Source organism: Panthera tigris, chromosome C1 (assembly GCF_018350195.1).
Source record: "Panthera tigris isolate Pti1 chromosome C1, P.tigris_Pti1_mat1.1, whole genome shotgun sequence".
Classification (NCBI taxonomy): domain Eukaryota; kingdom Metazoa; phylum Chordata; class Mammalia; order Carnivora; family Felidae; genus Panthera; species Panthera tigris.
This window is the reverse complement of record NC_056667.1, coordinates 159,007,860-159,219,017: the sequence shown is the minus strand read 5'-3', so window position 1 is coordinate 159,219,017 and position 211,158 is coordinate 159,007,860. Positions and strand designations below refer to the sequence as shown.

At 37.3% G+C, this 211,158-nt stretch overlaps 2 protein-coding genes, 1 long non-coding RNA gene and 1 pseudogene across 8 annotated transcripts; 2 read left to right on the top strand and 2 right to left on the bottom strand.

The window, feature by feature from the left end:
- Positions 1-7,504: 7,504 nt before the first annotated feature.
- On the bottom strand, positions 7,505-66,775 carry HAT1 (histone acetyltransferase 1). 3 transcript variants are annotated; one of them, XM_007074574.3, is made up of 11 exons: positions 66,661-66,775; positions 64,357-64,461; positions 49,215-49,290; positions 45,061-45,181; positions 35,740-35,919; positions 35,344-35,465; positions 34,739-34,843; positions 34,308-34,414; positions 21,767-21,918; positions 19,148-19,264; positions 7,505-7,956 (listed from the first exon to the last, which is right to left on the bottom strand). In XM_007074574.3, exons 1-11 carry the CDS (start codon positions 66,773-66,775, stop codon positions 7,789-7,791), a joined length of 1,368 nt encoding a protein of 455 aa, XP_007074636.2. In that variant the 3' UTR covers positions 7,505-7,788. The 3 variants fall into 3 exon arrangements, with proteins under 3 accessions (XP_007074636.2, XP_007074637.1, XP_042850639.1); XM_007074575.2 differs by lacking the exon at positions 66,661-66,775 and adding an exon at positions 66,378-66,473; XM_042994705.1 differs by lacking the exon at positions 66,661-66,775 and adding an exon at positions 66,383-66,459.
- On the top strand, positions 24,958-28,262 carry LOC102958582 (annotated as a pseudogene).
- Positions 66,776-66,860: 85 nt separating the features above from the next.
- On the top strand, positions 66,861-193,875 carry SLC25A12 (solute carrier family 25 member 12). 4 transcript variants are annotated; one of them, XM_042994701.1, is made up of 19 exons: positions 66,861-66,987; positions 71,641-71,742; positions 92,754-92,807; positions 112,682-112,824; positions 122,515-122,630; positions 130,747-130,886; positions 144,702-144,848; positions 147,018-147,156; positions 147,801-147,894; positions 151,370-151,454; positions 158,314-158,395; positions 159,618-159,776; positions 162,874-162,926; positions 163,388-163,468; positions 185,846-185,986; positions 188,042-188,180; positions 190,757-190,915; positions 191,029-191,119; positions 192,775-193,875. In XM_042994701.1, the coding sequence occupies exons 4-19, from the start codon at positions 112,715-112,717 to the stop codon at positions 192,974-192,976; spliced, it is 1,938 nt and encodes a 645-aa protein (XP_042850635.1). In that variant the 5' UTR covers positions 66,861-66,987; positions 71,641-71,742; positions 92,754-92,807; positions 112,682-112,714; the 3' UTR covers positions 192,977-193,875. The 4 variants fall into 4 exon arrangements, with proteins under 4 accessions (XP_042850635.1, XP_042850634.1, XP_042850637.1 ...); XM_042994700.1 differs by lacking the exons at positions 66,861-66,987; positions 71,641-71,742 and adding an exon at positions 91,732-91,790; XM_042994703.1 differs by lacking the exons at positions 66,861-66,987; positions 71,641-71,742; positions 147,018-147,156 and adding an exon at positions 91,732-91,790 and having other exon boundaries at positions 147,803-147,894.
- LOC122240948 lies at positions 125,952-133,966 on the bottom strand. The gene is made up of 2 exons (XR_006220768.1): positions 133,818-133,966; positions 125,952-127,409 (listed from the first exon to the last, which is right to left on the bottom strand). It is a non-coding gene; the product is annotated as an uncharacterized LOC122240948 (long non-coding RNA).
- Positions 193,876-211,158: the final 17,283 nt, after the last annotated feature.

Sequence of the window (211,158 nt, the reverse complement as noted above, 5' to 3'; positions counted from 1 at the left end):
GTGTGGGGCTCGAACTCAAGAACCCTGAGATCATGACCTGAGCCGAAGTCAGACACTTAACCGACTGAGCCACCCAGGTGCCCCTGTCGGTTGCCTTTTAGTTTTGCTGATTGTTTCCTTTGCTGTGCAGAAGCTTTTTATTTTAATGAGGTCCCAGTAGTTCATTTTTGCTTTTGTTTCCCTTGCCTCTGGAGACGTGTTGAGTAAGAAGTTGCTGTGGCCATGATCAAAGAGGTTTTTGCCTGCTTTCTCCTCGAGGATTTTGATGGCTTCCTGTCTTACATTTAGGTTTTTCATCCATTTTGAGTTCATTTTTGTGTATGGTGTAAGAAAGTGGTCCAGGTTCATTCATCCGCATGTTGCTGTCCAGTTTTCCCAGCACCACTTGCTGAAGAGACTGTCTTTATTCCATTGGATATTCTTTCCTGCTTTGTCGAAGATTAGTTGGCCATACGTTTGTGGGTCCATTTCTGGGTTCTCTATTCTGTTCCATTGATCTGAGTGTCTGTTCTTGTGCCAGTAACCATACTGTCTTGATGATTACAGCTATGTAGTATAGCTTGAAGTCCGGGATTGTGATGCCTCCTGCTTTGGTTTTCTTTTTCAAGATTGCTTTGACTTTTTGGGGTCTTTTCTGGTTCCATACAAATTTTAGGATTATTTGTTCTAGCTCTGTGAAGAATGCTGGTGTTATTTTGATAGGGATTGCATTGAATATGTAGATTGCTTTGGGTAGTATTGGCATCTTAACAGTATTTGTTCTTCCTATCCAGGAGCGTGGACTCTTTTTCCATTTTTTTGTGTCTTCTTCAATTTCTTTCATAAGCTTTCTATAGTTTTAAGTGTATAGATTTTTCACCTCTTTGGTTAGATTTATTCCTAGATATTTTATGGGTTTTGATGCAACTGTAAATGGGATCGATTCCTTGGTTTCTCTTTCTGTCACTTCATTGTTGGTGTATAGGAATGCGACCGATTTCTTTGGGTTGATTTTATATCCTACAACTTTGCTGAATTCATCAATCAATTCTAGCAGTTTTTTGGTGGAATCTTCAGGGTTTTCCATATAGAGTATCATGTCATCTGTGAAGAGTGAAAGTTTGATCTCCTGGCCGATTTGGATGCCTTTTATTTCTTTGTCTGATTGCAGAGGTTAAGACTTCCAATGCTATGTTGAATAACAGTGGTGAGAGTGGACATCCCTGTCTTGTTCCTGACCTTAGAGAGAAAGCTCTCAGTTTTTCCCCATTGAGGATGATATTAGCATTGGGTCGTTCATATATGGCTTTTATGTTCTCGAGGTATGATCCTTCTATCCCTACTTTCTTGAGGGTTTTTATCAAGAAAGGATGCTGTATTTTGTCAAATGCTTTCTCTGCATCTATTGAGAGGATCATATGGTTCTTGTCCTTTCTTTTATTAATGTGATGAATCACGTTAATTGTTTTGCAGATATTGAACCAGCCCTGCATCCCAGGTATAAATCCCAGTTGGTCGTGGTGAATAATTTTTTTAATGTATTGTTGGAACCAGTTGGCTAATATCTTGTTGAGGATTTTTGCATCCGTGTTCATCAGGGAAATTGGTCTATAGTTCTCCTTTTTAGTAGGGTCTCTGGTTTTGGAATCAAGGTAATGCTGGCTTTATAGAATGAGTTTGGAAGTTTTCCTTCCATTTCTATTTTTTGGAACAGCTTCAAGGGAATAGGTGTTAACTCTTCCTTAAATGTTTGGTGGAATTCCCCTGGAAAGCCATCTGGCCCTGGACTCTTGTTTTTTGAGAGATTTTGATTACTAATTTGATTTCCTTACTGGTTATGGTAAGAATTAGATTTCTTAAATTAAAGAAAAAAAGCAGAAGATGGGAAACAAACTAAATATCTGTTAATATAGGATTGGTTTAAACACACTGAAATCGGGGCACCTCGGTGGCTCAGTTGGTTATGTGTCTGACTTCAGCTCAGGTCATGATTTCATGCTTGGTGCATGGGTTCAAGCCCCACATCAGGCTCTGTGCTGACAGCTCACAGCCTGGAACCTGCTTCAGGTTCTGTGTCTCTCTTTCTCTCTCTGCCCCTCTCCCACTTGTACTCTGTCTCTGTCTTTCAAAAATAAACATTAAAAAATGTTTACACACACTGAAATCAAACTATGTAATATCAAACAGTTGTTCGGAATCAAGGTTTTAGAATTAAATTGTTCTAATATGTACTAATAAAAAATATGAGCTAAATTTAGTTGGAAAAGGCTCTGAGTACTGCATATGGTGTATCAGCATTTGTGTTAAAACAAAAAATTATGGATATTTGCAGACTGATAATTAACTCTGAGAGACACAAGAGGAACTGGAAAGTGTAACTGCCTCTGAGAAGTGAATTGGGTGCTGAGGTAGAAAGGAGGGCAGCTTCTCATCAAATACTCTTATTTTGAATTTTGTACAATGTCTATGTTACATAATAAATAATAGTGCTTAACGTGGATGAATATTCATCCAGTGTAGCAGTGGTTCTTAACCAAGGGTGATTTTGTTCCCCAGAGGACATGTGGTAATGTCTAGACACATTTGGTTGTTAATGGGGGTAGTGCTAATGGCATCTAGTGGATGGAAGCCAGGGATGCTGTTAACTGGCTCACTGTGCATAGGTCAGCCCCACACAACCAAGAATGGTCTGGCCCCAACTGTCAGTAGTGCTGAGATTGAGAAACCCTGCTGTAGAGCAATTCTTCTGGATAAGGTTGGAGAAGAGCTAAGCAAGACTAGAGGAATAACAAGTCAGCTGTATATGCTTAATCATTCAAATCACTGTGACTTTAAAATAATTCCTATTTCTAGCCATGAATGAGGATAGTTGGAGAAGTCCAGTATGCTCCTGTCTGCATAGTTTATTCCATATTGGTACAATGTCAAGTTTCTGTAACCTTGTGTTATTTTGTGTTTATTTGTAAGTGTAGTATAGTCACTAGAAGAATGAGGTCACACTAAAGGACATGATTTCCAGGGCTTCAAGGTACAGGTATGCTTGCACATGTACACACACAGCACATATACAGGACTATGCATTACAGCACTGTTTGTAATGGAAAATATTGGAAACAACCTAAATAACGGGATTGGTAGAATAACTTATAGTATACCCATACAATGGAATACTATGCAGCCATTAAACAAGATAGCTTTAATGATCTCCAAGATATATCAAGTTTAAAAAACAAGTTAGAGGGAACACCTGAGTGGCTCAGTCGATTAAGCATCCAGCTTCGGCTCGGGGCATGATCTCACGGCTTGTGAATTCAAGCCCCGTGTCAGGCTCTGTGCTGACAGCTCAGACCGTGGAACCTGCTTTGGGTTCTGTATCTCCCTCCCTCTCTGCCTCTCCCCTGCTTGCACTCTGTGTCTGTCTGAAAAATTTTTAAAAAGTTAAAAAAAAAGAATATGTAGGTTACCATATATATATATATATATATATATATATATGATATATACATGTGCTCATCTATGCATATGCATACATCTGATTATATATATATGCATATATATATGTATATGTGTGTGTATGTATATATATATGTATACATATTCTGGTATATATTCAGGAATTGTTTCTGGATGGATTTTTCACTGTATGCCCCTTTGCATTTTTGTGCTATGTGCATACTACTTGTTATATACATAATGACAGCTCAGCCCAAGTCAATGAGTAAATGCACTGTATAACCCTACTATAACACATAATCCAAGGAGAATGAAATATGTGTTATAAAAAGATATAAAAGAATATGGAAATACAGAAAAGGTGTAGATGTTGAAAATGTTAAGAAATGAGGAACTTCAAGCTATACCTCAAATGAAGCACCATTTAGTCATTATAATCAAACATCCTTTTCCTAATACATGCTTCTCTACGGTTATAAAAACAAGGGGGCAGTTGTGGTATTTGGTGCCTAGGGTGAATGTCACACAAGTGATGGTGTCACAAGATGGTGATGAAAAAAAGCCCCTCTTATAAAGAACTTAGTGAGCTGGCATGCTTAAGACTTGGTGGCCTACCTAATGGAAGATGAAATGAAGTCAGAAGCCTAGAGTATAGTCCTGGCTTTCCAACAAATTTGTAACGTGACCTTACACAAGTGAACCTCTGGATCTATTATCCATCTATAAAGTGAGAGTGTAGATCCCAAAAGACATAAACAAACAAACAGATAATTCTTATCAGGGAAAAAAATTCATAAAAAAATGGAAGAATACTTAGCCTTGCCATTCACCAAAAGGAATATAAATTTGAGCTTTTATATCTATTGAAACAACAAAATCAACATCCCATGCCATTGAAATTCTGTTAAAACTAGTGCACACATTCATATGTTAGTAATTTACAAGCCATTATGGAAAACATGGCATGTTTATGTAGCTAAGCCATAGAGATATTCCTGCCCTTTGATTCAGTAACTGCATTTCCCGGGAATTTATATTAAGGAAATGATTTAACAGATACAAAAATATAAATACACAGACATTAGTTCATTTGAATGTTGTAATAAAAAAACCTAAATACCTTATTATGGGTACAGCAATATGAAATATTGTTCATCTGTTAGAAGACCCATTTTGAACACTGGAAATGTTAAAAATACTGCCCTGTTCAATGTATACACAAAAATAACATACAAATGTAAATAATTTCATTTAGAAGGAAGAATTATGGGTACTTTATTATTTAATCAACTATTTAATACTGTTAAACTGACTTTTAAATTCTAATAAAAAGAGCTTAAGAATGAATTTAAAGAATTAAATCATTTGGCTTCTATGGTCTATGATTCTAATCATTCTCTGATACCTCTTATCTTATCTCTTATCACCACTCTGATAAGTGGGTGCTTTGCTGTCCACTTTCTTCTAGTAGGCAAGGATGACAGTGGATGAGATAAATTTTCAGAATAGACAAGGTTCTGCTGAGGTCCCAGCTATTTGGAGACAATCAGAGACATAGTTTCTCCTCTCACACATAAACTCACATACAAACGGTGAGTTTTGCGTGACTTACAAAAATGTTGTATTTTTTATAAACTACATCTACACTCACAATTGAGTATAAAAGCAGTAAGGGTGAGAAGAAAAGATATGAAAAGGATAAACATATATCTTAGAACAGGGCAGGAACCTAGAGATAATTCTAGTATAACCTCATTTTACAGATGAAAAAACTGATGGGTCAGAAAGGAAACATGTTCTTACATATACAGAAAATGCAATTTGGAGGACAGGGAAAAAATTAAGGGTGATGGAGATGGGGGGGTGTGCGGAAGATCAGTGAAAGAGATAAAGGCAACAAGTAAATACAGTAGATGTATGTATGGATGATAAAAGGGGTGAAGGCTACTATTGGAGGGTGGAAAGTGATCACTAGGGCCTATAGGGTAGCTGTGTTGGGTTCATACATAGTCCTACACACCCAGCCTGGTATTTAATTACACAAGGTACAGATCTATCAGATTTTCACTCTTCTAAATCCAAATGAAGGTACATCCTTTCAAGTCCCAAAGATTAATGCTAAACCAGATTTTTTATCCATAAATGGATCACAGAACATTGCTTAAAAAAAAAAAAAATTGGTATCCCACTGGATTTTTCTGGTTTCTACATAAAAAGTATGTTGAAGGGCACCAGGGTGGCTCAATCGGTTAAGCATCCGACTCTTGGTTTCAGTTCAGGTCATGATCTCACAGTTTTCATGAGTTCAAGCCCCACATTGGGCTCTGCACTGACATCATGGAGCCTGCTTGGGATTCTCTCTCTCTTTCTGCCCCTCCCCTGCTCACACTGTCTCGTTTCTCTCAAAAATAAACTTAAAAAAAAAAAAAAAAAGTATGTTGAAAGATAATTTGTTTAGATTTTACTGTCCCCCCCACCAACCACCCCTCAGAGCTCATCTTTAGGTATCAATTGTGAATTTTTTTCATTTTTTAAATTTATTTTTGAGAGAGAGAGACAAAATGTGCACAAGTGAGGGAGGGACACAGAAAAGGAGAGAATCCCAAGCAGGCTCCATACTGCCAGCGTGGAGCCCGGCACAGCTCCATCCCAGGAACTGTGAGATCATGACCTGAGCCAAAGACGAGAGTAGGACACTTAACCTACTGAGCCACCCAGGTGCCCCTTGATTGTGAATTTCTTTTAATTAAAAGAAATGTTTTTTAATATTTATTCATTTTTTTGAGAGAAAGAGAGCGTGCATGCGAGTGGGGGAGGGGCAGAGAGAAAGGGAGACAAAATCTGAAGCAGGCTCCAGGCTCTGAGCTGTCAGCACAGAGCCCGACGTGGGGCTCAAACTGAAGAACTGCGAGATCATGACCTGAACCAAAGTCAGGCGCTTAATTGACTGAGTCACCCTGGTGCCCCTCGATTCTGAATTTTTAATTAAAAAATTTTAAATTTGCAAATTTAGATGAAAAGCAAATTGCTTTCATATATTTTCAGGAAGGATTTTAACTGAACTAGTTCGTTCTATCTATAGCAAATTGTGTATATACTCTCAGAAATCAATCAGTTGTATCTATATACAGGCTTCTGAGATGAGACGAAAATTTTTGCAACACCCCGATTCTAAGGGGATGGGCTTAGTGCTGTTGGTATGCTGCTGGCCACAGCTATTTTGTGCCCAGAGGGTACTGGTTACTTTGCTTCTCTTACGTTTGACAGGCTTTCCTAATGGAAAGCTGATCTAAGGACAAGATAGTACTTGTCCAAGTTGGGATTTTGTCTTAAGCACTGAACAAATCAGATTTTAAAGGTAAAGTGCAATTTACATCCCATTTGTTATGTTATACAATATTTCACTTACTAGCACATGTTATAAACACCAAGCTTTTACTTTTAATGATTCTATATCAAGCAATTTACTTGTACTCTAATAAAAAAAATAAAGACTATAGTAATTTACTTTGGTTTTTTTTCCCCGTTGGACTTCAACATCTTCATAACCTTATAACAAATCACAACAGATACACACCTCATTTTCACAGAAGATATATTTCAATATATGCTGTGTAAACTGATTTCTATAAACTGATTTCTTATTATTTTACATTTTTATAAAGCATTTATGCTTTTAAAAAATTTTATTTATGTTTATGCTAACTTCTAAATTATCTTCAATTAGTATGTGATGCCAAGGTTTTAGGCTGTATCTAGTTTCTTTTCTGTCTTTTACCCAACCTACCCCCAGGAAGCAGTTAACAGAGGAGGAACAAAACAAATCTTACTAGGAATGTTTCCTATTTGGAGAAATCACCCAGGAAAAACAAGATTACTAGGCCTTCAATGTGTTTTAAAGGTGCCAGATGTAAAATCTTAGAAGCAAAATATGGGAGGAATGATAATAAAAGCCAAAAAGCGATCTGTGACAACATGAATAGACCTAGAGGATATCATATGATGTGAAAACCTCAAGTTTTTTAACAAGACTGAAAAAATTTACCCTAAGTAAGAATCATATCATCACACATTAGCATATTACAACTATGCATTTATTATACTGTTAAGAAGGGAAGCAATTGCAGTGGTATTTCAGAAGCTATATATTTTTTAAAATGTAATATTCGCTCATAGACTCTAAACAGTATTTTAAAATATACAATCTCTCCGAAAGAAAATATTCAACTAAAGATAAGATAGATAACTTTTAATGTAAGTAAATGTTACAAGATTTTCAGATTAAAGTCATCATCAGATTTTCCACAACACAATGTACAGAAATTTGCAAACTTCCTGTACACAGCAGAATAACCTTTACTCTTGAGCCAGGCGTTCAATTACACGTCGGTAATCTTCCACAAGTTCCTGAAAGCTTTCTTCCAGCTGTTCATGTTGCATGCTTATTTCTATTTGGTTCATCTGGTTTGTCAGTTCTTCTGGTCGGAGACATTTTCTCATTTTAGCAAGATCTCTCTGCTTTTTCTAAGCAACAAATACAATTATTGGTTAGACTAAGAAAGAAGATATAGTTCTTTATATTCTTAGAATTTTAAGTCTCTACTGTTAGAAATAATAGTACGAATATGCCAATTTGTCCCATATAGTTTTTGTTAAGAAAATCATAATGTTATAGTAAATATTAATCCTCTTTTACTATATTTAAAAATATATATAATGTTAGCCCTGAATTATGAACCTTCTAAATGGAGTTAACTAGAAGACTTGGAATTTGTGTCAACTGATGGTAAATATACATGTCACTAACAGCCCCCTCTCCAAAGCATAATAAAGAACTGGCCAGTATAGATGCTCAAATATTTCTTTAATAAATAAATACATTAACTGAAAAAAGACAACTGAGATTAAGTGCTATTATTCTTCATTTCACTATTCAATCATTAATTCATTACATTAATTTAAATTCCAAAGTGCCTTTTTCCTGCCACTAAATTAATTTCTAAGTTTCCTTACAATGTATTTATGGCCCAATATTATTTTAACCAAAACTGTTTGAGTTTCAGAAAGATAAACCAAAAACTGTCACATTTTAAGAAGACACTATTAACTACCACTTATTGAATCTCTACTATCCAGACATACATTATCTTATTAAACCCTCCCCATTTTACTGAGAAGAAACCCATCATGATGAGCCAGTCGGGAGCCAGTAACAACTTTTAAGCCAGATTCTGTGTTTGAACAGTACTGTGTTAATAATGTTGAGGATGGGACTGGAGGACTAAGTTAACAGCTACTGCAAAAATTTAAGTGAGATGATGAAATCCTCTCACTTGAGAGGCCAAGTCAATAGGAACAGAGATGGAGGGGAAAGGGCATATTTGGGAAGAAAATATTGGGTGATGTGGGGAATTAAGAATGACTCCAAGGGGCCCCTAGGTCACTCAGTCGGTTAAGTGTCCTACTCTTGATCTTGGCTCAGGTCATGATCTCAGGGCTCGCAAGATCAAGCGCTGCATTGGGCTCTGCGATGACAGCGCAGAGCCTGCTTGGGATTCTCTCCCTTCCTCTCTCTCTCTGCCTTGCCTGTCTGCTGCTTGCTCTCATGCTTTATCAAAATAAATAAATAAAAACTAAAAAAAATATGACTCCAAGACTCCTGGATAGGTGGCAACACTGCAATACATGAAACTTTCATACATTTTGGGTAAACTATTCTAGATTAATACATTAATCCCCTTTTACTAGAGTACATAATAAAGAGCTAACTTTATGTACATAAAGATCAGGGGTGCCTGGGTGGCTCAGTCAAACTTGATTTCGGCTCAGGTCATGATCTACAGTTGGTGGGTTTGAGCCCTGTGTTGGGCTCCATGCTGACAGTGTGGAGTCCGCTTGGGATTCTCTCTCCCTCTCTCTTTCTCTGCTCTTTCCTCACTCATGCTTTCTCTCTCTTGAAATAAACTTTTTTAAAAAATCAGAAATCAAATGTATTAACTCATGTAATTCTAACAACTCTGTAAGATAATTTTCTACAATTCACAGATGAAGAAAAACAAGATACAGGAGTTGAATAACTTGACACAGAGGTAGTAGGAGAAACCAGAATGCAAACCCTAACAATCTGGTTGGACAATTAAAAAAAATAAAAATACAAACAGCCCTGGGGCTCCTGGGTGGCTCAGCTGGTTAAGCATTGGACTCTATTTTTTTTTAAACATTTATTTTGAGAGAGAGAGTGTGCACACATGCACATGTGCAAGCACGGGAGGAACAGAGAGAGAATCCCAAGCAGGCTCCCAGCTGCCAGTGCAGAGCCAGAGAATACTGGAGTCTTGATGCCAGCTCAGATCATGATCCCAGGATTGTGGGATCAAGCCCTGCAAAGGGCTCTGTGCTGAGTGTGGAGCCTGCTTAAGAGTCTCTCTCTCTGTCTCTCTCTCTCTCTCTCTCTCTCCTATCCTCCCTCTGCCCCTCTCCCCTGCTCAAGAGAACTCTCTAAAAAAATAATAAAAATTAAAAAATTTAAAAAACCTGAATACTAATAAATGTCCTTTAAAGAGAACCCTAATATTTTTGGAATACTAGGCAAATGTGTCATGATTACTACTTAAAAAGCTCAAACTACAGCTAAATTTATAACCACACATTTTATTTATTTGTTTGTTTGTTTAAAGTAAGCTCTACACCCAGCATGGGGCTTCAACTTTCATGACCCTGAGATCAAAAGTCACATGCTCTACCAACTGAGCCAGCCAGGTGCCCCTATAAACACGTTTTTAATTAAAAAAATTTTTTTTAACATTTATTTTTGAGAGAGTGAGACAGGGCATGAGTGGGGTAGGGGCGGGGTGGGGGGGGCGGGGATATAGACTCAGAAGCAGGCTCCAGGCTCTGAGCTATCGGCACAGAGCCCGACATAGGGCTCCAACTCACATACCACAAGATCATGACCTGAGCCTAAGTCAGCTGCCCAACCGACTGAGCCACCCAGGCTCCCCTAAACACGTTTTTATTTTTATTTATTTTTTAATTTTTTTTTAACATTTATTCATTTTTGAAAGAGACAGAGTGTGAATGAGGAAAGGGCAGAGAGAGAGGGAGACACAGAATTCGAAGCAGGCTCTAGGCTCCAAGCTGTCAGCACAGAGCCTGATGCAGGGTTTTGAACTCACGGACCGCAAGATCATGACCTGAGTTGAAGTCGGCCGCTCAACCGACTGAGCCACCCAGGTGCCCCTAAACACATGTTTTTAAAGCAAGGTAACAACAATAAAGTTTGTAGATAAGCCTTTCTGACACTACAAAAACAGGTTGATACTGGGTCTAAATTGGTGGGGCTTTAGTAAATAAGGTTGTTGCTACTATAATCTGAAATAAAAAAAGTTAACTTCATTAGCGTAAGATGCCCCCTCTAAAGTAGTGCTTCTCAAACTTTAATGTGCACACAAACCACCTGGGGACCTTAATAAAAATGCAGGTTCTGACTCAGCAGATGTGGGATGGGGCAAGATTCTGCATTTCTAACAAGCTCCTAAGTGATGTCAATGTTACTGATCTACCGACCACACTCCGAATATTCTAGAGAACTGATGAAAATTCAAATTTATTGTTCCTAAGACCCATGAGGACAGTGTATTTTTTACTCCCTCAATCATGTTGGATGAGAAATGCTTTGTTTCTGCTGTAAAAGTTATTCACTATACTATATAAGAGTATTTAACTTAAGAAAGCAGTTCAGGAACTAAAGGGTAATTCACCAGCAAGTTAGTATGGTGTGTGATAGGAATAGAAGCTATTTTTCTAAATTGCTAACCAATTATAATGTTTATTTATTTCATAATTGATGCCCACTGCTTGAAGATACCTCTAATCATATTAGATTCTTATATATAATAGAACCATCATATTAAATTCTTAAATATTTCTAGACTATCAAATTTTGTTCTAAGTAACCTATAAAATGAATCATGTGCCAGTAATTTAATTACTTAATTAATTTATCCATGCCCAGCAGAGCCTGACAGGGGCTCAATCCCAGGACCCTGAGATCATGACCTGCACCAAAATCAAGAGTTGGACACTCAAAGGACTGAGCCACCCAGGCGCCCTAACATACTGTTTTAAATTATTATGCTGTTTTAAAATCTGAGAGCTTATATCTCCAATTTATCTCCCCCCTCCTCACCACATTCAATTTCTTGTCTATTTCTTTTAAATGGATGTCAGAATTAATCTCTATTGTAATTTTTATTGGCATGATGGAAATCTATGAATTTAAGAGCTCTAAAATACGTAGGAATAAAAAAAAATGCCTATAAATAGCTTCATGGAAAAAAACTATATATGAACATGTAAGGTATGGCTCAATTTAAAAAATAACTACATTGAGGTATTTATTATCCTTTAATATTCCTTAAACTATATATTCCACTCTATGTGTATTATAAGTTAATCTTTCAAAGAATGGGTAAAAAAGGGGGGGCCTGGGTAGTTCGGTCAGTTAAGCGTCCGACTTTGGCTCAGGTCATGATCTTACGGTTTGTGAATTCTGAGCCCTGCATCGGGCTCTCTGCTGTAGTGTGGAGCCCGCTTTGGATCCTCTGTCCTCCCACCTCTCTGCTCCTCCCCCACTTGCATTCTCTCTCTCTCTCTCTCTCTCTCTCTCTCTCACTCTCTCAAAAATAAACATTCAAAGAATGGGTAAAGAAATAAAAATCCCAAATTAATTTACAGAACATGTCTATCCAGCAAAGTGACACACATTGGGAGAACAAATGAAACAATGAAAGGTAGAACTTAAGATTGGAATAGATGTTCTATAAGCTTCAGAATAATTTTTTCCCTCTAAAAACAAAAACTTAATTCCTTCATAGATTAGGGCAGTTCATAATTTATTATTTTTTTATTTAGTCATTTACTTTTTAAAAATTTTTTAAACATTTATTTTTTGAGAGACAGAGAGTGAGCAGGGGAGGGGCAGAGAGAGAGGGAGTCACAGATTCCAAAGCAGGCTCCAGACTCTGAGCTATCAGCACAGAGTCTGACACGGGGCTTGAATTTACAAACCGCGAGATCATGACCTGAGCTGAAGTCAGATGCTTAACCAACTGAGCCACCCAGCTGTTCCCCATTTATTTTTGAGGGAGAGTGTGTGAGTGAGCGAGGGGCAGAGGGAGTAGGAGAGAGAGAAGGAGAGAGAGTGTAGAGGCCAAGTGGGGCTCAAGCTCACCTGATGTTGGGCGCAAACTCATGAACAATGAGATCATGACCTGAGACGAAATCGGATACTTAACCAACTGAGCCACCCAGGTGCCCTGGCAGTTCATAACTTTTAATTAATCAAGATAAATTGAAGATTGCATTATTTTAAATTTATTTATGTTAACATTTGGCTTGAATATGAATTTATTTCCAGAAAATAATCCTTTCTTCTTGTCTAGTTTTCACAGGTTCCAAGAGGGGTTACAAGTATAATCTCAAAAATGCCACCACATCTAAGGGCTCCTTAATTTTCACTGGTTGAACTAGTCAGGCACTTATGTGAAGTACAGAGAGAGGCACATTAATTCCAAAGACTTGCCAAAAGACATCTTTTAAAACATGCACCACTGTACTGCATTTCTTTCTGTTCAGTTCCTAACTATGGAGGTATTTCCATTTTATGGAAGGGAAGCCTAACATCCAAGTGTTAATAAGTTGTCAACAATCACACAATTTCTAAAAGATAGAACAAAACTTCAAAATTGAGTTTCTAGATTCTAAATGCAATGACATAACAATGATTCGAAATTTTATATTTGCAAACCAACTAAGAATTAAAATACTCCTATGAAACCATATAAAAAAGCTTTAATGCTAAAACCAAGCAGGTACACCAGTTTTTCTTTTGTTAGCCAAATTGTTCAAATGTATCTTTTCTTCAACACCTGAAAATTATTTCTGTACTAGAGATGGGAGTTTCTTTTTATGCTTAAAAAAAAAAAAAATGACTCTAGTTAATATAGGTTATTTCCCCTCTTTTGGCATTGATGTGAATGAATTATCAGTGTTTAAAACTTTTAAAGTAAGGCACAAATACTTCTAATAGCTATCCAAATAATTTCTTAGGGGGAGAGTGTGTTTAGACTGATAGGTAAACTTGAGGGGTGCCTGGGTGACTCAGTTTGTTAAGTATCTGACCAGCTCAGGTCATGATCTCACAGTTCGTGGGTTTGAGCCCTGGGTCGGACTCTATGCTAACAGCTCAGAGCCTGGAGCCTGCCAAAGATTCTGTGTCTCCCTCTCTCTGCCCCTCCCCCACTCATGCTCTGTCTCAAAAATAAATAAAACATTAAAAAAAAATTAGACTGATAGGTAAACTTGATTCCTCAAATAAAGGCAGCACAGAATTGGTGTACTTTGCTAACAATCAATAAATTACTTCATATCTCAGGAATAATTTAGTGACAATCAAAATTATAATCTTTTCATAAAACTTGAAAGTAAACATATAAATTTTACACTCCAAACTTTCCCCATTGGGCATATATTTAAAGATAAAAAAAAAAAAAAAAAAAGAAAAACTCTAAACCATATTATTAAGCAACTTTACTTTATTCTTAAATATAATTTGACATTTAAGAATGCCGTAATAACAGCAAAGTACATAATATCACACTGCAATCACAAGCTGAAGAAAATCATCTACACACAATCAACAAAAAAATAACAGCACTTCTTCTATGCCTATAGGACATTTAACTCATTTCTAGGCTTTCTTAAAGTTTGTGGTAGGTTTCTTATCCCAAACATTGGGACTATCAACCTAAAGGAGGGGAGGGGGACCCTCAAGCTTTCTTGGTTTTCTCAGTGGGACAGAATACTGGATAACTGAACTGATTAAAGTGTACATTACTATAAATATGGTTTAAGCAAGTATCTGAAGAATTTGTAATCTGTGTGAGCTTTAGTGCAAGGATGGTGGTACTCTCATCTCAGTGGTGTTGAGAACCTAAAGAGTTTTAATAACGCTTTCGGTTGTCTTTCAGATAGATGACTTGTTTGACAGATGAGGATACTTAATATAAAAAATCATTACCATTCTTTAAGGGTGAAAAACACTTGCTTTTATAAAGTACAGAAATTCCTATTAGGCATGAGTTGGTGACTATTTTTTTTTAATGTTTTTTTTTAACATTTATTTATTTTTGAGACAGAGAGAGACAGAGCATGAATGGGGGAGGGTCAGAGAGAGGGAGACACAGAATCTGAAACAGGCTCCAGGCTCTGAGCAGTCAGCACAGAGCCCGACGCGGGGCTCGAACTCACATACCGCGAGATCGTGACCTGAGCCGAAGTCGGACGCTTAACCGACTGAGCCACCCAGGCGCCCCGAGTTGGTGACTATTTACACTTAGAATCCATCATCTCTCATGTGCTACATCTGCCTATGTAAAACATCAAATAATTATGAGACACATAATTCAATAAATTATTTTACTTTACTAAAATAGTTTTAATACAGACATACCTCATTTTGTGCTTCGCAGATATTCTTTTTATAAAGTGAAGGTTTGTGGCAACCCTGCATCAAGCAAGTCTACTGGCACCATTTCTTTAACAGTATTTGTTCATTTCATGTCTCTGTGTCTTATTTTGGTAATTCTTACAATATGTCAAACTTTTACATTATTATTGTATTTGTGTTGGTGATCTATATTCAGTGATCTTTGATGTTAGTATTGTTTTGGGGCTCCACAAACTGAGCCATATAAGATGGTAAACTTAACGTTGTATTTTTTTTTTTTTTAATGTTTATTTATTTTGAGAGAGAGTGTGTGAAAGGGGGAAGGGCAGAGGAGAAGGGGAGACAGAGGATCCAAAGTGGGCTCTGTGCTAACAGCAAAGAGCCCGATGCGGGGTCTGAACCCATGTACCGTGAGATCATGACCTGAGCCAAAGTCAGATACCCAACTGACCAAGTCATCCAGGAGGCCCATGTTGTGTATGTTCTGAGTGTACCACTGACCAGGTATATCCCCTTGGGCCTTCCTATTCCTTGAGACACAACAATATTGAAATTAGGCCAATAGTGAAATGAACCCTACAGTGGTCTCCAAGTGTTCAAGTGAAAGGAAGAACTGCACATCTCTCACTTTAAACCAAAGCTAGAAATGATTAAGCTTAGTAAGAAGGCATACTGAAAGCTGAGATAAGCCAAAAAGTAAGTCTCTTGTGCCAAAGAGACAAAGTTGTGAACACAAAGTTCTCGAAGGAAACTGCAAGTGCCACTCCAGTGAACACACATATGATAAGAAACCAAAACAGCATTATTGCTGATATGGAGAAAGATATAGTGGTCTCAGTAGAAGATTAAACCAGCCACAACATTCCCTTAAGCCAAAACCTAATCCAAACCAAGGCCCTAATTTTCCTCAATTCTCTGAAGCCAGAGAGGTGAGGAAGCTGCTGAAGAAAAACTGGAGGGGCACCTGCATGGCTCAGTCGGTTAAACATCCGGCTTCGGCTTAGGTCATGATCTCATGATTTGTGAGTTCGAGCCCCGTGTCGGGCTCTGTGCTGACAGCTCAGAGTCTGGAGCCTGCTTCAGATTCTGTGTCTCCCTCTCTCTCTGCCCCTCCCCAGCTCACGCTCTGTCTCTCTCTCAAAAATAAATAAACATTAAAACCAAAAAACCAAAAAACCAGAAGCTAGCCAAGGTTGGTTCATGAGGTTTAAGGAAAGAAGTCATCTCCATAATATAAAAGTGCAAGGTTGAAGCAGCAAGTGCTGATGTAGAGGCTATGCAAGTCACCCAGACGATCTAGCCAAGATAATTAATGAAAGTGGCTATACTAAACAACAGATTTTCAATGTAGACAAAATAGCCTTCTTTTTAAGTCTGTATATTTATTTATTTACTTATTTAATCTCTACACCCAATATGAAGCTCGAACCCACAACCTAGAGGTCAAGTGTCACATTCCCTTCTGACCTAGCCAGCCAGGAGTCCCAAAACAGCCTTCTATTGGAAGAGGAGGAGATGCTTGGCTTCAAAGCTCCAAAGGATAGGTTATGTCCCCTGTTAGGGGCTAATGCAGCTGGTGACTAAGTTGAAATCAATGCTCAAGGATCATTCCAAATATCCTAGGGCCCTTAAGAATTATGCTAATTTTACTCTGCCTATGCTAGATCTACGGGAACAACAAAGCCTAGATGACAGCACATCAGTTTGCAACACAATTTACAGAGTATTTTAAGCCCACTGTTGAGACCTACTGCTCAGAAAAAAGGATTCCTTTTAAAATATCACTGCTCACTGACAATGCACCTGGTTACCCAAGAGCTCTGTGGAGATGTACAGCAAGATTAATGTTGTTTTCATGTCTGCTAACACAATATCCATTCTATAGCCCATGAACTCAGGAGTAATTTTGATCTTCAAGTCTTATTATTTAAGAAACACCTTTCATAGGCTATCGCTGCCATAGATAATGACTTCTCTGATAGATCTAGGCAAAGTAAACTGAAAACCTTTGGAAAGGATTCACCATTCTACGTGCTGTTAAGAACACTTGTGATTCATGGGAAAAGGCAAAATATCAACCTTAATAGGACTGTGGAAGAAGCTGATTCCACCCCACATGGATTAACTTTGAGGGATTTAAGACGTCAGTGAAGAAATAGCAAGAGAACCAGAATTAGAAGTGAGTCTGAAAATGTGACTGAATTGCTGCAATTCTCATGATAAAACTAGAACAGACGAGGAGTTGCTTCTTATGGATGAGCAAAACAAGTAGTTTCTTGAGATGGAAACTACTCCTGATAAAGACGCTGTGAAGATTATTGCAATGACAACAAAGAATTTAGAATATTAGTTGATAAAGCAGTAGCAAAGTTTGAGAGTACTGACTCCCAATTTTGAAAAAATTTCTACTGTAGGTAATAAAATGGTATCAAATAGCATCACACGCTGTAGAGAAAGAATCAACTGATGTGACAAACTTCAGTTGTCTTACTTTAAGAAACTGCTACAGTCACCCCCAGCCTTCAGCAACCAGCACCCTGATCACAGACAGCAGCCATTAACATCAAGGTAAGACACTCTACCAGCAAAAAGATAATGACTCACTGAAAGCTCAGATAATGGTTAGCATTTTTAGCAATAAAAGGTTTTTAAATTAAGGTATGTACAGTTAAAAAAAAACATAATGCTATTGTACACTTAGCAAAATACAGTATAATGTAAACATAACTTTTTTATGCACTGGAAAACCATAAAATTCACTTGAATTGCTTTATTGCAATATTCACTGTATTGCAGCTGTTTGGAACTGAACCTGCAGTATCTCTGAGGTGTCCCTATACTCTGATGTTGCTATGATCACATCTATTTATACTGTTCTATATGCCCAAATTTCCCATAAATTTTCTAGTGGCGCCTCAATTGGTTAAGCGTCCAACTTTGGCTCAGGTCATAATCTCACAGTTCTCAGGTTTGAGCCCTACATTGGGCTCTCTGCTATCAGTGAGAAGCCTGCTTCAGATCCTCTGCCCACCTCCCCGCCCCTCTCCCACTTGCATGCCTACTCTCTTTCTCTCTCAAAAATAAACACTTAAATTTTTTTTTTCTAGTTGACAAACTAATGTTACTTTGAAACTCAAAACCTTTGGAAAGCACCATCTTTACCAATTGTCTGATGTTTCTGAATTGATAAACATCAAAGAATAAAATGCAACTTTGAACAATTTTGGGGAAGAGAGAACAGTGCAATGTATTACAACCTATTTATAGGCAGACAGAAGTCCATAAGACAGAAAACTTTTGGATTTATCATTTATTATGTTCTCAGCTTCTGTATTGTACAGGCCTACAGGTATAATGTATACAACTGTAGCAACCACATGTCAGATATTATTTATAGAACAAATTAAGAAATATTCTCCCCAATCAGCTTACTGCACAGCTGCAGCTATCATAGCAAATCCCCATTCACAGAGGGTGGCATGGACAATATCTACCGTAATAATGGCCACATGATGATCAGCACAAACCTGATCTAGGAGGGGAAATTTCTGAGAGGAAAATATGGGATATGAAAAATATGGGGTGGGGGTAGGAAACAAGAAGAAAGAATATTAAAAAAAAAAGAAGTAAACAGTATTATGTTGCAGTTTCAGCTATGGTAAAGTATAGATGTTAAAAATGACAACCAAGGGCATATTTAGGAAGAAGGCAGCAAAGGCAAACATAATATATATGACAACTAGGAAACTAGAGACTCAGAAAAAACTAACAAAATAATTTACTAAGGAAAAGTTTGGGCATTCACATTTTTAAAAGAGGGCAAACAAATGAAATAAAAAGTAACCATGAATAAACTATTCTTAGAATTAGTTTTTAAGTGAATGAAAAGAGATTTATAGCTTACACTGGAAAATTATGACAGCAAGACTTCTTATAACCAATTGGAAGAATGTATTCACTTTTGTAAAAGTATAATTTAGGAAAATGATTTGAACTCTCCCATACAATGGCAATTGCTACACTTTCTTCTTTTATTTTATTACTTACTTATTTATTTTTAAGTAAACTCTACCTGCAACGTGGGGCTCAAACTCACAACCCCAAGATCAAGTTGCATGCTCTACCAAATGAGCCAGCCAGGTGCCTCTCTTCTCCACTTTTAAACAATGACAAGAATACAATCTTTAAGACTCTACAAAGTCCTACCTTATATGGGCTAATTAGTCTTCTTTTAATGTCCAGTCTATAGCTTCTGTACTGTTCAGCATCACTCATGTCAGTTACCAGTAGTCGAAGAATTTCATAAACTCGTCTAGCATGTTGCTTAATGAAACAAAAGAAAAACATGAACACTTTCAAATCACAAAATAGTGACACTTTTCCAAAAGAACACAGGATATACTGAATATCTCCTATGGGCCAGAAATTGTGCTAGGTACCAGACGAAAAACAATAAAAGATAGTTTCTGTCTTCAAGGAGGTAGCAGCCTAATGAATAACACAAATGATTGAAGAGTGGTTAATTTAATGATGGAAATATGCATAGGGTATTATGGTAGTGTAGCCTGGGAATGGGATAAACGCTAGAAACAAAACCTGGGGAAACAAAACCTGAGCTGAATCTTTTTTTTCTTTTTTTTAATGTTTATTTATTTTTGAGAGAGAGAGAGAGAGAGACAGAGAGAGGGAATGAGTGGGGGAGGGGCAGAAAGGGGGGAGACACAAAATCTGAAGCAGGCTCTAGGCTCTGAGCTGTCAGCACAGCCAAAGTTGAATGCTTATCTGACTGAGCCACCCAGGAGCCCCAAAACCTGAGCTAAATCTTCAAGGGAAGGGACCATGCCATTCTAGAAAGAAGGGAGGGCACTGTGTGTATACAAGTGCACACATGCAACACACATGCAGGACTGAAGCAGCCTGACGTTGCTGGAGCACAAAATGAAAAGCAGTGAGTAGAAGTAAAGTGAGGATACAGCAGAAGTGTGTTTACATAGAGGCTTACACACTGTGTTTTTATCACTGGGCTTTTACACACTGGCTTTTATCTAGCAGGTGACAGATTTTAAGTGGCATGAACAAAGTGCACAAATATGAGTTTTAAGAAAAGTATTCTCTCAGCTACATAGAAATGGTAGCAAAAAGGGTAGGAAAACCAATTAGGAAGCTGAGCTATTAAATCAGGCAAAAATGATGAAGGCATGAACTAAGACAGCACAAGTAAGAATACTACAGGAACAAAGATTCTAGAAGAAGAGGAAAGACTGGGTGTGGAGAAGCATGTGGGATGATAGAGTTTTCACAGCCTAGGAGAGAGTCAGGAGGCAGGAGAACATATAAACCTAAACAAAATTCTAGTTTAAAAGAGTGAGGATTTAAGCAGTATCAGTACACAGGCAAGAGTTAAAACCGTGATTGGTTAGGAAAGCATAAACAGTGAAGAGGGAGATGTCAGAACCCTGTAGTACAGTGACAATTAAAGGGCAGGGAGAAGACAAAAACAAAGAAATATTAGGAAAATCAAGCTTTTGATACCAAAAGTAGTTTTGGTATCACTGAAGCCAAAAGAGTAGCCCATAGTTTTTCTGTTTGTGTTGTTTCACATATATTTATTGAAGACAGGGGAGGGGTGAAGTATAGGTAGATTGGGAAGATGATGTCTGAACATTCCAGAAGGGACACCTGAGCTGAGCCTGAAAAATGAGTAACACCTGGCAAGGCAAAGATGGAGGAACAAGAAAAGGGGGTATCAAGGGCAAAGGGAATAGTTAAACAGACTTCAAAAGAAGAAAGATGTAGCACAGTTGGGAAATAGCAAGAGGTTTAATAATGCCACAGCTTGCAGGAAAGTGGTAGGAAAATGAGTCTACCAAGGTTGGCAGGGTCCACATTATGACTGGCTCTATGTGCCATACTAAGTTTTAAATTATTTTTCTTAAAGGAAAAAAGGTGTTTGTATTCTCTTTCTTTTAAAAGCTGAGCTATTGAATAAATTCTCTAAAGGTTTAATACAGTCTGGACATACCAAATATTTCTAAAATATTTATTTATCTTAAAACTAGGAAGCCACTAAAGTGTTTTAAGGTAGGAGAAAATGGAAAGTTTCAGTTCAAATTAAGCTGTTGAAGATCAGTGATCAGGAACCTTTTTATATACAGTGTTGGAGTTCAGAAGGAAAATCTACATTGGAGAGTTAGATGAGATCTCCCAAGTCAACAATATCACATACTAGTCCTTATTGGAATACCCTTCATCTCACATACCTTCATAATCCAAATCCTACCCATTCTTCAAAGCTTAGATCAGATGCATCTCCCTCCCATGAAAAACTCTGACTCCCCTGCATATATAAATATAAGAAACTAAACTCCCTCCTCTGAACTCCCAGATTATTTCTTCTGTACCTATTTTAGGATATTTACTACTTTAAAATTCAAATATACAGATGTATATAAAGTAAAAGTTAAGTGTTTTACTCCAGCCCTTCCCCCCACCAATACCATCTCCAGAAGTATTAACTATTTTATCATTTGAAACATTTTCTTAAAAAGCAAAAGATCATACTATCCATTCTTTTCTGCTTGTTACACTTAATAAGCCATAAAATCAACTATCTTCCCATTCTATTAATGAGGAAATTAAATTGCCCTAAGTCACAGAACAAGTGCTATACCCAGATCTGAACCAGGCAATCTGGCTTCAGAGCCTATACTCTCAACCACTGCTACTTCCCACACATGTATTCTTAATGCATTTGCAACGTTTACGTTGTACTTAAAAAAGAAAACTTCCAAACTGAAATGTTTTCCTTCCACAGAATAAAAATACCTTATTAATTTTGAACTTCTGTTGTGCCTCTATTGCCATCTCTTCATTGAATCCTTGCATCAACTTTTCCCGGGAAAAACAGGGCAAATCTTGACAGAGCTTCACAAGCACAAAGTCTCTTAATTTCACGTAACTTTTGGATGGATCTTCCGCTAAAGAAAAGGCAGAATAATATTTCTCTTATCCAACATAATTCCTTCATCATTTGAGATCTCAATATACATGTTAGGCTAGAAAAAGCAAATATTATTAAAAGAATTTTACAAGACAAAAGTTATAATGAGAAAGGATTATTCCTTATTAATCAAACAATGGCACTATTATCTTTCCCAAAAAAAATTACATAGTATTTGTGAAATTAGAGCTACTCCTTTCAGATGTAGACTTTTTCATGGGTGCTATCCTATGCATCTTAGTTTTTTTATTTAAAAAAAATTTTTTTTAATGTTTATTAATTTTTGAGAGAGAGAGAGAGAGAGACAGAGTGCGAACAGGTGAGGCGCAGAGAGAGAGGGAGACACAGAATCCCAAGCAGGCTCCAGGCTCTGAGCTGACAGCACAGAGCCCAATGCAGGGCTCGAACCCACGAACCGAGCGTTGAGATAATGATCTGAGTTGAAGTCAGACACTTAACTGACTGAGCCACCCAGGCGCCCCAATTTTATTTTCAATTAAAGTAGCTGTATAAACAAGAGATTCAAGTTTGGATAATCAATTCCAAAAGCAAGTATTCAGTGATATCTAAAGCTTCTAAAGCTCAATTTATAACTCCCCTACCCTAAACCAATAACCTTTACAGTCTGCCATACTTCTTTCCCCTAATTTAAAAAAATTCTTGCGGGGCGCCTGGGTGGCTCAGTCGGTTGAGCGTCTGACTTGGGCTCAGGTCGTGATCTCACGGCTCTGTGAGTTCGAGCCCCGCATCGGGCTCTGTGCTGATGGCTCGGAGCCTGGAGCCTGCTTCGGATTCTGTGTCTCCCTCTCTCTCTGCCCCTAACCCACTCGCATCCTGTCTCTGTCTCTCTCAAAAATAAATAAACATTAAAAAAAAAAAAAAAATCTTGCTTCCACAAAAGCAAATATATATATATATATATATATATATATATATATATATGTATATATGTATATGTATATATATATTTTTTTAAGAATAAAATGACAATATGATTTTGATCCTTTCTTCACTGCATCTGAATAGCATAGATCTTCCTTTGTTTGTCTCTTATCTACATTAGACTAAGTAGTTGACAAGGAAAACAGCAAAACATGATGGGTAGAAAGAAGACTACACAGAGAAAATCAGTTTGAGTCCCAGTTCTGTCATTCATAGATACAGGACCATGGGCAAGTCACCTCACTTCTCTGAGCTCTTGCTTTCTGATCAGTAAATGGCTTGAAACAAAGAATCCTAAATTCTGAGCTAGTTCATGGATCATAAGACTTAATACTGTTACAGTAACAATACTCTACAAATCATTCAAAGCAATCCCTATCAAAATCCCAGCTAGCCTTTTTAGTTGCAGAAATTAAGTTTATCCTAAAATTCATACAGTTATGGAAGGAACCCAGACTAGCCCAAACTATCATGAAAAAGAACAAATGTTAGAAGACTCACACTTCCTGATTTCAAAAATTACTACAAAGCTACAGTGATCAAGACAGTACGGTACTGGCATAAGAACAGATCAATGGAACTGGATTGAGAGTCAAAAATAAACCTCTACATTTATGATCAATTAATTTTTTTTTTTCTTTTTTTGGTCAACTGATTTTTGAGAAGTGTTACCAAACCAATCAGTGAGGGAAAGAATGGTCTTTTAACAAATGGTACTTGGACAACGGGATCTCCACAAGCCAAAGAATGAAGATGGACCCCTTTCCTCACACCATACACAAAAATAAATCAAAATCAACCATATACCTAAATGTAAGGGGCAAAACTAGGGGTGCCTGGGTGGCTCAGTTGGTTAAGCATCCGACTCTTGATACTGGCTCAGGTCTTGATCTCATAGTCATGAGATAGAGCCCCAAGACCCATGTCGGGCTCTGCACTAAGCATGGAGCCTGCTTGGGATTCTTTCTTCTCCTCTCTCTCTCTCTCACTCAAAATAAATAAACTTAAAAAAAAAAGAAGGGTTAAAGCTATAAAATTCTTAGAATAAAACATAGGAATAAATCTTCATGACTTTTGCTTAGGCAATGGTTTCTCAGAACCAAAAGCACAAATAACAACAAAACAGATAAATTGGGCTATATCAAAATTTAAAACTTTTGTGCTCAAATGATACCATTAAGAAAATGAAAAGACAACCTACAGAATGGGAGCATATATTTCCAAGTTATATATATGGTAAGAGACTTGTACCCAGATTTTATATATAAAAATGTTTTACAATTCAATAAGAAAAAGAGAACTCAATTAAAAATCAGGCAAAAGTGCTTCAGATTCTGTGTCTCCCTCTCTCTCTACCCCTCCTCCGGCTCAAGCTCTGTCTCAAAAATAAACAAACATTAAAAAATTTCTTTAAAAATCAGGCAAAGGATCTAAACACACATTTCTCAAGAAGATCTACAAAGGGACAATAACCACATGAAAAGATGCTCAATCAAAATCATTAGCCACAAGAAAATGCACATCAAAACCACAATGAAATACCATTCCACGTCCACTAGAATGACTAGAATAAAAAAGACAATAAGAAATATTGATGAAGGTGTGGAGAAATTGAAACCTTCATTCTACTGGTGGAAATGTAAAATGGTACAGCCACTTTGGAAAATAATCTGGTGGTTCCTCAAGAGGTAAAACATAGTTACCAGATTTTTGACCATTTCTACACCTAGGTATGTACCCAAGAGATATGAAACATAGGTCCATTGAAAAACTTGTAAACAAATATTCACAGTAGCACTATTCATAAGAGGCAAAAAGTAGAAACAACCCAAATGTACATCAATTGATAAATGGATAAATAAAATTTGGTATATCCACACAATGGAATATTCTTTGGCAATAAAAAGAAATGAAGTACTAACCTATGCTATAATAAGGATGAACCTTGAAAACACATCAAGTGAAAGAAGCATCGTATTATTATATGACTTCAATGTCAAGAATAGGCAAATCTATAGACTAAAATAGATTAGTGGTTGCCTAGAGCTGGAGGGGTATAGGTGGTAGGGGGTGAATGAGGAAAGGAGTGACTGCTAATGAGTACTGGGCTTCTATTTTGGGAGAATGGAACACTCCAAAATTAGATTATGGTAATGGCTGCACTATAAATATCACTTAAAAATTGTACACTTTAAGTGAATTGCAGAATATGTTAACTATATCTCAATAAAGCTGTTTATAAAAAAAAAGTCTGAGCAAGGGGTAATGTTTTATGATTCTGAGTCATTATCCAATCCTCCATTCATTCAATCCATATGAACTAAACACCTTCTTAATGTTTCCATGTGACATTAACATCGTATCCATGTAATCATTAATTAATTATTATATGACAATGGCTTAAAAATGGTAAGTGAAATTCTGTCACTGTATCAGTTTGGTATGAAATTATGGTCTATTAGGAATGTACACAGATGATGAAATTAACAGTGAACAAAACAACTGAAGTACAGACTGTCAAAAGCCAGAGACAAAAAGAAAATCCTGAAAGCAGTAAGAGGAAAACAACTCAACAGAAACCATAGATGGCCAGAAGTCAGTGGGGTGATACATGCAAAGTACTGAAGGAAAAATAACTGTTAAAGAATTCTATATCCAGAAATATCCTTCAAAATGAAGGTGAAATAAAGATATTCTCAGAAAAGGAAAGAGAAAGTGTTGCTAACAGACCGTACAAGAAATACTAAAAAAAAGTTCTTTAGATTAAAAGAACATGATACGTCAAATCTATATGAAGAAAAGAACCCTGATAATTATGAAATATAAAAGTTGGTATAATTTTTTTCTCTTTTCTCCTCTCAACTGGTTTAAAAAAAAATTACACGAAAAAATAATTATAAAACCAACGTCTGGTTTCTAATATACAAGGATGTAATATATATGTCAATGGGGTGCCTGGGTGGCTCAGTTGGTTAAGCATCTGACTCTTAAAATCTTGACTCAGGTCGTGATCTCACAGTTCTTGAGTTTGAGCCCCACACTGGGCTCTGTGCTGATGGTGAGGAACCTGCTTGGGATTCTCTCTCCTTCTCTCTGCCCCTCCCCCGCTTGTGGGCAGGCACTCTTACCTCTCTCTCAAAATAAACTTAAACAAAAAGGTAGCAAAAAAGAAACAAAAGAAGAACAACAAAAAGCAACATTTAGAAAACAAGTAGCAAATGGAAGGCATAATTCTAACCACAGCAATAATTACATTAAATCTAGATACATTAAACATTCCAATAACGAAGCAGAGATTGTCAGACTGGATAAAAAAAGATCAACGATATGCTATCTACAACAGAAACATTCTGGATTCGAAAGCTGAAAGTCAAAGGATGAGTTTAAGCATTACTAAAATAAAAAACAATTGGGAAAAAACAGTTTAAGACAAAAAAAAAAAAACGAGAAAAAAGGGCACATTTTATAATGACAAATTAATTCATGAAGATGTTAACAATTATAAACACATAGACAACAACAGAGGCCCAAAATACATAAAATAAAAGCTGACAGAATTAAGGAAGAAATAGATAATTCAATAAAAATAGTTGGAAATTTCAATGCTACCCAATAACGGACAGAACAACTAGACAGAAAATCAGCAAATATAGAGAAGGCGTGAAGAACTCTATCAACTAACTTGACCTATCTGGTAGTTAGGTATCATTTCACCCAACAACAGCAGAATACACATTCCTTTCAAGCACACATGGAACATTCTCCAGCAAGACCACATGTTGGGCAAAAAATTAGTAAACAATGGCCCATGGACCAAATCTCACCATGGTTACAGAGAACATACATGGCTTGCAAAACATAAGGTATTTATTGCTTCACATTTTAAAGAAAGAGTTTAGGGACCCTAAGGTAAAGTATAAATTAAAATTCAATAAATGAAAAAGAACTGAAGTTACAAAGTATGTTCTCTAACAACAATAGAATTAGATATCAACAACAGAAGTAAATTTGGGAAATCTATGATATTTAGAAATTAAACAACATACTTCTGAATAACCCATGGACCAAAATGCTATTGGAAGAGATTTTGAACTGGGCGCCTGGCTGGCTCAGTAGGTAAACCATGCGACTCTTGATCTCATGGTTATGAGTTCAAGCCCCACACTGGGTATAGAGTTTACTTAAAAAAAAAAAGAAAAAGATGGGGCGCCTGGGGGGCTCAGTTTGGCTGAGGTCATGATCTTGTGGTTCACAAGTTTGAGCCCCACGCTGGGTTCTGTGCTGACAGCTCAGAGCCTGGAGCCTGCTTCAGATTCTGTGTCTCCCTCTCTCTCTGCCCCTCCCGTCCTCATGCTGCCTCTCTCTCTCACAAATTAAAAAAAAAAAAAAAAAAAAATTAAAAAACAGGTATTTTGAACTGAATAAAAGCATAACTTATGAAAATACATGTTGTATATAAATATGAAAGTATTTATATATTTAAACTTCTGCATTAGAAAAGACATCAAATCAAATAAAAAACCTAAGTTTCAGTCTTCATTAGAATAAGAGCAAATTGAACCCAAATAAGAAGAAAATAATAAAAGTTAAAGTGGAAATCAAGTAAGTAGAAAACAGAAATAGAAATTTCTATGAAAACACAAGGGATCCTATATAACCGAAACAATTTTGGAAAAGAACATGACTAGAGAAATTTCACTTTCTGATTTCAAAACTCAATATAAAGGCTGAGGTACTGCTGTTGCTGGAGCCATGATACTTAAGAGAGAAAGGGAGGCCACAAAGGCCTAGCCAGCAGTACATGAGCCCCAAGGAGAATGATGCACAGCTTTAGGCTGGAAAGCAAAAGGCCAGGGAAGAGGAGAAGCAAGATAAGAAGGTGATGAGGCTACAGGTGACTCCAAAAAGAAGAAGAAATCTCTAGCCTCAGAAGAGAGTAAGGATGATGAAGATGACCACCAGCAAAGGTGTGGAAGGGCTCATCAACATCAAGAACCACAACTGGGTGGCACAGATAATTAGAAAGGTCACACAAGTGTATCTGGACAAGCCCAAGGAGCTTTCAAGGAAAGAAAAAGAAGACAGGGAGAAAGCAAAAAAGCATCACATTAAAATGCATTTATTGGGAAGACAGACTAGGCCAAGGCTGACCTCACCTGGCCGGAGATCAATCAGAAAGAGCAGAAAGGAGTGCAGCAGGTCACTAGGAAGAAAGAAGAGGCAAGAAGAGCAAAAGAGGATGCAACTTTATCAGGAAAACAAATGCAATCCCTTACCCTAATAAGTAAGCAAGACCTGTTGGAGGAAATACCAGGCAACTGGGCCCTTTTGCCAGGATATCTGCTATGTCTTGCCCACTCTATGCCCTGGCACCACTGAAGCAGCCCCTCAGAACTAGGAGTCTCCCTGTGGCCTGGGTCCTCCTCTTCATCATCTTAACACATAAATAATTGGGGGAAAAGGCGAGCTGGGGGGCTAGCTGGAGAGGGAACAGCTGCTATCCTTGAGACAAAAAGATGATGACTGTGTTTCCTATGTAACCATTAGAGTGGTTCTGTTTTAAGAATTTAAACCTCTGTTGGGGGGTAGAAGGAGTGTATAGGAAACGGGTTAAGAAGTTTTCATTTGTCAGGTAGATTGCACCTTATGGGGCGGTTGTGCTGGGGTCAGCTACTAATAAACTTGCAACACCAGCCCCAGACTGTGTTGTCTGGGGGCTCACTCACAGAGGCTATACTCCAGGTCCTTAAAGGTCATGGTTGTCCCAGCCAATCCCCTCTAATTGAGGCTTCCTCTCTCTGCCCTTCCCTACCCCATTCCTAGCTACCTGGGCAGGGCCAGTATCCATTTTTAACCCTACTCCTTGATCATTTCAAGAAACTTCTGCAGCACCCAGGAAAACCACACTCCACAAACTCAATGTACATATTTGGTGGATTAAATTTCACATAATAAAAAAAAAAAAAAACTCAACATAAAGCTATAGTAAACTAATCAAGACAGTATGATACTGGCATAAGGACAGATATACATTGAGCCTCAGAATCTAGAAATAACTTCCCATTTATGATCAACTGATTTTCAACATAGGTACCAAGGCAATTCAATGGAGGAAAAAAAAGTCTTTTTAACAAATGGCACTGCATCAACTGGATAGCCATATGTAAAAGGATGAATTTAGAAACTTATATAATATACAAAAATTAACTCAAAATGGATCACAGACCTCATTTAAGAGACTGGGAACAGGGACTGACTGCAAATGGACATGTGGGGTCTTTTAACTGTGATAGAAATATTCTAAAACAGGACTGTGGTGATGGCTGTAAAACTAGGCAGATACACTAAAACTCACTGAACTGTATGCCTAAAATGGGTGAATTTTATGGTATGCAAATCATACCTCAATAAAATTGCTTTAATTAAACCTCTACTAAATAACATACTCTCAAGCAAGCATCTCTTTAAAAAATTTCAGTACTAACAGATGAGGTTCAAACTTATTTAATGTCAATTTTTTCAAGTCTACCTCTTCTAATCTGTTTAGAAAAAAACTGTTTTTGCTAATGTTAATTCAAAATAAAATTTAGGGGGTGCCTGGGTGGCTCAGTCGGTTGAGCGCCGACTTCGGCTCAGGTCACAATCTTGCGGTCCGTGAGTTCGAGCCCCGCATCGGGCCCCTGTGCTGACAGCTCAGAACCCGGAGCCTGTTTCGGATTCTGTGTCTCCCTCTCTCTGACCCTCCCCCATTCATGCTCTGTCTCTGTCTCAAAAATAAACGTTAAAAAAATAAAATAAAATAAAATAAAATAAAATAAAATAAAATAAAATAAAATAAAATAAAATAAAATAAAATAAAATAAAATAAAATAAAATAAAATATAAAATAAAATAAAATAAAATAAAATAAAATTTAGTATGAGTGAGATCTTAAGTAACCTCTATAACCTCAGAATATTAGGAAAAACATAGAAAATAGAATTACAGTTGAGAAAAATCTAAAAACTCATACTACATTCCTATCAGAAATTTTCTCGTAATTCAGAAAAAGACAAAAAATTTCCATTTAGTTTTACATAAGCTGTGATAGACTGACAATATAAGGAGCCAAGTCACCATTTCAATCTGTAAGAACTTTAACCAAAAATGTCAGACTGAAAATGAACTTAAAATGGTGACACTCAGTAATCTGTGACATCTTTCAATTCCTTTGTTTCTCTGCTACAAAGAAAAGCAACACATTTAAAAGATGAAATTTGCTTGAGTTTAAATCTACAGTCACATTCAAAATCAAAAATTGAGTTTTTTCCAAATTAAATACATTATCTAACAACATAAGTGCTCTTCTATCATTTTTTAAAAATCTCTCCAGGGGTGCCTGGGTGGCTCAGTCGGTTAAGCTTCTGACTTGGGCTCAGGTCATGATTTCACTGTTCGTGAGTTTGAGCCGTGAGTTTGAGCCCTGCGTCAGGCTTTGTCCTGACAGCTCAGAGCCTGGAGCTTGCTTTGGATTCTGTGTCTCCCTCTCTGTCTCTCTGCCCCTCCTCCGCTCATGCTCTGTCTCTCCTTCCAAAATAAACATTAAAAAAAAAATTAAAAAGAAAAATTTTCCAGGGGCGCCTGGATGGCTCAGTCAGTTGAACATCCAAGGTCATGATCTCACAGTTTGTGGGTTTGGGCCCTGTGTTGGCAGCCCAGAGCTCTAAGCCTGCTTCGGATTCTCTGTCTCCCTCTTTCTGCCCCGTGTGTGTGTACTCGCTCTCAAAAATAAGCATTAAAAAAAAAATAATAAAAACCTCTCCATATTAATGTTATATTAGAGATAAAAAACCATATGAAATCAGATAACACAAATCACCTAAGTATAAAAATTTTACAGATAATATTCTAAAATATTCTATTCCAGTACTATAAAGGGACATTTAAAGGACAGTTATAATTAGCTCTTAATACACTACTGACAGATTAGTAATACTGATATATATTCCAGCCCAAGATCAATTTCTTTTTTTTTTTTTAATTTTTTTTTTAACGTTTATTTATTTTTGAGACAGAGAGAGAGCATGAACGGGGGAGGGGCAGAGAGAGAGGGAGACACAGAAATGGAAGCAGGCTCCAGGCTCCGAGCCATCAGCCCAGAGCCCGACGCGGGGCTCGAACTCACGGAACGCGAGATCGTGACCTGAGCTGAAGTTGGACGCTTAACCGACTGAGCCACCCAGGCGCCCCTGCAAGATCAATTTCTATTGCTAAATTCAATTCTCTTCAGAACTTTAGAAGAAATAAATCACTGATTATATTTATAAGGTCATACAACTGAGGTGTATTCAAATGCTTTATATCTTAAGATAATGACATCCTGAACAGGAAGGTACAGATGATATAAAGAACTATCTTCCAATATTTTGCTTTAAAATTAAGTGCTAAAAAAAAAGAAAATGAGTGGCAATTACACCACAACCACCTGTCTATCCTGCAACATAGGCCCATCAATGTTAACTTAATTATTACCATATCAGGCTGTAAATCAAGTAAGCAAAAGGCCATCTCAATATAAAGAATATTCAGGGTTGCAAAGGAAGATCAAGAATCTACTAAAGATCAACAAAGGTAAAAATATATATACAAAATAATGGAGAAACAGGCAACGAAAATGACTAAAAAGTGGAAAATTATGTTTTCTTTTTTAAAAAAGACTGGGTATGGAAATCTAAAAGAAATGTCTTAATGAGAACAGCTGATAAGGCATTTTTAGTAATTTATAATGCTGAGAACTGTTAACGCTGAAAATAAAAGCTGATACCTAGTTTTCAAATTCAGAAGTCCTTTAGCACGTTTAGCCTTTTCTCTCTGGAGACTTCAGTTTGCAATGAATAAAGGCTACACTATTGATGACTCTTCACTGAGATTTAAGAAATAAAATTCTTTATCTGCTAATTGGTGCTAAGTATCAAGGACTTTATTGGTTGGAGTAGACAGAAGAAAATGGTTAAGAGGCTTCATAGAAACAACCCCTGCTGGCACATTACCCACTAGAGAAGACAAAGACTACTTATGTGAACTCTAAGTCTCCAGATTAAAATCACCAAAAAAGTCCCTTCGTTTAGCACCAAGTCTAAGCTCTATAGAGTAAACAGAAGCCAAATAATTTTCAGCTTATTTAACAAGTGTCATCATTTTTATTGTCCCTGCAATTTTTCACTTAGCCAGTGAAGGTATCACTTAAACAATTTATAACTTTTGATACAAACTAACTTAAGCAGTTACTTCTTTATCTTCCAAATTTCCAAACCATTTCACAGTAGCACAAAAGTCAGATGAAAAGATTATTTAAATATGGAACTCCCTTTTAAAAGCAAATGCTTTCCCTCTAGTTTTTTATTAATCTACAGGATCAATTCAGAATCTGTTTTGCAGTAACTTTAATTTTGTTTACTCTGGACAAGTAAAACCCCTACATTACATGAAAAACTACTAATCTGCCTATTAGCCTCTGTGTGTGTGTGTGTGTGTGTGTGTGTGTGTGTGTGTGTGTGTATGTATGCGTGTGTGTGTGTATATATATATATATATATTTTTTTTTTTTTTTTCTTCCAAGAGCCTACTTATATTTTTGTTGGTCCCACATCCAGTACTTTTTTTTTTTTGGTATCTTTAAACAAATTGATAAAATTCCAAAACAGGTTTTTTTTAAAAAAAAACTAACATTTTAGTATGTGTTAGGTACTACAGCTTCAAAAACAAAAATGTACTCCAACTATTATAGAATTAATAAAATGTAAGACCTAATTTGGATGTGAATATCTGCTATAGTATTTTTCATGAAAAAAAAGGCAGGGGGGTGACTTTCAGTTTAATCAGCAACTGTAGGAGTAACAAATCTGAAACAGTGTTACTCAGGGAGAAGAAAATAACAATAACATAAATGTTCCAGCCACTCAGTTCTTTAGTAGTTCACATGTTACACACTATCATCTGTAACCCCATCTAATGATGACTCTGGCTAATTCATAATGAAAGATGTATCCAAAACAAATAAGCCTGCATTTCACCTTATAAACTACTGTTGTGAAGGTGTGCATTTTAGGAATATAAAACACATGTTTTAAGAAATGTGTATTCTCTGGGCTCCTGGGTGGCTCAGTCGGTTGGGCATCCAACTTCAGCTCAGGTCATGATCTTGTGGTTCATGGGTTCAAGCCCTGTGTTGGGCTCTGTGCTAACAGCTCGGAGCCTGGAGCTTGCTTCATGGATTCTGTGTCTCCCTCTCTCTCTCTGCCTCTCCCCCACTCTTACTCAGTCTCTAAAATAAATAAAACATTAAAAAACATTTTTTTTAAATGTGTATTCTAGGGGCACCTGGATGGCTCAGTTGGTTAACTATCTGACTTCGTTTGGCTCAGGCTATGATCTCATGGTTCATGAGTTTGAGCCCTGCATAGGGCTCGCTTCTGTTAATGCAGAGCCAGCTTCAGATCTTCTGTCCTCCCCCCAGCCCCTTCACTCTCATGCTCTCTCTCAAAAATAAATAAACATTTAAAAAGAAAGTGTATTCTATTCAGGAACGATTTGCCTAGGTTTTTCTTTCTTCGTGAGGCTCAGAATATTCTTCCTCTACATGAAAATTAGAGCAGGGCCTGTGAGCAATGCAATGGTTGGGCAAATGAAATGAACAACTAAAATCATACCACACTTACAAAGTACTTATGCCTGATCACAATTTCCCAATATATATTCAGTTCATTATCTTCAAGTTGTTCAATTCATAAAGCACTTTACTTAGATATATAATCCAATCCCACCAAAGGTGTATAATTTAAAATGTAACCATAAGCCATCTTCACACAGTTCCAAAAAGACCCCAAGAGAATGCTGCTATTTAAAACAGAATAGGTGGGGCGCCTGGGTGGCTCAGTCGGTTGGGTGTCCGACTTCGGCTCAGGTCACAATCTTGCGGTCCGTGAGTTCGAGCCCCGCATCGGGCTCTGTGCTGACAGCTCAGAGCCTGGAGCCTGTTTCGGATTCTGTGTCTCCCTTTCTCTCTGACCTTCCCCCATTCATGCTCTGTCTCAAAAATGAATAAACATAAATAAATAAATAAATATGTAAATACATAAATAAATACATAAATAAAACAGAATAGTTATTTTTGTGATGCCTGGGTGGCTCAGCTGGTTGAGCATCAGACTTCAACTCAGGTCACGATCTTACGGTTTGTGGGCTCGAGCCCTATGTCAGGCTTTGCACTGACAGAATGGATCCTGCTTTGGATTCTCTGTCTCCCTCGACCCCCTCAAAAATAAATAAGCATTAAAAACAATTTTAAAAAACCAGAATAGTTATTTTTTGACAAAAATAAAATTAATCAGTAAAGAACAGATTCTTTAGAAAGGCTCTTTCAGTAACAAATCAAATTTCACATACCTGTAATATCAAGAACAGAAGGAGATGCAATGTAGTATCTATGAACTGTTTCAAGAAGTTGAGCACCATGGCCTTGACCTTGAAATGGAGTCAGTATCAGCATCTGACTACAGTAAAGAAATGATTTTAAAATTAAAATATCATAACATGATCCGTTTAAGAATTGCAAATCACTATAGCATTAAGAACATTTTAAAGTTAGCGTGGTTTTTTTCAATCAACCTTCCAGAAATCCAAAAATTATCAAGATACGCAAAATTGGTTTAATCTTCCACACTGTTTCAATGGGAACAATGAAATAAATCAGTACATAGCCAATGAATAATGGTGATTTTTTTAAACAAATCAACACTATTATAACAAGTATTGGAAACTTCAGCAGTTCCTTCTTCTGAAATAAAAGACAAGGCACGTGTTATACCGCCAATTACCTTACACGTGGCCGGGTTTTGTCTGGGTACACATAGTAATTATAGACTGTCATGTAGCCTACGGTCGCAAAGAGCGTAGCTCCATCCTTATTATACTTCTCAAATCTGCAGATAAAACAGAAAGCCAAGCAGGTCAATTACAGTCGCGCTCCCATGCAGTGTCCATTTTCTTTTCCATTCTCCGACTGAATTTTCAGTGTCAGCAAGCTACTCTGTGAGGGCCCAATGGGTACACCTGCTATGTTCTGAATGTACAATTCACTTAATTGGTGTGCAGCAACTTGGATAAATCAGACCTCTTTACATCACTTCAGTGCACTTGCCTATTATAAAGATGAATAGGTGGCAAGTAAAAGAAAACACAGGCAAAGCTCATTTTACTGTTTAAGCCTACATTCAGGGCCCTAACGGACAACAGCATTTAATTCAGCTCTATTCTCAAGGTCTCCGAAAGCATAATGAAGGAAAACTCAAGCCTCATAAACAATAGTTTTTCTTTCCTGGGAAAAATATCATTATACTGTCCCAATAATTGGGCCGCCACAATTAAAATGCTGGCTTTGTGGAGGTAATAAGGTCTACTGTTGCTTTAGAACTGTACTTACACTAGAAAGTAGTGCCATCTTTCATCATCCACGTCAATAAAGCTAGCAGTTTCAATAAACCACATCAAAAAGGTCTGAAGCCTTTCATGATATTCTCGAAAGCCTCTACATGTCATGTCAGCCTAGGGAAAAAGCCAGGAAAAGTCAGGTGAAACTCATCACAGAGGTAAGTGAAAGTCTGCAGAACACAAAACTATCCTGTGGGAAAATGTTTAGAAGTCTCAGATTAAGATGTGTACACAGACACACACACAAAATAGATCTTTGTTTTTAATGCTGACTGAAACTTGTTTCCTGAACTTAGAATGAGTCACTGAAAATAACACAACAAAACAGCACACCGGTTTCAGGCAAATGAAGTACTTTCACCCAAGAAATATTTAGATTTATCTTTACCTTGTATATCTGAAAGGTGAAGTTTTCCCCTCCTGTTGGACTGAGAACAGAGTATGTATGAAGTAAGGTTCCAAATGGCTTGAAATCGACTTCTTTTTCCAGCAAAGAGAGAAAGTCATTCGTGTTTGTACAAAATCCAGGTGGGATGATTTGTCTAATTTTGCCCTCAACATCGTCTGCCTAAGGAACAGAGGTTAAAGGACATAAGAAAACATTAATAACAAATTTGACTTTTAGTTGATTATACTTAATTTCTTTGAAATGGACAAAACCCACAAAAATCACAAAAATGAAGTTCCCAGTTAAACTAAAGAAGAAAACACATGGAGAAATGAGAAAGGATGAGTTTCATGTACACAAGAGACTACTACCACACAAATCGGAGATGAACATAAGTATAATAAAGAAGTAAAAAAGAAGAGGCAGGTAGCCTGAAATCAGGTGCAAGAATGAGGGCAATGCTACTGAAATTCCTAACATTATATAGAAAATGCTGACCATATCCCTTCAGGACAATTGGAACTGGCCCAAACAAAAAACCGCTTATTATTTTATGTGTGTCAAGGAGACCATATTATCCAAGATCACAAGCAGTAGTAAGGGGAGGCTACAGTCTGACCAAACGAACAGCAAACTTACATTAACAAGTAGGTCGTAACTCCTTCATACACTAAACTCAATATTAAGACGACAATTTAAAAAATATGCCCACTTAGGACATACATAATTTATATGAATGGATAGATTATCCACTCATCCCTATAATGTGACACAAATTTTATAGACTTGGATTTGTGACAGTAGAAAGAGACAAGCCTGGACAACAAAATTAAACTCAGAGACTAAAATTACCCTTGTTAAACAACCTCAATGAATGTTAAAACTATCAGCTGAGCAGACTTCATAATCCCTTTCAAAACCCCAAAAGACCACTTGATTGAATACATTTACTACTTCTCTTTAACCATGAATATTTGATGAAGTCTTACAATAAAGTATTACTGCTTCTCACCAGGCAATAAAACTTAATGAATTGGTCTCAACTTAACAAAACCTTATCCCTCAATACAGTCCCTAAAAGCCTGACATTACATTCAACAAAATGAGCTTGCATTCTATTCAAACTTTTTCTTGAACAATGAGGCCAGGTTTTTACTTAATGGAGTTTGCCGTGAGTTCAGCTGTAATGTTTGTATTGTATCTATTTCCACAAGGACTGACACAAGAACACTTTGTGTTAACTTACTAAGCAGCTCTTTCATACCGTTTACATGCATGATGGGTATTAGTTCTAAACCAAGACCCTTGCTACTTAGCATTCAAAACAGGGAAATTAAGATGCTTAGGACAAAATACACTACAAAAGGCTAATACAACATGCTACTAATTCCTGTCCTTTCAACCATCTTTTAACTAAGTAGAAGCAATGCACCTGCAGATGAATAGCACTTTATTATCATTCAGTTACAATTTAGGATAGAGAACCAAGGATGGAGTTTATCACAAACAAGTTTTATTATTTTAATGCTCTGCTACCACCAACATTTATACATAACTTGTTTATAGCTATAAAAAAAGAAGAGCTATTATTTAAAACATAGCTCTTCAATACTATGCCCAACAGCTTATTTGTAATGCGTACATCAGTCCTTGCAATTCATTCACCTTCAAGATCAAATAAACTGCATTTGATATTTTTTGTTTAAAGTGCCATCTAATGTGAAGAAACCATCTTAAACATATTTTATAGAATATGTACAACCTCAATCAGTACAAGAGGAAACTGTAATAATAAGGAATAGTTTTAAGCAGTCTGATGTATGGCAATTAAAATCCAAAGTAGTGACAGGTAAAGTAGTATAATTTTAGTCCAAGTTAAAAAAAGTCAAGAAATATTACTTTTAAATAAAAAGGTTTATAACCTATCAGTTTAAAAGAAAACACTTCAAAGCATTTATAGTATAATTATAAATTTTAAAAACATTCCCTATATCCTGTCTTCTTAACAAGGCATTGCAAAATATGATCGAATAACTTCACATATCTTGCATCAAACGTAGAAACTAAGTTTCAAGTAGCAGTTCTGGTGGAAGACAGAGAAACCCAAAGGTTTGAGCTCAATAAAGCTGAAAGAGAGTTAATGTTTAACGTTCAGCCTTCAAGGGATACCTATTTACCATAATAAGTATCTTCAAATAAATACTTGGCTCTGGGCAAGTTCATAACATTTAAGAACTTTTACAGAAGAATAAAAGAGTAAGTTTAAAAACAAGGAATCTATTACATATAATAGGTTAGAAAAAACACGTATCGGATATATTACAAAAAATACATCGCATAAAACCAAATGGCTCTTATCTACTAAATATACTGTTTTAAGGAAAATATCCCATAACCACCCCGTCTTAGAAATCTGTACTCTTTACTAATTTAGTTGAGTTAAATATTCATTTTTCATATTGGATTACTGGCCAGATAATAAAAATCGTCATTAAAGAAAAACCCATCCCATCATTTAAAATTTTTTAAAATATTTTTGTTTGTTTATTTTAGTAGGCTCTACACCCAACATGAGGCTTGAAATCACAACCCCTGGATCAAGAGTTGCACGCTACAGTGACTGAGCTAGCCAGGCACCCCATCTCATCTTTTTTAAATTCCATGTAGAATCAAAGCTTAACTGAAACCTTTTAGTTCCAATGCTTGCCGCTAAAAGCTTAGATTCTATTTCTGAAGATCACTAAAAAATTCCCTACTTTCAAGAATATTATTTTAAACTGCAATTAAAATTAAAGAAAAAATGTACTTATAGATAAGAAATTAAGCATTCATGAATAGATCAAGAATCCAGAATACAACCTGATATATTAATTAATAAAGACATCCCTTACAAATGTTTTCCAAACATTTAGCAATATCTTTTTAAAAAGGAAAGTATAGGGGCGCCTGGGTGGCGCAGTCGGTTAAGCGTCCAACTTCAGCCAGGTCACGATCTCGCGGTCTGTGAGTTCGAGCCCCGCGTCAGGCTCTGGGCTGATGGCTCGGAGCCTGGAGCCTGTTTCCGATTCTGTGTCTCCCTCTCTCTGCCCCTCCCCCATTCATGCTCTGTCTCTCTCTGTCCCAAAAATAAATAAAAAACGTTGAAAAAAAAAATTAAAAAAAAATAAAATAAAATAAAAAGGAAAGTATAGGGGGGTGCCTAGGTGGCTCAGTCAGTTGAGCGTCTGACTGTGGCTCAGGTCATGATCTCACAGTTCGTGGGTTTGAGCCCCATGTCAGGCTCTGTGCTGACACCTCAGAGCCTGGAGCCTGCTTTGGATTCTGTGTCTCCTTCTCTCTCTGCCCCTCCCCTGCTCATGCTCTGTCTCTCAAAAATAAATAAATATTAAAAAAATTTTTTTAAATAAATAAATATAAAGGAAGTATAAAGGTAACTATTATACTATTTAGTTTTTAGGTAAGTCATGATGAAATGTTTTAGATTGCATTATCTCACATTATGATTTCAACTTCCAATGTTCTATACCTTGATATATATGCGATTTTCCCAGAAAGCAATTTTTGCTTTTCCTCATCACTGCATAAAGCAATGTGCCTGAGAATAACTGGTAGTCTGCTATGATGTAAATATATTTACACCTTATTTGTATTTATACACATTTGAAAACCAAATGACATTGTTAGTGTCTTATCCTAAACAGCATTATTTGTGTAAATTTGTCTATGGTGAGTTATTTTTGAAATAATGATTTTAAAAAGGCCTGTTAAGTAGGTGCTCCTTTACTTGGCTCAAGTGGCAGACTTAATAACATTGACTAGAATTCTAAGATTACCTAAGATCTACTACAAACTACAAGCCAAAAAATTTCTGTATCTGCTTAATTTGCTCAATCTTACACTACCCGACAACATGTCTGGAAATCTGAGCGTTGTTAGAGAAGTTAACAGTGTGAACTTTTTCACTACTGGAAAAACAAGTGGTATCCTGTTGATTTATACTGCATTAGTATTTTGCTACCTAAGCTCATATATAAAATTCTAAGATAGAAATCTCAATATATAATTTGAAAGCTTTTTATATTTTATAAAAAGCATTACACACTAAGAACACTGTCAAAATTATCAAAAAGAGTATAGTGAAGTATTAGTCTACCAAAGATTATTTTTTCATTTCCTCAAGATTAAATTTTTAGAAGTGCACAAGGATTTTCTTTAAGATGCTAAAGAATCCAGAAAATTTTAAATATTTGCTCTCATCTACTCTCAAATTCAATCCATATTAGTGGAAGACAAGGATAAAATAGATGATTGAAATTCACAGATAATACAAACTGTACCCAAATATTTCAACTTTCTCTACTAAACCTTTTCCCAGAAATGCTAACAATTAGCAAGACTGAGCAATCTTAGTTACACTCCCTTGCACTAAAAAGCAATGAAATTACCTCAGAAAAAGCGGGAGACTCTGAAAAGTGTAAGACCTTGATGAAAGAAACTGAAGACAACACAAATAAATGGAAAGATATATTGTGTTCATGTTTGTACTACTCAAAGCAATCTATAATTAATGCACCCTACATCAAAATACCAACCACATTTTTCACAGAACTAGAACAAAGAATCCTAAAATTTGTATGGACCCACAAAAGACCCTGCACAGCCAAAGCAATCCTGAGAAAGAACAACAAAGCTGGAGGTATCATGCTCCCTGATTTCACACTAGACTACAAAGCTATAGTAATTAAAACAGTATGGTATTGGCACAAAAACAGACAGATCAATGGAATAGAATAGAAAGCCTAACAATAAACCCATGCATATATGGTCAATTAATCAATGAGACAAGAATAAACAATGGGAAAAGACAGTCTCTCCAATAAATGGCATTGGGAAAACTGGACAGCTGCATGCAGAAAAATGAAACTGGACCCACTATCTTACACCATATACAAAAATAAATTCAAAATGGATTAAAGACTTGAATGTAAGACTTGATGCCATAAAACTCCTTTAAGAAAACATAGGCAATAAACTCTTTAACATTGTTCTTAGCAAGTTTTTCAGACTAGTCTCCTCAGGCAAGGGCAACAAGAGCTAAAGTAAACAAGTGGGATCACATCATACTAAAAAGTGGAGAAAAGGGAACCCTCATAACTGTTGGTGGAAATGTAACTGGTGCAGCCACGATGGAAAACAGTATGAAGGTTCCTCAAAAAATTAAAAACAGAACTACTATACAATCCAGAATTCCACTTCTGGATATTTATCGGAAGAAGATGAAAACACAAATTCAAAGAGACACATGCACCCCTGTATTCACTGCAGCATTATTTACAATAGCCAAAATGTGAAGCACTGTAAGTATCCATTGATAGATGAGTAGATAAAGATAGGATATATACAAATACACATACAATGGAATATTACTCAGTCATAAAGAAATGAAATCTTGCCATTTGCAACGACATGGATGGACCTACAGAGTATTATGTTAAGGGAAATCTAAAAAACAAAGCATATGAACAAAACTCTTTGTTTACCGACTGTTCCTCCTAGCTACAATACAAGCTCCATGAGAGGAATGATTTTGTTTTGTTGCCACTATAGCATCAAGAATATAGAGGCATAGTGATATCTCAATACAAACTAAGAAGAGGAAAGCCCATCCCCCCAACATTCACTATCCATTCTTTTTTTATAAGGGGAAAAAAGTCTTTGCTTGAACATGTAATTTATACAAATCATCTTCGATCATGAAGCAAATAATCCTACAAAAAGACACCATAAAAGATTGATTCCTTACTCCTAACACAGCACTTCTAAATGGAAAAACCTGGTTTTCAAGAATGGAACAATTAGAAGTCAATGCAAATACATAGCTATTTCACTGCAAATAGTATTTGAAAGATTTACCAATAACTAAGTCAATAGTTCCTTTGGAAGAAATCAATCCAGTATTATCAGCTGGAACTTTAAAAAAAAAAAACACCACCACCAAAATCTTCAAATGACAGTATATTTTGTACTACAAAAGGAAACTACTACCTGCATTTTTAATAAGAGTATCTAGCTGGGCCTGAGAATTTAACAATCTAATAAGAAACATATGATCAGGGAAAAACTTCACTTTAATAAGTCTATATTACACGCTAGTTTATACAGCATTGCGTGAATTTGGGCAAGTCCTTTACAATGAAACAAAATTTTAAAAATTAAACAATAAAAAGAACCAAATCAACTAGTCCCAAGTCATGGAGAGGTTTTAGCCAACAAAAGATGGGGCATGAGATTGGCAAAAGATTTAAGTCAGAAGTTTAAAGTCCATTTAAAACCTTGAAAAAGTTGGTTTTGGGGCCCCTGGGTGGCGCAGTCGGCTAAGCGTCCGACTTCAGCCAGGTCATGATCTCGCCGTCCATGAGTTCGAGCCCTGCGTCAGGCTCTGGGCTGATGGCTCGGAGCCTGGAGCCTGTTTCCGATTCTGTGTCTCCCTCTCTCTCTGCCCCTCCCCCGTTCATGCTCTGTCTCTCTCTGTCCCCAAAATAAATAAAAAACGTTGAAAAAAAAAATTTTTTTTTAAATAAAGAAAGAAAGAAAGAAAGAAAGAAAGAAAGAAAGAAAGAAAGAAAGAAAAAGTTGGTTTAATTGCTAATCTGCCCCTCGCCCAGTGGCACTCTGTCTCTCTCAAAAATAAACATTAAAAAAACCTTTTTTTAAAAAATAAGAATGCAACTTGCAATTTTGTAAATGTGATTCAGCGACAAAAATGGCATTTCATTTAAAAAACTCAACTCTGTGAAATAATTCTTTGTTTTAATTTTTTTTAATGTTTATTTTTGAGAGAGAGAGAGAGAGAGAGACAGAGTGCAAGCAGGGGAGGAGCAGAGAGAGAGGGAGACACAGAATCCAAAGCAGGCTCCAGGCTCCGAGCTGTCAGCACAGAGCCCAACGAGGGGCTCAAACTCACGAACCGCAAGATCATGACCTGAGCGGAAGAAGTCAGACGCTTAATCCACTGAGCCACCCAGGCACAGGCACCCTTCTGTGAAGTAATTCTTAATGAAAAGTTTCAATGCCTTGAAGGAAGATAGTTGGGGGGGATGGGTTAAACAGGTGATGGGGATCAAGGAGTACACATGTAATGAGCCCTGGGTGACAACGTATGGAAGTGCTGAGTCACTATACTGTACACCTAAAACTAGTATTACACGGTAACTGGAATTTAAACAAAACTTTAAAGAAAAAAAAAATTGCAGTGTGTTTAAATAGGAATGCGCAGAAACAGAACAACTCTAAAACACATAATTTTCTTTTTAAAGTTTATTTATTTATTTAAAGAGAGAGAGCTTGCACACAAGCCAGGAAGGGGCAGAGAAGAGAGACAGAATCCTAAGTAGGCTCCACCTCACCTGAGCAGAGATCAGGAATTTGACACTTAACTGACTGAGCCGCCAAGATGTCTGAAAACATACAGCTTTCTTAAGGTCCCTCAGGGATTCATGTCCATCCTAAACATGCAAAATACACTCATCCCATCCCAACACTGCCAAAAGTTTCAACCATTCCATCATCAACTCAAGTCCAAAATGTCATTATCTAATCAGGTATGAGTGAGACTCTGGGTAGGATACTTCATGAGGCAAAATTCCTTTCCACCTGTGATACTGTGAAACTAGAAAGCAAGTTATTGCTTCTAAAATACAGTAGTGGGACAGGCACAGGATAAGTTAAGGAGTTTCCCATTCCAAAAGGAAGAAAATGGTAGAAAGAAAGGTGTCACTGGTACCAGGCAATTTCAAAATCCAGAAGGTCAAATTCCATTAGGTTTCAAGACTTGGGGATACTGTGGCCTGCAGCTCTACCCTCTGGGTCTTACTCCTTTTTCTCAAAGGGAAGTACACGTTTGCAGCTGAGTAGTGTTATCAGCTTGTTTCCTACCTATAGAATTTAGAAAATTCATTTGCCTTTCCTCATCCTGTTAGTCCACACTGGCAGTGTTTCTGCTGATATAACACTCTCAAAACCCTTCTAGGTCACCTGTGTATGCCATAAGGGTTCATGCCATTAGACAAGATGGTCCTACAAAGGACTTGATCTCTACTCAATCTCTATTCCTGGCTTTTGCTGAGATTACTGAGGAGATACAAGAGTCACATGCCTAATCTCTTCAGCAAGAGTAAAAAGTTATCTAGCCACGCTTTCAGCTTTCTCTCCACAGCACGCTTTCCTAACAATGAATCTCCTAATTTCCGTGTCTTCTGCAACCTGGATAGGCTAAGAGTCTCCCAAATCATCAAGTCGTGGATCTTTTATGCTTTACGGTTCTTCTCACAATCTCTCCCTTTCCTCCCACATTTATAATAAGCCGCAAGAAACCAGGCCACAACTTCAACCCTTTGCTTGGAAATCTCCTCAGCTAAATATCCAAGTTCACTGCTTACAAATTCTTTCTATATAAATGTAGGACACAATTCAGCTAGGCTTTCTGGCACTATATAACAAATATCTATCTCCTTTCCTTCATTTTCTAATAACATGTTCCTCCTTCCCTTCTGACTCCTCGACAGAGGCACCTTCAACATTCCTATTTCTACCAATATACTGTTTGTGATGGTACATTATTCTCTATGATGATATTGGCTTTCTCTCTCATGCTTCTAACTTTGTTCTGAGCCCTCACCAGCAATGCCTTTAATGTCCATATTTCTACCAACAGTCTTTTCAAGGGAGTCCATGCTTTTTCTATCACGTACCTCAAAATTCTTCCAGTTTCTACCCATTACCTATTTCCAAAGACATTTCTAGAGTTTTAGTTATTTGTTGCAGTAGCACCCCACTTCCTGGTATGAAAATCTGTATTAGTTTCCTGCGGCTGCCATAACAAACGACCACAAACTTGGAGGCTTAAAACAACAGAAACTTATTCTTTCACAGCCTTGAGGCAAAGTCTAAAAACCGTATCACTGAGCTAAACTCAGGTGTCAACAGGGCCACACTCCCTCCAGAGGCTCCAGCGGAGAATCTGTTCCTTGCTTCTTCTAATTCTAGTGGCCAGAATTGTATTTGGTAAACAAAATACAACTATGATCATAAGAGTGAACATTTTTATAGAGAAGGACCACTCAGGAAATAGATCAGGCTAAGGATCATCAAACGTTAACTGCCATGATAGGCAGGCAATCACATCCATAACTAAAGATTGAATATGTGGTTTCAAAGCTACTATATAACAGATTCTCTCCTCCCTGAAACCTTTAAATTTTAAAACCTGCTTTATACTCAAATGGAAAGCAGAGTTAAAGATAAATTCATTTTTGTTCTTACCTCTACACAGTCAAAGTTCTCATCAACTTTAGACGCATATTCAACACGGAACATTGTTGACAGGCTACCAGCAATATAGTATAACAGGATCTTCAGACCCTTGTAACCAAAAGCAGTTTCACTGAAAAGGAAAAAAATATCAATAATCTGAGACCCCAGAAAGAATCTTGCAAAGTCATTACCAAGTATTAACCATCCATATAAACAAGTTTAACTTTATGGGTAGTTTCAAGATTTTAAACGACACCCGTTTTAAAAAGAAACAAGTATTTGTAATGAAACTGTGTCTCAGCTTTCCTCATTTATAAAATGAGAGGGGCACCTGGGTGGCTTAGTAGGCGAAGCATACAACTCTTCATCTCAGGGTTATAAGTTCGAGCCCACACTGGGTGCAGAGATTACATAAAAATAAAATCTTTAAAAAAAAATAAGAGAAAATAACAGCACCTACCTTCGGGAAGTTGTTTGGGCTGAATGAGGAAGTTAATACCTGTAAACTGCTTATAATGTTGACTAACACATTATACAAGTAGTAATAAGTGTCAGATGTTACTGCTACTGTTGCAGCTGCTGCTATTATTACTAGTACCAGAGAGCATTTCAAATCAGACACAAGTGGTATTAAACTGGTACCTGGCTAGGCAAGCAGCTAACATGTAGCTTTGGCCCAGTCTTGCCTCCAATTTACCACCTGCTTCTATCATCAAGATACCAGAGCTGCTGAGAGTAGTGAAAGCACCTAATTACACCCCTGTATGAACTCAGAAAGCAGATCTGGGGCTGCTATTTTTCCAATCCTGCTCCCTGAAATCCATCTACGCCTTGATATTCTCTAAAAAGAGTCTTCCAAAATGTGAATCTAAAATATTCAGAATAGGTAAAGCTACAGAGACAGAAAGTAGATTAATGATTGCCTAGGGCTGAGGAGAGTAATGGGGAAAAAGAGCATGACTGCTAACTGGTTATGGGAATTTGGGTAGGAATGACAAAAATATTCTAAAACTGATTGTGAAGATGACTACACAACACTCATTATGCTAAAAATCATTGAGCTGTATACTTTAAATACAGGGGCGCCTGGGTGGCTCAAGTTCAGTTAAGCGTCCGACTTCAGCTCAGGTTACGATCTCAGTTTGTGAGTTCGGGTCCCACGTCAGGCTCTAAGCTGACTGTTCGGAGCCTGGAGCCTGGAGCCTGCTTCGGATTCTGTGTCTCCCTTTCTGTCCCTCCCTGGTTGTGCTTTCTCAAAATGAATAAACATTAAAAAATTTTTTAAAAAGTAGATCAACTATATAGTAAATTGTATCTCAATAAAGCTTTTCTTTTTTTAAGTGAATTCTGAAGAAGAGTACCTGGAAGAAGCAGTGCCATTTCCAGATGTCTGTCTAGACTACCAAAATAAAATATTAGCAGTGTCCATTCCAGGACTCTGAAAGTTATGTTTATAAAAAGGAATGGCAATGATAGTAGTATCAAGGTCATACCTGAACCATAAGACATGGTCATCATAATTATCTGTCATCTGTCTAACTTAGGAGTATGCAAGCATTTTTAATGACATGCAAAACAGAATGAATGTACAGAATACCATTAAGAAGCATCATCTGTAGACTAGATCCTATGCACCAAAGGAAGAGATTTTAAATAGCAGTAACAGGAAGAGAATAAATAGCTCCTTAAAAATAGAAATCCAAAAAGAAAACATTCCTCTTTTTATAATAAAATAAAACCTATTTGAAATACAAAAGACTCAAATTTTGGCATGAATCAATACATAATAAAATACAATTATTACTACTTAATAGCACATAAAATGCCTAATCTGATACATTAATAATTAAAACTTCTGAGAAAATTTGTCAATGAAGAGAAATCTGTCAATTTCAAAACACATGCGGGGCACCTGGGTGGCTCAGTTGGTTAAGCATCTGACTCAATTTCAGCACAGGTCATGATCTCACCATTCGTGAGTTTGAGCCCTGCATCAGGCTCTGCACTGGCAGTGCAGAACCTGTTTGGGATTCTCTCTCCCTCTCTCTCTGCTCCTCTTTTACTAGCATGCTCTCTCTCTCTTAAGATAAGTATACTTTCAAAACAAAAACCACATTAAATAAATATGTGAACAATGCTGAAATAACACATAGGTAAAACAGCCATGAAGGGAAATATTTTAAATGTCAACTATATCAAAACACGCTTTCTTCCTACAACAAACCAGGGTTCCTTAGGAAAATGGCTGACTCCAGAAACACTGGAAAAAGTATACGATGAATCTGAAACATCTTACCATATCAGAAAGTAAAGTGTCCCCAAAATGATGATGATATATCAAAAGGATTCAAAAGCCCATTTGAAATGGGGTAATTTGAGTGTCACAATAACAGTAATGGATTATAACTCATTGGATTAAAAACGAAGAATCCTTGAGTCTCTTCTGATATACACAAAGAAATACTTAAGGGGAAAAAAAGAGCTCTTCCTTACAGAATGCCAACTAATAAATGTAGAAGTTATGACAAAGTTAGAGAATCACTATTTTATAATCACAGTAAAATACCAATTCAGGCAAGAATCATCAATGGATTTAAAACTACTGGGTGAAAAAGACTGATAGGGAACAGTATATTTTCAGTCTCAGAGTATCTCCCCACAGATTACATAATAAAGGAAAAAACCTTACAGTGGAGAAAGCTGACAGGCACCTCTAAACTAAGTTAACAAGTTATGGAACATACTGACATCATGAGCTTTCTGATTGTGACAGACTAAGGACACACACAACTTCTGCTAAGGTACTACAAAAATGCACAATATCTGAATTTAATCATGAAGAAAAATCAAACTAATCCAAAATTAAAGTTTATAAAACTAGCCTAGGGGCGCCTGGGTGGCTCAGATGGTTAAGCGGCCGACCTCAGCTCAGGTCATGATCTCGCGGTCCGTGAGTTTGAGCCCCGCGTCGGGCTCTGTGCTGACAGCTCAGAGCCTGGAGCCTGTTTCAGATTCTGTGTCTCCCTCTCTCTGACCCTCCCCCGTTCATGCTCTGTCTCTCTGTCTCAAAAATAAATAAACGTTAAAAAAAATTAAAAAAAAAAAAAAAAAAACTAGCCTATAACCCACAAAAATGTGATATCATGAAAAACAAAAAGACTGAGGAACTGTTTCAGATTAAAGGAGCCTAAACTAAATGCAATATATGACTCTGGATTGGATCCAGAATGAAGAAAATTGTTAAAAAGAATTACTGGAAACCAATTGGCAAAATTTGGAATGTGGATGATATATTAGAAAATAGTATTACAGCAATGTTAAATTTCCCGAGTTTTGATATTTCTATGGTTACCGTCCTTGCTTTTAGGAAATACATTGTAAAGAATTTAGGAGTAAGGGATCAAGATACATCTGCAACCAACCCTCAAATGGTTCAACAACATACCAATAGATCTATATAGCAGTGAACGATTAAAGCAAATATAACTAAATGGTAACTGGGGAATCTAGATTTTAAAGGATATAAGAGTACTATTCTTATAATTTTCTGCAAATGTGAAGTTTTTTTCAAAATCAAAAGTTAAAAAAAATGGTAACTGGCTATTCTAATAATGTGATGAAGCTATAAGAAATTAAGGAATTGTGCTGAATATCCTAGGATATATCTTTAACATTGCTTTCAAAAATAAATTTCTCTGTAAATAAATAAACTGCTTACTCATCATCGAAGAACAACTTGAGCTTTCCAGCTTTAGGAGAGTATATTTTGTACTAAAAGCAATATAGCACAGCAAGAGGAAGAAAAAAGTAGTAGTTACAAATATGGGCTTCACAGTCAGACTGCCTGAATCTAAACTTTGGCCAGTCAGATGTCCTTAAGCAACTACCCAATTCCACCAATGTACAGTGTAATGACTAGTAATACCATCGCTAAAACAGCTGTGAGAATTAAATGAGAGAATGCCTCTAAAGTACTCTGTGATAAGTATTATATAGTAAACTGGTGTCTCAATGTCAAAAATGCCATTCTAATGTATATTTTAAATAAATTACATAAAAAACAACAAAGAAAATAAAGTCTGATTTCTAGATCTTAAAAAAAAAAAAGTGTTGGGTTTTTTTTGGCCATACTAATTTGGCAAACATCTTACTATGTTACTTACTCATCCCCAAAGAGTTGGTGGGTATATTCAGGAAAGAAAGTTCTAATGTCATTCTCAAGATCTTCAGGAAAACGAACTGTTTAAAAGAATAAAAAATATAGAGATATTAAAGATACTAAATTAAAGATATTAAAGGTGACAGGTATTTCCATTTCAAGAATTTCACTGTAACTAGGGTACAGCCAACATTTTTCTTATGTAAAATGTAACTTCTCCATTATATGATTTACATCAGATTCTCATGAGACAAATGAACAATGAATAATATTGCTTTGAGTGCTTTAGCATCAAAACCCTACTGATTCTAAGAATTAGAAAACTAGGTATGAGAGGCATCTGATTTAGTTTTTATTTTTCTATATGTTTATATACAATGAAAAGAGTAAAAGAAAATAAAACCAAAAAGATACTTGCAGCTAAGAAAAGCTACAGCATCAATGAAAGAAAAACAAAAACAACAACAAAACCTATGGAAAACATTCTGAGGACAAGAATAATCTGAGTTTTGAAGAGGCCTTTATCATCACATCATTCTTTATCAGTACAAGATGATATTTATGTTGTTACTAGGTTTTAGAGGGGTTTTTTGCTATTAAAAGTAATACTGCAATGACATCCTCATACACACACCTTGCTGTACAAGTACACACAGGATAAATTCCTGGCAGTAGAAGTGCTGAGTAAAAGTACTGAATTATTTTTGTAAATACTGCTTAACTGTTCTCTAAAAATACTTTAACAGCATGTATATGTATATATGTATATGTACATACATATGTATATATGTATACGTGTATGTATATGGATATATACATATATACACACATGCACACACACACACCTACCAGCAGCTACTTAGATTCCTTTGCTTCCCACATTCTTGACAATATTCTGGACCCTCAACTTTAATTTCTACCGATTTAAGATGGAAAAGGGTACTCTGTTATTTTATTTGCATTTATTGTGACTTCTGATATTACTGGACATTTTCCCAATATAATTTATCTTATGTATAATTTATCTTACCCCACCATCTTTAAATTGAAGAATGAAAAGTTGTAGATGAAAAATTTCTAACATTGTCCTCCTACAACAGATCATTCACAGGATGCCAAAGTATCATCCAGCAGATTAATGATTTACAAAAGAAAAGATAGCTTTTCACATAGACATCTGGCAGTCACCACCTTTTCAAGACCAACATTGTATGTCTGCTGATTAAATGCAATATAAAATATACATTTTCCTACCAAAAATGTTTATGCCAGATCTAATCCAGCTTTAAACCTTCCAATTTACAAGAAATATGGAGGACAGAGTAACAGGTGAACTACTACTAAAAGAAAACAGACAAATCAAGAATGTAGATTTGTCTAATAATTCTATACAATGACTTTACTCTCCCAAATAAATCAATGGCAGAGGGACAAAAAGTTCCATGTTGAGGGGAGGGATTGTTCTGGATTAAAAGAAATTAAAGAAACTTTACAGCCAACCATAATGCACGATCCTTGACTGAATTCTGGTTTAAATAATTAAAAAAAAAAAAAAGCTATTGAAGACTTTCAAGGACAACCAAGGAAACCAGAAAATTACATGATATCAAAAAATTACCATTAATTTTTATAGGTGTAATAATGGAATTATGGTTATATATGTAAATATTCATATATTAGAACATGTGCTATGAGGGAACTGTCATGATATTTAGAAATCTATTTTCAAAGAAATCAGCAAATGTACATACTAAAGCAAATACAACGGGGTGCCTGGGTTGCTCAGTAGGTTGAGTGTCCGACTCTTGATTTCAGCTCAGGTCATGACCCCAGAGATGTGGGATCAAGCCTTATGCTGGGCTCTGTGCTGTGTGGAGCCTGCTTAAAATTCTCTCTCTGCCCACCCCCCCCAAATAAAATGAAATATAAAAAAATATTCTAAACCAAATATGACAAAATTTTAATTGCTGAATTCAGGTATTAGATATATAAGTAAGTTATGTTCTATTCTCTCAAGTTTTCTATGTGTTTACCAATTTTCATGATGAAAATTGAAATTAAAAAAAGCCTGGGCAAATACAGCAAAATGTTAAGATGTGGAAAAGCTGAGTGATGGGATCATGATATTCATTAGTTTGCTATGTATTTTTTGCATGTCTGTAATATTTCACAATAAAAAAATAAATAAATCCGGTATGTTTAGACTCATTAACCCCCCAAATTTCCCACCACTGCATCTCTAATATTTAAAAATGTTTAGAAGCCTCTAGAAATTATTAAAAATTAACTGCAAACTACTGCTTCTAATATATAGCACTTTGGTAGTGATGAAGAGACACAGACAAAAAGAAACATTATAAGTGTCAAAAACCTAGCTATGATAACTATTTCTATAGTTTGGATTGGCCTTCTTCAATGTTCCTGTCATCTAAACTACTAAGGTTTTACTATTTCGGCATGAAATGTAGTCCACAGGTAATAGGAACTAAAAGAAAGAGAAAGCAAAGTGATGAGTCTTTTAATTGAAGTAAAACTCAAATACTTTAAGGCAAATATATAATTAAATATTTATTGCTTGGATCTGATTAGATTTGGGTGAAATAATCCAAGAGAGATTCTTTAAAACTAATGCTATATATAAAGGATTCTTTTAATATCTAATAGATGAAGTTTTTTAAATAATTTTTTTAATCTTTAAGTTTATTTGAGAGAGAGAGAAAGCATGAGTTGGGGGGGGGGGGCGGGAATCCCAAGCAATTTTACCACTACCTCTTTCTAGCTCACTCCTTGTGATACCTCAACTCTAACAATTCTTTAACCTCCAACCTCCACCAGTACTTACAATGTATTGATTAGAACACAATTTTCACTGTTCCTCCCCTTCTTTGTACCCTCACTTTCCAGTGTAGGATTCCATGGCCAATCAATATTATCACTCCCTCATAAACACCCTTAACTCCTTTGCTCCAATCTTTGTCATGCCAGTCTGCTAAATCCCCACTCTAGTTAAGTCTGACGGTATGCCCACTTTTTGCTACACCCTTGCATCTTCATGTAGTTGACCTTGACTTTACATTCATGAGTACAAAACTTGGAAGTGGACCCTTAGTGCTACCTGACAATCATACTATAGTTGTCAAGGCTACTCACTCTTGTTTGACAAGATGACTACTTCCTCAAAACTCCAACATCTTCTAGAAACACATTCTCATCTGATAACCTTGCTTCTTGTTTCACTTAGGAAACAGAAGCATTCACAAAAGAACATGCACAACTGCCACTTCTACACCTAATTTATTGTAGCCATTCCCACGTCTTCCTTTTGTTAAACTGGCAGAGAAATTCTCCATGCTCCCATCTAAGACTAACCTCTACAATGATATTCTCAAGAATATTCTCTCGTATTTTCAAGATCACTCCACAAATACTCCTCATTCTTTTCCTGTACCATTCTCCCCTTCTCTGACAGATCATAGGCATCAGCATATAAACATGCTGTTATTTCTCCCATGCTTAAGTAACTCTTGTTGCAATACTCATATCTGAAAAAGCCGTCTTCAATATAAGACAAAATGAAGAGTTAAAGTGGGGACAGAGATAGAGACCCCTTTATTACCAGAGATAAAAAAAGGAACTTTTTTTTTTTTTTTTTTTTTGAGACAGAGAGAGAATGTGTGTGAGCAGGGGAGGGGCAGTGGGAGAGGGAGAGAGAATCCCAAGCAGGCTCCATGCCCAGCACGGAGCCAGAAGCAGGACTCAATCCCACCACCATAAGATCATGACCTGAGCCAAAATCAAGAGCTGGATGCCTAAATGATGGAGCCACCCAAACACCCCAGGAAGGAACATTTTATAAATGCTTAAAGGGTTAATACATCAAGAAGGGTTAATGCATCATCTGTATGCACCTAATACCAAATCTTCAAAATATATGAAGCATTAACTATGCTTCAATTAAAAAAAAGAAGAAGAAAAATACATGAAGCAAAACTAGACAACTGAAGAAACAGACAAATTCACAATTATAGCTGGAATTTTCAATAGTCCTCTCTCAACTGTTCTGACAGAATAAGTAGATAAAAATCAGCAAAAATATACAAGACTTGAATAACACCATTACACCAAGTGACATTTATAGAACCTTGTATAAAACTGCAGAATATAAATTATTTACATTCTCTGGGACCCTCCCCAAACACCTGGAACATTCACCAAAACAGACAATATGTGCTAGACTATAAAACAAATCTCAAATTTAAAAGGACTGAAATAATCTGACCTTCCTGGAATTAACAGAAATCAGTATAATAAGGTAGCTAGAAAAGCCCCAAGTATTTGCAAATTAAGCAACATTTTTTCTGTGTAGCCCACAGATCAAAGAAGAAATAATAACAGAACAATAATAAAAAACACAACATAACAGAATTGGTGGGATGCAAGTAAATCAGTATTCAGAGGTAAATTTATAATTTTAATGCTAGTATTACAGATAGAAAGTTTAAAACCAGTTATTTAAGCATTTACCTCGAGAAGGGAGTTTGTTTGTTTGTTTGTTTGTTTAATTTATTTATTTCGAGAGAGAAAGAACATGAGCAAGGGAGGGGCAGAGAGAGACAGAATCCCAAGTAGGCTCCGCACTGTAGGCCAAAGCCTGTTGTGGGGCTCAAAATAAAAAATGGTGAGATCATGATCTGAGCTGAAATCAAGAGTCAGATGCTTAATACACTGAGCCACCCAGGCACCCCAAGAAGAGAGATTTCTTAGGAGCAAATGAAAGAATAATTAAGATTATAAAGATTAAGAGAAATAAGAAATAAACAGAAAAGCAATTTTTGAAAAGATCAGTAAGACTGATAAACTGATAGGCAGACTCATTAAGAAAAAAGAGAGAAAACACCTATTACCAGTATCCCAGAAAAGGGATTACAGATTCTACAATCCTTAAAAGGGTAACGGGGATATTATGAACAACAATCTGACAGGAAATTTAGGTAAAATGGACAATTTCCTTAAAAGACAAAAATTACCAAAACTGACACAAGAAGAAACACCAAATCAGAATAGTACTAAATCTACTAATTAGATTTCTAGTGACAAACCTTCTGACAAAGAAAACTCAAGGCCCACAAAGCTTCACCGGCAAATTTTATTGAACATTTAAAGAAGAAATATCAGTCTTTTGCAAATTCTTTTTAGAAGATGGAGAACACTTGCCAACGCATTTTATAAGGCTGGCAAAACCCTCATACCAGAATCAAACTAAGACCTAGAAAAAAAGATTACATCTATAAATGAATGTGGGGAGAACTGCTGTCTTAATAATACTGAGGCCTTCAGGGTGCCTGGGTGGCTCAGTTGGTGAAGCATCTGACTCGGTTTTGGCTCAGGTCATGATCTCACAGTTTGTGAGGTCGAACCCTGCACTGGACTCTGAGAGGACAGCATGGAGCCTTCTTGGGATTCTCTCTTGCTCTCTCTCTCTCTCTCTCTTTCTCTCCTGCTCTTTCCCTGCTCATGTGTGCATGCTCTCTTTTTCTCAAAATAAACTTTAAAAAATAATAATACTGAGCCCTTCAATCTATGAATTTTAAAAACTTACACCACCAAACATTCATGAGGATATGGAATAACCTAAATTCTAATATATTATCAGAGAATGTGAAAGTACTTGGGAAGTCAGTCTGGCAAGTATCTCATAAAGCTAAACATACAACCATCCTATGACCGAGTAAATCTACTGCTAGGAGTTTACCCTAAATAAAATCATGGGCCCACAAAAAGACTTATTACAAGAACATTCTTAGCAGAGTTATTTATAACAACCAAAAACTAGAAAAACCGAAATGTCCATTAACTGATGAATAGCGATATATCCAACAACAGAATAGTATTCAGCCATAAATAGGAATGAACCTTTGATATAGGCAACAATAAGATGTATCTCAAACACATGCTGATTGAACTAAGCCAGTCACAGAGTACACATGCATAACTACATTTATATAAAGTTCTAAAACAGGCAAAACTCTTTTTTTTTTTTTTTTTAAATGAAAGGAATCAGAACAGTAATACTTTGCAGGAAGCAGGGACTGAAAGGGAAGGAACAAAGTTCTGTCCACTGAGAAGGCCACTCTCATTAATGTTAGAACAACACTAACAGCAATGAGTTTACCAGCTCACCTATTAGATCTTGGCTTCAAAATACCACTTTCCTCTTAAAAACAAAACAAAACAAAAAAAACAAAACAAAACAAAAAACCAGGGCTCCCTGGAGAAATGGCTGATTCCAGAGCTATGACAGACCTAACAGATGAGCCTGGAATAGCTTGTTCTAAAAAATAATCAGAATGAAGTAATCAAATGAAGAGGACATGTAAAAAAGACATAGAAGCCAGCAGGAACTGGGCTCCCACTGGCCAAATCAGGGACAATATAGGCACCAAAATAAATGATAGTAACAGATTATAATCCACTAAATAAAAGAGGAACTAAATAAATGAAAGAACTGGAAGTTTAATGAAAAACTAACAAGTGCAATGAAATCTGCACATCACTTCTGTGATATTCCTACCAGAAAAATATAACCTTAAATAAACCTTGAGCAAATATCAGATAAACCCAAAGTGAGAGACATTCTACAACATAACTTATCTATAATCCTCAACTGGTCAAGGTCATGAAAGTCAAGAAAAGACTTACAACTGTTTCAGTCTGAAGGGGACAAAAGAAAACAAGGCAACCAAATATAAGCCCTGGCCCTAATTAAACTGGATCCCTTTGCTATAAAGGGCATTTTAAGATAAGTGGAAAATTTAAGCAGAGTCTGAGAATTAGATGGTGATAATGTACTGATATTAATTTTCTAATTTTAATGACTATATTCTGGCCATGTATAATAATGTTCTTGTTTACAGTAAATATACATTAAAGAATATGTGGTGATGATGCATCAAGTCAGCAATTTATTCTCAAATAGTTCAGGGAGAAAAAGTCTTTGTACTTATACTTCCAACTTTTCTGTAAGTTTGCAATCGGTTCAAAACAAAATCAGTTCAATGGCTCAGCTGGTTGAACATCCAACTCGATTTTGGCTTAGGTCATGATCTCGCGGTTCATGAGAGCAGTCCCCCATCTGGCTCTGCACTGTTGGAGAGCCTGTTTGGGATTTTCTCTCTCTCTGTCCCTCCCCAGGTTATGCTCTCTCTCCGTCTCTTTTAAAATAAACTTTAAACAAAACAAAACAAAGGAATGTAGCCCACCAGACCTGCTGCATGTATCAACCCCCAAAACTGGGTTTTAAATTAAAACCCCCCAAAAGCAGCTATTTTGGGGGGAAACCTCAAACCTCACTGAATCATAACTTATCATGCATTTCATCGTGTATAAATTGTACAACACTTTTTAAAAAGCAAAAATAGGGGTGCCTGGGTGGCTCAGTCGGTCAAGTGTTTGACTTTGGCTCAGATCATGATCTCACCATTCATGAATTCCAGCCCCATGTTGGGCTCTGGGCTGACAGCTTGAAGCCTGGAGCCCGCTTTGGATTGTGTGTCTCCCTCTCTCTCTGTCCCTCCCCTGCTTGCTCTCTGTCTCTGTCTCTCTCTTAAAAATAAACATTAAAAAAAATTCTTAATAAATAAAAAGCAAAAATAAAGTTCTCTAACTTTATCCTAGGTCTTTCTCTAGCTACCCATTTCTCAACTCTGCTGCTGAGAAAATCTCTTCAAATATGGAGTCTATACTCCACTTCTAATTTCTCTCCTTTTAATTTCTCTAAATTACTATAAAGTAGTAGATCCTATGACTTCTCTCATTAAAAAAAAAGTTATCAAATCACTAAATCCCAATAGTTCTTATGTTATGAGACTACCAGCAACATTTGACATAGTTGATTACCTCTTCCTCCTTCAAATACTTCAATCTTTTCGCTTCCAGATACTTCATTCTCCCAAGCTAGCCTTCTCAGTCACAATGGCTTCCTTAATATTCCTTGAACACATACAGCACATTCTGCACTTGCGATTCTGCTGTATGTTAACAATCTTCCTTGAGATATCTACATTGCTCACAAATTCATTCCTTTTATTATATACTCAAATGTCACCTTAGTTAGTAGTTGGACCTGATCACCCTGTATTTTCTCCATAACACAAATCACAATTTTCCATGTATTTATGTCTGTTTCTCATAACCAGAATGTAAGCTCCATGAAAAGAGAAACTATTTGTATACTGCTCTATCTCCAGTGCAGTTTTTTATCCCCAGATAAATTTCTGCCACATAAGTATAGCTAAATGAGTATTTCGCAAATGGAAGGCAGCTATGCTCACCACTATACGACCAATGCAGTATTTGACAAATGGTAAACGAACTTAAAATATAAACAATCTCAGGGGCGCCTGGGTGGCTCAGTCAGTTAAGCAGCCGACTTCAGCTCGGGTCATGATCTCACGGTTTGTGAGTTTGAGCCCCGTGTCGGGCTCTGTGCTGACAGCTCAGAGCCTGGAGCCTGTTTCAGATTCTGTGTCTCCCTCTCTCTCTGCCCCTCCCCCGTTCATGCTCTGTCTCTCTCTATCTCAAAAATAAATAAATGTTAAAAAAAAATTTAAAAAAATATATAAACAATCTCAGTAGAACAATATATTGTATTTTAATAATAGGTTATATGGCTTTTTTGTAGAATTTAAAACAGAGCATACTGGAGAATGACGAGGTCAGGGAAAACAATATATATATTACATGAAAAAGTGCAAGGAAATAAGAGAAAAATAAGATAACAAAAGCACCAAACAATAAATATAAAGGAGATAAAATTATCAGGCAAAAAAAACTATGCAATCAAATTCAAGTATATACTCTATAAAAGACATACCTAAAAGGAATGACAAGTTAAAAATAAATGGAAGGGTCAGAAATGTATCATGCAAACTACAAAACCTGAAAATGCAATCTAACTTGTAAAAAAAAAAAAATTGCATTCAATGGCATAAGAAGATCTCTTCATGATTAAGGTGAATTCTTTCAAGCCTTTACCTTTAGGTAAATCTAATGTTTTTAAAACTGGTGAGGGTGGGAGTGGTAAAATAGGAAGGCCAAGAAAAGTAGTCACAAAAAATACAAAAGCTGATCTTCACCTCCTCTAAAAAGAAAGCACAATGGACAAAAACACAGACCAATCTCATCTGTAAGTGGTGGTAAGATAAAAATATTTAAATATAAAATAGTCTTCATCAATTCATTAAAAAAACCTCAAGATATTCATTTCAGAAATGCAAGGGTGGTTCAAAATACAAAGATATGATAATAAAATCTATTATATTAAATATTATGTAGTATTAACATTTGCATGTAACATAATATAATCAAATATTTCCATGGAAACCAAATGGCACTTGATAAATTCTAATATGGATGTTTAAATAAAAACTCTTTGCAAAACAAGACAAATTACTCTTCAAAGTAATAAGCAAGGATATTTAGTGAAGACACACTAGAACCATTCTCATTAAATTAAGGAACAGATGACTGTAATCATTTTTAAACACTGTTCTGAAAGTGCTTGCCAATGCAATCTGAAAAGAGAACAAAGAGGCATGTATATCAAAAACAAAGTGAATTTATGAAAATGACCAGATATGGTTATAAGCCTGAAAAACAATCAGCTGAAGCCACTCCCCAGAAAGTAAGAGAAGCCAGTAAAATTATCAGGTTTTAAAATATACTGAAAGGGGCACCTGGGTGTCTCAGTAGGTTAACTGTCCGACTTTGGTTCAGGTTATGATCTCACAGTCCGTGGGTTTAAGCCCCGCCTCAGGCTCGGTGCCAAAAGCTCAGAACCTGGAGCCTGCTTTGGATTCTGTGTCTCCCTCTCTCTCTGCCCCTCTCCCCACTCACACTCTGTCTCTCTCAAAAATAAAACATAAAAAAAAAAATGTTTTAAATATATTGGGGAAAAAAACCGTAACAGGGGCACCTGGGTGGCTCAGTCGGTTAAGTGTCCAACTCCTGATTTCAGCTCAGGTCACGATCTCACGGTCTGTGAGTTCAAGCCCTGCGCCTGGCTCTGCAGTAACAGTATGGAGCCTGCTTGGGATTCTCTCTCTTCCCCTCTCTCTGCCCCTCCCTCATTCATGCTTTCCCTCTCAAAATAAATAAAACAGAATAGAAGAGAATAAAATAAAATAAAATAAAATAAAATAAAATGAAGAAAATATATCCAAAAAACCCAAAAAGACAACCCAATTAAAAAATAGGCAAAGGATTTGAATAGACACTTCTACAAAGAAGATATACAAATGGCAAATAAGCACATGAAAAGATACTCAACATCCTTAGTCATTAGAACAGTGCAAATCAAAATCACAGTAAGATATCATTTTACATCTATTAGGATGGCTATAATAATATAAGGAAAAAAAAGAAAATAACAAGCACTGACGATGTGGTGAAATTGGAACCCTTGTACATTGCTGGTAGGACTGTAAAATGGTTCAGCTACTATGTAAAATAACTAAGCAGTTCCTCAAAAAGTTCAACATAGAATTAACATATCTCAGTAATTCTATTCGTAGCTATAAACTCAAAAGAATTGAAAACAGGGAGTCAAACAGACACCCATAGGCTGACGTCCATAGTACCATTATTCACAATAGCCAAAAGGTAGAAAAGATCAAGATGGGGGCAGCCTTCACGGCTCAGTCAGGTACATATCCGACTCTTGATTTTGACTCAGGTCACGATCTCATGCTTTATGAGTTCAACCCTCACATCGGGCTCCGCACCAACGAACGCTGCAGAGCCTGCTCAGAATTCTCCTATCTCTTGCTCTCAAAATAAATAAACAAACTTTGAAAAAAAAAAAAAAAAGACCCAAATGTCCATGAACAAATGAATAAACAAAATGTGGCATATATACACAATAGAATATTATTCAGCCATGAACAGGACTGGAGTCCTGATATATGCTACAACATGAAATATCTGCTAAGTGAAATAAATTGAAAACATTATGCTAAGTGAAATAAGCCACACACAAAAGGACAAATACTGCTGTGACACCACTTAAACAAAATATCTAGAACAGATAAATTCATAGAAACAGAAAATAGATTAGAGGTTACCAAGGGCTGGAGGGGAAAAGTGAATGGGGATTTACTTTTTTTTTTTTTTTAATTTTTTTTTAATGTTTATTTACTTTTGAGAGAGAGAGAGAGAGAGAGAGAGAGAGAGACAGACAGAGAGGAAGGGCCAGAGAGAGAGGGAGACACAGAATCTGAAACAGGCTCCAGGCTCTGGGCTGTCAGCACAGAGCCCGATGCGGGGCTTGAACTCACGAACCGTGAGATCATGACCTGAGCCGAAGTCAGACGCTTAACCGACTGAGCCACCCAGACACCCTGCAGATTTACTGTTTAACAGCCACAAAGTTTCTGTTTGGGGTGATGAAAAAATTTTGGAAAAAGCACTAATGGTCACATAATATTATGAATACAATTAATGCTACTTAACTGTACACATAAAAATGGTTAAAAAGAAACATAGAAAAAAAAGATTCACTCTTTCTACAATAACCTACCCCAAAGCTCTAAACCTCTGTGGAAAAAAAAAGTGTGCCTGTCAATCCCTCACACACCAAGTGAACAAGAGCTTCTTCTATGAGAGGAAGAATCTCAGGATAAACCTTAGTGGAATTATGGGTATGCAGTCAAGAGTTAAAGTTATCCCATGTGTCTAGCAGAATGCCTGTCACATAGATTTCAATAACCATTTGTCCAGACAAGGTGGAAGGGGAGGGAACTGGGACAGGAGAGCTGAAAAAAAAGAGGGAGAAAGGAAGGTTGGCTTGAGGTTACAAGTTATTACTATAACTGTAAGGAATTAGAATGAACAAATAACCCAGTTTTAATTCTGTCATGTATGTGTAGAACTTGAGTTACCTAACTTGGATTTTGAAGTGGGGAAATAAATATATATTAAAAATTGTTTTCCACAGTTTTCTCACACACTACTAATAAAGACAGAACATATAGTGGAAGAGAAAATCTCATTTGTAATAGCAATAACATGAATGAAATACCTAGGAATAAACCTAATAAGAGATGTTTACCATCTATAAAATTTAAAACTCTTTAAAAAGATGGACATTTAAAAAAGACCCAAATAAGTAGTAAAATATTCCTTTTTTTTTTTTTACATTTTTTTAATGTTTTTTTTTTTTTTTTAAAGTTTATTTTTGAGAGACAGAGAGAGACAGAACACAAGCAGGGGAGGGACAGAGAGAGAGGGAGACATAGGATCTGAAGTAGGCTCCAGGCTCTGAGCTTTCTGCACAGAACCCAACGTGGGGCTTAAACTCTCCAACTTCAAGATCATAACCTGAGCCGAAGTTGGACACTTAATTGACTGAGCCTCCCAGGTACCCCTAGTGTTTATTTCTGGGGTAGAGACAAAGAGAAAGAGAGAGGGTGCATATGGGGGAGCGGCAAAGAAAGGGGGACTAAGGATCCCAAGCAGGCTCTGAAAGCAATGAGGCTTGAACTCACAAACTGTGAGATCATGACCTGAGCTGAAGTCAGATGCTTAACCAATTGAGTAACCCAGGCATCCCGAAAAATATTCTTGCTTACTATTGAAAAGAAAAGACTCAACAATGTAAGGATGTTGACTCTCCCTAAGTTAAACTTAATTTAACAGGATCTCAAGTAAAAAAAAAACAACAAAAAACAATCAACAAAAATCTTTTCGGAACTTGATAAAATGTTCATCTAGAAGAACAAACAGAATTAGAGAAAACTTAGGAAAACTCTTAAAGAATAACAAGTGGGGGGCCTAGTCACATCATATATTAATCATAAAATTTTTAACAGCATTACACTAATGGAGCAAGGACAAAAGATACATGATTTTTATGATACTTTAATATGCTAAAAGCAATTTTAAATCATTAATGAAAAGACAACTTAAACTGGCAGGTGGAAAATTGGCTAAGTCATCTGAGAAAGCAAAGCTGGATTCCTATCTCATGCCTTATAGCAGGAAAGAGTCAAAAGTTTGCACTTAAGGGGCGCCTGGGTGGTTCAGTCGGTTAAGTGGCCGACTTCGGCTTGAGTCATGATCTTGCGGTCCGTGAGTTCGAGCCCCGCGTCGGGCTCTGTGCTGACAGCTCAGAGCCTGGAGCCTGTTTCAGATTCTGTGTCTCCCTCTCTCTGACCCTCCCCCGTTCATGCTCTGTCTCTCTCTGTCTCAAAAATAAATAAACGTTAAAAAAAAAAAAAAAAAAAAAAAAGTTTGCACTTAAAAAAAAAAAATCCCAAAAATATTAAAAGAAACAATGGATAAACTTTAAAATCTTAGAGTAGGGAGGGCCTTTTTGTAAGATATGACAAAAACACATACTTGCAATATTTAAGGGCTGATTCACTTAGATACAAAGGATATACTTTTCTTAGAATCAAAAAATGTGTTAATTATCAAATTTAAAAAATAGTTTAAAAATACAGTAAAAAATCCACAGAAAATAACAAGTGTTGGCAAGGATGTAGGGAAATTGGAACCTATGTGCACTGTTGGTAGGAATGCAAAATGGAGTAACCAATATGGAAAACGAATACTTATATCTTTACAACAGGATCCTGATTTTAGAAAAATAAATCTATGTATGCAGAAGAAAAAAAAACCTAGGTAAGTATTATCTCTGTAGTGAAGAGTACCTTCTTTGTCACTTTCTTTATATTTTTGTTATGTTTGTACTGTTTTAAATAATGGAAGCTAATATTTATTGAGAATTTTTAAAAGTCAAGTTGTTAATGCACTTTACTTGTACTTAACCTCCTCATTTAATCTTTACAACCACTGTAAAAGTAAGTACTATTAACTTCACTATAAGACTATTCAGGGATGGAATGTGATGGAACCAGAATTCATGAACATAAAACTATTTTTTTAAATAGCTTTATTGAGGTATAATTTACATAACAATAACACTTGTTTTAAGCATATAATTCTATAATTTTTAGTAAATTTAGAATTGTGTGACCATTGTCACAATCTAATTTTAAAACATTGCCACTGTCCCCAAAAGAAATCTCATGTCTATTTGCAGTCATTCTCTCTCACACTCAGTCTGACAACTACCATTCTATCTTCTGTCTACAGATTTGCCTTTTCCAAACATACATATAAATACAATCATATTGTATGTGAGGTTTTTTTCTGTCTGATTTTTTTTTTATTTGGAATGTTTTTGAGTCCTCTCATGTTTGTAGTATCTTTTACTCCTTTTTATTGTCAAGTGGTTATTCCATCATATAGATATACTACACTTTGTTTATTCACTTATCAGTTGACAGAGATCTCAGTTGTTTCCATTTTGGGGCTACTGTGAATAATGCTGCTATAAATATTTACATACTAGTTTTTGTATGGACATATGTTTTTAAATTTTTTTTAATGTTTATTTATTTTTGAGAGACAGAGTGTGAGCAGGGGAGGGGCAGAGAGAGAGAGAGAGAGAGAGAGAGAGAGAGAGAGAGAGAGAGATAGAGAATCTGAAGCAGGCTCCAGGCTCCCAGCTGTCAGCACAGAGACCGATGCGAGGCTCGAACTCACAAACCATGAGATCATGAGCTGAGCCGAAGTCGGACACTTAACCGACTGAACCATCCAGGTGCCCCTGGACATATGTTTTCATTTCTCTTGAGTAGATAGATACCTAGGAGTAGAATTGCTGGGTCATATAGTACATCTAACTTTTTAAGAACTTGCCAAACTGTTTTCCAAAGTAGTTGCATCATTTTACATTCCCATCAGCAATACGAGTGTTTTTCCACATCCTCACCAACACGTACGGTCTACTATTTTTATAAGAAAAATGTAAAGGTAAATGTTTTTAAGAGTCTGAGAACACTGACACCTATCATTTTTTGCCACACTGTACTTCCTATATGTACACTCTGCCACTTCTTAAACATCTACCCACTCTATGACATAAATCGAGACTGAATAAAATCGGAATGTGTTCAATACATGCAGAAAACTAACCATGTACATGAACTCTTCTTATGTAAACTTCTACTTCGAATTAAAAAAAAAGATTATATATGAACACACAGTGCATATATAATACCACTTCAAAATAGCATACGTACCCAATTTTAGTTCAATTGCTGTGTTGGTGTTACATTTGTACTCTGCCAGCTTCTTCTCCACTGCACTCTTGTACTCAACCAAAAATTTCTCCATAGCACCAAATCCTAAGGGAAAGTTTTTAAAAGGCCTTGTTGGAACCGGTTTAAATAGTCAAATCTACAAATAGCGTTCTCATTAGAAGTAGAATAAAAGGTAAGATTTAAAACATGCTAACAGATCATAAAAGTAAAGGCCTCTAGACTCCTAAATAAATGTACTGCATATGACTTCCTCATTAGAAAACAAGAGAAATATCACTTGTGAGATAGAAGCTTATGAACTAGGCTTGCTTTACATGAATAAGTAAATCTGAAAATTAATGACTACTGACCTTTCCTTATATTTAATACTAATATACACTACCTGCTAGGATTTACACCTGAGCGGCTTTTTAAAATATAAAAAGGATGCCACTGCTCCACCAAGAAACAAAATGAGAATATCCTTTGATAATTACAATACCATTTCATCTCTAATACTGGAAAATTCTACCCAGAGTACTTCATATCAACTATTAAAAAACCATCAACTGATAATGTATACATTATCTCAGGAAGGATACACAAGAAACTGGTAACCATGGTTATCTCTAGGATAAGAGAGAAGGAATGGGGATTAGGTTGGGAAAGAAAATTTTAACTGCATTGAAGTTTTTTTTAACCATATATGTATAAAGTCATAAACTATGGGCTACTGACAGCTAAATGCTTTTACTACAACATGGGCACCCATCAATACATGTAATAATTAAAAATGGAAGCAATCATTATCAAAGTACACTGTCAAGCAAAGATGACAATAAATCTCCTGACATAATGAACATAAAAATTACTAAAAATTCAGGAAAAAAGAAGTCATTAGCAGAAACAAAAGAAAGGTACAATGACACGCCATAAACTTTAACAAGTGGTTGAGACATCATACACAGAAAATGGGGGGGACATTTGAGGCACTACAGATTAATAGTCTGGAGTCAGAATTCCTAGAATCAAATCCAGTCTTCACCACTTACTGGATCTGTGAACTAGAACTAGAGCACTTAACTCCTCAGACCCTAACCTATGAAACTGAGACAACAGAACCCACTTCAAGGGAATTATATACAACGCAAGCAACAAAATCTAACTTGTGAAATCATACTTTGGCTTAATCCCCACAATCTCTTAGACAAGTAAATACTCTATCAGTCCCATTTCATATTCAAAAGCTCAGGATTAGAAAGAAAGAGGTTTCATTGCTTAAAGGCGCCCAACTATTAAGTGGTGAAGCAGAGATTCAAATTTAGGTGTAATTCTTACTATATGCACACCATACATAATACATATGGTGCCCCTCTTTTATAGCACCAGTGTACCCCCAAAATCCCACAGTCACTATCTGGTAGAACAGTCCTTCCTTAAATATCTGTAGCGTTCACGTGATAGCCTGTCTATCCAGCACATCCATAAAAGTGTAGTAAGACAACTATGAAGACAGCGGGAAAAGATAAAAGTAGAAACTGTCCCTTCACTTCAAAAAATATGTAATTGGAAAACCACACCAAAATAGGCTCAATACATGTAAAAAATAGCAATTATTAGTCATTAAATGTTGTAAACTAAAGAGACTCAATAAAGAAAGCAGAATAGAATGAACACGAGAATTATAGTGTAGAAAGAATACTAAGAGAAGTTTAGATGAAGGAAGAAAGCGAGAAACTCTTTCTCAAAGGAAATCTAAATCGAGCCTAGGAATATTAAACGCGAGAGATTAAGAAAAACGATTACGAAGTCAAGATTCAAGTGAGAGCCCTAACGCAGGGCAAGGCAGAACTGCGCTAGCTCAGAAGTTGACTGTAGTGGAAGGAAGGTGGAGGGAGATCTGGAAGAGGAAGATCTGAGCATTAAAATCAGCTGGCGGGAACAGAACCAGACTACTGTGGCTGAGGCAGCAGTGGGGAAGAAGCAACGAGGAGATTAACAGGCCTCAAGACATCTAGCACCTTACAAGCCCAAATCGCGACGCCTTCCCCCGGCTTCCTCAGCCCTCCGCCGGGGCCGAGTTCTTCGCAGAAGCCGCAGAACCCCGAGTAGTTGGGGGTGGGGGCACGAACCTCGGCCGACAAGGAGCTGGGGTGAGAGTTCCGTGCTTCCAGGCTGAAGGAAGCCTTCTGGAACCCAGGCTGGTGCCCGAAAGTTCCAGGCGGGCACTGTCACCACGGTCTCGGCGTTCTTTCCCAAACCTGCCCGCCCCCTCCCCTTGGTAAACTTTTCCCGGGAACTTACCCGCCATTTCCGAGCTGCGAGCACCCGCGGCTGAGGAAGGACGAATCAACCCGCGCGCTCCCTGGCCGGAAGTGAGCTCGTTGTCTGACGCATTTCCCCCACCCACCTCTGGCATGTCGCTAGCCAATGAGAGGAGGAGATTCGGGGCGTAGGGAGGTGGATGCACCCCAAGAGGAGGGGCTGACACCGCGGGGAATGCTCCGACCGTTGCCTAGCCACCGCAAGCGCGGTCAGCAGCTTTGCAGGCCTGAGCCGGAGGTGGAGGCCGCATAAGGGACCTAACGTGTTAAGATGCTCGCTGGCCGGCGCGAGGACAGTTTCTTTTAGGTTGGATTTGAATGATATAAATACCATATAGCTGTTTTCTGTCCCCCCCCCCCCCCCCCAGCGATGTTTCAGAGATGGGTAGAGAAACTTCCCCTTTGGCCTACACCAACACCTAAGGCCTAGGTTTATGTAGGTAAAATGTAGGGTTTGAGTTGCATTTGCGGGAGAAATATACAATTATTTGCTTCTATTTGAAAAAAATTTTTTTTCTAATGTTTATGTTTGAGAGACAGAGCGCGAGTTGGGGAGGGACAGAGAGAGAGAGAATCTGAAGCAGGCTCCAGGCTCTGAGATGTCAGCACAGATCCCGTTGGGGTCAGAACCCACAAGCTGTGAAATCATGACCCTAGCCAAAGTTGGAGGCCTAACCGACTGAGCCACCCAGGTGCCCCTATTTGTTTCTATTTTTGCCCTAAATTCTTGTTTAACTTCGTTTTTCTTTTCTCATGTGTTTAAACAGTATATATTGTAACGTTGAGGTACTCTGCCGCTGAAATTGTTACCTAATAATACCTCAAACTCTAGTGGCCCGAACCACCGCACAGGATGCTTCCTGATTTGGGCCATAGTACTTGCTAGTATTTCATAATTGCTGAAACCTTTCGTCCCAGAAGATAAATCATTATTTAGGTATCCACAAATAGTCCCACAATGTTGTCTAAAACACTAGAATGTCTTGTGAACAAATGTTGTTTAATAGGTTTTACAATGATACTGCTAAAGCTAAAATGGACCCTTGGGATGATAGTCTAGAACTAATACATCCTCTCATTTTAGTGATAAAGACATTAAAGCCCAGAAAAGAGAAATTGCCCCAAGCTCACACTCAGTATACAGCCTACCTTAGAGTCAGGTTCTCCAGATACTCAGCCCAGTATTTGTGCAACTGCATGGAGATGGCCTTCTTGAAGATAAAGATCACAAAAGGTACCAAGAATGCTTGGATCCTTCTTTACATCTAAATGAAACACAAGAAATTATGATCATGATGTTAAGAAGGAAACTGAAATCTGCCATTAATGACATTATGGATCAAAAAAGGAAAACAATCTTTTTTTAATAATCATTTTTTCAAAATGACAAGGCTCATTCCTTTACAAAACCACCTTATTTGTAGATCAGCCAATAGCTGACCAGCAATTATCCTTATAATAAGAAAATAAAATCTGAAATGGATTAGTCCTGTGACTTTATGGTTGTAGAGAAAAAATACAGTGAAACCTATATATGATAAATATGAATAAGAAATAAGATGAATGTGAATTAGAAATACAATGAAACATATATTGTTTGACTAGCATTTAGTATGATCTACTTGCAAAATTGAGGTTACATTTTTAAATTGTCCTTGTCTTAGAATTGTTCACACATATTTATTACACTGCCACAAAACACATGTTTAGGTACAGTTTAGCTAAAAGTAAAAAGAATGACTTCCTTCCGAAAGGTAGTAGTAACATTACCAAAAAGGAGAAAGGTATTTTCTTTTTTTGCAGGGTTTTTCCCCCTCTTTTTTAAATTTATCTTTTACCTTGTTATAAAGGGAATTTATTGGGTGAATGTTACCACCATGGAATAAAATTTCTGCAAAAGGAATATGCTGTCCTTATACATATATAAGAGGCAACAGAGGGGTGTGGAAAGTTCAGTGCTCTACTAGTCTCAGTTCTACTGCTTCATGATTGTGGGACCTGTTTCATTTATTAAGTGGAGATAATACCTTCCCAGTTACCACACCTTGGTTGTGAAAATGAAATGGAACAATATTTATGAAAGAGGTTTGTAAACTCTAAAATTATATGTTAATATGAGGTGATATTGGTATGTTAATATTTATTCTAGAATAGGAGGTTCAGAAAAGGCATTTTTCTCCAAAGAAAAAGGCCATATTGCACTATTAGGAATGAACTAGCAACTGTATGTTTGATATAGATTCAAGTGCATATGGACTAGTAAATTTTGGCATCCTGTCTTGAAACCTCCAGAAGAGGGGTGCCTGGGTGGCTCAGTCAGTTAAGCGTCCAACTTCATCTCAGGTCATGATCTCACAGTTCATGGGTTCGAGCCCCGTCGGGCTCTGTGCTGACAGCTGAGAGCCTGGAGCCTGTTTCAAATTCTGTGTCTCCCTCTCTCTCTGCCCCTCCCCTGTTCACGTTCTGTCTCTGTCTGAAGAATAAATAAACATTAAAAAAATAATTTAAAAAAAGAAAGAAAGAAAGAAACCTCTAGAAGAGATTTTTTTAAAAAAACATGGTATTAAAGTGATGAACATCAGAAAGTGGGTATAAGAAATATGAAATCTAAAAGAAAATGCAGATATTTAATATGTCTATATTTCAAAATATATACTTCTCTACAGGTAGTAACAACAGCTAGTCAACTCATTTGTTTGGTTCATAGTGCTTATTGGGAGGGGAGGGGGGCAATGAGTTTCAATTCCCAGAACAATTATTTAGAATGCCCTACCCGCCTACTTGACTTTCTTATGAGTTAAAATAAAAACAGACAAGCTCATATCGAAAACTACTATTAGAATAGTAACTTAAAGGCGTACATTACCAACAATTTGCACACTCCATTTTGTAACTCTCATACACTAGCCATAGATGTATGAACTAGTACTTTTTAAGAAGCAATTTTGCAATTTTAACAAATTTAACAAAAATTTTAATTTGTACATTTTTTAAAAATTTGTATATATTTTGAGGTAGAAGTTCCACTTACAAGCATTTGTCTACAAAATTGTTTGCATAAGAATGCAAAGATGTATGAACAAAGATGTTCAATACAGCATTAATTTTATTGAGAAATTGGAAATAGCCTAAACATTCATCAAAAGGGGCTGGTTAATATGTACTGACATGGGAGAATATCTAGTATATAATAGGTTAAAAACTAAGTTACATAACATTATAATGTTATGTTATTTATATAAAGAAGTGTATTTTGATATAAACATACCTAACAAGGTTAACTGTGACTGCCTGTAGAAGGGAAAGTTTGAAGAGAATTAATGAGGAATTTTTAAAAAATACTGTTTGCTTCTTTTAATGAGGTTATATTAGTTTCTTTCATAATTAGAAACTTACTAACCTTTTTGGAGGTTTTTAGACATACGGGCTAACTCTTACCCTCTTCTTTACATTCTATGAATTGTGATACACAGAATCAAAGAGAAGCAGCTTAACTGAAACAAGGAACAGTTGAAAGTCACTATTTCTACTTTTGCATTCTGTCATTATTTACAAGCAAATATTGATCAGAATGAGGAAAGAGCACTATATTATACTTGTTTATGAAATGACCAACCAGCGACACATGCTTCATTTTTTGAAACTATAATTTCTAAAAATGGCATTAATTATGTGTGTCTACTTAGGGTAATACAATAAGGCCTAAGATATTTCACATTCCATAGTTAAAATGCTGTTTCATACATTTTTTTTCAATTTTAGCTAACAAAAAAATGACCATTATTCCCCTGTCTTAAATTTTTTTTATCTTGTTTTGGGTTGTTTATCAATGTGGAAAGCTTCAGGGTAGGGGGAAGGTGAAGGAAACTCTATCAAAGCTACTTAGATATTAAACAAATAAAACAAAAACTTATGACTAGAATATTCATTTTAAAATGATATATTATTTCAGTCCTTGTTTTTTTTTTTTTTTGACTGGTATAAAACACATAAAATTGAACATTTTAATGATTTTTAAACATGCATTTTAGTAGTGTTAAGTGTATTTACTTAATTGTGAAAGCTGTCATTTTTTTTAAATTTTTTTTTTTAACATTTGTTTATTTTTGAGACAGAGAGAGACACAGCATGAATGGGGGAGGGGCAGAGAAGGAGGGAGACACAGAATCGGAAGCAGGCTCCAGGCTCCGAGCCATCAGCCCAGAGCCCGACGCGGGGCTCGAACTCACGGACCGCGAGATCGTGACCTGAGCTGAAGTCGGACGCTTAACCAACTGAGCCACCCAGGCGCCCCAGCTGTCATTTTTTTAATGTTTATTTGGTTTGAGAGAGCAAGAGGGAGAGGTAGAGCACGTGCACAGGGTAGAGGGGGCAGTGAAAGAGGGAGAAAGAGAATCCCAAGCAGGGTCCATGCTGCCAGCACAGAGCCCTACATGGGGCTCAATCCCACAAACCCAAGATCATGACCCAAGCTGAAATCATGAGGTGTATGCTTAACCCACTGAGCCACTCAGGAGCCCCAAAGCTGACATTTTAATGGACTGGTTTTCACCTTTTGATCTATTTATCCATATTACTATGCACAGTAAGACTCTTAACTTGCTATCATCTGGGCACACAAAGTGAGTAGCTTTTATACCAGTTATATAATACTGTGAATTAAATGTTTAGTTCATAAATCTATCCTTTAAAAGAATTATAAAATAAAATATAATTATAAACTAAAATATATATATTGTTATCAACAATATATATTATTGATTCTTAATATTAAGTTGTTAATTAAAAGAATTATAAAATAAAATATAAATATAAACAAAAAAAAAATATATATATATATACAGTTATCAACAAACGAAACAAATTAGTGGCTGTGCAAATTAGTAAAATTAAAAGAATTCTGAAAATTTTCCTAGAGAGAATCCAGACTTTAAGTTTGTCATTAATCTCATCAACACAGGGCTCTCAGAGAATTCCTTTGCCAGTCTCTTGAATGAGCTAAGAGGACGAAAGGGTCATGCCAACTGGCATCATATAATACAGAGAGAACCTGCTTCATCAGGTAAGAAGGGTGTGTTGGTAGGGCTAGGATGCATTTAAATAATAAAATGTTTACTTTTTCATATCTTTGTAAGATTTAATTTTGTATATTGTATATGGGGAAGTTTATGTTATTATAGATATGGTGTGATTTTTAGATATGGTTTAAGAGAAACTAAAGTACTTTGAATAATGTAGAATCAGAACTTTAGAGCAAAGTGATTTTAGAAATCAGATAATCTAGTCATTGCCATCTTTTTAATTTGGTATATATATGCATAAAAATTTGTGTATGTATCTCCATATAAATGTATATCTAATATATTTTTGTCACTCTTCATTCCTATATTAAATATTACTATTGTTAACTTATTGTTTTTTAGACAAAAAAGAATATGAATACTAATTTTTAATATATTCCACCTAGGTAAGCCACCTGTGCACCCCTGAAAATCCCTGACTTCATCCCACACTCTTCTTTAAGGTTTCTCAGTGAGTTACTGATACTGGTGATACTGTGGCCCAACTCTCAGTTTGATCCTATGTTTTTCTGGGTTTTCTTCTTCCCATTCTTGCTGTTGAAAGGGTTAATTTCTTTCATGAAATACTTTACTTTGGAAAGAAAGTCACCGTGTCTGGCTCATGATTGATACCCGTTAAGTGTTTATTTTAAATGATTTTGTGTAATACTATCAAGAACATCATTTCTCCACAAAACAACTATGCTTCCACTTTTGTTCCAGCAATTCATGGTTCTTGAGATTGGAAACTGCTAAGTTTCTTTGCTTTAAAACATCCTTCAGCATGTGATTAGAATCAAAGACTACAAACCACCTTATTCATGTTCAACTCATCCTGCCAACATGTGTATACTACAGGCCTTTCCTTATTAAATTGTTCTTTGGATGTCACCAGGGAGTAGCTCTGGCCTAAGGCAGGTAATCGACACAATTGCTAGGAGATGATCTTTTGCAAGAGTACGTTTATCCCTGGTACAGTGGCTCCAAAGACAAGATTCTCTGGGGCACATGTATTCTTGTAGACAAGCCCAGATCATCAGTAGCCCTGGTTTTCCCCAGAGAATTTTAACCCAGATTTGAGCTTTCTCACAGAGCTCTAAGAAGGCCTAGCTATTCCTCATGAGCAGCTTACCCTGCTCCTCTATACTTCCATCTCTATCCTTCAATCAGTTGAGCACCCAGACATTCAGACACTAGATGTAGGCTGCCATCTCCCCAAACCCAGGTCCTATTAGGAATATACTTACAGAGTCAAAGAGAGGTATTGGGTAAGTGGACCAGTGGATATAACATCCTTCCTCCTTTTCCTCCCTGGGTTTCCCACAACAAACAGGAGTGAGCACATGCTGTTCCCCGCAGCAGCCCCATATTTTACCCCAAGTGAGGCTTTTATACTCTTCTCTCACTTCTCTCCAGTTGGCTCCATTGAGGCCTGCTATATCTGGGGCCTGCTGTGTTCACTCACCAAGGTAGGCCTACTTATCACAGAAAGATTGCCTCACTTTCTGATCTGTCCTCCTAGGGGATAATTATGAATCATCACCTTCTCCTCTCTTAAGCTTATTTACCTCTTATTGATAACTCCTCCAGGGCTGGAAGAATATTATCTTCATCTCTGAGTTCTTACTTGAAGTGAGAACAAATTCTTTTACCATTTATGAAAGATTTTTATTCAGAGAAAGTCTTATATTGAATACATTAATATTTAAGCTTGCCCATATCCCCTCTTCTTTAGGCCCATGCTCAGGTTTATCTCCCTCCCCTCTCTGCCTGGCCTTTAAGGACAATTCCTATGTAAATAGAATTATCTATTTATTGTAATACTGGAATTATCTATTTATTATAATTTATTGCATTTTCATTTTATGAATTCTTATCTAAAAATCCGAATATTGACTTTAAAAAATTATATGTAATATCCTTATTTAAGGACAAATACTTGGAGAAATGAAAAATTCTATTTAAAAAAAAGTTGTAAGAACAATTGCAAGGGGTTCCTAAAATATTTTAAGATATTAACAAGTAGTTACAACATTTTGTTTTATGTAAGTTTTATTATGCAAGAATCACAAGACAGGCCGGGAAGACATTTTCTTTTCAAAAAATTGTGGCTGCACATCTACATTGTCCTTGGATATGTAGAAGCCTTGCTGAGCTAAATTGTATGTTTCTTTCATTTAGTAAAGATTTTTGCTATTTTTCCTTTTCAAGTAGACTTTCAAGTTCTTTTATTCTCAGATTTTGAACTTTATATTGTTCTTTTCATCAAAATGCACAGAAGGACTGCAGCAGGGAGATGACAAATGTCCAATTCTTTCAAATAGCATCAATATAATTTAATTATCTTAGGTTTTGCTTTGCTTTGTGTTAAGCAAAAGAAATTAGACAATGTGTTTAAATGCCAAATGACATTTTATATACTATTAGGAGATTTTTTGGTATATGAGCCCATATCTAAGCACAAATGAAAATTGCATAGTTATGTATTTAGTGTATTACAACACCTTATCCATTTATTAAAGGTAGCTGAGTACTTATCTAAATCATAATTATGACAGATAAGAACATAAGCTGTAATTTGAAAGGTGATTCTTTGGTGAGCCTTACTTTACTTTTATGCTATCTAGTTCATATATATTTTCCATTGGGATCATATGGGGTTGATATTTTAAAAAGATAGCCATAAACTTTTTATCTCTTACCAGGATTGGGTTAAAAAGGGGTAAGGACATTCCTAGTATAGATCAATATGCTGTAAATAATTCCAGGATATTCTCACCCTGCTCCAGTGTCCTAAAATATCCCAATGTGAGAGGAAGACTTCATAAATTAGAGTCCTCATACAAATATTACCAATGATGCTGTAGAAATTGGAGTCAGAGATAGAATAGGTTAGGGTGGATGATTTCACATCAGGTGGGCCTAAAGGAATCTTCACTAGAGGACTCAAAGACATGTTCTCTGAAATATCTGTGCTATTAACAATTATATGTATGGACTCCCTGCAAACTAGAATGATTGCAGATAATGGAAAAACTCAAGCATAATACTCAAATTTTAATGGAAAAGGGAAGAACTGAGAGACCACACTTTGTTTAGTCTTCTTCTTTGAAATACTATGGTGTTAATCTTTGAAAAACAATAACAACCAAAAAACCAAAAAACAAAAACCAGAAAATCATAATTTACAAGTCCACAGAGGGTGGCCAAGTATCTATCATTCAACATGGATTTATGAAAAGCAATCTTACAAAATAAACTTATTTTACTTCTTAAAACAAATAGGTGGCAAAAAAAAAATGTAATAGTAGGTTTGGTTAGATATATGATCATTGCTGACCCTATGAAAAATTGTGATTTAGGGAAAACTCAATTATCTGCTCCAGGCATTGTTTAATATATTCAGATTACTCGTACAATTGTAGTTGCCACATACATACAATTTTAAGTTCTGATTCATCCACTTAACATTATATCATAAACTACATACTACTATTTCTTTTATGTGACCAAGTTACTAAGGAATCTGAAGTTGTTTGGGGTATGTACTAAAATGCTTTATTTTTCTCTAGTCATCGCTCTACTGTATTATGTTTTCCTAGAGTACATTTTCTGCTCTTTTAAGTTATTCAAAGTCTAGGGGCACCTGGGTGGCTCAGTTGGTTAAGCACCTGACTGTCGTTTGGCTTAGGTCATGAACTCAACGGTTCGGTTTGTGAGTCAGGCTCCACTGGCGTTGGGCTCTGCTGGCAGTGTGGAACCTGCTTGGGATTCTTTCTCTCCCTTTCTCTGCCCCTCCCCTGCTCGTTCTCTCCCTCTCTCTCTCAAAATAAATAATAACAAACATTTACAAAATTTTTGAGTTATTCAAAGTCTAGCCTATCCTAGTTAAAACTTTGGTATTTTATTTTTTTAATTATTTTTTTAATGTTTATTTATTTTTGAGAAAGAGACAGAGTGCGGGGGGCGGGGGAGGGGCAGAGAGAAATGGAGACACAGAATCTGAAACAGGCTCCAGACTCTGAGCTGTCAGCACAGAACCCGACATGGGGCTCAAACTTGTGAACTGTGAGATCATGACCTGAGCCGAAGTTGGACACTCAACTGAGCCACTCAGGTGCCCCAAAACTTCGATGTTTTGAAACCTCCTCCATTGCTATCTAGACTTATAGCCATGGGGACTTGAAATGAGGAAAGGAGTATAGTCAATTTTTCAGTCATTCTCCTTCTTTAAACCCCTAAAAATTAGGTTGGGGGATACCTGGTTGGTTCTAGTATATTTTTTCCTCTTTCCTTCTCAGCACGAACTCTTCTGGTGTTGGCTAGAAGTAGGAAGAGAGGAGAAATGAATCTTGCTACTTAACTACTCTGTTTTGGTCATCCCTGCTTCTTTAGTTGACAATGACTGCCATCAGTGCCCTGTCTCTCATATAGCATGCATTCTTAATTTATTCAGTGGGCTTCTGAAAGGGGCTTCTGTTTTATTTATTTATTTTATTTTTATTTTTATTTTTTTAACATTTATTTATTTTTGAGACAGAGAGAGAGCATGAACAGGGGAGGGTCAGAGAAAGAGGGAGACACAGAATCTGAAACAGGCTCCAGGCTCTGAGCTGTCAGCACAGAGCCCAACGCGGGGCTCAAACCCACGGACCGCGAGATCATGACCTGAGCCAAAGTCGGACGCTTAACCCACTGAACCACCCAGGCGCCCCAAGGGGCCTCTGTTTTATACCAATTCCCTGAAAAGGAAACTCTGGCTCCTCGCTGCTTTTGTCTCCTTTGTTAGTAGGTCTCTCCTTTAGATGGAATACTGCAAAAGCAATTCAAGCCCCAATATCTTCCTGTGTAATTTGTACTGTAAGAAATTCATGTATCATCCCTTGTATGACAATCATTGTTCCCAACACAATGGGCACACATAGACCTATCAGTCATCATATAATCACAGGATGATGGGGTTTAAAATGATAGCCAATGCCAATGCTCTTCATATAATGTGGGGTAGAATGGGGCGTAAGAATAATATAGTGTAGCTGCTATTGAACCCTCCTTCTGTAGGTGCCCATGAGGCCTAAACTACTAATAACTTCTTTTTCAGTCCTTCATTACATGCTCCCTTATCCCTCTGAGCACCTTAACTGGATCTAATTCTATATCTAGTGCAGTGCCTAACCCTTAATTCCCAAATGATCTGAGTCCAGTATAGACTTATCTTTGTTGGGTTGGCTATAGAGTTGCCTCAGCTGGGTTTTGGACATAGTCATCCTTGTCTCATCATTTAGTTTCCCTTTGATGATTGGAATTAATCACCACATGGCTATGGTGACCCCTTCCTGTCTTTAATTCTGCAGTTTGAGAAGCCCCAAATGGCCAGGGGGCAGTATTAATTTATAATTCATCTGAACCTTGGTGGTATTTCCTGATGGAAGCATTCCTCCCTTGGATACAGGACCTCAAAATCCATGAGCCCAAAGCTGTGGGGAAGGGAGGCAGAAATTTCTCCTGTGGATTATTTGGTGTGATAGTGACAGGGGCCATTTTCACCTCTTCCTCTTGGCTCATGGAGCTGTATGTTCTGGCTACCCTTTTTACCTCTAATGTTCTGATATTTCCAAATGTGCCTTGGTATTGAAACTTTTTCATTCATCCTGGATACACAGAGGACAGTTTGAGACTCAAAACTCCATCTTTTGGATATGGAAAATTCTCTTTGTTTATCTGATTTTTCTCCTATCCTTTTAAAACTCAATTTTTTTGTGGAACACCTGATAATCAATTATTGGGCTCCTTGGATTAGTTCTCCATATTTAAATATCTTTCCTCCTTTTCTTTGTGTATTGCTCTGCTTTTTGAGAGATTTTTTGCAAGATTTTTATCACAATCTTTTTACTAACCTTTTTATTACACTTATTACCTGTTTAACTTTGGAGAAGTAACTACATGTCTCAGTCTCAGTTTCCTCATCTTTGAAACAGAGATAATAATGTGAGATAATCCTACTTCACAGGGTTGTTTTGAGGATAGATTCGTATTTTGAGCTTAGGATATTGTCTGATACAAAGTAAGTACTCAGTAATAAATATTAGTTAAAATGAGCTATGCATTAGTATCTTTTTTTATGTTCATGTATTTTTGAGAGAGATAGAGACAGAGCATGACCAGGAGAGGGGCAGAGGGAGAGAAGGAGACACAAAATATGAAGCAGGTTCCAGGCTCTGAGATGCCAGCAGAGAGCCTGACACCCAGATGTGGGGCTCGAACTCGCGGATCGTGAGATCATGACCCAAGCCCAAGTCAGACACTTAATTGACTGAGCCACCCAGGCACCCCTCTGCATCAGTATCTTGTGAATTTGGTTAGATTAAGTGATCTTTGGGTCATTTACAAGATGATTTCTGACCTCTGGAACTGATGACCAGGTATTCTGGACCTCAGTAACTTCACCATATTGGGCCTTTTTTGAAATATCTAACAGTTGGCCTTCAGCAATCATGCCTCTCTCAGTATACCCTTTAAACTCAACAATTGAAAACTTTTTTTGTTTATTTATTTTGAGAGCGAGGGAGAGAGTAAGTGGGACAGGGGCGGGGCACCTGGGTGGCTCAGTCGGTTGAGTGTCCAACTTCCACTCAAGTCTTGATCCCACAGTTCATGGGTTCATGGGTTCAAGCCCTACATCAGGCTCTGTGCTGACAGTTCAGAGCCTAGAGCCTTGTTTGGATTCTGTGTCTCCCTCTGTCTCTGTCCTCCCCTACTTGTGCTTGCTCTCTTTCTCTCTCTCTCAAAAATAAATAAACTTTTTTTCTTTTTTTTTTTTTTTTTAAAGCGGGACAGGGGCAGAGAGAAATGGAGGGAGAGAATGCCAAGCAGGCTCCATGCTGTCAGCACAGAGCCAGATATGGAGCTCAGTCTCATGAACCGTGAGATCATGACCTGAGTCAAAATGAAAAGTTGGACACTTAACCAACTGAGCCACCCAGGTGCCCCCAAACTCAACAGTTTTTAAATCCCTTCTCCAGTTTTTCCTGTCTCTGTATCTGTGCTTACAGGTCTATATTTTAATTTAATGTCTTGTAAGAAACTCTTATTCTTAAAAAAGGGAAGTGATTGGGGCACCTGGATGGCTCAGTTTGTTGAGCGTCCGACTTCATCTCAGATCATGATCTCACAGTTTGTGAGTTTGAGCCCCGTGTCGGACTCTCTGCTGACAGCTCGGAACCTGGAGCCTGCTTCACATTCTGTGTCTCCCTGTCTCTCAGCTCCTCCCCTGGTCATGCTCTGTCTCTCTCTGTCTCTGAATAATAAATAAATGTTAATTTTTTTTTAAATAAAAAAAAAAGGGAAATGATGGGGCAAAAGATGATTTATGAAGATGGTCTGCCCCAGAAGTGTGTATTCATTCTTTTATTAAACATTTTTATAGACTAATGCTATATGTCAACTCCTGTGCTAATTGCTAGAGATACAGAGATTTTTGTTTTCTCTTTTTCTTAATTACTTATAATGAGCATCTATCATGCTCACGAATCTATGTGAGTTGACAGTCTGTTGCAGTATTTTTAAATTGGGCCATGAAACCAATTCAGTATGTTGAAACCAGAATTAGGAAAAAAAGGAAGGAGACTAACACAGAATAATAAATACCAGAGTATGTTGCATATAGTAAAGTTAGATATTGTTTCATGAAATTTTTATTTCAGTGTGTACTGGGTGGGGTTAGGATTAAAAATATGTATTTTTTACTATATATGTCTGTGTCAATGAAGTTTGAAAGCCACCAGTGGAAAAGACAATAAGCAAAGAAGTGATTATAACACACTGATAAATACTGTACACAGAGGGAAGCCTACCCTAGTCAGGGAAAGGGGATGAAAGATTGTTTTCTGAAGAAGATTCTTGAGCTGTACCTTAAAGAATATGCAGTGTGGAGTAAATGTGGAGTAAAATATTCTCAAAGGATTAGCACAAAGGAAATAGCCCTAAAATCCTTGTGACTAAAGGAACAAGTATGGTAGCAGTAAGACAGAAGATTTAACTAAAAGGGAACAGTTTGGGAAGCTTCCATTCTTCACCATACTGAGGAGTTTGGATTTTGTGCTGAAGTCAGTAGAAAGCCACTGAAGGATGGGGAAGTGACAAAATTTAATTTCTGTTTTAGATTGAATACTTGACAGCACTGTGGAGAATGGATTTGAGGATAGTGATAGGAGTCAGAAAGTGGAGAACTAGAGGCTTGGAAGAACAATCAAGATGCCTAATGAAGCCTATTATAATGATGATAAGAGATTTTAAAAAGCGCTGAAGGGGGTGGAAAACAAGGGACTGGGTACCTATTCAGATGTGAGGGGTAAGGAAGAGTCTGATACCCAGTTTTCTGGCCTGAGTAACTAAAGCAATATAGGAAATATGAAAGGACTAATGGCTTGTGGTGGAGAGATCAGCTAGGAATAATCAACAAACATTTAATTAGTACTTGGATAGCTAATGTCAGGCATTGAGATAAGTGTTAGGACTGAGGGTGTGGATGAAGAAGGAAGGATAAGGGGAATAAGACATATTCCACAAGGAACACAGAGAAATGGTAAAGTCAGGAACAAGTAGTAAATTACAGTTTCTATGAAACCTTCTGTATATTATCCAGCTTGAACCAATTTTTTCATTTTCTAAACCTATATTGCAGAAATTTACTACATAGCTAAGCATATGCATTATAACTTAATGGTTTTACCTATGTTTTGTTTTCCCAATACATTGTAAGATCTTTATGGAGAGGGATAATTATGTTCCCTTCCTATTTCCTACTCATAGGTATCAATAGTAGCAGACATGCTGCATCTAAAAGATGGATTAGAGGGGCACCTGGGTGGCTCAGTCAGTTAAGCATCTGACTCCAGCTCAGGTCATGATCTCGTGGTTCATGAGTTCAAACCCCACATCGGGCTCTGCAGACAGCTCAGAACCTGGAGCCTGCTTCAGATTCTGTGTCTCCCTCTCTCTCTGCCCCTCCCCCACCCACACTCTGTCTCTCTCTCTTTCAAAAATAAGTAAATATTTAAAAAATTTAAAAAATAAGAGATGGATTAGAACTTCATAGCCATATCGAATTCTGTATGACAAGATGCCCTACCACCCCTTTAAGGTTCCCGAGTATGTTTAAGGAAAGGGAGATTTGTCTCATCTGCTACTAAGCCTTTGCTTCTCATGCTCTGGTTTCTCTTCAAATCGCATAAATCTTTCGCCTTTTACTAAGCCTTTGCTTCTCTGTGATCCATGCCCCCGTTACCATTTGTCGTAACTTGAATTGCACTCACTTGGCTTCTGTTTTGCACCTAGAACTCTGAGCCTACTGTATTTGATGAAATGATATTGTTGCTTTTGCCACATGGATCTCTGTGAAGGGGTGATATGAGGAAGGCACTCTTCCCACTACTGCGCCTTAATATTATTCCCTACCATCAACACAAAACTTGTTTTATGTAAGGCTTTGTTGAAGGGTTGGGGATGCTAAAATTATATAATTGCTGACTACCTATTTTATTACCTATCTCTATCCTGAACCTTCCAGGTAAGCTATCCATCCGGGATGATAGAAGAACAGGGTGAGCAAACAATGACTGTTTCTGTGCTTCTTTCCAAGTAGTGATAGTTGATAATACAGGATAATATAGGAAAGACCATATAGAGATGTGTTACTCTGATTTCTTCCAATGCCGACTTGACCAGAATCAGGGAAGAAGCAGCAGGTCAGTATTACCTATAATCAGTATTACCCACAAACTTCTTCAGAAGTACAAGCTGTCATTAACTATTTTTATGTGTAAGTTTATTCTTTACTCTTTCTGACATTTTTCGCAGTACAGAGAGGTTATGGTCCTCTTATGGACTCAACTCTTAATTCCTGTTTATTTCATTTTCATGTAGTTTTTCCTTATAATATTGTCAGTACCTTAAAGTGGTATTCTATTGTCAGGGCTACTGGGAAAGGAATATGCAGAGTACAACTTTGAGACCTTCAACAATTCTTGGTCAATTTCCTTCTGTGTTCTCAGCTTCATCCTCTTCTGATTAAAAGAATGCCAACCATTCCACAATTCTGCCCAATTTTCCTCCTTGATCTGTCTCTTTCCAGAAAGGCTTCCTCTCCAAAGTCTAGCTGTTTCATACTGTTTCTCCAGACTTTCTAACTTAAACTTCCTGATTATTTGTCTGATCAGTACAATTTGATACTGGTCAATATTACACCATTTCTTTATAGTAATTCTTCAGAAGTTTTTCCTGTGCATACCCCAGTTCCTGGATTCCTTGTCTTGAGGGTTGTGGCCCTTTCTTCCTCAGTGAGTCCTTTCTGTAGGTCTGCTGCTACAAATCTTCTTTCCCCTTTTTGGAAACTCTCTAGGATTTCATCCTTCTCCCGACAGGGCAATCCAAGGACACAGTGACCCATTACTGAGTATTTCCTACCAAAGTCTTGAGTTTCTCAGTCTAGATTTATACTGTAGGTACACTTAAGCAGGACAGTTTCAGTATAGGCTGGTAATTTCCAAGATTTCTGTCAGTATGTTATACAAATAAACTTCCATATACTTCCTCCAGTTTTCCCGTGGGTAAGCATTAGACCAAAGAAACACATACACACAAACACAACTTCCATGTAATTACTGTCTGAATCCACATTAAGGAGAACATTTTTTTTTCTCTCAATTCAACGTAGTTTTCAGATTCCCCTGTCCATAATAGAGATACATTATTTGTCAAGAAGTTTCAGTTTCTATTCCCTACTCTCCAACAAGGCACAGAGGCCTAACGATGTTTAAAAAACAAGTCCCATTACAATTTCTAGCCAAACGATAGAATCATGTACCTGAGTAGCCATCTTTAGTAACACAAAGACCCAGTACAGTTTCCCAGAAAGTTTTATTTTGAGAAATTTCAAATATATGGGAAAATTGAAAGTTTTACAATGAATTCCCATATGCCCCTCAGTGAGGTGTCACATCTCTCTTTCTCTCTCTCTCTCCCCTTCCTTCGCCATCCATTCATCCATCCATCTGTCCATCTGTTCACCTGTCTCTCTCTATCCAGTCTTCAATCTTATTTCTTTTATGCATTTCAAAGTAAATTTAAGATACTATTACTTTTCCCCCTAAATACTTCATTAGCTAGAATTCAATATTCACAGATAGTTTGCCTTTTGAGGAAATTTACACACAATGAAACCTTAAGTGTACATTCCCTAAGTTTTGGAAAATACATATACCTGTAATCTAAACTCTTAGCAAGACATAGACTATTACCATCATCCAGATAGTGCCTTCGATTCCTCTCCTCCAGAAAACATGGTTCTGTTTTCTTTTCCCCCATAGATTAGTTTTATTTGTTCTAGAACTTCACATAAATGTAATCATACAGTGTACACCTTTTAAAAATCTTTTTTTGAAAAGTTTATTTATTTTGAGAGAGAGAGAGAGAGAGAGAGAACATAAGTGGGCAAGGGGCAGAGAGAGAGAAAGAGGGAAAGGGAGAATCCCAAGCAGGCTCCATGCTGTTAGCACAGAGCCTGACATAGGGCTCAAACTCACGAACTGTGAGATCATGACCTGAGCCAAAATCAAGAGTCAGATGCTTAACCAATTGAGCCACCCAGTCATCCCCAGCATATGTTTTTTTGCACTAATTCTTTCACTTAGCATGATACTTTTAAGACTCATCCATGTTGTGTGTATCAATAATTTGCTCTATCTTTTATTCCTGAATAGTATTACGTTCTGTAGATATACCATAGTTTATCCATTCTCCTATTGATAGATACCTGGACTATTTCCAGATTTTGGATTTTATGAATCAAGTAGCCATGAACAGTCTTGTACAAGTCTTTTTGTCCACATATATTTTCACTTCTCTTGGGTAAATACCAAAAGGTAGAATTGCTGGGTCATAGTGTAGGTGTATGTTTAGTTTTATAGAATCTGCTAGATCTTTTCCCAAAGTGATTATACCATTTTATACTCCCACTACAGTGCATGAGAGCTCTGGTTGCTCCACATCCTTGCCAGCATCTGTTTTCAGTCTTTTTAATTTTAGCCATTCTAGTGGGTGTGTAGTGCTATCTTTTTACTGTGATTTAATTTGCATTTCCCTGATGGCTAATCATGTGCAGTTTTTCATGTGCTTATTGGCCATTTGTACATTATCTTTTGTGAAGTATTTGTTCAAGTCTTTTGTCTTTTGCCCGTTTTTAAACTAAGTTGTTTCTTCATCATTGAGTTTTAGGAGCTCTTTTTTTTTTTTTTTTAAGTTTATTTATTTATTTTGAGAGAGAGACAGAGGAGAGAGAGGGAGAGAACACGAGTAGGGGAAGGGCAGAGAGAAAGACAAAGAGAGAATCCCAAGCAGGCTCTGCCCAGAGCAGCGCCTGACTCAGTGCTCAAATTCACGAACCATGAGATCATAACCTGGATGCTCAACCACCTGAGCCACCCAGGCACCCCAGGAATCTTTATATACTGGAATATCAGTCCTTTGTTGTGTATATGTTTTGCTGACTTTTCTCCCAGAGACTGTGGCTTGCCTATTCATTTTCTTAATGCTGTTGTTTGATGAGTACAAATTTAAAAAAATTGTTTTTTAATGTTTATTTTTGAGAGAGAGAGAGAGAGACAGAGTGTGAGTAGGGGAGAGGCAGACACACACACACACACACACACACACACACACACACACACACACACACACAGAATCCAAAGCAGGCTCCAGACTCTGAGCTCTCAGCACAGAGCCCGACACGGGGCTAGAACCCACAAACTGCGAGATCATGACCTGAGCCAAAGTCAGATGCTTAACCTACTGAGCCACCCCGGCACCCCTGATAAGTACAAATTTTAAAAAAAATGTTTATTTTTGAGAGAAAGAGAGAGAGAGGGAAGGAGGGGCAGAGAGAGGGGGACAGAGGATCTGAAACAGGCTCTGCACTGACAGCAGCCCGATGCAGAGCTCGAACCCACGAACTGCAAGATCATGACCTGAGCAGAAGTCAGACACTTAACAGCTGAGCCACCCAGGTGCCCCTGATGAGTACAAATTTTAATTTTAGTGCAACATAATTTCTTAATTTATGGTTATTGCTTTTTAATGTCCTGAATAAACATCCTTTACCTACCTTTGAGTCACTAAGATATTCTTTTATGTTTTCTGCTTAAAGCTTTATGATTTTAGCTTTTGTATCTAGGTCTGTTATTTATCTCAAATCAGTCTTGGTGCATGTTTGAAGTAGAGGTTGAAGTTTATTTTCCCATATAAATTTCTGGTTATTCTAGAGTTACTTGTTGAAAAGACTCTTTGCCCCATTGAATTGTTTTAGTACCTTTGAAATCAGATGAGTTTAGGGGCGCCTTGGTGGCTCAGTTGGTTAAGTCTCTAACTTTGGCTCAGGTCATGATCTCCTGGTTCATGAGTTTAAGCCCTGTGTCGGGCTCTGTGCTAACAGCTCAGAGCCTGGACCCTGCTTTGGATTCCGTGTTTCCCTCTCTCCCTGCCCCTGCCCCTCCCCTGATTGCAGGCTCTCTCTCTCTTTCTCTCTCAAAAATAAATGAACATTGAAAGAAAAAGAAATCAGATGACTTTATAATTTTGGATCCATTTCTGGGCTCTCTAATTTGTTCTATTGATCTATTTATCAATCCTTATGTCAGCCAGTACCACACTGTACTGATTTCCTTAGCTTTACAGTAAATTGAAGTCAGGTAGTGTGAGTCCCCTAACTTTGTTGTTTTTTTTTTCTTTTTTTTCTTTAAATGTTTATTTATTTTAAGAGAGAGAGAGAGCATGAGCAGGGAAGTGGCAGAGGGAGAGGAAGAGAGAGAATCCCACGCAGGCTCCATGCTCATCATGGAGCCTGGTGCAGTGCTCAAACTCACGACCCTGTAATCATGACCTGAGCTGAAATCAAGAGTGGAATGCTTAACTAACTGAGCCACCCAGGTGCCTCTGACTTTGTTATTTTTCAAGTTACTTTGGATATATGAAGCTTTTGCTTTTCTCCTGGCACAATTTTTATAATTTTTTTTTAACGTTGATTTATTTCTAAGAGACAGAGAGACAGAGCATGAACAGAGGAAGGGCAGAAAGAGAGGGGGACACAGAATCCAAAGGAGGCTCTAGCCTCTGAGCTATCAGCACTGAGCCTGATGTGGCCAGCCGTGAGATCATGACCTGAGCCACCCAGGCGCCCCACCTGGCACAATTTTTAAAGTGAAATTTTTTTCTTTACTTTGGACCAGATCCCTAGCATCCTTCCTTATTGACCTCTAAATAGAAGGGAGGTGGGGCGCCTGGGTGGCTCAGTCGGTTGAGCGTCCGACTTCAGCTCGGGTCACCATCTCGCGGTCTGTGAGTTCGAGCCCCGCGAAGGGCTCTGGGCTGATGGCTCGGAGCCTGGAGCCTGCTTCCGATTCTGTGTCTCCCTCTCTCTCTGCCCCTCCCCCGTTCATGCTGTGTCTCTCTCTGTCTCAAAAATAAAAATAAACGTTAAAAAAAATTAAAAAAAAAAAAATAGAAGGGAGGCAAAAACGAGATCCAGGTAAATCTCCAGGGATAGGGTAGAGAGAGGTAAGTGGCTCACGAACCTGGCAAGATGTTTGTTGTCCCAATTACATACTTCTGATTGGAGTGGGAATATGTGGCAATACCCCATTATTACCTACAGCTGCCTTGGCCTTTGCCACATGCAGAAGGTTTTGGTATCATTCAGCTTTCTTCATCAAAAAAATGAATAATAGCAGTTGCCATGGTCAAATGGGGATCATGCTATTTATTTTTCTTATTTCCTATAGTTGCAACAGTGAATTTAGTGTAAACACAAGGCACTCAATAAGTTTTTATTAGCTAAAATTTGGCTCACTCTTAATCATGACATTAGAGTGTTAAAAAAACCAAACCATTAAAGTTCATCTAGTTCAATCCTCCATCTGATCATAAGGTTTTCCACTAAATATTAGCTTTCACATGACTAATATAGTGATAGGGCCCTCACAGACTTAAACCTCTACAGAAGGTCATTCTGTGAATTCCTTCCAAAATCCATTGAAAAGAAAACTGTCTGTTATTGTCTCCACAAGGGAATAAAGAAGACTGTGGTCCAAAAATAAGACTACTCATCCTCATTGCATAATTTATAGGACTCAGAGTCAGATTGTGAGGAAGAACAGTTTAGGAAGATGTAACTCCAGAAGTACAACTATTTCACCTGATTTTTGGTATCCCACTCTGCCCTCTCCACCAAAAAAAAAATTTTATTTAAACTAGAGAAAATGTGCATACAGAGAGTATATTTGTATAGTATGGAGGAATCCTAAAGTGTCTCATTTATCTAGAGTCTATGAGTGGTTTGGGTTGAACTAATAATTTCTGATTGATTGATTTTGAGTTCAGCCTACCATCTAGAACACAATTTTCTCAAACTTGGACACTCAACCCTTCATATGTCTCTCTAGTCTACCCCTTGCCATTTCCCCATATAGACTCTTAGCAAAGAAGGAGTTAAAAGCACATCTTATAAAACTGTAAGTTTTGAGGGTACGTGGCTGGCTCAGTCAGTGGAGCATGTGACTCTTGATCTTGGGGTTGTGAGTTCGAGCCCCATGTTGGGTGTAGAGATTACTTAAAAATAAAAATTTAAAAGGAAATAAATAAAATAAAATTGAAAGCTTTGTAATATTTCAGTAAAATAAAAGGAACCATTTTATATTCTAGTTCCAGATGTTCAAACATCCTTTGTGTATGTGTGCCAAAGTCAAATCATACTATTTATTTCAAATATTTTATTTTATTTTTTTAAGTTTACTTATTTATTTTGAGAGAGACAGAGAGCACAAGCAGGGGATGGGCAGAGAGAGAGGGAGAAAGAGAGAGAGTCCCAAGCAGGCTTCACACTGTCAGCACAGAGCCCCATGCAGGTCTGGAACTCAAGATCCATGAGCTCATGACCTGAGTGGAAACCAAGAGTCGGACACTTAACTAACTGAGCCACCCAGATGCCCCTATTTCAGATATTTTAAGTGAGTTTCATCTTGATGGCAGGCGTAAAATGCCGCTTATTCTTCATCATAATGATGCCGTATGTACTTTTAACCAGTGAAGAGCTTCACTCCTGGTTTAATTAGTCAGTGATATCCTAATGCTCTACTAAGTGTTCATATACCACCTGGATTTACTTCTTGCAAGATGACACTCCTAGTAGCTATGTGGGATATGGAAACAAGAACAAAAATGTATTCATGTCAGTAAAATAATCAGAGGAGGCTAAAAGATAAACAGAAATAGTATGTTATTAAAGATGGAAGGAGGGCCAGGAGTTGTGGCAGAACAGGCTCATTGGAAATTGTCTCTTGTTTTAATTATTATATTTTAGCTTATTAGGGCACTAGACATTAGTATAATTCTAACTTTTACCCACAAAGTGATTGGCTGGTTTCAAATTAATATAATGTAAGCTGTTTGGGAGTTAGAAACATGTTTCTGCAGGTTTGTCTAGTAAACCCATATTTTGGTTTTACATCTGGGGTATATATTATTTTCATGGGCCACAACTTCACAAGCATATTTAAATTCCCAGCTCAGTCAAGCTACATACTGAATCTCTTATGAAACCAATTCTAAAAAGTGACTATTAATGACAATATATAAACATAAATATATTTGCAACAGTTTCTTGGCCTTTAACTGCCAACTGTGCTTTCTAAATGTCATTCTCTATAGACTTTTAATGATCAAGTTTTCAACCTGTTCCATAGTTTTAAAATTATTTCATGTTTACAAATGTCATTTGCAATTTAAGGAAAGAGTTATAAATTACTATATTGGCAAATAATTTTAAAAAACTGTGAAAAGTTTTGAACTATTTCTACTACCTTTTCCCAAATATATTGTGAATCTTATTTGACAGGTTTGTCTTTTGATACCCCATTGACTAAGCTTTCCCTAAATCCTTGTCATTTGCAATTGAAGCAAAAGTAAGTTTTAATTAAAAAAAATTTTTTTTTTAGTGTTTATTTATTTTTGAGACAGAGAGAGACAGAGCGTGAACAGGGAGGGGCAGAGAGAGAGGGAGACACAGAATTTGAAGCAAGCTCCAGGCTCTGAGCTGTCAGCACAGGGCCCAACGTGGGGCTCGAACTCACAGACTGTGAAATCATGACCTGAGCTGAAGTCGGATGCTTAACTGACTGAGCCAATCATTATAACAGAATGATAGGTTGGAAAGTTCTTCAGCGTAGGAACTCTAACTCATGGGCTTTTGTATTCCTTTAAATACTTAATTTCCTTAAAGTAGATAGTTTTAATACCTTTGTCCATTTTATTGTTTATTATATGGATGGATAAAAAATTTAGCAAAATCCATATTTATTTTGGGTAGCTGAGCTTTTCTATTTTCTCTGTGTGGCACCCTAATTTAGTTTTAAATTATTACATCATTTCCATTGTAACTAGATTGGCACCAGTGAAGCTCTTGGACTTACTCAAAAATCAGCTATTTTTTAAGGCATATATATATATGTGTGTATATATATATATCTATATATGTGCATATATATACATATATATGCACATATATAGATATATATATATGTATAATTTTTTTAAAAGGTTGGCTATTTTTATTTGAGAAAATTTTCGTTGTGGCTTGGTGCTTATACCTATGAATTGTTGTAGTGGGCTCTGTTTAAATGTGATGTCTTCCTCTGTAGGAGTGGCCAGTCTGACCCTAAATTTTCACTCCAACTATATAGATTTGGCCAACAATGTATTCCAATAGGAAATAATTCTTTTGTTTATTTATTTATTTTAAATGTGTATTTATTTATTTTGAGAGAGTGCACATGTCAGTGCAAGCTGGGGAGGGGTAGAGAGAGAGGGAGAGAGAGAATCCCAAGCAGGCTCCACACTCTCAGTGCAGAGTCCTCTAGGGTCTTGAACTCACAAACCATGAGATCATGACCTGAGCCAAAATCAAGAGTTGGTTGCTTAGCTGACTGAGCCACCCAGGTGCCCCAATACTTTTATTTTAAATAAATGTCTTCCTTTCCCTTAAGTACTTTTATTCAAACTAAGGAACTTTGGCCTACTAAACATTCTTCCCTTGTAAAGTAATATAAAAAAAATCTTAAGAATCCTACTTAGAGAAATTTCATGAAACGAGAGAGCAAAGTATCAGGGGCATAAGGGTGTAGAAGAACAAAATATGAATCTGTAAATCCTTATGTCCAACAACATTCTTAAAAGAACTTTGAACAAGTTGAAGAAAGAATGGTGGTAAACAGTTATGTCAACTGCAGCAGAAAAGCTCATTATAGGAGTACTAGTAATGTAGCATTCCTTATCAACAATTTACATTCTCCATTCCTCTTTCCTCATTTCTATTAACTTGGATACTTAATACAAACATGATTAGTGAGACTGGAGAAAAGGGAAGCCTCCTGTTAGATTCAACATTGGAAATGTGAAAGAGGGTGGAGAGGGATGGGATCATAGAGCTAAGTGATATTAAAATAAATCTTATGTTAGAGACTGTTAAAAACTGAGAACAAACTGAGGGTTGATGGGGGGGTGGGAGGGAGGGCAGGGTGGGTGATGGGTATTGAGGAGGGCACCTTTTGGGATGAGCACTGGGTGTTGTATGGAAACCAATTTGACAGTAAATTTCATATATTAAAAAATAAAAAAATAAAAAAATAAAATAAATCTTATGTTGTTAGCTTTTAAAAAAAAAACAGCAAGTATGCTTGTAGTCACAAATAAAATATACTTAAGGTTGGGGTTTGGGCAAGCATTAACCATCTGTAAGATCCTAGAAGTTAGGGACAAAATGCTATTTGTTTTTGTATTTTTTACAAGCAGGACTATGTCTGGCATGTAATAGATGCCCAGTAAATGTTGAGTGAATCATTATGTGGCTCAATACCTCAATATAGTCATAGTGGCGGAACTCAGTTTTAGAGACATTATTTTGGTTCCGGGTAGAGCTACTACTTAGGCAGAGCCGGCAATCTTTGTGTACCGGTGACTTGGGCCAGAATTCAGTACCAGTCCTGTCCATGGACAGATGGATTTTTTTAATTTTTTTTTTTTAACATTTATTTATTTTTGAGACAGAGAGAGACAGAGCATGAATGGGGGAGGGTCAGAGAGAGAGAGGGAGACACAGAATCCGAAACAGGCTCCAGGCTCTGAGCAGTCAGCACAGAGCCCGACTCGGGGCTCGAACCCACCGACAGTGAGATCGTGACCTGAGCCGAAGTCGGACGCTTAACCGACTGAGCCACCCAGGCGCCCCTGGATTGTTTTTCTGTATGCATTTGTGCCCCACCTCATTGCACAAAGGATTTGGATGATTAGGAGTGTGGAGTGAGTCTACTAATAAAGCTTTATAGTAGTACAAGAATTACAAATATATTAAGCATATTCATCCGATGCCAATTTAGGGGCAGATTTCTCAAGTTATATTTCCTTAGGTTTTGCCCAGAGTGCATGGTCCCCAATCCTTTTCATTGTCAATATTTGCCATTAGTTGTCATTAATTCATTTATTAGTATCGTTAATGGGGCATGTCATCTGATCTTTTCGAAATCTTACTCAGTCTGGGCCCCAAGCGTTCCTTTAAGTCTCAGGATTAAACGACTTTGGCTGAAGTCGGTGCCCAAAGCCACACCCATTAAGAGGCCTTAAGAAACCTGGGACTTTCCAGGCGGCGACTGAGCAGTAGGCAACCACGCGACGCATCGGAATCCCAGGGCTGGCACTCCAGTCTAGCCTATGGGAGGATTATTCCCCTCCCCAGCGAGACAGGTCGCCGGCCGGGACCAGCTCCCTTTCTGGCGGGGATTCAGGGCCCTTTTCCCGCCCCGCCCCGGGCTCATTTGCATAGGGACGCGCGCGGCGCCGGCGAGCGGGTGGGCGGGCGCGGCCGGGGAGGCGGCGCGCGCGCGCCCTGACAGCTCGGCCCTGCTCGCTCACTCGCTCGTCCCCGGCTTCCGAGCACAGCATGGCGGTCAAGGTGACTCCCGACTCTCTGCTGCTGCCTTTATTGCATAAGAGACATCCCGGGGACCTTGCCCCCAGCCCCTCACCTCTTACCATTTCCTTCGTTGCCTGGTTCTTAGATAGCGTATCCTGGGGCTCCAGCTTGCGGGTGGGAGAGCTGTGTGGGGGCTTGGACCGGAGGGAGAGGATGCCCGGCTGGGGGAGGGGAAGTAGGAGGGATTATGAGTTGGAGGGGCTTGTGAAGACCAGGTCGGTGAAGGAAGAGTAGTGCCCTACCTTAGGTGCGTGAAATTGTGAGCCCGGAGTTGGAGGCCATCAGAAAGGGAGTGGGAGGAAGTGGCATGTAAAGCCGGGGATAGCCTAAGGCATCTGTGTATTGCAGTGGGGGAGGGGGTGAGGAATTGGAGTTATTTGGGGCTTCGGTGGGGCTGGGGGCAGTGGTTGGCATTTGTGCTGCTGGTGGCAAGATGTCGAAAGTATTTGGAAATGTAGCAGCTTTCGTATTTTAGGTTGGGTGGCGAAAGACAGGGGCGCAGAGATAATTATATTCTGGATTGCTTTCCATGGGGGAGAAAAGCTGCTAGGCCAGGCGATTGATTTGGGTGTTTTAACTTTTCTGTTGCCCTGTTCTTCCTGGCCTTTTGATTTGGAGGTGGGTGGTTGCTATTGTGTTGCTAGTGGATGTGGAATAAAATAAGAGATTGATCCTCACTGCCTTCCATTTCCAGTCCAGAGGAAATCTGGTAGATTTGCTGTATATTAAGCTCTTCACACCTGTACTTCCACTCTGTAGCCACAGATCTCCAATTTGACAGGTGTTATCAGTGTTAATACTTTTGGTTTGTTTTAAACGAAATGCCCCTATAAAAGATAAGAGCATTGATTTGTTAGCATTTGTGAACTCTAATCTGAAGAGATGATATGGTCTCTAGTAAAGCATTAACTGGCTTTTTCTTTTTTCTTTTTTTCCTTACAGGTGCAAACAACCAAGCGAGGTGATCCTCATGAGTTAAGAAACATATTCCTCCAGGTAAATTGGCTTGTGTGGCACCTTTTTTTATTGAGGGAAAAAAAAAGTGTAAGCTTAATGGTTCTCAGGCCTTAACTTTCAGGAATGTTCTGTTTTCATTCTGTTTTTTTCCCCCGTTTATTCTTAAAAACATGGGTAGACAATGTAGTTTGTAATTCTCTTATTTTGTTAAGGTGTGAATACACATTTTCCTTTTTATTAAGGTTTGATAAAATATTTTCCTCAAAATTTTGTTTTTTAACATGACTAAAAAGTATGTGAAAGGAGACTAAAAACAATTTCCAGCTTCCCTTAAGCACTATGATCAAAATATAACTTCAAAACATATCGACACTCTTGTGTAATTACTATGTATGGTGATTAATATTCTTTCTTTCTTGAAAGTTGCAAGTTTATAGTTTTCCTGTTTATAAGCATTTATGTAATTTGTTAGCGAGATAAGAATATTGTTAATGTGTGTGTCTTTTCTCCCTCTGCTTATTTATATTCATAGATAGCCTTTTGGGGTTTTATTATAAAATATTACTGTCTGCAATTCTTGCAAAGATCTACCTTCTAAGTTTTTAAGATCAGTGACTTGGCCGTAGACTTAAAACAAGTTGGCTTAGTTTTTTGTTTTGCTTTCTTTTCTTAAATTTCAGAAGTTCCTCATGCAGGAAGTTGTACTTAAATAGATGAAAAGGGAGACAAGCTAAGGTGTTCGATTAAGTATTGTGTTTTTCTGTGAAATCTTCTTTTGAAAACTTTCTGTTCTGGACCTGGGTTCTTATATAGAAACTTTGACCTTGGGCAGGTCCCTGCTGGGTATTTGTTTCCTCTGTAAAATGAGAGGTGATCTCCAAGGTTCCTTCCAACTCCAAAAGTGTATGATTCTATATTAGGAACAGATTCTAACATATGCTGATCAGCCTGGACTAGATGACATTTTTATCTGAGACATGGATTGCTTAAGCTATTGTTGGGGAGGAGGCTGCATAGATGACCATACCGTGTGTAACTCATGAAAAAAAATTAGCAAAAATTGGAATCTTAGATTTTATAAAATCTGATAAAGGGAAGGATCATTTCCAGAACATAAGTAATTATAATAGAAATGGTCTGTTTCTGGCTTGAAACCTTTGTTCCTCACAAGTGTTCTTAAAAATAGTGTAAAATATGTCAGTGTTAACCACACCATGATTATACTTAGTTGTTTTGTGAGATGTTCATGTGATACAGTTAATTTTATTTTCTATATTAAGTAGGCATGGAAGAAATCAGTTGAAATGGTTCATGATGTAGTGCAAAGAGCACTGACCTAGGTGTCAGGAACACTGGGTTCAATTCCCGCTCCTGCCTCATTTTGATTGTTGGATCTGTAGCTATCTGTCTGGCCTTTCTGGGCTTCACCTTCTCATGTGGAACTCAGTGGGATGTTGGGAAATGGGAATTGAGGTCCTTTCAGCTTTAAAAATCCTATGGAAAAAAAATCTGTGCTTCTGCATGGGTTTGGTTTTTTGGGAGAGGGAGGATAAGAATACAAGGAAAGAACTGGGACTATTTATGCTTAGCTTTTTGACAATTTTAAAATCTTATCATTTTTTAAAAATATTTTATTTTTAAGTAATGTTTACACTCGACCTACAATCCCGAAATCAGGAGTTTCATGCTCTACCGACCGGGCCAGCCAGGTGCCCCCTATCATTATCTTTTTGCACATTATTTTGATGATGCCCTTGTTTTATTTTTATATTGAAAAATTGTGGAATTAATAACAGTGCATTTAGTACTAGTTATAAAGCACTGACCCAAGAATTAATTGATAGATAAGACATCACAGATACTTACCTTCACCAGCTAGAAAGATAGAATATAGTTAGTTGAATCTATTTGAGGACAGTTACTAAGTAACATATTAGATTTTTTTATTCCTGTTTTGAGTACTTCAAACTGTAGCTACTTGAAGCTATAGGACACTGTTTAGGAGCAGTTTTATTTTAGAAGCATACGGTTTATTAATATTTTAGAGAAAATAGGCAAAAAATATATACTAACTACAGTATTTCGTTAGCATTTAACATATCAGCCCAAGAAATATTTACTAAGGACTATTTGCTGTGTGCCATGTGTGCACTTGTATTTAGTTTAGCAGTAGGCATCAGTTGAATAATCGAAGGAGAGGACTAAGCCAAGATTTGGATGGTAATTGACATGTGACTAGCTCCTTTCTCAACCCATTCCACCTCTAACAGATTGCAGTTGAGGGAGTCAAGAATAATGAAGTCAAATACATAGCCTCTGGTAGAGCAATCGGCTTGCCTGGATAAAAGTGGCTGTAATAATAATGACAGTGGCTAACATTTATTGATCATTCGCCGGTGTCCTGGGCATTGGCCTAGTGCTTTAAGGGTATTACATTAATTTTCATAACAACCTTAGGAGGTAGGGTTGGAGTCCCCGTTAAATAGATGAAGTTAAATGACTTGGTTAATGTCATTTAGTTCTTAAGTGGTGGAGGCTGGAGTCCAATCAAACTGCAGAACCTGTATTCTTAACCCTTACACTAAATCACTTGTGGGGGGGGGGTCTCTAAATGGGGGGTGGGTAATTTTTTGAAAGCTAGAAGTACAAGGAAAAAACAATCTGGTTACTTAGGTGATGAAAAAAAAAAAGTGCCTTTGCACCGTAACTACCTAGAACATTTGGCCAATGAGTTTGGATTTGAAACAGTAGGGATGCACTATGGGTTTCTGAGTGGGCAAATTGAAGTGGTAAATTCTGACATCTCTTTGTGTATGTTGGATAAAGTGTGGAGAGGTTGGAAGTAGGTAGGGGGATCAGCTAAGAGGCTATTGAAATAATACATGTGGGAGATAATGACCTGGAGTGTCTGATGGCTGGGGAAATGGGAAGGAATAAGAATACCAGGGACTTTGTAAGGGATGAATCTATTGAGTTTGGTATTAAATATAGAAGTAAAGTAAGAAGTAGTGAATCTGGATGGATGTTAATTGATAAGGCATCTATTTTGGGAATTATTGGTGGGGGAGAGAAGTTTAAGTTTCATTGTTAAATAAGTATGTCCTAATATGTTAAATCTGACAGGAGTGGAGAGATACAAATTTGTACAGATGGTAGATAAATCCATGTGGTTAGGAGTTTAAAAAAATTTTTTTTTTTAACGTTTTTATTTATTTTTGAGACAGAGAGAGACAGAGCATGAACGGGGGAGGGGCAGAGAGAGAGGGAGACACAGAATCGGAAGCACGCTCCAGGCTCTGAGCCATCAGCCCAGAGCCTGACGCGGGGCTCGAACTCACAGACTGTGAGATCGTGACCTGAGCTGAAGTCGGACACTTAACCGACTGAGCCACCCAGGCGCCCCGAGGAGTTTAAATATAAAAGAAACAGGACCAGGAATAAGGGACTGATTTATAAGTGATATCCATAATTAAAGTGGAAAGAAGGAGGAGGAGGAGAACGAGGGAGAATCGTCCCATGGGAGTTTAAAGTAGTTTCAAAAAAAAGGATATGGTCAAAGATTAAAATTATTATGTTATTAGTATAATTTGATTTTGGTAGGATTTGGGGGTTACTTGAGTTCTGGATCAGTGAGATATTTAAAGACTACAGAGAGATTTAATTTTGAATTTTGGAATACAACTGAAAGCTGTTTTTTGTAAATTTAGATCTGTGGCATTAACTGTCTAAATTCACAAATACTCATTTGTTTTTGTAAACAGGAAAATACTTCTCTTTGAAAATGCTGATATATATATGTTTAAAAGTATGTGAAAAGGGCTTTAGAAAAGTGAAGCATTATTATTTTGAGTATAGGGACATAGGTTTATTTTTTCTGTGTTCATCGCTTCTCAAATTTTGATGACCTATATTTTCTATTAGTTAAAAAAAGGAGCAATAATATTCACTAGGATTCTGCTTTTTCCAGATTCCTACAAGTTCATAAAGTTGGAGCACAACAAATGAATTCTTATGTGTTAGACTGTGCTGTAATTTACAACCAGTTGTCAAGCTAAGATTTTACTATTACTACCCTTACAACTGTCATTTCTTGATTTCTCTCTTCTTTTACCTCTCACCCACACACTATCATTGACCCGATTTTGCTACATCAGAAATATACAGTAGCAAAAGGAGACAAGAGAAGCAATGAAGAGGGAGGTAAGGTGAGGATAACAGGACTGTCACAGGCTGATTGTTATAAACGTGAGGAACTTCAAAATGAGAAGTTAGTCTATGCTATGTGGCAAAGTAGGTTTATCAAAAACTGTTATAAGTGAATGATTTGTCAAGATCTCCTTTTTTTTTTTTGGTTGGTAGACTTTTTGTTGTTTGCTTATCAATGTATTGTATGGTAAAAGCAACACATGTTAAGACTGTATCATTATATATGTTAGACCAAAAATACACTGCAGTGTAGAACTCAAGTATTATTTTGAACCTGTTCTTTTTCTCATTATCACCTAATGTAACAATGATTATCATATCCCATGTAAAAATTATGAAAATGCGTTTTCTGTGTTATTTTATTTTATTTTTTAAAGTTTATTTATTTTGAGAGAGAGAGAAACAGTGGGGGAAGGACAGAGAGGAGGGGAACAGAGGATCTGATGAGGGTTCTGTGCTAACAGCAGATGTAGGGCTTGAACCCACAAACGATGAGATGATGACCTGAGCCTAAGTTGGATGCTTAACTGACTGAGCCACCCAGGCACCCCTGTGTTGTTTATTTTATAGAATAAATGGAAGAAGGTGCTGCTAACGTAAAGCAAAGAGTGATTCTTCCTTAGTGTTTTTATGATAATGTATTCATTTTTAATTGAAAGAAATATCCTTTTTTATCAAAATAATTTTTAATGTTTATTTATTTTTGAGAGACAGAGACAGAGCATGAGTAGGGGAGGGAAGAGAGAGAGAGGGAGACACAAAATACGAAGCAGTCTCCAGGCTCTGAGCTGTCAGCACAGAGCCTGACACGGGACTCGAACCCAGGAACCACGAGATCATGACCTGAGCCGAAAGTCAAATGCTTAACCGACTGAGCCACCCAGGCACCCCAAAAGAAATATTCTTTAACCAATAAATATTTGTTTACATATTACATATGTATGTATTTTTGGCAATAACCTGGGGCTCAGAAGGGAATTAATTAAGCGGGAGACCCTTCTACCTTGTTGGAATATGCATTAGGGCTATCTTTTCCTTTTTTTTCTTTTTAAGTTTATTTTGCAAAGGGAGAGAGAGTGTGTGTGTTCATAGGGAAGGGGTAGAGAGAGAGAGAGAGAGAGAGAGAGAGAGAGAGAGAGAATCCCGTGGGATTTGAACTCATGAGTGGGACTTGAATTCATGAACTGAGATCATGACCTGAGCTGAAGTTGGACACTTAACTGAGCCACCCAGATGCCTCTTTCTTTCTTTCTTTCTTTCTTTCTTTCTTTCTTTCTTTCTTTCTTTCTTTCTTAAGTTTATTTATTTATTTTGAGAGAGAAAGAGGGGAGGGGCAGAGAGAGGAGAGAGAATCCCCACCAGACTTCACACTGTCACTGAGGAGCCCAATGCGGGGCTTGAACTCAGGAACTAGGAGATCACGACCTGAGCCAAAATCAAGGGTCATACACTTAACTGAGTTACCCATGTGCCCCAGGGCTATGTTTTCAAAAGGATGGAATGTGTATCACAAATGATAACATCGACTGAGGCCCAGTGTGGAGAAAAAAGGTGCTTTCATGGGGTATTTGTGGAAACAAAGACTCTTTGGAAAGCAATCTGGCAATAGTTTAAAACAAAGATACCGTTTGAATAAACAATCCTACTTTGGGGATATTTAACCCAGAAAAATAAAAATACTCATAAAAATATACATGTACAAGGTTGTTAGTTGTAACACACAATTGTTCCTTGAGGGAAGAAAAAGTAGGAAAAAGAAAAGAGAAATGTTATCAGAGAGGAGTGATAGAAAAACTATGGAAAAACCATTCCATGGAAAATTATGCAAAACTAAAAAGAATGAGTTAGGCCTATTTCAGCTGATTTAGAGATTTCCAATGTACTATTAAGTGGGATAAGATGTAAAGAAGTGTCTATAGCATGACTCTAGTTTTCTATAAGCCACTTCATATATGTTGTATGTATATTTACACATATACATTTATAGAAGAATTAGAGGAAAGTAAAAATAAAGCCTTAATGTGTATGTATTAGATTTTGATCAAGTGAATAATTTAAAAAGTAAGAATAGGGGCACCTGGGTGGCTCAGTTGGTTGAGCATCTGACTTCGGCTCAGGTCATGATCTCACAGCTCGTGGGTTTGAGGCCTGTATAGGACTCTGTGCTGACAGCTCAGAGCCTGGAGCCTGCTTCAGATTCTGTGTCTCCCCCTCTCTCTCTCTGTCTCTCTTTCTGCCCCTCCCCCACTGGTGCGCTCTCTCTTGCCCGTGCTCTCTCTCTCTCAAAAATAAACATTAAAAAATTTTAAAAAAAGTAAGAATTTAGAAATTTCAGAATCTGAAGTTAAAAGAGGACTTCCCAGAATAAATTGGGTTGGATAAAGCCAATGAGAGTCTTTGAGACACACAGAAGGAGATCTAAAGTTTTCTTATCTAAACTGTTAAGTGTTTTCACCAGTTTTTTAGAATTTAGGAATTGAAGATGATAGCCTTTATCTTTAGTATATTAGTATTTGCAATAAACTGTATAAAGTTTTCATTAAAAAAAAAAAAAAGGTGACAGGGCACCTGGCTGGCTCAGTTGGTTAAGCATTTACTTTGGCTCAGGTGATGATCTCATGGTTGGTGACTTCAAGCCCCACATCAGGCTCTGTGCTGACAGCTCAGAGCCTGGAGCCTGCTTCAGATTCTGTGTCTCCCTCTCTCTCTGCCCCTCCCCTGCTCACACTCTGTCTCTCTGTCTCAAAAATAAATAAACATTAAAAAAAAAAAGTGTTAGGCATTAAGGGCATACTAGCACCATAATGAGACTTTATCCTTGAGTCTGATACAAGGATTGAAAAGTAATTGAAAAGATGAGAAAATTAGTGTTATTAAATGTCATGTCATGTTCTCCTACCAATCATTTTTAATTGCCTACCATGTGCCAGGCTAGGCATTGTGCTAGGTTCTACCTTTATAGAGTTGAGATAGAGGAGTTCAGTGAAAGTAACTCATTCTGGGTGGGGCTGGGACAGTAGCAAAACCCACACATTTAAAAAAACAAAACAGAACAAACTTCAGAAGGTGACAAGTCTAATAAGAAAACAAATAGAATGATGGAAAAGGCCATCACTTTTCAAGAAAGTGGTCAGTAAAGACCCCTGAGAAGGTGGGACTAGAGATGAGACTATAAAGTGGGTAGAGAATTCCAGAGGGCTCACCTGTGTAAAGGCCTAGATGTGGATAAGGGCTTGGTATGTTTGACAAACAGAAAGGAGGCCAGTGTGTCCGAAGCATCAGTAAGTGAGGGAGTGAATGGCCAGTGAGAGATGAGACTGAAGGAGAGCCATATCAAGCAGGGCCTTGTTTGTAGGCCGCAGGGAAGAGTTTGGATTTTTTCAAAGATTGTTGTGGAGACCACCAAATGTCTTTCACCTTGGAAGTGGAATAATTGACATTAAAAAAATTTTTAATGTTTGTTTATTTTGGGGAGAGAGAGAAGGAGAGGGAGGAAGAAAGAAAGAAAATAGCTGGGAAGAGGCAGAGAGAGTGAGAGACAGAGGATCCCAAGCAGGCTCTGTGCCAAAAGCAGAGAGCCTGATGTGGGACCTGAACTCACAAACCCAACCGTGAGATCATGACCTGAGCCACCCAGCCGCCTCTCAATTTACATTAAAAAAAATTTTTTTTAATGTTTATTCATTTTTGAGAGAGAGAGTGCGAGCGGGGGAGGAGGAGGAGAGAGGGAGACACAGAATCCAAAGCAGGCTCCAGGCTTCTAGCTGTCAGCACAGAGCCCGATGTAGGGTTCGAACCCATGAACTGTGAGATTATGACCTGAGCCAAAGTCGGACGCCCAACCGACTGAGCCATCTAGGCGCCCCTCAATTTACATTTTATTTTTTTTTAATTTTTTTTTCAACGTTTTTTTATTTTATTTTTGGGACAGAGAGAGACAGAGCATGAACGGGGGAGGGGCAGAGAGAGAGGGAGACACAGAATCGGAAACAGGCTCCAGGCTCCGAGCCATCAGCCCAGAGCCTGACGCGGGGCTCGAACTCACGGACCGCGAGATCGTGACCTGGCTGAAGTCGGACGCTTAACCGACTGCGCCACCCAGGCGCCCCTCAATTTACATTTTAAATAGATCATATTGAAATAGATCATATTGAAATGTAAACTTTTGGGGCACCTGAGTAGCTCAGCTGGTTAAACGTCTGATTCTTGATTTCAGCTCAGGTCATGATCTCACAGTCGTGAGTTCAAGCCCCATTCTCAGGCTCTGTGCTGTGCCGAACCTGCTTGAGATGGTCTCCTTTCTCTGTCTCTCTCCTTCTCCCCTGCTCACGCATGCACTCTCTCTCTCAAAATAAATAAATAAACTTAAAAAAAAAAAAAAAAAAGAAATGTAAACTTCCTTACATGTTTCTATGCTTTCTTATGGATGACTGCTTTAATTAGACTGATTCTTCCAATTTAATTTCTTTCTGTCCATAGGGTTCTTAGAACATCTTGAGTGGGGCCTCAGCTGACTCTTTTTCTTCCAGGAGGCAGCAGAGGGTAGCTTGAGCCTGCAAGAGCTTTGTAGTCTGATCTGGATTTGAGTCCTTACTGGATGCCTTTTTGCTCTAGGACCTTAGGTATTTATACCAGTAAGTTTCCTTACCTAAGAAGGGATTATTACACCTAGCACATAGGGATGTTACAACAATTAAATGAGGTAATTTGTAAATGATGCCTGACACATGGAGCTTAGTTCCTTGGTCCCTTTTTTTCCTTCTAAGGTGGGATGAGGACTTTTCTTTCGTGAATAAGATCTGAGTCCCTTATCTTTCCCAGGTAACTGTGCTGGACCTATAAAGTGACTAAAATATTAATGTGTTTATGATTATGTACATATAATCAGCTAATTACTCATATTGTTGAGACATATACCTGAAGATATTTACAAATCTCCACATTCAGAAATAAGAATAAGAAGTAATTTCTTTCGAGTTTGTAGGTTCTGAGAAGGGGTATAGCCATGGTCTAAGACTGTGGATGATATGTGGATGATAACAGTTTTCTTTGGAACCTTCAACTGCTCAATCTGGATCAGAGAAGGACTAATAGTCCAACTGTAAGCTCTGAAATACCAAGACACAGATCTGAAAGAAAGACTTATAATTCATTCTTTATGTGTATAACTCAAAAAAAAAAATCATTTCCGTCTGTCCAGCTCTCTTTTACTTAATAATACTGAAGTTTCTAAAGCATCATTCACCGAAATCAGTTCTATGGCCACTATTGGGCTTTTAGAACTGTGCTCTTGCTTAACTTACTAAGTCACTATTATGTGTCAGGCACTATTTTAAGTATTTTATATAAATCATTATAGTCAGTCCTCAAAACAACTCTAAAAGGTAGGAACCATTAACATTCTCATTTTACACTTGATCTTAGCCAAAAAGGCCGAGAAGCGATTAACATTCTCATTTTATAGGTGAAGAAACTGAGCCCTAGAAAGGTTAGGTAACTTGCTCAAGGTTATACAGTAAATAGAAGAGACTTGCTTTATATGTTTGAATGCAACTTGCCTTTCTAAGTTAATTTTGTTTGGGAGATACAGGTATGTTAGTATATATAGAATCACCTCATTTTTCTGTATCCTTTTAAAAAACCTTTTTAATTATGGAAAAATTTAAGCCTATATAAAGTTAGAGAAGATAGTATAATGAATTACCATATATCCGTCACTCAGCTTCATCAGCTCTTTTGGCTAATCTTGCTTCCTCGATATTACAGCTGCACTGGATTATTTTGAAGCAATTCCCAGACATTGTATCACTGCATATATGAATACTTTAGTATCTTGAAAAGCTACTGAATGATGACTTGATACTTGACGACTCTGAAAACCATCAAATCATAATTTGATTATTTCATGTAAAAATATTCCTTAATAATGTGGATTTCCATTCAGTGTTGAAATTTCCCTGATGGTTTCATTTTTTTGAGTTGCTTTATTAAAATCATGATCCAAGACGTGTTCATACATTACATTTGGTTGCCCTTTCTCTTAAATCTTCTAATATTTTCCACTCCTTACCAGGAAAAAGGTCCTTCTTTCTCTGTGACAAAATTCTTGGTATTTAATTAAGGCTTACCAACCTTAAAGTATTCTGTCCCCCTAGGAGCTGCACCTTGATTGTCAAAGACATGATTTGCCCAGGCTTATAAATATATATGCTCCTTGTATGTTCCCATGGTTACTTAGACCAAGAGATTGAAGTATTTATTTTAAGAACAATGTGAATTAATTATTCAACTTAATCTGCCCTGAGAATCATTCTAGTTTCAGTTATTGAGTTCTCTGGGGTCATTATTTTATTTCCAAGGTTTTTGGAAACTTTGAGGGGAAAATTGTTTTGGTATACGTAGTTTATTATGGTAGCTTCAGTTGATTTCAGTGATTAATAAAGAGCTTATACCTCTCTGCTCTGTTAGGAATTACATTGTTTAGTCACTGACAATAGGATTTGATATAATGGAAGGTAAAAATACATATATTAAAGCAAAAAGAAAAATAAGCACATAATATTTCATGGAGGCAAACTGAGTTAGAAAGGCAGACTTCTGAGAACCTTTTTTGCAAAATCCAATAGAAGGTTTTGTTTCTAGTGTATCCGAAATACGTGCCTGAGAGTGCTAGTTAAAATTAGATGTATAAAATTGCCTTTTCCTAATGCGTGTGTAGTTGATTTTAGTAAATATCGGAAAAAATTTGCATCACTAATTAAAATCTTTAAAAAAGTGGCCATGTGTGTTAGAATTATTTTTTCTTATTAGAATATTAATTTATAATAGATAAATTCCACATTGTACTATTGTAACAGGGTTTGTTGTGGTCTGCTCATTATGCAGAGTGCTTGTGTAGTGAAAGGGCATACGTTCCTGGTTCCTGACTAAATTTGGTTTCTGTTAGGAGTAAGAGCCATGTAAGTGAAGGACAGCAAGAGGATTAGCTTCAGAAGCTCAGCTCTTCCATTGTTCCTGTAATTCACTTTTCTGTATGGGAAATGCTTTACATGATCTCTGTAGTTACTGAACTTTGTGGCATTGTCATGTGAGAGTTACTGAAATTGGAAGGATGTTAAGATCTGAAAATGTCAGTTCATCTCAGTTGGAACAAAGTCTTGGAGCAGCAGTCTGTTTTGACTCCTATTACAGCCACATGTTGGATGAGCAGAGATGAAGCTGGCTAGACCAGTTAGGACTGATTTGGTAAACCCAACAACAGTGGGAGCCAACCCCAAGGAAACCTTGGTTTGGAGAAAGATGAGGAGGTAGAACATTAACTCCTTCATGTTTGGGCAAAAGCAGAATAATTAAATAAGCAAGGAGGGAAATTTGGATCCTTTGCTTTTCTGTGTTTCTAAGCATTTTAGAGTAACTACAGTATTTCATTATGTGTTATTAGTTTTACAATTTCCAAGAACTTTGGTGTTCAGGATCTCATTTTTTCCTTATGTCAAGACCGTTAATGTTTCTGTATCTTCTTATTAGAGAAGAGACTCAGAGAAGACTCAAGAAATCGCAACTAGTTAATGGCACAGGGATTAGAATTTGTTTTTAGACCCTGGTTTCAGTGTCCAGCATGCCACCGTCTCTGAGTTATTTGGGGTAGGAACTATGTTTTTGTGATCTTGCATCCCTGGTATCAGGCATAATGTCCAGCACACGACTGGTACTTAATAAATGTTTTTAAGTGAAAGCAAAATTACCTGGAAGATTTGATAATAGCAGATTTTTGGCTTAAAAAGTAATGCTTCTAAATATATTACTTGGTTTTGGTGTGCATACTTAAAAAGAAAATCCTTGATCTTGATACACTGTGTACTTTTTAAAAAGTAACCAGCCTTCTAGTTACAGGAGATCAGAATTTTTCTTTATAACCTCTGGAAAATCTTCTGGACATATAAAATATCAAAAGATCTGTTTTTGAACTTAAATCATTTAAACAGGTAATTTGTATCATTTAGACTATTTGGTTTTTTTACTCATTAGTGTCATTAAATTTTAAGTTAACCTTCTTTTTCCCCCTTGTACTCGATAGAAATCTAGGGTTGTGTGAAAACTCTTTGTAAAGTCTGCTTTACAAGTAACCTGCTATATGGGTTAAAGTTTGGCAAATTGTAAAGGAATTACTACTCTCCAACTTACTCCAGTCAAGTGAGACCTTAATATGTTGATCTGTTGGCTGGATAGGCAAAACATTTGGAGATAACATGATCTCATTTGGAGCTAGAGGTAGTTCTGTGTAAGTGCAATAGTATAATTATATATATCTGTATGTGAAACCCTGCCATCTTTTATCAGCAACCAATGTATAAAGATTCTGATCTTTCGTCGAGATCCATTTCATTTCTCAAGCTTCATAATGTCAAGACTTTTTCAAGCACATGTGAACTATACTCAATGTAAACTTAAATATTTATTTCTGGAAATGTCAAAGCTATGTGTACTTTTACATTCAAATACTTGAGTTGGATTTGGAAAGTTTCGTCAAGAAAATAAATCACCTATTTTTGTTTGGATACGGTCAGCTACTTCTTGTCAATGTCTTTCATGTGTCCTTGACTTCCTGCCCAAGAGAGATTTACAACTGCTTAAGAGACATCTTTGAAATGGCAAATGATTAACTCTAAAGTTATTTGGAGTATGGATATAATATTTGGTTAATTTCATTTAAAGTCATTTTTGTTTCTCCTTTGAAATGACAGGAACAAAATGGAAATATTATGAAACTATTAAGTTGACACATTAGGTTTTTAGAATAATTTAGCATGGGAGACCCAAAACTTTGTTTTAATTTTCTTTTTATTCTTTTTAGTATAAACATGCAAGTCATTTTGGTTAGCAGAAGGAGAAGGTCTCAATATGGCCACCTAATCTTTTCTGATTTCTAGCCTTCTGTGTTACTGTAGGCCGTGTTTACTTCGTTTAAAACATTATTGTCCAGCAATTAAAATAAGCACTGAAAGTAATGAAACTATTTAAATGAGTCATTCTTATTTTAAAATATACTTTTTGTTTAAATAAATCACCTGTTTTTGAGGTATCTGCTTTGCTTTGTTAACATAATACCCTACAATGTTTTAGCATCTTGACTGACTGTGGGTAGATTCTAGTTTCTGTTCTACACTCCCTCTTCTGTCTGTTCAGGCAACAGACTCACTGACATTGCCAAGTAATTGTCTGTAATTTAATGAGTTAATTAGTTAACTGTCTCCTGGAGAAGTCAAGTACTGACTCCTTATGGATGAGGAGACGTTTTTTTCCCCTCTGAGCTATATGCTTTATCTTTCAGTTAAAATCAAGTTAAAATAGAGTAGGAGAGTTGGGGAAAACATTAGCAAAATACCTCAGGGTAATTGATTCTTTGGCATCATTTATAACCCCAGATACTGGCAAAGCCTGTTCCAGTACTTGTCAACAAAAGCATTTGTTTTCCTTGTTGGCTGCTGTGCTAGTGGTTTGTGCTAAGGCTATTTCCTGATAGTTTTAAAGTCAAGATTGTTGTGAAATCCTGGTGATTCTGTAGGTACAGTTTACTCTGTGTGTGTGTGTGTGTGTGTGTGTGTGTGTTCTGTGTGTATAGTGGTGGTAGTCCTGGCAGTCAAATTCAGGTATTAGTATTAGATATTAGGCACCTATGTGGCAAAAATAAATGGAGAATTAGTTGCTGCATTTTGTTAATACTAACTGAAATGTTTTCATATTCTCTCTTTTGAGAATTGACATCTGATTACAGAAAGCAAGCAGCAAACAGTTGTGAAGAGAACAAAGATCTCCATAACCCATCTCTAGTGTTTTTTTTTAATTTTGCATTTTGTGTTTTGCTCTTCCTTTTAAATTTCTCATAAGAGTCAGGCCAGGATTTTTTGACAAAAGAGGTGAGCATTCTTATAGTTCTTTATGTATGATATGCATATATGTGTGTGTGTGTGTGTGTGTATAGCTGAATTGCTTTTCAACAAGACTGAAATTGAAAAAAGTAAGATCTACAGAACAATGTTAATTAATAATTATGTTATCATTTGTGTAAAAAAATGAAATGGGTAAGAGTATTTATGCACATTTGCATGTGTATACATTAGCATGTATATGCATATATTTCATATATGTATAATCATTTATGCATAAAACATCTCTGGAAGGACAGACTAGAAATTGATTGCTTCTGGGGCGCTTGGGTGGCTCAGTTGGTTGAGAGTATGACTTTGGCTCACGTCATGATCTCCCTGCTATCAGCACAGAGCCCGCTTCAGATCCTCTGTCCCCCTTACTCTGCCCCTCCCCAACTTGGGTGCGCTTACGCTCTCTCTCAAAAAAAAAAAAAAAAAAAAAAAATCCAGAAATTGATTGCCTTTGGAGGGAGACAGAGAATCTTAAGTCAGGACCCTGACTAGGGCTCAATTCCACAACTCTGGGATCATGACCTGGGCCGAAACCAAGAGTCAGGCACTCCACGGACTGAACCACCCAAGTGCCCCTGAATTTTTAAAAAAATGTTTATCTATTTTGAAAGAGAGAGACAGCAGGGAAGGGGCAGAGAGGGAGAGATAGAGAATCCTAAGCAGGCTCCACGCTGTCAGTGCAGAGCCCAGCACAGGGGCTGAACTCACAAACCATAAGATGATGACGTGAGCCGAAATGAAGAGTCAGATGCTTAACTGACTGAGCTACCTACCTAGGTGCCCCAATGTACTTTTTGAATTTTGAATGGTATGACTGTAACACTATTAAAATCATCTTTAAAAAGTCATTAGCAAGGGGTGAAAGTACCCATTGTTTTTTCATTTGCACTCCCACCACCTTGGTTCAGGTCTCATCTTCTTTCACCTGGATCTTCAGTAGCTGACACTTGGTCTCCCTGCCCCCAGTCATTTTCTGTCTTCTCCAAATCATCTTTTACATTGCCACAAGAGAGAGCACAGGTCAGATCATGTCTCTGTCATCCTCTAAAACTTTTAGTGGCATCCCATTACCCACAGAATGGAGTTCAGACTGTTCAACTTAGCATTCAAAGTCTTCCATCATTTGATCTCAAACTGCCTTTGTCTTTTCCATTTCAACTTCTACATCTTTGCTTTGTTGTTGTTGTTGTTTTTGTTTTTTAGTTTATTTATTTTTAGAGAGAGCATGAGCAGAGGAGGGGCAGAGAGAGAGGGAGAGAGAGAATCCCAGGCAGGCTCTGTGTTGTCAGCAAGGAGCCCGATGCTGGGCTCAGTCTCATGAACCACGGGATTATGACCTGAGCGGAAATCAAGATTGGGATGCGTAACTGACTGAGCCACCCAGGCGCCCCTGCTTCATATCTTTGTATGCCCTCTCTTTATTAACATTTGTGTCTCCAACTAGTTCTCTCCCTCCAAAAAAGAGAGAATAATTTAACATCTCTGTATTCACATTTTTTAAAAACCTTGTAGACCCTTTCTGTCTGTTGCAGTTAAAATCAAATTTTACTTTCAAGGCCTATTCTGAACATACTCTCTCTTTCCTACTGCAGCCCCATTCCACCTGTCCTTAGAACGAGCCACTCCTTTTTGGATCCTATAGTACATTTCTCATACCATTGTTTGGCACTCATAATCTAGTGAGTTTTTGACTTGTCAGTGGCTTTAAATTCTATTTTTAGACTTCCTTGTGTTGATTCCTCTTTCCAGTTGCAGTAGTCTTCCTGACATTGTGCCTTTCCCCACTCCTGCCTGTTCTTAACTCTGTGGTTTTCTGATCTTGGTAAAACATGTAAGATTATGAAGGACATTGAGGAACACAGAATAGAAGCAGTAGTCGACAATAATTGGTAGAATCCATTCAGTATTAGTATTAATACCATACAGTTTATTTTTTATTTATCCTATATTTGCATACTTATTGTTTTGAAATGTCAAAGATCATTTAGTCTTAATTTTATAGATGTGTGATATATGTAGAAGCCTGGGAGGAGAATGGAGTTGTTGAGCCAGGACTTAAACTTAGGACCATTTCAGCAATGACTTTTATAGAATGTAAAGTGAACATAACTTTATCTTGGGGTGATATTTGTTAGGTGCTTTTGGGTAGTACAAGTTAGTAAAAATATGTCTACCTGTGTGCAGGCTGATCAAGCATTTGCTATGATAGCCTCTGTGGGGTTTTCTAGAATATGACAGAGGAAACATTTTTTATTTAATTCTCCTCTTGTTGAAAGAGCTGGTTGCTTGGTTTAGTCAGATTCACAAATGAGAACATTTGAAATGCTTAACCAAAAAGCAAACCAACAGTCCTTTTCTGTGATCCTTCCCATCCTTGTCTTATTTCCTAGAAGCAACCACTTCTTTTTTTTTTTATGAATATAATTTATTGTCAAATTGGCTTACATACAACACCCAGTGCTCATCCCAACAAGTGCCCTCCTCAATGCCCATCATCTACTTTCACCTCTCCCCCACCCTCCCATCCACCCTCAGTTTGTTCTCTGTGTTTGTGTCTCTTGTGGTTCTCCTCCCTCCCTCTCTGTTTGTAACTATTTTTTTCCCATTCCCTTCCCCCATGGTCTTCTGTTAAGTTTTTCAAGATCCACATATGAGTGAAAACATATGATATCTGTCTTTCTCTGACTGACTGAATTTCACTCAGCATAATACCTTCCAGTTCTACCCACGTTGCTGCAAATAGTACGATTTCATTCTTTCTCATCGCCAAGTAGTAGTCTATTGTATATATAAACCACATCTTCTTTATCCATTCATCAGTTGACGGACAATTAGGCTCTTTCCATAATTTGGCTATTGTTGAAAGCGCTGCTATAAACATTGGGGTACACATGCCCCTATGCATTAGCACTCCTGTATCCCTTGGGTAAATTCCTAGTAGTGCTATTGCTGGGTCATAGGGTAGTTCTATTTTTAATTTTTTGAGGAACCTCCGCACTGTTTTCCAGAGCGGCTGTACCAGTTTGCATTCCCACCACCAGTGCAAGAGGTTTCCCGTTTCTCCACATCCTTGCCAGCATCGGTAGTTTCCTGAGTTTTTCATTTTAGCCACTCTGACTGGTGTGAGGTGGTATCTCAGTGTGGTTTTGATTTGTATTTCTCTGATGATGAGTGACGTTGAGCATCTTTTCATGTGTTTGTTGGCCATCTGGATGTCTTCTTTGGAATAGTGTCTATTCATCTCTTCTGCCCATTTCTTCACTGGATTATTTGTCTTTTGGGTATTGAGTTTGATAAGTTCTTTATAGATTTTGGATACTAGCCCTTTATCTGATACAGAAGCAACCACTTCTAACTCTTAACTATTTATTTGGTATTTCCCTTCATATTTCTATACTGCTATTTCTAGATATTATTGACTTTCTATGAGAGTAGTTGAGGACTTCCTTACACTACTTCCTCCTCCATTCTTCTTCCTCCATTCCTCTCAGTATGTTTATCATTGTTATTAAATTAATATCTGGTATCTATATTATTATGACCGTGAATACTATTTATTTGAGCCAAGTCATGTATTTCCTGTTTTTATACAACAAAAATGCTTTTTCGTAATTTACTTTCTGATAGAGTTAAAAATTATCTAAATTTTCATTTACTTAGCAACTTGTGTACCTCATACAAATTCATTAATTTAACAAATATTTACTGAGTGCTGGGGTACCTGGGTGGCTCAGTCGGTTAAGCATCTGACTCTTGATTTCGGCTCAGGTCATGAGGTCAAGCCATGGCGTGGGCTCCGTGCTGTGTGGGGAGCCTGCTTGGGATTCTCTCTTTCCTCTCTCTGTCTCTCTTTTTCTCTCTCTCTCTCTCAAAAGAAAAAAAAAAAAGGTTTGCCAAGTGCCTACTGTGTGCCAAGCATTATTCTTGGTGTTTGGGATATATCAGTGAACAAACTAGACAAAGATTCCTTCCTTTGTTGGGAGATAGACAGTAAACATAATAAAGAAGTAAAATACATAGTGTGTTAGAAAGTGATAGCTGCCGAGGGGGGAAAAGGCAATGTAAGGGGGATTGGGAATATAGGTGCAGGCATGGGTTATAATACTAAATAGGGTGATAAGAATAGATCTCATTGAGAAGGTGACATTTGAACAAAGGTTCATACTCCTCCCCATGTTATTTTTCATTTAGCCAAATGCCTTGGATAACCTGACATTCTGTTTTTCCCAGTGGCTTTCCTTCCTGGAGCCCTTCGTTTGCTCCCTGCCAGGACTATGTACTCTAGAGGCCTGCAGCACAATTGTTGTCTTGGGATTTCTCTTGGCCACTTTTCTGGATTGGGTCATCTGATTTTTGTATCCCACTTGGTTCATGCCTTCATTTTGTTGGAGCAGATTCTCCTATAGCTTCCTGAGGAGGCACATGGCAGGAGAAAAAAGTATTGAGAACATGGATATCTCAAAGTACTTTTAACCTACCCTTATAATTGATTCAAAGTTTGGCTCAGTTTAGAATTCTAGGCTGCAAATCATTTATCTTAGAATTTTCAAGGCCTTACTGCATTGTCTTCAAGCTTCAGTGTTTCTGTTGAGGAAGCATTGGTGCCCGTGATTCATAATTCTCTATAAGTGATCTTTTTTCTCTCTGAAAACTTGTAGGATTTTCTCTTTATACTGGTGTTCTGTAATTTTATGATGATGGGCCATGGCCTGGTGTAGGTTTTTGTTTGTTTTACTGTGTTGTGCTTGGCACTTAGCCCTTGTATTCTTCAATTCTGGGAAATTTTCTGATGTTACTACTTTGATAGTTGACTGAAGTAGCTAAATTGATCAGCTGCAACCCGAAGAGGAGAGCTTTGGTTGTGTTTGATCATGCCATAGTGCGTAAAACCCTTAAAATAGTGAGGCCTTTATTTGACAGGCAGATTCTACTATTTTATTTTTAAAAATTAATGACCTAAAAGCAGAATATTTTTGTTTCTTTTCTCCAGCTACTGGAACGTAGAACAAATACCTGTGATGGAAGGTGTTGTGTGTTTGTCATGCTTTTCTCATTCGTTTTATTTTTAAGGTTTGGCAGCCTGTGTTCTCCTGCTGCTCCCCACTCTTGTAGGTGGGAAGCCTCTGGGAGTCTACACGTGTCACCTTCTCACTCTCAGGTCTTAGTCACCTTGGCTGCCCTTTCACCTTTCTTCATCTTTCTCGTATTTCGTCTCTTACGTATTATATGTTTAGTTGAAATAAAAGTCACATGAGACAAAATTCTCCATTTTAACCATTTAAGAGTACACTGCAGTGTTTTTTTTTAGTATATTTACAGTGTGCCGCCATTGCCACCATCTAATTCCAGGACATGGTCGCTGCCCCCAAGAAAAACCCCATATATGTTAAAGCAGTTACTCTCATTTCCCCTCCTCCCAGTTCCTGGCACCTGTGCCTCTGCTGTTTGTCACTGTGGGTTTGCCTCTTGTGGACATTTCATGTAAATGCGGTCATAGGATCTGTGGCCTCTTGCCTTTGGCTTCTTTAACTTGTAATGTTTTCAAGGTTCATCCATGTTGTGGCATGTGTCAGTACTTTGCCAGTGTTCTTAAATCTGGCTCTGAGTGTTTGTTTTTCACTGTCCAGAGAGAAATGCACTATCCTGCATTTATTATCTTTATTTTGACTTTGATACTGTCCTTTATATACCTTTTCACAAAATTTTTTTGGCTACAATATGATGTTGAATAATTTTAATTTTAAGTATGCATTATTTATTTTTTAGTATGCCAGTACTGAGGTTGATGGAGAGCATTACATGACCCCAGAAGACTTTGTCCAGCGCTATCTTGGACTGTATAATGATCCCAATAGTAATCCGAAGGTCGTGCAGCTCTTGGCAGGAGTAGCCGATCAAACCAAGGATGGGTAAGAACCTTTATACATTTTTTGAAAATGAATGTTCTGCAATATCTTACTAAAAAATAGGAACACCCTAAGTTTACCTATGACCACCTGGAATTTTAATATTAATAAACCATTATCTTTTCTTAGAAGTTTATAAGAAGTATTACTTGCTGCCATTATCAAGGATTGGGCAAAACTAGCATTTATTTCTTGGTTTTTTTTGGAAAGTAAACTATATATGGAGAACCATATTTTGTATTGAATAATCTGAACAGAATGGTTTTCTTTCATTCATTCAACAAACATTGAGTACCTACTATGTTTTCTAATGTTCTAAGGACTGGAATTACATCAGCGAGTAAAGTGATAAATGCAAAAGCAATACAAAAATTTAAAAGTAAATTATAGCATGTTAGGTTAGAAGTGCTATGAAGAAGAATGAATCAGGGAAGAACTTAGTAGTATTTATTAATTTATCTGTCTACTCATTTATTTGACAAACATTTATTGAACAACTACCATTAGCCAGGCACTGTTGGGCCTTAGTAATACAAACATAAATAAAATGGGGTTCTATAAGGGAAGGGAAGCAAAAATAATATAAAAACAGGGAGGGGGACAAAACATAAGAGACTCTTAAATATGGAGAACAAACAGAGGGTTACTAGAGGGGTTGTGAGAGGGGGTATGGGCTAAATGGGTAAGGGGCATTAAGGAATCTGTCCCTGAAATCATTGTTATACTATATGTTAACTAACTTGGATACAAATTAAAAAAATAAATTTAAAAAAATGGGGTTCTTGGCCTTAAGAAGAAACTCATGGCCTAGTGAGAAAAAGGATGAGTGAACAAAGAAAAGAATACTTTGGGTATAAGATGCTATAATAGAAGTATATGAAAGATACAAAGGACACCCAAGAAGGCATAGTTAACTCTGTTTTGGGTGGTCAGGACAGCATCACAGAAGAGATACTTGAGTGAAATCTGGCAAGATGAACGGGAAGTTGCTGGTAGTTGGATAAGCTGGGAGAATTCCAGGAAAGGGAATAGCAGTGGTGTGTGTGTGTGTCTTGGGGAGTGACATTGAAGAGGTTGTGTTACATGTACCTTGGTGTGGCTGTGGTTTTGCTTTGTTACTCTTGGAATTGTGGTTGAAGTGAAACTGGGGACCGTCTGTGCTAAGCTTTGACTGTATCCTGTAGGCTCGTGACTTAGTCTTGGAGGTATTTTTAGCCTGGCAGTGTATGGGTGTGTGCAGTCACAGAAATAGCAAGGTGCATCTTACTAGAGTGTCACTTTACTCAAGGGGAAAAAGCACACTGTTTTTAAGTTAAGATCAAATATGACTGTATTATAGAACGAATGGAGTATTCTTATGAATTATAAAGAAAATTTTTTCTTGCTTTGTGAGTTCCAAGCTACATCCTCAGGCCTTCAAAGGCCCAGGTTCTTTCTCCTACCTGTAGAGGTAGTTGTGTGAAAAACTAGGCAATGAGGAGTTGTTAAAAGTTATTTTCCATAGCGTGCCTAGGTGGCTCAGTTGGTGATCCCAGGGTTGTGGGATCGAGCCCTACAACAGGCTCCATGCTGGGTGTGGAGCCTACTTGGGATTCTCTCTCCCTCTGCGCCTCTCCCTGACTCATGCTCCCTCTCTCTAAAATTAAAAAAAAAAAAATAAAGATACTACTGCAGATATGATTAGATTTTTAAAAAATGGTAGGTTGAAATAGGGCAAGATTTGCATGCAATGAAATTCGTTTAGGAGACTATTATAAACTAGAGACTATATTGTAAACTAGGAGACTATAGTTAAACTAGAAATGTTGATATCTAAGTTCTTTGAACCTAGGGTTAGTATTCATATTTTCCCACAAAATCTAGTATAGTGCATGAAATTTGAATATTTTATATCTTAGGTAAAGATTTTATGTAATTTATCAGTGGTAGATGTTGGGGAACTTGCATACATTTCGTGATTAGTCTTTTAAAAAGTCAAATCAGGGGTGCCCAGATGGCTCAGTCGGTTAAGCATCTGACTTTGGCTCAGGTCACCATCTCACGGTTTGTGAGTTGGAGCCCCATGTCAGGCTCTCTGCTGTCAGCGCAGAGCCTGCTTTGGATCCCCTGTCCCCTTCCCTTTCTGCCCCTTCCCCGATTGTGCGCGTGCACACTCTCTCAAAATAAATAAAGTTAAAAAAAAAAAAAAGTCACAACTAGGTTCCCAACGGTTTGGTGGCAGCGTTGCAGACGCAGATCTTTGTGGAGACCCTGATGGGCAAGACCATCTCCCTCGAGGTTGAGCCCAGTGACACTAGTGAGGATGTCAAAGCCAAAGTCCAAGCCAAGGAGGGCATCTCGCCTGACCAGCAGCGTCTGATTTTTGCTGGCAAACAGCTGGAAGATGGCTGCACTTCATTAGACTACAATACCCAGAAAGAGTCCACCCTATACTTGGTGCTTTGCCTGCGGGTGGCGTCATTGAGCCTTCCCTCTGCCAGCTGGCCCAGAAATACAACTGCGACAGGATGATCTGCCACAAGTGTTGCACCCCTGTGCAGTTAACTGCCGCAAGAAGTGTGGCCACACCAACACCCCATGCCCCAAGAAGGTCAAATAAGACCTGTCTACCGGCTCTTCCTTTACTTGCAGGGGTGCCTTCTGCCCAAGACCCAGGGCCCTGGGACTTCAATAAAGTGTCCCTTTCATTGAAAAAAAAAAAGTGGAATCAGCTGATAAGCTATGGTAAACCACTTAGTCATTGGATTTCTTAACAGTGATTAGACAGTAATGCATATGAAGATTATTTTTAATCAGAATTTGTTCTTCAAAATTATTAAAGGTAACATACATATTTAGCTCTTTTAAAAACTAGGATAGTATTTATTGTCATTAATTTGGCCTGAGACCTGCTTTCAGAGTACCCATATCTTCTCAGATACTTCTTTTGTGATCATTTTTGCTCATCTGTTTCAGTAAGTGTGTTTGTTTGTTTGTTTGTTTGTTTGTTTGTTTGTTTTGAAGCTTCATGTGGTTCTCCCAGACTCAGTTGCATTGTTGATGTGGTTGAATGGAATCAAGGGTTTAAGTTGCCAGAATAGAATAGATCAAAGATGGGTTTTGGCTAGGAAAGTATTTGATAATGTTAATAGTGTTCACTTAAAGACAAATCTATTTCTCTTTGTAAAAGAAATCTTTCCTATTTCAGATTTTAAAAACTTCTTAAGCTTCCTTTTTCCTCTCTTTGGAATTAGTCAGATTGGGTTCTGTAGGAAATCTGATTCAAAGAGCTAGATCACATAGGGTACCTGCATGGTTCAGTTGATTAAACATCTGTCCACCCATCGGACTCTTTATTTCGTTTCAGGTCATGACCTCACAGTTTGATTCCTGAGATGGAGCCCCGAATTGGGCTCTGTGCTGACAGCGTGGGGCCTGCTTGGATTTCTCTCTCTCCTCTTTCTCTGCCCCTCCCCACAATTGCACGCTCGCTCTCTCTGAAAATAAATAAACATTAAACAAAAAGATCATAAAAATTATCAGTGAGTTTATGAAACATATAGGTAATTTCTAAAAGCAGAGAAAGGTGGAATTTTCTAGAAACACAGCAATTCTTAACCTCTTATTCATGGATAGTCTTCAGGGGTTCCTGAAGTTGCTGAAATATCATGCAAAATGAGTGAATTTGTATCTGCGTTTTTCTCGGGAGAAATCCCAGGTTTTCAGAAGGACCTGTGACTTCAAAAAAGGTTAAGTATCATTGCTGAAGTTTCTTTAATACTTACAATTGAAGATGGAGTGCCTGGGTGCCTCGCTTGGTTAAGTGTCTGACTCTTGATATTGGCTCGGGTCATGATCTCACCATTGTGAGATCGAGCCCTGCACTGGGCTCTGTGCTGAGCGTGGAACCTGCTTAGGATTCTCTCTCTCCCTCTCTCTCTGCTCTCCCCTGCTCTCTGTCTCTCTCTCTCTCTCTCAAAAAAATAAAAAAAACCTTTAAAAAAAAATACTTGTAATTCAAGAAAATGAAAGGTTTTTTTTTTAATTTTTTTTTTTTAATGTTTATTTATTTTTGAGACAGAGACAGAGCATGAATGGGGGAGGGTCAGAGAGAGAGAGGGAGACACAGAATCCGAAGCAGGCTTCAGACTCCTAGCCGTCAGCACAGAGCCCGACGCGGGGCTCGAACCCACAGCCCATGAGATCATGACCTGAGCTGAAGTCGGACGCCCAACCGACTGAGCCACCCAGCCGCCCCAAGAAAATGAAAGGTTTTGATGATGTTTAACTTATTCCAAGTAGTCACTCTTGTTCATTTAACATTTAAGGAAAATGAGGCCTAGAGAGATTGATTGATTTGCCCAATAACACAAAATTCTCTTAATTTTTAGTCCATTTTCCTTCTTTAATCATTTTTTAAAAAAATGATGTTCTCTTTCTTCCCCACTTTCTGTTTCCCACTCCTTTACCAAGGACAGTGATCAAAGATTAGAATAGTGTATGTAGTTGGTACATTTTTTTACAGCCCCAAGAGGTATTCCTTGGTTCTGTTGTAGTTTTTGTGTTTTTTTTTGATGAGAGTCTTATAATTTGAAGTAGCATCACATAGGTTGTTTATAATTATCAAAACCAAATCTTAATAGCACTAGTATACAGAGGTCTAAGTGATTTAATTAAGTATGTGGGAAGAGCAGGTTTGAGAGAGGTCAATACCATACCTTTTTGTACCCTGGACCGCCTCACCTTCTGCTGCATGTTTTCTTAGCATGTAAACCACCCCCTTTCTCCTCTTCCGCATTCCTTTTCCTCCAATAGATAGTAAAATAAGCAGGAGTGTTTTGATATAGGTGTTTGTTGTGCAGAACCATGTAGAAGCAACATCGTATGGTATAAATAGCATGATGGGTTGTCTAAAGTAAAAGTCATTAGTCAAATGGTATTTGTGAAATTGTGGCTTAAACTTTGAAATTGTGCTTTTATAATGAAAGGCAAAATGATTTTATGCATTAAGTGAAGATTTCAGGAACTATTCTTGTGTGATATAATCTAAAGTGTTTAGACAGTTGCTTGTTTGAAGCTGTAACTTCTAGAATTATAGTTTCTATATTTAGCTCTGGTCAGAATTTCATCTGGAAGCTCTAGTCTATAATGTGTAAAACTATTATTTTTCTCTTTTAGTTTTTCATAACTGCTTTCCTTTACTCTTCTACATGCATATAGAAAAACCTTTTATGCAAAAATCTTGATGGTTTTAAAAATTGCAAAATTAACATGTTAATATTTTGAAATTTTATTAGTTTCCATTCAGTAAATTTAAAAGGAACTTTGTAGAAAAATTTTAAAACATCCAATTCATAAAATCCATTATTTCAAAAAAAATTTTTTTAATGTTTATTTATTTTTGAGAGAGAGAGAGACAGAATGTGAGCAGGGGAGGGGCAGAGAGATAGGGAGACACAGAATCCGAAGCAGGCTCCGGGCTCCAAGCTATCAGCACAGAGCCCGACGCGGGGCTTGAACCCACAAATGGCAAGATCCTGACTTGAGCTGAAGTTGGACTCCCAACCGACTGAGCCACCCAGGCTCCTGTAAAATCCGTTATTTCAGAGTATAAAATGAATACATGTTCTTTGTAAAAAGTCAAGCAGCAGGTATGGTAAAAAGTGAAGGTGCCACCCCATCCTTATTGAAAGAAAACAAACAATTTATTAAACTATGAACTAAGCAGCGGTTTCTTCACTCCAGTTAGTGTCTTGTGGTTTGCATTGGCGCTGCTTAAGTCTTGATCAAGGCCTTCTAACAATAGAGGCATTCATAGCAGGATAAAGGAAAAAGAGCCTTAAAAATTATTCCAGAACATGTTTGCTTTATGTTAGGAGATAAACAGGCCATTTCTTGCTTTATGAAAAGTATTGTTCCACTGTCATGTGGTATAAAAGGCCTATGGGCTAAAGATAGATAGGGAGCATATCAGAGAGACAAAATGGTCCATTACCCTCACCTCCTACTTCTTCCCAGTATTTTATTATGAAAATTCAAACATTCAGGAAGGTTGAAGGAATTTTACAGTGTATACTTAACATACCCATCATATTCTACCATTAACATTTTTCTATGCTTCGTTTTTCATATATCTATCTTTACATCAATCCATCTTGTTTTTTCACACATTTCAAAGTAAATTGCGAACACTGATACTTTTCTTACACATTTCAGCATGCATATTATTAACTGGATTTCAGTATTTGTTTTGAGTGTTTTCTTTATATGTAAAATTTACCCACAGTGACAAATACAAAACTTAAAGGTGCATTTGCTGAGTTCTAATAAATGCCTATACTTGGGTAATCTCAGGTGACTTTTTACCATATTAAAATATATATAATAAAATTTATCATTTTAACCATTTTTAAGCATATATTTCAGTGGCATTAAGTATATTCATATTGTTGTACCACCATCACTATCCATTCTACCTTTTTTTTTTTTTTCATCTTCTCATACTGAAACTCTACCCATGAAACAGTGAGTTCCTGTTTTGTCCCGATACTCAGCTTCTAGTAATCACTATTGTACTTTCTGTTTCTAATGTGTTTGACTATGTTAGATACTTCATGTAAGTGGAATAATGTATTATTTGTCCTTTCATGTTTGATTTCACTTAGCCTGTTGTTTTCAAGATTCACCCATGCTACAGCTTGTGTCAGAATTTCATTCCTTTTTAAGGCCGATTAATATGAAGCGACTTTATTTTTAAGTTGCTGATGCCTTTGTGTTTCTTAATTGATCTTTCTTCAAATAAATCACTCTGTGTAACAAAGGTAAGTGAGTATTGAGGATTGGTTGAGGATTCCCCCAATATCTTCTTTTTTAATTGTTTTTTTAATGTTTTATTTATTTTTGAGAGAAAGAGCATGAGCAGGGGCAGGGCAGAGAGAGAGAGAGGGACAGAGGATCCAAAGCAGGGTCTGTGCTGACAGCAGAGAGCCCGACATGGGGCTCGAGCTCACGGGGATGGTCCCCAGGGGCAGGTGTAGCTAACTGATGGGCCCTGCTGTCCCTGAAGAGGTAGCTTCCACTTTGGCTCCAGGAGACTGGTGGAATGAAAAGTATTGGGACCAGAAACTGGTTGCCCTTGCTCACAGTTTAACAAGGGAAACCAGAAAGCTGGATATTTGTGTGAAATATTTATAATTTCCTATGTTGGCAACTAATGTAACTAAAAATATTATTCTTTGCATGGCCAAAGAAAACATGTGTGGGCCAAATTTACTCTGCCAGCCGACCATTTATGACTTTTGCTAGTTAAGGAAAAAGTCTTACCTTTTCTCATAAATACAGAAAAGTTTTACTACTGAGTATGAAATGTATTTTAAAGCTACATATTCTGTATTTTAGGGTAATTGTATTTTTGATGTCAGATTCCTGAGACTATTTTGGAAAAACCAAGATGTTACAGGTTTTATTTTTATTTTTAATTCATAATCAGCCTAATTTGTAGTTTTTTAATTACTCTTATAATCAAAAGAATAATGCTAATTCTTCATGATAAAAATTTCAAACATAGAATTACATAATGTAGAAAATGAAGGCCTTCCTGTTTCCGATTCTGTGTCTCCCTCTCTCTCTGCCCCTCCCCCGTTCATGCTCTGTCTCTCTCTGTCCCAAAAATAAATAAAAAAACGTTGAAAAAAAAAATTAAAAAAAAAAAAAAAGAAAATGAAGGCCTTCTCTAAGTCATCCCTATATCATTACTGTATTTGTGTTATATATTCTTTTTTTAAGTTTATTTATAATCTCTACACCCAACATGGAGCTTGAACTCACAACCCTGAGATCAGGAGACACATGCTGTACCGACTGAGCCAGAGCCAGGCAACCCTTGTGTTATACACTCTTATTAAAACCGCATAGGACTCAGTGCTTTTTAGGAGTGTGTAGATGGTGATACCTGATATGTTATAACTTCATTTGTTTTTACTACCTGAAAATTTGTGTAATGATAACCACGCTTTTGTGTTTTTAGTAGTATACCAATGCATAAAATGTATTATGAAAGGTGACCTGATAAACAGTTTATTGGGTTGTTCTTCCCAGGATTCATTAGGCACTTAAACTCCTAATTCCACCAAAGATTCTTCAGCAGGGGCACAGTGAAGGCATAGTCTTTAGTGTCCTGAATAATACCACCACAAAGCCTTTCCCTCAATAAAGGGAAAAGGCATAGTATGCACCATTGCTTTGGATATAATGTAATTTGTGTAACTTAAACATAATTCAGAGTGTTACAAGTAATGGAAAAGGAAACTACAAATGTAAAATATGTCTTAGATAAATGGAGACATAAAATGAAATGTAAAATGTAGTCATTTTCCTAAATCTGTGTTGAGAAATATAGCTCTCTGTAAAGCTATATATTCTTGGGGCACCTGGGTGGTTCAGTCAGTTAAGCGTCTAACTTTGGCTCAGGTCATGATCTCACAGTTCATGGGTTTGAGCCCCACTTTGGGCTCTCCGCTGACAGTGCAGAGCCTACTTTGAATCCTCTCTCTCTGTCCCTCCCCGCTTACTCAGTCTCTCTCAAAAATAAACACTTAAAAGAATAAATAAAAGCCGTGTATTATAAATTGAGTTCATTCAAGAATATTTACAAGTTCTTACCTGAATCAAACTTGTGCTCTGTGACAAGCCTATCTTCTCGCAGGAAATCAGACTTTAAACAATGAATTACATAACTATTTTAATAAAAATTTTGCAAGGGGCACTAAAAAGGTACAGTGTGCTGCCGTAAGGCTGTAAAGGGTAAGTGAAATCATCTCGAGACTGTGAGATGGTTGGTTGTCTTGAGGAAATGATATTTGATCTGGACTATGTAAGGATGGGTACAAATTAAATGGGCAGAAGTTTGGAGATGGTGGGATCATTCCAAGGAAAGTGAAATGTTGTGTGATGGTCCTGGGTGGAAGGAGCAGGGATTGAAAAAGAGTGGGTTGGAGTGCAGAGAACAAAGGGGAGGCATACAGAGATCAGATCCTAAGGGGCAAGAAGCCATGTTAAGATTAGGTCTATTCCTTTTGATTGGGTGACTATAAATGTATTGTCCAAACCAGGCCATTTGAGAATAAAAGGCAGCACCATTACTAATATGAATAAGTAAATAAATAACTACATGTATTTATATATTTATAAAAAACCAGATTTTTATATTGCTGTTACTTGGATATTAGTCACTTACCAATAGCAGCAACATGGTGTGGGATGTTTGCAGCAAGCTTGCTATGGAAGATGACTCTAAACTATACACTAGCATATGCCAACTGTATAAGATCATTGAAGGCAATTTTAGTATAATTTTGGCTACTGGCTAATTTCACAACCCTGAGTATTCTAGGACTCCACGTGCTTTAGTTTCCCTCCTCTTGTTTTGAATCTTCCTTTAAAAAATGTATTATTGACATTTCAAGCCTATAAAACACAGACGAGTGTAGCAAATTCAATATCCTCATCACCAAGTTTTGGTAATTATTAAAATAATTATTAAATTTGTTTTATTTATATTTTTAATCTCCTGGATTATTTTGAAGCAAATTCCAGATGACTTCCCTTTACCAATTGTGTGGTTACCCTGAGCTATAGTTCATACAGTAAAGACAGGTTAAATGCCTGATATTTCCCTTTCTTTACCAGCCAATAACATGTTATATTTTGTTCCAGATTGATCTCCTATCAAGAATTCTTGGCATTTGAATCTGTTTTGTGTGCTCCAGATTCTATGTTCATAGTGGCTTTCCAGTTGTTTGACAAGAGTGGAAATGGAGAGGTGACATTTGGTAAGGAAAAAAAAAGATTATAAGGGATAAGTGAAGTTAGTGAAGCTGGTCCAGTCTTTAATTGCTAAATCTAGTAAATGCATATAAATTGCTGATTATCTAGGAGCTAGTTAATAAGTGAAGTATTGATTTCCTCAAAGAATTTACACAGATAAAATTAAAATGGTGTATTTTCTTTAAAGCATTAGACAATTGCAAAAAATTAAGGAATCTTTGCTCATTGAGTCATTTATTGACACTTATACATTCCAAAAATATGTGGTGTAAAATTTTCTTGCTCTGGGCTAGCCTGAGCAAAATTCTTTATGAAACAGACCAGGAACAACATGGAATAATCATATCATTCTTGAAGGGATTTTTGGGTAGAGAGTGCATAGCTCCTCAGTAGCAGTTTGGAAAAGTGCTACGATGTAACACCAAGAATGGAACTGAAGGAGGGAGTTAAGAATAGTTAGCATTCTCTGAATCACCATTGTAGATTTTTGATTTTAGGAAACAAGCCTAGAACATTGAAACTAACATTTGTGTTAAATATAGAAATTGATATAAATCCTTTGCTAGGCATATAATCTAGCACAAGATCAGTGTTTGACAAGCATATAAACTAGAATTTCTGTTTGTAGCCGTGGATGTTTTAGTTTTTAAAGACGCTTATTTGCAGAAATTAGTTTACGTTTACCGTATCTGCTAATTTTTCCTGCAACAGGTTTTTCAATAAAAACAATGCAGTGTTTTCAAGGACCTTGAATCGTCTTCTTTTTAAAAAAATATTTATATATTTTTATTGTGATAAAAGAACACATAAAATCTTAACCATTTTTCAGTGTACAGTTCAGTAGCATTGAGTATATTCACATAGTTGTGAAACAGATTTCCAGAACATTTTTATCTTGTAAAGCTGAGCTTGAGCCCCTTTTATAGGGTGAATTTGCATCAATATGTTGTAGAGAGACTCTTGAAAATCAGGCTTTCCCGGAGCTAAATATTTATTCACCACAGAATTTGTCTTATAAAAAAAATCCTTCAGTTACACCCAAAGGAGGAAGTATCACTGCCATGAAAAGAATGGTGAGAAAATACAGGTATTAGAAGGACCAGTGGTGCCCTTTAATGCTTTTAGTGGGCACATTTTCTAGCTTGGCATTGACTGTTTCCTTTTGTCCATTGACCCAGTTGTTGTCTGTGTAAGATTTCCCCAAATAATTACCTATGCAGAACTCCTTAGGTTTCTGTATCCATGTTGGCATACTCCTGCTTTGGAGCAAGCTCTGGCCATTCTGCCTCGTAAAGGAGGTTGATTTTTCCCAGAAGCACCCAAATTCTGTAGTTTAAAATATAAAACCTTATCATCTCATCACTCAGCATTAACCCCAGACCACTAATAATGCTGCATTTTCTGTTTTCAATAGGTACCACACATTCTCACATGTCTCACTTCCAAATGTGCAGCAATACTTGGGAAATACTTTGATACAAATATCTGTATTAGTGATGGTAGACCTGTGCTTCTATCATGTATCCATTGTTTTAAGAATTAGATTTCCCAAAACCAAATTGTGGGGACTTTTGTCCTTCCTACCTTGGTATCATGGTTCTTTGTGTCATCTCCATTTGATGCTTTTCGCAATTTCTATTTTAAAAAACAAGTCACTCAAGTCATTTCATCCAGTCGACTAACAATAGAGACCCATGCCAGTGTTGATTAGTAGATTAAAATGGGTATAAGAAGCAGTTGAGTGGTTTATGAACACATTTATTTCATGCAAATGAGAGCTTGTAGTTATTAGATCCCAACTTTAGCATTTTAAAGATCTTTTGTTTTTCTCCCAGACTATGATTCATGAGTTAGAATTTTCAGAAAATATAATTAGGATTAGAAGCAAAACAAATCAGTTTTAGTTGTTATAGCTCCTGATATGACCTGAAAAATAAACATATGAACCCTCCAAAATCCTGCTTTCATTCTTCTGCTTCATAATGTAAAGATAGGAAGATTCCTATGGAATGAGGTACTGCTGAATGCCCTTTCAACATTGTTCTTGGAGCCCCTGGCCAGTTGGGTGGTTGTCTTGATGATGGTCATCTGTTTCTTGGGGACCTTGACCATTTTCCCTTCCTGTCTTGCCTCCCTAGTTTTGAAGATTCATTTTAGACAAATTTTCTTAAATAAAAATCATAATGAAGGAGAGAAAGTTTAATTTTATATTATTAAGGAAAGAGGAGAAGCATTGAAACTGTTACAAATGCGATTTAACAAGATTTCTAAGGCCTACTCATTACAGGCTGTTTTCAAGACTACAGAATTTCAGCATAAGGAACTAATTAACTTGGAGTTTATTTTTATAGGATTTTGGATCTGTGTTAAAGGTCAGTTTTCATGTTTGTATCCACTTAATAAAATGAATTGTGCTTATGTATTTATAGATATATGTTTAGGTAAAAGGAAATTATAGATCCATTCTAACTGTAAATCCTTTTCACCAAATGGCCTTATATTTTCTAGTTTAGAATTTATTTAAAGTACAATTTTCTCTTGTGCACACCAGGAGAGAAAGGCGGGAGAGAATATTGGATGCCAGGTGTATTGGAGTGGGGGGGGGGAACTGTTATGCCATTGGTATCTCATGGACTATGATGATGATGTTATTATCTGTGTATTTGTATATATTGTTCTCATCTATGCTTTTGTTTTTTTAGATATGCTTTTTAATACACATCAGATTAGATACTTAAGTTGTGTACATTTTTGCAAGTATTTATGTAAATAGGAATATCGAACATTTACTTGAGTGCTGGACAAGTTTTTTGTTTCTGTTTTTTAATTGTTAGAGATGCCTCTACTTTGGGGGAGAAGACTTACATTGAGACCTCGGTAATCCATTTCAGAATGTGCAAGCAAGCGCAGGAGAGGGTTCTGGAGTTTTTAAAAGAGTGAATAAAACCATAGTTGTTTCCTCTTTGATGTTCTTTTAATAAAATTTCTAATGCATGCTGTGGATAATTACTTAATGGCTTATATATCTGTTACTGCCACTGTTGAGCCTTGTGGAGGCCGTTGCATGATTGGTGTGTGCTAGATACAGTCTAAACTTGCCTTGGTCTCACTACTAGCCTCTAGTGTACTGGATATTCTGCTTGATAGAATTAGGTTGAGGTAACCTAGATAACCAGTTACACTACATTGTGTTGTCAGTAGCTGCCTTGCATTTGTCCCACATTTAAAAAATCAAAGCCCATTGCGTTAACAAAGATGTAATCCTTCTAAAAAAATGAAACCCCAACTCCTGTCTATTAACTAATAAATGAATATAAGATATGTTGTACAGTCTAAGTTTTTTATTAAAATCTCATCAGCATTGTGTTCCAAAGCGCTTGCCTAGGAATGGGACCTCTCCAAAGTGATTTTTTTCAAGGGCACATCTTTATCCCCTCACTGTAGAACCCTGAAAAAGCAGGGATTCCTTTTGATTTGGTACTGTTTTTGATTGTCATTAAATACAGCAAATAGAAATGGGTTCCATTTGTGCCTTTAAAATAGACTCTTTTTCTCTGAAGGGAAGAATAGATTGGGGTGGGTTAGGCATAACCACTGCTGTTTTTAAAAGGTTCGGGAGATGGAAGTCTAGATGTGAAAAATTACCCTCTCTCAGTGGGAACAAAGCTGTAGACATGGAATACTATGAAAATCTAATGGTAACCAATACCTAATTTGGTCTAGTAAGAATTAGAGCTTCACCTGGGTGTTCAAAATAAATCAGTAAGAATTTTGAGACCCCTTTCAGATATTGCAGGAAAAAATCCTGTTAATACTGAAGGCTACTAGAGTAGCTTAGAGTTTAAGGTTAAAAAAAAAAGGTCATAGTGTTATTAGTTTTTATGCATTTGGTGATAGACTGGTGAAGCATCTAGTTTCTATAGTAATAGATGCTCTTTAAATGTAAACTCATCCTTCCTGAGAAACGGACCTTCACATATATTTGGCAGCAGGACTACTCTGTTGACTAATTGTATGGTAGTCCCTTCTGGAGGTAGGTAAAGGATTAATAGAAATACTTTTGCTTAGAGAAACAGAGGAAGTCACCTAGGAAATTAATGACCCAACTGGAAGTAGAACCTAGTAGTCTGGGACTGAGTCTACATGCTATTTTGGTTGGGACTTCCTCTACCAAGTTCCTGTTGTTGAACATTCTGTTGTTGTTGTTTGTTTTCCTTTGTTTTCTTTTTTGGTCTCTTAGTTGTTCCTCTTCTTTCTCCCCAAGTTTTCCTTCACTGAAAAACTCTTTACTTCCACAAGTCTCGCCATTGTTTTTGTTCAGTTAATACACAAGGAATTCACTGTTTTGGTGGGAGTCCTTCTAAAAGCCTCTCTGACTTCACTTTAAGAACTATGCAGATGAAACTGAGCTATTGAGGACTCCCCCGCCCCCACCCCCACTGACAATAAAAATGTTTGGTCTCAAGCCTCTTAAGTTGGAAGCAGTGGCTCCTGCTGGGCTGGAATCCTTGGAATCAGGATGTCGTTGGGCTGATGGTAGGTGGGCTGTGTCACAGGGCTGATGGCTTGTATACCTACAGGAGGAGTTCTCTGGCCACACCGTTGGTACAGCAGCTCCTTCCAGGCTCATTCATGGAACAGGCATGGCGGCAGTCTTGGAGAAGAGTGCCAGCCCCGGTCAGAGGTAATTTTGTACTGAAGAAAGGTGAACAAGACCAGTAGGAAGCTCCCATAAGGACCAGGGGAGGGATGAGGGTGGATGAGATGGGGAGACACATTGTGGGCTGTTGGGGAAATGAAAACCTCTGTTAAGACATATTTACATAATATATATGCTTCAATGTGTAATTCATCTAGTCCAATCATCATAAGTGACTGATACAGCTGAACTGACTAATGTTATACATCTGTGAACATTTTTACTTAATCACAGTTGTCACCATTACCTGCCCTCCTGACAAATCATACTCCTTTCCTTTGAGCAAAGAGAACATAATGACAGGCTACTTTTGTATCTGGCCCCAACTCCCTTTTCAAGAGGAATTATAAACCATCTCTTTCATAAGCCCATGCTCTGCAGGAAGTGAAAAAGTGGTCTATTGTTTTCTATATGTCAGAAAACGAATGGATTCCTATATTCCATAGCAATACCAACCTAGTATAAAACAGTAGATCATGATCTTGCTGCCAATAAGATGTGACTGTCATAGCCCTTTCATCCAGGCCAGAACTATGGCCACTGAAATAATACTCCAAGGAGTGCTATTTAGAGCTAAAGACCCTTGTTTGCCACTGGAAAGACGGGATTCTCTGTGGGGGCGGTGGGGGTGGGGATTTGCTATGCATTTGCGGTTAGATGTATTGGGAATATTTGAGATTATTGGGGTTCCCTTTTATGTCATGCAGAACCGGATAAAACTGGATAAGAAGAGCATCACATGTTTGAGCTGTTGCCTCACACAAGTAGAAGCTCTCCAGTTCTGGAGCTTTTGTATAACTTTTTTTTTCGGATAAGCACATCCTGGTAAAGTGGTAATTATGAATTGGATTTTAAAATAATAGTTGTACTAATTATTTTTATAAGCTTCCTGAATTAGCCTTAGGCAGTTGGTAGTAAAATAATAACAGAAGGGAAGTGGGACACATCAAGAGGTGCCAAAGTAGGTTTGAAATTTTGTTAGTCCTAGTAACTATAGTTGTAGCCTGTGACATAGTCAAAATAATTAAAAGTGTCTGGGGGGTGGTAAATAAAACAGCACATATTAATGCTCATAATAAAATCATGTCCAAAGCTATCCATGACCACTTTGGGAGAAGTAGGAAATGTTGAAACAAATAGTAATGGAAAATGACACTTCAATATTTGGGAAGATTACTATGAGTAATTTAAGCTATCATTTTAATTGTTTCAAAGATATTCCAAGATCTTAGCTAGAGGTTGCTAGGAAGTTTACAAAATAGGATTTTAGTTAAAGTTTTTATTATGGAACTTTTTCTGAATGTAAATTAGACATTATAACTTTGGTTTATCCTTTTTGTGATAGTAGAAAACAATTTTCATAAGTAAATTTTCATAGTTTGAAAGCTTTTGAATCTTTGACTGTATTTGATTAATTTCACAGTAATATTCTAATATTTTCTGATCATGTAAAGGGAATTCAGTTTTATTCCACCATTGTTTAAAACTTAATCTAGGTAGCAGTATGTACATTTCTTGTCAAATAGTTGAGTTTTAGGATTTGTGACCTTTAAAATAAAGGTTATAAAAAATGTATTCCCTTTCATAATCTTAACATTTAAATTAAATATATGTAGTAGTTTAAGTTATTCTATTCTGCTTTCCCTTAATTTCTTTGTGTTTTATTAGTTTAACACTATTTGTTGGATCTTAAAAATAAGAAATCAAAGTAATTAATTTGGGAATAAAGCAGCTAATTATTTAAAAAAAGATCCTAAAAAAAATCTTTGCTGATCTCTCTTAATATATTTAGCTCTATTTTTGGTAACCCTTATTATTTTAATTATCTTATAAACTTTGACATATTTTACAACTCTTGATATTCCACATAGATTTGAGGGTAAACTTTTATATTGGTTAAAAGCCAAGATCTATCCCATGAATTGCTACTGAGTTTTTGTTTTTTTGTTTTTGTTTGTTTGTTTTTTTGCTTTTAGAAACAAAACCCCATATCTTTAATTTGTGTTTATGGAAGGTGAAAATATTTTAATGTGGTTTGAAAATTATGATATAGTATTGCTAATTAGGCAAGAAATAAATGCTATATTCCATTTGAAAGAAAAGATGAGAATCCCATCTCCCCAGTGACATCCAATGCCTTCTTCCAACTTACTGATAGCAGTGACCTATTCGGAGCTGTTATATTGAGTCCAGACTGGTAGGATTTCCAGTTCAGGATTCTTACACTCTCTTCCACCTCCCCCTCCCCACCCCAGTAATGCTTTTATCAAGAAAAAAATGGTATATAAAACTAAAGGGAATCCATTAAACCATTTACAATATGAGATCAGTATCTTATTCAAAGAATTTACAGAAATTAGAGAAAGTAGCATAGTTGGAGATTATAAAACATTAAACTTGTATTTGCTAATTAGTAAAATTGTAGCTATGGATGGTAAAACGCTTTCACTAATTGGCTTACATTTGAAAATAATTTTGTTCTTAAGACATCAATAAAACAGGCTTCCTGCTTTCTTAACTTTGTTAATGACTTTTTTTTTTTTTTTTTGGCATGAGCTTCTAAATTAGGCTATCCAGTCTATGCTTGTTAAAGTACCAGTCATTTGTGAATTGACTTTTATAGTAAGTGTAGAACTGTGTAAGAAAGTGACTGACATTGTTAGTGCATGAAGACCAGCTGTCAGAGGGTTTTGGTTGTATATTTACAGTGTGACTGGTTCCTATCTTAAAGTTAGTGTACTGTGTTTAGTCCTTCTTTATTTAAAAGTGAATCACTAATTTCACTTATCTTAAAATATTTTAATAGTTGAGACTAATAATCATGCTTTTTATGGGGATTTTGTAGCTTTGTGTCAAGACCATATTTTTGACAATATCAGAAGCTTTTAATAAGGTGCTTGCTGCTGAGCTAATGATACGCTTTTGGTAGTATTTCTTATACCTATCTTCAATAGACAGATTCAGGCTAGTGTGAATGTAATAATCAAGCCTCAATCAAACCATACTTAGTATGACAAATATTGCATTATACTGTAATTTAGGTATTCATGCTTCTGATAAAGGGCTTAATTCGACTCCTTGAGGAACCGGGAAAACACTATTGATTTTATACAGGAATGCAAAGTAGCAGCCATTTATAGTGCAAGATATAAATCACTTCCTAATTAAAATTAAATCAAGAGAAATTAAGAATCTCATGGCCTTATATGTAATGGTACACAATCTTAAGTGTAAAATTATATTTTGTATCAATTGTGTTCCTGTGCATGGGTTTCTGGGCACGAAAAATTTTGCAGCTAATCTTAATAGAAGCAGATAATATTGACTTGAAATTTCTCTTAATTTCTTTCTGTAGGAACATTGCAGTGGACTAAACTACTTGTTCCAGATATAATTTGTTTATTTTTGTCTTCCCTTTTAAGAAAATGTCAAAGAAATTTTTGGACAGACTATTATTCATCACCATATCCCTTTTAACTGGGACTGTGAATTTATCCGACTGCATTTTGGGCATAATCGGAAGAAGCATCTTAACTACACAGAATTCACACAGTTTCTCCAGGTGAGCCTAGTTTTTATAACCGATGTAAATATATACCATTTCTTCTCCACTTCCCTTTTAGTTTTGTTACCAAAAATAGCAATTCCCTGTGGCATTTCTTATTTCCCACTGCAGGTTTAAGCTTGTTACCAAAAATAGCAATTCCCTGTGGCATTACACCCCCATTTCTTATTTCTCACTTCCAGAGGCAACTTTTAAGCACTCTTAAACTTGTTCTTTTCAGCAATCACTTTCATAGCTCACCACAAGTGTAGCTGCCATCTGTTGCCGTCCAGTGCTATTACAGTACCATTCATTGTATTACCCACACTATACCTCTCATCTCTGACTTACGCCGTAACTGTAAGCCCGTACACCCCACTCTCCTCCATTCATTTTGCCCATCCCCCCCCCACACTTCCCCTCTGGCAACCACCGGTTTTCTGTATTTATGGGTCTGTTTCAGCTTTGTTTTACTTTTTAGATTCCACATATAAGTGAAATCATATGGTATTTGTCTTCTTTGTCTTTGATTTACTTCATTTAGCATAATACCCTCTAGGTCTATCACTGTTGCTGCAAATGGTAAGATCTCATTCCCCCCCCCCTTTTTTTTATGGCTGAGTAATATTCCATTGTATGTATATACCCCATCTTCTTTATCTGTTCATCTATCGATGAATACCTGGGTTGCTTCCAGATGTCTTGGCTATTGTTAATAATGCTGCAATAGGGGCACCTGAGTAGCTCAGTTGGTTAAGTGTGTGACTCTTTATTTCTGCTCAGGTCGTGATCTCACGGTTCATGGGTTAGAGTCCCAAGCTGGGCTCCATGCTGACTGCGTGGAGCCTGCTTGGGATTCTCTCTCTCCCCGTCTCTCTGCCCCTCCCCGGCTTGTGTGAGCATTCTGTCTCTCAAATAAATAAAAACTTTTTTTTAAATGCTGCAATAAACATAAGGATGCTTATATCTTTTCAAATTATTGTTCATTTTCTTTGGGTAAATACCCAGTAGTGGAATTATTGGATTGGATGGTGTTTCTATATTTAATTACTTGGAGGAAACTCCATACTGTTTTCTGAGAGGTTGCACCAGTTTACATTCCCACCAACAGTGCATGAGGGTTCCGTTTTCTCCACATCCTCAACAACACTTGTTATTTCTTATGTTTTTAATACTAATCATTCTGACAGATGTGAGGTGATATTGTGGTTTTGATTTGCATTTCCTTGATTAGTGATGGTGAACATCTTGTCATGTGTCTGTTGGCTATCTGTATGTGTTCTTTGGAGAAATGTCTGTTCAGCTCCTCTGTTTTTTAATCATTGTTTTTTGGTGTTGTAGAAGTTTTTCACGTATTTTGGATATTAACTCTTTATTGGATGTGTGATTTGCAAATATCTTCTCCCATTCAGTACATTGTCTTTTCATTTTGTTGATGGTCTCCTTTACTGTGCAAAAGCTTTTTATTTTGGTGTAGTCCCTATAGTTTACTTTTGTTTTTGTTTCCTTTGCTTCAGGAGACCTATTGAGAAAAATGTTGCTAAGGCCAATATCAGAGAGATTATTGCCTGTGTTTTCTTCTAGGAGTTTTATGGTTTCAGATCTTACATTTAAGTCTTTAATCCATTTGGAGTTTATTTTTGTGTATGGTTAAGACAGTGGTCCAGTGTCATTCTTTTGCATAGTTTTGTCCAGTTTTCCCAGCACCGTTTGTAGAAGAGACTGTCTTTTTCTCATTGTGTACTCTTTCCTGCTTTGTTACAGATTAATTGACCATATGATTGTGGGTTTAATTCCGGGCTGTCTATTCTGGTCCATTGATCTATGTGTGTTTTTGTTCCAGTACCATACTGTTTTGATTACTACAGCTTTGTAATTTATCTTGAAATCTGGACCTCCAGCTTTATTCTTCCTTCTCAAGATTGCCTTGACAGTATGGGGTCTTTTGTAGTTCTGTACTCTACTTTTAAATTCTTCACTTTTTCGTATTTTTCATTGAATTTGAACTGTGGAAGATCAGGAGCTGGTTCTTTCATCTCTTTCTCTCTCCCACAGACATTTTCTGTCTCCATCACCATATAATTCATATCTGAATTACTATAATTTTGTAAATACTATGGATGACTGGGGTGCCTGTGTGGCTCAGTCGGTTAAGTGTGTGACTTTTGATGTCATCTCAGGTCACTATTCCAGGGTTGTGGGATCAGGCTCTGCACTGAGCATGGAGCCTGCTTAAGATTGTCTCTCCCCCTCTGCCTCTTTCCTCCACTCGCTAATTTGCTCTTTCAAAAAATAAAAAATAAAAATAAAAATAGAGGCACCTGAGTGGCTCAGTTGGTTACACGTCCAACTTTTGGTTTCAGCTCAGTTCAGGATCTCATGGTTCATGAGATTAAGCCCTGCATTGGGCTCTGCACTGGCAGTGGGGAGCCTGCTTGGGCTTCTCTGTCTCCCTGTCTCTCTGCCCCTCCTCTGCTTGAGCACTCTCTCTCTCTCTCTCTCTCTAAATAAATAAACTTAAAAAAAAATACTGTGTTTGACTAAAATGATTACTTTTCTTAGCATTTCTAGTTTTTCTTATTTGTTTAGTTTTCTATGTATTAATGCTAATTCATTCTTAAATTTTGCCTCACTTATTAACATTTCATTTTAATGTGTTTACAAAATATTATGTACTCTATCAATTTCATCTTCTTGGAGCTAAGAGCTTTCTTTCTTAAGAAATGGAGATAAAATTCACTTAACATAAACTTAACCACATAAAAGTGCATAATTTAAGTGGCATTTAGTACAGTTCAGTGCTGGGCAACCACTATCTTTGTCTAATTCCAAAACATTTTTATTACTCCAAAAAAAAAAAAATTGTTTACTCATTAAGCAGTCACTCCCCATTCCTGTTTCTCCTCAGCCCCTGGTGACCACCAAACAGCTCTGACTCTATGGATTTACCTATTCTGGATAGTTCATGTACAGTAGTCCCCCCATTATTTACAGTTTTGCTTTTTACAGTTTCAGTGGATCCATGGTCAACCGTGGTCCAGAAGTAGATAATCCTCCTTCTGACGTACCGTTAGAAGGTCAATGGTAGCCTACTACTATGTCACAATGCCACAATGAAGTCACAATGTCACTTCATCTTATCACTTAGATATTTTATCATCTCACATCATCACAGGAAGGAAGGTGAGTACAGCACAGTAGGATATTTTAAGAGGACAAGAGAGAAAGAGACCACGTTCACATAACTTTTATTGCAATATATTATAATTTTTCTATTATTTTAGTGATAATCTCTTACTGTGTCCAATTTAGGAATTAAACTTTATCTTATGCATGTATAGGAAAAAAACATCATATGTAGGGTTTGGTTCTATGTGCAGTATCAGGCATTCACTTGGGGTTCCGAGAACATACACCCCATAGGTAAGGGAGGACTACTATTAATGGAATTATACAGCATGACTTTTTGTGTCTGGCTTTATTTTTTCTTCTTTTTTTTTTTTTTTTTTTTTTTTTTTTTTTTTTTTACTTAGCATAATGTTTTCAAGGATTATCCAAGTTGTAGCATGTATTAGTACCTTATTCCTTTTTATGGCTGAGTAATATTCCATTGTATGGATATACTGTTTTTTGTCTATCCATTCATTAGTTAATGGAGCCTACTAATTGGGTGTTCTTTTGGTTATCACGAACGTTGGTGTACAAGTATTTGTTTGAATAGCTGTTTTCAAATCTTTTGAGTACATCTCTAGATACAAAATTGCTGAGTCATATGATAATTTTATGTTTAATTTTTTGAGGAATTGCCAGACTGTTTCTCATAGCCCCTGCGCCATTTTCCTGGAACTTTCTGACCTGCTTCATGGTTGGAGGCTGGACTTTGTACTTTTTGCATAGCTGTCGGTCTGTAATCCCCCTCAGCTTCGTACTGGGGAATGCATTTGTCTATCTTTTGTGTTGAATCTTCTGCTTACTGGATTCCATCTCTTTATTATAGTGTAGTTCCTCTTTTTGGTGGAATAGTTCCTGTAGTGGCTTCTTGAGGAAAGTATAGTAATTTTTTGTGAGACTTTTCATACTTGAAAACCTCTGTTCTATTTATACTTAGTATGGCTAGGTTTAGAATTCTAGTAGAAATTAGTTCCCTCCTAATTTTGAAAACATTTCTTTTTTGTTTTCTTTCTTCTGGTATTGCCACTGAGAAGTCCAATGCCATTCTCATTCTTGGTTTTTTTTTTTTTTTTTTAAGTTTATTTTGAGAGAAAGGGAGAGAGGGAGAGAACTCACCTGCATCTCCACGCGAGCTAGGGAGGGACAGAGAGAGAATCTGAAGCAGGCTTGGTGTCGTCAGCATGGAGTTGGAAGTGGGCCAAAGCAGGGCCTAATGTGAGGCTTGAATTCGTGGAAATTGTGAGATCATGACCTGAGCCTAAATCAAGAGTCAGACACTTAACTGAATGAGCCATGCAGGTGCCCCCATTCTCATTCTTGATTCTGTTTTGACTTTTTTTTTTTTTTCCCCATTCTGGAGAGTCAGATTTTTTTTCCTTTTCTTCAGTGTTTTGAAATTTCATGATGATATTCCTTGGTGCTGGGCATTTAGTGGGCTCTCTGAATTTGAAAACTTTTGTCCCTCAATTCTTGAAAATATTCTCATTACTTTTTTTTTATTTACTTCTATTTTCTTTCTTTATGGAACTAGTAAATATATTAAATGTATGATTTAGTTTTCTCTCCCACTTTCCGCCTGAACTTTTAGTAAGTTTTTAATTTTTGTTACATTTAAAATTTTCAGTTCTTTTTCGTTTTCTGAATATTCATTTTTAAAAAATAACATATTGTTCTTTTTCTATAGGTGTACTATTTTCTCTCACTTCTCCAAATATATTAAAGATAGGTGATTTTTTTCTTCCTGTGAATTGTCTGTTTTCTTCAATTTTCTTTCTTTTTCTCTGTTTGGGTTTTTGTTTTTTTGTTAGTGGCTTTTCTTACAGTCATTGGTCCTCTGCTCATATTTAAGATTGAGGCTTATTGGGAACTTTGGGTTCATGGTATTATTAATTCTAAACCTTATTATAAAGTTTGCTGGCTCGGCTGTCATATTGGGGACCCTTTAATGTCTGTATGTTCAGGTCTTTCTTTTGCACTGGGGACCCAGAGAAGAATCATCTAGAATATTAGATCTGGCTATTGACATTATGGTTGCTGAATAATTCAAGAGGGTTAGAGGTCTCAACTTTCAGTGTGGAGATGGGCTTTGATTTTATTACCTCTTTCCCACTGTACCTGGTCTCCCCTAGTCCAGATCCTCTATTAAATTCTCTAGGCAGTGAGTCTCTAGTCCTCTACCAGGGCTGGGAAAGGCCAGAATCCTGGCTACAGTGAAGTAGTGCAGGTGACTAAGTGAGTTTTAAACAGGCTTCCATCTGAGCTTCCTGTTTGTAGCTCCACCTTCACTGTCACTTGTAAGAGTGCTCGTGTAGCCAGTTCCGGAGTTTTTAAGGGGTCCTGTAATGTACATTGCATAGCTTTTTGGCTTTTCCAATGTCTAGTTTTCTTTTATTTCTTTTTTTTTTAATGCTTTATTTTTTATTTTTGATTTTGAGAGAGAGTATGTACAAGCAGGGGACGGGCAGAGAGACAGGAGAGAGAGAATCCCACACAGGCCCCCACACTGTCAGTGCAGAGCCGGATATGGGGCTCAAACCCGCAAATTGTGAGATCATGACCTGAGCTGAAATCCAGAGTCAGATGCTCAACTCACTGAGCCACCCAGATGTCCCTCCGTGTTTAGTTTTCTTGACTCTGCTAAGTCAGTTGTCGCTTGCCTTTCTGCTCTACAATCTTAAAAAACGTAGTTGCTATCTTCTTTTCTGTTCTCTTTGTCCTTGAGTTTCTGTTTTGCTTTTAGTTCCTTTACTGTGATTTTTAGTGACGAGTGAAGTTTTGGAAGACTGCAGAATTACATGTACTAGTTCATTCTCATTCAAAGCCACAGTTTCTGAAGCGCGGCAGTTTTCATCTCTAGTTAGATGAAATGCATTTCCAGGTGTCTGAGATCTTTAGCTTTAGCGTAGCTTCCTTTTTTCATCCTTTCCCTCAGTTCCCCTATCCACACTTGAAATCTGGAAGCAGACTAATTTTTTTATTTATTACAGTATCTTTTTAGAGTATTTTTATGTATTTTATCTTTTATAACCCTGGGGTATTGTTTTACTTCATGAGCGTGATCACAGTTTGAAAACTGTATCCTTTAGGTGTGGTTATTTTAGTATACATGTTGCCGAAGCGAGTACTACGTGTGGTTATTTGTAGAACCCAGTGCTTGTTCTAACACTTGTACTGTTAGTGCCCACCTGACTGTCATTGGAAAATGCTCACACTTGAAAAGTTGAAAATATTGTATATTTGAGAGATGATTATTTAAAAAAGAAATGTTCTTTCGACTAGTATTTTTTAAGATTTCTCCAAAGATGGTTTGTTCTTCTCATTGGTTGTCTTGCATTGTCTGAATGTATTTTACAATATCTAATTCTACCCTGATATACTAACTGTACTACATAAACTGAGAGCTTTAGATATGGGCTTTTTTCCCCCTTTGTTTGCTTCTCATTTTGAAGTCATTGATTTTAATTTTTTAAACTTTTTATTTTTAAGGATTTCAATTATATTTAAAAATAGAATAGTGTAATGAACTTCCATGTACCCGTCAACCAGGTTCAACAGTTATTAACTGTTGGCCCATCTTGTTTTGTCTGTACTCTCCACTGTGCTCCCTCCTGGATCATTTGGAAGCCAATCCCAAACACTGTATATAGTTTTATCTGCAACTTTATCTTTTTTTTTTTTTTTAACGTTTATTTATTTTTGAGACAGAGAGAGACAGAGCATGAACGGGGGAGGGTCAGAGAGAGAGGGAGACACAGAATCTGAAACAGGCTCCAGGCTCTGAGCAGTCAGCACAGAGCCCGACGCGGGGCTCGAACTCACGGACCATGAGATCATGACCTGAGCCGAAGTCGGACGCTTAACCAACCAAGCCACCCAGGCGCCCCTAACTATGTATCTTTAAAAGATACATAGGAGCCCTCTGATTGCTGACCTAATAGAAAATAGAAAATCTGTTCTTCCAGTATTACTCTTGCAGTGAGGATTCTGCTCTGTCTTATTAATATAAAAGTTCACATTTTCTTCAGTATTGAGTGTCATTAATGAGGCTTCGTCATGTCCATGGCTGCCACTGGATATTTCTGAAAAACGAAGACATACATGGGAGAAGACAAAGGTGTAACAAAGACATAGAGAAGGAGGGAAAAAGTAGTGAGTAAGGGAAAACATATAAGATAAGGAGAGGACCTATGTCTGTTTCTGATGCTGCTTAGGAACATCCTTTCTGTGGGGGAATACTTTCAATCATATTTTAAGGTTGAAATAAAGACCTAAAATTCCTGCTTCATTTGAAGGATGATAGGGTTGGAGCTGAGGTGATAGGAAGATGGAGTGAGTAAGGGAGAATGATGAAAGTAGAAGGAGACAGAATTCGCAAATATGTGGAGATTATATAACACGCTCCTGAATAATTAATGGATCATAGAATAAAAGGAACATTAAAAAAAAATATCTTGAGACAAACTGAAATGAAAACACAACATACCAAAATGTATGGGATACAGCAAAAGCAGTTCTGAGAGAGAAGTTTCTAATGATAATCACCTACATTAAAAAAAAAAAAAAAAAAAAGATCTCAAACTATCTTTACACCTCAAGGAACTAGAAGAAGAATAAACTAAGGATAAAGTCAGCAGAAGGAAGAAAATAACAAAAGTTACAGCAGAAATAAATGAAATATAATGTCTAGGGAGATAACAGAAAATATTAATAAAACTAAGAGCTGGTTTTTTTTAAGATATACAAAATTGACAGATCTTTACCTAGACTGAGAAAAAACACATAGAAATGAAAGACACATTACAATTAATAAGAGAAATACTAAGGATCATAAGAAACTTCTGTGAACATTTATATACCAACAAATGAGGTAACCTAGAAGAAATGGATAAATTCCTAGAAACATACCCAATCTACCAATTCTGAATCATGAAGAAATAAAAAATCTAAACAGACCAATTACTAGTAAGGAGATTGAATCAGTAATTAAAAATCTCCCAACAGAGAAAAGTATAGGACCAGATGGCTTCCCAGGTGAATACTACCAAACAACTAAAGAAGAGTTAATACCAATCTTTCTCAAATTTATCCAAAAAGTACAAGAGTAGGGTACATTTTTTCCAGATTCATTTTACAAGACCAGTATTAATCCTAATACCAAAGCCAGACAAGGACACTGCAAGAAAAGGAAATTACAGGTCAGTATTCCTGAGGAAGGTAGCTGCAAATAGCCTCAACGAAATATTAGTAAGCTGAATTTAATAGTACATTACAAGGATCATGTACCATGATCAAATGGGATTTATTCCTGGAATGCAAGGATGGTTTAGCATATGCAAATCATTAAATGTGACACATCACATTAACAAAATGAAGAATAAAAATCATATCTCAGTAGATACAGATACAGAAAAAGCATTTGGAAAAATTCATTATCCTTTCATGATAAAAAATGCTTAGCGGGGCACTTGGGAGGCTCAGTTGGTTAAGCATCTGACTTTGGCTCAGGTCATGATCTCGCAGTCTGTGGGTTCAAGCCCCGTGTCGAGCTCTGGGCTGATAGCTCAGAGCCTGGAGCCTGCTTCAGATTCTGTGTCTCCCTCTCTCTCTGCCTCTCCCCTGCTTGTGTTCTGTCTCTCTGTCTCTCTTGCTGTCTCAAAAATAAATAAACATTAAACAAATTTTTAAATGTTTAGCAAGGGGTGGGGTGCCTGGGTGGCTCTGTTGGTTAAGTGTCCCAACTTCAGCTCAGGTCATGATCTCACAGTTTGTGAGTTTGAGTCCCATGTGGGGCTCTGTTCTGACAGCTCAGAGCCTGGAGCCTGCTTCGGATTCTGTCTCCCTGTCTCTCTGCCTCTCCCCACTTGAATGTGCTCGCTCTCTCTCGCTCTCTCTTGCTCTCTTTCTCTAAGATAAGTAAACATTAAAAAAAATTTAAAAATAATGCTTAGCGAGGTGTGCCTGGGTTGCTCAGTCAGTTAAGGATCCAACTCTTGATCTTGGCTCAGGTCATGATACAGTTTGTGAGACTGAGCCCCATGTTGGACTGTGCACTGGCAGCACAGAACCTGCTTGGGATTCTCTGTCTCTGCCCCTACACTCCCCCCTCTCAAAATAAATAAGCATTAAAAAATATTTAAAAAGTGCCTAGCAAATTAGGTACAGATGGAACATACCTCAACAAAATAAAGGCCATATATGACAAGCCCATAGCTCACATCATGCTCAACAGTGAACAGCTGAAAGCTTTTACTCAAAGACCAGGAGCAAAACAGGGATGCATATTCTTACCACTTTTATTCAAAAAAGTACTAGAAGCTTTAGCCAGAGAAATTAGTCAAGAAAAAGAAGTAAAAGGCATCCAAATTAGAAGGGAAAAAATAAAATTGTCCCTTTTTGCAGATGACATGATATTATATATAGGAAACCCTAAAAAACTACGCACACGCACATGCACACAAACCCATCAAAACTGTTAGAACTAATAAATGACTTAAAGTTTCAGGGTACACAATCAAAAACAGTTGCACTTCTATACATTAGCAATGAACTACTGAAAAGAGAAATTAAGAAAATCCCATTTATAGAATATCAAAAAGGATAAAATACTTGAGAATATATTTTACCAAGGAAGTGAAAAATCTGGTCACTAAAAACTGTAAGATGTTGATGAAAGAAGTTAAGACACAAATAAATGGGAAGATATTCCATGTTCATGGATTTGAAGAATTAATATTGTTAAATGTAATACCCAAAGTGATCTATAGATTCAATACAGTCACTATCAAAATTCCAGTCCTAAAATTTGTATGGAACCACAAAAGAACCCAAATAGCCAAGGCAATTTTGAGAAGAACAAAGCTGGAGACACCACATTTTTAAAATTCAAATTATGAAGCTATAGTATTCAAAACAGTATGGTATTGTCAAAAACAGACACATAGATCAGTGGAACAGAAAGAGAATCCAGAAGTAAACCCATGCATATATGATCATTCATTTTTGACAAAGGAGTTAAGAATATACAATGCAGAAAGGGTAGTCTTTTCAATAAATGGTGTTGGGAAAACTGGATATCCATATGCAAACGAATGAAACTTGACTCCTATCTTATACCAGACAGAAAAAACAACTGAAAATAGATTAAAAACTTGAACATAAGACCTGAAACTTTAAACTCCTAGAAGAAAACATAGTGGGTAAGTTCCTTGACTTCAGTCTTGGCAATGATTTTTTGAATTAGACACTGAAAACAAAGGCAGCATAAGCAAACATAAACGAGTGGGACCACATCAAACCAAAAAGCTGCACAGCAAAGGACTCCATCAACAAAATGAAAAGGCAGCCAATGGAATGGCAGAAAATATTTGCAAACCACATATCTAATAAGGGACTAATATCCAAAATATGTAGGGAACTTTACAACACAGTAACATACACACACACACACACATATATATATATATATACACACATATATATATATACACACACATATATATATACACATATATATATACACACACGTATATATATGTATATATAGAGACACATACATATATACACACGTATATGTACATGTATATATATACACAGACACGTATGTATGTATCCCAGATACATACATATATACACACACACACACACACACATATATGTATATATGTGTGTGTATATATATATATATATATATATAGGATGTGAACAACACTTTCAACTCCGTAAGTTAATTATAAAAACTAAAAATGGATAAGAGACCTGAATAGACATTTTCCCAAAGAAGACATATAAATGGCCAGAAAGTATATGAGAAGTTGCTCAGTCTCACTAATCACCAAGGATATGCAAATCCAAACCATAGTGAGATGTTACTTCATATTTGTTAGGATCTCTATTATCAAAAAGACCAGAGACAACAAATGCTGGCAAGGATATGGAGAAAAGGGAACCCTGTACATTGTTGGAAAGTAAATTGGTGCAACCACTATGGAAAACAGTCTGGAGGTTCCTCAAGAAATTAAAAATAGAACCACCAGGTGATCCAGCAACCCCACTTCTGGGTATGTATGCAAAGGAAACAAAAATCACTATTTCAAAGAAATAGCTGTACTCCCATGTTTGTTGTACATAGAAACAACCTAAGTGTCCATTGAGAGGTGAATGAGTAAAGAAAAATGTGTGTGTATTCACATACAATAGAATATTGTTCACTCAAAAAAGGAAATCCTGCCATTTGCAATAACTCAGATGAACTTGGAGGGCATTATACTAAGTGAAATAAGCCAAAGAAAGACCTACTACAAGGGATTGCTTCTTTGTAGAACCTTAGAAAAAAGTTGAACACAGAAACAGAAAGAATAGTGGTTGACAGGGGCAGGGTGGGGGTGGGTGGGTAGGGGGGCGGAGGCTGGAAAAAGGATACAAACCTTCCATTATAACATGAATAAGGTCTGGGAATGCAATGTATATCATGGTTACTATGGGTAATAATACTGTGTTGTATAATTAAAATTTGCTAAGGAAGTAGAACTTGAGTGTTCCTCTAAAAAAAGGTAACTGAGGTGATGGATATGTTACTTAACTTGGTGGGACTCCTTTCCCAATGGATACATGTATCAAATCATGTTGCACACTTTTTATATATCACAATTTTGTCACTTTTATCTCAACAGAGTTGAAATTTTTAAAAAGTAGGAGTAAGGTAAAAAAAATAATAAAGAATAAAAAAGTAGGAGTAGGGAAGAGACAACTTTGTCATATCATGCCGGTTGTTTATTTTGTACTCTTTCATATTTACCAATTGAGTTTTAGTTTCTCCACTTCTGTTGTCTTTTCAAAAAAATCCAAACATTTAGATGTTGGGTGATAGATATTAAAATACCTTAGATGTTTCCCTCAGTATTCTCATTTAATTTTTTTAAGACTATTGGAAGATTTAATAGATTTGATATACTTGTCTCTAGCCTGCCAACCTGCTAAGAAAAAATATTTTTAAAACTTATTAAATAGCATACAAATAAAATCTAGAAAGCCACATAAAACAAATGCATAGTTTAATGAATTATAAGGCAAACCTAAGATAATTTAAATGTCTTTGAATTACCAATGAACTATCACAAGCCCATAGGAAAATAAATTAGTAAAGTAATGAGACTTTTTCCAAAACTGTTAAAAAAATTTTTTTAAATGTTTATTTACTTAGAGAGAGCATGAGCAGGGGAGGCGCAGAGAGAGAGGGAGACATAGAGTCTGAAGCAGGCTCCAGTATGCCAGCCGTCAGCCCAGAGCTCGACATGGGACTCAAACTCACGAACCATGAGATCATGATCTGAACCAAAGTCAGATGCTCCACCAACTGAGCCACCTAGGCACCCTGCTACCAAAACTTTTAAATATCAGAAAAAGCAACATTGGCTTGTAGGCTTGTATAAATATGGTAATGAAAATTGCAGTATTGTATCTGTGAATAATATATATTTAGATATGAATATTATTTTTAAAGTTGCAAATAGTGTGAAAATGGCACCCAATAGCACCATTGTTATGTTGTGGTAACAGATTTATTTGGATTATGTCATAGGTCCTCAGTGCAGAAATGCTCCACTTTTCACTTTTGTATAGTATTCAGCATGTTACTGGCACGTTTTATTGTTTTTATTGATATCATTTATGACAAAATGTGACTGCTGAATAATTCAAAAGTTCAGCGATCTTCTGGATTATTTTACAGTTTATGAGTAACTGCTGCCCAAGCCAGACAGTGATAGCTGAACACTAGTTATCAGTTTGTTATTTATAACTTTCATGTTAGAATTACTAATTATTGCTCTTACCAGTCAGTAGACTTTCTCACTAAGTTCATGTTTTAAAAATTGTTTGAAAAATGGTGTCTTAATTCATTGAGAGAGAAAAAGAGACCCTTTAATTACAGTATTACATTGAAATACTGGAAATGAATCTAAACTTTTTTAAGTTTGCTCATTTGAGAGAGAGAGAGTGCAAGTGGGCAAGGGGCAGAGAGAGAGAGAGAGAGAGAGAGAGAGAGAGAATCCCAAGCAGGCTCTGCGCTGTTAGTGCAGAGACTGACACACGGCTCAGTCCCACAAACCGTGAGATCATGACCTGAGCCGAAAGCAAGAGTCTGACGTTTAACTGACTGAACCGCCCAGGTACCCCAAATCTAAACTTTTATTTCAAAACGTACCCTTGGGAGACACTGGCAGCACAGAGCCTGCCTGAGATTCTCTCTCTTCCTTTCTCTCTCTCTGTGCCTCCTGCTTGCCATCCCCCCCCCCCAATAAACTTAAAAAAAAAAAGGTACCCTTGGATAAGAATGCCTTCAAGCAAGAAAGAATACATTTTAAAAGCTGAATTAAAACACTAAGAACGGTTCAGTGTTGAAAACTTTTCAAGTGCATTAAGGTTTTTTTCCTCCTCCTCTTTATTGTCATGCTATGATTCATTCTTCCCGAGGAGTACTGTGTAGTACATTTTCAGGAAAACGTGCTTTTTAAAAGAAATTAAAAGTTTTGTTGTAAATTCAGAGCTGTGCAGTGTTCATTTCTGTAGTAAGTGCATGCAAGGGAAGAATGTCCTCCTTTTTCAAAACATGCAGTTGGGATGTGCTTTAACCAATCTACTGTTCTATTTCTAACTTCCCTCTAGGAGCTGCAGCTGGAACATGCAAGACAAGCCTTTGCACTGAAAGACAAAAGCAAAAGTGGCATGATTTCTGGTCTGGATTTCAGTGACATCATGGTTACCATTCGGTCCCACATGCTCACTCCCTTTGTGGAGGAGAATTTAGTTTCAGTAAGTAGAAAGCAAGTACTTCAATTTTCTCTTTCCTTAACATTTTTGAACCATTGGGTCCTGGCTCGCCTCCTTGGACACACCCGACTGTCAACTATTCTAACTTAATGTTTGGTTGGTAGAAGGTAAACAGGTATGTGTAAGGGAGGTGGGAGTGCTGTGATGGTGAATAGTCTTTCCCGGATCAAGTTTTTTTCAGAGCCACCATCGTGCTCTCCTATATTTCTAAATTGTTTATTTCCATTTACAGAGTCCAGTGAAAGAAAACAAGGGAGTTTGTAGACAGGGGTGTGCAGTTACTTTTCCCAGTGGGCAGGGCAGTACTTCGCCCAGACACTGCTGCCTTCACCTTGGCCTTTTTCCATCCCACCAGGCTCCCAAAGCCTTGCTATAAAGATGGCTCCTTCCTTTGTTGCCTGCAGGGTGCTGTTTGCTAGAGGAATCATCACTGGCCTCTACACTGTTTTAATAACCATGGCCGTGGCAGAAGGTATGGAGGAAATATGTGGGCATCAGCCAATGTGGCTCCCTCCTCTCTCTGCCCCTTCACCTGTGCATTCAGTCTGCATGGACCAGACGGTTTTTTTGTTCTGTCAAACTGCTAATCTCTATAAAGTAATCATCTGGACCAATAGCAAACTGATGTCATTCACTTCCTCACAAAGAGTGCTGAAACTTTCCTCACTTACCAGTTCTCTTGTTCGTGCATTGTACTTATGTATAAGTTTTTGATTGCTGCTTGTTTTATATGGAGGGAAGCCAGTGAGTGCTTTTGTTGTTTCAGCTGAAGATCATTATCCCTGATTTAGACCGGGGTAGAAAGATCAACTTCTGTTCTTTTTCTTCAGTGAATTTGAACATGGAGCATGTCACTTTGTCCTACACATTTCACCTCCTTGACACCCATCTCCCACTCCCTGAACCCTTACCTCATACCCTAGCCAAAAAATGAGAGAAGGACAGAAAGAAAGGGAGAGAAGGAGGAAAGGGTGGGGGGGGGGGGAGGGGAGAAAGGAAAGAAAATCCTACAGAGGGGGACTCTCATTGCCTTGGAATGAGGGGACCCATTTAATCTTTTCCAATTGGGTTACATAGACCTATTATAGCTTCAACTTACCAAATGCCATTTCAGTCCCTGAAGGAATGTATTAAATAATTTGAGTTCTCCTTTTGGGTCACTGGCATCCAAATTCAAGCTAATACAAATATCATCTATATTTGGGTTAAGGCATGTATGTGAGGGATGGGTACATTTGCCCATCATTACCTACACTATTCTTAGTAGACCTTTATGATTAAGGTCACACTGGTATTTCCATAAGTATTTCTTTGAGTTTTTATTAGAGAATGTTTTTAATCATATGGGTTCCTCTGACTCCTGGCTTAGAAATTAGGCTTTTGCAAACTATGAAAAATGTTCTCTTTTGAGTTTATATCCAAGTGGTGGGCAGAGGGAGAACTTACCTCTTCACCCTGCAGAGGTAATGAAGGCCAGATTGCCCCCCACCCCCATCACTCCCCAGGCACAAGAGAGCCTCTTTTGCACTGTTCCACTAAAGATGTAATTTATAGTGAATAAATCCTCCCTAGATTTTCTCTACATTTTTTGGAGTTTTTGGTAGTTGTACCTTTCGTGATGCAGATTCAGACTGTTAAATATCTTAATTATAGTAGTGGTCTTAAAAAAAAGAAAACAATTAGGAAAACTGATATAGTGAAATAGTTTTAAAATAGAAAGTTACCACTGGTTTTTGTGTATGAAAAAAAAGCAAGTTTAAAAAATACTCTGTATTGTACATTGATGTTTGAATTATCCTAGACTAGCAAGAGTTCATAGTTGAGGATCTTGAAAATCCTGTTTAAATAACCATTATTTTTGATCTGTGATAATTGTATTTGTTGTTTCTGACCTTATAGGTAGATGAACCGTGAAGTCCAACTTCCAGATGTTGCTTTCTTCCTTAAAACCTAAATTACATAGACCTCCCTGAGGGCGTGAAATGCACTGAGTGTTTCAGTAGGATACTTTCTTTGTATTTATGGACTGGTTGTTAATCACTTTAATAATGAAGACTACTTGGGATCTTCTTTGAGAAAAGTGTAGTGTCCTTAAACGTGTTTTATTTGTTTTTGCTTACTGTTTAAACTTTTCCTGTTGTCATTTCCTAGGCAGCTGGAGGCAGCATCTCACACCAGGTTAGCTTCTCCTACTTCAATGCATTTAACTCCTTACTGAATAACATGGAGCTTGTTCGTAAGATATATAGCACTTTAGCTGGCACAAGGAAAGATGTCGAAGTCACAAAGGGTAAGATTTCAAAACTGTGTGTTGATTGGAATGTGCATTTTCACTTTTCTTTATCTAGGGCATGAAGCTGACCTAAGTTTACCACTCTGAAGCCAGATCTAGAGAGTGTGTTACGGTGTGCGTATGCTTCACTTGGGCGGTAGTGGTCTTCAAAAATCCAGGTGCATTTAATGGGGTGCTGGGGTCAGGAATAAAAAAGCAGCTCTGACAGTTTTGAAAAGAACCTTGGTCCAGTCTGTCAAACCGGCTAGTGGCAGTGTGGCCGAAACTTGTTTGTGCTAGGAGGGAGTTGTGGCAGAAAGATGGGCAAGCCTCCTCTTTTTGCTGTGTTGTAGTAGGGTGTTTTCGTTGATTGGAGAATAGCACGTCTTTTATCTTGTGACTCTGGAGACGAAAGCAAATAAGAGAGAGGATTCTAAAGAGATTGTTTTATCTTTGAAATAAATTTGTTTTTGCTGATTCCTTGTGTTAACATTTTATCTTTTGCCGGCTTTCAAACTTCCATAGTGGAACTTAGGTATTTAAATTCAGTTTTAGATTTTTAAAATAGTTCTAAAATGCCTTTAGCTTTCAGAGGATAGTTGGTTAAACTAGAAGCATGTTAAGAATGTTTTAAGATTTTCAATTCTTTCTTTTTCTTCTAGAGGAGTTTGCCCAGAGTGCCATACGCTATGGACAAGTCACTCCACTAGAAATTGATATCCTCTACCAACTTGCAGACTTATATAATGCTACAGGGTAACTATTCCAATAATTCTTCATGATATTTATTATAGGACAGTTTCTGTAACATGTGAAGCAGGGGTATGCTTTCAGTTCATTTTACAGTAGTTAATTCAGTCTACAAATTCCAAGAAAGAGAGAGAGGCCAAATGAGAAACGGGAGGAGGGAGAGACAGACGAAGACAGACGTTTAGGTTGGGGGGATGAATGAAGGGAAAGGGAGAGAGAGCAGAGGGGAAAAGAGCAAGGAGGAGAAGAGAAAAGGAGGGAAGAGAGGGAGAGAGGGAGGTAAAAGAAGAGAGTAAGAGCTCATGGGACTTGTGAGAGGGAGATAGGGGACAGAAGACACACGAGAGTGAGGGGGAGTGAGAAGTAAGAGAGAAATGGGGAAAAGTTGATTTCATCTGGACTCAATTAAATGTAAGAGATTTGTGAAAATTTGCCTACATTTATAAAGTAAACTGCAGTACATGTCCAGGTGTCTTATAATCTTTTTGGTTCATTCACAAATGGTCATTTTTACAGAACAGTATGTATCATTTTGTGTTGGAAGGTATCATTTCTTGAAATACGTTCGTGACGTTGTCATTATGGTTATCATCATAGTCAAGCTCAGATATTTTATGCCTCCATTCTATTTTTTAAAAATTTTTTAATGTTTATTTTGAGAGAGAGAGAGAGCACGTGCATGTGAGTGGGGGAAGGGCAGAGAAAGAGGGAGAGAGAGAGAATCCTAAGCAAGCTCTGCACTGGTAGTGCACTATGAGTGCAGAGCCCAACTCAGGACTCCATCTCATGAACCGTGAGATCATAACCTGAGATGAAATCAGTAGTCAGATGCTTATGTGACTGAGCCACCCAGGGACCCCTAATGCCTCCACTCTATAGACTAAAATAACCAAAGCACATTGAGAGTTTTTGATTTGTGAAGTTCTTTTGTAAATCCGAAAGAAAAACCTTCATCTCTGGGCAGGATTTGTGGGATGCGGGACTTACGCTCTTATATTAGGTTGCAAGATTTTTTTAAGTGTAGGAATATCTGAAAAATGGTTTTTGTTTTTGTTTTTGTTTTTAATATGAAATTTATTGTCAAATTGGTTTCCATACAACACCCAGTGCTTATCCCAAAAGGTGCCCTCCTCAATACCCATCACCCACCCTGCCCTCCCTCCCACCCCCCATCAACCCTCAGTTTATTCTCAGTTTTTAAGAGTCTCTTATGTTTTGGCTCCCTCCCTCTCTAACCTCTTTTTTTTTTCCTCCTTCCCCTCCCCCATGGTCTTCTGTTAAGTTTCTCAGGATCCATATAAGAGTGAAAACATATGGTATCTGTCTTTCTCTGTATGACTTAATTTCACTTAGCATAACACTCTCCAGTTCCATCCACGTTGCTACAAAAGGCCATATTTATTCTTTCTCATTGCCACGTAATATTCCATTGTGTATATAAACAAAAAAATGGGTTTTAACCCTAGAGCTGAGGACTATTAGAATCTGGGTATATATGGGTGATTTATTGCCTTTATGCTACATAATGAATTATTGGTCTGGAGATGATACTAAAAATGCCATCCAGTCTTTGGTGATTGACATGAAACATCAGGCCATGTCTCCTTCATCTAGAATTCACATTTTTATTTATTTATTTTTATTTATTTTTTAATTTTTTTTTTTGACGTTTATTTATTTTTGAGACAGAGAGAGACAGAGCATGAACAGGGGAGGGGCAGAGAGAGAGGGAGACACAGAATCGGAAGCAGGCTCCAGGCTCTGAGCCATTAGCCCAGAGCCCGACGCGGGGCTCGAACTCACGGACCGTGAGATCGTGACCTGGCTGAAGTCGGACGCTTAACCGACTGAGCCACCCAGGCGCCCCAGAATTCACATTTTTAGCAGAGGTTCTGTGCCACCTTTATAAGATAATAAATGGTTTCAAAAAATGCTTTTCAAAACTAGATCTGAAGTGATCTACCTGGTTCATGGAATGTACTTATTTTTAAGTAAATTTTTTGGAAACAGTAGTGCAGGGTTCAAAACTCAGAGCTTAAAAGAGCATGCTGTAAAAAAGTATCTCTTCTATTCTTGTGCCTTTCCTTAAAGGCAACCAGTATTCATCAGTTTTGTATTTGTCCTTCTCAAGATACTTTGTACCTATGCATTAAATATGTACCCTAAAGGAATACACTTAGTATGTATGAACTGTCAATGTCTATACTTTACTTCTAACAAGGATTAGTTCTTTACTTTTAGTATCTACCATTGGAGTATTATTAAATTTGTGTAGTACATATTATTTTTCTGAGATCTTTTGCTTTTTGTTGTGGGATCCTGGGTTTGGAGATTTTTTTCTCACTAAGATGATCTCAGTGAATAGAGAAATACTACTTTATTTTACTATTATGTTTATTTTAGAGCATGAGCAGGGGAGAGGGGCAGAGGAAGAGAGAGAGAGAGAGAGGGAGAGAGGGAGGGAGGGAGAGAGAGAGGAAGGGAGAGAGAGAGGGAGGGAGAGAGAGAGAGAGAAAGAATCTTAAGCAGGTTCCATGCTCAGCACCAAGCCCGACACAGGGGCTCCGTCCCACAACCCTGGGATCATGACCTGAGCTGAAATCAAGAGTCAGATGCTCAACTGACTGAGCCACCCAGGCGCCCCAAGAAATACTACTTTTAAAGCATTGTTCTTGGGGTGCCTGGTGGCTCAGTCAGCTAAGCATCCGACTTAAGTTCAGGTCATGATCTTGAGGTCCATGGGTTTGAGCCGTGAGTCAGGCTCTATGCTGACAGCTCAGAGCCTGGAGCCTGCTTTGGATTCTGTGTCTCCCTTTCTTTCTGCCCCCCCACCCCCCCACTCACACTCTGTCTTTCTCTCAAAAAATGAATAAACATTAAAAAAAAATTTTTTTTTTTTTAAATTTTTTTTTTCAACGTTTTTTATTTATTTTTGGGACAGAGAGAGACAGAGCATGAACGGGGGAGGGGCAGAGAGAGAGAGGGAGACACAGAATCGGAAACAGGCTCCAGGCTCCGAGCCGTCAGCCCAGAGCCTGCCGCGGGGCTCGAACTCACGGACCGCGAGATCGTGACCTGGCTGAAGTCGGACGCTTAACCGACTGCGCCACCCAGGCGCCCCTAAAAAAAATTTTTTTAAAGCATGCTTCTTGGGGCACCTGGGTGGCTCAGTCATTTAAGCCTCTGATTTTGGCTCAGGTCATGATCTTTTGGTTCGTGGGTTCAAGCTCTGCACTGGGCACTGTGCTGTCAGCTGGGAGTCTGGAGCCTGCCTTGGATTCTGTGTCTCCCTCTCTCCCTCTGCCCCTCCCCTGCTCATGCTCTGTCTCTCTCTCTGTCTCTCAAAAATGAATAAAAAGGTTAAAAAAATAAAAAAGCCTAGTTCTTTTCCCGTCTTCTTTTTTTCTGAAGAAATATGATCTTGGTATGAGGAGTTTGTTGGTGTCTAACAGTTTTTTCTTTCCCATATTTTTGCCTGAAGGCGCTTGACTTTGGCAGATATTGAGAGAATAGCTCCGTTGGCTGAGGGAGCCTTACCTTACAACCTGGCAGAACTTCAGAGACAGGTAGGAGGAGTCTCATAAATAGAATCACCTTCAAAAATGCTGAAATAGTATGTACATGACAGCCTAAAGTTCCTGAATGCTATGAAAATTAAAAACTGTCCAGAAAAAGTCTCTACTTAGCTCAAAGATTACAACTGTTATTCCCACCCTCATGGACTATTTTTATGGGGACCTAAATTTATGTTTGTGGTTTTTTCTTTATTAAGATAAGGGAAATAAGAGTGCAGACATACACGGGCTTGACTCCTCCCTAGAACTAGCAGTCTTCCTTTCACTTGTGTGGTGACACTTAAAGATTAGTGTTAAGTTCACTTTGAAAAATTAGACTGATATTTATGGGGCTTTAAAAATACAAAACATTCTTCTAATGAAGTACATCTTTCAGTGAGATCATGCTTTATAGATTACAATAATAACACAGGAAAACTATGTAAGTAATGAGCCAGAAAGACAACCTTGAATATTACTACATTTTTTAAATAAAATATTAGCATTTTTTCTTAAAGGATGATTTAAACAATAGCTTCTGAGTCCCATAAAGTTAATACAGTCCCATTTCTGATTACAAAAATACTACCTCAGTGGGAAAATAAACCCCATGATATTACATGGAAGAGTACAATGGCACAGTTATTTTTCTTTTCTTTTCTTTTTAAATCTTGTTTTAAATTGAAACTTTCACTTCTGTGGCACTTGGAGGAGGCCCCAGTTGTAGTTACGGTCACATGGCTTTGTGTGTGGGGTGAGGCTTAGGAGGGCTCCTCCCTGTCACCCGGTATTTCCCTGCTGTCATAGACAATGCTTGTGTCCCACATGATTCCTGAGGAGACTTGTGCCGTATGAGACATTGAAAGGGTGTGAGGAGATAGGGAAGAAGACAGGAAAAAAAGGAGAGAGAGAAAACACTAAATGGGCACGCCACAGAAAGAGCCCAAGTCTGTTTTTTCTTCATTGCTGCCACATAGGTGAATAGCCACATGTGCTAGTAAAAGATCAAGGCATGTTAAGTGTGGTTCACTTTGGGAAATTTTGGTAGGAAATTTTTCTTCTACTTGTGCTCCATGAAATGATGTTTCTGCTTCTAAAGCTAATTAGGATTTCTAGTTCTACTTTTCATAATAAATAGGAATGTTTGTAGTCAGGTAAGTAGATTGAAAATGGAAAATTTTGCTTTTATATCTACATTTTATGTTAATACTTTGTTTGGAGTGTAACAAAGCTTTCTGCAGATTAAGATATATCTGTAACTCCTTACAATTTAGCTTCTTTAGTAGCAAAGAATTCTTACCTGCTACCATCAAAGTTTATTTCCACTGTATGTTCTCAGGTCCTTAAAAAATAGATGGATTTTGGGGCGCCTGGGTGGCTCAGTCAAACGTCCGACTTCAACTCAGGTCACGATCTCGCGGTCTGTGAGTCCGAGCCCTGCGTTGGGCCCTCAGAGCCTGGAGCCTGCTTCCGATTCTGTGTCTCCCTCTCTCTTTGCCCCTCCCCAGTTCATGCTCTGTCTCTCTCTGTCTCAAAAATAAATAAACGTTAAAAAATTAAAAAAAAAAAAAAGATGGATTTATTCCAATTCATTGATTTATAATAAATTTAATAAAATTGTTAAATGGTTGAGATATTGAAATATTTAAAGAGCTTAGTGAATTTAATTTTACATTTTATGGTATACATTTATGAAAATTTGCTCTAGAAATTTGAATAAGTTGCATTTCAAAAGATATTTTTCAGTATTATGTGTCTATAAATAGCTTATAACATTACTATATTTCCTATGCTGTACTTTTCATCTCTGTGATGGATTTAGTTTATAACTGGACGTTTATACCTCTTAATCCCCTTTATTTTGCATTCCCCCCCCCCCGCCCTACACATTCCCTCTGGCAACCTCTGGCAACCATTATTTACAACAGCCAAGATATGGAAGTAACCCAAGTGTCCACCAGTAGATGAATGGATGAGAAAGATGTGGTACACACACACACACACACACACACACGAATATTACTCATCCATAAAAAAGAATGAGATCTTGCCAATTGTGACACCTTGGATGGACCTAGAGGGTATTAATGCTAAGTGAAATAGGTCCAAGAAAGACAAGTATCATCTGATTTTACTTACATGTGGTATCAAAAAAACAAAACGAACACAAAACCCACCAACTCTTAAATCTTGTTTTGTAAGGCCAAGAATATTGAATTCAAATTCAGGTGTGATTTACTGGCAAAAGAATTTTGTTAATTTATTTTCCCTAACCTTATTTTTCCAATCATACATCTCAGTAAGTATTAAAATCTAGCTCTTTTCTCCCCCACCTCGTATAGTCAGTATAAAAATCTTCAGCTTTTCCTTTTCTTCTCTCCATTAATAGTATGCTGTTTTGAAGAGGTAGCTCTCTTCATTGGATTGACATACTACCTGAGTAGTGTGGTTTGGGCACGTAGCTTGACTTGTGGCATGATCTTGCTCTAGGTCATTCTCATTTATAGATTGAGGTATGTTCAACAACAAAAGCAGAAGAACTTTCTGCTACCCAAATGAGGTCTCAAGTCATTTCCTATCATACACATGTGCTTAGGGAACAGGTTAAAAATCAGTTAAGATTCTCAACTCTTATTTTGCTTTGAAAACCCCTTAATTAATCTTGTTAAATATCACCTTCATGATCATAATCATAACTTAAGGGAAAGTGCCTTTTCCTTTGGCCCATTTGCTCACGGTAGGCGATCTTCTTAGTGTTGAGTATTTTCTTTCAGTCTAAATGCTAAAAATTCAGTACACAGTCATTAACAGGCATGACAGCTACAGTAGCGTTCTACTTATGAATATTCATGAAGTGAAATCCATAGCATTAATTACATTAATTTACATACCTGAATACAAGTGAACCATAAGTTACAGTGATAGCTAAGCTTGAGAAAAACTTACTGACCATATTGTATTTAAAAAAATAAATAAATGCTATTGAATAAGGGCAGAGGCCAAAAGGTATTTGCATATTTGGGTGTTTATAGTTAGAGATGTTTTTAGCTAAGAATTCAAACACACTGTAATCCTTCAGTTTTCATAGGATTTTGTAGGGCTTATAAACATTAAAAAATTAGTTTTTAAGTGCTTATTTAATTTTGAGAGAGAGAGCAACAGAACACAAGCGAGGGAAGGGCAAAGAGAGAGGGAGACAGAATCCAAAGTAGGCTCCAGGCTCTGAGCTGTCAGCACAGAGCCTGACATGGGACTCGAACTCAAAAACCGTGAGATCATGACCTGAGCTGAAATTGGCTGCTTCACTGACTGATCCATAAACATTTTGTAAAGGAAGAGAGAGGGTAAAGAAAATATATGTGATGAACACAGGAGAGGCTTTTTATATTAATAAAAAATAGTGGTAATTTCATTCTTTTTTGGGATCATAGCCCTTATTTGAGTTTTAGTTCAACATATTTTTTTGAAAGGAGACATGATTGAAAATAATAAATCTATGAGAACGAGGCCTGTTTTCACCCAGTTTTGTAATTGAGAAATTCCATTTTGGGATAAAGTTTTATGTACATGTTTTTAGAAGTTAAAAATATTTTTGCTGTCCAAGAAACAGACTCTTATCTTTACCTTGAAGACACACACTGTGTTTTCCACTGTGCTATCTTTGAAACAGAGTATTAGAAGTAACTGGTTAGCCTTGCTTTTGTTCAATCAACGTTTAAAAAACTAACTGAACATAGTCAATATAATACATTGAAGTGATATCAAAAAGATTTTTGGTTTAGTAAATGAAAATAAAATTTTTTGAAAATTATTTTATACCATCTCATTCTTTTCGTTTTTTAATGTTTATTTATTTTTGAGAGAGACAGAGCATGAGTGGGGGAGGGGCAGAGAGAGAGGGAGACACAGAACCTGAAGTAGGTTCCAGTCTCCAAGCTGTCAGCACAGAGTCCCACGCGGGGCTTGAACTCACAAACTGCAAGATCATGACCTGAGCTGGAGTTGGACACTTAACTGACTGAGCTACCCAGGCACCTCTGATCTCATTCTTTTATAATTTTTACTTTTGTAGATGTTTATAATGCAATCGCTTCTTGCCCTTTTGGCTAAGATCAAGTGTACAATGCATATTATGTGTAATTTAATAAAACCTGTTAACTTAGATTTATATAGATATTAGTACGATGGATCATGTATATAATTTATAAATGAAATCATAATCTTTGGTTGGCAGGAGTATTCAGTCATAAACGGTTGTTGAAACTATTTACTTAATGTTGGAGAATGCAGTGGGGTGACTAGGGCCGCGGGTCTGCTTATTCCCCATCTCACTATGAGACCTTTATTGTCACTTGTCCTGTCCTTAGTATGGCCATCTTACCTTTAAATGCACAGTGGACTGACTGAGAAATTAGTACTTTGTGGTCTCACTGTGGGTTAGACCATCCTGATGGTCTCAAAGGGAGTTTATTTACAGAAGATTGAAAAACATTGGGCTCCCCCGATGGCTGCATTAGAGCACAGGTCTTGAGTGCTGCTTGGTAAAGTACTTTCACCCTTTGGGAGATAGTAAATCTCTAAACAGTCTAAAATTAGTGTTGTTATTGTAGTGATAAAGAGAATAAAAAGTAATTGTCTTTTTGGATGGCCCATTTTTTTGCTCTTCTATGAATGAATCAAAATTATGCTTATATTAAGGTTTTGTTAAAATATCCTACTCTTTCCCTTATTTGATTTCAAATATAAATATCAGTTTCTATTTATTGCTCACTTTTGTTACAGTACATAAATTAAACACAATGGATGGCAATGCAGTTGTCTGGGCTAACTTGGTAGGAAAAAATGTATTTCCTACAAGATCATGATAATGTACTACTCTGTAATTTTCCACCGTTTTCATGATGGTTTCTTCCACATGCTAAATTCAGTTTTGTACATAATAGGTATATACTTTCACGCAATGGATTATAATAAAGTTAGTATATTGTGATAGTTGAGCTTTATAAAATATGTACTGATATTTGAAATAATGGTGTTTTACCAATTTTTTTTGCCAAGGGTTTTCTCTGGGTTTCATTTTGACTTTTCATCATACATTACTTATTTTCCTTTTTACTATAGAATTTGTTGAACCACAGCACTGGCAAGCATAATGAGCTCTTTTTTTTTTTTTTTTCTTTTTTAAGCATAATGAGCTTTTAAAAGATCTCTGCCTACAGAGATCACAATCATACATTAAATATTTAGGTATCACATGCTTTGGTTAAAAACTGAAAAGATGTGTACTGTGATTCAAGATTTACAAAACAACCAAATAAAACCTTTCTATAGGCTGCTTCTCAAATTATTTATAAATATCCAGGTTTGTCATATTTATCTTGATTAATTGAGCTTTGAAGAGATTGTACAGATGAAAGCAAGTCAGAGTAGACTAGCTTTTTTTCTTTCTTTTAGATTTTAGGCATGGATTCCCTCTCCATTAAATTATTCTAATGAGCGTATCTAAGCTTTTTATTATGCAGGTTTTTAAAAAAAGCTCATTCCAAGTTAATATTTTTCAAGTTTTCTTTATGATAAACCAAATATTTTATTCTTTCATTTCAAACTGCTTATGCAGCATAACTGCTGTTTTCATAAAGAAGATATTAAAGAACAAGACTGGCAGACTAGTATAGACAAATTATTTTAGATCCTTTGTGTTGTGGGTTACCTATGAAATAACATTCTGAGTCACAATAGGGTTTTTTCCTTTGCATTGTTATCATCATAAATCCTATGTTGTAACTATAAATGTGGGTAGCTAGGATAGTTTTCAGCCTAACTACATAGCAGAATGATTTAAAGCCTTTAAAAAATAGTAAGCTCCAGGCCCCAGAGACTTATTTTTTAAAGTCTTTCTTTGGATAGGTATAGCCGGAGAATACATAGGTCTAGGAAAGAAAATGCTCAGTAACATGGTTCAGAAATATGTGGTTAACTAGTGATAAACCTCAGTGGTGAGCTTGTAAAGCCAGAAGTAAGGGGGCCAAGGCTCTGAACTCTTAAAACTGTAGTTATTAAAGTTTTTCACTTTAGTCCCAAAGAGAAGCATTTGACTTTGCTTCACCTACATATACATAACAATCCTAGTTGTGTGACTGCTCCAGCCTTAAGAAAAGAGAGAGGCGATAGGCGGCTAAACCAAATCCTACTAGGGGCTGTTGGTGAAAGAAGTAATGGCCGTGAGACATGGGAAGATAGCACCAACCGGTGCATTAGATCTTGATGCAGTAATTGATGGACCTAGGAATCTGATGACTTTCAGTCATTAGAGAAGGTGTTTTTTGTCATCAGTATTCTCTGATTTAGGAATCAAGATAGTTTGTGTACCTTTTAGAAATATATTTTTTTAATGTTTACTTTTGAGAGAGAGCCAGTGAGAGCGCGGAAGCGGCAGAGAGAGGGAGACAGAGGATACAAAGCAGGCTCCACGCTGACAGCAGCAAGCCCGATGCGAGGCTCAAACTCATGAACTGTGAGATCATGACCTTAGATGAAGTTGGATGCTTAACTGATTGAGCCACCCAGGTGCCCCCATTTTTGAAATATTTTAAAATTTTAAGTTAACTAAAGTAAATAAGGGGGAAAGATTTTATACTCAAGACATTTATTTACCCGAAAGATTCACTTCTCTGGAATGATAGTGTATTCTCCAAGATTAGAGAAATCAGGTATTAATAGACTTATTAAAAAACGGGGCGAGAAGAAGGCAACTGTGTCTCTTAGGCTAATCGAGGTATCTGTGTTAAAATCGTAAAGTAGCTGAATTGTAGCCTTTTTTATTTGCCATATACTTTTCCGAGTGTCTTTACCTATTTTTTCCTCCCTGCAGCAATTGCACGGTTTAGGCAGGCCGATCTGGCTCCAGATTGCCGAGTCTGCTTATAGATTCACTCTGGGCTCAGTTGCTGGAGGTGAGTGACATGTCTGTGTGCTGTTTCAAGCTTGTGTTAATGCAGTACTATCTCACTAGACCGAGACAGGTCAGCAAAGGTGCAGTTTCTAGTTCTGCGGGTCGTAACTACAGAGCTTTCTGCAGTGTCCTTTATTTCTACCTGTGATGAGAGGATTGTCGCAGCACAGCTGTGGCCCCTCTGGCTCCAGTGTGTCTTGAGGACAAAAGTGAAAGTCTGCATGCGTGCTGCACTCGCCTTAATTATCCTGTTAAGACAGTATGAAGAAATAGAATAATGGTGTTGGGGGTGAGGCAGGTGTACAAATCCCAGAACCTTACAAAACAAAACAGCCTCCTAAAGTGATTGATTCACTGTAGGTTTTCTACTTGTATTTTTTTTTCCTCTCCCTCTTTACTGGCTAAAGAATTATCTAGACTTGTAGTTCATATTTGCTAAAATGAAGCCCTAGTCCCTGCTCCTAGGCAACATTTGAGAGACTTTTTTTTTTTCTTACATCTTTCCATATAAAATGTGTAGAATCTGAAGTAGCTTTGTTGAGAAGATCCTAGGAGGTGTGATTAAAATGCTTATGATTTTTCAAAACAAGCCTGAACTGATGAAACTATTGTTTTTTCCTTTTCAGTTTTAGAAGTTGCAGAACATGTTTTGGTTTTCAACAGTTGAAAAATAACACTCCACTTCATTTTATAATTTTTCCAGTGTCAGAAATTCTAAAGCCTGGCATTAAAAAAAGCCAAAAAACACAAATTCTGTACAAAGGGATAGGGTCATGTTGAGATGTGGTTCCAATATTATGGTCATAACTAAGAGTAATTTACCAAAATGCTTTAATAAACTAAGTTTTAAAATTATAGCTACCTGTTTCTACACATATGGTTATTTTAAAGGGTAAATGGTATAATATTTAGGCATTGAATGGAAAGTATAAAGAAATATATAATAGTTTCATGTTGTGGAAATCAAGTCTTGATGACTTAACGTTGGTAATGACTTGAAAATGCACGCAGTTGTTCTCTGAAGCAGCTGTATTTATGGGTCCCAAATGCTAGCCTGTTATCCTTCAGCAGTGTATGGAAGAAGGAAGAATAACATACAGTCTCTTTTGTGAGAATAGATACTGTGTTTTGTTTTCTAGTCCTTTGAGATGAGATTTGTTGTCCTTAAAGAGCCTCCATTTAATTGCGCTCTCTTCTAAGGGTAAAACTTGTTTTCTTTGTAGCTGTGGGAGCCACTGCAGTATATCCTATAGATCTGGTGAAGACCCGCATGCAAAACCAGCGTGGCACTGGCTCTGTTGTTGGGGAGCTGATGTACAAAAACAGCTTTGACTGTTTTAAGAAAGTCTTGCGTTATGAGGGCTTCTTTGGACTCTACCGGGGTGAGTAACTGTATCTTAGCTGCTGAAGTTAGTGGTTTTATCTCAGCAGCAGCAGATTTTAACACCTTGATTATGAAAAAAGTGTGTTGTCCAGTCAGAGTAGAGATGTTTCTCTCTTTTAATTTTCTTGTTGCTTGTTTCCCTTTTTACATTCTTGCTGGTAACTAGCAGTATGTGTGTAGACAAGGCCTTTATTTCTTCCTGACGTGTGTATTTCATGGAATCCAAATTCTGTTGCCACTGTGCTCTGACAAACTCAGGCACATGTCTGCAAGTGGAGTACAGGATGACAGCTAAGAAACAGAGAGCTGCTTTTCTCAAAGAGTTGGAGAAAAGAGATATGCCTCTGCTCTGTGAAATAGAAGCCAGGCAGTTAGCTGAAAGTGAGTTTACCCTCTATGCACTTGTTTCAATTGAAAGAGATATCAAATGTGTTTGTCTCTTCCAAGGAGACCATTCACAAGTCTTTTTTTCCAGTGAGTCATCTGAAGTTAGAAAAAAAAAAAAAATGAATAAAAGAAAACGCTTGGCTTCATGTCTCATTCTGTCTCCTTTCCTCCCCTTAGCTCAGAGGCACTGTGAGTAAAAGCAGAGAGATTTTCTTTTGCAGAGAATGTTACCACCAAGTCTAGGCTGAGCACAGTGCTGTCAGCATCAGAGGCAACAACCCCCTTGTAGAATTCTCCCCACCCCCATCGGCTTTGTAGGAACTTGTTCTCTTTGGAGAGGGAATGACTTTCATGTACATGTTTTCACATTAGAATTTAGGGTTTCCTTTGGGAGGGAGATTAATTTTTTAATCCCTTTGGGCGCCACTTGGAATTCTTTGAAAATATTCTCCACATGCTCAAGTCCAGAGCATTTTTGTAATTTACTGTACTTATTTGTTTGCACACACAGTCTCATTAATCCCTAGCTCACTCTGAGTTCTGTTGAACTGTTTGGCCTAGAACCTCTTCCTTGGAAAGAAAGACTGGACCTGAACAAAGCTTATGCTCATGTACAGGAGGAAAAAACACCTCTGGTTAGCATTATTTGCAGATATTCAAGTGAAAAATGTATCTCTGATACAGTTAAAGGAGAGGGTCATGAGGATGTTTATTATTGGCATTTTATATAGAATAAGAAAAGAGAGTGGTTTTGAAATCAAAGTAGGCTTAAATACCCTGCTCCTAAGAATGAATGTAGTTAATTTTACTCAAATATTCAGAACTCTAACCTCCCTGAATTCCAGCTGTATCACATGTACTCCACAGGAGGAAGGTGTGTGTTGTCCAGAATGCAGATCTCTGCCTGGGAATGCTTATTTTAAGCTGTCCTAAACCCTGCATATCTAGATTATATTTAATGAGGAATTTAATGAGGGTTGAGTGGTGCTAAGGGTTTTGTTTTTTTTTTTTTTTTCCTTTGTCATCTCCAATCTTTCTTTGTTGAAAAATGACCTTTCTTCCTCCTTGGTTTACTTTTTCTCTATCAGAAGTAACCTAGATATATACTGCACAGTTTAACCTTCTCAATGGATGGATGCTTACAGAAAATTTCATTTGGGAGAGATGTCATGTTAATGAAATGAGTCCAATATAGCAAGTTTAGGGGTGGGGGAGAGGTGGAGGGATTGTTAGCTTTATCCAGGATGTGAGCTGATAAAATCAGTTCTTTAAATGAGAGACTCTTGTATTAGGGAGAAGATTGTAGGAGTCCTGTATGTGAACACTATGATTATTGAGATTGTCATATATGGCTTAGAACTGGTCCATTATTCTGTCAGATGATTGACAAAATTGTTGACAGATTAGCCTAAATTTCTTTGCAGGCAACAATGATAAAATGACATAAATCAGTACTTTATTAAAATTCCATGAGCCTTATTGAGGCAAGTTGTAAAACAAATACACATGCTGACATGGTTGTATGGAAGTTAGATTAAAAGTAATAGGGCCTCATAATCATGAAGGTTAGAAAGTTAAGACTGCCATCTGCTGATTTATTCTTTTAAGTCAGTCTGCTACCCATTAAAGGTGTGTGCAGATTTGTGTTTGTCATTGATAATTCAGTTTGACTGACAGTAGCCTATATGTATGATTACTTGCTGGCTCTCAACTCTTAGAAAATCACTCAGCAGTATCCTCAAAGTAGGCTTAAGATCAGCAGTGAGTGTGCAAACACATACATAACTCCCCCTTGGCTGGGTGATTTAAAGGATATAGAATGTTTATTGTTAGCATCTTTAAAAAATGTATGCAAAAAATGTATGCCAACAATTTGAGTAATCTGTGTGCTTTACAAAGCTGAGCCTTATGAATATCTACAGATGTTGAATTGTTTATATATTTTTTTCTTTTGCAGTTTGCAGCCAGCCTGGGAAATTTAACTTTCTAAGAATAATGATTTCCTTTGTTTTAAGAAGATTCTTTTGAAATGTCTTAAGTTTGACATACATTAGTAAATAAGAATGTAGCACGCATATGTTTTTGTTTGTAAAAGATATCCATTAAATGATACTTAAAACTGCATTTTTCTTTGCAGTTTTGGCTTCCTTTAAAATAAATGGTACTGAATTCTGGTTTTCTCTATAAAGAGAAAATTATGCAAGTTGGTGTTCTGTAATAACCAAACCACTATATGCTATTATATAGGTAGTAGCATTTGTGGCAAAATCTGGGTCTTTTCAACACCAGGCTTTGCAGAGGTTTTCCAAGCATACAACATTGGCTTCTTTAAAGTGCCTGTCTATGTTTGTATATTGTTGGTTGTAAAGGGAGGGGATTTGGTTACATTGTTATTGGCAATGTTCAGGAGTAGAGAAGATCCATGGTCTCCATTCCTTGCTCACATACTTTTTGAGAGGTGTTAGATAATTAGGCTTTAAAGGAAGCATGCTTAAGAAAAGGATTTATAGCCTCAAGAAAGCATAACATTATATTTGACATCAGTATTGTATACATGTACAGAGTTTTTAGGATAGTCCGTTTTTCCATATTTTAATGAAAGCCCTAAAATGTTTGATGCATTAATAATATGGAAACCATTGCTTGTTGGGCTTGTATGTTCATGTTTAGTACATTCATATCGTTAATGCTTCTTTCTGTTTACATAGGTCTGATACCACAGCTTATAGGGGTTGCTCCAGAAAAGGCCATTAAACTGACTGTAAGTATCTTTCTCTTTGAATTTATGTCTTTTGTTCAGATTATCATTAAGCCAAAAATTAATGGTGCTGCTGCTGAGACTGGCACACTATCAAGACATTTGTAAAACTTTAAACTTTTATGTAGACATTTAATAATTTTTTAAAAGTTTATTTATTTACATTGAGAGAGAGAGAGAGAGAGAGAACCAGCAGGGGAGGGGCAGAGAGAGAGGGGGACAGAGGATCTGAAGTGGGCTGTGTGTAGACAGCAGAGAGCCTGATGCAGGGCTTGAACTTTCAAACCGAGATCATGACCAGAGCTGAAGCCAAACACTTAACCAGCTGAGCCACCCAGGCGCCCGATGTGATAATTTTTAATTTTATCATGAGACAAATATTTTGATGACTTGGAAAATGAATAACATGCCATTAGAGGAAATGGTTGAGAATTCTAGTTAACCGATGTTGTCTTTCTGATTAGGTTAATGATTTTGTCCGGGACAAATTTACCAGAAGAGATGGCTCCATTCCACTTTTAGCAGAAATTCTTGCTGGAGGTTGTGTAAGTATTAATACTGGGCATCTCTCATGACAAGTATGTTCCTTTAACCTTTTTTGCACATTAGATATAATATCTGAGTGACATTCCTTCCGAACTCAAGGGTTTCTAAGATTTTCTCAGTGATAATAAGGAATGCTTTTTAATTTCATTGCATGATCTAACTGATTTTAAGTGCAGAAAAGAGGTAGTATTTTTGTCAGCTCTAACTCTTAGAAGCTCCTGACATTATGTTCCATACTTTGTAAAGTTCTGATTCTGATTCTTAAATATTATAGAAAATAGAGTAGTGGATAGGGTTCCCATACATTTATATTGTCTGGAAGTTTAAGTGTGAGATGACTGATTAATTGAGCTCTTATATTTCAGGTGTAGGACTGAGTAAACCATTGTGGTATAATTATAATTTTCCTTCTTTAGGGACCAGAGGTTATAGCAAACAACTGTAATTATGTTAAGGCTATCACATTTCTGAATGCAGAGTTTCAGATTATATTTAATTAGAGCACAAAGGTTTCTATCTTTAAAATGTGAGTATAACATTGGATTTAGACCAATTCTCTAAGTTTGTAGCTCAACTAATTTTATTTGTGGTGTTCATTTCAAATTTGTTAATACACAATTTAAGACTTATTTAGTCCGTTTTGTCCCTGAAGCCCTTAATAATTTCCAGTTGAATTGGCTGACAATCCTGGCTAAACCCTCCTCAGTTGCTAGTGGAACTTGAGGTGATAAGGTCAGTGACCTTTGCAACTTTTAATTCAGAGAAGATGCCCTGAGGGTCAGAGAGAGGGGCTGCTCTGGATTCTTCTTGATGAGATTTGTCAGCCTGGTACATACCTGGGTCCTCACCTTTGGGCAATTGAAGTTCCTATTGAAGAGGTGACTTGGGCTCTTTGTGTGTGTGTGTGTGTGTGTGTGTGTGTGTGTGTGTGTGTGTGTGTGTACATATGTATGTATGTCCATTTGTGTGTATGCTTGTACACATGCCCACCCAAGTACATTCTCAGGAAGAAAACTCACCTCTTTGGCTGACTTTCTTTTTTCATGAAGGACAAATAACAAACATAGAATAAGACCTTTGTTTAAGCAGATCACAAAAAATATAGTTTCTCTTCTTCCTTTACCCTAATTAGATGCTGTAATTATTTCTTTTCTCATGAGAGAATGTTTGCAAATCATAAATATTCTTTTTCTCAGTTGTTTTAGTTTTTAGTTTGGTTAAGAAATTTCCTAACTTAGTTTTGCAACTGCTCATGCGTACCCTTGCCAGAAATATCCTGAGTCATGCTCTTTCTGTCCCATGTAGCTAATTATTTGTTTCCATTTGTAATACCCAGAGGTTTTTGCCCATGAAACTGACCTGTTCCAATGTCTGACATGTGACCTAGGTGGTTAAACCGTAATCAGATATTTGGTTCCTTTGTTTTTCCTACCATGGACCCTGTTTCTAGGTTTGAACTTTGGGAATTTCTATTGAAGTCTGGGGTGCCTTGAGGGTTGTGCTGACACTCTAAATTTCTTCTTTCATCGTGACTTCTTTCTGAGAGCTTTGATGGATTGTCTAGTTGGAAATTGACAGCATGAAAAATAGACAGGTTGGGTTGTAGGCAGAACAATGAGGTTGTCCACAGTTCTTCATCTCAAACATTTTTTGCTGCCCTCTTTTTTCTAAATTTCTTCTTCATTCAAGGAGGACAGAAAATGTGTAATTACTGAGTTTGTATTGATGAATTCAATTACACTACAGTGTAAATGATTGTTAAAGCATAATCTGCCAGTTCTCCCAAAGGTCTATGTATTTCAACAGAGAATAAGGCCTTAAACGAAATGAGTGAGTCTCTGTGTAAAGAATATCAGCCACTGTGGAATACAGGAATTCTCTCTTTCCCGAACGAAACGTGATAGACAGCCACCAGATAAACACTGAGAAGAGTGGTTACCCATGCGCCTGATTGTGAGAACCCTCACCATCCTGGCTAGTGGTGGTGATCTAATGTGCAGTGTCCCTGTGGGTATTTGGCTGAATGCTGTCAGTGCCACCAGCTAAGAACAGTGCTCATGTTTTTCCAAAAATCACTCAGTTTTAAAGACCTACCTTGTGTTAACCTAATGCAAAACATGTTAGCCTAATGCAGATTATTTCAGAGGAAATGGTTCAAACTGAGCAGTCATTATTGGTTTTATAGGTTTTTTCCCCAGCAGAAGGATCATCTAGGACTTGGGCTTTGAGTTGCCTATATATAATGGAGAGAAATTCTGCTATGAAAATGACTGTTGCCCTCTAGGAAAAATGGTGTTCATTGACTAGATAATGAATTGACCAAGAAATAAAAATACCTGGTCCTTAGACCTTATTTTTTGTTGTTTGTTTTGTTTTATGACCTATTTTTTAAAAATATGGTATTCGATACATGCCAAAGAATACATACTATATAAATCTAAAGAGTAATAATAAAATGAGCATCTATAAGCCTGTCACCCAACTAAAATATTACTATAATTCACACTGGTTTTTGCTTCTAATGTAGCTCTAATATGCTAAGATTGCTAATGAGCAAGCAGTAGGGACTTTTCCTATCTGAACATTTTATAGGCGTTAACTATCTCATTATCATTCCCACCTGCAGGTGAAGAAAAGAAACCTAAGTGAGATCCAGTACTTAGTAAATGGTAAAGTTAGGATTCAAACCACTTTTTTTTCAAATGCATATTTATTCATATTTGGTATATTTCCATTTATTCATTCTTCCATTTATTCATTCTGATTCAAAACCAGCCATCAAGGCTGAGAAGGATTTAGCTTCTTTTTTCCTGTGAAGAAAACCAGACTTAGGATATGTTTACGTCTCATAGAAAAAGGGTAGTTGCTGATCATTCTCACCAGATAAAACTTAATCTTAAGTCTAATCATATTCTGTGGCAATTTGAAGGTAGAATTTCTTATTGTGATTTGCTTCATTCCTACATATCACCAAAGAAAATACATGCTTATGATTATAATTCATCATAATAGCTGCCATTTCTTAAGCATCTCGTACTGGACTTGTACTTTATAGGCATCTTCTTATTATTATTCTTAGCTTGAATTGAAGAAACTAAAAACTCAGTGGAATGTAGCAATATTTGGTGTTTGTTTCTGTTTATTCATTTTTTATTTATTCTCTCATTCATTGAATGCCTGCTGTGTTTCAAGAATATTTTTAAAGCAACAGCTTTATTAAGATATAATTCTCATACCCTACAATTCCCCCACTTTAACGTGTACCACTCAGCAGTTTTTAGTATATCCAAGGAGTTGTGTAGCTATCACCAAAGTCAATTGTAGAACATTTTTATCACCCCAAAAAGGAACGTGGTCCCCTCTAGCTGTCGCCCATCAGTCTTTCCTCTTTGCCTCTGCCAAGTCTTGGGCAGCTGTTAATAAGCTTTCCATCTCTACAGATTCACCAGTTCTGGACATTTCATGTAAATGGAATGAAAAACGTGTGGCTTTTTGTGTCTGGCTTTTTAAAATTCAGCATAATGTTTTCAAGGTTCATCCATGTTGTAGCATGGATCAATGCCTCAGGTCTTATTGCTGAATAGTGTTCTATTATGTAGATATGTCACATTTTGTTTATTGATTCATCAGTTGATCATTTGGGTTGTTTCCACTTTGTGGCTATTATGAATAATGCTGCTCTGAACATTAATGTAAAAAGTTTTCTGCGGACATGCGTCATCACTTCTCTTGGGTATATACCCAGGAAGTGGAATTGGTGGGTCATATAGTAACTCTAATTTGTATTTTGAGGAATAGCCAGACTGTTTTCCAAAGTGGCTGCACAGTTATATGTTCCTACCAGCAGTGTAGGAGCTTTGAGATTTCTTGACATCCTTGTCATTGATTTATACCATCCTAGCGGGTATGAATGTTACCTTGTTGTGATCTAATGACTGACAGTGTTGAGCATCTTTTTAAGAATGTATTGGCATTTATATATCTTCTTTGGAGAAATGTCTCTTCAGAACCTTTGCCTGTTTTTAAATTGGGTTGTTTTTTATTATTAAGTGATAAGAGTTCTTCGTATATTTAGAATCCCTTACCAGACATGTGATTTCTAGTATTTTTCACTTTCTTGACTGTCCTTTGGAGAATTGGACTTTGATTCTAATGAAGTCCAATTTAATTATATTTTGTTGCTTGTGCTTTTGGTGTAATGTCTAAGAAATTATTGCCTAATCCAAGGTCACATAGATGAATACCCATTTTCTGCTAAGAATTTTGTAGTTTTAGCTTTTACATTTAGGTCTTTGATCTTTCACACAAATTGTTAACCTTAATTTTTTAGGGTCTTTTGCCCTGAGCATAGAGATTATTAAATGACAGTTTTATTTTTCATTGTTAACATTTTGGTATATATTTCCTTCTAGTGTTCTCTTACACATGCTCACCTGCATGTGTGTACACACACACACACACACACACACACGCTTTTTAAAACCAAATGGAAGTTTTGTTGACTCTGAGTTCTTGATCGAAGATACAGGCTGCTCTTACTTTCTTTTATTTTCAAGTGTGTGTGGTGGGGAGGGACAGAGGGAGAGGGGGCAGAGGATCCAAAGTGAGCTCTGGGCTAACAGCAGAAAGTCTGATGTGGGGCTCGAACTCAGGAACCACGAGATCATGACCTGAGCCGAAGTCAGACGCTTAAGTGACTGAGCCACCCAGGTGCCCCAAGGCTGCTCTTAGTTTCTAAAGGCAGCAGAGAATCAACAGCAGAACATTTCACTTTGGAAGCAGAATATAACCTTTGGGAAAAGAAATAAAACAGGGTATGCATTTTTAAATTTTAAATCTTCATTGCGAACTTTAACCAACTTTTTAAAATATACCAAAACCTCGAAAAAAGACTTCTAATTCAGAATTTATGGTAATATAGATGTACCCTCATAAGTCTTTTGTTGTTGTAGTATCTATATCATAGTTACCTTTTTTTCTTTGTTTTAATATTTTTGTTTTTTAAAATTTACATCCAAGTTAGCATATAGTGCAATGACTTCAGGAGGAGAATCCAGTGATTCATCCCCTACATATAACACCCAGTGCTCGTCCCAACAAGTGTCCTCCTTAATGCCCTCGCCCATTTAGCCCATCCTCTCATCCAAAACCCCACCACCAGCCTTCAGCTCTCTGTATTTGAGTTTCTTATGTTTTGTCCCCCTTCCTGTTTTTATATTATTTTATATTATTTTTGCTTCTCTTCCCATAACTGTTTTGTATTTTAAATTCTACATATGAGTTAAGTCGTGTATTTGTCTTTCTCTAATTTCCCTTAGCATATGATACATTCTAGTTCCATCCACGCTGTTGCAAATGGCAAGATTTTATTTTTTTGATTGCCAAGTAACATTCCATTGTGTATGTATATACATATATGTATATATACGTATGTATACGTATATGTATACACACACACATACATACATACATACCACATCTTCTTTATCCATTCATCAGTCCATGGACATTTGGGCTCTTTCCATACTTTGGCTATTGTCAGTGGTGCTGCTATACACATTGGGGTGCATGTGCCCGTTCGAAACAGCATACCTGTATCCTTTGGATAAATACCTAGTAGTACAATTGCTGGGTCATAGGGTAGTTACATTTTTAATTTTTTATTTTATTTTTATTTATTTATTAAAAAAAATTTTTTTTAACATTTATTTATTTTTGAGACAGAGAGAGACAGAGCATGAACGGGGGAGGGTCAGAGAGAGAGGGAGACACAGAATCTGAAACAGGCTCCGGGCTCCGAGCTGTCAGCACAGAGCCCGATGCGGGGCTCGAACTCACGGACCGCGAGATCGTAACCTGAGCCGAAGTCGGTCTGAGCCACCCAGGCGCCCCAATTTTTTGAGGAACCTCCATACTGTTTTCCAGAGTGGTTGCACTAGTTAGCATTCCCACCAGCAGTGCAAAAGGGTTCCTCTTTCTCTGCATTCTTGCCAATATCTGTTGTTGCCTGCAGTTGCTAATTTTAGCCATTCTGACAGGTGTGAGGTGGTATCTCATTGTGGTTTTGATGTGTATTTCCCTGATGATAATACAGTTACTCTTGAGTAAGTTTTACAGCTCTGCAGAGAGGGAAAACAAGCGTGTTTCTGCCTGGGATCAAACTGGGGACCTTTCGTGTGTGAGGTGAACATGATAACCACTACACTAAGGAAGCCAGCTGTTGTATAACCTATACATTGACCTTTAGGTTTAACAATTGCTTGACCCTTCTTTAGGTGGGGTTGGGGCAGTATTTGTGTGTATGGTTACCCATAAATATATGTTACAGATGCTGTATGTGTAGCATATATAACAAATATTTTTGGTTTCAAATATTTTTTTCTCATTGCTCTTATAGGCAAGCCATTCCTATTAGGCCATATGTTTTTCTTTTTCTTTTTCTTTTTCTTTTTTTTTTTTTTTTTTAGAAGGTCTCTGTATATGTAGAAATCCATACATACATGTATACACACATAGTACATGTCCATATCAGACATAATATAATTGAGTGCTTAATTATATCTGTTGTGAGCAAGAATAATATTTTAACGTCAACCTAGAATTTTCAAAGTACTTTAATATGCACATGGTCACTTCTTGTGAAATAGGTAAATGAGGAAAAGAAGCTTAGAAAGGTTAAGTCTCACCCCAAATCACACAGCTAATACATGCTGCAGGTTTCATGTGAGCACCAAATATTTTAAGAACAATTCCTTTTGTTTGATAATGCTCTCTTGGAGAATCAAATCCAGGCCCTCTTCATGTGTCAAAATAAATCTAGGTGAGCCTGTTCAACTTTGTGATGACTTTTCTTTTTTTTTTAATTACATTGTTATCTATATGATAAAGATGTAGTATATATCTGAGTATATAAACACATATGTGACTATTTAGGTGTAATTAACATACCAAAAAATGAACAGATCTTAGATGTCAGCTCAGTGAGTTTTAACAATTGTATATACCCGTGAAATCACCACTCAAGACAAGATATAGAACATTTCACCTCAGAAAGCTGATTCATTCCTCTTTCTAATCAATCATTCCTCTGTTCCCCTAGGTAACCACTATTGTTTCTTCTTAGATTTCATATAAATGAAATCATACAAAATGCATCCTTTCATAGCTGGCCTCTTTTGCTAAACGTGTTTTCAAGAGTCATCCTTATTATTGTGTGGGTATCAGTAGTTAGGTTTTGTTTTTAATTTTACTGAGTATTATTCCACTGTATGAATTGACCACAATTTGCTTATTTGTTCTTCTGTTGATGGACATTAAAAAAATTTTGTTAATGTTTGTTCATTTTTGAGGGAGAGAGAGAGACAGAATGAGAGCAGTGGAGGGGCAGAGAGACAGGGAGACACAGAATCTGAAGCAGGCTCCAGGCTCTGATCTGTCAGCACAGAACCCAACGCGGGGCTCGAACTCGCAAACTGTGATTTCAGGACCTGAGCTGGTCAGTTGCTTAACTGACTGAGCCCTCCAGGCACCCCCTGTTGATGGACATTTGAGTTTTTTCCAGTTTGTATCTGTTATAAATAAGGTTGCTGTAAACATTCTTGTATAAATCTTTTTGTCAACATTTTTCACAGGTGAGTATTTAAGAGTAGAATAGGGTACAGGTTGTGTTCAATTTAAAAGACACTGGGTCGCCCAGTCAGTTTAGTGGCTGACTCTTGATTTTGGCTCAGGTCGTGATCTCATGGTTTGTGAGTTTGAGCCCTGCTTTGGGCTCTGTGCTGACAGCATGGAGCATATTTGAGATTCCCTTTCCCCCCTCTCTCTGCCCCTCCCCTGCTCTCTTTTTCTCTGTCTCAAAAATAAAGAAATGTTTAAAAAGTTAAAAAAAAAAAAAAAGAAACTGCTAATTGCTTCTTTGAAATGGATGGACCATTTTACAGTCTCAGCAGCAGTGTCAGATATTTGTAATTCCACATCCTCACCAACATTTGATATTGTTAGTCTTATTTTATTTTATTTTATTTCTTTAATATTTTTTAATATGTATTTATTTCTGAGAGACAGAGTGTGAGAGAGTGTATGAGCAGGGGAGGGGCAGAGAGAGAGGGGGACAGAGGATCTGAAATAGGCTCTGAGCCTATAGACAGAGAGCCTGACACAGGGTTTGAACTCACAAACCATGAGATGATGACCTGAGCTGAAATCAAGAGTTGGCCGCTTAACCTCCTGAGCCACCCAGGCACCCCAAAGATTTTATTTTTTAAGTAATCTCTACACTCAGTGTGGGGCTCCAACTTAACGTCCCTGAGATCAAGAGTTGTATGCTCCACTGACAGGCAGTCGGGCACCCCTAATTTTTTTATTTTAGTCATTCAAGTTGGAGTGAAAGGATGTCTTTTTGTGGTTTTAATTTTCATCTCCCTGGTGTATAAAGACATTGATCATCCTTTCATGTGTTTTTTAGCTATTTGTATATCTTTTTTGGTAGTATCTATTCAAAGTTTTCTGCTTATTTTTTATTAGGTTTTTATATTTTTTATCATTGACTTGTAGGAGTTCTTTATCCATCATGGATGTAGTCCTTTGTCAGATGTATGTATTGTGAGTATTTTTCCCAGTCTGTGACTCATCTATTATCTCAATGTGTCTGTGGGGTTTTTGTATTGAGGTGTAATTGCCATATAACATATTAGTTTAAGGTGTACAACATGATTCAATGTTTGTACATACTGTGAAATGATTACCACAAGAGTGTAGTTTCCCTGTCACCATAAAGTTACATAATGTGCAGTATAGTATTGTGTATAGTCACCATGCTGTACATTACATCCCAATGACTTAATTATTTTATGCCTGGAGGTTTGTGTGTCTTGACCCCCATCTCCTATTTCACCCACCCTCCTAATCTCCCTACCTTCTGACAACCACCAGTCTGTTCTCGGCACCTATGAGTTTTGTTTTATTCATTTTGTGTTTTAGATTCCACACATAGGTGAAATCATCCACTCATTGCCTTTCTCTCTATGCTTTATTTCACTTAACATAATATCCTTAAGGTCCACCCATGTTTCTACATGGCAAAATTTCATCTTTTTTTATGCCTGAGTAGTATCCCGTTGTAAACATACACCACATCTTCGTTATCCATTCATCCATTGATGGACACCTTGGTTGTTTCTATATCTTGGCTATTGTGAATAATGCTGCAATTAACATAGGGGTGCAAATATCTTTTCAAAGTAGTGTTTTGTTTTCCTTTGGATAAATACCCCAAAGTAATATTGCTATATATATGGTAGTTCTATTTTTAAGTTTATGAGGAAATTCCATACTGTTTTCCATAGAGGCTGTGCCATTTACATTCCTACCAATAGTGCACAAGCATTCCCTTTTCTGTCTGTCTTCACCAACACTGATTATTTCTTATCTTTTTGATAATAGTCAATCTGACAGGTGTAAGATAATATCTTATTGTGGTTTTGATTTGCATTTCTCTGATGATTAATAATGTTGAACATCTTTTAATATGCCTATTTTGCCACCTGTATGTCTTTTTTTGGAAAAATGCTATTCAGATGCTCTATCCATTTTTTTAATTGGATTTTTTTGTTGAATTTATATGAGTTCTTTACATATTTTGGATGTTAACCCCTTATTGGATATATGGTTTGCAGATATCTTCTCCCATTGAAGTAGGCTGCCTTTTCCTCTTGCTGGTGGTTTCATTTGCTGTGCAAAAGCTTTTTAGTTTGATGTAGTCCTACTTGTTTATTTTCACTTTTCTTGCCTTTGCCTTTGGAGTCAGATCCAAAACAATATTGCCAAGAGCAGTATCAAGGAGTATACCACCTATGTCTTCTTCTAGGAGTTTTTTTTTTTTTTTTAATAGTTTCTGCTCTTATATTTAAGTTACTACATTTTGAGTTAGTTTTGGTATTTGGAGTAAGAGAGTGATGGCAGCTTCATTCTCTTGCATGCGGCTGTGCAGTTTTCCTAACACCATTTATTGAGGAGACTGTCCTTTCCCTATTGCATATTCTTGCTGCCTTTACTGTAAAGTAACTAACCATATATGCATGGGTTTATTTCTGGATTCTCTTTTTGTTCCATCGATCTATATGTTTTATGCCAATACTATACTACTTTGCTTACTATCACTGAAAAAAATTTTTTTAAACGTTTATTCATTTTTGAGAGACAGAGAGAGACAGAGCATGAGTGGGGAAGGGGCAGAGAGAGAGGGAGACACAGAATCCGAAGCAGGCTCCAGGTTCTGAGCTGTCAGTACAGAGCCTGACACAGGGCTTGAACTCACGAACTGCGAGATCATGACCTGAGCCGAAGTCGGATGCTCAACCGACTGAGCCACCCAGGCACCCCTTGATTACTGTGATTTTTAAATATAGTTTGAAATCAGGGAGCTTGAGGTCTCCAGCTTTGCTCTTCGTTCTCAAGATTGCTTTGGCTACTCAAGATCTTTTGTGGTTCCATATAAATTTTAGGATTGTTTGCTCCATTTCTGTGAAAATGCCATGGGATTTTCATAGGGATTGAATTGATTGCTTTGGGTACTTTGGACATTTTAGCTGTATTAATTCTTCCAGTCCATGAGCACAGGATATCTTCCTATTTATTTGTGTCTTCTTCCATTTCTTTTATCAATGTAGTTTTTCTCATACAGGTCTTTCACTTCCTTGGTTAAATTTATTCCTAGGTATTTTATTCATCTTGATGCAATTGTAAATGGAATTGTTTTCTTGATTCCTCTTTCTGATAGTTCATTGTTAGTATGTAAAAACACAACAGGTTTTTGTATATTGACTTTGTATTTTGCAACTTTATTGTATTTGTTTAACAGTGTGTTGGTGGTCTATGGGGTTTTTTAATATATGAAATCATCTCATTTGCAAATGATGATCTTTACTTTTTCCTTTCTAAACTGGATGCCTTTTGTTCCTTTTCCTTGCCTGATTTCTCTGGCTAAGATTGTCAATTCTATGTTAAATAAAAGTGGTGAGAGCAAGCATCCTTCTCTTGTTCCTGATCTTAGAGGAAATGGGAAATGCTTTCATTTTTTTCACCATTGAGTGTGATGTTAGTTGTGGGTTTGTCATAAATGGATGCTGAATTTTGCCAGATGCTTTTTCTGCATCTATTGAGATGATTGTGTGATCTTTAGCTTTCATTTTGTTAATGTGGCGTATCACAATGACTGATTTGCAGATGTTAAACCATCCTTACATCCTGGAATAAATCCCGCGTGATCATGGTATATGATTTTCTTAATGTATTTTTGAATTTGGTTTGCTAATATTTTGTTGGGGATTTTTACATCTATGTTCATCAGGGATTTGGGCCTGTAATTTTCTTTTTTTGTGGTGTTCTTGTTTGGTGTTTGGTATCCAGATAATGCTGGTCTCATAAAATGAAATTTTGAAGCATTCCCTCCTCTTCAGTTTTTTGGAACTTAGAGAAAGGATAGGTATTAGATCTTCTTTAAATGTTTTGTAGAATTCACCAGTGGAACCATCTGTTTCTGGACTTCTGTTTGTTGGTAGGTTTTTGATTACCAAGTCAGTTTTCTTCTTAGTAATCAGTCTATTCACATTTTCTGTTTTTCTGTTATTCAGTCTTGGAAGACTGAATGTTGTATGTTTTTAGGAATTTACCCATTTTTTTTCACGGTTGTCCAATGTTGGCATATAATTGTTCATAGTAGTCTTTTATGATCCTTTGTATTTCTTTGTTATCACTTGTTACTTCCTGTCTTTAAAAAAATTTTTTTTTAATTTAAATCCAAGTTAGTTAACGTGTAGTGTAGTAATGATTTCAGGAATAGAATTTAGTGATTCATTGCTTACATATAACATCTAGTGCTCATCACAAGTGCCCTTCTTAATGCCCAACACTCATTGAGCCCATCCACCCCCCCTCCAACACCTTGCCAGCAACCCTCAGTTCTCTGTATTTAAGAGTCCCCATTAAATTTGTTTTTAATGTTTATTTATTTTTGAGAGAGAGAGACAGAGCTCAAGAGGGGAAGGCCAGAGAGAGGGAGACACAGAATCCGTAGCAGGCTCCAGGCTCTGAACTGTCAGCACAGAGCCCAACGTGGGGCTCAACTCAGGGACTGCAAGATCATGACCTAAGCCAAAGTCAGATGCTTAACCGACTGAGCCACCCAGGCACCCCTCTCCCTCTCTGGTTTTATCTTATTTTTGCTTCCCTTCCCTTATGTTCATCTGTTTTGATTCTTAAATTCCACAAATGAGTGAAATCATATGATATTTATCTTTCTCTGACTAATTTCATTTAGTATAACGCACTTTAGTTCCATCCACGTTGTCAAAAATGGCAAGATTTCATTCTTTTTGATCACCAAGTAATATTCCATTGCATATATATGCCACATCTTTTTTATCCATTCATCGTTCGATAGGCATTTGGGCTCTTTCCATACCTTGGTTATTATTGATAGTACTGCTATAAAGATCGGGTGCATGTACCTGTTCATGTAACTTCCTGTCTTTTATTTCTATTTTTATTTATTTGGGAAGCCTTTTTTTTTTTTTAATTAATGTAGCTAAAGGTTTATCAGTTTTGTTTATCTTTTCAAAGAACCAGCTCATAGTTTCATTGATCTTTTCTAGTTTCTTTTTAATCTTATTTATTTCTGCCTTAATATTTATTATTTCCTTTCTTCTTCTAACTTTGGGCTTCATTTGTTCCTAGTTCCTTTAGGTGTAATGTTAGATTGTTTATTTGAGATTATTCTTGTTTTTTGAGGCAGGTCTGTATCACTCTGAACTTCTTATATCTGCTTTTGCTACATTCCACAGATTTTGGTGTGTTATATTTTCATTTTCATTTGTATCAAGGGATTTTTAAAATTTTTACTTAGATTTCTTTGTTGACCCATTGGTTATTCAGTAGCAAGTTATTACTTCTTCACATCTTTGTGATTTTTCCTTTTTTATTTTTTTGTGATTGATTTCCAGTTTTGTATTGTTGTGGTCTGAAAAAATGCTTAATAGGATATCAGTCTTCTTAAATTTACTGAGACTTGTTTTGTGGCCTAACTTGTGATCTCTCCTAGGGAATGTTCTGTGTGCACTTGAGAAGAATGTATGTTCTGCTGCTTCTTTGTGGAATGTTCTATGTATGTGTTTTTATATATATCTATATCTATACTATATATATATATAGTTTATATATAGTTTATATATATATATAAGTTTATATATATATATATATAGTTTATATATATATATGTATGTATGTATCTGGTCTAATGTATCCTTCAAGGCTGATTTTTCCATTTTTATTTTCTGTTGAGGTGATCTATCCATTAATGTAAGTGGGGTATTAGAGTCTCCTACTATTATTGTATTGCTGTTGATTTTTCCCTTTGGGTCTGTTAATATTTCCTTTATATATTTAGGTGCTTCTATGTTGAGTGCATAAATATTTACAAATGTTATATATTCTTGCTGTATTGACTCTTTTATCATAATATAATGCCTATCTTTGCTTGATTAACAGTGTTTTAAAGTTTGTTTTGTCTGATAAGTGTAGCCACTCTGGCTTTCTTTTGGTTTCCATTTGCATGAAACATCTGTTTCTGTCCTTTCATTTTCAGTCTGTGTGTGTCCTTACATTTGAGATGAATCTCTGGTAAGCAGCATATAGATGGGTCTTGTTTTTTTTATCCATTCAGCTTCTTTATGTCTTTCAGTTGAAGAATTTAGTCCATTTATGTTTAAAGTAATTACAAGTAGGTGTGTGCTTATTGACATTTTGTTAATTGTTTTCTGGCAGTTTTGTAGTGACCTTCTGTTCTTCTTGTTCTCTCTTCTTGTGGTTTGGTGCCTTTAGTGTTATGTTTAGATTTCATTTTCATTATCTTTTGTGTATCTACTATAGGTTTTTGCTTTGTGATTACGAGGCTCACCTATATCAGCCTGTATGTATACTAGTCTATTTTTTAAAATTTTTTAATGTTTATTTATTTTTAAGAGAGAGAGAGAGAGACAGACAGTGTGAGTGGGTGAAGGGCAGAGACAGAGGGAGACACAGAATCTGAAGCAGGCTCCGGGCTCTGAGCTGTCAGCACAGAGCCCAATGTGGGGCTCGAACTCGTGAACCATGAGATCATGACCTGAGCCGAAGTTGGACTTAACTGACTGAACCACCCAGGCACTCCTATACTAGTCTATTTTATGTTGATAACAAGTTATGTTTGAATGCATTCTAAAATTCTACATTTTTACTATGCTCACCTCCAATTTTATGTTTTTGATGTCACATTTTGTATCTTCTTATTCTGTGAATTGTTGTAGTTATTTTTACTGCTTTTATCTTTTAACCTTCATGCTAGCTTTATAAGTCATTAGTCTACTACCTTTGCTGTACATTTACCTTTACTGGTACAGTATTTACTTTCATATGTTACTTTGTTACCCAACCAGTACCCTTTCTTTTCAGCTTAAAGAAGTTCCATTAACATTTATTTTTAGGCTAGTTTAGCAGTGATGAGCTCCTTTAGTTTTTGCTTGTCTGGAAAACTTTACCTCTCCTTCAATTCTGAATGATAATCTTGCTAGCTAGAGTATTCTTGGTTGGGAGATTTTGCTTTCAGCACTGAATATATCTTTGCCATTCCCTTATGGCCTGCAAAGTTTCTGTTGAAAAATCTGCTAACAGTCTCATGGAGTTCCCTTCTATATAACAGGTTCTTTTTCTGTTGCTGCTTTTAAGATTATCTCTTTAACTTCTGAGATTTTAATTATAATGTCTCTTGCTTTGAATCTCTTTGGCTTCATCTTTTTTGGAACTTTCTGGGCTTCCTAGATCTGGGTGTCTGTTTCCCTCCCCTGGTTAGGAAAGTGGTCAGCCATTATTTCTTCAAATAAGTTATGTCTCTTTCTCTCTCTTTTCTCCTTCTAGGAGAATTTTGTTCTGCTTGATGTTGTGCTATGAGTCCCTTAAGCTATCTTCACTTTTTTCCTTTTGCTGCCCTGTTTGGTTGAGTTCTGCCCTGTCTTCCTGGTCACTTATCCTTTTTTTCTGCTTCATCTGGTCTGCTCTTGAATCCATCTAGTTTATTTTTCAGTTCAGTTATTGTGTTTTTCAGCTCTGTAACTTCTTTTTTGTACTTTTTTACATTATCAGTCTCTTTATTGAAGTTTCTTCATCTATTCTATCAAGATTCGTGAGCATATTTATGATCATTACTTTGAACATTTTATCAGGTAAGTGACTTCTCTCCATTTCATTGTTTCTTTCATTAGATATTTTTTTCCTGGAATTTTATCTTATTATTTCATTTAGGACATATTCCTGTATTTCCTACATTTGTTTGACTCTGTTTGTTTCTCTATCATGAGCAAAACAGCCATCTCTCCCAGTCTTGAAGAAGTGCTCATAGGAAGACTGGGGATGTGTTTCTATCTGCTGTCTGTGTATCCTGGGGGTGGTAGTCTGTCAGGAACTGTCTCTCCAATTGTTTTAGTCCTGTGGACCCCAGAAATGCAGGCCTCCTGACCACTACAGCCAGATGCTTGTCAAGGGGCATCCCCTGTGCAGACTGCTTATACCCACTTGCTTTGGCAGGGCCACAGGAGAGGGCAGGGCCAGGGCAAGCTCACTTGCCAGGTTTAGCAGGACCAGGGCTACAGAAGAGGGCAGGCCTGGGGTAAGGCTGCCCACTGGGTTTAGGCAGGGCAAAGCTGCAGAATAGTGCAGGGTCAGGGCAAGTGATGCTAGCAAGGAGAGGAAGAATGCAGGACTGATGCCTACCAGTGCCAGCACTAGCAAGGCAGGAGAGTGCACAACCTATCCCCAGAGAGGATTCCAACAGACCCTTGTCCTTCCAGCAGATACTTTATGTCTAGCCTATGGATTTCTTTCATGTATGTCTAGGTGCCCTTTAAGCTGTTTCTTTTACACTGGGTCCCAGGGTGAATGAGTATGTGCACAAGCCCTTCAAAAGGGGAGTCTCCGTTTCCTTCAGCCCTTGGGTCTCCTGGAAGTGAGCCTCACTGGTTTTTAAAGTCAGACATTTTGGGGGGCACTTGGGTGGCTCAGTTAGTTGGGCATCCGACTTCGGCTCAGGTCATGATCTCGTGGTTCGTGGGTTCGAGCTCCATGTCGGGCTCTGTGCTGACAGCTCAGAGCCTGGAGCCTGCTTCGGATTCTGTGTCTGTCTGTCTGTCTGTCTGTCTTCTCTCTCTCTCTCTCCCCCTCTCTCTTCCTCCCCTCCTCATGCTCTCTCTCTCTCTCAAAAATGAATAAACATTGAAAAAAAATTAAAAAAAAAATAAAGTCAGGCATTTTGGGAACTTGTCTGTCTAGTACAGGTCCCAAGGGTTGGGGTACCTGATATGGGCTCGAACCTGTTGCTTGTCAAGGATACACTCTGTATTTGTGATTTCACTCTAGAATGGGTGGGGTTTTTGGCAATACTGCATCTCTGCCTATTATACCTATCTCCATGTGGCCTTTTTATCTGTTGTGGAGGAGCTGTTGAGCTAGTTTTTAGGTCTTTTTTGGAGAGAATTGTTCCATATGTAGTTGTAGATTTGGTGTGTTCTGGGTTTTCTCATACTATCATGTTGACCTGCCCACTCTATGGTTGTTTTTCAAAGAAAAGGTTTCGTAGAGTTTCTTAGACATATCTGTAAACTTAAATGGGAAAAAAATTAATGTCTTTCCAAGTCAAAAACGCAGAAGGTTTAACAGTCTAAATAGACTAACCTATATGTAGTTTTTAAACATCTCTCTGGTAAGTACCTGTTTTTATGTTTAAACTCTAACCAGAGCACTTACCTGCCTGATCACATTAACTCTTTCAGGGAGTGTATACTTCTGAATGGGTAGAAGTCATACAACTCAGGGTGTATTTATTGTTCAGCAGAAGGCTAGTGTAATCTTAATGTGTTGCAGATATTCTTAGCCCTGTGTGAACATACCTCCTGAACAACATGTCCCTTCCCTTGATATCTTGCTTTCAGTCTACAGTGCTCTCACATTAGTGCACAAGAGCTCTGTGAGGTATATTGGGCTGTTGTTGGGATCCCTATTGTCATATAGGAAACCAAGGAATGGGAAGGGTATGACCTATCCAGGGTTACAAAGTCAATGACACTATAGGTCAACAAACCTAGAATCTTTCCACTCTTCCATGCTTCCTCCCTTCAGTCTATGCATGCACACACTGTAGGTGCAGCAAGAGGTCCATTTGTTAGTTGGAGCATCTACTGACCCTAGGGCCAAGATTTGTAGCTAGCCAGCTCATTATACTGTGTCTTCCTCAACAAGCTGAGTTTGCACATCTCTAAAGAGTTGTTTGGGAGCAGTCTCTCCACCTCCCATCCCCCCAATCAGTGTGTTCCCAACTTGATGCTTGCGTATTTATGTGAACACATACATATGTGTACAAGTTCAAAGTCCATATATATTTATGTCAGAGGGGCTCACGATAGATACACAGATTCTGACTCTTCCTTTACTCTCGTTAGAGGTATGTGTAGTTTTATCTATTCATATCTTAACACCCTCACATATATTAGTGACTCAACAATGAGCAAATTGTACTTTAGTCCTTTTAAGTTATCATGGCCCTAGGCTATTTTAGAAAGAACCATTAATATTTCCCATTGCTTTATAAAATATGTAAGAATGTTTGGTTGATGGTATCTGAGACAGAGTCACTGTCTGTTCCTATACTTCTGGAGTCAGTCCTGGTGACAGTTAATTCTGTGACTTTTATTTGTTTGGCTATTTTAAATGCACATAGTTTGTACATCTGCTCAAGTTCCTGGTGTGGCCTTAAACTGAAATTAGATTTTCATCAATATCTGTAAGGAAAGACTTTATAATGAATTGTTCAGATTGTGGTTAGAGGGAAATATTTCCAAACTACAGGAGAAACAGATCAAAGAAGAAAGTAAACAGGAGACTTGGCACGAGCAGGGCCAGGTCCTCCTGCCTATTTGTGGACTCTGCCCCTGGGGCAGGATTGTGAGGGCAGGAGGTTGAGCAGGCCTGATCCTGCGTGCAGCCCCTTGGCCTCGGGCACATCAGAGGCTTGGTGACATCTTAGTTTTCCATCCTTTTTTCCTGACTTTTGCTGTCCACTTTAGTTGGTTTATTTTCTCATTAAGAAAAAATTTATGTGACACAAGATTGAATGGAAGTGTTTACATTCTTTCTCTTTCTGTTATATATAGATAACCTTCATTCAAAATGGGAGTTGTTCTCTTTTGTGTCATTTGTAATTCAATTCTAGAACAAAGAAACAACTTAGTACTGAAAAGTGAAAGCTTCTAAAACAGTTTTAATATCAATGCTTGCTTCTCTCTATAAAAATAGGCAACAAATTGGAAGAGGGAAATTTAGCAAGTAGAAGTTTAAAAGTTAATTTTGATGATTTGATGAGTGAAACAAGTTCCTCAAAGGTATTGTATGGAATGGTGTTATCTAATGTAAGCATCAGTACAAGGAGCAGCAGGATCTCAGATGAGACCGTGTCCACTTAAGACTGTATAGCTGTGTATCATCATAATTTAATTTGAAATTTTATATATCTTGGTGTCTGTTATTTCAGATCACTATCTATATTTGGTTACATTGTTTGATGTTCATACCTAAATAGATGGATAAGCCTGTTTAAAGTTTTGGTCCACAGATAACTAGTGCTAACTAGTTTTTAAAATGCATTCAACGTATATAAATTACCAAATTTATTCTGGGGAAGAATGTGTGAGAGAGGACATAGTCTATAAAAGAAGTCATTGTTTCTAAGACCAGTTCTGTTTCTCATTATTTTTTTCTATTTTTTGTTTTTGAGCAGTTAATACATTTTATGATTCAGAATTTAAAAGGTACAATAGGATATGCTTTCAGATATACATTTCTCTTTCCAGGAGGCAACCAATATTTTCATCTCTAAGCCATTCTAATTTTGATGAACTTAGGTTAATTTTGACATATTGGTCATCAGTGGATACCTATATTTTATGTTTTGTTTACGTTGGCATGATTTTATTATGATCCTATTACCTGATCAAGAGCATATAATTGTTTCCACTTAACTCTTTCCTTACTTGGGCATTTACATTCTTTTGTTTAATTTATTGCTCTTTAAAGTAGCAAACATTTGCATATTTGTAAAAAGCAAAACATATGGGCATATTTGTAAAAATATACTTTTTATTCTATTGTAAAGTTATCATATTTTTATTTCACAATTTAACACTTCTGAAATTCAGCATATTCAATGATTATATTTATTATAACCAGGGTTTTTTCCCTGTGAAAAGCTGTTTTTAATGTAATAATATTACTTAAAATCAGTAGAGCCTTAAAATAGAAATGATATTTTCCTATATTTGTGTTTCAGAGTGGAAACAATTAAGAATGTGATAAAACCTGGGGCACCTGGGTGGCTCAGTCGATGAGTGTCCAGCTCTTGGTTTTGGCTCAGATCATGATTTCACAGTTTCATAGGTTCAAGCCCTACATCGGGCTCTGCTCTGGCAGGATGGAGCCTGCTTTGGATTCTTTCTCCCTCTCTGCCACTCCCCGATTCGCACTGTCTCTGTCTCTCTCTAAATAAACAAACTTCAAAAATTTTTTTAAAAATGTGGTAAAACATAATCTTTGTTCTGGGTCACTAGATTTCTTACTAGAGCAATTGAATTAACTGCAGGTTTTATCCCCCCATCTCATGTTCCCAGTTTAGGTCAATCTCAGAGTTCGGAAAAGGACAGCACATATTTGCCATGTGTGTTTCCCTTTAATTGTTACGAAATATCCAAAGTTTTAGACAACTTAAATAGTCATTTTTATTATTTTTTAAATTATTCAATGTTTCTGGATAGTATTTGCCTACATATTCCTGGGTCTATCATAAAATGTAAGTAAATTTTAATAAATATCATAGAATATAAATAAATGTAATAAAATACAAAAGTATAAGTTTTACCGCATATACAGACTTGTGCAATTGCTAGATGTTTTCCTCCTTCAAATATAGTAGAGTATGTAGGTGTGAATGAAACTCATAGATATGTGCCTTGCTATAGTGTCATTGCTTTGTTGTTTAATGCTCGCTTGTCAGATGTATGTATAAATCCAAATCAGTTTAGTTTTGTCATTATGTCCAGTGCATTGTCAGGACTTAGTATGCATTCTGGGTAACAGATCTTCAAAGCACACAACAGTTAATGTGTTACACGTTACATGTACACTGAGAAAGAAATGTGAAGAGATGTTAAAGGAGTGCAAATCTCAGTAAACTGGCAGTTATTTCCAGAAGGGTGTGGCGAGCCGGGGAGGAGGAAGTGTGGGCTGGGAGACTGCTGGTTGGAATACTCTTGCTCTGTGGGATGTTTTAATTTACTAATGATTAAAAACATGGAAGAACTTTGTATTTATTTAAACATGATGTCCATATTTAATGTGAGGATCACCCAAGGTTTGACATCATCTGGTGGTGACATCATCTGGTTTGGGGGTTATAATCAAAATTTGTGTTTCTGTTATTATTTGTTTAATTCTGCTTTAGTTGAGAACGTAAGGTGCATTTTCCCAAAGATGGTCTTTGCAACCATTATTTAAACAAGAGATTTCAGGGAAGTAGTAAACTTTTCCAATTCGTTTGGTCTTTAATACTAGCTGCAGGAGCAATTACTTGGATTATCATTTTAACATAATTTTTTACCCAGAAATCCTTTTGAAAGTATTGTTTGCTTAGATTGAAACATTGAAATGCTTCCTTCTGCCTGCAGTGCAACAGATTAAAAGAGAGGGAAACACAGGCAAATCAACATGTAAAATTGGGTCATGTATCATTTGGGGACTTGTGTGCCAGTGGTCTGGATTGTCGACTTGGGAGCTGCAGGAGACCCAGAGAGAGACAGCAAATTGCTCGCCCCCTGTGCTTGGTGGACAAAAAGGGGATTAGGGCCCTGGGGGATCCAGGACAGTAAGCTGCCCACGAAGTGGAAAGGAATCTCGCGTCAGTGTTGGCAGTCGTGGATGTCATGGATGGGAGTGAGGGGTCAGGATTGGAGCAGGCGTAGTTGAGGGGTTTCCAGCTCCGGCCAGTTAGCAGAATGGCTGAGACTTGCTGCCCCGTGAAAGTAGGACTGGAAGGACTGTGGGTTTTAGATAAATGAACAGGGATGGGGGTGAAGGTAGAGTGTTGGGTTTTATGGCTATTGTTTGCAATATTTCTATACCTGTGGAACTATAGTGCCCCAGTGAGGCCTTTACTGTTTCCTGATTCACATGTGACTTGCTGTTGCAGTGAAGTTATGATTATAGAATATAATTATGACTATATGAATATGGTTATGATCATGTAATATAAACAGCTACAGTTCAGATGAAGATGTGCAAATGAGATTTTTTCACTTCATGGAGATGTATATATTTATTTGTTTTAACAAATGTATTTTTATGTATCCATACACATACACACACCCATATACATTTTTTACTTTCTTACAAAAACTAAAAAAAAAAAAAAAAAAAAGTTGGTAGCAGTTTTGTTAAACATTCTTCTTTTTTTTCTCCTCTACTAGTTAACAGATTTCAGATGCAAATACACCCTCATTATCCAAATTCAAATCCCTGTCACTCACCACCATTGTGGAGTGTGGCTTTGATTTGCCAGTTTTGTACTCGTGGTAACTAGAGGTTCCACTTCCTAGCAGTTTTTCTGGTTTTGTCTTAATACTGAAAGTGTCTTTCTACATTCTCTCCTTTTAGCTGTGTATCTGTCTCCAGAGTTTTGCTCAGGATAATATATTTTAGAATTTGAACCATGGGAGACCTTTTCCCCTCTGACTTAAGGCACGTCTGTGGGAGCGAATTTGTGTTAATTGCTTTACAATCCAAGGCAGTGGAAATGGGTGGCTGAGCTAAAAAGAATGACTGCTAAGAAAAGAAAAAAAACAACTGTAGATCCAAATTTTACCTCCAGCTTACAAAAGATACCAACCAGTCTTCTACCATCACTTTCCCTTTCATTGGGGAACTCCCCACTGCCTCATCTGGCTTCACTTTTGTTTTCCAAATGAGTTTATTAGTTTTGCCATTTTGGGTGCTGAGTTGACTCTGGAAAAACTGGTCTGAGAAATACTCCTGACATTTCAGATAGAAACAAACCCAGACATAGATTGACTTGAATTTGGGACCATCCCTGTGGGCCCCTCCATTATTGGCCGAAGCGTGGGACTCTCAGTCTCCTGTAAAGAGGGAAGAGTAAAGTGGTACCATGTAGAGGCTTTTCTGGGTTTTTCTTGGTTACACTGTCAGTCGGTCTCTGATTTGGAAATCTGCTTCTGTCTCTCCTCCCTTGCCTACAGGCTGGCGGCTCTCAAGTCATCTTTACTAATCCATTGGAGATAGTAAAGATTCGCCTACAGGTAGCTGGAGAAATCACCACAGGACCCAGGGTCAGTGCCCTGAATGTTCTCCGGGACCTGGGACTTTTTGGTCTGTATAAGGTGGGTAGATTCGCTTGGGTTATCTCAGTAGACAGCTTATAATGTACTCAATAGAACCGTGAAAGAATGTGGAAACCAGGCTTCTCCCTCCAAACTGGAAAAGTAATTTTGTCCAGCAGGGTAGTCCCTTGAGTACAAAATCAGACAAAAAGAAAAAATCAGGACACTTCTATTAGAGGCAGTGGGATATACAAACACACTCTCCTGTTGTCATCTTCAGGCTTTTATGAGGCTGCCAGCAGGGAGGCCAGCACTGCAGACCTGCCGGCTTTAGGCTCACAGCCTTTTATTTGACCACAGGTTTGGGAAAAGTTTCTTTGGTGTTCTCTTTGGGCTGGTTTAGGACTTCAAAATAGTCTTGTGTTTATTTTGAGTCTGAGTTATCTCTATTGTTATCTTCCCAGTAGGAGCTTCTGTTTGTCTTAATAATTTGGCCACAGTGAAACAGTAGTAGAGTTTGGTAGAATTCAGGTCTTAAGAAGTTAAGTGGTAGGATTTGTCAATAATGAATTCCATTCAAAAAAAAAACAAAAAAAACCCCAGAGTGTACTGTACTTTAGCAGAATGCCAGTCAACAGATTCCTTCCCTGCAGGTATACTTACTCCCATCATTACAGATCAGATGTAATGGAGCAGAAGCTATTATTTTTCTTAAACAAGGAAGAGTATTTCTTTCCATTCTTTTGCCTGGTATAAGAGGGGAATACGTAAATTTAGCTGCTATTAGACAACTGTGTTTCCACAGCATCTGATTTATTTATAGATCTGTTGCTGTAGAAATGTGTAAATTGGCTTCTGGAGCTGCAAATTAGAAATTAGAATTTCTCTAGATTAGATTCACACAGGTACAGGGCTCTTGGGAGACCAGTAAACCAATGATGCTTGAATCTTGGGAGAGTTCTGTATACATTCCCTCCCCTCCACCCGCAATTTCCATCCTTTTTTTGGAATTACCTTTGAGAGCTAAATTTATTGATACTGTTTCTGTCTGTATCATTCTTCAGAGAGTTCTTGGAATTTTTTTTTTTTTTTTTTTTAAATGTTTGAGTTTGTCTTTTGAAAACAGAACCGTTAGGGAAACAAGTGCCAAAGACAGTGTATTTGCCTGGCTAGATAAAGCCCTGGGCAGTGGAATAGCATGGGCTACTAACCAAGCTGAGGGAGGCATTTATTTTGAGCTTTCTACTCCCGTGGAAACTTCCACTAAAATAATTTGTCCTAGTTCCCCACCCCCGCCCCTCCTCTGCTGTTCAGGACATAGGGGCCGAGGAGGGAAGATTGGTGGTTTCTTTTTTCCCCTTTTGTAGAATAGTCACCTTTCTTTTCCACTGCCATTGTCTGTAGCTTCTTAACTGGTACTTCATGGGTTCTAAGCTGTGTAGATTGAATTGGTGAATTTCCAAGTCTGTTGCCACTCATGTCCTTCCCCATTGCATCCACCAAAGCCACACGGAACAAGCAGCCTGGAAGTTTGAGAATTAAATTTTTTTAACCTTAGAATCTGAATCTGGGGGTGCCTAGGTGGCTTGGTTGAGCGTCCAACTTTGGCTCAGGTCATGATCTCACGGCTCATGGGTTTGAGCCCTGCGTTGGGCTCTGTGCTGACAGCTCGGAGCCTGGAGCCTGCTTCAGATTCTGTGCCTCCCTCTGTCTCTTCCCCTCCCCTGCTTGTGCTCGCTTTCTCTCTCTCTCTCTCTCTCTCTCTCTCTCTCTCTCTCTCTCTCTCTCTCTCTCTCTCTCTCTCTCTCAAAAATAAATAAACATTAAAAAATCTGAATCTGTATTGGAAATGCCAGAAAATTCTTAGTTATCAGGATAACATCCTTACCCACTTAATGAACTCTAGGACTCGAGTCCACAAGCCTTTCTCAAACTTTGAGCCATGTATATTTGTCTATGCTCCTCTCGCCCCCCCCCCCCCGCCCCCCATTTCTATTCCACATCAGTCCCCATGCTGTTTGAGGGAATACCTAATACTTGTCACCCTGGATCCCTTATGGGCATTCATGGCCCTGTCTACATAACTGTTTTGCACTATTTCCTCACTTGTGACAGGGTGCCAAAGCGTGTTTCCTCCGAGACATTCCCTTCTCTGCAATTTATTTTCCTGTTTATGCTCATTGTAAACTACTTCTGGCTGATGAAAATGGACACGTGGGAGGTATAAATCTCCTTGCAGCTGGAGCCATGGCAGGTAACTAGAATTTTCTTTTTTAAACCAAAGAACCCTTCCCCCATTCTCTTTAAGAAGTACAGAATCTCTGTGTACCGTCTGCTTTTATTTCTGGAAGGGTTATTGTTTGTATCTGACTTAGTTTAAATATGATCACTTTTTTTCCTTTGTGGGATGTGCTCTAATTCTGATGAGAGTTAATTACATTTGCATACTGTGGATAAACAGCATAATGCAGCTTAGCAACTCAGAGCCAAATTAGATCTGCCCATCTAAATTGGGCTTTCATCATTAATGTGCGCCTCCCATGCCCCTGAAACCTTGGGTGTAGCCAAGCTAAGCATTAAGGTGGAAAAATTCTTCATCAAATCAGTTGCTTCATTGTATCTTATGTGATGCCCAGGTCTAGCCTGCCTCACTTGCTATTTCTGCATGTTGGAGTCCCCATGATTTGCCTTAGAACTTGAGCTTTCCTCACGATACTGTCGATGTTCCTTCTACCGTCATTCTAATTAGATCAAAGTAAGCAGTACTTCCCCAGCAAACTACCCCATACTCAAATGGGCATCTCTTCTCTGTCCTTTAACACTTTCTTTAATAATACTTGTTTGCGTAAGTTTTATCTTCTGTACTAGGCTGGGAGCTTTTTGCAGGGAGGAGTTTTATTCTCTTTATCCTTACTATCCCTTCGTGGCCAGCATGGTAATAATAGGAGCTCAAAAAATGTCAGTGGGATAAATGAAAATCTTCATCTGGTCTAAGATCCCAAATTAGACACAAAAGAAATTCCATCTGAAAGAGGAGCCTAACACATGCAGGAAGGTACTAAGATGTTTTCTTTTGATCGCACAGGCCTAGCCTTCCTCTTGAAGGAAGGAGCTGACTGGGGATAGTAGGGGAGGACCACGTGTCCTTGGCTGCACCGGCACTCAGAAATGACAGAGGAAGGAAAAGGCATGTGTTTGCTCTCCATTACTGCTGGTCAGAGATAGAAACATGAAGGGTGTACACAAACCCAAACGGAGTCCCCAGATGCTGTTGTAGGTCTAACTGCCTGGACTCATGGTGCTGTATAGCTCTCACTGGGTTCGTTCTCCTCTGGTGCCTTGGCTATACAGCAGAACAGCCTGAGCACTTCCTGCAGTGTGGGGTGCGTATGGTGGGGTTCTAAGGGTGTTGGGATGGACCATGTTCTTGTCCTCGCCCACGATGACAGGGAATGACTTGTGATGGTTAAAAAACTCTCCAGGGAGCTCTGAGTCCTTACTTGGGGTCTACCAAATCCCGTGTCCTCTGGCCTTTGCTATTTCAGTCAACTGCACATTTGAAAGCCAGAAAAACTATCTGCTCTGTCTTGGCACTGAGTGCTCATCCAGCCTCTTTTGGGTACTCACCAAAGGCTCCCAGTTTTAAATGGGGCCAGGAAATTTTCCCTCCAGACTTTGGCCTGTGCTTTCCAGTCAGCAGCAAAAAACCAGCCAAAGAACAGTCTAATCGTGGACAGGCATTTTGCCAACAGTTGATGGAACCAAGGAAACATTTCCATGGAACTGTCAGCACCAACTTTTTGCCCACAGATACTCGATGTCAAGTTTTCATAATGGAAGATGATTTTTCCTCATTTTTTTTCCAGTAAAGCCTTGCTGGCAGGGCCTGAGAACATTTAGAATTCAGAACATTCCAAAGACAGGCAATTTTCCTTGTTTCATCTGAATACGGTGCAGGACCATGTGGAAGGGAGGGTATTCGCATCATCCTGTAACAGACTCCCACAAAGTCCACTAGCTCCACCTGCCTGGTGATGATTCAGTGATATTCAGGCCATTTGAATATCTTCCCCCTGAGGAAGGTTATCTTGCTCCTTTATTCCCTGCTTTGTTTTATGTGAAAGACGTGGTTGTGAAATCCATTTTGGGTGTCCCGCTGCTGATCAATCTCAGCATGACCCCAGGGAGCTCACGCACGGGGGATAGATAATAAGGCCTTTTGATGATCGGTTCTCATATTGTTCCTTAACTGGTTGCCTGGCTGCCTCTGCTCCAATTGTAATGACTTCTGTCATGTAAGCATGTCTGAAAGGAGTCCCAGTCAACTCTTGAGTTAGCCCCTCAGACAGGTGAGTGGATATGAGTACTGACAGTCACCTTGCACAGTAAGATGACAAGAATCAGCAAAAACCACTGGTTTGTTGTCAGGTACATTTAACATCTCATTAAATGGGACAGTGTCCTCATTTCTTACTATATACATAAATGCTTGTGTCTTATTTACCAAAAAAAGGAGGTAAAATAATTGAAACCTAAAGAGGAATACTTGGGAATCATCCTGGTAATATTGCTGCATTTTTTCCTGTCACAGTTCTTTGGGATCATGCAGTGTAGAGTGATTTTCCTAATTCATAAAGAAAAAAGAATTCTGTTCCACCTGAAGCAGCTAGTAGGCTTATGTGTCCTTTTTTCCATGAGTGCCCAGGCATCTATTTAAGAAACTTTGAGTTAGAGCAGTTAAAGTTGCTAATTGTATTGTTAGATGTTAACAGTATGTCTGTTCTTTATAAGGTACTTTGGATGACTTAACATGTGCCTTTCTCCTAAAAGGTGTGCCTGCTGCTTCTCTGGTGACCCCCGCTGATGTCATCAAGACAAGATTGCAAGTGGCCGCCCGTGCTGGCCAGACAACATACAGTGGTGTCATTGACTGTTTCAGGAAGATACTCCGGGAAGAGGGGCCCTCAGCATTTTGGAAGGGGACTGCAGGTAGGGACTAGGGCCGTACAGAATGGCTGTCTGGTGTTAGGGACCTGCTCCCATTACTCACTGGTCGGCTTTGCCACAGCCATGTTAAGTATCCCCACTCCCATCTTTTTCAGCTCGAGTGTTTCGATCTTCTCCCCAGTTTGGTGTTACCTTGGTCACCTATGAACTTCTCCAGCGGTGGTTTTACATTGATTTTGGAGGCCTGTAAGTGCAGCTATTCAACTCCTTGTAAAAGAAAGCACCAAAATCAAAGTAGGCCTTTGGCCTACAAAGGCATTTTTGAAACTATTAGAAACTAGGAGGACAGAGAATCCTACAGGACCAGTGCATTTAAAACAAACAGTGGGCTTGGGGTGCCTGGGTGGCTCAGTTGGCTAAGCATCCAACTCTTGATCTCAGCTCAGGTCTTGATCTCAGGGTTGTGAGTTCAACCCCTGCGTGGGACTGCACACTGGGCACAAAGCCTATGTAAAAAAATAAATAAATAAAACAAACAGTGGGCTTGAGAAGCTTCAGTATCAGGGGAGTGAGACCTTGGTAGGGGGACATCATACACAGTATTAAGCAGTTACTTGGGGAAAGTGAAGGCAAGCAGCAAATTAAAATGTAATGTGAATAAATTATCTTTTTTAGTATAAGCAAATACTGAACTTCATGGATCTAGGTCCTTATTATTTGAATTTATTATATGGTCTTTTAACCAGAAGTAATGTAAATTTGTGTTAGTAACACTTTAATGAACTTTGTTTCAAAGGCTCCATCAAGCCCTTTCATACCTCCAAGACTTCATTATTCACCATAATTTATGACTAGATAGGTATAGGTGTTCTTAGAGCTAACAAACAGGAAAAAAAGAGAGGTTATGCCCATGGACGTAATCACTGGTGAGATCTAGGTCAGAAATTGGGCCACTTGAAGTCTGTTCTGAGAAGAAAAGGAACTACTTGTTGAATCTGCTGAGGGGGGAAGGTTGTACCCGAGCAAGTACTTATCAGCTTTTTAGCAGAAGATCAAATCCCATATCTGGGTCTTAACCTCATAAACCTTTGACCCCCTTTCTTGCTCAAAGGCCAAATAGGAAATTAGCTGTTGAACCAAGAAGTAGAGGGACTTAAACAAAGGAAGTAAGAATAGTAGTCTCACAATTCCAGGCTCTTCTATGCTTTCAGATTGTGTAAAAGTAAGAATTCTATTTCTCTTTAAATTTAGTAATACTTCATGAGTTTACTATTTAAAAAGTTAGCTTTTTAAATTTTTTTTTTATTATTATTTTTTTGAGAGACACAGAGAAACAGAGTGTGGGCAGGGGAGGGGCATAGAGAGAGAGGGAGACACAGAATCTGAAGCAGGCTCCAGGCTCCTAGCTGACAGCACGGAGCCCGACGTGGGGCTTGAACTCACTGTGAGATCATGACCTGAGCCGAAGTCGAACGCTCAACCAATTGAGCCACCCAGGCGCCCCAAAAGTTAGCTTTTTAAACTATGTCAGAATAAAAGAAAAATACAAACTTTTTATGACTAATTTATGCTTAGTACAGAAAATTTGGAAAATGGAAAAGTGTAAAAGAGAAAGTCACTCATGGTCCTGTTTCCCAGAGAGTGTTAATATTTAAGTGTATTTGCTTCTGATCTTTTTTCTGTGGACCTATTTATAAATTGAGACCACCAAAAAAAAAATGTGAATGTGTTGCTTTCCAAGCAGCTATAAATCATAACAAACGTAGCGTAGATGACCAGGAACTATTTGGACGAGCACTCCTCTTTGTGGCACATGGGTGAGGCTGAAAGTGTTCTCCCATCCTCATGTGCCATCCTCATCAGTCTTGAGCGCACTAACCATTAGCTTTTCCTATCAACAGCAAGCCCTCTGGCTCAGAACCGACACCTAAGTCACGCATCGCAGACCTTCCTCCTGCCAATCCTGATCACATCGGTGGATACAGACTGGCCACAGCCACTTTTGCTGGCATTGAAAACAAGTTTGGCCTTTATCTCCCCAAATTTAAAGCTCCTAGTGTTGCTGCGGTTCAGTCAAAGGCAGTGGCGGCGGCCGCTCAGTGATGAGACAACCACTGAGTGTGGCAAAACGGTTGCCCTGGAGAGAGGGGCCTTGAAGAGCAGCCCTGTAATGTATCCAGTCAGCTGCATGGTGCTGACTGAGCTGAGGAGTCAAACTGTTCTTTCTATATGACATATACATATATTTGTTTATAAAGTAATCATTTGCCCAGGAAAAAGCGACAACGCAGTTTCAAGCTTTAGTCTTAAGTGTTGAAATGTTTTCTAAGCCTTGGCATGAATTAGTGTTCTAGACTGCTTTGCACAGCTTGCACTTATAGTGACTGTACATATTGTACATCTTTGTACAGAGACATCTTGGCACCTCATCCCAACAAATCACGTTTATAGAATGTAATGCGGTTCTAAGTGGCTTGAAATGTACAGAATGTTTTGAAAGTGTTTTATTAAGAGTCACACACAAATAAATGTATTAAAATTAAATTCATTCTCTTATTGGTGACTTATAGAAATAAAGCATCAATATTGGATGTATTTAATTCCCAGCTCGTTTTCCATTCTGGAATAAAAAGGTATTTGCTGATAAGGAGGCATAATGAGGCCAAGTGCTTACACCATTGAATAAGAGATCCTTGGAAGATGCATGCTAGTAGATGCCAGAGGACCAGGCTGATGACTCGTGTGTGCTGATGTGTTTCCATTTGTATTTAATATGTGTATAGATTCTCCTCTGTTCATCAATCAAAAGGCATTTCCTAGACAGCTCCTCTCCTGTCAGTGGGCATACGGAAATAGGGATGTCTCCAGCATTACTGGCTTAGTTTTGCTTTCCTCTGACACAGCAAGGCAAGGGCCTAGCTTTTAAGATTAAAAGATACTTTGGCAATTTTCCTTCATATGGACATGTTTCCAATCAAAAATAAAATGCACACCAAAATGTATGCATGTAGTTGGATTTTCCTTCATAAATACTCTGATAGTGCTTTTTATTTTGATTCACTACCAGTTCCAAAGAACTCATGATCAGGAATCCCTCTCTCCCACTTCTATAAGAAAGTATTTGATTTGGAAAGGGCTCTGGGAGTGAGGGGAGGGAGGACGATAAAGAGAAGCTGTATCTTGGGATTTTTAGTGGGGTCTAGGTTCTTCCTTATGAATCCAAATACAAACTACTTATTTCAAAAGTCACTCACCTAGGATGTGATTACTAATTTAGATCTAAACATGCATCTTGACAGCCACGTCTACACTTTGCTATGCTTGTGATTTGATGTGTACGTCAGAATTTACTTTAGCAAAGTGCTTTGGGAAAACATTATTGCTGTTGCCGATAAGCCGGGATAGGAGAATGTATGCAAATATTTTCAAGGGACAAACTTGGAGATAGACCAAGTCACTTAGTATCCTACACAACAGTCATTACTTGATGGCTGACAGGTCTGTAACACAACAATAGGCACTCTCAGGCCCTCCAGCAACAAAAGACTTAGCTTTGAAAGCAAGTTATTTCCAAATGTATTCAGTTCTCATTGGAATGGAATAAATAACAATACAGTTGTTCACTATTGCCACCTGTTAAAAATACGCGAGTAGCCCATGGATGTGTTCTTACAAAAGATTCATAGAATATCTGTGCATATAATTGACCTTTGAACAACTTGGGGGCTAGTGGTACCGGCCCCCTGTGCAGTGGGAAATGGGTGTATAACTTTTGGCTCCTGAAAACTTAACTACTAATAGCTTACTATTGACCAGAAAGAAGCCTTACTGATAACATGATCAATTAGCACATATTTTATATGTATTAAATACTGTATTCTTGTAATAAAATAAGCTAAAGCAAAGAAAATGTTAAGAAAATCATAACACAGTACTGCATTGACGAAATATAAGTAGACCACACAGTTCAAACCCAAGTTGTTTGTAGGTCAACTATATAGAGTAAGATGTGAAAGTGCCCTCTTTACCCCGCTTCTCCCTTTACCACTTGCTTCCTGAGAGGTAATCACTGCTAATAGGTTAGAGTCTAAATTTGTAGTCTGTTTTTCATACATCTATATAAAGATATATGTACATATTTATATTTTAAAAACAGGATTGTGCTATGTATGTATTGTTCTGTGACTGTCGTTCACTTAATATCTTTGAGATCTTTCCATGCCAATTCATAGAGATTTATCATAATTTTTAATAGCTGCGTAGTATTCCATAGTATGGTTATAGACACTTCTAGTAAATACTCCCTTACTGACTTTTTTTTTTTTCTTTTTTTTTTTTTTTTTTACTATTGCAAGAAGTGCTGCAGTGAATGGTACACATCTTTGTACATATATTTTGAGTACATGTGCTAATATTTCATTAGTGTATTTGAAATTCGGACTGATAATTCACAAGATAATATGGGTTTTACATTGATGTCTGTATTGCCACATTGTTTTTCAAAAAGGCTTTATTGATTTACTTTCCTACTGACAGCATATAAGAATGCCTATTTCTTTGTAACCTCAGAAAAAATGGGTATTATCAGTCTTACCTTTTAGGTAAATCATGATGGGTGATCACTGTGGTTTTAATTTTTGTTTTCCTAATTACTAATGAGGTTGAATGTCTTTTCATATTTACTGGCCATTTGTATATTTTCTTATTGTGGAATATACAGAAAGTACATGAGACATATGTGTATGTATGTATATACACACATCTTTTAAAATCATAAAGTGAACACTAGTGTAACTACCCTGTCAAGAAATAGAGTATTTCTAACACCTCTGAAGTTCCCACACGATTCTCCCCTTCACACTCCTTCTCTGTTCTTTAACACCAGTCCTACTCTTCATTTCTTTATAGTTTTACACCCATATATACATCCCTAAATACAATATTTAGTTCATTTTTGAAATTTATGAGTCAAATTATAGACTTTGAGACTTCTTTTGCTAAAAATGTTTATAAGATTCATCCATGTAATTGTATGTAGCTATGCTTTGCTTATTCCATTATATGAATATATTATAATTTTCCCATTTTAGTTTGGACATCTGGGTGGTTTCTAACTTGGGGATATTACAAATAGTGGATATTTTGTATGTGTATTCTAGAGTATGCACTTTATTTAAAAAAACAATTTTTTTTAACGTGTATTTATTTTTGAGACAGAGACAGAGCATGAACGGGGGAGGGTCAGAGAGAGGGAGACACAGAATCTGAAACAGGCTCCAGGCTCTGAGCTGTCAGCACAGAGCCCGACTCGGGGCTCGAACTCACGGACCGTGAAATCATGACCTGAGCTGAAGTCGGCCGCTCAACCGACTGAGCCACCCAGGCGCCCCTAGAGTATGCACTTTAAAAAAACTTAATGTTTATTCATGAGAGAGAAGGAGAGAGTGTGTGTGAGCGGGGGAGGGGCAGAGAAAGAAAGGCAGATACAGAATCCAAAGCAGGCTCCAGGCTCAGAGCTGTCAACACAGACCCCCACATGGGGCTTGAACTCAAGAACTATGAGATCATGACCTGAGCTGAAGTCAGACACTTAATTGACTGAGCCACCCAGGCACCCCTAGAGTATGCACTTTTTTTTTTTTTTAAGTTTATTAATTTCTACACCTATCATGGGGCTCAAACTCAATACCCTGAGATCAAGTCACATGGTCCCCTAATGAAGCCAGCCAGGCACCCCTAGAGTATGCACTTTTAAAAGGATATATACCTAAGAGTAGAACCAGAGAGGCACAGGTTCGTTAGATTCTTGCCAGGTCATGCCAAACTATTTCCCAGAGATCCTTGTACTGATGTACATTCATCCAAGGGTGTATTGGCTTTTTAATTTTTACCAAGCTGCTTGATGTTATCTCATTTTGGTTTTAATTAGCATTTTCCTTATGTCAAGTGAGGCTGAACGAGCCTTTGATATGTTCATATATATTGCCACATTGTTCTTCAAAAAGACGTACTTTCCTGCTGACAGCATATGAGAATGTCAACATGTTTACTGGCTTGGTGAGTGCAGTATGTGCTAAAGTATTTTGTTAATTTTTTTCCCAATAATTTGCAGGGGATTCTTATATTTATATCCTGGATACTAGTCTTTCATGAGTTGTGCTTGCAAAATCTTTCTCTAATTTGTGGCTTGTCTTTTCAGTGTTTTTGATATATTATCATTTTAATACGTTCAAATATATTTTTACCTTACAGTTAGCATGTTTTATATTTCACTTTAAAATTATTCTTTCTCTAGGTCATGAATATGGTTGCTATTTTTTTCATAAAGGCTTTATAGTTTTGCCCCCCACATTGAGATTTTATCCTACTTGGAAATGTCTCCGGTGTGTGGTAGGAGGTGATTTTTTTGCTTCTTTATACGGGTTAGTCTGTTGTCCCAGCCCTGTTTATTGAAAAGACCTTCCTTTCCCTACTGCTTTGAAGTGCCTTCTCTGTTATCTATTGAGCGTTGGTATGTGCACACATCTACTTCCGGACTGTTTGTTTTATTGGTCTTTCCCTGTGCTTATATACACTCTCTTCGTTACCCTATCTTTAAAAAAAAGTTTTTATATATAGTACTGCAAGTCCTTTCACCTTGTTGTTCTTCAAGAGCTTGTGGCTTTTCTTGTTTCTTTGCTCTTTCATATCCATTTCAGAAACAGCTTGTGAACTTCCTCCCAAAGACTAAACAAACCAAACACACTGAGATTTTAATTGGAGTTCCAATGATTCTATAGGCCACGTGGGGAGAATTTACATCATTATACCAGACCTTCTAATCCCATTTACATGATATCTCTTATTTAAGTCTTTTTAATGTCCTAATAAAATTTTATTATCACCAAAGAGGTCTTATACATGATGTGTATATATATTCATTCCTAGGTATGTCAGATAATTTAGATGCTGTTATAAATTATATCTTTTTTAAAAAGTTGTTCCTGGTATATAGGAATATGATTTTCTCCTCACTTTTTATTTTCAAAAATTACAAACCTGAAAAGTTTGTGAAGAGATAATATAAAACTCTTTGAATGTTCTAACTAGATTCACTTATTTACATTTTTCCATGCTTTATCTTTGCAAATACAGTTATTTTTGCTGAACCATTTGAAAGTATGTTGCAGACAACATGGTGCTTCATCCCTAAGTATTTTAGCAAACATTTCCTAAAAATGAGGACATTCTGCAACCAAACAACACCATTATCACACATTTTATTTTAAAAAATTTTTTAATGTTTTTTTTTTTTTTTTTGAGAGAGAGTGTGAGTGGGGGAGGGGCAGAGAGACAGGGAGACACCGAATCCCTCAGATCCACAGAATCTGAGCTGTCAGCGCAGAGCCTGATTGCGGGGCTCAAACTCATGAACCATGAGATCATGACCTGATATGAAGTTGGATGCTCTTTAAAAATTCACAATAACTTCATAAACTGATATTCAGTCTAAATTCAAACTTTCCCAACTACTTCAGAAATGTCTTTGTTTTTCTGATGCAGAATCTAATCAGTATTGATGCATTATGGTTGGTTGTGGATCTTTAGTTTTTAATTCTGGAATAGTCCCATGCTTTTTCATTTGTTTGTTGGTCATTAACATTGTATGTAAGTCATTTGTCTTACAGAATGCCCTGCATTGATTATCTGATTGTGTCCTTGTGGTATTGTCTAACTTATCCCAATACTATAAACTAGAAGTCTAGTGGTACAGTGATTTTTCTTTGTAACAGCTTTGCTGCTGAGATACTTACGAAGTTATGTAACCTTCACCACAATCCAATTTTAGTACATTTTCTTTACCTCCCCAAATGTAAAATGTATCATTTTATATTCCCATCAATAACATATGAATGTTAGTTTTTTCACATTCTCACCAACACTTTATTGTCTTTTATTATAGTTACCCAGTGGGCATGAAATGATACACATTGTGATTTTAACATCCATTTGTTCATTGACTAATGATGTTGGGCATCTTCATGTGCTTATAGATATTGGTGTTTAAGCCTTTTACCTATTTGTAAGTTGGGGTTTGTCCTTTTATTATTAAGTTGTAAGAGTTCTTTATACATTCTGGATATGAGTCCTATATCAGATTTGCAATTGTTTTCTCCCAGTTTCTTTTCTTTTCTTTTTTTTTTTTTTTTTAATGTTTATTTATTTTTGAGACAGCGACCATGAACGGGGGAGGGTCAGAGAGAGAGGGAGACACAGAATCCGAAGCAGGCTCCAGGCTCTGAGCTGTCAGCACAGAGCCCGACGCGGGGCTTGAACTCACGGACTGTGAGATCATGACCTGAGCTGAAATCAGACGCTTAACCGACTGAGCCACCCAGGCGCCCCACCCAGTTTATTTTCTTAATGGGGTCTTTGAAATGCAAGAGTTTCTTTTTTTAATGTTTATTTTTGAGAGAGCGTGAGCAGGGGAGGGTCAAAGAGAGAAGGAGACACAGAATCCAAAGCAGGCTCCAAGCTCTGAGTTGTCAGCATAGAGCCTGATGTGGGCCTCAAGCCCATGAACCGTGATTATGACCTGAGCTGAAGTGAGATGCTTAACCAGTTGAGCCACCAGGCACCCCTGAAATGCAAGAGTTTTAAAGTCTAAGTCCAGTTTATCAATTTTTGAATTTTATGGATCATGCTTTGGTATGATCTAAGACTTCTGCCTAAACCAAGGTCGTCAAGATTTTCTACTGTGTTTTCTTTGAAAAATTATATATTTTAGCTTTCACATTTAGATCTTCGAACTATTTGGAGTTAATTTACACCAGTACTGCACTTTTTTTTTTTTAAGTTTATTTTTGAGAGAGAGGTAGGGGGGAGGGGCAGAGAGCGAGGGAGAGAGAGAATTCTAAACAGGTTCCACATTGTCAGCATGCAGTCTGATGCAGGGCTTTAACCCAAGAACTGTGAGATTCTGACCTGAGCTGAAATCAAGAGTTGGATGTTTAACCGATTAAGTCACCCAGGCACTCCAGTACCACATACTATAGCTTCATGCTTTTTTTTTTTAATTTCTTTAAATGTTTCTTTTTGAAAGAGAGAACGAGCAAGCATGTGCACAAGCAGGGAAAGGGCAGGGAGAAAGGGAGACACAGAATCTGAAGCAGGCTCCAGGCTCTGAGCTGTCAACACAGAGCCTGATGCAGGGCTTGAACCCACGAACCAGGAGATCATGACCTGAGCCGAAGTCAGACGCTTAATCGACTGAGCCATCCAGGTGCCCCTTAATGTTAAGTTTTGAAATAGGAAAGTGTAAATTCTCCAGCTTAGCTTTTTGTTTTGTTTTGTTTTGTTTTGTTTTTTTGAGAGAGAGAGAGAGAGTGAGAGTGAGGGAAGGGCAGAAAGGGAGGGAGAGAATCCCAAGCAGGCTTCATGATCAGCTCAGAGCCCAACATGCTTGATCCCAACTGGGAAATCATGACCTCAGCCGATACCAAGAGTCAGATGCTTAACCAACTGAGCCACCCAGGCACCCCTCCAGCTTTGTTCTTTTTCAAAATTATTTTGGCTGGATCTTTTGTACTTCCATATAAATTTTAGATTAGCTTGAGAGTTTCTTCAAAAAAGCCAGCTGGTTTTTTTGTTTTGTTTTGTTTTGTTTTTAGTGTTTTATTATTGAGAGAAAAAGCATGAGCCAAAGGGAGGGTCAGAGAGAGAGGCAGACAGAGGATTCAAAGCAGACTCTGTGCTGACCACAATAAGCCCATGTTGGGCTCGAACTCATGAACTGTGAGATCATGACCTGAGCTAAAGTCGGACACTCAACAGACTGAGCCACCCAGGTGCCTCCAGTTGGTATTTTGATATGAATTTTGTTGGATCTGTAAAGAAATTTGGGGTGAATTGTACCTTAACAGTCTTTACTCTTCCAATCCATGAACTTGGAATCTCTACCTATTTAGATACTTAAAAATTTCAGCTATGTTGCTTTCATTGCACAAGTCTGGTACTTCCTTGGTTAATTTATTCTTAAGTATTGTTTATGGTGCTTGTATGAATGGAATTGTTTTATTTTCAGATTGCTCACTGTTACTATATAGAAATACAACTGATTTTTCTATATTGATCTTGTATCCTATGATCTTGCTGAATTCACTTAGTTTTGGTAACTGGATTTTTTTCTATATATCTCATTTCTTTCTTTTTGTTCCTGTCTTCTTTTGCTGCTTTCTTTTGTGTAAAATATATATTTACTAGATTATTAAATAGATATTTATATTTATATCTGTAGTATATCATTTAATTTCTTTGTTTTTACTATCTTAAAAAATATTTTCTTTCTTGAGTTTTAGATTCACAGCAAAATTAAGTGGTATTATAGAGATTTTCCATATATACCCCCTATATCTCCACACATGCAGAGCCTCCCTCATTATCAACATTTCCTCCATCAGAGTGGTACATTTGTTAAACTCAGTGAACCTACATTGACACATTAGAATCATGCAAAGTCTATAGTTTACATTAGGGTTCACGCTTGGTGTATATTTTATGACTTTGAACAAATGCATAACAACATTTATCCATCATTATGGTGGCATACAGAGTATTTTCACTGCCCTGAAGATCCTCTGTGTCCCACTTACTCCTCCATCCCTTGCCCTCAACACCTGGCAATCACTGATGTTTTAATTTCCATAGTTTTGCCTTTTCCTGAATGTCATGTATTTGGAATCATGGAGTATATAGCCTTTTTCAGATTGCTTCATTAACTTAGTAATATATAATTAAGATTCCTCCATTTCTGTTCATGGCTTGAGTACTCATTTTAGTGCTAAATATTTCACTGTCTGGATATACTAAGTGTTTATCCATTTACCTATGGAGGGACATCTTGGTTGCTTCCAAGTTTGGGCAGCAATGAATAATAAAGCTGCTGTAACCATCCAGGTGCAGGGCACAAGTTTTCAGCTCCTTTGAGTAAGTACCAGGGAGCATGACTACTGGATCATATGGTAAGTGTTTATTTATTTACTGGATCAAATGGCAAGAGTATATTTATTTATTAAAAAAAAATTATATCCAACTTGGCTAATGTATAGTGTAATAGTGATTTCAAGAGTAGAATTTAGACGCTTAACTGACTGAGCCACCCAGGTGCCCCAAGATTTTTTTTTTTTTTAATTTGTGAATGTTCAGTTGTTTTAGCACCATTTGTTGAAAAGACTATCTTTGCTCCATTGTATTGCCTTTCCTCCTTTGTCAAAGATTGCTTGACTATGTGGGTTTAAATGTGGCCTCTCTCTTGTGTTCCATTGATTTTTTTTTTTTTTTTTTTGGGCAATATCATACCATCTTGACTATTATGACTGTATACTATGTTTGAAGTCAGGTGGTGTCAATCCTCTTTGTTTTTCTTCAATATTGTGTTGGCTATTTGTCTTTTGCCTCTATTAACTCTGGGATCTGTTTGATGTTACCTACAAAATAACTTACTGGGATTTCAATTGGGATTTAATTGAAATTGATCAGTCAAGGTGGGAAAAGCTGGCATTTTGACAATGTTGAGTTTTGCTATCAAACGTGGAATATCTGTTTAGTTCCTTGATTTTGTTCATCACTTTTATAGTTTTCTTCATGTAGATCTTTTTCTTATGTTGTTATATATAAATATTTAATTTTGGGCATGCTAATGTAAATGGTATGGTGTTTTTAACTTCAAATTCTACTTGTACATTGCTGGAATATGGGAAAGAAATGGACTTTTTGTACATTAATCCTGTATCCTTTAACTTTGCTATAATCACATACTAGGTCCAGGAAGGTTTTTGGTTTTGTTTTTGTTTTTTGGTTTGTTTTGTCACTTCCTTCAGATTTTCTACATAGGCAATCATGTTCATTTTCAAGCCAATAGTTTTATTCCTTCCTTCCCAATTTGTGTATCTCTTATTTCCTTTCCTTGTCTTAGTGCGTTAGCTAATACTTCCAATACGTTGAAAAGGAATGGTGAGAGGGGGCATCCTTGTCTGCTTTCTCATAATGTAAAAGCTCTTCTTCCATATTAGTGGGAAAGCTTCATGTTTCTCACCATTAAGCGGTAGGATTTTTGTAGATATTTTTTTATCAAGTTGAATAAGTTCCTTTCTAGTCCCAGTTTACAGAGTTTTATCAAGAATGAGTGTTCAAGATTTTGTCAATGCTTTTTCTGCATGTATTGATATGACCATGTGTTTTTTCTTTAGCCTATTGTGATGGATTACAATGATTTTCAAATGTTGACCAGTCTTGCATGCCTGGGATAAATCCCAATTGGTTGTGGTGTGTAATTATTATTACACATTGTTGGATTCAATTTTCTAATATTTTATTGAGGATTTTTGCATCTATGAGAGATAGTTTATAGTTCTGTTTTCTTATGTCGTTGGCTGTGGTATTAGGATAATGCTGGCCTCATAGAATGAGTTAGAAAATACTCCCTCTTCTATCTTCTGAGATTGTAGAGAAGTAGTAGAATTTCTGCCTTAAATGTTTGGTAGGATTCACCAGTGAACCCTTCTGGGTCTGGTGCTTTCTGTTTTGGAGAGTTAATTATTGATTCAATTTCTTTGATATGAACCTATTCATATTATTTCTTCTTTTGGGTGTTTTGGCAAATTGTGTCTTTCAAGGAATTAGTCCATTTCATCTAGGTTATCAAATATGTGGGCATAAAGTTTTTTGTGGTATTCCTTTATTATACTTTTAATATTCTTGGGATCTGAAGTGATGTCCCCACTTTCATTTGTTATTAGCAATAATTTCCCTTTTTAGTTTGGCTGAGCCTTATCAATATTATTGAGCTTCTTAACCAGCATTTTGGTTTCACTGATTTTTCTCTATTGATTACTTATTTTCAGTTCATTGATTTCTGCTCTAATGTTTATTTCTCTTCTAATGCTCCTTTTCTAGTTTCCTAAGGTGGAAACTTAAATTACTTTTAGATCTTTTTTCCTTTCTAATATATGTATTCAATGCTTATATTTTCTTCTAAGCCCTGCTTTTATTAACTCCCATGAGTTTTGATATGTTTTCATTTAATTCAAAATATTGTAAAATTTGAGATTTCTTTCTTGACCAATGTTATTTGAAGTATGTTGCTTAATCTCCACATATTTTGGGATTTCCAGTTGTTTTTCTGTTATTGACTTCTAGTTTAGTTACATTGTGGTCTGAGGGGATTGTGTGATTTGTTCTTTAAAAAATTTTTGTGTTTTATGACCCAGAATGTGGTCTATCTTGGTGAATGTTCCATGTGAGCTTGAGAATAATGTGTATTGTTTTTGGATAGTCTACAGATATGGATTATACCCAGTTGATTGATGGTGCTGTTGAGTTCAACAGCATCTTTACTGATTTTCTCCCTGTTGGATCTGTCCATTTCTGAGAGAGGGGTATTGAGGTCTCCAACTATTATAGTGGTTTTATGTATTTTTTTCAGTTTCACTAGTTTTAATCTCAGATGGGTGTTCTGTTAGGTGCATACACATCAAGGATTGTTGGGGGTTGTTTTGGAGAATTGACGCTTTTATCATTACATAAAATCCTTCTTGATTCCCAATAACTTGTCTTGTTTTTAAGTCTGCTCTTGTCTCAAATTAATATAGTTACTCCTGCTTTCTTTTGATTAGTGTTGGCATGGTGTATTTTTCTCCACCCATTTGCTTTTAATCTGTATGTGTCTTAATATTTAAAATGTGTTTATTATAAAGTTTAATTATTTTTGAAAGAGCGAGCAATAAACAGGGGAAGACAGGGAGAGAGAATCCCAAGATTTGAGAGAATCGCAGAGCTCAAACTCACAAACCATGAGATCATAACCCAAGCTGAAATCAACAGTTGGATGCTTAATTGACTGAGACACCGAGGCACTTTGCTAAAGTGTGTTTATTATAGACGACACATATTTGGGTCTTATTTTTTGACCAGCTATGATAGTCTACCTTTTAATTGATGAATTTTGGACCACTGATGCTCAAAGTGATTATTTATATACTTACATTAATACCTACCATATTTGTTACTGTTTTCTATTCCTTGCCCTTTTTCTTATTTTTATCTTCCATTCTTCTGCCTTTTTTGGCTTTAATTGGGCATTTCATATGATCCCATTTTATCTTTTTATAGCATACTTAAAAATTTTTTTTAATTTATTTTTTTTTAAATTTATTTTTTGAGAGAGCGAGCAGGGGAGTGGCAGAGACAGAGGGTGACACAGAATCTGAAGCAGGCTCCAGACTCTGAGCTGTCTGCACAGAGCCTGATGCGGAGCTCGAACTCACATACCAGATAATGATCTGAGCTGAAGTCAGATGTTTAACCACCTGAACCACCCAAGCGCCCATAGCATACTTTTTAAAAACTTCTTTAGTTGTTCCCCTAGAGTTTTCAATATAAACTTATAACCAATCCAAGTCCACTTTCAAGTAATATTCTACTTTATACATAGTGGGAATACCTTATAATAAAATAATCCTCATTCCTCCCTTCTGTCCCTTCATTGCTGTCATTCACTTCACTTGTACATTAGTGCGCACACACACAAGTATATATAGTTGAATATGGTGTTGCTATTTAAAAAAAAATTTTTTTTAATGTTTATCATTTTTGAGAGACAGAGAGAGATAAAGCATGAGAGGGGAAGAGGCAGAGAGAGGGAGACACAGAATCCGAAGCAGGCTCCAGGCTCTGAACTGTCAGCACAGAGCATGATGCGGGGCTCGAACTCACGAACTGTGAGATCATGACCTGAGCCAAAGTCAGATGCTCACGACTGAGCCACCCAGGCACCCCTGTTGCTATTATTTTAAACAAATTTACCTGTTACATCAATTAAGGATAAGAAACATAGTTTTAATTTTACCTTCACTATTCCTTCTCTGATGCTCTTCCTTTTTCTATGTGGAACAGTTTTTCTGACCTGTATCATTCTTTTTCTCTCTAAAGAACTTCTTTTAACATTTTTTGCAAGGTAAGTCTCCTGGCAACAAATTCCCTCAGTTTTTGTTTTGAGAAAATCTTTGTCTTCACTTTTGAAGGATAATTTCACATGCTACAGAATTCTAGGTTGGTGGTTTTTTCCCTTTCAACACTTTTAAATATTTGTCTTCTTCCTTTCATGGTTTCTGAAAAGTTGGGTATTATTCTTAAATCTTTGTTCATCTATAGGTAGGTGTTTCTCTGGCTGCTTTTAAGATTTTTTCTTTATCTTTGATTTTCTGTGGTTTTAAAACTAAATCCTAGGTGTAGGTTTTTTGGGTTTTTGTTTTTTGTTTGTTTTTGGCATTTCTTCTGCTTGATGTTCCCTAAGCTTACTGGTTCTGTGGTTTGGTATCTGACCTTAATTGAGGAAAAATTCTCAGTCATTGTTTCAAATTCTTGTTTTGTTCCTTCTATTTTTTCCTTCTGGTATTCCCATTATACACATTACAACTTCTGTAGTCATCCCAGTTTTTAGATACTTTCTTTTTTGTTTTAGAAGTTTGAGACATTTTTAAGCTCAGAGATTCTTAGCCACATCCAGTTCACTCATAAACTCATCAAAGGCATTCTTCATTTGTGTTTTGATCTCTAGCATTCCTTTTGGGTTCGTCCTTAGAATTTCCTTCTCTTTTTTTATGTTGCCCATTGTTCTTGCATGTTGTCTCCATTAGAGCCCTTAACATATTAAATCCTAGTTTTAAATTCCTGGTCTCATAATTCCAACATTCCTGCCATATCATCTAATTTTGATGTCTACTCTCTTAAAAAGTAAGTTTTCTGACTCTTAGTGAATCTTGTAATTTTTTTCTTGATAGGTGGGACAGGATGGCTAGAGTGCACCAGAGATGGGTGCTTCTCTTCCCTCAGGTAGTTAGGCTCTGGTTAATTACTTTCTTCTGAGGGCAGACCTTAAAACAGAATGCTCTAGCATACTTCAAAAGTAGTTCCTTTTCTCCTCCTCCTGCTGAAAACACAAGGGGATTATTTTTAGGTATTCACTGAGATACTAGTAGGGACTCCCGTGGTAAAACAAAAGCTGTTCCTTCCCCTAGTCTACACTTCACATGACTGGGTTCCCCTGGAGTTTTAACGGATTTTTCCACACATTGAACCTCCAGCAATTTGTCAATTGCTGTTCAGTTTTCCCTACCCTGGCACTGGTTCCCATGGATGTAATTGCTCTAGTATGTTGTGGTTTTCTATATTTGCTTGTCGGTCTAATTTTGGGGGGGCAGTGGTTTGCACTTTGACCTTACTTCCCTTATGGATCTAGGAAGAGTTGTTTGTTCAGCTTTTTACTTGCTTTTAGTACAGAGTGGCAACTTCTAAACTTCTTTTATGCAGGACTAGAAACTGGAAGTCTAGAATTCTTAGTTCAAAGTAATTTTCTTTGTCTTCATATATTCTTGTTAAAGAGACGCTTGATGCCAGTAGTGTTAACTTGTATATAACTTTTTTTTTTTTTTTTTTGGCTTCTGACAGTTTTTAGGATTGGTCCTGTAGTGTTGGTACTTTAAAATTTTCCTTTTAAAAATTCATCTGGTTCTATGCTGAATGGGCATGAGCCCTTTTTATTCCTAAAACTTTTCAGACCAAAGGAATCTGTTCCACTCTTTTGGTCTCTCTACATTTTCTCATTTATTTCCTTTCTGTTTAGGTAGATTTTGGAATTTTTGGAACTACCCCAGCATCTTTTAGTTTTCCTTGAGAGTTTCTCCATCAATACTTCTAGGTTGAGTAACAGGAGCTTCCTTGTGATCATTCTGCTGACAGCTTTGCTCTTCAGCTGTATCCCTTGACTGGCCTGTTTCTTGTTTTTTAAATTTAGTGACTGATATCCTCTTCTATGCCTTTGGGATATATTAAATACAGTTTATTCTGTGGACTTTTAAAAAAATTTGTTTGGGCCTTTCATATTCTTGGCTTTCTTGAAATATTTTGGTGATTCATAGTTGTAATTTATTTAGTTGCTCACTTTTGTGTTTGAGATTTCTTTTTGTGGATGTTGTTCTGTTTATCAAAGTCCATAATGGGAGGGGTGGGCTATGCTGCCAGGTGCATATATGCCAATATTTTGATTCTGGGTATAGACTTCTCTTCTCTTGATAAGCAAGTACCTGGTGGTGGGGGGTGGCATTGCCCTATTTCTCCTGCTCCAGTGGTTTCCCTGTTATGTTATAGTTGGGTATGGACACCCCTTCTGCCCACCACTTGGCCCATGGTTGGGGAATGGGACTTGCTTAGCTATTGTGCATCAACTCCCTAATGAATCACCCTTACCAGCAGCCATGAGCACCTTCCTGCTCTTTGTGTCGGTTGATTCTGGATTTCAACCCATTCTTTTGTGTGTAGTAGTCTTTATCTCTTTTGTGTTGCAGTTTCCTCATTTTATTTGCCATAGCTTTGATCCCAGCTTCTTTTTATCTTTCTGGCATTTTTCAAAACTTCTACTCTCTTGCTAGCCCTTAGTTTTTCAGTGCTGTAGCAGATTTTATTATTTCTCTTCTGCTTTATCACCTTATATAGAATTTAGGGTTGAGAGAGATAGATCCTGTCCTGTCTACCATCTTGATCCAATCTTACTACTACCACTTTAAGAAAACAGAAAAAAAAAAATTCTTATAGCCTTTCTTTTATTCCAGTTAACTTCCTTGAAAAGAACTAGTGTTGCAGTGGCTCCCAGGATGGTCCTCTAGTTACAAAATGTGATGTACTACTATCTGTTCACAGAAAGTACTGTTTACAAGGAGCTATTGAAATTTTAGCTCTTTGCTTCCTAACACCCACAATTTTGTGATGCACCTCTCAATACTAAAAAGCAATTCGCAGCAGTGAATACTCTTAGGGGTCATGAAATAGTACTTAGTGATAATCGATTTTATTTGCATTGAAGTATTAGAGACAATAGAACTACCTTAAAAACTCAGGATCGTAGTGACTTTTGTCCCCCCTTTTAAACAATGAAGTAGACATCCATCCTTGAACAAAAGCACTGTGGGAATGAGCACCATCTGCCAAGGGACCTAGGAGGAGTCTTGCCCACCCCTGCATCCAGACCTTGTTATGGGCTGAAGAACCAGCAAAACTGCCTCAAACCCTCTTGCTGCAGTCAGAGAAGAACTTGGAAAGTACTGTCCTAGGTGGATATGCATGGATGAGAAAGAATTTGCAAAAATCCAGACTTCCCAAGAGGAGATTCCAGCACACCATGGGAACAAAAAACCCCCCAAAACAAAAAAACAAAAAATAGGTTTGTTTAGTGTGGACTGTAAGAGGAACTTTCACATAGCCATGATGGATAGGGCTGAACTATTCAGCAGTGGCAATCCCTTCCCTGGGGTCAAGGAAAGCAGTGAGTGTCTGGCTCACTGTGAGGGGACCAGTGGTGAGGGACCTTTATGACTGGGGCGAGGGTGGTCTGGGAAAGAGCCAGATAAGACTATCAAAGGGCATCGAAGAATGCATTTCCTGTTGGCAGTGCTCAGGAACTCAGCCCACAAGCCTCTGGGAGTGATTCACCTAAGGATCATCCCACTGGGTCCATAGGCACCCAATCACCCCAAGGGCTAAACCAGCATCTCCCCTGACCCTGCAGCCAGCTGCTTGTGCACACTGGAGTGCAAACGCAACAGTAAGTCAAGTAAACACCATCAGAGAGAAACCAGAAACCTGAGCTATAGTGCCACCTTCTGAAAAATGAGAGGATTCCAGTGGGCACTGGTGAGTGGTAAGGACCAGGGAAGATATAAAAGCTTAAGAATTCTGCCATAACAGAGAGCAAGAAGAATTTATGTAGTTGGGTGTATTTATACAAAGCCCCAGAAAACTCCGAATACAACAGCACTAACAAACAGTATACTCTATCTGAAAGCATCTAGTAAAGATCTAAAGAGATATCAGCTACTTCACATGCAAAAGGAGCAAGCCAAACTACAAGGAACATGAAAAATCAAGGAAACACATCACCAAAATAAAATAATTATCCAATAACCATGCTCTCAAAGGTATGGAGTTTTGTGATCTACCTGATAAAATAAGAAATGAACTACAAGAAAACTCAGACAAGTCAATGTAATCAGAGGGGAAAAAAAAAACAACAAAATGAAATATTTATCCAAGGGACAGAGATCATAAAGAACCAAAATAATTCTGAAGCTGAAAAACTGAATGACTGAAATGAAAAATGCAACAGAGAGCATCTGAAGCAGAGTAAAAGCAAATGGAAGACAGAATAAGTGATTTAGAGGACAGAAATGTTGAAATAACACAGATCAGGAAAAAGAAAAATGAATAAAAAAGAAAGCCTATGTAATCAATAGCATTCCATCAAAACAAATATTAGAATAGCTGGGGTTCAAGAAGGAGAACAGGAAAAGGGGGCAGAAAATTTATTTGAACAAATAATGGTTGAGAATCTACCAAACCTGGGGAGAGATAGGGACATCCAAGTTCATGAAGCTAAGAGGTCACCCTATTATCTCCATGCAAGAAGACTTTCTCTAAGACACATTATAATAAAACTGTTTTAAATCAAAGATAAAGGCAGAATCCTAAAAGCAGCCAGTGGGGGGGAAAAGCCTGTAACCTACAGAGGAATCCCTGTTAGGCTATGAGTAGAGACTCGGCAGAAACTATAGGTCAGGACAGAGTAGAATCAAAGTGTTGAAAGAAAAAAATTGCCAGCCAAGAATACTCTGGCAAAGTTATACCTCAGATATGAAGAACTATTTTCACAGACAAAAACTGAGGGAGTTCATTACCACTAGATTTGCAATAAATGCTGAAAGGAGTTTTTCAATCTCAAAAAAGGCTAATCAGCAACATGATGACACAGGAAAATATACAACACACTGGTAAAAGTGTTATATATGCAGTTTATGTATATACAATCAGAAAACTCTAATTCTGTAATAAGTTTGTTAACCACTTAACTGTAGTAGAAAGGTTAAAGGGGAAGAGTATTAAAAATAATTATAGCTACTTTGTTAATGAATAAACAATACAAAGAATAATGACATCAAAAATATGAAAGGAAAATGCAAAAGGATGAAGCTTTTTGTGCAACTGAAGTAGGACTTCAAAATGGACTATTTTAACTTTATTTTGAAAGAGCAAGAGTGCGAGCAGGGGAGGGGCAGAAAGAGAGGAGAGAGAGAATCCCAAGTAGGCTCTGGCTGTTAGTGTGGAGCCCAATGTGGGCCTTGAACCCACAAACTGTGAGATCCTGACTTGAGCTGAAATCAAGAGTCAGGCACTTAACCAAATGAGCCACTAGGCATCCC

Bases quoted from the DNA above. Each gene is read 5' to 3' on its own strand.
- HAT1 (XM_007074574.3), bottom strand. From the start codon at position 66,775: ATGCCAGAGGTGGGTGGGGGAAATGCGTCAGACAACGAGCTCACTTCC. The intron at 49,291-64,356 runs GTACGTATGCTA...TCTTTTAAACAG, and splicing joins AGCAATTGAACTAAAATTGG to TTCGTTTTCCTGAAGATCTT. The intron at 35,920-45,060 runs GTAAGAACAAAA...TCTGTTCCTTAG, and splicing joins AGAACTTTGACTGTGTAGAG to GCAGACGATGTTGAGGGCAA.
- SLC25A12 (XM_042994700.1), top strand. The intron at 185,987-188,041 runs GTGGGTAGATTC...CACTTGTGACAG, and splicing joins GACTTTTTGGTCTGTATAAG to GGTGCCAAAGCGTGTTTCCT. The intron at 191,120-192,774 runs GTAAGTGCAGCT...TCCTATCAACAG, and splicing joins TACATTGATTTTGGAGGCCT to CAAGCCCTCTGGCTCAGAAC.